At 45.8% G+C, this 253,066-nt stretch overlaps 1 protein-coding gene across 1 annotated transcript; it reads left to right on the forward strand.

Moving 5' to 3' along the window:
• Positions 1–76,788: 76,788 nt before the first annotated feature.
• Positions 76,789–216,785, forward strand: CALN1 (calneuron 1). The gene is made up of 6 exons (XM_067309604.1): positions 76,789–76,822; positions 91,897–92,021; positions 134,781–134,924; positions 151,058–151,170; positions 208,336–208,489; positions 216,112–216,785. The coding sequence occupies exons 2-6, from the start codon at positions 91,904–91,906 to the stop codon at positions 216,237–216,239; spliced, it is 657 nt and encodes a 218-aa protein (XP_067165705.1). The 5' UTR covers positions 76,789–76,822; positions 91,897–91,903; the 3' UTR covers positions 216,240–216,785.
• The last annotated feature ends 36,281 nt before the right edge of the window (positions 216,786–253,066 follow it).

Consider the following 253,066-nt stretch of genomic DNA (forward strand, 5'->3'; position numbering starts at 1 on the left):
CTGTCTTCAAGCAAGGTTTCTGAAATGACATTTTCTTCCCTTTCCCAATGATATTTTCAAAAAATATCTTCTAAATCCTCATGGGAGGGCTGTCTCAGGGGTTTGGCTGTCCTTAACAAACTGGCTGCAGAAAGGATGCTCTCCTCAAAAGCGGTCTGAGTAAAGTATATTGGGTGGGACGCAGTTACCTAAACACAGATTTGTAGTAGGTGCGGAGACTTCTCCAGCCAGCCTCCAGCTCTGCTCTGCAAGACTCCTGTAAGACTTGGTTCATATCTGCCAGCCCAGGCAATTGTGCACTACTAGATGCACGTTTAGGTAATGATCTCCCCTATTTTCCAGTCAACTATAGGGTTTTAGTTCTTGCTCCTCCAGGTGACCTCTCATAAAGGCAGAGCATGGTGGGACCTTCCTACAGCCAGTTCCTGGGGAAGGGAAGTTGTTTATGTAATCAGAAGTAAAGGACAAGAAGAATTCTGCTGCCTCTTACTTAGCAAATAGTGAATCATCATGAAGAAATTTTCTGCATACCACCCTCACTTGTCACTTTGTAGACCCTTTTCAGCCCAATCCCAAGGCCTTTTCAATCCCACGACTTTGCAGGCAGCATGAGCTGCCTTTTAAACAACCCGCTGCTCTTACCAACAACCCTTGTGAGGAGGGACAGCTCAAGGGACATGTCTCTAAACCACCAACCTCCACTGGTCCCTGTGGGCTTTGTGCTGGCCTCCATGTCCATGCAGAAGAGAAGGGGGGAATGAAGCTGTCTTGAATTAGGGCAGGTTTATGCATTGTTCATAAGCACAGTGCTGAAAAAACATTTCTCATTTCCTTATAAAGCCCAACCGAGGTTGTTAACAAGACTCATGTCCTACCTAAATTTCTGTGGAACTCATGTTAACCCCAGAGCATCAGTTGTGTGCAAGTGCAGCAAGTGGTGTTTTAGACCGGGATGTTTGGCATGCCCCATGATTCACCGTACTCCCCTCGACGGATGCTGGCTGTTTTGTGGCTATTCCTCCTTCCTGAACCAGATACCTCTCTCCTTCACACATGTCCCTGAATTCAGAGAGATTAAAAAGTCATAAATCACCACAGCATTCACTGCAACCAGTTGCTCATTGGCAGTGAGCCCAGTCAGCACTAGGCAATGCTCTGGGAGAATTTCCTCCCAGCTCCTGCATTGGAGGCATCCTTGGGGTTGGGCTGTATTTCAATGCGGACGGCATGCTGCCCTCGAAGGCTGCCATGGTAATTAGGCACTTAATGTAAAAGCTCCCTAAAATTCTAGTGCTGGACCATGTTTTCCCGTGGAAATCCTAGGGGAGCCCTAAAGAAAACTCCACATGCTCTTTCTCTGTAACTTTAGGGACATCAACAATATTACTTCTTCCAAGCCTCCTGAGACACAGAAATACTGCTGTCCCCATTTTATACATTGCTTCTCCATGGGCTGTTTGTCTAAGTTGAAATAATGACTTGTTGCCACTGTAAGAGGAGGTCTCTCCCTTGCCCTCCCTGCATCCTTGTGCTCCCTCCATCCCCATGATTCCTCCCCTTTCCTGGCCAGCTCTAGCCCTTGGCTCAGTGCATAGGAGCTGATTTGGCCCTGCTGTTGAAGCACTTCTCCCTGCTGCAGCCCACGCATGGAGCAGCTCAGTGCTGGCCCCACTGCTGCATCCACAGTTCTGCATCTCCCACTGAGGCCAGTGGAGCTGCCTCTGTAAAGAGGACGGGGAGCTGAAATGTCTCAGCAAAGACAACATTTCCTCTGCTCAAATGCTAGAGAGAAAACACAACCCAAAACACCAGGCAATTTGGTAACATAGGGTCTGCTTCTGCTGGCTTGTCCCTTTTGGTGTCTGACTTCTAGAAGCAGTTCAGAAAGCAATTTGGGCAGGATTTGGTCCCACAATTATACTTGAATTGCCCTGTGCTTAAAGCAAATCTTTCAATGTACATATCCCAAAGAAATCCTCTTACACAAGTAGCTTTCAATTGTACAACTTAATACAAATCGCCATCTACAGCTATTTCTAGGACATGCTAAATTTAAGACCCAGCTAGCTTGAATGGATTGTTACTGTAGATTCATCCATCTGCAGTCGTTTGGCTAGATAGTGCTCTCGGTTACATCGTATTTGTTGGTACCGAGGAGTTTCTCTTTTGCTGGAAGTTTTCTATCTGTGAAGATGTGGCTTGCCATAATAAGCAGCAGCATTTCATGCCTTCAGTGAAATTGCTTTAGATTTAAAATAGATTGCCTCTCAACTGTATGCTCACTTGGGCTGTGGTTTACACTTTTTCACAGGGAAGCTGTATTATTACGGTATACACTCAATGCACTTAAAAATAAAGGGGGAAAAGGGGTGATCTTTAGTTAAACACAATCCTTTCTTTTTTGCCAGATATTTGTAAAAGATCCTGATCTGGAAAGACCTCTCTGAAGTCAGGGTTTGAGGATCAGCCCATGCTCTTCTGCAGTTTTGATGTTCTGTTGCTGTAAATGTTTCTTAATTAGCCTGGGAAACCTATTTTTCATAGGTTTTGATCTGAACCAGAGCCATTCTCAGTGAGCTTGGGTTCATGCTCTCATCAAAGCACAGAGGTGATGTGATAGACTCTTCTTCCTCCTCACTGCAACCAGAATTGCCCAGGAAGCTTTCAAAGGACTGATGTTAGCTCAGGTTTTCAGGATTTTACCTAAAGACCAGAACTGATGTGATTCCTAGAAGCTACTTCCAGAAAAAAGGGGCCCTTTGTTTCAAATAGCCAACCTGGAGTCTTTGGAAGTTCAATCCTAAAGATAAAATGGGCAAATCCAATTTTAAGCACTTAAAAGCAAGATCTCTGAGACTCTTCTGGGAGCGTTTAAGAAGTGTTCATACCCAGGAGCAGAGGGTTGTTAGTGCCAGAACTTGCTGCCATTTCGCCCTGACTCATGAGGTGAGTCATTCAATGGGTTGCATTTCATTTTTGAAGAGGATAAATATATTTGTTTCCAAAGATTTCCAAAAGGAAAACATCCCCCAAACAAAGAGCTGTCATCCATCAGCTTTGTCTTTTTCTGGCTCTGCTCCTAAATCATTTACAATGTTAGAGTCACTGTTGTGCTGTGAGGGAAGAGGAAAAAGACATTGGAATTAATTGAAGGAAGGACATCTTTTTCATTGCATCAGTTGCAGACTGATTCGGGATTTGGCAAAGGCTCAGGGCCCCGCAGCCGGGGCCCGTGACCAGCAGAAGCAAGAACACGTGCTATGCTAACAACTCACTGTGATGAAGGGAGGGAAATTAATCCCTGGAAAATATTTCAAAGGAAACCTTTGTGTTTCTAAAGCTGATCTTTCCCAGAGATGGGAGCTCACTGGTTCCTTCCCCTCCTCCCTCCCGCTAGGTCTCGTGTTCCTCCTGTCCTGCTTGGTGTGTGCTTGCCCGAAGCGACGGCCAAGCGAGAGGAACCAGCGATGCTTGCTGGAACAGGGATGACAATCTCAGGAGCTCCTAAGTGTTATCTCCAACAGTGATGGGGCATTTAGGAGGAGATGTCTCCTTGGAAGCCGGGGGAGTCACGTTCCCGTGCGACCTGGCTCCTTTGGCCAGTCCTAATCCTCATGGGTGCACGGCCTCCTCCCTGGCTCCCTGTCTGCCGGCCCTGTCCCCTCTCCCATCCTCCCCCTCCGCTCAAAGCAGGGCCACGGAGCGGCCGTCGTGGGCCAAAGCTGCGCGAGGAGGGTCTCCTCCATGGGGCCGAGCTGGGGCAGACGTGTCCCGCTGGCTGCAGCGTGGCTGGGGAGCTGCCCAGGACGGGGGCCTGCTCCCAGCCGTGTGGGAGGCAGGGGAGCTCCAGCGCCTCAGACCCCCATCCCGTGGGAGCTGCCTCCCCTGTGGGGGCCGACATAGCAGTGCCCCTCGGCTTCACGGAGCCGGGCCCCCATGGTGGTGGCGGCGGCCCTGGGCGCTTGGTTGAATCCTGGTCTCTCATCTCAACCCAGGACGGTGGTTTTTCATCACTGTTTGGCAAGACTGAGGACGAAAAGGCCTCTCTGCCGCGTGTACGCCCCGGTGAAGCCGCCTCCTGCCAGTGCGCGGCGTTGGCCCTCCCTAAGGGGAAGGAGGCGCTGGGAGAGGTGGCAGGAAGATGGCGACCGTGGCCAAAACATGGCTTCTGTACGGGGAGGAAGAAAGGGGCCAGGGGGCTGGTGGCGTGGGGGAGCGGTGGGGAGGGAGCGGTGGTTCCTCACAGCTGGTCGATGGCAGCCGCAAGAGGCTTTTCCACACGGAGCCATCGGCCACAGGCCGGCGCGGGCTAGGGTGACGCTCCCGTTTCGGGCAGCGACGGCGCGGTGGGGACAGGGGCGCTGGGCGGATTGGGGCGTTCCAACGCCTTTCCGAAGGAGCTGGGCCCAGGGAGAGCCCGTGTCCGAGGAGAGCGGCAGAGACTCCAGCAAACCAACCTTTAAAAGCGCCTGGACGCAGACACTGGTGTTTTAAAGGGCGGCAAGACTGTTATTTATTATGAACCTGCCCGCGCTGAGCTTGCCAGCTCTACGCACGCTATTTCTTGCTTTACGAATAGGTATTGATCTGCCTCACGCCTGAGCCCAGGAAGGCGGGGAGGGGAGGGAAGTGTTTTTCCTCCTATATTAGACGCTCATGGGGTTATTTTTAGTGAGCAAATGTCTTGGCCTCCTTTCTGAAAAGCACCGGGCTCCCCGCAGAGCAGGGTCTTGGCCGCTTCCCTGAGCGATAACGGCCTCCCGGGGCAAACGGCCGCCGTAAATCCATCAGCAGCATTTTCTCTGAGCAAGGGGAAGCACCGCTTCCTCTCTGGAGCCCAGACAGAAGGGGGGCTGTGGCGGGGACATCCCATCCGTCTCGTCCGTTCCGTCCGCCCTGTCCGCTCCGTCCGTCCCGTCCATCACCCCGTCGCCTGCCTGCTGCAGGAGGCCGGGTGCAGGGCTGTGCAGTGCTGGCCAGGCCTGGGTCCCACCGGAGCATGGCCACAGCGTGGGGACAAGGTCTGGGGGGTGTCTGGGGCCTTGGAGAGGCTGGGATGGGGCCAGGAAGGACGCTGTGAAGGGGAAGGATCTGTTTTATTTCAGCAGTCTTGAAGCCTTTAATTTTGAGGGAGGTTGGAGACGCAGCAGGGCCCTGTAGATGCAAAGAGGCAGGTGCAGAGAAGAGTTATATTTAGTCCAGTGGTTTGAAGTATTTCCCTCAGAAGCTGGTGTTCGTGTTGTCCTGGAAATAAGTTACTGTGACAGCAAGTTGGACATTGGGATCACCAGATCTAAGGCATGAGCTCCTGCTCCACAAGAGGGGGAGGCTCCGGCAGGACGGGCTGCTGCACAGGTCCTTCAGCCTGAGCACGGCACCCGTGTTGAAGTGTCAAGAGATCGGCCTGAAAGCCCCTGGCCTTAACAAAGCAGAGGCTGTAGTTACTGAACCGGTCTGGACATGCCTGCTGGGGCTTTCTTTCAGACTGGAAAGGTGTGATGATAAATCAGCAGTGGGCAGCCCTGACCGGTTAATCACAGCGTAGCCTTACTCCTGCCCCTTCCTTTGGGACCGATGCAATAAAATCTGCCTCTGGCACTTGTGCTGCCTTCCAGAGTGCAGGGGGACCCGGCTCCTGCACCCTGACGGGGTATTGCTGTGCCTGGCCTGGCCGTTTTCTCTCACCCCTGGAATAACACAGTGCAATAGCATGGAAATGCCACTAAAACAACGCAAGGGCGTCCTCTTCTTTGCAGGGAGACGAGGTGCTGCTCCAACACCATCCTGCACCAGGCTTAGCACCGAGCCCTGTGGTCCAGCTGCACGGTGGGGACGCCCCACATGGACACTGACCCCTGCCACCTCGCAGCCCTTGCACCAACAGCAGCGGCATTCCCTCCCTCTTCTGCCTCCCAGCCTTGCTGCCTCGTTTCTTGGGCCCATAGGCTTTTCAGAGCCAAGTCTTCAATTCGGTATGTGTATTGAAAGTCTGCAGCGTGATTATTCTCAACTACAGATCTCACAGGACTCCCCTAGATCCTCCTAAAGATGCTGGGGGGGTAGCAAAGAAGCAGCCCTGTGTCAGGGCTGGCTTCCCTGAACAGGGGCCCACACTGCCACCAGGAAATGCAGTGCAGTAAATGTCCACCAGGTTTAGAGCGGAACTCCTGAAAGATTTAATCAGGTTTTTTTGTTGTTTTATTTTGTCATTTTCTCTACCTCCATATATTTTAACCTTTTTTTTAAGGCATAAATTAGCTCAAGTTTATCTTAATAGACCATTCTTTTGAATGAGGAAGGAAACTTTTCAAGGATTTCACTACTTAGAAAGAAATATTTGAATGGGAAGATGAGCTGAAAATGATCTTTCCTTGTGGATGGTTTCTGCTTTGACAAACTCTTGTTTTCACATTCTTCCAGATCTTGTTTTCAGTGCTGGCATAAAGCTCGTCAGGAAATCGCCAGGACGGTGAGGTGCTCCCTGCCCAGGGACACCCCGGCTGGCTGGCACAGCCCCTCCACTGGCATCTGCGAGAAGCCAGACAGCCGAACAGCCCCGCTTCCCCTGCTGTACTATAACTGGGTGGCATCTTCCCGCATGAAACTTTCTAAACCAAAACAATACTTTTTAGGGTGGATTAAAATTAATGAGACAGCTCGCAAGAAATTATTCCAATTGAAAAGCCCATTGAAAAAGATTCAAAACATCAGCGCTTTTTAAAAAAATTGTGGTTAAGTGCTGATGGAAGAAATCTCCGAGGATGCAGTGCCCCTTTTTGCTACGGCAGAGCCAAATATGCTGCGGGTTATCCTGAAAGATGTTGCCATTGCTTGCTTGATGGTGAGTCGGTTCAGCTCCCTAAACCAGCCAAAGACTAGTTGCTTTTTGCAGGGTTGGTTTGAGGTCCGTGGCCATGCCGGCTCGCTGCAGGCAGGAGGGCAGTGGCCGAAGGCTCCTGCCAGCAACAAAGATCCCACAGCCCTGCGCGTGTGGGCTGTCCTGTAAAAACAGCCACATGGGAAAGCTGGAGAGGAGAGAAGATACTGCCTTCCTCCTCGGATGGCCTTGCCATGCACGTTCCTTATAGCCAGGATTTTTTTAGGGATGCTGATAATAATATAATCCTCACCTCTGGGGCAGCCATCTGGGAATTTAAACTGCCGCTGCCTTGCTAAATTTCATCCTCTTTGCCAGGGGCTCAGATTAGATCAGCTGTTTAAATCATTTTAGCGCTAAATACATGTTATTTAGAAAACAGAGAAAAAGCATGAAAGATATGAATAATTAGCTGTTAAATGCTGCATTCGCATTCAGCAGATTGCCCCAGGAAATGTGAAGCTACTTCTCAAATTATCTACTGCCCAGCAGCCCCCTGAGCTATTGATCTACTGTCGGCAGCTCGTAATTTCTCTAATTTTTCCGCCGGATGGAGCCCTGAGCGGGGAAAGCAGGTGAAACCATGCTGTCTACCCTGTGAATTTGGTTTCCCATTTGGGACCAGCTGCTGACGTGGCTGTTCCGGTGCAGAGACCCTGTCACAGGCAGGCAGAGGCTGTCGTGAATCCCAGCCTCTGTGCACGGCCCTGCTGCCGTGACAGGGAGGCGGGAACGAGTGGCGGAGATGTGCAGAGATGCACTGTCCGCCGATGCTCACGAAGAGCTGCTGTATCTCTGCCTCATCAAGAAGCCAGGAGCTGGCGTGGAGGTGTTTTCCAGAGGGATGAGCCTGTTGCACCCTGCAGTTTCACTCCGTCCTGGCAATAAAGCTCATGACGCTGAGATTCCTCCATGCAGAACGTTTTTGTAGAGGGAAATGATGCTTTTAGGCAGCCTGTGTATCATATCTGTATTATCTTACACTCAGCTCGTGTAGCCTGCAGAGACAGTGCTGGCTCTCTCCCTTATCAGGGTTAGCACGGGTGTTTTCAGTTGTTATTCCATGATATCCCATGGCTAACTGACAGGCCGCCCGCATGGGGGGTGACGGAGAAGGCTGTGGCAGAGCTGGGCAGGGAGGTTTGCTCTACGCCTCGAAGCACTACCGGCCTCAGGCATCACATGCAGCCTTGGTCCCCCACACACTTCGGATCAGTCACCGATTCCTGCCTTCCCGGTTTAAATGTGGGCTATAAAACACATCCACTTGCTTCTAAATGTGGCTTTTTCTGTTGATTCAGTCGTTACGGGGGCCTCTGGCTGCTACTATCGTGCGTATAATAGCGCACAGATTTGCAAGCAGGACTTGGCTGCGTGTGAGAGGCGTTTGAAATCAGTCCAGCATCCAGACCATGGAGCAGCCTTAACTGTTAGCGAGCACTTTGCCGTGCCATGAAACATGCTACCTGAAAGTGGTGCGCAGCCTTTGCTGTGCCAGGGTCACCCAGATCCTTTCTCGGGCCAACGCCTGCAGTTTGACACTGTTTAGCGGTGCAGCCAAGTGAGCCTTGTTCCCAGAGCACGGTACCCCCACATCTCCACAAATCCTGTATTACAAAGCTCTGTTGCTTGGGCTATTAACCACCGCTCAGGCACGAGTCCTGAGAAGAGGTACAGAGTTAAATATTGGCCGGGGGGAAGGATTTCTGCAGCTCTGGTGTTAAACTTGCCTGCCTCATGGGAGAGTTTGCAAAGCGGCCTGGCCAAATCACAGTTCTTGTTCTTTTCCCCGTTCCTTGTGGCTCCCTGTGGCTAGTATGAAAATGGGAAGAATACTCCTGGGAGCTGATCTGCTGCTATTTAAATGTTTCCCCCTGAAGCTGGGAAAATGCATCTGTTTAAATCCAAGGCTACCTTATATTTAGGTTTTCTAGCCCTGAGGTCCAAGTTGCAAAATCAGCCCAGTGTTAGCGAGTGTTTCTCCCTCTGCATTATTTTTTAATTTTTCTTATTTGCTTTCTTTGAAGTTTATTTTTACAGGTAGGTGACATGATTGTACATAATCCTGTTGATGCTGCTTGCAGTACCTCGGTTTTACCTTTTCACTCCCCCATAGCCGTTAGTTCCCTCTCTAGCTGTATCTGGGTCTGGCGTTTTTGGCAGCCCGTGCATGAAGGGACAGGGTTGCCCTGACCTCCAGGAGGCTGCAGGACTTGCCAGTGCAGCTATTTCAGCCTTTTTTAGAATCAGGTCCTGTGATCCTGCTCAAAACTTTCCTGGTGCAATTGCATGGCAAGAAGATGATGATAAAATACTGCTCATCTTCCCACCCCACCACACTGCAGCCTCTGCAGCCCACAGACCCATCATTTTCAGTTTTAGGATAATTAGGAATGTGTGCATTTGGGGTTTGTTTTCAATAAAACGAAGATCTGCAGGAATCCGTTCCATAAATACAGAAAAAAAAACAGGCACTTTTTCATTTCATTTAGATACATGTGCTTAGCATGGGTGAAGATGCCACCGATAATTTCATGTTTATTCCCTCCCTCAAATCATGTTTATGAGCAACATGATTCAAATGAAGAAACTGATTTAATGGCAATATTTACAAATTGACTGATTGCTTTTAAGTAAGCCACATCAGAATACGCACTTCATCATTAGCTCGTGGATTCTGCTCTGTTGACAGCTGCTTTCTCAAGTTACACTACGCCCTTACACGGGTGACGTTTCCTTTAAACATATTGTGTGCCTGCTTTGTATGCAGGTTGCTGTTTAAAAGTAAGAAATAAATATTGTGCTACAGAAATGCCAGAGGGACTTTGTGCTGCTCCTCTCACACTTTAGTCCCTGAAAATGGGCTTTTTCTGTTCACCTGTGCGGGAAAGGAAGCTGCGGGAAGGGGGTGCCAACTTTAGCCCACCCTGTGCTGAGATGCTGAGTGGAAATCTCCTTTTCCAGAAACTGTTAGCATGTGGTAGAGCTCAGATGTGTTTGTTCCCCCCCGTTACGCTGTTGTCTGAGCACCTGCTGGGAAAGTGAAATCGAGTCACTCTGAACCAGAGTCTGCGATGTGTAAGGGTATAATTTACATGCTGTATTAAGGCTGTAGAAAACAGGAGGTAAAATAACTCTCCTCAAAATTTTTAAAAATAAAAAATACAGGTTACGTATCATTTAAGGAGGCCCTGTGCATCTTATTAATGTGCCTACACCTGTGGCCGCTGCCTAAAGGACGCTGTCGGGCTGGAGAAAGGCTCAGCGCGGCGATGCCGACGGAGGAGGAGCCACGGTCCAGCACGTGTCGCTCCGTGCGCGTGATGAAGGGGCAGCAGCGCTGCCGCATCCGCTGGGTTTCTCGGCGAGCGGGCGAAAGAGTATGTAAATCCTTAACCCAGCTTTTCTATTTATGATTAGCATTCACCTTTCCGCCTGTGAACTGCTGCGTGTTGAAGGCTGAATTCCCCACTGGGCCATGGTCAAAGCTTATCAGGGACTGGCAGTGCTTCGAAAAACACACATTGTGTTTGCGACTGTAAGGGTGATTTACGTTGTGACAGAGCTGTCGTTTCCACCGCCGTGTAGTGACAAGACATTTTGTTGCATGGAGGCTGCGTTTCCCATGCATGGTACTTACAAGGGAGCTAATAAATTAAAATCTATGTCAGTACCATCATGAAGGATTGATACTGCTTGGTGTATTTCAGCACAACGTGACGTGCCTGGAGGGATTTCTAATGTGATTCAGTCTCATCCAGTAGACCACACCACGTATGATATGATGCATCATCCACGTATTACAGAAATCTGCTCTCTAGTTTAATTCAGACAAAAAAATAGTGGTGAACTTTCTAGGCAGAAGCTGAGACTACGAAACTAGTGCTGCACTGGATCATGGCATTAGCACATTAATAATAAAATATTGTTCTTTGGTGGCAGGCTTATAGCATTACACAAAAAGTTGCTCAGAGCTCTACTCAGCTTATGTAGAGCTGAAATACCTGCTGTCTTGCTCACCTCTTATTTCAAGTTCCAAAGTCTGCTGAGAACAAAAAAATTCATTTTCTTTAAATAAATAAGTACAAAACCCATTAAATGCCCTAAAGAAACACTAGTATGAAAATAGGGCCACGTAAAATGAAGTTAATACCCAGCTGTTTCAACTCAAAAATAACTCACAAGGAACAGGGGTGGGATGGAGTCAGCCTCGCTCCCATTGCTTTCCGTTCCCAGCAAACTTTCCTTTCCTCCGTAAGACGCTGCCATCCTGAAAAGCAGCCCCGCGCTGTGCATTAGCGCGTGAGCCTCTGGTAAGACGATTACTCCCCGTCGCCTGGGACGTAATGGTAATTTCATGGCAGGGGGCTGCTATCAGCCTATATACATGGTAATCGAGCGACTGCGGCAGGCGCCCCTTACGGGAAGGAGCTTGCTCTTTTTCCCCAAGGTTCCCCCCCCCCCCCCCCCGCAAGGTTTGGGTCATGGTGGAAATCAGCCGTGCAGAAGTGGAGCCAGCTTGGAGCCCTGGCAAGGATTGCATCAGAAATAAATAAGCTTATGCTTCAGCTTGGTGGATCAGATCCCACTTTACAGGTCCCCTGGGGAAGCAGCCGGCCTGTTTGCGGCTCTCTGGGCTGCAATGTCCTTTGCAAGCAGATGGAGCTGGAGGCTCTCCGATGAGGTCCCTGAGCCTGGATGCACTTGTGAAGGCTTGCATGGTCCCAGCCTGCCGGGATGGCTCTTGTGGCTTCACCGCACAGGCACAGATGTGGCCCTGCTCATCTGCCAAGCGGAGCACTCCAGGAAATGGGAGCCCAAAAGCAGCTCTCCCCTGGGAGCTGCCTCTGCAACTTGCATGTGTCGGGATTTGGCAGCTGAGGGGCAGGTAGAAAGCCAGGCTGCAGCCGGCTTGCTCGCGGCCATGGCGAGCGGCGGCGTCTGCCAGTGCCTTGGGGGGTCTGCAGACAGTTTCTAGAAGGTCTGCAAAAGCCGACTCGAAAAAGTAGAAAACATGAATGGATGTGCAAAACAGATGGAAAACCACTGATTTTACAGCAAACTCTTACATCTGAGAAAACCTTTTCCAGTGGGATAAGAAGTCCCCGGCCTGAGACACTGTAGGTTGTCCCCCGTTTTCCCTGCAAACCCCTGTGGGAGTTCAGCAAATTGCCTGACCTTGAGCTGTGTAGGATTCTGCCTGCACACATCTCTGTGAACACAGGGCTGGAAAGGGCTGGCTCACTCAGTCCCCTCCTGCCTGTGGCCCAGGGCACAAATCGGGATTTTTGTCAGGTCACCTGTCTTGTCTGTGATGAGGACACTCAGCTACAAGGTTTGGAGCCAACATGAAGCATGAAGGGACAAAGTCTGGAGTGAGAGCCCAGAGCTGTGTCTCTCCTGATGCCAGGTCCTCCGTGCTGTTTTGGTAAGGCTGCAGTGGGATGGTGCCAACAAGCAGAGGTGAAATCTCTCCTCCATCAGGCAGGAGACTTTGTCCAGCCAGGGAACCGGTGGCTGAGTTGCTGCTGATACAACGCACAGAGGGAAGGTTGTAGAGCCCTACTGAAGCAGCACGTGAACATAAGTTGCTCTTGCTCTCATGCCTGCCTTGTGAAGTCAGGTGTGAATTCCCCTCCCCTCCAAGGTTGCTTGTGGAAGGCAGGGAAACATTTTTGCTAACAAAAGCAAATGGATTCGCATCAAAGCTGCTCAGAATTAAGCACCAAACTGAGCCTCCTTGTTCGTGATGTTAGTGATGATAAATGTCTTTTGGCCGCAAAGAATATTGTTGGAGCAGAAAGCACCCAACGAACAGCTGTAACCTCTGCCTTTGGTTGTGTAATGTATGGTGTGAAGACACAAAGCTAAAATCAATATTGTTATTTACTTTGCTGTAGGCACTGTTTATCACTTGGAGTGTGCCAAGGTAATTGCCATGTTTCCTCTCACTCATTTTTTGAATACTTTTAAAACATCAGGTGCAAAGCTCTTTGCCAAAATCCCCTGCGACAAAAACAACTTGTCCGTGTGATGGAGATGGCCCCATTGGGCAAGGTGGTCTCCAGCACAGAGAGATGAGCCCGCCTGGGCTGAACGTGGTCAAGGTGGTCTCCCACTGCTGGAAAGGGGACTGAGACAGGAGTCAGGGACAGCCGGCCCTGCATTTACCAACCTAGCCTCACCAAAAGCCATCGGACTGAACACTTAGGGCCTGAAATCACTTTTCAGACTTAGACTTGCCCCTTCAACAGCGCCTATGGGGAACAGTTTGGGGCAGAGGCAAGCAATTACTGTTCCTCCCAAAGTGGGATCTTGCCAGTGTGCTCTCAGAACAGCGTCCTGCTCTCCACCACCCTCTCAGGGCTGGGAAAAGTCTCCCGTGGAAAGCTCAGTAACATCCCCTGCTTCTCCAGCTTCTATGGGAACCAGAGACAGGTCTGGCCTCTTTCCCTCATAACAGCCCTGTAAACTCATTTCCATCATGGGGACTCAATTACAAGCCTAAACACAGAAATGATTAGACAGCTCCATGTCAACCCCAAGAGACATTACTTAGATCTTCTTAATGACAGCCAGGATCCCACAGGTCACCCGTGAGTGCACAACAGGAGCTGGCAGTTCAAAGCACCGAGGGTCAGCCACTGGCTTTACAAGCTGTCCCACAGTGCAGTGACACCTCAACAGTAAGTGCCAGCTCTGCCAGCTGGCATGTGATTCCACTGGGCTCCAAATCAGGTCCATCACCGTCCTCGGCACGCTGGCCTGGGTGTGCCATTGGAGGGCCATGCTAACAACAAGCTCCTAGCCTTGGTGGCACCAAAAGTTTTCCTTTAATGCTCCTTGGGGATGGAGGATCACCTTCTTCCCTGGGCTGTTCCTGGCCCTGAAGCCAGAAAAAGGATTATAGCCAGAGGGTGGTTGCGGACACTGAGTGTTTCCCCTTTGCTTTTTTGGGGTGTCTGCCTCCGCCCTTGGGAAGACAACGGGAAAGGTCCCACTGGCTCCAGTGGGGACAGTGGGATTTGGCTCCCACTTCTCAACCCTTCATGTACAGACACCGGCAGTTTGTGCCTCGTGTCCAGACATTTCATCATCGCAGTTATCGCTTCCTTGGGGCCGCCACAGCCAGGACAGGCTGCCTGCCTCAAATCTTCTCGAAAGATTTGCACCAGCAGTCAGATTTACTGCTTCTCACAGGGACTTGCAGAGGGTTTCTTTGTGATTTTTCTTTTTGCAGTTTACCTGCTCATCCCACTACCATTCAGGTCTGTCTGCATTTTCATGACAACACACTGGAGTCAAGTTTTAGGGCTTGCCATTGCTTTTCTCTGGGAAGTTTCAGCTACTGGGAATGGACAGAGTGGGAGCGGAGGGGTGTTTTAACGCGCCTTTAAATACAAGCAGTGAACACAATTTGATTTTTCAAGTGCCAGCAGGGAAGTAAAAAGTTTCACTTATTAAAAGGAGGGTTAATGTCTGGCTGGGGTCTCAACAAGGCCTAAGCACCGTTCTCTCCCTGGCTTTCCTGGGGGCCATCTATACCCACTATCAGGTTACTAACCCATAGTAATACCGGCTGTACCGGTCCTGGTTAATTTAAAGAGAGCAGGATCAAGCCAGTTCTGTCTACTTTTTTAAAAGGGAAAAATGTGAAAACAGCAAATGGAGCCTGGGCACTGTAATCCTGGCTGCTGCGATTGCTGGCTATGATCCACGCTACTTGCAGGCAAAGGACCTCCCCAGGAAAGTCGGGCTTGCAGGAGCTGTACTGCTTGCTGTGCTGGGATTTAAGAATAAGCTGTTTTTCCTACTTTGTATTTTCCTAAGAATTTCAGAAACACTCACTGTAGGAGTACCTGAAAGGGTGGTGTGCTTGGTTGGGAAGCACTGCATATCTAGTGCTCCCACGGGGCTAGCTGGGTGTGGTAGATGCTTAATTCAGACTCTAGGGATATGTTTTCCCATAATGGTCAGTAATATCAAATCTACGGAAAACAGATGTGTCTATACGTGGTTTCAGTGTGTTTACTGCTTCCCCAGCAGCCTGCAACAGCTCCTCAAGGGCCGCTCTGGAGAGCAGCAGGCAACACTGGGCATCGCTCCCCGTATCACCCTCATGTACGGCAGTAAAGGTGCACATTCCAGGCAGCAAAGCCCATTTTGCTGCTGCAGAAGCCGTTGTTATTTTCATACAGCCTCCGCTTTTTGTAATTTGTGCTCTCCCAAGTAGACGTTATAGGCTATTTCCCATGTTCATGAAGGCTGTTCCGTGGTATGGAAACAGCAATTGCAGGCAAAGGGATCTGGAGGAAGGAAAACAGCAGCAGGCAATTTCTGTACAGGTGGACCCAATTTGCAGAAAGCAGGAAGGGGCTTAGGGAGGGAGGGACTCCAGCTGGGTGCTTAGGAAGGCTATAAAAGCCACCAGGGCTGCACAAATGGAAATAGAGGAATGCTACATATGGGATTTTGAGGAGTTTATTTATTTGTTTGTTCCTTTAAATTTCAAGGGCAGGCCCTTGATCATCAGGTGTTTGATGTCAGTGCCCACAGAAGGTGCCCCAGGTGCACTGCTCAGCCCAGGTGGGACAGGTGCTGGGGACGGTGCCAGCAATACCATGTTGTCCAAACCACGCTGGTGGGTTTAGTGGGGAATTAGGCAGGGCAGCCCCTTGATCACATTTCCACGGAACGAGGAGAAACCCACTGGGCTCATTTCTCCCACTGGGCTGGGCTCTACCCTGGCCATCCCAGAGGGTCTCAGCTGAAGCCAGGCAAGGAGGGTGCAGCCAAAGGCTGGCAGCAGGGTCTGCGGAGGCAATCAATCCTGGCAGGCAGCAGGATGGGAGATCAGCCAGCAAGCAGTCATGACCCTGGGCAGTGATTGCTCCAGTGCTGTGCAATGTTATCAAAATTAATAGTGTATTTTGAAGCCCCCAAAAGGGATTCCTGGGATCCCTTTTAGACCTGCTCTGGCTTCTATCAGAGGCCGAAAAACCCTCTTTAGTGACTTCTGCCTCTGGCTCCCACCTGCTGGCTAGATAAAGCCCCTGCTTTAGGAAAATGCCAGGGTTTGATTCAGAGAGTGCTGGTGGCTGTGGGCAAATCTCTTCCTTGCTGGCAGCGGTACCTGAGCTGTGCCCCATCGGGGCAGAGGTCCGACGGCTCCCCAGCCCTGTCGAGGGAGCAGGCCTGGACTGCTGGCTTGTTAGCGGCAACTAATGATATATCAACATGTGGTGGGAAGCTGGCAGCTCTCTGGTCTCCCCTGCTAGGAGGAATGCTGCATGAGGTGTGCAGCTGGGTTAAAGGTGGGATTTAAACCTGGTTAAAACTCAAGCCAGCCCAAATCTACCAGGAGCTCTCCCATCTGAAGAAAATCTCATGTGCTCCAGGCTGCTCTCTGACTCAGAAATATCTTCAGGTATTTGACTTAAAGCAGTGCCTGAGGCTGACAGGGGATCCTGGAGAGAGGCAGGTCATCTCCCACCCCACCGGGAGCCACCTCTCCCTATGGCTCCGACCACTTCCCTCAGAGGGATGCGGTGCTGCGTGCTGCCAGCCAAAAGCCCCGCTGGGATGCTGAGGAACAGCATGTTATTAATTTGTCATCTCCTTTTACCTTAATTCTTTGTTTGCCTCCATTAAAACTTGGCACAAGCTGCGCTCCGTTGCTGGAGGCTGGATGGCTTTTTCGCTTCAAGGGGCAGGTTCGGTAGGAGCTGTTGGATGCACACTTTTCCTTCCCAGGAAAGGCAAAATATATATGTATGTATTACTATATTTTAAGCCCTCATTCTCTCGCACCCTCCCACCTCTGGCACTGCTTTGTCTTGTCCTGCTGGTCATCTCTCTTCCTGATCCAGGTGATCGTGCTCTGAAACGCGTGCTCTTCCTCCATGCTGTACAAAAGCTATTGCAAGGATCGGCCTTGGTGGGTGTTTCCTGGTGGCGAACGATGACCCCGAAGGTACCAGTGGGAGAGCAAGGTGGTAAGGAGAGGCTGATGGCAGGGACAGCCATGAGGAGGGAGGTTTCCAAATATCCCCTGAGATATTTGGAACAGCCTCCCAGGACGAGGAGTTCGGACAAGGAGCTGGAGCTGGAGCTAAGAGGGCACTCAAGGCATTTTTGGAGGGGTTTATAACCCCGTGGGCCTGGAGCAGCCCCATTTGGGGGGATGGAGAGGGCTCCAAGTGGTGCTTTGACCTTGCCCGTGGCAGCGGGGCTTCTCACCACCTTTACCCCTGCAGCAGCTTTGCTTGGGAACTGGGGTGGCAGAGGGCTCTTGGGCCAAGGTTTCCAACCTGAACTTGCACATTCAACCAGATGCACCCTCAGCAGATGCGGGTTTAAGAACTGCTCAGATCTCAGATTAGACACAGGAAAGCTGAGGCGAGCCAAACTGCCTGTTTTTGAAAACCTGGCCTGAATTTTGGGTCTGGCAACACATCAGTGCTGGCAATTCATTCAGTGAAAAATAAGACAAAATTGCCAATATTTATATTAAAAGCTTGAATTTTAGACAATAATTTGTAAATGAGTGTTTCTTTTCTAACTTCATTCTGGCCAGCCTCTCTCAGGTATTTATTTCCTTGCTATTACTGTAATAACCAAGTGTATCAAAATGATAATTGCTCATAATTGTAATCCTGTGAAGCTTCAGTAAAAAACAAATGAGCTCTGTACAGCCAGCTGTATTTTTATGAAGTGGTCTCGGATGGGTTTTCTAAAACTGTTTTTTAAGTTAGTTTTATAGTCAGTCTATTTAGCGCGAGGAAGAGTCAATAGAATTTATGTCTGCATTCGCAGCAGTTTCCAGGCGTCCAGTCCAATTTCTTCATGTGTTGAGCCAGTTTTAAAGGTGACTTCACTGGCACATATCAAAAGCAAAATGAAAAAAGCGGAGACTGAAGAGTGATGGGGCAGAGATTTCACCATTTGCAACTGGGAGTTAATTTAGGCATCAGTTTTGTTGCAAGGCGACTGAAGTGGTTTGTTAACAGGCCGCTGACATACCAAGTCCAGTGCTTTACCTGAGCTGCTAGCACTTGCTAGAGCAATAGCTATTGCTCCATTCTGTATTTTTCCTCTTTGCCGTTTTCTCTCTCCTCCCCCCCAAGATTAAACTGAGAACACAGAGAACATCCAGACCCTTTTGAACAATACTTGTAAAGCTCTGATCTCTTCAAAGGCCTTGTTTGATGTCTGCTTTAAAAGATGCCATGCAGATTTTTTTGTTACATGTCTCATCAAGGCCGTGGGGTGGGATGTCGTTAGTGCAGAGCTGCAGCAATTTCCACCGCTGAAAGGGAAGTCAGTATTCTTGGGTTCTGCTTTGTTGAGCTGAACCGTCACTCGGTGCCTTGGTTACTAACCCCAGTGAAGCAATGGGAGCCTGCACCTGGCACCAAATCTTGGTTCGCCCAAGCAGACAAGCTCCCTAAATGACTCGAGTCCTGGAAATCCTGCCTCTGCGAGAGCTGTCCACCCAGCTAAGGGCTCTGTGTGCCCTCTGCGCCTGCCAGGCCCCAGGAGTCCTGGGAGCCGGTGCTCCGGGGGCCACCTCTTTGGAGGACAGCAAGGAAAAGGTGTCCCGGCACTTGTCACCATTCCTACCCCATCTGTTCACGTCCTGCTCTCTCTGTTGCCCATCACGGCCTTCCCATGGTGCCCTCTCTGCTAGTTATTGGCTATTGGTCTGACATGGTGGCTTTGCCACGAGAGGAGGGAAGTGATTTTGCAGAAGACGATGGTGTGAGGGCTGTTGGCACCACAGGCAGCTTTAGAGGAGACAACTCGGAGAGGCTCAGTGGCTTTGGGGAAATCTTCTGTGAATTTCTTCCAGCTGGTTTTCTCCACGGAGCAGTTGCAAATTGGTCCCAATGCTTTGCTGTCCCTGTCACAGGTTAAGCACTAGTGTGTCACTGCAATGAGAGCTTGTGAGCGAAATGTGCCTGTGTGCTCATTTCTTCGTTTTGATGTGCAATGGCCCACGAAGTCAATGTTTTCATTATCATTAAAAAAACACCACAGTAACTTGCATGCAAATATCACTATTTATATCACTGTTTATGGTCTTCTAGCTCTATAAAAGGCTGCTACCAGCAGTGTAAGCGTTTTTCTTGCTCTATAAAGATTTTGTAGACTGAAATTCTAAATTTTAACTGATGGATAAAGTTCTCCTTCTGTAGGAGAACAGGCAGCAATGAACTGGTTGACATACTAAACATATTCCAATTTAATATTCAATATAAGCTGCTCCCTTTGTACTTGTATGGTTGCACTGAAATCACATTAAATATAAGTAGCGCTGTGTAAACTTGGAAAGATACATAGAAAATCTGCAGATTCTGAGACAGAAAATGATGAGACTTATATTGTCTAGATATTTTATAATATTTTATAGTAATAGTAATTAATGTTTTCTAGAATGCTTCCAGATCTGTGACAATGTTGCTTTGGTAATGTAAGGGCTGGGTTTTTTGTTTTTTCTTTTTTTAACTTATTACATATCTTCCTTCTAAAGTCTTCAAAGCACTCTGTTGCCACCAGTGAAATCTGCTTCCCAGGACTGCTGCACTGGGTGGGCTTTGCTATTCTTGTTCTTCAGATTTCTTTGTGCCTAGAGGCCCCGGTGATCAAAGCCTCCTCATGCGTCACACTTCACAGCCGCACGCGAACCAGAGATGCTCCTTCCCCCCGCTGCCCGCACTGGTGTTAGCAGACGTGGGAGATGGCGGCATTGCAGCCACCAGTGTTTGGTGGGAATAAGGCTGAGGTGAAGCTATGGGTCCAGATGCCTGCGCTGTCTCCATCCTTGGAGGTTTTTAAGACCCTACTGGATGAAGCCCTGAGCGATCTGGTCTGACCTTGGCCATGCTTTGAGCAGGAGGTTGGACTAGAGCCCTCCTGAGGCCCCTGCCAACCCAAAATATCCTGTGACCATTTTGTTGCAGCTGTGCCGCGCACGGGAGATGCTGAGAGAAGCTGTGGCTTTGCTAGGGGGACTGTTGTGCTGGGAGGGGAAGCTGGAGGGTGGTAAGAGCTGGGCTTTGCCACGGGTTTGTCCGGAGTGACCACCTTCCTGGTACCAAGCCCTCCGGGAAGCCAAGGCTGTTTTAGCTCCTTGCCAGACCCAACCGTAACAGGAAGCATCATGAGGCCATCCCGTGTCCTCCCCTTGCAGTGAAGGCAAAACATGCTCTGCTTCTTGCACTCTGTAGCCACCCAAAAGAGACCCATTTTTCTTAGTCTCGCAGTTGCTTTTTCAGGCAACATAGTTGCACATTTTGGTTTGTTTTGGCAGGGCGGGGAGAGGGTGTCTTGGATTTTTCTTAAAGGCCTTTAAATTGTTATCAAACATCAAACTTTTCCCAAGGTTTTCTATATTTAATCAGCAAATATCATCCAATTATACAAGGATAAAGTAATTATGTCTCCCTCAGCAAACCTATTTCTCTTTCTTTCCCCAAGGGGAGGAGAGGTCTTCCCTCAGGATTATGTGATTAAATAAAGATTTAAAGGAGAAATCTTGCTTTGTTACTTAAAGAGCTTAATCCGAAATCCTCTCAGAAGTGAACCACATTTTGAAAATGTTGAGTAAGAGAAGAGCAAGCTGATCACCCGCACAGTGTCTGGCTTGGTTGTACAACCCCTTGCCTAGATGCATAAGAGTGCTGCAGCCTGGGTCAGCCTGCGGCCAGTGTTTCTGAGCATCTTTTGTTTGTCTGACATCTTTTGTTACAGCTGATCTCCCTGTTTTTCTCCTGAGGCATACTTTGAAGCAGCCCAATGGGTCCATGTTCCTTCAGAGCCCAGAGAGGAGAGCCAGTTCTGTCCTTCAAGGAACTGGGGGGCTTTGACACTCAGTTCCCCAGATGGAGCCCCACCATGATGCCTCCAGCGATGTGCCCAGAGTGCTTCCAGCCAAGGCTGTGGGAATCACAATTAGCCATGGCCAAAACTGTCTCTGGAAGAGATGCGTCTGCATTGATCCCTGCTACAGAGAAGGTTCAAAGCTTCTGGGAGGTCCCTGGTGTCTCTTTGATGTTGGCAGGCTGCCTCATGTTCAACTCCAACCTTGCTGACATGTCTTGTGTGGTTTTATTGGTATTTTTATTCCTGGCCGGTGTTGTCCTGCCCTAATCTGCTGTGCCAGGTGAGTCTTGCACCATTTTGTCACTAGGTGGGATGAAGAGGATGTGGCTTCACATGTCATGTGCAGCCCTGGTGCCCTTGGCCCTGGCGTGACTCCAGGCAAGGATTTATGAATGAGCATAAAACCTCAGTTAGAGCAAAGGGCTATCAATCTTTGAGAGAGGAAAGGAGTGAATGACCAGATGAGAGTACAAAAACCTCATGGCTGCACAAGAGTGGACAGACCTTCTCCTGAGAGACCCTCAGCTCCTGTCCACCAGTGGAGTGAGAGGCTGTATCCTCTGTTGCTGTTGTATTTGGTGTCAGTCTCCAAGTTTTAGAGGGCTGGAAACTGTAGAAATGAACTTTCCTCTGATACTCATCCTAGAGGAGCAGGGATAATAACAGAGGGGACCCAGACACCCCTGTGGAGCCAGCGATGCCAGCTTTCAAGAGACTACTCCATGCCCTGGGAAGGAGAGGCAGCAGCAAGTGTTTTTATGGAGGGCTGATGTAGTGATATAGCATGCGATGGGGGCTGGAGGAGGTAGGGCCCTCCACTATCAGAAGCTCTCACGTACGCGGCGAGCCTGGCGCGTGGGCAGTGTCTGCAAACACAGCTACCTGCGGTGTAAGCAGCAGGGAGACAGTCCAGCCACCTGACGGAGATGGGGAAACGGTCCAGCCGGAGCGGGTGGCTCCATATGGCTCTGCAAACTGAAACGGGGCTTGCAGGCACTGAGATGAGTAGAACATACATTAGTAACCAGGCAATACTGCTTGCCTCAAAACCCCTAACATTTTGAGTTTACTTAGCTGAAGCAATACTGTCACATCAGAACGTGCCTCCAGGCTGGGAAATGACAAGGAGCTCTGGAAAAACACTGACCTCGCCAGACCTATTGTCACAGCCAAGCTGCTGCCTTTGGTGGGGGGAAAGCTCAAATGCCTCTACTCTGCCTGTCTTTTGGGATGGCTGGTGCCATTCTCCTTCATCATATGGGTGTATATCCATGAGCATATCGCCTGTGGACTGGTGCATGTGGAGCGCTGTGCCAAGGTGCTTGAGCTGGGGGATTGGTGGTGTTGGAGCAGCTCACGGGTGTCTTGGTGCAGTCCAGCTGACAGGAGCCTTCAGATAGATCATGTCCCATGGGCTCGGTGCTATCTGCACAAGGCAGCTATCGGCCCAGCTGCACCCCTTGTGGGGAGGAAAAGGTGTTGGCATCACTCAGCCAAGTGTCATGGCGCATAGACTCCCTCCACGTGCCGACCTCAGCAGCAGTGCTGAGATGTGACCAGGTGCCTGCAAAAATAGTTAATAATACTGTCAGCTTATGAAGAAGCACTAAAATGCATCTCTAGATCTCTTGGGGAGAGTCTTTGGACCTTGCAGCCACCTGCAAAGCCACGCAATACTCACCCCTGCTTCTGCTCTGTGGCACCTATGGATCCAATGCTAGGAATTTTTTTTCCTGCTGACTATGCTTTGGCAGGTTGAGAGTGGCTGTAAACACGTTACACTAAAGAATGGTTCAAAACCACATCTCACACACACACACATACCCACACACACACACACACACATATATGTATGTATGTATACTTGCCTACATAGTATATATCAGTTCTAAAAGACACAAGAGCTACAAACTTACTCCAAGAAGATCTCTGAGGTAGTTCAAAGAAGACAAGATGCTGATGGCAGAAGGGACCAGGCTGATTATTTCTTTCAATACAGGTGAGACAAGCAAGTCTCTGAAAAGCTGTTATACTTTCTTCTCAACAAGTAGTTTGCAGTACTCTGCATATAAAATTTTATGTGCATTTATGGCCTGATAGTCAAAATTGCAGAACATCTGCTACTCCCATGTGCTTAGCAGGTGCTAGCACTTTGGAGAATAATGCCTGGAATGGGCACAAGGGCAAGTACCTGATTAAAAGGAGGTGGAAACTTCTCTTTAATTGTCTTGTTCTTTCTTCAGCAAGAGACCACATCCTCCACTATGAGCTCTCCTAACAGCCGTGAATAAGGTGGTAGTATCTCTGATGCTTTTTCCCTTTTTTATTAGTGTCAGAAACAAGAGATTGGATGCGTACCAGCTTCGGCAGCTGATAAAGAAGGGATCTGCAGGGTTTCACAATGGAAAGACTTTAAAGCCCTTCTCAAGCTTTTTACTTCTGTGGTTGAGTCTGTCTTTTGGTGCACGTTATCTGAGACTTTCATTTTTTGTTCAGAAGAAAGCATGCTTGGGGAGTTTGAGGAGAGTTTCCTGGTGTGTCAGCCATAACGCAGCAGGTGGGGCCAATACCAGCAAAGAAGGATTCAGGTTTTCCAGCAAATCTTCACCACAGTTTTGCACCTTGACACAGGAAAAGCAGGGGAAAGGGAGGGACTGAGCTATTCCAGACCTGTGCATGTTAGGCTGGCTGATCCCCTGCTGAGGAGAGCTGGCAAGCAAAAAGAAGAATCCAGTTTTAATATCCAGGGCAGAAACCTCAGGTGCCTGCTGCGATGGCTGTTGCTGCAGTGGCCGTACCATGGACACCGCAGGGCCCAGAGAAATGTGTCTCTCAGCTCTCCTGGGAATCAAGCCTTGCATTTATGCTGTGGTTATCACCACATCACCAAGACTGTTACGTAGTCCTGCATCCTTTGATTTGCTCATGTCTGCTCTCGCTGGCATTAATGCCAGCAGAAATTGCAAAGCAGGGGTTTATTCCTCTGGACGTCCCTGAGGCGAGGCTTTGGTCATTAAAACTGCACAGATATTTTCCAGGGTTCAGTGTGTTGAGGTTGCTCTCCTTCCCTCTGTTCTTCTGCGGAGGTAAAGCTCACCGTGAGACTGCAGGCAGCTGCGGAGATATGAAAGTGTGCGTGAGCACAAATCTAGGCAAGGCAGAGGGAGAAAAAGGAATCGAACAAGATACGCATCTCCCAGAAGCCTGGGTTAAAAGAAGACAGTAAGCTGGGAAGAATGATGCGTAAGATAAAAAGCCCAGGGACAGAGGGGAAAGGAAAGAAAGAGATGCATAAATTGGGAAAATATGTGAGACAAAGGGATGAGCCATAACAGCAGGGATGTTATTTAACCCGGCATGTTTCATGTTGCCAGATGAAAACCCACAAAACTAAACTAAAAACCTTGTGGTGAAAATTAAAGAGAGCCTAAGGAGACATCGAGGCAGGGGAAGGGTCCTCCCTGTAATTTGCAGTTGTTTTGCATACACAAGAGTGCATGACAGCTCTGATCACAGAATAGGGCCTTGGCCGCCTGGCAGGAGCCCGCCTGGGGCTCTCTCCTGCACCCAGGAGGTGCCTGCCCTGCCCTGGCCGTACCAGCAACACACAACCCGAATTTAAGTGGTATTTGGGCTGTGAAGGTGGAAAGGGAGAGAGAAAGAGAAGTGAGCCATGAGCCCTGAGGCTCCCAAGAGAATTGCTACGATGAAGATGTGTTTGATCTCACCAGTAAGGATATAAATACATATACGTGTGTGTGCATATGGTACAGAATACAATGCAGAAGAAGGAGTTCGGGGAGGGTTCCTGAGGTCATCTCTCTTCAAAGACCATGCACGAGCAAACAGACCCCTCTCGGTGTGGATGCCAGCAAAAGCAGGATTGCTGGGCAGAGCAAAGAGCCAGTTCCTGGGGAAGCGAGAGGGGCATAGCTGTGAATGAGATAAAAGAGGGGAGCAGGGACAGGGGTGACAGCGCGCTGATCCTGTGCTGCAGCTGACAGCGCGGCACAGCAGCCACTGCCTCTGCACATGGCCGATTTTGCTTCAGAGCTATGGGTGGTGGATATCTAAGAAAAAGCTGAGCTGGAGAGATGGTGAGAACTTGGGCCATGGACGTGTTAATGAGATCTTGGTGCCGGGGAAGAAGACGGAGACTGAGGAGGGAGGAGGCAGCAATTCTGCCAGAGGACCCGGAAATGGTCCCTTTAGAGGGATTTTTGTGCCTGGAGATCTGGCTGTAAAGCTGATGTACATTACAAGTAAAAATAAGGATAACATATTATTGTGGATAGACTCTTTAGTATGGTGCAGTAGCTACTCTGTCATCATAAACCTCTGTATTCCTGAATCTCCAGGTCACTAGACAAGAAGCACTTTGCTTATTTATATTTGCAGTCTCCAAAGGGTTAAAGCTGTTCCTGCAGCATTGTCTGCAAATACTTTGCATTTATAGGGTGGTTATTTCATCTAGCTGCTTTTCCCTGACACCCCCTGCCTCTGATTCCTGTTGTGTGTGAGACAGTGGAGAGTGTATGGCTAGTTCACACCACCTTGGTTTGAATGGGAATGCATGCCCCAGTGGGTTGAAGCTATGGGAACGGTTTCAAACAAATATTTCTGTGAAGTTTTAAAAACCTTAGACTGGATTAATCCAGCTGACCTTAGCTAATCTAATGGCCATTGATTTATTCTGCTTATATGAAACCTTTAATATTAAACCATGCTTTGGGAGAACGGTCTTTGCTTCCAAGGACAAAGTGTAAACAGAGCATTGAGAAAACAGCTGCAATAACCTTGTGCATACATGTGCTTTCTTCCTCTTTCCTGATCACCCTGTTAAGCTTTTCTGAACTTCTTTATACTGAATCCCTTGCTAGAGGCTGTTTAATTCCTTGCATTAGGTATATAGTACACAGTCACTACTGTCAAAACTAGAGTGGACCCTAAATTGGGAGACATGCTCTGGAGCATGGCCTCCTGGATGCATGGGTCCTGCTCCCTCCAGGAGCTTTACATCTGGTCCAGGGTTTTGACAGTGAGAATGTGGGAATGCATTTGGATTTGCCAATACCCTTTCCTAACGAGATCTCCACAAGCCTTGGTTCAATGGGCAAGGAGGTATAACCTGCTCCACCTCTCTGCAGTTCTCTTCTGCCAGGCAAACAGCTTTTTTTCTTTTCTCTCTGGATTCTTGGTCCGGTTTCTAGATGTGAAGTGTGGCCAGTAAGGAAAGGTTTGGGGTATTTCCCTGGACGGAGCTGTGCGAGGGTTTTATACCACTGCTCCTCAAAAAGAGCAGTGGCACTGGAAAGAGCATATGCTATCAGGAAAAAATGCCAAAAAACAGAGCCACATCCCCAGCTGGGACAAAGGATCAGGGTTCAGTGGAAGGCAAGAAAATAGCATGCATTTACATCAGACGAGATGCGGCCTGCAGGATTAGTATGACTGGCTCTTGTGCTCTCCTACCGCCAGGCACAGGGAGCGGGGTCTGGGATCAGGCCAGTGTCAGAGCCAGGCTGACGGCAGGCTGTGTTTTCTGGGTGCTCATATCTTTTTTTCTGTAGCCACCATCCCACCATGGTGCAGGGGAACTAAAGCAAGCATGCTCGACCCGTTTTGTCTGGGCTCTTTGTGGCACTGCTCCACAACCTGTCTTTTCTCGGTTGTAAATATTAATGATATGAATAAAGTGGAGTTAAGAGACTGTATTAATTATTAAGTAGTTCCTCAGCAGTCTTTTTCTCTAGGAAGTGACTGTGGTATAATACATCTTTACCCTTATTTTGGAGATGCCGACTGAATGCACTGAGCAGCTCAACAGAATCCACAGGGAATGGTTCCCTCTTGCAGTCTTTGCAGAACAAGTGAGCTCTGGTGGTTTTGCTGAACATGAGTTTGAGATACCAGCTCAGCAGCACCAGAGAAGTAGATACAGCATTTTCTGCAAAAATTAATGAAGAGAAAATTAATCTCACTTTCAAGACCCAGGTCCAAAAGGCAGACAGGATGCACTCATGACTTGGCCAGAGCCTCACCTGCAGTATGAGCTATGCTCCTTGATTAAAAGTACAAAGCCCCTAGTGGTAATGTTCATTATTCTTTTGACACTGCTTTTGCAACATTCTCAAAGCTCAACTTTGCAGAAAGTTTTCGAAGCTATGTATTAGCTGGTTAAGTAGCACTTTAGTTAATGTCATAGGAAAGTACCAGTGGAAAAAATACAGCTACAGTAAAAGGACGGTGAGAAAACAAGAGTGATTCGTTTATAATTTGTAATTCTGAAGGAAGGAGTCACACTTAATCCCTGCACTTGACTCTTACCCCTACAATTTGGCAAATGCCAGCAGTTTTGGAAAGTTCACATTTTTCTATATCTCTGTTGTTCAGAACAAAACCATTTTCTGATTGGTCTCCCTTAGTCCTCTACTTCACTTCTTTGCGAAAAACATATTAAAACCAGAAAGGTCAGATTTTCAAAAGCACACAGTGCACATATTGCATATCGAATGTGAGTCGGTGCACATCTGGCTGTGAACTTCACATCAGAGGCTGATGGATGTTATTTGAAACACTGAGGCTTGCTTTAGGCCCTAGCTAGGAGCCAAGTTCTCCAGGAAACTCACTCGTGCGTGAGTGCTGCCATCTTGGTCATACAGCCCAATAGGCAAAATGTCTATAGGCCTTCACAGCATAGGCATCAGTCCTTGTGTGCAAAGACTGCCTGCAACTTCTGATAAATCCAGCTGTTTTAGAAATGACCTGCCCTTCTGGGAAACCAATGTAGCTAAGTCCATAATCCACCAAAGTCTGCATTTTGATGCATAGTCAGGTAGCAGTAGTGATGGAGCCAATGCCCAAAGATCTACCTAGAGGTCCGAAGGTCCAGAAACTAACTTTGTAGAGTCCTCTGCCTTGCCATTAGACCAGCCAACATGGAAGAGCTGAACTGATAACCTCAGATTGACCTATCCCTCAACATCATACCAATAAGCTTAGAAAAACTTAACTGATAACCTCACACTGATGAGTTCCCTGAAATCCAACAAAACTAAGTGAGAGAGGGAAAACTCTGATACAGTCTGAGATTTCAAAAATAAAGTTTTGCTAGCAATGGTGAAGGGAGGAATCCTTTTGCCAGCAAAGAAGCTGTTGTAAACATCCTATACTGAACAGCTAGGCCTCCGTGTCACCATGTGAGGATGCATTTCCAATTGCAGACAAGGATTTTGGAACTGCTTGAAATGAACTCTATCTCCTGTCAAGCACAGCCCTTCTGTGTGCATCAAAATGAACATTTATGCAAAAGCAAGAGAAAACCTGAGTCTTTCCTGCTTTGAAAGAGGTACCTTCTCCTTAGTATTCATGTTTGATTTCTGCTTGCAGGAAAACTCATTTTGCTGTGAACTCAGCGATCTTAAAAGTCTGCACTGCAAGGCTGTGATTAAAATACTGCTTACCTGTTCCAGGTATAACCAAGTGGGATTGTTGGGCCTACACTTCATGAGGTCAAGAGAAGCCACCTGAACCACAGGAAAAAGCAAGACCACCTTCTTCCCCCGTCCCACAGCAGCCCACTGGCCCTTATAGGTAAGCGAGGTGGAGTGTTGTTGTGAGAAATACAGGTTGGCAAAGGAAAAAGAGTTGCCAAAAAAGGCTTAAAACAGAACTGAATCCTTCCAGCCCCATGTAGAGGAGTGTAAAGGAAGTGAGAAAAACAAAAATGAACAATAAATAGACTCCCACCCCATTTACTTCTCACAGGTGCTCTTTGCAGGGTAGCTCGTTATCCTTTGCCAACGCCACTGGTGATATGGTGGCGGAGTTAGAGAAGATGACAGGTAAGTCATTAGTGCCCTCAGGAAATGATGTCCTACACCTGCACACATTTCTGATTTCTTATGGCAGTTGTAAAATATGCTAGTATAACCCTGAAATACAGACCACAGTGATTGCTGCTGCTTGGAAACAGAAGGAGGAGAACAAATTCCTCAGGAGAGCAAGAAATTGCTCTGCATGATCCTTAAAATACCATGAGGCCCTCTTCCATTACTTGAAGTGCCTCACTATTACTAGTAAAGAGATTAGTGGGAATGGCAGTAATTCTTAGGAGAGACATTCACTAAGAAGAACAAATTCTGCCTTTCTCCACCCTGGGACATGCACAGCTCTTGACCAGTACTTCACTTAACGTTCCTTTTTAGCATCTTTGTTTAGAGACTCATTGTACCTATAACTTCTGCAAATTCCTTTTTCCATAGGCATGACAAGTCCCAGCCCTTCAGTCCTTCATTGCTGCTGCAAGTGTTTCTCCTTTCCTGAGACATCAGGACCTTATTTTGAGTTTGCCGCAGCCTGGGATCTGTCCAGAACATTTGTTCTATGCAGAATGAAAAGCAGAAGCAAGGTAAGGCTATGGCTGTGGGTGCCACCACTGCTTGGGTTGTCATTACGAAGCCTGCAGGAGGTCTGTGGCATGTGCTCAGGCCACAGGGATGGGTTTTGATGGCACAGGCTGAGCTGCTGTTTCAGGAGGGTCAAGGGGAGTGCTTCCCTCGAGCCCCCAATTTAATGAGCAAAATCTGGAGGCAAGGTGGGGAAAATCACTGTGGTCCCTAGGCACCGACGGGAACCCAGCTTGCTTAGAGAGTGTTAAAATGCAGAAAACAGACAAAAGGCACTTGTAGGTGTTTTCATAATGCTTCTCTAAGTAAAGTATACCCAGGCAGGTCCCCTTACTGTAACTGGGACATCCTGAATTTGGGCAAGCTCAGAGGGGTAGGCTTGTGTCAGCTCCTGCCTCAACCCTTAAGGAAGGGTGGCCTGAGGGGGTTGGACCAATGCTGGCTCCATCTCCAGCAGTGGCCCAAATTGGATATCTTCTGTGAAAGTGTGTAAGTATAGGGCATGGATCTACAGCAATCCTTCTTGGATCTCTCCCAACTTTCAGACATTTTTAGCTCTGAAACTTTCAAACCAGGCAAGTCTTCCAGGCAGACATGCGATGCAGTGAGACGCATTTCTCTTCCACAAATTTGGGATTGGCAGCACTGATGAGCATCATCGCTGAATTTCCTCTGCTGTTCTGTTGCATGACATCTTGTACCTTGTTTATTCCCATTGCTGCCCAGGGGCCTTTTGCACCAAACACTCTGCCACATCAAATATCTGGACCTTGGCCTGGCACGCACATGAGCAGCTCAGTCTCGACATCTGTCTTCATGTAGAGTCAGTGCACTTGAGGGGGTTGGAGAGAGGCACTTCTGGAGGAGCTGTCTTTTCAAGGGGCCTGCAAAGGGGAAAATGTTTCAGCTTTGGGTGTGAAAGGCACCGGTCCTGCTGTTAGGACACCAGTGAAAGCACAGATTAACCCCTGGTGACCATATCTGCTGGTGAGTAAGATAACATCTCTAGTGCTTGTGTGATTAAGGTCTGAACCTGAGAAAACCTGAGCATCCTTAGGATGTGTAGCACTTGATATCACTGATGCAGCCAACTAAAGCCCAGCTACACCAGGGACAAAGCGGCAGACCTCTGCCTGACTGGAGCACTCCTAACTCGTGCTTTCCCACTGTTCGTTTCCATCACGTGCATGGAGGCACTGGGGCTGCCGTTTCCTTGCCTGGGACCCCACTGTCTCGGCCTTTCTACTCCAGTTCTTCCCAGACTTTGGCTGTGCAGACGAAATTGTTTTCTGCTGTGTGCTTCAAATCTCATGAAAACTCCAGTGTTATGGAGGGTCTCCTAAATGGATACACTTCATTTTTCTTTATATGGAAACCTTCCAGTTTTACAGCACTGAAAGTCATTGTTGGATTATAGTGTTTTCTTGTGCATTATGCGTTTTCACTTATTACTTCAATTATTTTGCCTTCCTCTGCAATTTACTTTCATATTTTATTCTATAATGGTCTTGCTGCGCCTAAGGATCTTTTCAGCTCTAATAATAATTGTAGTAGCAATAATATAAATCTTCTTGGTGCTACCTGCATGCATCTGGTTACTTTCTTTGCATTCCTAATAACAGCTACATAGGATCAAATAGGGTGTTTTGACATCTTTTTCTTTCACCTCTCAAAGGAGAATTGCCAGGTATATCTCTGTCTTTCCCAAACACATGGCAACTGAGGTAATTCAGTATACCACCAATGGCTATCAAGTATTATCAGCCTGTTTACAAGTTGTAAAGGTTGACTTTTGTATAGTGATATATCACATCCTAAAGATTTGGTGTAAAAGATGACTGTTCAAAGAACTCAGAATGTCACATTCATTCATTTAAGGCACTGTTATAGATGTTGTGTCAGTATTCAGATTTTAGTTACCTTAACCATAATAGAAGTCTTTATTTGCACTAAGGAAAAGCCTAGAGGCTGTATGATTGTCTGAATCATCTCTGACCATGGCCATTTACAATTTTAATAAGGAAAAATAGCAAAGAATTGGAGAAAATCAATCATTAATCGTTCTGCTTTTGTAGATGGCAAACTGAGACATAAGGATTTTTAAAGACTTGTCCAGGTTCACACCTGAAATTGTGGTCGAGTCATGAATGCCATTCCCAGAGTAGCAGTTTTGTGCTGTGACCACATCACCCCTGCCTGTAATGAGAATTACATACTCGAGCTATTATCTCCTCACCTGAAGGCAAGAAAATATTATTAAATTTTGTAGAGGAGAGGGAAGGGAGGGAGGCTGGGTTGTCTGAAGAGCTCAGTGCCTGAGAGACAGCAGACATCACTCCTTCCAGCTTCTTTCCAGAAGTCTTTGGCTGTGTGACCATGGGCTGGAAGTTACTCAGACACAGACCATCATTTTTCCTGTGTGTATGGAGACCCTGGCACATCAAGACCTCACACTGGGACTTTTCCAATGGAATAACACCTGTGAAAATGTGAAGATAAAACCTTCAAGTCCCAAGATGGCTTGGCTGGAGAAAATGCCAGGAGAGGGCACATTTTCCCCACAAGATCTCACCCCTCAGTCTCCCAAAGTGAGAAAAGAGGAGGCAACGTGGCCTCTAGGCTGCAAGAAAGAGCAGAGATATCCGCAGAGCATCCGGAGCTGCCCTGCTGGAGAGTGGGGAGACCAGAGCAAGTCAGGTTGCCTCTCTGGGCTTTTGTTTCCTTCCTGGAAATCAGCAGTGGCATTGCCTTTTTCCGAAGTTGTTTTGAGATCAAGGGTTCTGAACAAGGATGGAACAAACCATCCTTTAATTCCTTCTTCCAAACAGAAATGTCTCAGCCCCTGCAGCCAGACAAGCATTTACAAAGCAGCACATTGGTCGAACGTGCAAGTGTCTCAGTCATCTAGAGTATCTCTATACAGGTTCATTTTGTATTTTTGGTATGAGAAAATGAAGCTTTGGCAGGGAACAGAACAAGATGGAGAAATGAGCTGAGTTTGTTTCAGGTAAGAACTAGCTAAAATCCCAAAGACCTTGAGCTGAGTCATATCTGACACTTCTTTTCTGCTTATTTTTCCCCTCTGGTTCCCTCCTTATGTTATGCTTCTCCTGCTTCAAGATGGATGGAGACTTCTGAGGAAATCTGTGATCAAGGGCTTTGATGGGCTTTGAAATGCAGTGCTCCTGGGTAGAAGATGAAAGGTAGTTTTGCTCCGTGCTGAAGCACAGCCAGCTGTGAGCTGCAGCATGCTCGCTGTCTAAAGGCTGGATCTAGCGCTCACCAAAGGCAATATTGGAGTTTCTCCATTGACTTCAATAGATTTTGGAAGGGGACCTAATAACACACAAGGGCATTGCATTGGAGGAGCGATGTTTGGAAATGGCTATTGCAGCCAGGAGCATCCCGTTAAGATCTAAGTGCAAAGCTCCTGGGGACACAAGCACCAGACTGACCTGACCGCACATGGCTTTGGAAGAGATGAGCAATTCGAGACTTTCACCGCCTGACATTGCTGGACAAAACACCACCCCCCCTGTGTGTCCTGTGCATATACCAGCTGACAGGGCTAGCGGATCATTTGGAGGAAAAGCTGTCTGGATGAATGGAAATGCAAAATCAAACGACGTAGAGCTTGCACTTCAGAACTGCCTATGTCCTGGGCTGGGTGACTAGAAAAAGAGATCAAATGGATCAGAATAAGCTTCCTTGACAGCAGGAATAATAATGAAAAAAAACACTGGAGGGGTTTATCTCTACCTACGTGCTGGGAATTAGGCAGCATTATCAGATGCAGCCCCTCCCAAGAGACTAATTTACTGATGGAAAAGTAACAGCCAAGTCTCTGAAATGGGGAGCTGCATTTAGATCACTTGCTGGGCGCCCATTTTGCGAATCAGCGTAACGAAGTGGCCGTCTCCAGCCATCCTTTCCTCTCAGTCTCACTAGACCTCTCTTTTCCGTTTGGTGTTATTCCTGTTGGCTGTGATCTTGCGTGGCGCCATAGCGCACACATCAGTGGTCCTGATAAACACAGTCCTGGCATGGCCCCTGGGCAGGACCCATTTCCTCCCAGCCATTGTTTTATCCTTCCTTTTCATGTTATACGAGCCCGTTTCTGCAAACTCCTACCTTTTAGTCTCTTTTGTATCTCAACTAGTTGTTCCTAGCCGCTATTTACAAAATGTAAGTGCAGTCACTGTCCAGATTGCTCAGGGCTTTTATTAGTGGCTTGGAGCCATTTGGAGTAGTTTTCAAATTGATGCCTCAGAGCCAAAAATCTCAGTAAGTTTCACTTGTAGAAATGGGATTTTGGGCAAAGTTTTCAGGCTTTCCCAAATCACATTTTTGAAATGGCTGAGGCCTTTGGGACATAGGTGGAATTGATCTGTGTGAGTCTGGCCAGAGGCTTTTAGAGATGCTGGCCACATCATGCGACTTCTCCATTGTGAATAACTCACAACCCCTGAGCTCCAGACTGTATTTCAGGTGCTTATATATCCTTTCAGTCAGGTCCCCAGAAGCTCAAACCTCAGTGACAGCCCATGGAAATTAAAGTCCTGCATAAAATGGGATTTAGGCTTCCTAAATCACTGAGGCTTTTTTGAAAATGTCACTTGGCGTCTCTACTTGCATCTTAATTTTTGTTTTACCTGGGTCTTCTGTGGTCTGTTTCCCTTTCTCTCTCTCCTGAGATCTTCAAATTTTGTTTCCTTTTCATTTTAGGTGCTAATTATTTTCCTCACAGCATTAAGTGATTCAGTGGGCTGAGCAGCTTGGTCACACACTCTTCCTTTGTACTTCCCTCCCATCAAACAGGCACGCTCATTTTTCCTTGATTGCATTTTATATCCTGGACTCTAGCTGACACTACTCTGCAAAGCTGGAGTGTCCCTGGAGCTTTTCACAACTAACTCCAGAAATCAGAAAATATTTCTAGAGTCAGGCAAGACACGCTCACAGGTCGCTGTGGTTTCCAGCCGTTTCTCACCTGTCTTGAGGAATCTTTGCTGAGATGCACCCGGAGGAGCAATCCTGCCTGGCGAGGTTAGCTTTCCCTTTCAGTCTGGGAGGTGCTTGGGGTAATTCCCCAGGTTGATTGTGGACCAGATAAATCTTGGATCGGCAGAGCAGAAGGAGGAAGGCCACAGTGGATGGGTTACGGGTGGAGGTGGTGGGCTCGTGGGATGCTCTCGTAGGGGGATGCTCTGAGAAACCCTGGTAGGAACGCCTGGCTCTCTGCTGCCCTGACCGCCCACCCGCATCCCCCAGGCACTCGCCTCTCCTCTCTCTGTGGGTCCCTTCCTCCAGCTGGTGCTGGTCCCTCCCCAGCTCTGCTGAGACTTTCTCCGGGAGGTTTTTCAGCCTGAAGTGGGTGTCAAGACAATCTCCGGAGCAGAACCTAGGGGCGATGGGGCTCATCTCCTGTCTCCCCTGCCTTCCCCAGGCTTCTGCTCACAGACGGGTGCAAGCCCCTGAATGACAGCCCCAGCTCAGTCACTGGTATGTCATTTTGATCTGGATTTTGATGCTATCTCTTTCTCCAGTCCTAATGAGAAGGGAAATTGTTCGTATTTTAAAAATCAAATCATTTTGATGGAAGTTGAGGGCAATTTTGTTGAAGCCGGGTTTGTTACCCTGTCTCATATTGATGAACGAGTGAGCGGGGCTGTTAATTTTAAACTTGACATTGCCCCTTTAAATAATAGAAACGTGTGATGTCATGTCTAATGCTCTATCTGTGCCTATAATATCATCAGTCATATGAGAAATATTATGACATAGATATTTTTTTAATGCTGAATAGCTTCTATCATTTTGGAAAAGATCCCATCTTAAATGGATTGAGCTCCCACAAAAATACTGTGGATTAGCTATTTTTCAGTTAAAGTGAAGTGAATGTTGAATTGGCTTTGAACGACATTTAAAGTATGAGACCCTGCTGAAAACCCAAAAACCTTTCTCACTTGAGCGTGCACCAGAGGGCACTGTGGGAAATACATAGAAACTTAATCATACCTCAGCGAGGATTTGTTTTCTTCACGTGTGGGAAGTGTTCACACTAACACCTGGAACTGCCTCCTGGGACAGCTTTTTTAGCAGAGTTGTTACAGGGCTTCGTCCCCACGGGGTGGGTGCCACCACTGTCAGCACCATTAGCACCGAGCCATTGGCTCCAGTAGGTCCTCTGGCTCCATCTCGCTGTGTGCGCCCAAAGCGCCTGCTCCCAACCACAGCACGGCCCATCAAGCAACTCGTGACAGGAATGATGGCACATTGTCACCAGGCTCCTCACAGGCAGGGAGGTTTGTAACCAGGCCAGATCTTTCACCAGCTGAAGTGTGCAGCTGCATCACAGCTTGTTTAAGTAGGATTGGGATGCACACTGTCCTGGCCCAGTTTAGATAAATCTCCCTCCCCTCAGGGCTTGCTGAGGTCTCTTCTGACCCCGTGCCTTTGTGGCTTCATATCTGGCCGTACAGCCCGAATGGAGAGGTGTCTAAATGGGATGTTGGCCAGAAGTTCCAGCTTGGAAAATTGCAGTGCTGAGGCCATGCCTCTGAATAGAGCTTCCCCCCACCTGCTGTAGTCCCCACAGCCCAGCCCAATTGCTGCGTGCTCCACCAAAAGCTTTTCTGGAGGGGTATTTCTGCTCTAAAAATGAGCTCTGTCACCATGCCTGCTACAGATCTGATAGCAGGGATATCATGGAGGGACAGGCATTTGGAGATATTTCCCCGCGAGGGCACCTTTTGATGCTTGGCTTTATCTGCACAAAAAGCATGAAAGAAGAATGCAAGGGGAGTGCTAGACGGTATTCCAAGATTAGCCAAAAGGCAGAAAGCAGTGACAGGCGGAAGCTAAACAGGTTTGGTTTGGTGAGGAAAAAATCCACAGGCTGGCTCAAAACTGTGCCCTCTCAGAGTTTAGTATAAAAGCACGGTGAGAAGATAAAGATCAAAAGTCGTCCCCAGCTAAGTGGCTGCTGCAAGGCCGCTCTTGGGGTTCAGAGAGTCACTGTTCCTCCCCGCAAGGGCACCAGACACCTCTGTAATATGCTTTGGGCAGAGATTTTGTTCCTGTGCATGAGGGTGCTTTGCTTGTTTGGAGTGAGAAGTTGGAGCTGAGTGGTGAGCTGGTGGGATGGGATGAGCTTCAGTTCCTGGCAGTGATGCAGACTTTCCCCATGAATTTAGGAACTTGTTTAATAAGCCTCATGCCTCAGTTTCCCTCTATGACAAAGGGGAAGAAGAGCCAGCCATCACAGGGCTCCGGTTCTTCGAGGTGCACCGGTCCCTCGTCAGTACGCAGCGAGACTGAATATCTGGGTCCTGGACTAGGACCTCTCCTGCCCAGGGCTGGAAAACCACGCCTGCTTGAGGCTGAGTCAAACCATGGAGCCTGTATTCAATGCAGTGTCTGAGGGGGATGTATGCAGGAGTGAAAACCCATTTGATGCTGCTCTGAGCCGGTGAGACGTTCTCCAAGCATCTGATCAGCTCGGGCTCTCTTCTGCTATTTTGGACTGTCCTCTGTGTCAGCTGCACTCAGCTGTGGTTCGTTTCGATGCCTGGTCATTGCTTAGGGTGTCCATTGCTGCAACCCTTGGGTTTGGGATCCGTTTCTCCTCTCTTTCTTCCGAAGTTTTTTTTTTCCCCCTATTTTTGAGCTCACGTCTGACATGCAAACACTATAATCCTTTCTTCTCAAATAGGAGAAACTGGTGCCCTCCAACATTAATAGTTTTCATGTGTGTGAAACCCAGATGGAAAGGTAGATTTTTCTTTCCAAAAAAGATGTTATTGTGGGCCATAGCAAGATGGGCTTGCTGAAGACAGGGCTGGGGGGGGTTTCTCTGGCTGGTGCTAGCAAGAAGTCAAGGCTGGACAGTCAGACCAGCCTTTTTTAGCCCTTAATTCCAGTCTGTCTGTTATTTAGGTAACACAGTACCACGCTGCTGTTCAGTATGCACCACAAATACAGTGGTCACTGTGTTATGGTGATATCAGTAACAGGTTAATATAGAGTGAGAATATAAAAATAATAATGCAATCACGACTAAGAGTAAGTACATATGGGAAACTGGAACAGGACTACTGCCCAGAAATTTCCACTGTCAATTCAATCTGGTAAATGTGTTCCCTGTAGATCAAGTGACTAGTGTAAAAGTTAGCATTTTTGCAGTGCAAGATTATGCTAATGTAATTGCCTCCTCTCAGGTAACCTGGCAGAGGTGCTTGCTTCTTCTTTTCCTTTGAACTCAAGAATTCCTGCAATCTGAATAAAACCTATAGTGCATATAGAGTATTTGCATTTTTAGTACACCACAGTCCTGCACTGTGCAAAGCCAGGCTGCTTCTGAAACTGCCGGGAGCTATAAAGGAGTAATGGAGCTGGCAAACCTCTCCTATTTCTGCACCTGTTTTATATTATTCGTGGGCAAAATCCTGAGGCCTTTAGTCACTCTCAGAGCAACCAAAGGAGGAAAAATGCTTTTGGGGGAGGAGGTGTTTGCGAGGGTTGTCTTGCAGACATCTCTTCAGATAATCCTCCGGGGGGGGGGGGGTGTAGCTGGACCTCCCCTTTCTGTGCATGGAAAAGGCCAGGGGATTATTCCTAAGTGGAATCCTAGCTTTGGGATTTCCTGCATGGAAAGATGTGCTCATGCACTGAGGATGGTCATGCATGTGCCTGTAAATCCATCTGGAAAAAAGCCCAGGTCTTCCCACAGGTTTTCCACAGATGGCCCTGTGGCTGCAGTTAAGGTGAGCCTGACTTGAGCATTTTGGCACAGCCTGCGCTGCACAGCGCAGACAAACTGGAAAGCAACAGCTAGAGTCTGAACACATACTCATGAACCAGGCAGCTGTGTTGGTCTCTGTATTAGACATGCCCTCCCACCCTCTGTCACCTCCATGCTCAAAGTCCTGGGGCTCCTGGCCCTCAGGATCCCAAGGCCTCTCTCTGTCAGATCATTCTCTTGACTGAGTCCAGCTCTCGGCCAACGCATGGTCTGTCCTGCAGCCTGGGAACCGGCTGGAGGAGCTGAGAGATGAAAGTCCCTCCTCTGAGCTCCTCTGCTCAGCTAACCCACTTGGCTTTGCAGAGAGGGTTGTCTTTGCTTGGTTAGGCTCTTCTGATTAGCACCAGAGTCTCCATCCAAAGCATGAGTCAATGTATTTCTAAAGCACATTCCTTTGCAGAATAGGTCCCATTATATCATCTGGCCCCAAGGAGCTCCACGGTGTTGCAGGGTGGAGTAAAAAGGTCAATGTCAGAGCATAGGGTGGCACTGGCACATGGTGTCACCTGCCCGTTTCCTCTCCAGGCCATTTAGTTTCTTCTCATCCTGTCTGCTCAGGCTCACGACTAACTAGAGACCTTAGGAGGGAACATCCCTTCTTCTGCCCTGAAAGGAGGGCTGCAAGGGTCTGTGGCACACAGGGGCTGCGAGGTAAGTGGGACCTTGTCCTGGATGCAGATTCTGGGTCAGACTTTATTCCCTGTTACGCCAGCCTCATCTCCTCCCATGTAATTCACTCCTCTAGTCGATGGAGACAGATGATGGTAGCTACTGGGAAAGGCAATTCTTCTTTCTAATTGTCACCCATGGAGATGCTGTTCACTGTGTGCAATATCCATAAGCTTGTGCTTCTCCTTGTGCTTCTCCTTCAGGACATGCAGCTAGCGCACGGGGAGAAGGGGAGGGCAAGTGGGGGAAGGGAGGAAGGCAGCAGTGAGGTTTCTGAAGGAGCCTGATTAAGAGATAAGGGCCACATGAATGGTTAATCTTTGCTCTTCAGGACTGAATTGAATTGATGTAATCCCACATATGCTAATGGGAAACTCTGCACGAAGATATTAGCTGTTGCCGTGTCCTAGTCCTTCAATTATTTGATTCATTCTCATTTAGTATAAATACAGGATTAACCCTAACCAAAGGCTTAGGAGGGAAGTCTCTTACTTTTTAGTTTTAGGTTCAAAAAATTGCTCTGGTCATTGAGGTACGGTGATTTAGAAAAGGATACCAGCATGGAGCAGCAGCAGCCCAAGGGGTGGACCCTGGCCTGGGACAGCCGCGACAGTCACTGACTATTACTTCAAATAAAACCATCACATTTGTCTTCCTTCTCCTTTCCCCTCCAAGACCCCCAAATACGCTTTTCCTCTGAATCTCCTGCTGGCGCAGCTCCTGCTCCAGTAGCCCCACTCCGCAGCCAGCTCAGGGGACGCGGCATTACCTGCTGCAGCACAGCCCTCCTCCAGCCCACCCCGCCGTCAAGAGCGACCTGGCATTTGTCCTGTGAGCAGACCACTGAGGATCACCTTGATCTTTTCTTCTTTCTTTTTTCTGAACAGACACTCAGACCTCTCTCCTACTTCCCTTTCTGGGGACCGCATTAGCATATGAATTGAGTCAGATTAACAAGGATGCCACATCTGTCTGCACAACCGGCACAGAATGAGGGAGAATTATCATGTCTCTGTTACCAGGCACCTTCTCAGCCTTGCCAGGAAGCATTTCTGCACCTATTAGTAGGTGCCAGAGCAAGACAGACTCATGCCTGCCCTGTGCCCGGGGAAATCCTGAAGAAGTGCTGCAGGGAAGGAACGGCGCTGGTGGCACAGATGCCGAGAGGCCGTCCCTTGCCTATCCGCATGGTACTGTCCCATCAAAGAGCCCCAGGCTTTCCTTGGCTTGGACTCCAGCTGCGAAGTTAGCCAGCCCTCTGGCATCTTGATTTCTGGCTTGAGGGCTTCTTTACGCATAGGAGAGAAAAAATGAGGGCCGCATGCAACTAGTATTTTTGATAAGCACGGATATCCACAGAGCTTGAAGAACCGGAAAGCTGTCTGAAATATCAGCCTGGAGACTGCTGCCAGAGAGCACCTGAAACTCCTCTTGCGGGGAATGATATGGCAAGGTGGTGAAACCACTTCTTATCTTGGATAACCCACAGACCAGTCACGCTGCTGAGTGCTTTGGACTAAAGGAAGGTGACCGTGGAGGTAACTTGGCAGCCCCTCTGCTGGGTACCACAGACCTGGTCTGAGCAGCCTGGGATGTCCTTTGCCCTTATGTTCATGTGCCCGTCACAGAGAGGCTGCTGGGCACCACATGTCTAATATGACCGGCTGTTCCCAGGGGCCAGCACCCTCCTCATGGTGCACAGCAGCATGTGACCGTCTAAGTGCAGCTGGCAGGCTCAGAAGAACTCAGCTGCACTTGGTTCCATCCTGGGATCCCAAAACGAGGCCAGATTTTACATAGGTTGAGGTTGCTGTGCTAAAAGGATGACGCAGGCCCATCACCATGGAGACAGAAAGCCAAGGTAGGATCCACGCTGCTCTTGGCAACATCCTGAGAGCGGTGGACTTCACTCAGAGTTCTGCAGCATCTGCTAAAGGAGACCAGGAAGAAAAGCTTTCCCACATCTGTAAACATGCAATTTGGTGTTGCTGTCAGGATCATTTGCTAGTACTTTTATTTTAGGCAAATGCCTCGGATCCATATGGGATGTAAATAAAGCAGAGGTTGAAGCCTTCCCTTCTCTCTCTCCTGCGCTCTCTCACGTGCCAGATGCATGTATAAGAACAAACCTGGTTTGCATAGTATGCGGCTGGATGCAAGTTACACAATTTGGTAGCATTAAATCATGCTTAGCGTTTTAGGTAATAATAGATACACTTCAAAGAATTGCTTAATGACTCTTTTGCTGAGTCCTCCAAGTCGCTCACACAAGAGCGGTGCAGGAGCTCATAAAAACCCAATTAGTGATTGCAAATGCACGGTGGCTCTTGAAATGGAGAGTGGGATTTTGCTGGACAGGTGGCAGCCCGCAGTCACAGCTCCGACAGCATCCTGCTGACGGCGTTTACGTGCATGCTGTGGTGCCGAAAGCACAGGGACAAGACTCGTGCTCTGTCCAACAGCACAGAGGAGAGCAAGCACTGGCAGGCCTGAGTCTGGAGGGCTGGAAAGCCCTAGAAAGACCACCCTATTGTCAGAAAACATCTTTCTTCTCTTAAGGAGACAAACCAGAGGAGCCAAACTTCTTGATCCTCTCAGAATAGATTTCTATATAGCCAGGGAAGGACCCTGGGGCCAGGGTGGGACTTTGGCGCCTAGGGCACAGGGCTGACTGGGTCTCCCGTTTCTGCAGCACACACAATGAATGGGCCCTGCTGTCTCATGCAGTCATCCAAGCTTCAGGGCACCACTCAGGCACAGCGCCTCACCAAGAGCGCAACCAGCCCCTTTACTCATCTTCTCAGTGGTCAGGCACTTGGAACAGCAGAGAGCTCCCACAGAAATAGGAGACAGCTATTTCCCCTGCGCCCTTTGCATGGGACATGGGATTTGTCTTGGGCAGGGATGGCATCCATCAGGCAGGCAGCTGGGATCCCGGGGGCTGCGTCTGATGTGGATAACACTGACAGTTCACGCTGTCCACAGCCAGGGATCGGGGCTATCTGTCAACCCCAAGGCTAGCCCAGATGCTGGTGGCCATGGACAGGGAGCTGTGCTCAAACCGCTCAAGAGCTGGGTTTGGCCACCCTAGAGGAAGAGCTGGTGAAATAGTGAGCATGGTAAAACCACACTGACTCAAGGTGGCTGTCGTCATCTTGTTATAGCGAAAACAACTTCTTGGCTTGCTGTGTCACATGCAGGGGGCAGGCTGCTCCTCTCCCTCCTGAAATAGGGTAAAGGAGAACAAAGTAACCAAAATGATATAAAAAGCACTTTGGGCATAAGAAAGGAATTGTGGGCTCTTTGTGAAGGCTTTCTTTGTTTTTTCTGCTCCTATATGTGATGTCTGCCTTTGAGCGATAAAGCGATGGTGATCACATTGTAACCATAGCAGAAGTTGGCAAACGGGAATTGCCGTGATGGATGAGCCATGCAATCCATCCAGTCCTCCAAGTGTTTTGCAGAAAGGTCCTGCCCAGGAGCAGAACAGATTGCGTGGACAAGAGAATTGTGGCTTTTATTTGAACATTTTCCTGATTCAAGAAAACTTGAAATTTTCCAGCTGTAGCACTAAAGCAATGTAAGGAAAAGAAAAGCAAAAAAACAATTCTGTGAACAGCAGAATTAACAGGGCCTGACTTTGTATGGATTTGTGTCCCTATACACTTTACCTGATACTCCCACCTCCTTCTTTTATCACCCACCAGTTTGGCAGGGCAGGTGACAGCATGAACTGCAGCTAGTTTGGAGCTACAAGTTTGCTGACTGGCAGGGCAGTAAACAAGGGCTGGTGCCTTGCACAACAGGTACATGGCAGAATTAAAATCCCTTCTTCCTCTTACGGACATCATTTGGGGGCTTTCTCTTTGATCCAGCCAGTTGTCATGAAATGTGGACAGCAGATCCCTGAGGTCAGATCTTTTTGAGGTCACTGTTCCAGTATGACATTGAGTTGGAGTTGGCCAACATATTCAAAAGATTTTTAGTGAAGGGATGGATGGATAAAAGGATAAATGGATGGATGAGCTGACTCCATGATCTTGGTGTTTCCTTAGACTAAAGCCAGAAATAGCTATAAAACGAGAAGCAGTTATTAAAACTGTCAGCAAACACTTTTCTAATTTTTCTTTAAAGTTTTGAAAACTTAAACCAGCCCATCTATAAGGTTTATTCCAAGTGCACTGATCATTAGAGGCTGATTTATGTCCTGAAGCAGGACAATTCATGTCTCCTTCACATTTTTTTTTTAAATTCTGCCAAAAGAAGCAGAGATTCCCATCATTTGTCTATGTGCAATGCTTTCCTGCTAAGCCCTTGCTGTCAGTGTGTCTTGCACAAAATACCACATGCTAACTGTGGAAACAAAACAAAAAATTCCTCTTTTAACTTCCAGTTCTGAATTGCTATTAGTAGGAGAACAAATACTATTATTTTTTTGCATATCCCCTTGCATTAGAAATAATAAAGCCTGGTTTCCTATTGATTTCTGTCTTGTGATTTGGGATCTTCAGGTAAAGCTTTTCCAAAGATTGGCACCTTTACAAGGACCCTCTCCTCAGTAGACTGTCTGGCATTGACCAAGATTGATGCTTTCCTCAGCTGGGCATGCCTCTGCCGAATTCAGCTGCACTGGTTCCAGGGATCCAGAAGTCATAGGGAGGAAGCGGTGGGACAGAAGGACACATGCGCAGACAGACAGCATGTGCGGATGCACATCCCTGTGGCATGAACTTAGTTTCATTTGCAAACCCAGCTAAAAATAATAATTTGCTATGAAATTAATTAAATACCCATTTATACTGAGAGATGACCAGAACTTTCTCCAGGGATAGAATGTGGGCATTTGTGACTTGCTGACAAACAGATGGTTTTGCAAAGTCAGCAAAATGAGGCATGGGGGGCAGATATATAAAAGTGGATTAAGAATCAGCTCCTCCATATTTAACTAGGGGTTTTCATTTGTTTTTTTTGTTTCCCAATTCCTTTTGAAGCTTTAAATAATCCCCTGTGATACTTGGATAAAACAAACAAGTTTTTCAAAGCTGTGTGTTTGAAATCAGGAGAGCCAAACTCCGCCCATAAATTTCCGGCATGTTTTATTCTCTTTGCTTTTTCTCTTCACTAAAAGGCTGTAATTTGTCTGATTGATTGGAAATGTATATGGCTACTTTGCTGGCCTAACACAATATTGCACTTCGAGAGTCCATTGCCTACCCAGAGCAGGTTCACTGCCTCCTGCTTCCATGTCATCAGAAGAAGAATTGTCATAGAGTTTCCCCTTGGATTATGAATTAATTAAGTCAGATTTAGGGTTTCCAGCAAGCATTGTTGTCCTGTAACGACATGCTAAATCAGTGAAGCTCTCTAGCCTGTCTTGTAGGAAACTTCGAATGGGAGTAGTGGGGTTTTCTAGCTGTGAAACCTCTGCAAGTAAGACAGATGGTAGTTTGTCTCCCAGAAAATATGATGTAAAGAGATAAGATGCAACCAGATACATGAAAAATGTGCAGTAGTGGCAAAAGTTAACATTGCTTAGCTTGTGAGAGGAAGAGTCACCTTTCCTCTCTGTTCGGCCATGCCTGGATTTCCGGACAGCCCAACCATTTGGATTGGAGGAGGATTTTAGCAGCAGTGTGAGGTGGTCTTTGGACAAGATCCAGCACAGCTCTACATCTGGCTGATGGGTCTTCTACCATCCCGTTGCTTGGGTTGCTGTGGCCTCCCTGCCTTTGTTCCCTCCTCACCCAGTAGCCACAGTCAGACCCAAAGTGTGTAAATAAGAGAGAGGCCCCATGCAAGGGAAGGCAGTCTAACTGCTTGGGGCAGAGTATGAGTGCTCATGCCTTGGTGCTATACAAACTCTTTTCACCTGAAATGCCTTTGTTCTGATGCTTTTTACATGCTAATGTAATATCCAGCTCTGTCTCATCTCCTTTTTTCATCTTGTCCTCAGAAACCTGCTGGTTTCCCCAGTGTCACAGGAAACGATCCTGTAAGATCCTTGCAGTTAATACAATCAAAGTGATGGTGCTTCCATTAAGAAAGCAGCAACCCACCAGAAGTAAAACGAGCTGCCAACTGCTATGATGCTGCCTGAGTAACGCTATAACCTTGCTCTGCATTTTCCTCTTCTTCCCCCCGCCACCATCCTCCATGTGACAGTCCGTGAAAGCTCCAGGCTCCTTGGCAGAAAACAAGGCCTGCCAAGTCAACTGGAAAATTTGATGGAGCAAGAATCTTATCCAATGTCTCTACTTTTTTTGTGGAAATATGGTGCACATCTGTCCTGCTAAGGCAGAGAGATTTCAGTAATGGCACTTCTTCGCCTTGGCTCTTGAAGCGAAGCAGAGGACGTATGTTGACGGGTACAGGGTTCAGCTGTTGAAGACATGCCAAAGGGCCACTCTCGCTCTCTGTTAACATAGTGGTGTGAGGCCTTTTAAAAGCTGTGACACCATTTGTAGAAGGGTGGAAAATATGAGGCTAAGTGTGTGTATGAGATACAACAACTTTGGGTTTAGTCAGCACTGAGCTCAGCTAGGTCTAGTGTTCCCGGCACCTTGGTAACACAAGTACCTTCGCACGCTGATTTCTGTCTGAGATTAAGTGTCTCCCTAGCTGCAATCTTTCCAAGAGGCTTGTTTCCCTAAAGAGACAGGACCAAAAGAAGTCAAGTGCAAGATTTAGCTGCTTGGAGAAAACAGGAAATTACAAAACCTGCGCAAACAAAAGTGTTACCCAATACTTAAATCACAGCAAACAAGACCCCTCCTAAAAGTGACTGTTATTAATAGTAGGCTCTAAAGAAATTTTCCAAATCTGAGGTTTGAGCTAATTGTAGAAGGAAAGCACAGTGTTGCCTGCTATGGCTCAGCCCACTATAAAGATACAGGAAAGAATGAAAAATTCAGATCTGAATGTCAAAAATTCTCAGAACCCAGGGTCACGTCATGCAGAACCATAATCAATGTGTTTTGATTTATAGGCCATCCAAAATGGATAAACAAAATGAAAGGTTTGTTTTAGAAACAGAGGCTTGTGGCTGAAAATGAAAACAACGCTGAGGAGCTTTCCAAAGCGCCATTCAATAAACACCTAGGTGCTATCGCTCAAGCCTGGCTAACCCATCAAGACCTCTGCGGTGGCTGGGCAAGCCCTGTGCCCATCATCAAGAGGGGTCTAATCTGGAAATCAAATAGCACACACAATCCCACTTAAAAATATCACTCTGATATTTCTCATCTGACATATACTTCAGGATGGGTTACAGCTTTCCAGTTTCTTGAGGAAGAGATCTTTTAATTGAAAACCTTAATGTTTCTCGTAACATTTAAAATTAGAGCGGAACAGCAATAAAACTGGTCATGGAATTGAGACAAGTTTTAAGGGAGAAAAGGAAATTTATTTTTCATTTTTACACTGGAGCATCCTTTAGAAGCCTGTACACACTTGACTACATCAACACAAAGATTAATAATGAAAGGAACAACAACCAAATGTCTCTGAGATACACACAAGAAAGCAAAAGCTTCAACTGGAGGCTGGAGCCCCTGGGGACAGGCTGTTTTTGCTGGCATTTTACCTCTGCCTGGTGTTCCTCTTTATTTAGAAAAGTGCTTTCCTACCAGCCTCTCCCAAGGATCGTATTTACTTAGCAATTTTCAGCTAATGGTTAACCTCAGCATTAGTCTGGGAAATTTTATCTATGTGTGTTATGAGATTGATTTTGAAGGAAGACTCAGAGGTGTTCACACAGATTATAAGTGATTTTGATAGATGTGAAGTTTTGGAGCGAAACTCTCCTGACGCCAGCAGAAACCTTTGCAGAGCGTGGTGGTGTTTTAGCTAACCAGATTGCCCGCGGCCAGTGTGACTTGGAGCTGTGGTTGCCCCAGACTTTGAAAAAGCAGGCTCCAAAATTGCTTTCTCTCAGCCCTCCAGAGCCAGATGGATGTCAACAGGCTACTGCGATAAGATGGAGCCGTTTCATTCCAGAGTGTGGCCCGAGGCCAAGCAGACGCCTCAGTGAGCCGGTCTGCAGAGCTGTCCTAACGCGCAATCCAACACGCGTCCATGCTGCGGTCTCTGCTGAAGGCAGGGAAGGAGCAGAGCGTTGGACACTGAAGGGAATTCAAAATGTTGGCTTAGAAAAGGACTGGGTGGCTCTGGTCCGTCTCTGACTTGAATGCGGTTTCTCTGACCAGGCCTGAGCTCAGCTTCCCCTCCCCACCAATCTCTTACTTCCTCCATGTTGGTTGTTTTCTCATTCATTAGAAAACTGCTAATTATCTCAGCAGCTTGGAACTGGGTCACAGCAACGAATTAAAATCAGCTTTTTATATTGGCTTTCTCTATCTTGTGTAATTAATAAGAAAAGATAAAGCCAAAACATGCAGGTCAGCCTTGCAAGTGAGGAGGAGACTGATCTGACATGGTTAGCATGGAGCTCAAAGCCGTGATGCTTGGAGGCCAGGATTGGCAAAGATGGCTTGCATTTTTGGGTCAAACCAGGAAAAAGAGGGAGGAGGTAAGGTTCTTTCTTTCCTGGTTACTTCCCTCTTTTTTTTTTAATTTTAACTCAAAATCAGGACCAAGCGGTGCTGACTGAAAAACCTGGTGCTTTATATTATAGCTTCAGCATCTCTTTGCTGAGCAAGAAATAGGAAAGCAATCTAACAAAGCTCAACAACATGTTTTCATCGTACCTGCAATGCTAAGAAAACTGGGATGCTGTAACAGCATGGACTGTTGCAAATGGGTATTTTGCTGGAGATCTTGAAAACGACTAAAGCAACCTAGTGAAGTCGTCTGTGAAATCAAAGGAGGAATAATCACAGCTTGCTCTCCCATAAACATCAGGTCCTCTCCCCACTGCTTTGGCAAGAGCAAGCAGTCACCAAATCCAGATGGAAACGTTTCCTGCTTACTGTACTCAGGCAGCAACACCAAGGGTCCGCAACTTGCAGACCCACGTCCAGGCACCACAGCCCTTTCCCCCTCACCCCCCTGCCCCGTCTCTGCCCAGGACAACTGCAGCAGCCACGCGGCTCGGCTCGGCCTCCAGCTGGCCACGGGGCAGCCCTCTGCCTTTGAGCACGAAGTCTGGCCTGCAGATGCGTGAAGAGACGTGGCAGCGCCAGGACGGAAGGGACGTGACCCTCCTCCCAACTTGGCGGAGCTACGGAGCATTTGTAGAGCACCAACTTTCTTCCCTTTTGCTCCGGGAGTGCTTGGGCTCACCTCGCCGACCACGCTGCCAACAGCATCTCTGCTTACGCTGCGCAGGGTTGCTAACGCCCGTGCCTGCTCTCCGGAGCACTGATTTACAATTTGTTGCTGCTGCCACCAAGTAACTACACTTGCTGCTTACTACATAGTTACTGGATTGCCAGAATGCTCCTGACGGGCTGAGAATTGCTGCTGAAGCTGGCAGGCCGGAGCGAGAGAGGATCGCTCCTAAGGGAGCAACAACGCCAAATTGGGATTCTAGCCCTTTAAATCCTATCAGTTACTGAAAAAGGGAGAGAGAGAGAGAGAGAGAGAGAAGGAGAGAGCCTTCAGACTCTTTTAATTAAAGCTTGTACTATATTCTGTCTTTCCAAGTAGCTGCAGTTACTCTAGCTTCTTCAGAACAATTTAAGGGTTCACCAGCACCACGGCATGGATCGGGGAAGCCGCTCACCTGAGACCACCAGTAGTAGGTACGCTGCTTTCCAACGGCCGTGGGAGCGCTACGCTAAGGGACCGGGCTGCTTGCATGGCTTCTCCCTCTCCTCATTGTCAGCTGAAAGTGTCCCCATTTTTCATGTCTTTTCATTTTCTGGATAGAAATTCTAATTCATTGCTTTTGGCTCCCTGCCTTGCTCAGGTAGGGTGGTGGGAGGATTGAGCGGTGTCCTCCTCTGAGCACACCTTGGGGCAAGGGGCTCTTTCCATCCTGCTGGGGACGGTTCGCTTTTTCCTTTTTCTTTCTTGCTCTCTTTCTTCCTCTCACTCTATTTTAAATAACTAAGTGCATGACCTAGAGTTTTTTCTTGCTCCTTAAATCAAAGATCTGCCATTCGGTGGAAGACAAGTTGGGCTACCTATTTCATAAATTACTGGAGAAGTTGTTCCCTGTCACTTTCTCTCCATAAATTGCCCCAGCTGGCTATAGTTGCTGTTCTTCTCCCCTCAGCCTTCCCTTTTAGGTGTACTATGTTAAGAGAGTTTTGCCATATTCTTTCATGCGCATTGCACTCATAATGCAGATCATTTCCTAAGAGCTCACAAGCGAATCCCAGGGTTATCAGGAAAGATGGTGTTGTATTCATATTGGAGTTTCATCTGTTCAGCAGTATGACCAATAGTAGCTTTATCTGGTCTTATAAATTGCCCTTCAGTGCGAACACTGTGCACGGAGAACATTTAACTGCTAACTATCACATTCACCAATTGATTTTTCTCTCCCCCTTTGCTCCTGAGTGATATCTTCAGATATCTTCATTTATATTTCTACACAACAGAGCTATTTCTTTAAATTACATATTGCTGTTCCTTCGTTGCCGTCTCTGTAAGCAGGTTGTGTGCATATTTAGGATTTCTTAACCTTAGTGAGAGAGGGTTTTTATCTGTGCAGTCAGGTCCCAGGTGAAATTGGGTCCTGAGGAGCCCTCTCTCCTGGGTCGCTTCCAGCAGGGGAAAAGAGGCTCTGCGAGGGAAACATTTGTCTTGATGCCTATCTGAGGTTAATAATAGTTTTGACAAATAACAGACCGCCTTGAGACTTGAAATAGGGCAGAAAAAGCAGCCACTAATCTCCTCCCAAAGTACTAGATTGTAGCCACCATTCTCAGTAAATCAGGAAACAAGCTGTTTATGTATGGCATGTTGAGACATTAGCACAGCAAAAATCCTTCCATTAATCCACCGGCAAAGAGTCTGGCTCGCTGTCGTTTCGGAGGGCAGCGGGCGTGTTAGAAAATACTGTGAGCTCAGCATATCTCAAGGCACACAGGAACTTCAGGGCAGCCCGGCAGGGTCGCAGCAGTGGGCTGCGTGTTGCCAATGGCATTCGTCATGAGAGTCTTCATAGAGAGATGGGACAAGAAACTTCCAAGCGAACAAGGAAAGGTAGAGCCTTGCATCTATCTATGAGCAGCTAAGCAGGTGCACCTAGAGGGATCAGGTGTCTTGTGGGCAGCAAGATGTTTTGACATGAACAGTTGAAGGGATAAGCTTAGAGAGGAGACACATTGCCTGCAAGCAAAAGCCAAACATGCCAGAGCAGAGTGAAATCTGCAGCGCAGGCTCCATGTTTAACTAATAAGGGTGCAGAGCTGCTGAAGAAAACAAATGTTGTGCACCCTGGGATTATGCATTTATCGGTTTTCCTGGTCCGAGTTCCTTTCATCAGTGGCTCCATGTCTTTGCTGAAATGTTTTAACCGTTTGTGACTTTTGGTGACATTATGAAGGAGCTTGGACTTTGTGACTGAGGCATAGGATAATAGCTCCGTTGTTTTCAGCTTGCAGAGGAAAAATAAATGACCTGGCAAGGAAACTTGAAAGTGCCTTTAGTTGTGTGTGTAAAAAAATATGTGTCTGTGATCCGAACAGAGCTGCAGGCTCTGCAGACACACTCTTCTTGGGTGAAGCCAGAGAAACCTGCCTTGTTCTGCTCTGTGGAGCTAAAAAACACCCAGACTATCCCTGTAGATCCCGTTGACTGCTGTCCTGCAGACAGGCAATACAGATTTAATACTAAACCCCCCCAGCATGGATCAGAGCTCCCCTGACAAGCTGGTGCTGCAACAGGATAGCGGCCAGCGATGGGGTGCACGCTATCCTCCGTCCGGCAGTGCAAACGCCCGGAAGGGAGGATGAACTGCTCCCAGGCTGTGTAACTCCCTGGCCACCCACACGGAAGAGATGCTGGCCTTCGGCTTTGCCCACACAGCTTTGGTGCGAGCCCCTGTGGGCCCTGCTGTGATGGGGAGCAGCTGAAGGGCTCTGCTGGAGGCAGGAGATAGCCGTCCAGCACAGTGCTGGAGAGACGGTGCCCGGCCGCAGCTTTGCACTGTTTTGCCAGAAAGATTGGGGACAAAGTGGAATTTGAAAACCACCAGTAAATACGGCTGGGGAGAGGAAAGATTTATAGCGCAAAATACATATCTTGGTTCAGCAAAGTGACTCAAGCCTTACAAGCATATGGAGGGTGGGGAGTAATTATTTATAGTGCCATCAGCAGAAATAATAGAATGAAATGAAGGGCTGAAAAGTTATGCTGACTATCAGGGAACACTTCCTGGCACTGAATGATATTTTCTAGGCTGAGTCCATTGCATCCCCAGCTCCACTGAGTTTGCAGCCTCTGGACCCAATGTTGGTGGTGCCCAGCATCAGCAAATCCTCAGCCTGGGTGGAACCCCACTGAAAATGGATGGACAATGTTTAGGAGTTGAGCTGAACCCGTAAGGAGAATAGAATTTAAATGTCAGATATGACTTCCACCCCTTGAGTCACCTCTGACATTTTTATCCATGTGGATATTTACAACTTGACAGTAAAAAAGGGACTGTAAGGAGCAGTGCTCTGCTGGCAGAAGAGAGCTGGGTGGCCAAATTTGGGGGTTCCATTCTAATTCTAGGAACACTGTGGTTGAAAAAGAAAAAAGAAAAGCCATTTTCAAGATCAGCAGTTAGTGTAATTCAGTGCATTGTCCTCCATAATTAAACTCTGCGTTCTGCGTTTCAATAACGCTCTTGAACCATAATGACAAAAGGAATTAGAGGGATTGGCAGACAGACATATACAGAGAATCGCTCACCTGGCATCACTCAAATTAAAGGTGACTTGCCTAAGATTTTCTTTTCTAAATTGAGAAAATTGAGTTTGGACTCTTCATAGCCGCTTTGTGGTGACAAAAAAGCCTCTTTCTTTCCTTTCTTTCTTTACTTGTGAATGATGAAGAGTACCAAGCTTGTCTCTCCCTGTTTGGGCAGACACAGTGGAGGGCTGTGACGGTCACTGTGGTTATTGCATGAGGAAAGGGCAAATTCGAGGGCCCGCCAGGCAGCCATTCCTTAGCATCTTCAGCAGACAGACGCTGCATGTTGGTTCCCCAATAGCAAAAATTATCTGGGCCAGAAGTTTTCCGTCATCGCAACGTCCCTTCCTCCCTTCACCGTTCATCTTTTCCCCTAGGCTGCTTTATAATGCCACAATAGACCAGTTTCTGAGTGGGCACAAAGATCATAAGAAACACTTCATAAAAGTCATGAAAGGCAATTCGCTCCATCCTGCCCTGCCTGCCAATCTCCAATCATCCAAGATTTTCCTCGTACAAACAAGACCTGAATTTTGAAGAACAAGTAGAAAAATAATTCTTTTTTTATTGTAGGTAATAACCTTTCCGGCTTCCTTCATTCCATACACTGAAAGAGCACAAACACAAAAGGCATAGCTCTCATTCTTGCTTTTCCTTTGCCAGCCACCTTTAAACAAAAGAAAAATAGCAGGGTATCTAGAGCAGGAAGGGACCAAAATGGATCTGACTGAGATAAAACCTAAATTTACTCTTTCTAGCTGCTAGAGTCTAATATATTCTCCTATTCGGAGCAAGGGACATATGTCAACCCCATTCTACAAGTCTGGCAGGATATTACAGTTTGAATTAGTATGATAAATTAAAAATAGTCGTAAAATTCTACAGAGGTCTTAAATCGTTAAAATGTGTCATATGAATGAAATTACACAGTTATTAAGTGAAATGGTTGAGATATAAACATCAGTGTGGCATTGCAGTCTAGAAGGATGAGAGCAGTCACGTCCTGAGGACTCTAAGTGATGCAGATGTGGAGTAATCTTTGCTGATAATCTGGATGGTTTAGCTGGATTCAGGTAGCCTTTCAGTGTAGGTTAATCCACCATCTCCTGCGGTATTTTCTTTTCTGATTTTTTATCTTTTTTTTTGCATTCAAGATTCTGAAACCTTTTCCCCTTTGCACATAAGCTACTTTCAGTGTATTATTTAAAATGTACATTTCAATAGGAGGTAAGAGATTGCACAGACAATGTAAACCTTGTTTTCCATGACCACCCAGAGACTGCCCAAAATCAATCGTACTAGAGGCTGATCTTTAAGTAAAGTTAAGCCAAATTGTATCAGAAGCCTTGGGGATCCTTGAAAGCAGACTTTTAAGACAGTCACGTATAAATGTTGCTCAGTTTGATATAGGTTTCACTGTTTAAATCCTTTTGTGTTGGGACCTGGTCTGCTCAGGAACTGATTTACCTCTGGCTTTAACCAAAGAATTGACTCCAGATTCAGAGCTGCCCAAGTGCTTTGGGAGCCTGAGTCACTGTTCCAAAGTGGATTAATAAGCTCTTAGGACCTGAACACGCTTTACTGAACGTTGGCAAGGTGCTCCTAGGTGATTTTGTGAAAGTTTCTCTTGGAGGCTCTGTTGCAAGAGTAAAGATAGGAATACAACTGAACTGTAAATAAAATTGGAATCTATTTAAAATGTGTTTTTCTTTTTGCTCACTTGTGGATAGGCTGTGGTGAAGCGGTCTGTGAAGTTGGGGAAGGGTTGACTTCAGAAGAGTAAAGGGTCTTCCAGGGTTTCAGAATGAGAAGGCTGCTCTAACCTGAGAGATGTTCTCATGCAGGATATATTGAGCATGACTGGCCCATGGATGTTATCTGTTTATAACAATGTGAAACACTGCTGACACCATGGAACAACTCCAGATTTACAGCCATGCCCAGGAGAAGAAACTGGGAGTGTGTCAACACAAGGAGGGATTGGCTGCTGGCTAGCTTGCTCCTGCAACAGCAGAAGTTATGCTGTGGCCAGAGGGCTGGTGACAGAGATGATGATGTTAGTTAAAGTGAGTTGTGATGGAGCCAAGAAGTCTTTATTGGGATTACATTGTCCCTCAGTATCACGCACAGTCCATACAAAATTGTGCTAATTTATAAATTTTCCAAATGAACTTGCATGCAGAAACCCATAAATAAAACAAAATCTCCAGATCCGAGATCTGGTATAATGTTGACATCAGTTGGATTAATCCTAGTCTATACTGGCGTGAGAGGAACATCCAGGCTAGTAGATACTACCTCCTTCTCTATGTTCAGGGCTGTATCACAGCCGCATAGACAGACCTGCCGAGCCCACATGTCTGTGCCTCCTGTTTGCAGAGCCCTGCTGCGACTCCTCTCCCTGCCCTAGCATGGGGGTCACAGCGCATCCACCCGCATGGGTGGGCATGGCCCCACAAAGCCAGCTCACAGAGACTTCACGGGAGGACACACACTCCACCCTCAGCCCAGTGCCCTGGGCTGCAGCAGGGCAGACTGGGCATGTGAAACAGCCAGCAGGCCTAGTGTTCCTGCCTGACAGAGCCCAGCCCCAGGGCTGTTTGCTTTCTGGGTTTCTGATGACTGGATGAAATGGGAAAGAAGATTCAGGCATTTTAAATAAGCCTCATACATGAAAAATAAGCCAAAAGTGGAGCAGATGATTGATTCTTTTTTTCCATCAGATTGGACCATGGGCTGAAGATGCTATTTTGTCCTGTGACCTGGTCATTGAAGAAACAGAATCATATAGTGCTGTCATCAGGAGGTTTGATAAATATTTTATTCCCTCCTAAAATGTAATTTATGAGAGAGACAGGTTTTCTCCCGGTACAAGAAGAAGATGGATCTGTGGGAAATACTGTCAGTGCTCTTTACGACCTAGTTGAACTTTGTGACTTCAACAACAGCTTTCACAATCAAGTGATATGGTCTTATATCATTTGTGGCATTAAAGACTGTCACAGAGGTTCCACCTTGGGACAGATTTGATGCTTGAGAAAACAATTACAGCTCTAGACAGGCTGAGAGCAGCCAGGGGTATCAAAAGACTTGAAAGGCCCTACTAGTCCTCTTGGTAACACTGACCATACTTTTGCCCCATGCCAGCAATCAAAAATCCAGCAGACACTGTTCTGAGCCTGACATGGGCCTCCAGAACTGCTTGAAGCAATCCCATTGCTGAAGGTGAGCTGCAAATTGTCAAACTCATGGGTGACAAGTGCCCTGCTAAGAATGTCCTAGGTTCCTACCAAGAACCAGGATGTCATGAGGGAAGCTGCTGTGTGCACATGCCACTTCCAAAGCGTGTCTCATATCCATGAACAAGATGGTGTATGAGTTCCTAGGACACATCGTGGTACAGGGAGCAGAATGAAGGAGCCATGGGGCTGCAGGTCTTGATCTTCACATGCTTCAGTCTGCTGTCCAGTGGACATAGGCCCATAATCATCTCTGAGAACTTGTATGCCTTTAGCTTGACCTGACTGACATGATGAACACTTGGATTTCCAAAGCCACATTTGATTTCTTTAGAACAATGATTTGGCTTTTTAGGAGAGGGAAACAGATAGTAATGCGATTTATGAACACTTTTGTCATAGGCTACAGGAATAGAAGTTTAGGGGAGAGCTGGGGAGGTTTCTCTGGGCTTTTCCATAAATACTTTGTTTTGAAACAAAATCAAACCACATTTCAGAGAACATAAATGTGCAGTGGACATCCTGTAAAGAACGGAAACCTTACATATGGCCCTATCTTTGTCATACAGAGAAGACTGCTAGAGAAGAAACTTGAAGAAAATAAGGTTTGCTAATAAAAATAATTGCAGGGACATGTGAGAGGAAACAGTGAAGGAAGCATAAAGCCAGAAGATCATGGTAGTATTTCCCTGATCCTGATAAATGTCCCCACGGCAGTGGAGGAAAACAGAGTGCTTTGATGTAAACTCCAGCAAGCCCCTTTTGCATCAGTGTTTGTACAGTGTCAGCACAGTGGGCTCTTGGTCTATGACTAGGACTCCAGGACTTCTTCTGGAGCCTGGAGCAACCAAAGTCTTCCAGCACACGTCGTTTCCGTGGTGGCTACCCCTTTCCCTTCCTACCACCTCCTCCAGCCTCTATCAGCATGAGAAGCCAAGGTGTGCAATAGCTGCAGCTACAGTCAGTGACAGCACATTTTGGAGCCTTCAGGGCTTGGTGAGGCAGGCTGACAGGACAAGGGCATTCTCTGGGTCCTCCAGGCCCTTTACTATGTCTGGGGCCTGCCAGGCCCAGATGATTGTATTGGGAATAATGAATCAATAATAAGGCTGTCAAAGTATATGACAACAAGACAGAGTACCCGCCCTTGCTGTGCAATTTCTTGAAGATAAGCCCATGAGAGTCCCTGGAAAAAGATACCTATTTTTCTGTATTAACATGCTTAAGTCAGATTCACCATAGAAGATACTAAAGAACAGATTATCTGAGTTTAATAGTATGAATTATGAAAAGAACCTGCTCTGTGCAAAGCATAGGGTTACATCCGATGATTCACTAGGCTTTTGTTTGACCATTAGCTGAACAGTTTGTGTCAAAAATATGATCCACATAAAATTGCTGCAGTCTGATGGAGAATGTCTTCCAGCTCTCAGTGTCCAGGAACTACAGGAGAAAACATTTTCTCTTGTGCCAGCAGAAAAAAAGCCACATAGACTCAGGGCAATGGTATAGCAGCTCCATGCCCTGACATAACCACTAGACGTAGTAAGAACAAATTTCCTTCTCACCTAATATTCTGGAAGAGGGCAAGTACAGCGTGTGCCTTCTGTTATAACTTCCCAGCTTCTGTCAATCACTCATGGAAGCTTCCTGAGCTGGAGGCTGTTTCTGTCTCAGTTTCAATGAATTATTTAATTCCTCCTTGAACCTGTTTCTACTTTTGAGTGCCATGATGTCTTCTGGCAAAAATTCTACAATATAATTGTGCACTATTTACAAAAATACTTCCTTTGGCTTGTTTTAAATCTGCTGCCTAATAATTTCATTGAACACCTCCTAGGTCTGGTGCTCTGAGACTCAGTGCATATTTGTTCTCTATTCACCTTCCCCATGATGTTGAGGATATGATAAAATTCTGATTTAATAGATGTCTCCTACTTTCCTTTCAACCATCTCTTTTCCAGACTGAAGGGTCCTAACGCGTTAGTCTATTTTTGTATTTTTGCTCTCTATCTTTATTCAACCTTGCTTCCTTTCTCTCCACTTTTTCTCATTTGACTATTTCCTTTCTTGCATACAGTGAGCAGAACTTTATTCATCATGTAGGTGCACAATGGATTCAGACAACAGCATAGTTTCAATTTTGTTCTCTATTCCTTTCCCAGCAATTCCTCACATTACGTTTACCCATGGCTATGCTGAACTTTGAGCTGATGTTTTCACAGCACAATCCATATTCCTCCCAATAACTCTTTCCTGAGGTAATGACTAGTTTAGAGCTTACCATTTTATAGGGAGAGAAAGGCTATTTTTCTCTATGAGCATTACTTTGCACTGATTGGCACTGAAATTCAGTTGTTATTTTATTCTTCAGACATTGTGTTTTGTGAGATTTTTTTACAACTGCTGCAACCAGTTCTGGTTTTGATTATCCTGATTAATTTTGCATCATTGATAAATTTTGTCATCTCACTGTTCACCCTCTTCCCTAGAACATTTATTAATAAATGAGTAGTTCTATTGGACAGGCCTCTCTGGGATTACAGTAGGAACCTGCTTTCATTATGAAAACAGATTATTATTACAGGATCTTTGATTCCTGTCTTTTTCCCATCTCCTCCATAATGAAAAACAATGCAAACAATTCATTTAACCTTTCTGCTATGACCTGTCTCTCCTGAGTATGCTTTTTATACAGTGATCATCTATCAGCCATACCAGCTCTCTGGCAAACTTCCTCCACCTAATGTTTCTGAAGAGGTTTTATTGTTACCTTTTTATGTCTCCAGCAAGTTGTTGCTCAAACCCCTTTTTGTCCTGCCATATCATTCTTCTCCATGCAATTTGTCCCATTCAAGAATCTACTTCCTTTAAACATGACTTGTGCTTTTTGAGAAATGCCTTTTAAGCTTCCTGTAGCCTCCTCTACTCTGTTGCATAGCTGCATGGACTTTTTTTTTTTTTTTTTTAGCTGCTTTGTTTGGCAGTATGTGTTTATTCCAGTCTTTTAATAAGGGGGGTTTAAGTGATTATTTTATTCTTTAACTGTTCCTTTTAATTTCTTTTCAAGCAATTTCTTCGTTTTTGATGTACTTCCATTTTTAAGGCTACATGTGCAATGTGCCTGGGCATCTCTCAGAACCAGACTGAGAGGTGCTTTTCTGCTTCTAGAGTCAATGATTTCAGCTCCCATGGACAGTTATTTATGATGTTCAAAAATTATTTTAGAGATTATGCCTTAAGTGCGATACACACAAACTACAGAAGAGGTTTCTGCTTCTCAGAATCACCTGGCAGCAATTATAGCTCCCAATTGGAGCTTGTTTATAAAGCCCCTTAAGCCATCAGGTAGTAGAAGACTGGACTATGAGGCAGGACTTTGAGTTCATCTCTTTGCTCCACCAGTCCATTCCTTTGCTCCACCGTTCTGACCCAAGGCAAGCCCTAATATTTCCCTGCATGTCAGAGCCACATCTGCAGAAAACAATAAAGTTGTTGAGAGGTAGAACCCACTGTATTAGAATGAAGTCATATTATTAACACCAACACTTCTGTGGACAATTAAAAAAAAAAAACCTTTCATTTTGAAGACTGCTGCACTGCTATGGTAATAGTCACATTAGAGGCAGCAGGACTATGCAAGTAATAACTGAAAGAAAATGAGTATGGTTGTCAGGGTCAACCTTAAATATGCCTCACTAGCATCTTGCAGAAAAGTTAATAAAAATTACAGTGCTCTGTGAGAGATGATGGGGTTCTATTTCAAAATAAATAAATAGAACAAAAGAGAGGGAGAACATACAAGAGCACAGTTGATAAGATGTATAAGCAAATGAAAAATTCTACACAGTAATATTGCATGAGGTAAAACTACAAAATTTAAAAACAGAACATGTTGAGACCAGCAAAAAAGCAAGAATGTTTGAAAGAACATTTGCCTATAATATACATGCCATGCTTCATGGAGTATTTAGTTAACATATGTTTGCTGGGGAAACAGAGCACCTTTTGATAAGTAACATCTCAAAGTGCTGCTGAAAAACAGTATGAAGAGATGAAGTTGTTTTACAGAACTTAGGAATTGCCAGCAAAGAAAAACCCATGACTTCAAATGAAGTAACTTAAATCAGTAGCATATAAGCACATGTTGAAATTAAGCAAGCGCATTGGTGTTTTTATAAATCCTCACGTTTACTTTCTTGAACCGGGGCAAATTTTTCTGCATGTATCTGTAAGATCAAGGCAGCTCTCCCTGCTTATGCAACTGATTTCAACAAGAACACCAGTTGCTCTGTGCTGTAACGTGTACCTGCTTACCCTTACTATGGCACACAGTAACTTTCAGAGGAGCATTACTTAATGTGCCGTTTGGCAGTGAGATGAGCTCATGGCCTTTCCGTCATTTTGGTCAACAGTTTGCAAGAAGAAGCAATAAAGTTTCTGGTATTCAACATCTGAGCCCTAATGCCACTATATTTCTGAATGCTGGGATCAAGCCTTAATCCTGTCAGAGCCCTGAGGGCATTAATTGCCCTGAGCAGCCTCACATGGGATGTCCACCCACACCTTCTGTCCATGGGCCAGGACCCCATTGAAACTCAGACCTGGGCTTTCAGTCTCTTCCTGAGCTATATGGTTGGTAGCTGGTTTCCAGCCCTGTCTTCTGGATGGGCCTGGGCCTATGTTGTAGTCCCGTCTCTTGCTGCTCCTGGCTGGGCTCCTTGGATGGACTCTGGAACTGATTCCTCACCTTATCTGGGACTGCTCCTGGACCCTGTTGCCAGCATCCAGCTCTGCCCATCATGTTCAGACCCTGTGGGATCCCTGTCGGTGAAGGCACTGCCTGCACTGGGGTCACCCTCGGCTCCTGGCTTGCTCCCACCTTGTGGAGAGGTCCCACTTCTGCTGCTTCCTGACAAATCCATTTTTGAACAGGCATTTCATCTTTGAATCTCTCATGTTGAGTAAGTTACAGTATAGGTGGTAGTAATTTGGGTTGGAGTCTTTGGCTTTACGGTCTGTGTAACTGGGGCTACAAAAGAGACAGTGGGCAAAAGGATGAATTCCTGTGCACCCAAAAATATTTGTGTACCAACCACATTACGGAGGTCAGGAGTTGGATGTGAAAATGTGATTGGAGAAGCCTCCTTAGCTGGATGGATGAGTGTATCTGTGTGCTAAAATAACTGCTGAGCACTATCCAATTAAGCCTGTGCATCTCTTATTTGCCAAGGTCTTGATTTGTTCAATCCTTGGTTGATAGTGATTGCAGCTCTGAATTCAAAATAACTGTTTGCTGTTCTACATTTATTTCATTGGCCTTCCAGCCTAGGCATCCTTATAAATAACTACTGAAATTTAGCTTAGATACAGCCCTGGCAGATTTTTACCTAAACCTTATTTTGTTTTGGCTCCCCTGACGCTGTCCATGTTCTTGCTTGGTTCTTTGCAGACTGGAGCTGTTCACCCTGTGCAAGGCAATGAACTGGCAGTTCTGTGATAGCAGCAGAAGCATCTCTGGCGAATTAGTTTCAGCACTCAGCAATTACATTACAGAAGTTGGGTGAAAGGGAGCAGTAATAATTTGCAAGTCTTAGTTCTGCCAACAAAATCTCTTTCATTCTTGTTGTTGTTTTTTTCCTTTTTTTCCCTCCCCATACCTTGGCAAGATTCTTTCCTGTTTTTCTTTCATTACATGGCAAATGCACAATAAAAACAGGAGGTCATTTACTCCAAATCCTCGCTTTATAATTTTTTATAATGTTGCCAGTTGCTTTTTCTAAAGACTGTGAATAATGTAAGAAGTCCTTGTTGGGTAACAGTTATAATTAGATGCTTTCTAAATTTCCAAGTGCTCTGAGTACTCAGCACACTCCTTCCCTAATATCTTGTGGTTCCATATTTATGGTAATAAACTGAGTTGCATGCAGTTGACCCTAGAACTGCTGCCCTGCAGGTTTGGAGAATATTGTAAGGAGGAAGGAAAAGAAAGAATAGTTGGAATGGAAGATCCTGTGCAAGAATCCCACGCTGTCCAGATTTATAAGGGAATAATATTATTGACATGTCTTGCCAGGCTGATCTCAGAGTAAGATTTTGCACCTGATGTACTTCAAGACGAACTCTTCCAAGAGGCATTGGTGTGAAATCATTGTCAGACTGCAACTAGCCATGATGTCAAGCAAACCATAGGAAGAACAGCCCTCTCCTGTCCCTGCACACACACTTTTGCTGCAGTGTAACTGTGTTGCGGGTATTGCAGTTTCTAGGCAGTGAGTGAATGACTCCTTACTGCCCTGAAACTCCATAGGAGTTTTCCTTGTGCAAAGTTCTCCCAGGAAAGTTTGAATGTTCAGCTCAAGGCCTGGTACGGGGGAAAGAATAAGAAATAATTGTTGCAGATCAGTGTGGTGAGATGAAAATGGCCTGGTGGACAGGAAGAACATGATGGGCTGCCTGTGAAAGTGAGAGAACTTTCAGCTACGTAGAGATGAAAGAGGCAGCTATAGGGAGAGGAAAAAAAAAATCTCAACTGTAATAAGATGGAGCTCTTTTCCTCTGCCAGAATGGTACCTTTTGGTTTTGGTCTGAAAACAGTTTTGAATCAGCTGAAGCAGTTCTTGAGTTTGAACAGTTCCAGCCACTGTTATTTCAGAATTAGAGAAATGTTTCACTCAAACACTTCTTGCAGCAGATCACTTTAGTTTGCATGGGAGGTTCACAGGAGGGTGGAGTGGGGGCTGAGTAACCCAGATCTCTGGTCTGGGAGGGAGCAAGCCAACAGGGTCTGCTGGAGCTGTCTGGAATCAGCTGCAAACCCAGGGGAGGCCCAGCTCCAGCCTGTGGTGTGGCTCCTGTCTATGACTCCCTTCCCCAGCTATCCAGGGGCATGACAAATGTCTTGTCGCTCTTGACCACATAAAGATTGTGATTTATTGTCTTTGGGGGTCAGGGACATGGGCCAGTCTTTGCTGATCCAATTGTGAGTCAGATGGTGGGAAACGTTGGCTGAAGTCGTCTCTCCACTCAATTTGCAAGAAAGTCTTGAGCCAAGGACTTTTGCTTCCTACTGGAGTTGCCCAACCTCCAAGCTGAAATGTGTTGCTGGGTGGATTTCTTCTAGGTTCTCCTGCTGCTATATAAATATTTGGATATCCATTGACATGAAGGAATAACAATCTACTGTCTGACTTTTCCTTGTAGAAGAAGATGTATGAGCTTTACTTTCTGTATTAGTGCGTATTTAAGCATTTCTTACAATTGGACCCAGGAAAAGATCAGCTCCTGGTTTCTGGTAGCCTGATGTTTAGGCCATGTGCTTTGCTGTTCTGAATCCAGCCACAGAGCTTTTAGGCATGTGTCACTTGTCTCTCATGAGTGTCTTAAAACAGTGGGCCTTGGAACTTAACACATGGGACATATCATAGCCACCTTCTCCCTTTAGCAAATGGTAGTGTCTGTTGAACTTAGCCTTTCTTGTCAAATTTTCTTGGCCTTTACTAAGTGCCAGAAAATGAAGTGTTTTGTGTTAGTTGCAACCTTTTGTCAGGCTTGCATTTTCTGCATTTGCTTAAAATTATGCAAGTCTGGGCTTCGATCAAGCTGAACTTTAACTTTAGGTTCTGCCACTTAACAAATAGATGGTTCATTTGTATGACCCTATATTGTCATGGATGTTTAGATGGGCTGGAGATGGCAAGGGCTAGGGGTCTTTGCCTTTACCATTGCATGATATGGGTTATAAGCTCTGGGTTATATGTTCCAGGAACTGCCATGTGTTCAGCCCAGCCGCAGTCTCGCCATTACTGAAGCTACCACCCAGCCAGAATCCTGCCTGGAAATATTGTCAGAGAGGATTTCAAGCATTTATTACTTTTATTTAAAATCTTTGGGATTTCCAGGGGTGTCAGACAGGCTGGGGCTGCTGCACTGCTACTGGAGGTGTTCCAGCAGAAATGGGGCAAAGCAAGCGCTGGCCAGACCCAGAGTGCCTGCACACTGGGCCCCTCACTATGGGAAGTGTGAGATGGACTTACAGCACACACAAGTCCCTGGTACACCAGGCACACAGTGTGATGCCTCCTGGGAGCCCTGCACATTGCCCCATCTGTACTATACAGGTGATTCCCACATGCACAGTAAGTCCAGCAGGCCTCCAAACCCTTTCTGTAGATGCCAGACTAATAATTATTGTGTGTTCAGGTAGGTCCAAAGCTTCCGAGGAGCATGGGGTTACCTGCATAAGTACTTTACATTATATGCTGGTGTACTTCCATCCCTACCAGAAACAGTGCAGTCCAAGCTATGACCAACCTTTTTAGTGCTCCAGGAACCAAGTGCATTTCTTCAGCCTTTTTTCCAATGTAAAGAAAAGGAAACATACACATTAAGAAAAAAATCCTTATATCTAAGTCCCTATAAGCCATGTTAGTCATCTGGGACACAGCTGAGGACCTTAGACACAGAAGTACTTTATACAGAGAGTGGGGACTGATCTGGCCCCACAGCACATATGCCATGGCATCATGACCTAGAGCACATGTGCTAGACCAGGGACGATGTAACGCCATCTCCCTCCTTTCCCATCTGCACCCTTCCAGCTCACTCTCATACTTGTAATCCTTTCCCCTCTTCTCTGCCTCCTCCTGTGAAATGCACCTTCATTGGAGAGAAAAATGAGAAGTGAAGGAAAAAATATTGAAGGAAATTTGGAAATCCAGATGTCTCTGCACCACAGAGACACAGTCCAAACTGTGTCCTTTATAGCTCAGAATGAAGAGCTTTGGAGTGAATGAAAGTCCTGACCCTCAGCCAGCCATTTTACCTGCTCTCACCTACTTCTTATAGAGGTGAAGTCTGGAGCAGCTGCTGATTTTCATTTTTAAGTCCTGGATTTTGAGCTATTAATAAGCCTGGAAAATAACCACATGTTCTCTGAATTATGTAACAGATGTTAAATTCACCGAGATGAAGAGGTGTCAGTCTCATGGAAGAAGTGATGTGAGGACCTTTCTTTTTCCTTTGAGTGGGATTTCTTCTCTTATATAGGTTATCTGCCAGTGGAGGTAAAAAGAAAGTTAGTGGCCACCCGCATTTACACAACCCCACTGGTCCCCGCTTTTCACGTTGCACCAGTGTTTATGCATTTCTTGCCTTTCTCCAGCATCATATTTTTAAGACAGTGCCATCCAAAATGAAGTCCCATTGAAAGAATGTGTTGTGATGAAGAGCTGTTGAATGAGTCACTGTGCTCATGTTGGCAAAGCGGGCTGCGAAGCAGGCCAGATTCTTACGTTTGGCATGAGAGAGCGAAAAGCAAAAGAGGAAAGTAAACTTTGGGCCAGCAGCTCTGCAGTACTTGGCCAGCCAATGGGGCTGGTTACACTTTCCCTCTTAACCTTTTCAGTGATGAAGCTGCCACAAAACTGATGTTTTTGCACTGGGTTCCTAGCTTCATTTGGGTAGTGGGAGATGGGTTGAAGGTGAATGTAGAGGATGTGTCCTATATTATTCCCTACTCTGCCTCTTTTTTTTTTTTTTTTTTTGATGACTATTTTTTTCAAGGTTCTCTCTTCCTGGTTGTTTTTAATCCTACAAACCCCAAAACTTTTGAACAAAATGAGGCCAGGAGGGAACCTTGGAGCCTCTAGTCCAACCCCTGCCCAGAACAAGGCTAATGCTGAAGTCAGATCAGGTTGCTTAGGGCCTTCTCCAGCACAAGGATGGAGATCCCTCCACCTTTCTGAGCCCTGTCCCAGAGCTGCACCATTCTCAGGGAATTTCTTTCTTATGGCTGGTTGGGATTTCCCTTGCTGCTTGTTCTGTTGCTCCTTGTTCTTTCCCTTTGCACCTCTGGGAAGGGTCTGGTTCAGTCTCCGCTACAATTCCCCTTTAGGCTGATGAAGAACACAACTGGATTTCTCTTCCCCTCTCCAGGTTGGACAAACGCAGCTTCCTCAGCTTCTCTTCATAAATGATGTACTCAGGTTGCATCTTAGTGACCCACCATTGGGCTTGCTCCAATATGCTGACTTTTCTCTAGTTCTGGAGGCCCAAAACTGGCCCTGGTACTCCAGATATGGCCTCAGCTGTGCTGAGTTGAGGGGAACCATCACTTCGCTCTGCTCATGGACTATGCTCTTGTTAATGCAGCCCAGCATTGCCGGAGATTGTTGGGAAGGACTAAGGGAAACTTTCATAGACCTGGAGTAGTGTCCCCATCTCTGAGTATGTACTCACAGCCCCTTTCATGAGTATGTGCATGTCTTCCTCCTGTGGATTGTTAGGTATTTGATTAATGTTGACAAGAATTAAACCCAACAACTTTAAAGCTTCTTACAATACAGTTTTCTTCTTCCTCTTAGGTGGAATCTTTCTGTTCCTTGCCACACTATATGATAAGTGTTCATTGCTCATTTCTAATCTAAAGCAAACAGGAAAGGGTAAAATTGGAGTTTTCTTGTGGTATCCTTTATGCACATAGCGGGAAGGGGAGCTGGTCACTGTTACCAGAAGCAGAACTCGTGTCCCTGCTGGGTCCCATGTTGTTTCCATCCCAGATTGAGCACTCAGCTCTGCATGGGGAAAAGGCCTCAGCAGCTCAGAATGGCATTTAACCAGGACTTGAATGACTCTTTTCCTAGGAGCCCTGTTTATACCTATAAAAGATGGAGGGAAACTGTCATCAGCTCTGTGTAACACAGCTGAGCAGTCCCTAGAGAGACATTTATGAATGTGGCTACAAGACACTGTGCCCCAAGGGTACCACATTTCCTGTGGGTGTACATACACAGCAAGACTAATAATTCAGCCTCTGCACTAATAGAGATGCTTGCACTCTTGACTGTGACCCCACTGGTTGCTCTCTCTGAGGGGTGACTTTGCTCAAACATTTCTGTCTGAAATCTGCTTTAGCATTTTCTGTTATACACCCACTGCCATGACAACTAGAAGCATTTGTTGCAACACAATGTGCCCTTTCCTCCTGGGAATGCTTCTGGAGAAACTTAGCTCAAATCAGAACAGGCTCACAAGGGAAAATCCTGCTGTAGGTGTGAGTTATGTTCTCCTACCACCAAATTTAACATGATCAGAAGTGTTTGTAGATAGTGGCCCTTTTGGATTCCTCCCTCATTTTTCATGTTCTGTACCAGGGAATTGAAGAAATTGCTGAAAGTAGGTTCCTGCAACGTGTGAAATTCGGCAGGACTGTGAATGTAATGGAAATCTCTCGAGTACCAGGGTCTAATCTGGACAGCTGATGAAATGGCACAAGTCCAGATCCCTCATGTGAAGAATCCTGCCAGAAATGATTGTTGGCCACTTTAACAAAGTAAAAAGGAAGATGCAGAGACCAGAGGACCAGGTTCTGAATGGTTTTGCCGTTTGCCTAGAGCTCCCATTAGCTTGTCCTTCAGGAAGAGTTGACAGTCTTGCACTCTATATTATTCACTGCCACTACTGATTAATGGGTTCCTAATGTCATTACTTATTTCATTAGTTAATCAGTCTTGAAGATCAACCATTATTTAGAAGAAGACAATTTCTTGCTAGGATTAAATGGTTGGCTAGTAGGGTAAAGTGTGAAGCTAATTTTTAAGAATGAGACCCAGATATTGTTAGTAAGAAAATTTGCATTAAAAGCTGTCTGTAAATTTGCATTAACAGTCAAAGAAAGGGTGGAGTCCAGCTATTTGAGGTGTTGCAAAACACAGCAAGGTAATCTGAAAACGTAAGGACCAAATCCAGAGCCCAAGTGAAATCTCAAGGAGTCAGTAATAGTAATTTTATGGAATAATACGCCTTGGAGGCTGGTCCTGTATCAGGCCTCAAGAGAGCTAGGTGCTGTACAATTGCATATAAAATGGTAAATAAGTTCTTGTGTCAAAGCACTTAAAAATCAACTATAAGGAGAGTGAGGCCAGACGGATAGTGACAGATGGACAGGGGAGAAGAAAGAGGTAATTTTGGCTGGCGTGAGGAGGGTAAGTCTCAGCACACCAGCAGACTAACGGCTGCTATGTACTTGGTTTGAGGAAGGATACCAAGGTACATATGTAGATAGTTTTGGGGCAGTTCCCCAAGCACAAGAGGCAGCATGGGAGAAGGAATAAAGTGCTTGTTTAAAAGCGATCCAGAACTGTGACAGTGGCTGATGTCACAGGGTGGTTGAAGGCATGGGCTGACATCCCAACAGAGAATTAGAGCTGGTGGGTCAACTGGGGATAAACCATTAAGGGCAGTAGAGACACTGGCCTGTGTTGGATACCAAAGAGAAGGGGAAGTCAGGGAGAGGTGTGCTCATGGTGGTGGGGGATAAGCTTTTCAGAGGTCTTTGGAATGGCAGCAAAAAGGAGAAGCTGTGTTTGTCAGGGCTAGAGATGTTGCAACACTTCGCGTGTGATGATGGATAGGAGAGTCTGAAGCTTAGTGACATGATGCAGAAGGCACTGGTCAGACTTAGAGGATTTGTGTGACATGACTAGAAAAGAGATGCATGTTGAAGGTGATGTCCTGCTTGTGGGCTCGGAGATTGAGTGTACATAGCACAGGTCAGTGCTCCTCAAAGATACCCATGCTGGTCTCAGCAAGCTGATGAAGGTTTGGAGGGGTCTCTTCTTGTGCAAGGGCACTCACACCCTCAGTCCCTGAAACATGGGAGCACTCGACTGGATCCAGCTTGCTCCTAGGAGCAGCTGTAACTTCCCCATGCGAGGGTGGCAGGCACACTCCTCAGTATGCTGGGGACGCCACGCTAACATGTTCTCTGCTTCTGAACCCAGACTGACTGTGTGAATGCACGCAGAGCACGGCTCGCTGTCCAGCAGAGCTAGCCGGGATTCACAGCAGTGTGTGCTCAAAATGAGAGGCATTGTGCCTGCATCTTCACAGCGCTGCTGAGGATACATCTGCAGATGCTGCAGGTCTGATCTCTCACTACTACAGGGCTGCAGCTGAATCCAGCCCTGGATTTTTTCATTTGATCTGTGCTAACTCGGCATTGCAAAACATATGAGCAAATCACTGCCCCCTGGAAGGAGCAGGGCTGTGTCCCAATGCACACTATTCCCATGGCATTTAACATTCTCTGTAAAACCAGCTTTTGTTTAGAACTGAACATCTGTTCCAGATGTGGTTATTCACTGCCTGTGTCACTGTGCTCCTGCCATTGTTGTCCTGCTACACAGTGAAAGGCTGGCATGAATTATTGAAAGATTGACTTTAAATAAATGATAAACTGGTACAGTGTGTGCAGTAAGTTTCTGTCAACTCCTTACAGAGTCACATTGCTGGCTTTGATGTCCCCATGATGTACTCACACATCTCCCAGAACCTGCCGTCTCATCTGCCTGATGGGGCTGATAGAAGAACATGGAGAGGGGCAGCCGGAGCATGAAGGTGGCCAAAGGGACGAGACTCCCAGGGAGAAAGAAGAACCACGACAGAGAAGCAAGCAACCAGAGTTTTCCTCCTGGCAAGTGTCTTTCTAATCTCAAATTATTCCCTGCAATGGATAAGCTGTCTTGGGGGGATTGCTTGCAGAGGGCAATCAGTGTGCCAGGAGGATGGGATGGGAGGGAATGGCTGTCAGGTCCCAAGGGTGAAACTTCCCACAGCAGGCCCAGGGTTGCTAGTGCTGGGGTGGGGGGGTGGCACAGTATTTCTGGTGAATAAATGGTATGTGATGGCGATGGCCTAGCCTGGGGACAGGGTGTTTCAGGGACTCGCTAGGGAGGTGACCAAAATCTCTGTAGTCACTGGGATTTGGGGGGAGGGAAGGTGGTGATGCTGGAGGCGGTACTGGGGACTGGCAGGGAGTGTGTGTTGGGAATCCAATAGTGTACATGGTCATTACCTAAAATCTCAGCAAAACCTCATCCCAGGGAAAATGTCTTGTTGGACAGAGCTGAAAGCAAATGTACTCACACCACCTATGTTCACATTAAGTGAGGACAACGGACACTCTGGGTTTGAGATTTGTAGTACAGCCAAACCTTCCTTTATTGTTGGCTATCAGCTGGGAAGTCCAAAAGGATCTTTGGCAGCCTGGCAATCCTGGAAATTGATTTTTCACCATTTTGAAAAATGGCTTGACTCACAGTTGCATGAGGCTGTGGGGATTCACAGCAGACCATCTGTTTCAGCTGTTAGCAGTCATTAATTTTTTCATATTTTTTGATAATTTTGAGATACTTGGAGAAAAAATATATTTTTGATGGCATTGATGGACTTCAGTCAGTTACATTTTCTTTTTTTCACAGAAGAACAATATACAGTGGATGCAGTTGTTATAAAAGAATTACATTTTTACTGGGTTTTCTAAATGAGGATTTTGTCTCCTGCAGACAAGCAGAAGGACATGGTGTTCTGCTTATCTCCTTTCCACCAAGAATTTGCCTAATACCTGCTTTGCTATATATGTACTAAGAAGTTTTTCTAGGCTAACTCTAATATAGAAAGGATTTCATTTGAAAAATATATCAAGATTTTTTTTTTTTTTTTAAGCCACAACATTTCTGGAGTTAAGTACTTACTTGCTGATTAAATCAGCCTATTGTCTCCAGTTATTCTACCCAGAAACTGGAAAATTACTTAACTCCTTGCCAGGTGTTCACGGCTGATGGCTCAGATTCGTGGTTTGAGTGACTGGGCATATGGCAGGATAAATAATAGAACAAACTAATCTTATTGACACTGTCCACCTTCCAGCCTGCAAACATTTATTCTTGCGCGTTGCTTTCCACGTGTGAGAGCCCCATTCCCTGAGCCAGCTCCTGTCAGAAGTCCTTCTTTCATGCTGTGGACCGATGAATTGAACTCATCAGTGTTTGAGCAAAGTGATGTGGTGGTGCTCTGAGAGGACCTCAGCTCAGTCCGATGGGCAAGCGTCCTCCGGCTATTTGTTCCCCACCTCCTTCATTAGTTCGTTCATTCAGTGCCCGTGACAGCACTTCATGCTGGGGTTTGCCCAGGAGCTTGCTGATGATTTCCCTGCTGTCTGGGGTTTTAGACAGTAACAAAACGTCTTTCTTGAGTTTAACAATGACTGGTTTTCGCCGTTTTACAATGGCGAAGCTTGACAGCATGAGGGATGGAGCAGGACCTTACATGGAAACGTGTGGTGGAGAGATGGTAGTGCTTCTTCCACAGGATGATAAGTCCCAGTTTCATGCGGGTGTGAAGCTGGGGACTGATAACAAACAGAGCAGAGCACAGAGCTTTATCCTGGGGTCATGGTTATTCTAGATAGACTCTATCACTATATATCTCTCTATATCTCTCTATGTAGATATATTACTATATCTCTGTCTAGTTTGGGTTGTATATGAAAAGAAGAGCTGTATAGATGCTGTGATACTACAGAGAGCGCAGCCACATTAAAATCTCGATCAGAAAACACAGCAGTGGAGAGGATGTACTTCAATAAATGTGAGCCACAAAACACCTCCTTACCTACTCTTAAGTCTTATGATGGTTGGAAAATGCAGAACGAAGATTGGGTATTTTAGACCCGTCTGTGACATCTGGGTGAAATAACAGCCAGAGAGCTGTGGAATATTTCCAGTCATCCATTAGGATTGCAGCTTTCAGCAAAATTACAAATGTGTCCTGGAAAATGCTCCTTCAAGCTGGCCAAATAAACGTTATCATTTCAGGGCTTGGGAGCTGGTTCTGCGCTTGGCAGCTTGTGCGGAGAAGTGCTATGACTGAGCCTGGGGTGCCAGTTGCGAAGTGAGCTAGCTCCTGGGGAAGCCACAGGGAAGGTGGCTTGTCCTCTCTCTGCCGTCCACGGCTTTAGGGTAGCCTGTGATGGCAAAATCCAAACTATCTCTATGGGTCAAAGCAGGGAGTGCATAGGACATGCCTGGAGATCTCAGTGTCAGGTCCCTGTGCACCAGCCCACATTCTTGGGTAAGGCTCCATCTCCTGTCCCTTGTGTGTGGAGGAGCGGGACATGTCCTTTCCTCCCTTTCCTGCACTGGGACGTCATGGCGGAGGGCAGCACGGTGCCTTGCTCTCATTTCCGAGCATGGTGTTTGCCCTGAGTAATCCCTGGGCAGTGACTGCACTGTGGTGTCTGGCTGAAAACTCACTCATGGAAGGTGGAAGAATGCACATCTGGAGGCTCAGAAACATTTGGTGAATATGTGGTTTCCATTTGGAGGCCTTTTCTTTGTTGATTGACTTAATGAAAATTTTAAAAAATGAGAAGCAGACAGGATTTGGCACTTTTTTTAATGAAATGCCTCACTTTGAGGGCTACAGAGCCAATTTGCACTTTGAAATTTCCTTTATTTTTATTTTTAAATTCCCCCCCCTCAAAAAAAAAAATTCCAAGCTGCAAACTGAAAGGAGATGTTAGATTTTGCAAACCAAACCCAAATAAAACAAAGCAAACCCCAAATCTATTAACTGACTCAAACAGCATTTTCTTTTTTGAAAGGTCAATTTTCTGGAAAAAATCAAATATTTGATTTTTTTCCAAATAAAAACTATTTTTTTAAATTCTTTGAACTCACCAAGGAACCCAAAATGCCCCTCATGGTTCTTTGCCCCAGCATGGAGAAGCAGGGGGTGGCACTGGGCTGAAGAATACTCTCCTTTTCACCCTACCTGCAGAAAGCCCACCATGTGCTCTGCAGTGTAGAGGCTTTCTTGGGCATGGCCCAAGATTTGCTGATGTGCTGAAGAGAGAGAAGGATGGTTAGCGAGCCCAGAGCTCCCATTTGCTCTTCATGGCCAAGTGTGTGCCCCCTTTGGCACCTGCTTGCTGCCTTCCTCCTCTTCATCCTCCCTCAAGTCAGATCTCGGTCCATCCCCAAGAGCCCCCATTGGCAGCAAACAGGTCACAGCCATTCTCAGCTCACCTGAAAATCCCTGCTCACATCATGAGTGAGATATAAAAGAAAGAAAAAATCTTGCCATCAGGAAATCTGCCCGTTAACACCCCAAATACAAAAGTCTCAATGGAGCTTTTCCCCTCTGAACCAGCTAATATGTCTTTCCCTGATGGGAAGTCTAAAAATAAGCAAGTTCTCCACAAACAGTTTAAAGATGTTGAAAATGAAAAGCAACAAAGGATGTAGAACGTATGAGTCATTAAATTACAGGGCTATCTTTCTAAGAGCAAAACAAAACAAAAAACCTCCCCACTGAAATTCATTGTGAGTTTTCTGGGTTTGGTTTGGGGTTGTTTGCACAGCGCCTGCACAGACCATCATCTTATTTTTGTGGGCTAGCAAAGGACTGAAACCTTATCCATTTTTATTACGTAGAGTGCCAGAGCTCTCTGTATAAATAAGAGTAAAGCCAGTCTGCTCAAAGGCATGAACAGGAGGTGCTTTTCTCTCACACATCGGCATTTCTGCTGATTTTGGAGATAAAACTCCTTGCAGGAGCTTACTGGATGTCAAGCTTTCTTGTAGGAAAGAAAGTAAATGTACATTCATCTCTACAGTATGTTCTTCTGGCCTCAGCTAAGCCACAAGTGTTTGGACTCTCAATTGGGAGTGAGCAGATTTTTGTGGGTGTAATCGCATTTGTCTATAGCTTTAGTTTGTTGAGGTAATGTAATTAAAAGGAGTTCTCAGTTTGTTTTTTCTCCCCGAAGGTCTCATTTTGTGATGAGCTCCACTAGGGGTGGACTCTGTTGCAAAACTGAAGTGTTTTTAGCATTTGCAGATGAGCTTGAATCAAAATCTTGGCTTTTGATACAGCAGGAAAGGGATGGATTTGTGCCAAACCCATGCCTACATCTGATGTTTGCAGCCAGCCCCAATCTCTCTAATAGGCTGAAATGAAACCTTGGATCCAGACAGATGGTAGGGCTGGAGACGTGAATCTGCCAGGATTACCGTGGCCTAGGCTTGCTGTTAGTATAGGCTCTACCTTCCACAAAGATTTTAAGTAGCTTTAGGCCTGCACCTTTCTGCTGTCATGACCAGCACCCTGCTCCATCCTCTTCCTCTCTGTGGCGAGGGCAGCAGAACCGGGCCAGGTCCATGGCATGGTCCGTCCCACCGAGGAGCTAGCAGCCCTTTCCCTTAGCTCGCTATGGGATTCGGCTGGCCCATTCTGGGCCCTATCTCAAATAACGGATCAATCAATAGATTGGCAGATACAGTAACGACTGAGCACAATGATCATAAATCCTCAAGTGGAGCTTTCTGGAAATGATTTAATGCAGAAATTTAGTTTTAAAATGTGCTAATTAAGCTTCAGAATAAACCATCCAGTATAAAAGTGAGACGAATAAAAAGTCGAAAAAATAGAAGATTTTTCCTGTGGAATAATTAACCATCATTAAAAGAATATGAAAATCCAGGCTAGGGAGCAATTGTATGCCTTTCACAAAGTGTTTAATTAGAAATAATGGCATGAAATTAAGCAATACGAAAAATTAGGCTGAAAGTCAAAAAAACTTATCCTACTTGTGAGACCTATTAGGCTGCGAAGTGCTACTGAACTCCCTCAGGGGAACGGTGGAATGCACGCTTCTGGGGACATTTCAAACCGGATTGGGCAGAAAGCTAAAAATCCCCAAATACCATTGGGAATAATTAGAGACTTCATCACTTGAATGGACCTGATGGATCTTTTGAGTTTTAATGTCAAGGGGCCATCCCGAATTGAGGAAAACTATTTAATGTCAGTGGAGGTATTTCTTATCTGGAGACCTCTAAGTTTGTCCCTACAAGCCTTATATCTAGCTAATATATGGGCTATTTTTTAAGACACCAGCTTCTTCTAGAATCATACCTGGGTTTGCCCTGCCTGCCCGTGGAGGCCGTGTCTCTTGATGCCATGTTCGGCGTGCTCATCGCAGCTTTCCTTGGCCGGGGCACCTCGAAAAAGGCACACAAACTGAAATTCAGACCTTTGCAGTGCTGCTGTGGCTGCGGGTTTGCTGAACGTCTCTCTACGAGCTGGGTGGTACCCAAATTTAATCAGTCTGACTGGTGCACAACAGCTTGATGGCAAATTGCATCAAGTGATAATCCACTTGTTATTAGAGTGACAGCTCAGTGTGACAGCGACAACTATCACCGGTCCCCAACAGGCAGCCAGGCAGGTCTCTGACAACAACTTCGCCTGCCTTGAATAATTTTTCTGTGTGCTACTTTGTCACATTAGTATTATATTGTCTCTCGCCATATCATTTTCAGGAACATAATGCAAATGTCACACTGCTGATTTCCGAGGTAGCCGTCTCCTTCCGGAGAGCACGCCTTCCCTTCTCCTCCTCCTCTGCTTCAGGTAGCTGTCTGTCCCTGTGAACCAGACCGGTACAGAGAATATTTTCTTAAAAAGCAGAGGGTTTGACAGGATCAGCGCTATATTCTAACAGACAGACACTAAAAGAGAAAAGGGCCAGTGTCTGATCTTATTTTCGTGCACACAGATTTGGAGTCATGACAGAGATCCTGGATAAAGTCGGGGTAAATGAAAATTTGGTTCTTTAACATTTAAGAATAAATATACAATCCTAATTGGTTTTCCAGCTACTGTTTTCACTCATGAAAGCTGGAGCCTTTGCTACTGGTGAGCCAATTTTTTTGGTTAATGTCTTCAAGAGTTGAAGGAAAGGAAATTTAGCTAAAGGCAGGGAACAGTGTTCTGCAGACGAGGGCCTTTGCCCTCACTTTACTCAGCTGAAGAGGAGGGAGTCGCATGTAGAAGTTTCTTTACGCCCAAGAACAAAAGAAATGAAAAACGAAAGGATGCAAAGAGATTGATCCAAGGCTCACCCTGATGAAGCGGTAATGCAGACAGCCTCTGCTCCCTCCACTGATGGTGCTGACAGCTGTGTTGCTGGAGCAGGAATTATCTTCTCGCTGAACACAGATATGCAAATAACATAATAAAGATAGTAAAATAGCAGGATGTAGTCTGGCCTGCACATCCCCGATGATTTAAAAAGGACTTGGACTGCTCCTAATTTCCTGCATCTTCACCCAGGCCTGGGGTCCAGTAAGCAGGCAGCATGCTGGCAGGCTCTCAGCCTTCCCTGTGCCAGGGGCAGTGGGATACAGAAATCCAATGTTTGGGCAGTGCAGCTGAGCTGGCTGAAGCAGTAATAGTTTGATATTGATGGAGATTGGATTTCTGGTTTGGGAAAGAGGGTGGGGAGCACAGAAAGTAAAAATCCCTCTTCCTGCGGTTCCTGAGCTGGTGGATCGTGTTCCTTCTGCTGGTAAAACCCCAACATGGGAAATGTCATGACCCACCAGGCTGAAAGAAAGGAAGGAGATGGGAAGGATTTTACATCAGAAAAGTACAGCGCAGGCAAGATGTGAATTAAACGCCTTGGAAACATAAAACTGACACTTCACTCTGAAGGCCCTAGTCTTTGTTTAATGCTTATGTGATTGCAAGAGTGTTGCTGGAGCTGCTGGAGGGCTCTCCATGCCATTTCCCGGATCCGACTGAGGCAGTTCTAATTGACTCAAGTGTTGGTTTCCCGTTGGAGACTCTTCTGCAGTCAACTGATTTCACCATCAGAACATTTCTCCACCTATTTAGCCCAAATTGTCTTTAGCTGAATTTCACCTCGCTGGAAGTCCTCTGGCCTGGCTTTCTTCAGATACTGTTTTTTTCAGTGGATTTGACAAAACTGGGCACAGATCCAAAGAGCACGTGCCTCTGACACATCCAGAAAGGGAAAAGGAAAGACAGACAAGCTCTGCTGAGCTCCAGCAGCTGAGATGACCACTGTGAGGAAGGGTTTCTCCCCTAACACGGCTGACCTGCAGTGTTCGTTTTAGTTCAGCTGAGAAGCCTAAGGCAATGTTTAGCAAGCCAGGAGAGGTGTGCTCCTTTGAGCACTTGTTCTACCACTCTGGAGATGTCAGGACCCCCTAGGGCTGCTGGGATCAGTGATTTGTAGTTATCTGCTCCACTCTTCTGCCCTCATCAGCATCTAACAGAGGGTCAGGCAGCACAGGTGAACCTGCACTCTGGGGTCATGGAAGCGCACACCCTGTGAGCATAGGAGCACTGGGGACACGTTGAGTCACAATTTCTTCTTTTCTATTGCTTTTTCATAAGACAAGAACAGGCAGGTCACCCTCCCTCCCCCTCCCAACCCGATCTCTGACACCAAAACCAGACCTCTAGAGCTTTTGAGGACTGAACTTTACAGGGGGTTCAGCCCCAAATTAGCAATTCCTTTGTGGTCACTAAGCATGAAGCCAGCGCAGACCATTTGGCTTCTGTGTTCTTCCCTAGCAGTGTGTGGAGATGGCTTCAGGAGAGAGGAAAGATGGGTGACGGGAGCTAGCCGAGGACTGAGAAGCAGGAGGTTGGCGTCTCCGTTCCCCGACCGATGTCCTGCGCCTCCCTGGGAGCCGTGCGGCCCCGCAGCGCAGCCTCGGGGGGCTGCGGACACGGAGGCGTGGGACCCCTCTCGCCGCCAGCTCGGGCGCCCACCCGCGAAACGGGGAAGAGAGCTCCTCGGTGGGGAGAGTCCCTGTGTCACCTGCCTCCGCTCGCAGCATCCCATCCTCCTCCCCTCTCCCGGGACGCCCGGGCGCTCGCCTCCTCTCCCATTCCCCGGCCGCCTTCCCCCCCCACCCCCCCTTCTCGCCGCCCGCCTCCCGCTCCGCGCGGCCCGTCTCCCCCCGCCGGGAGCCCCGCGCGGCGCCGGCGAGGAAGGGGTTAGCGGGGGCCTGCCGCAAGGTGGGCCGCGGCGGAGGGTGTTCCCCGGGCGGGCGGGCGGGCGCTGCGCCGCCGCCCTCGCCGGGGGCTGCCGGGGCTCGGCGCGGCGCGGCGCGGCGCGGCGGGGCTCGGCGCTGCCGCTCGGGGCTCCGCGGGGCCATGGGGCGCTAAGGGCGCAGCGCACTGCCGGCGCCGCGGGGCACCGCGCCGCGCCGCCCCGCCCGCTCCGCGCTGCGCCTCGCTCCTTTTATCACTAGTAGTATCAGTATTTATTTATTTTTTATTTTTTGCCTCCTTTCCCCCGGTCGGAGATCTCCGCCATCCTCGCCGCCCAGATCCCTCTCTCCCTGCCTCCCCCCCACCCCCCCGCCTCACCCCCCCCCCCCTTCCGCCGCCTTTGAATAACTCGGCCAGGAGCGATCTGGAGGGGGGAGAGGAGCCGAGCAAACCTGTGGCGGCGGAGCCGGCTGGTGGAGAGGTGAGTCGAGGAGGGAGCCGGCGCCGCCGCGTCCCCCTCCCCGCCGCGGGGGGAGCCCGGCCACCCCCGGGGAGGGCTGCAGGGAGGCGGCTCCGCGGGGAGCCGACCTGTTGGCCGCAGCGGGAGGAGGGCAGCGAAGCCGGCGGCGGCTCGCCCGGCCCCGCCGGGGTGGCTTAGACGGGGCGGCGGCGCGGCTGCGGCTGCGGGGCGCCCGGCGGGGCCGGGGCTCGGGCTCGGGCTCGGGAGCGGCGCCCTGCCCGCGGCTGCGGGGCCGCGCCGGCCCCTCGCTCCGGCCGCCCCGCGGCGACGCCTCCGAGGCGGCAGCGGGGGCAGCGGCGCCGCCGGGGCCGGGGCCGGGGCCGGGGGAGGCGTGCGGGGCTGTGTGTGGCGGCGGGGAGCCGGCGCTCGCTGCAGCTGCCTGCGCAGCCGAGGTGCGGGGGGCACTCGCCTGTGCTCGCCCGTCGGTCCGTCCGTCCATCCACCCCCCGCCCGGCTCCCTCCTTCTCTCCCTCCACTCACTTGCAGGAGTACTTGGTACCACGCACCCTGCATGTGCTTTGGATGTTGTGCTTCTGCTTTTTTCTTTTTTTCTTTTTTCTTTTTTTTGCCGTGTGCACACATGCATGCATGAGGAGCGGGGCATGCAAGTTGCCATGGAGCGGCATAACGCCACTTTTGCTGTCCAGAGAGTCCTTTTTTTTAATTTATTTCTGGGCCCTCTCCTCGTTAATAATGTGGGTGATGTAATAAATGCTCGGTATCTATGCAGTGTCCTGCTCTTGTGGAGTTAGATAAGAAAGAAGATCCCATGGCAGAGGGCGCATCTGCCATCTGTTTGAATAGGCAGGTCCTAGTAAATCTGTCAAAATCAACAAATGTACCTGATGGAAGAATTTGGCCCCAAACTCCTACTGATGTCATTGTCAGCAACAAGAAGATTCCCAAAGAGAGTCCTGCCTGTCACACAGATGCATAGTAATAGGTTTAATGTATTCAGCCTTGCTTCATTTTATTTCAGATATAATTTCAATCACCAGATTTAATATATGATTTGCAGTGATTGCCTCCTGATTTACCCACTTGAAGAGCAAAAGGAGTGCATTAAGGAAGGCCAAGCTCCCTTGGTTTCCTGGTGTCCTGAGTGTGATGTTTCTCCTGTTACTCACAAGCAGCTCAGACCTTTTCCACCCACCAAGTTTTACTGTTTTCCATATAGCAGCTGCATCCTCCTTAGTACACACCGCACTGTGTCGCACTAATTCGCTGGGCACCTTGCAAGCTTGTCTCTGCTCTCAGTGGCTTTTGAGTGTGCTGAAACTCATCATGATGTAGACGGGCTCAATGAGGAAATGATAGTGGAATAAGATCGGTGGTGGGAAGGGCTCGCTGAGGTCTGGTTGGTCTGTGTTTATCTGTAACTCTGCTAAAGAAAAGGTGTATGATCCCATTTCACTCACTGTGTGTGCTGGGCTGCAGTAGGATCTCTGAATTTCATGGGAAATAATAGAATTTCCCTGTTGTTCAGCAGTAAAATAGATGCACGAGGCTGTGATTGGCAGCGGACTGGCTCACCCAGGTTGCTTACATCACGTAGGCAGCTGCCATCAAAATGACACACTTGATTGAAGGCCAAAAGAACCATATACGTAACTGCTTGTGATTAAGCTCCATATGATGCTTTAGAGCAAGTAGAAACCCCTCCTTCATCTCGTCTTTTTGTAATGAGACTATCATTGCAGGGATATCATATGGGTCATGTTGTTTTTTCGGTTTGGGTTTTTTTTTTGTTTGTTTGTTTTTTTGCTTATGTCTGTAAACTTCCATGACCTGAAACAATCTGCTGTTCCAGCCTTGCACAATGCCCAATGAAAGCCTGGTATTGTAGATGTTCTGGTAGCCTGGAATATAAATTTTAGCAGGTAAGAATTCCCAATGCCATTTTTTCCAAAGAATATTCGAGCTGACTGCTTTTGGGGAGAGGGAGAGGGAAAGGGGGGTTGTGAGTGTCTTTTCCCCATCTGGCATGTGTGTGACGGTGTGACTGTTTATTTCGGGGAACGATTTTCCCTTGTGTTTGATAGGAGGGGCTTTATCTTTTCAATTTTCTGAGTCTTAATAGATCCTTAACTGTTTCCTCAGTGTGTTCACTGTACCTATAGATAAATAATCTCTCCTTGCTCCAGTGAGACAGTTTGCATATCTGCAGGCAGGATCCCAAATGCATTGTGCATGAATAAGGAGGATGGTGGATCCGGGCCAAACCCTGCACTGTGTGAAACTTTCGGGTAGTGTAAGGACTGCGGGGATAAGCCTTCCAGAGGGCTCTGGCTTGCAGGAGCTGGCTTTATTGCCGTGTACTCTTTGGTAGCAGGTACACCTTGTCTGGTTCTCACAACACGTTCTCTTAACTTTTCAATGATGCAGGATCAGGCCGGGGCATGATCCTTCAAACTGATGGATTTCATCAGTGAACAAAAGCACTCTCGAAACAGTTCCGTGTTATCGGATCCCTGGACAAAACTTGTCTTGCAAAAAGAAGAAGACCCGCCTAAAGAGAAAGAGTTTGTACAAAACCTAATTTAAACAGACGTTGATTCCTCTCCTGTCATACCTTAGCTATACTGGCAGCAGGGTTGCACCTCCTCTCTCTATACTCACATACTCTCTCTGACTTCATTATCATGCAGTTTTTGTCCAATCATAATGTGCTTCAGGATTATGCTGATGCAGCTTATTCCTACCATATCATGGCATATAGGTATATATAGCTGTAGATGGATATATAAACAACATTTCTGTGGCCACTTGTCCGGGCTTTCCTTCGACAGAACAAATTCCAGCCCAGTCTCGATGCATTTAAATGGCTGGTCCCATGCATCTAATACAGCCTCCAGAAAACAGTCCTCTGTAAGTTACAGCGCAATGCAAGTCCTCTCCTTTTCTTTTTCCTTAAATGAGCTAATTTCTAAGCAAAATCATTGCTTGACCAGTAGTGATATAATAGTACTATGCATGCTCTATCTTCCAGAGTTATTGTAAACTGAACAAAATGCCCATTGAAAAGCTATTTGTATTAGAAATACCAGTAAACATCATTTGAGTCGATTTCTGCACATATAACTTTATTGATTCAGCATGAAATATGGCAGGCAATGTATTAGGAGATGTAAAATGAAACAGGCAGAGTCTTTTCAGAATACGCTGCGAATGTAGAATGTGTTTGAGAACATTCATTTTAGTCAGGTGGGTTGTTAAGGTAAACGAAAATGATTTTTTTATGGGTCCTGTAAACAATACCAAGTCAGTTTTACTCAGGTTTATACAGTACACAGTTAAGAGATATTAGTTAGCTCTGCTGTTAACTGAAGGAACTGATATCTATAGAGAAGCTTTGCAAAACTAGGTAGTTCTTACTTGTATTTTTAACCTGTGAATGTGGTTAGTGTTAAAAGTGTAAGCAAGAAACTAAAGTAAATACTGGGTATTATGCAATAGTTCTTGGGCTATCATGAAAAGAGGGCAATAGAAACAAACTGTTTTACAGTGCTGCTTTTAATTAAATGCAGTCTACTTTGATAAAAGCACTAAAATGTGAAAATATTTCTCAGAATAAAGACATTAAACAATGGTAATTAAAATCACAGTGTGGATTTAGTCTGTTGAACCTGAAGTCCATGGGTATGACATGTAAAATGTACAGCAATTCTGTGGGTGGTTCTAAAACTGCCCTTTCATTCCTTGAACTTAATATCTGCTTATGTAGGCTTAGTGGGCATAATTGTATATACGTTTTTACAGCATGATAAAAGAAAACCTTAAACGTCTGCACTGCATGCTGTCATTAAGTCTGCTCATGGCTGAACCTTTCAAGCAGCATACCTCCCTTTTTCATACAAAATTATTGAGCTGTTTAAGCTGCATGGAGGTTTCAGACTCATGCCATTCGCTGCCTGTGGCCATACCGCTGTGTTTTGCGATCCCGACGGCTTTGGTGCGTCCTCTCCCGGGAGTGCGAATGTCACGCAGGGTGACTCCGGGGAGCGGTGGCTGCCGGTGCTGCTCTCTGAGCCATCAGCAGTTAACCGGTGCCCAGCGGCACTGCAGAGAGCGTGGTGTAGGTGCTGCTCTGGGGCTCTGTGAGCCATCCCTTTACCTTTCCCTCCTGTATTTTCATCATGGTGCATATTTTTCACTTGTGGTTCTTTCCGTGGTATCTGTGGGCAATCGTTCTGCAGAGTAGTTTTAGTTATTTGCAGATGCAGTAGCAGTCAAAATCTGGCTCTTTTGCCTTTTAAATCGAGCATAAACAAATACTGGGCTTGCTTGCAGTCACTCACCTGTGGAAATCAGAAGAGGCCACTCCCGTGGGATGAAGCAGGTGACAGCGTGGTGGGCACGTGTGTGCAGAGAGAGCATGGGTGTGCAAACACCTTTCACGGGATCTTCTTTTCTGATGCTGGCGGATTAAACAAGAAAGTGAGCGAGCCCAAGTTTGTTCGAGGTGGACGTCCATCAGAACCCCTGGCTGAGCGAAAGGATGCCACCGATGTCCTGTCCAAACTCCAGTTTGGCTTATTTCCTTCCTAACCTAAATTCTCTTTGCGTTTGTAGTCGCTTCCCGCCGAGGGCCTGATTCTGCAAGGAGGTCAGTAGGGCAGAGCCTCGCTGAAGTTAATGAGCTGCAGTGAGCCGCACCTGCACTTAGCCTGATCCTCTTTAATGAGGTTTTGTTCGTTCTGCTCTGTTTGCATAGGTGTTTGCATAGATACGCTGATCGTTTTGAAGGGTTACCCAGTCCTGCAAAGCCTTAGGCAAACAGCTAAGTAAATCACCCGTTGACTTGAATGAGCACTGCTGATGCTTGCAACCTCTCCCAGTGAAGTTAACTGGAGTTTTGCCATTGCCTTCAATAATGGCTGCAGCCCATGGGGGACCTCTGCCCCTGGGGGCATCCATTTGAAGACCTGGACGCTATATTTGGACAACTAATTGGCAAGCTTTTCAAAGAGTTTGAGGACCTGTCTAGATAAAAGATGCTACAAAAAAATGTCACGGTGGTATGTGTTCTTTGATATATATATATATATATATATTCATCTTTGATCTTAGATATTCTGTTTTGACCCCTTAAAAACTGCAGTTTAAGAAGAATGCCCTCTCTATGCTGTTTTTCTGCATACTGGTGGCCTCCTCCAGGGCAGTGATTCCCCATGGGGAGCTGGTGGCCCATCTATTATGTAAATGAGATTCCAAATAGTTGATTGTCCCTGCCAGGTATTAAGATTGTGAGCAGACAGCACAAGAGCAAAACTCAGGAAAAAACAAGAAAATGAAGTCTATGTAACTGTTTTCAATTATTCAGTCTCGGTGGTTCTCCTTATGTTTCAAGGAGAAACATGCAAATCTCTCTGGATCTAGCTTGTTTACAGAGTGCTCATGGGTTTAAAATACCACCAGCATCAGATTTCTGTTGTACATTTCCTTCAAATAAATACAGAAATAAAAATAAGAACGCTGTAATTTGTGCCACCCCGAGAGCTAAATACTGTGCTCCAGCAGGAAATGATCATTTTGATTTCTTGGAACAGCTTTGCTATAATCTTCCAAAGACCAGTAGCCCAAAAAGAAAGAAGCGCAGACTTTCTTAAGACTGTGCAGCTCTCTCCGATAGGATCTGGTTACTTGTGAATTAACCTCTTGGACAACAAGGCACTCCAGCACATGCTGTATCTTGCTGACTTCAGGGAGTGATTAAGCGCTTTACGGCACTAGAGCTTCAGGGCTTTCTCTTTGGGGAGGTCCATTCCTGCCAGTTGCGAAGCATGTGTAGAGATCATTGTAATGCCAGGATCAACCCATATGCTCTTCCCAGAAGCAGCTAAATACCATAGTGGTTGGTGTTATGTAGGTGCTTTGAATGGACAATGCTCTGTTAAGCAGATGCCATGGTAGCCTTCTTCCGTAGTGCTAGAAGTCCTATACTTCCAAATACAACTGAAGTTTCCAGTTTTCTGCGTAACGTGGTGCCACCAGTGCAACAGTGTCTGAACCATTTGTCATCAAATCCTACTGCTGGCCCCAAAATAATAATAATAATAACCAGTCTGGTGATTCTGGAGACTTCTTTTGAGGGTGGGTATTCATTTGGGTTAGCTGATCTTATCCCAGCAGCCAAACTGGGATTATGAGGCATTTCAGTCTGGTTCCTGTTTTAAAATCAGGCCATAGTATCTGTACGGAAGATGCTTTACCAAGGAAGCTAACAGCCCTGAATGTTTGGAGTAGGGAAATGCTTTGTGCCTGTCTTGGTTTGAATCTTATACTATGATCCATCTCAAGTTATACTAAAATTATTCCAATGTTAGGGTTATCCTCACCGCTTCAGTTGCCTTCTGTCTCATTTATATGTTGATGGCTCCAGTCCTCACAGCTCCTAGGGAACTTTCTGTAGGAATTAGCAGCTATTGATTTTAAAAATGAACCCTCACCAGATGTCCAAAAGCTTCCTTTAAAGAAGAGGTCTGGCACAAGTCACATTTATTGGGAGTAATTAATTGTCCTATTATAAAACCTAAATGTTTTGGCATTTCATTAATAATGCATAACCAACCAACAGGCTATTTGTAGTGTGTTACTTTGTTAAATCTGCTGTAAAAATTGTCATTATTGATATATTTCATGTTTATAATTACTCATCTGTGACGCATTCAGTCTGTTATGAATAATCCATTGTATATTGTTTTCTTAAATAGGATGCTTGCTCAGTGTGCTGGGGGTGCCAGCAATTGCTTCTAATAATGTCTTCATGTCTGATTTATGTATTTGAAATGAAGACAACTGGACATGAGTAAATGACCAGAAACATGCTCAGAAAGCTGTCCTCAAGACACTCTTGATAAGCAAACACTCAGCAGCTGTTAGCGGAAGAAAAAACATTGAACAGACCAGAGGAACATGTAGAAGTGCGTTACAGAGGATGTAAGATGCACAAGTGACATTTCCTTACTGTTTTCATATTCTCTTCATCTAAAAGCTCTGCAATATATTCTTCTTACTGCCAGCAAGAATCTTATTATCCTATGTCATCAATTAGTTCTGTATTATCTTGTTGTGTCAGTGTTCTCCCACTCTGGAAAAAATGAGCTAAGTATTCCAGAAAGAGAGAAATCTGATATTTTTGTATTTAAGCAGGAAGGATTGTTATTGTGTTTGCTGTAATGGTTTGAACAAATGAGGTGATAGTACAAACGTTCTGTTGCGCCATTGACCTGCGATGTGCCCCGATTTGCTCAGTCGAATGTGCTTAGTGTTGACTTTGCTCGTATCTCCGTATCCCAAGTGCTGGAGCAGCGATGGGGAAGCTGATTGCCTGGAGGAGGGGCTGTAAAGATGACCGCTGCATGCCAGCAGGAGAAAGCTCAGTAATTGCTCGGTGTAAAGACAGGGTGATCTTTGCTACTATTGACAGTATTAGCTGGATAATTTTAGGAGGGAAAAACTAAACAGAGCTAAGGTGGAAGGAGCCTGGGCTAGCGCGGAGGGAGCTTGCAGGTAAATGGAGAATACAGCCCGTCAGCTCTGTTCAGCTACATATGTTCTCATCTAGGCATTTATGCTACTCAGTCCCATGGGATGTCTTCACAGACTCCTGATTTTTAAGGCCCAAGAGGAGTGTCAGATCATCTAATCTGGAAAACAATATATCACAAGCCATTAGATTTCATCCAGTTAACTCCAATTCCGAGCTCAATAACTTGTGCTTGGCTAAAGCATATCTTCCAGCAAGGCATCTGGTCTTGCCTCACAGACAGCAATATATCACTCGTTCTGGTAGTTTGTTCCAACGGTTAATCACCTTCGCCATTAAAAACTCTTGCTTAATTTCCAATTTGCATTTTTATAGCCTCAGCTTCCCACCATGGAAGCCCTTCGCCTTTAGATTCCAGGGCTTTTTAGTAGCCTGCATTTTTTTCTCTCATAAACTCATATCATGTCCTCGAACGGTCTTTTTTTTGGCAGTCCCTGGCTGGTGCACACTCTAGGTCTTGTAATCTTGTAAAGGAGCTGAAACTGTAGAAGGGAACGGGCAGTTGGTGCATGCAAACTACAGCCCCCATGAGAGATAAAAGTTCCGTTTCCAAGCTGACTTCTTTTCCAGTTTTCAGATGAATTTTTAGAGGAGGGAAGAGAGCAAGGTTCAGAGGTTGCTGTTGTGTTGCTGGGTTTTGTTTTGCCTTTTAATATCAGCTCTGCATTTTCAGACAGCTGTGGTTCATATGACGATGGAAATTTTTGACTAACCTGGCTCAGTTCTACCTCTGCAACCAGAGGCTGGGGGCAGCAGAAGTAACAGAAAGTGGTTCAGTGGAAGAAAGCAGGAGAAGGAAGCAAAAAAACAAGTCTTGCTGGCTGCAAAAGAGTCTGGGGACTAACAGGAGCTTGTGCGAAAGGATGAAATGCTGGAGAGTTGATTATCGTGGTTCTTTAATTATGTAGATTTAAGTCAGGTGCATGTCTGGTTGGGAAAGGGAAGGTGTCTACATATCCTTGCCTAGTGATGTGCTTGCCCTGGAGATGTGGAGCTATCAAGTCATTGCAGCCCTCTTCTCCCAGCAGTTTAAGCTGAGGATTGGTGTAGGCCGTACTTAAAAAATAACAGATAACAACTATGACTTAAAACTGTCCTACTGTGTTCTCACGTTCAGTATTCAGAAAGGAATGAGAATATTTTATACTTGACCTGGCATCCTCATATCTTCCTTTCTGCCGTGCAGAATTCAAAGTGGGCCTTGAAGTTTCAGTTGTTTAGTAAGGTGATTTCTTTTAAAGTGACCTTCCTCTTGTTTTTAGTTGTCAAGTTTTCTAGAGAGGGTGTGGGGGAGGAAAAACAGCACAAAACCGTTTGAAGCCTCCTATCACTTTGTAGTAGTCCTCGAGCCGAGAAGTTCCTAGCTTGTGAAGTGCCTCTGTGGCGCTATGCCTGTTAGGCTTGTCACTCAGATCTTGTTTTCTACATTTCAGAGAAGTAGGTTCTTTCCCAGTTACATCTGTAAATGCTGAAAATGGTCCAGTGTTTGTAAAGTCCTTTCACCCACTGCTCATCCCCTGGGAACTATATTGCTAATATCCCAGCCCAATATCTATATGCAAAGGGACGGTTTCCATTTTCTTGGTCGTTATCTCAAATAGGGGAATACTTCCTTAGGTTTATGCCAGTAAATAATCATGTACGGAATGAATGCCATGTACTGCGTGAGTAAACATGGGGGCACACATGTGGGTATGGAGGGTGAAGGCCTAAACTGGTCAGTGAGGGACCAGTTTTAGTGTTCACCTGTACCACCAGATGCAGAATGAATCTTGTGTGTGTGCACTGTGGACAAAGGTCTCTTGTCTTTATAAAAGGTATGAAATGATCTGGAGTGGATTCAGTGTTTGGAAGTATCGCTTAGCAAGGTGCGTTCATGCTGGGTCTAGCTTCTGATAAGCAGCCCTGCTCCCAGAAGTGGGAGTACTCCTGTTTTCCGTAAGTAAAAGAAAAGCCCTTTCAGAGGCAGCATCGGGGCTCATTTGCACTCACAGCCCAATGACTTTGCGTTACAGTTTGAGGAAATTTGGCTTCCAAAAATGATCAGGTGTGTTTATTGTTCTGTGTAGGCTACAGTGGAGGACCGGGAGCAGGTGAAGTTCTTGTCTTACTCCTCCTGCGATAGATCTGTTTATATATAGCCCAAATGTGCCTCTCCATGTCTTTCGGGGTATTTGGCTTTATTGGTATCAATAACCAGAAAACACAAACTTCCTCATAGATTTTTCTCTCTGGGAGGATCTATTTTAGGGCTTTCCTTTTAAGGCTTCCTGTGTACCAGACCTTATTTTTCTTGATCCCAAGGCGCCCTTCCAAGGCCCACTTATATTGATTTTGTAGCTACAGAAAAAGCCATCTGCCTGAGTGCACTGCCCTTCCTGTGTCTCTTTATGCACCTGAGTTGAGACTGATTAAAGGAGACTTCTGCATTTTCTTGCAGGAGCTTAGATCCTCACACCTCATTACAGAGCTCTCAGTGTACTTCTCTCCCCAATGCCAAAATGAGACTCTTTGGGCTCTTCAAATTTCCCTTTGGTAGCTTGGTCTCATATTGAATTTGAGGTGCCAAGTCTTTGCACAAAATGAAAAAAAATCTCTAAACCTCTTGTTAGCAAAGCAGGTGATAAGGGACAAAGTCACTTAGTGCTCTTCCTAGCAGAAGGATTTTGCCAAAACCACGTGCCTGCAGCAAAACGCTCAACTTTCCTTCCCTTAAATATATTGGCTACGCATAGAGACACGTGGATTTAGTCTAGCTCAATTGCTCCTCTGCCAGAGAGCATGGGCTCACAGCGACCCTGAATTGTTACTGTCTCCTTGGAAGAGAGGGAAGTGACTCTTTCATGGGCAGCAATGAAAAGAAAATGTACCAGAATAGAAATGAAGACTCTGGAAGGATGGTTGTCTCCCCTGACTGATGTGTCTTGCCCAGCAGAGCACAGAGGATCAAATAGTTAAGAATTTCCCAGTTGATACAGAAGAGTCTGTCTGCTCTGCTCTTCCCTTTGGATCCAGTTAGAAAGTGCAAGTTATTGCACAGCCTGCCCAAGAAAATAATGGCAATCTTTCAGCTCTGGGGAAAGCAAGGAAATTTTTCCTATGTCTCTTCTCTTATTTGCCTTAGATATCCTCATGTCGCTCAGTCCAGGTAGAAGACATCTTAAACACCATTACTTCATTTGATGATTTTTTAAAGGGTTTTAAATCAGTGCTAGGGGACTTTAAAGCTACAGTTCTGCTTTTCCTAACATTTGGTCACTTCATGGATTTTCTATATTGTTTCCTGTATTTTTTTTTTAGCCCAGTTTCCTGAGAAATGGAAGCTTGCGCTCTTGTACTGCATGTGCGTGCTTTTCTGTCTTTGTGCGTGTGTGTTTTTCCATGCTCTCAGCCTGAACCCTGTGCTCAACTTCAGCCAGTTTTGTGGGAGATCTCAGTTCTACCACGTTCCCATCTCTCTCTGCTAGCGTCCTTTCCACCTGGTCCATGTGAGGACCGAGGGACCGTGGCTGACCGGACGGTTGGTGTGCAGTGTAGGGCCCTGTTAGGGTAGGCATAGTGCAACCGCTGAGCAGCAGCTGGGATCCACCTGGAGATTACAGCTAACAGAGAAGGCAGATGCATGATAAAGGCCAGGCCTAACACACAGGCAGCGCAAGTGATCTTACGTGCCTGAGGCTATGAAACGGGGAACGGCTCTTGGGCACCGTTTTGTGCCTCATGTAAAGAGGTTAGCAAGAAATATTTTCCAAATTGGTAGCTACTGAGGGAGTTCCAGGATCAATACAAATTGATCCTGATTCCATCTCATTCATTGATACTTAAACCAAACCTTCCAGTTTGATAGTCATGTGGATTTTCAATCACATCTGGAAACCTTTCTAAAAAAAACACATCACAAGCCCTCAAGAAGGCGGCAAACTATAGAGACCCTAGGCATGTGAGCATCAGATAACTGCCCTTTTTTTGATGGCAAATCACTTACAAACATCTTATAATTTCATAAATGTAGTTGTGCTCAAATTAAAAAGAGAGGCTGGTGGTGCTGTCGCCGGGCGTTATGGGGGCTGTAACCTGCTGGTGAGCTTGGCTCAGTGACTGAAACCTTGGCAAGGTACCATGGTAACATTTCCATAGGCACATTTACGGGTTGTTTGAGGTTTTCTGGTTAAATGTCAATGTTTTCATATTATTCAAGGAGATTTTGTTACTTCAAAATCCCACTGTTCCTTTGAAAACCTCCTTCAGTCTGCAACTTGCTCAGTGAAAAATATGTCTGTTTTGACTGCTCGGAGATGGAGAGCAAACCATGCTGATTAGCTCCGGGGCTTATTGTACGACTCTTTTTAACGGGGCAAAAGCCAGGGCGTCATCTCTGTTCCTGCCCAGAGAGAGGTGGGTGCACCTTGCCACGAACTCAGTGCCTTGAAGTGGGGTGAAGCCATTGCCCCCGACTCTCCTGGGAGCCTCCGGTGCGGGAGTGCTGCCCATTGCGGGCAGGTCCCCGTCAGCACCTGCCCCTGGCCCTCAGGCCATGCAGAAGAAGTAAAAATCAGTCTGCAGTCTATAAGCAGCAGCCTGACTTCAACCCCAGTCAGCTTGGGGACCTACCTAGGTCTTCTAAGACGGGACCTGGTCTTCTCAGGGAGTGGGGAAAGAGGATCATCCCAGAGCAATCAGTTTCCCCATTGTCTGAGTTTACTGAGGGTCTAAGTTGGCATTGGAAGGAACAGCCATAGCCGAGCTGAAGGTTGCTGTATTTCTAATGTGGACATTTTGGTTAAGTCCTCGGGGTATGGCAAAACGAGTGTGGACCGAACTGGGTGCGCTAGGACATACTTCTGGTTCCCAGACAGACGACAGGCACCGACACATTTCCATTAAGCTCTTTGTGTTTCAAAATCTGGTGCTTTTCTTTATTAGCTTTCCCACAAGCAATGCCACTTTTTGCCATTTTCTCCCACGAGTGCCGGCTCCATTTTGATAGCACAGACTCCTTCTGCAGGAGGCTTGAGCTGTTGAGACGCTGAATGCTTCTGAAGAGCGGCTGTGCATCCTGGTGTGGACGTCTGGCTTGGGAGCTGATGCTGGTTTGGTTCCCAACATCTCTTGTTAAAGCTGTAAACAGGCTGAGAGATCCTAAATTTCCAAAGCTCTACAGGGTTTTCATTGAAAAATACTGGAATATTTTTAAAACAACATATCCAGGCAGTGGAATTAAATCCAGGATTTCTTGCTCCAATATAGATGGGGATTTTTCCCCCTCCCCTGTATTAAAACGCATTATTGGATCCCAGGTGGGAGCTGATTTTAAGCACTTGAAGCCTCAGGGGATGTGCATTGTCATGGGTTTTGAGTGGTCATAGAAGCAAAGGCTCAGAGAGAGGATTTCAGGAAGACTTTAATGTACCTTTGCATGCAGAAATGCATGACTTGCTGTTACTACAACTGCGCGCAGAAGCTGGATGAAATCAGCTACTGACTGCAAGGGGCTGCGTGCCCTTAGCCCCGGGGGGCTGGCGCAGGCAGGTACTGGCACTGCTGCTGCGTCCTGCTCTGTCCCCCAGCCCGTGTGCTCCTCAGCACACTGAGTCTGCAGGGCAAGTTCACATGAGAGTTTGTAGGAGTGTGTTTTAAACCTCTTCCTAATTTGATAGGATTTTGAAGATCAGTGTAATGGCTTTTGCATTGCACATGTGATTATGGAAAAAAAGCATGGCTCAATTTCTGTCTAAATACTTTATTGTGGGATGGGAAGCTAATGGGGATCATTCAAACTGCTGGAAGTGTCTCTTCTTTCCAGCTTGTCAGGATCCAGAGTAGCACCAAAGTTGGCATCTGCTATGTGCCTTTCTATGGGTAGGTAAAATTCCTGTCTTGGTAGTGCAGAGCAGTATATCAGAATGAAATACATTAATTGGTAAGTGCTGGGAAATTACAGATATGCTTAATGAAAAAGAAAACCTTGTTTACGGTTTCTAATGTGCTGCTGAAGAAACTGGCTCCCAAATAAAAATACTTAAAATTAAGATTAGGATTTATTTACATAATTACTGCAAAAGAAATTCTGGGTACGTGCTGAGTAATGCAAAAGAAACCTCATGGCTTTTCTTCTGCTCTTCCCTGTGTCTCGAGGTTACTTTGCTCTTTGTGCAAGTCTATTAAAGTTTTTCTAACTCAATGAGGTGAAAAATCATTTGTTACAGAATTAATACATGTATATACACTTCTTTTATTGTCTGTGGTAAGAACATATGGCCGTGTAAAAGCCTGATCATCCTTGTCATTGTTGCCGAGTGTTGACTGGAGGATGACTCAGTAGGTGGCACTTATCTCTTTATGGCAAAGCAAGCTGATATCCCGGCATGGCTGTATTGAGAATGTCCTTGGAGTTTGTTTCTAAAGGCGCTTTATCTCCCATTGGTATAAATTAGATCTGCCAAATTTGCCAGATAAATTTATATTAATGATCGATTCCAAACTGTATTGCCCAGTGTGTCCTGGACGCTTTCCAGTTTCTGTGGAAACTCTGAGCCAGATCCTCAGCTGATGTCGGTGTAGCTCTGTTGACTCTGCTGATCTATATCTGCTGAGAATTTACAGTATAAAATGCAATAGGCCTATGATGGGGCTGCACTGATTGAAACCAGCCAAGGGTATGACAAATCTTCCTCTTAATATTTCAATTGACTTTGGCAAACTTGCTTCTTTCTTGTGTATCCTAAATCAATGTGTAAGTGAGGCTGACAGTAATTTCCACTTTTGTCTGTGCAGATGGCTGCCCTTCACTAGACTGCGGTGTTTATACCTGCTAGGTTTGCAAACACTTTTCTGTTACAGTCTCCCATTGAGCAGTATTTTTCCTTAGCTGTCATAGTTATGAGATGAAAATGTTCTTTGTTGGGCCATGCTTGGATGTGAATTTTCTTCTTTCAGCAAGGGCCACTAGAGTCCGAACCTGAAGCACTGGTGTGATGTGCATCTCCTTGAACACTGATGCTCCGGGCAGGGGCGTTTGAACTATCTAAGGGGTTTAGATGCTCGGGATTGGGGTCTGAGAGCCGAGTGTCCAGACCCTTGCACAGCTTTGACAATCATGCTTCTGGCGCCTGTGACTTTTTAATTGCATGTAAATGTAGACTCCCGTGAACTATGTAATTATTATCCAATAGCAAATCTCTAAGCTGAAAGTTGTAATATGAATGCTAGAGAATATTCTCCTAGGACACCTTTTTTCTGTCTCTGCTAAGTCTTGTCCTGCGTAAAGAAGAAGCCACTGCTTTTTTTTGTTTAGCTCCTGTTTCAGACACTAAGTAAAAACTGTGATCTACCAGTCATGCACTTGACTTCAGCACGTGTTCCCTGTTCTAGGATGCAGAAGGCTGTTGTCCAGCCACTCTTTCAAGGCAAGCTGTTGCGCTATGGAAAGAAAGCAAAGACAAATAATTAAAATAAGCCTTTCTTTTCCCTTTTCCCTTGTGCCCAGGGAGAAGATGCCATTCCACCATGTAACAGCTGGCTTGTTGTACAAAGGCAACTACCTGAACCGATCGCTCTCCGCTGGCAGTGACAGCGAACAGCTAGCGAATATCTCTGTGGAGGAACTGGATGGTGAGCAATGTCGTCATAGTTTTCCAGAGGGGGGCTGGGAACAGGGAAAGGCTCATATTCGTCTTATCGGTAGCGTTGTCATGCGGTGACCTGAAAGGTAGTTGCCCTGTGAAGCAAGGAGTAAAAGGTGCGTCAGAAGTGAGATGTCTCAGCAGATCGGGAACAAAGGGAAGGCCCCAGACCAAAGTTATGTTCAGACCTGGAGGCTGATTTTAGCCTCAGATTTTGTCCTTCTGCCTGGAAATAAGGCAACTTTTGAAAGAAGAAGGCTGCTTTTTACAGGCAAAAGTTTCAAGAGAAGAAGTTGTATGTTCAATAAAGATGTCTTCTGCTTCTCTCTGTAACCTGCAGAGCTGAATCTGTTTTCCTAGGCAAGTCTGCTCATTGGCTTTGTGGCCTTTAAAAAGTGAAGTTTCTCTCTGTAATGAGATATGTGGAGGTGGCTTGTGGCTTAGGCTGGGAAGAGCTTCCGGATTCTCTTTTCCAGGTCGGTGATTTGGAGTGCAGGCTGGCCTCAAACTGGTAAAGGCTAGGTTATGCACATCTCCTCCCTGTAGGATCTCCTGTGATTTCCTCTCCAGAAGCTGGTTGCCACTAGTTCCTTCTGTCCTGGAGACGGGCTATTAGGCCAGGTGGACTCCCAGCCTGGTTTACTGTGGGGAGGTCTCTGTTCTAGGCAATTTGTAGCTCACCAGGGTCATTTCTAAGCAAAAGTTAATATTGTCGACAATATTGGTCTTTGAACACTGTGGAACAAGTTGAAGCTCTTGATTTGCTTCCCCAGTGGACATTTTGTAAACCATGATCATTATCAGCAGTCTTGACAGCGAACTTATTGAGTAAATGAATGAGAAAATGGCACTAGGTAGAAACAGTCCTTCCAGGACTGGCTGGAAGCATTTTGGCAAAACAGAAGAGAAAAAGGCTGACATTTCTGCCCTCCCCCCCCCCCCCATTTTACCTGCTGTTTGGTAAAGGAGACCTCAGTTTTCAAGCCTTTTCAACTCTGAACCTTGGGATTTGCTTTTGCAAGCTTTATATTAACTTATAATAAGTAGGAGCAGGATTTTTCCTGAGCATTTGTTATTGCTTCTCTTCTTTCCAATGAGAATGGGCTGTACATGCTACAGGTGAGATATGCAACATGCAAAAGTGCTTTTAGCTAAGATCCCAGGAATACAAGGATTTCGGAGCCATATTCTGGGTAGTTTTCGTGGGTTACCAGAGTTTTGCTCAAAAGTTTGAGCTGGTGAGCATACGTGAACTGGCTCAGCTTCTGTGCATCCTTAAGATGAAAAATTACATTGCAAGGTTAAGTTTAGATACTCTCCCTATTCAGGGTGGCAGAGTTTGGCTGAGCCCAGGTAGGAGGATGTAGGATGAGGTCTTGCACTTTATTTCAAATGCAGACAGGAAGACTTTCTCTGCTATGCCTACCGTAATTAGAGCCCGTCTGCTGCAACTGCCTTTGAGGCTTGCAGAAAACTCTCAAGAGCTGATAGACCTGGGCCAGGGTGTCAGCAGGGCTGTGACCCCACTGTCAAGGTGATCCCACTGTGAAACTCTTGCTTGGTTTGTTCCCCTGATACTTGCATGGAGAAGGGCTGGTGGCCGGACGTGGGAAGGAAGGCTGGGATGCATGCCTGACCACAAGCTATTTTAATGCAATGCCGACCCTCCCACAAACCCAGCAGGGAGGGATGGGGGCCATGGGCCACCCCAGCGCCACCGCCAGCTCTGCGAGCTGGATCCTTCTCAGCATCGCCCTCCCGCCCGCCGGGAGCTGGCGGCTTCATCCGTGGGAGTAGCGGGTGCTGGTGGCAGCGAGGCACAGCCCCATGCACAAACCTGCCTTCCCTAAAGAGGAGACCAGAACCTCAGCGGCTGTGGATCGCCTCCGTTAATTAACGGCAAATGAGATGAATAGGTATATAGGAGCAGCCTTTTAAGAAGGCAGCAGCCGAGTCGCTGCTAATGTAAATGCTGCATCCATTTAATATGGTCTGTGCCCTATTATGACTGTGCTATTGAACTGGAGAGCAACAGATTTCATTCATCTCTGTTCACAAAGAATATCCCCCTCATTCTTCAACAGAATAGTTAGAGCTCTTTAACTAATCATCCATTTATTTTCTGGCTGTTAGACACAGGCTTCTGGTTGGAATTTAGTTATACATTTTGACAGCCTTTTGCTTTACAAACACGTATTTTCAAGAGCTTTATATCTTTGCCATGAAGACATACCCCAGTTCTTAGCCTAGCAGAGAAGATCTCAACCTCAGGCCATTTCTTCCCACCTGTAAATACAGAAATGGTACTGGATTAATTCATTTCCTCTTGAGCTGGAGCAGCATAAGAAACTGAAGATGAATTTCTATGTGCTCGCTACCAAAGCACAGTCTAGCCATTGGAAATCATATGTAATATTAAGTCAGCAGTCACTACCTTACTGTGCTTTGTTAATAGTATTGAAGAAGTGCCCGAGTGTGTGGGTGACAGGTTAAGGTACCAGTGTTCACTGTCCAAACCCAATTCAGAAATACCCTTCCTGCCTCAAACGTGAATTAGCTCGGGGTGTGTAACAAACTGTTCTTCCCTGAGATGTTAATGTCAGTATATGGGAACTTCATGGATATATTAAGCTGTGATAGCTCTATGCCAATAACATATTTGCATTTAATCATATAGACAGGGAAAGAGATGCCAAATTCCGCTTGGTATCTTTTTCAGTGAGATTTTGATCCCAAGAGAGTTCCAGCATATTGACGAATCCCAGTCTCATTTGATAGTGATATTAAATCACTAAGGGATTGAAGCTCTTTCTGTGGAAGTCAGTGGGAATTTTCTGTGACGCTCTGGTACACTCAAGGCTCCAGCAAATGCCTGATCTGTCAGTTTTTTCCAGCAGGTTTTTCACGTCTAGCATTGTGTGTCTCAACGCCATTCGCTCTGTAAAGGCTTTCTACAAGTGTAGGCTCTCAGATCCCGCGGCGTGAATGCGAAGTGCAGCCTGGGTGGAACAAAACGTGACTCTTGTTGCAAGCCGTTGCAATGAATACTGACTAAAAATGTTTGTTTGGAGCCCGCCGGCGATGTACGCAGGGGAATATGGAGATCAGGAAATGAAAAAGATTTACGGCTTCAAGTAACGTAAGGGGAAAAGATGCCTGGGTTTTTGGATGAATGTGCACAGTCCAGAGCGGCACCTCTAGGGTGCTGCTATGCCTCTTTTGCGACTAGTTATTTTTCTCCTATGAAAACTTTTCAGACTTGCACCAGCCATCTGTCGACTTTAACTCCGCTCTGTTTTTTTCCATTCTGCTTTAAATACTACGTTGGCAGTGAGGAAAAGAGGCTGGAGAGATAGCAGGTCACTCTGTTGATCGCTTGTCTATTCCTAGTAGTGTTGTTTGCTATTTGTGGTTCTGTAGTAGCGTGAGGGTTTTTAGAAGCTGTCACCGTCACAAAGGGAATTAACTCGCAGAAAGCTATATTAGGCGATATTTAACTTTGTAATACAAAGTAAATGACGGAGTTGAAAGTGGCAGGCCATCCATAACCTGTCTCTCAGGTCCCGCGAAGTACGATGGGGCCGCAGATGAATATTATTGCCATATGCTCCGCAATTTCTAGGCATGAAAGTATAAATTGAGTCTGGGACGAACTGCTTTACGTATAGATTTTCTGGCTATCGTTAGTTGATACAGAATCATGGCACTGTTTGTACACACTCTTATCGTTTTCATGTTCCTTTTAAAGCCAGCTTCTGTCTTCACATTGCAGACTGCTAGGAATATTTTTAATAAAAAATGGTGGATGGAAATCATCATGTCAAGCTTGAGTCATCCACCTCCATAGGCTCTATCTAAAGGGTATTGTCAGGAGGTAAAAACATTTCCATAGTAGGAATCTGACAAATATCACCTGAAGGGAGGCACATGCATTATAAGTAGGCTTTGCAGAAAGCATCTGTGAAATGCATGATAGTCAGAGTGCCTTGCAGAGAAAACCCAAATGTGAACCACAGCGTCAGTTATTTGTCCAGAAAGACGTCATGATAAATCCTTACATGACCCAGATTCCTTTGAAATCAGCAGTGTCCTGCCCATGCAGGAGCAAACGTTGCTGTGCGGCAGCAGAATAATTGTTGGCATCTGGTGACTGAGACCACGTAGCCCCCAGCCCATGCAGGGCCTGTGGTACCTAGAGGGCTTTGACTAGACTAGAAGATTTTTTTCCTAGTTGTAACCATCAGCCTGGCCGATCTGATGGTGTCCTTAAAGGTGACAAACTGAGAGAAACTCCCAGTGCATGCTTTTGGCTGCCTGAACTGGAGATGTCAGCAGGGCGACTGCGTGAAATGGGGGCACAGCTTCTGGCTGCAGGAGCTTTGGGTGCAGTCATCTTCAAAGCAAGTGTCTGGGGACTTCCTTCGCTAGGAGACTTTCCTGTCATTGTAGTTTATATGCTGCACTATGGGACGTGCTTCGCCCAGTTTCTACTTCTTTCCAGCAACCTCCTTCTGTTACCTGCAGAAGGTGTCTTCCCTGGGTCACTGTTTTCCTCGGCTCCTGCATGAAAGTCAACGGTGAGCGGCTTTAGACTATACTGGAAAACAGCTCTCAAAATGATTAAAGGGCACAGTTAAATGATGCCCATATGGATTTTGAATTAACAGCAGCTGACTCCCTCATGCCAATAATCCAGACCATGAAAAGTGGCTGAGGATGTGTTGGGGCTGCGGCCGCTTCCAGAGAGTCAGAGTCCCAGGGATACGGCAGGGCGCTTGGTCCGGGGAGCTGAGAGCACCCGTGGTCTGTACAGGGTGGGAGGAACAGGCAAAAGAGTCACACATCTCAGAGGCACACAGAAGCATTCCTGTTCTAGCCCTGACTGAAAAAAAGGCCAAAATTGGGAGTATTTACCCTCTTGTGGAGTATGTGATGTCAAATGTGATGTTTCTTGGATGCTTTAAGTCCCAGAAGGCAAGGGGCCCTGATGCTGCAGAGCCCTGTGACCTTGAAATCTCGTTTGGGGGTTGTTATTTAGCAGAAGTCCCCATGAAGCATGAGGATCGTGGCTGATTTGGATCCCAAGTCACTCTCCTGTTGTCAGAAGGACTCGATAAACGGCCTTTTGCTTGCTGGGGAGTAGGGGCTGCTGCGGGACACCCCGTGTCTCTCGCCAGGTGTCGATTCTGCCTGAAGATGCCTGTTTGCTAGAGGAGATGTTAATCTGGCTGATGGGCGCGGAGGGTGAAGGGGAGTCGGGTTCCCTCCAGCCCCAGCAGCAAACTAGCTGCGCGGCATCGGTGAATGAGACTGATGATCTTTGGTGTCCCAGGCGAGATCAAACGACGTTTTGGAGAAGCAGCGTGCTCAAGGAGGGAAACCCAAAGGGGAGATGTGTTAGTCACTTGACTGACTCATGTAGCAGCAATAAGGCTGCCTTTGGCTGAGTCTGCCTCGCTAGGCTCTTTGTCCATGGGGGGGAAAAAAAAAAGAAAAACATTTGGGAAAGTGGAGAGAGAGAAATAAAAGGGAAGGAGAGCATCCTGCTGGCGAGGCTGGAGTTGCAAGGTCTTCCCCTGGAATAGCGAGACATAGCAAGAGAGGGTCTGCACGGGCATACGACCCAGCCGGGATGTGCTGAAGGGTGCTCGTGGCCAGGGCGCTGCCACGGCAATTTCTCCAAAGACATGTTTCAGCGCAAGCTCTGGGAGCAGCCCGTTAATTAAGTGGATGAAATTGTAAAAAGCTCATTTCCTCTTTTGCGGAGTTCTTGTAAAAGAGAGGTTTATCCATAGTGTCACCATTGTGAGTGATCAGGGCTGGAAATGGAATAATTTATGCTTTATATTGGACTTTAATAGTGTTTCGTGTCTCTGAATATAAAATTGCAGCATCACTACACAGGTTCTTCTGTGGACAGAACTGGAGGTATCTCTGACTTCTGCTGAGCTCCTCTAGGTAGTTTTCCAATTATATATTTTGATTACAATGTGGGTTTCCTTAGGACTTACTAGTTTCAGGTATGAAACAGCTTCCATTTAAAAATCATAAAAACTGGTGCAGTATTAACATTCTGCATAGTATTATTTTACTGGAAGATGCATATTTGCTCCAGATGGTGAGTGTGCAGTGGAGGAGCAGAGCTGCTGATGGAGAAATTGTGGCTACCTGTCCAAGCCAACATGCCAACTTACCACTGATGAAGTTCAAGGAGCATGCATTCAAATCGCACAAAGGGAATGATTTATACCCATAAATCCCTGTGATCTGCCCTATTCTCGAGGAGCTAGTAAGCAGTCTGTAGATTTCAGCGTTGTGGCTGGAGCGGCCAGCAGACATGAGGCCCCCTTCCCTGCCACACCGCGTTTGAAAGTGTTGAACTCTCCTGGGCTCCTTTCGGAAAGTTTCCCCCCACTTTGCACCAGAGTGGCAGCAGAGTCCTGCGTGCCATAGATGGACAGATGTCCATCCGTCCAGCCCATGCCTGCAGTTCAGTCCCAGCATCACAGACCTCTCACACTTGGCCTCCAGGAAAGCTTCTGTACCAAAAATTAGCAGCAGTTCCCACCACAAAAAGGCAACAGCGATACTCAGTCACCCAAAGTGGTTGTGCACAGGGAGCTCTGGCTCCTCTGGGTTTGACTGGAGATGAGGGCTCCTGTTGCGCAGGGTTTAGCTGCTGCATTGCCTTGGGGCACACTAGGCCTGAAGGGCAGCTCTGGGTTTCCTCGGGTCCTGGAGATCCTCAGCAGGAAGGTAGTAGAAAGCTGCGGATTGAGGTACTCCAGAAAAGCAAGTATTTTTAGCCTCCGATGCTTTACAGCCTGGGCCCTACACGAGAAGCCAGTTCTTAGCCAGTTTAGCCGGTTGCTTACACAGTGGGACAAACCTCTTCTGGGTGCACCCTTGGGAAGGGGTTGCAGAGGCTCTGTGGTCGCGGTGGACCTCTCTCTCCTTGTCCCACACCCTCTCTGCCCGTGCCGCCAGGAGCCTTGCTGCCAAGGGGGGATGCTTCACCCAGACTCACTGCCCCCAAAGTGCAGGAACAGGCATCAGCATCATTTCTGAGGGAAGAATCCTTAGAAAAAGAGAGTATAAATAAAATGAGCTTGGCTGCCAACAAATTAGAATTACAGGGACACCATCTGGACAACAATTAAAGAGATTGTTTGAACTCCAGCTACGCTGACATAGTTATAGGAACTGGCTGGTGAGCAAGCGAGTTATTAGTGTTGGGTATTCAGATTTCCTTGGACGGAGACTGGGGGGATCCTGGCTTGTTGTGGGCAGTGGAGAAGGAGCCTCCTCAAGCTCGATCTTGGGACACGTTACCACTCCATATTATGGCAGTTTTGGGAAGAGAGCCGCAGCTTGTGGCTTCATCTGCTTGCTTCACCTCTCGCCGCAGCCCCAAGCAGCGCTGCTGATGGGGGCCTCGGCGTGCACAAGCTTTGCCGAGACGAGCGCTCCCCAGCCCACCATGAATCATTCTGGGCAGACGCTTTTTGCAAGTGCTTCAGATGATCCCAGTTCATTTTCAGGCCAGACTCTCTTTGGAGCGCTGTGATAACATGCCGTCTGCATCGCCCCAGGCCACGGGTACGGAGCAAATTCAGATGAAGGACTAAACCTGCTTTAAAAGGCATTTAAATCTTGCTATGACACATTTATACAAATTTTAACATGGATTTTTAATTTTTTATGCAAGCTTTTAGGCCAGCTCATTAATTTTCCAGGATCCTTGATCCCTTGTCTTAAACCTCTGGCTTTGGGATGCAGCTCTTATTCTAAGTGTTGCTCTGTGAACTCAGGGGGTCTCATTCTTAGCTGTCACTTTATTGCTCTGGAAAAATACTCTCTCGGCAACGGCTTTTAGCTGCTGTATGGAGGACAGTGGTGAGGGCAGGGTCACCGCCAGAAGGACTTGGCACACGCCTTGAGACTGGGAGGCAAAGGGGGCTTGATGCTACTGTCTCCCCTATTTCCTCGCTGAAGGCACATGGGAACCGAGGATACGGCAGGACCTTTGCTGTGCATACGCGATCTACACGGCGGGGTAGGTGGCCACATTGCAGTGCACCCTTTCTGGCACCCTTTAGCTGTTTGAGCGCCGAGAGAGCTCATTTGTGGTGCAGTCAGCCTGGCCAGGGCATCTTTCCCTGGCAAAGGGAGAAATGGATTTCTGATCCAGCTCTGTGGCTTCTGGGGCTCAACAGGATTGGCAGTGCTACGGGAACAGCAATTTCTGTCTGAAGCCATCTGGGAATGGCTTCCCACCCCAGAAATGGAAGGGATGTTCCTTCTTTTTTCAGTTGGGCAGGATGTATCTCAGCGGTCTGGCTCCGCACCGGTGTCCCTGCATCCTGGGGTGCAGCGGGTGCAAGGACGCACGCAGTGACGAGTCCGGGTGCCCTCCGAGCTGCAGGCTGGTGGCATGCTGGCAACCTCACCTCTGCAGAAGCAACAGAAGGTCCAGAGGGTCAAAGTGGCTGGACTCCAACTGAAAATTACTCTTATATGCCATCTCTTCCCGTTTAACAGTACAGGCAGAAGCACAAACCCAGCCCCTGGCCCGGGTTTAACCTGCCTTAGCCATCCTATCTGTGGTGCTCAGTGCAGAGCAAATGACTTGCTATTTATTTCATTTCCTGTGGCCTTCTTATCAGTGCTGGAGCTCGGGGGCCCTGAAGTGCAGATTTGAGAGGGTCCGGACGAGATGCCATTAGAGCAAATCAGGAGATGAATGGCTCAGCATGCCAGCAAGCCCGAGCGGCGCAGACCTGAGCAAAAGGACCTGCATGCTGGGGTTTGTGCTCGCAAAGTGCAGGAGCAGGATGAAGCTGCGTAAAACGTGAGATCTGAGGCTCTCACAAGCTCAGATCTGGTCCAGAGCACCGCTAGGTACCCTGTCTTAGCAGCCATCACACACCGTGTCTCAGATGTAGTTGCCATCAAGCTTTGGGTGTTCCTCCTTCAGTTAATGTGATTTCAAACACTTAAAGATGGGAAGGTTGATGTGATGCTCTGCACATGACCTTTTTCTGATCACTAGCTTGTGGACTGTCAGGTGCCCCTTTGAGTTGCAGAGATCAATATTTTAGCCTGGCTGTGCTAGTTCACTGTCTTTCAGCACGTCAGATTTAATCAAGTTGTAGCAAACCACAAGCAGTCGTGAATCAACTTCCCTACCTCCATCAGGGCAGCTGCCTCACCAAACCGAAAACGTTTACAACAAAAACCTCTGTTCTCCGCTGCATTTAAGTGCTTTCTATAAAGGAACATTCAAGAATGGATTTGTCTCCTAAATAACAAGGTTTAGCAGTTATAGGTTCTTACTCAGAAGCTGGATTCCAGGAATCTATTTCTAGTTCTTCACAGGGATGTTTTGGCAGTCACTGATCTTCTTGTGTCTCAGGTTACCTGGCAGTAACGCTCTTCATGAATGGCAGATAGCAATAGGTCCACCATTGCTTGGGGTGCTGTAAGACCTCTGGATTAAACATCATCCTTGGCATTTAGCTCCACGTGAGGGACGGCTTTGCTTTGACCCCCAGCGCCGTGGTGCTGTGCCTGTCTCTCAACTGAGTGTGCTAGAGCCCGCTGGGGACACAGGAGATGAATGATGCAGGCGAATACTCCGTCTGGACGCAACACTATGCAAAAAGGGCAGAGAGAAATACTCAGTGATCCAGAGAGTATTTCACCCGGTTCTGTTGCACGTGATGACTTGAACAGATACTGATTTATTTACTCTTTTTTTTTTTAATACAGATAAAAGCAATACAATGTCAAGGTTAGTGTTCACAGCCTCGGTTTGGCTGTCGGGGCATCTGCTCTGTGGTATCAGAAAGCATCTCGAACCTGCTGAGTTGCTGGGCAGAAGCCAGCACTGGCAGCTGCTTTTCATGAGGCTGCGCGACCGCATCGTGGTGATGGTGTTTGTGGTCTCCGTGCTGTTGCCCCCACTTGCAAAAAAGTGCATTTATCCTGCTGAGGGGGAGGGCGGTGACTCACTGCCCAGGCTTGGTGGAGTGAGAAGTCACTTGGGGAGGCGGGAGTCCAGATGAGAGAGGTGGACTACAGCAGTGCCGGGTTTTAAACAAAAAGATGGCCATGGCCATCACAGTGCTGCTGGCCATCTCCCTCCAACTGCCAGGCCGTTGAAACAGAGAGGCCAACTGCTGGAAATCTTCATTTCCCAGTTTCCCTCACCAGATCATGGGTCCTGAGAGCCGTTAGTGACTAAGGACACCAGACAAGGTAGCCCATCTTGGCCATATCTGAGATAAGAAATAGGTGCAAAATGCCGGGGAAAAGAAGCTGGGGCTGCCTGTCCGCTCCTTGAACAGGCTGTGCAAAACTGCTGCCTGCCAGCGTTTGCACCAGACAGTTTCCCAAAAATCCAGAGCTGGGGGAGGCAGGAGGAGACGAGGAGGGGTAGCAGGGCAGATGAAAGCGGGGCTGGTAGCACAGTAGCTGAGAGAGGCCGGGGGCAGGGGACAGGCTGGGTCGCAATCGGGAGCTGGGAGCAGTGGTGGCCTGAAGGATGGGGAAGGAGCATCCTGGAAAGGAGGGGCACTGAGTGCAGGGCAGAGATTTGAGCCTGAGAAGGGGCGAGAGGCTGCAGCGGGGGAGAGGCGAGAGGCCAGGCGGCTTATGAATGGCTGCATGAAGTGTTGGGTCAGCTACTCCCCGAGCGAAACGCGCTGGCAGCCAGGGCTACGTGCAGCAGTTGTCAGCTTTTGTAGGACCCTGCAGCTCCCAGCCACCAGCCAGATGGGCACAGGGGGAAGGAGAAGGAGCCCAGCTGGGAAGCACTGTTTTTTCTAGCTTGGCTGGCTTTTGCAACATCAAAGAGGATCAGTACAGACCCTTTGAAGTCAGCCTTAGCCTCTGCATGCCTATGAAAACAAAGGGGTGCAAATCTCCTGGGGTGACGGCAATCCTCTGAGGAGCTGGGTGCCTTCTAGGATCGCAGAGAGCTTTGCTAGCGAGGGTCATCCGGATACAGTGATGTGCCTGGCCCAGTGCACCCAGGAGCACCTCGTGCCAGGGCAGGGAGCAGAGCGAGTTGCCCGTAGTTGCAGAGGTTGGACTCCAGCACAAAACTCGTGATTACTGACAGGAGCTGTCACAGCTGCATTTTTGCTAAAGCAGCCTTTGTTCTCAGTGCAAGTCCATGGATGGACCGAGCTGCTGCTCTCTGGGAAAACTCATTCAGAGATTCAACTTGGAGGGGGGCCGTAGCAAGATGGTTTGGTGCCTGGAAACCTTCCTCTTCCCTCCTGTCCTCCTCACACATGCAAGTTGCTCCCATATCCTGTTCACTGGCCTTTTCCAAGTAGTCACATCCTGGGCAGGCATCCCTCTCACACCACCTTGGCTTCTCTGCTCTGACACTTGCTATCAGAGATGTTTCTGGGAGCGCAGGATGTACAGTAAAGCTCACTGGAGCTAGTCAGACAGTAGTGGTTCCTAAAGTGCTTTGTGAGCCTTCAGCACCAGAGCAGCTACTGCAGTGGTGGGGGCATGGGCTGAAATCACTGCAGCTCCTAAGACTGATGCCAGGGGTGAATCTGGCTTAGACTATTCCCTCTCTGAATGAAATGAATTAAAACGGTGCTGCTTTTTTGCAGTCTAAGGTCAGCTCAAGGTCCTGCATGTCCTGCATCACTGGGTGGTGCTGCTATGCATGGTCCTGTGCTCTCAGTGCCATAGCAAGGACTTGGCTGGGGCTCTGGGGTGGCACCGTGGTCTTTGCGCTGGGCTGATTTTTAGAGGACAGGCTGGGTGAATAGCCAGGAGCTTGCCCTCTGCTTTGGGCTCCAATTCATATCGACTGTTGAGTGACTGTTGTGCCCTGGGTCCAGCTGAGAGGACCTTAAGAGAGGGATTGCAGTGATGCTGTTGGGACCAGCAGCAGGACCTATGCAAGGGTGAAACAAAGTGAGCTACCCCCAAAATGTCTCCTGACTGGAGACCACAGGCTGCTGTTTCTGTGGGGTTCTGGTATGCAGAGTCCTGACACCATTAAAGAGAGGGAAAAGTAGATAGGACCAAACATCTGTCTGGGCTTTGAAAGAGTGTTGACACATAGTCGTTTACTCAGCCCCACATCATATCCTGCCTGGAGCAGAGGCACTGCAGGCAGCACTGCAACACTTTGCAGGAACAACTGTAGGACAAGCAAGAGCAATAAAAATAAGTTTCAGAAACCTTACTGTTTGGTATTTTCAATTTTCAGTATTGCAGAGCAATGCAAAGTCATATTGTTAAAATGTTTGCTTTATTTTGATAAAACTTCTGTTTAAAAACAAACAAACAAACAAAGACAACCAAAGCCTTGGTGGTGAAAAGATATTTGTCTCTCTCATGTTCTTGAATACATACCATTATAATATCATTTAAGAAAAGTCCCTCTTTCTCAATAAGCCATTCGAACACAAGCCCATTAGCAACCTGCGCGATGAGGCAGTATTTTGTAGTTTGAGATTATTCTTTTGGGCAATTTCTATTTAATTTGCTAAGAAACACAAATATCATTACATTTCTTTCAACTGAATCCTGTCCAAGGCCATGGGGTTTTGTGAATAGGTTTGGATGGGGAGGGGAAAGAAACATGGCTGTTTAATTGATTGTAATTGCTCTTACTTCCCTAAGGTAGAAAAGATTCGAAGCATTTTTTTTTCCTCAGCAATTCTTCATGTTTGCACATAAGGAGTAAATTGTGCTTTGCAGTAACACAGTAATTTTTGCCTTTGAAATGTGAAACTGTGTTTGCCAATGTGTCTGATGGATGAAATGCCCATCACAGGTACTTAAACGTTACTCGTTGCTGCTTTGTAAATATTATTTCAGTGTTGCAGGAGGAAAAATGGGAAAAAACAGAGAGAGAGTTGGAGGACATGGCTGAAACAACGTTCTCTCCTGCTTTGCCTCTTGGGGTGGGAGCTTTCAGCCAGCCTGGCCCCCTCCCTGGCTTTGGGAGGGCATGTGAATGTCTCCTGTTTCTCTTTATAAAGACAGTAGAGGTAACATTGTCTCTGGCTGCATAGTCTGGAGGAATCAAATCTACACCTCTGGGTCTGAAAACGAGTGTTCGTTCTGCCTAGGTTAGCAGCCCTAGGACTGGTGCTGCCTCCCAAATACAGCTGTGAAAATATGGGAATTTTCAGTTTTCCAGCAGTTAAAAAAAAAAAAAAAAGTGGGGGATCCATCTCAGTTTGAGCCAAATCAGCATATTTTTATTTTTATTTTTTTCCATGTGTTGGAAGCTGGGAAAAATCTCATCTGTTCCAAAATGAAGTGTTTCATATAGGTTTTGAGCCTTTAAATCATTTCAGTTTTGAAGGCGTGGCAAACTTGTAAATTCTGGATCGCCAAGTCATGTGCTGCCATTAAGGAGTTGTCTTTGGAACAAGTAGTTCGTGCAACTGCTGTGACTTGATGAAGTGTTGCAGAGAGGCTGAGTCCATATTTTTGCTGAAAAATGCTCCGGGAGGCAAGTGTTACTGCGCTGTCACGTTTCAACATTCCCCTGCACAGGCACGGGCAAGGTGCCGTGGTGTGGCAAGGAAGGAGATTTGGGCAAGGACCTTGCTTTCCCCCCCCGTGATCTCCGTGGAGAGCACCAGTTACAATATGCTGGGTGCATGCGTGGGGTCGGTGCGGTCTCAATGAGCAACACCTATGAAAGCTCTCTGAAAACTCCCAGTAAAAAAAAAAAAAAAGTGGCGTTTCTTGAGCAATATGCAACGTAGAGGCACCGGCTCGTGGCCAAGCTAGAGCAGACCCTGCAGCGGGGCTTTCAGATGGGCTCAGGCGGGTGTCCCCGGGGTGCTTTAGCATTTTCTCAGGCACCTTTGCTCCCCACAGCCGCTCCACAAAGTCATCAGCGTCGCGGAGGGCTGCGCGTCAGGGCCACGGTGGCTCTGGGTGTACCAGGGAGAGGGATGCGCTTCCGTGACTGCTATTGCAGCACCTGTGACACCCGGCTCCCCCACCAGGATCCTCTGCCCCGTGTCCGGTTTGGGCCTCCCGTTCCCCTGCTGAAGGCTAAAGAGGGATTAGGACGGCTCTGGGAAGATGGGACACAGAGATGTGGTGGCCCTGTGCCACCAGAGATGGTGGCCCTGTGCCCTGTGGGGGTGATTGAGAAAGGGATCGCAGCCACTTGGATCGGACCAGGGAGGACTTTCCCCCGCAGGGACTACTCCCGTACCCCTGAAGCCAAGGAGGGTCGCAAGAGCTGGTGGCATCGTGACTCTGCCCGTATCACCCTCCAGGAGCCCACGGGGCTCCCCCCCAGCACCTGCAATGCATGTGAGTTTGCTCCAGTCTCTTCGCACTCCAACAGCCCACAAACATCACCCACAGAGCTGGGACCATGTTGGAGAGGTCCTCCACTGCAGGCGTTCAACCAGTGGCCTCTCAAGTCCTTAACTGCTTCATTGGGAAGCTGCTGTCAGCCAGCCGGGGTCTGCTGGCGAGCCTGCGAGCAATGGGCATTTCACAGAGAGCGTTTCAGCTCGCTGGTGGTTCTGAGCAGTAAAAATATACAAGGTTTATTTTGGATTCAGTTGCAAAAGGAAAGCACGCTTCTCCCCCCCGGCCCCTATTTTGGGGCTATTTAAAAGGTTAGGTAGCTGGTGACTCCTTCAGCATTCATTCCAGTTGCCTTCCAGGCTCGTTTCTCAGTATTTAATATATACCCCATTTCCTTTTTTCCTAGCTCTGCTTTTTCACAATAGGGAGTGGAATATACGGACCAAGGAAAGAGAAGCAAAATAAATAAAGAGCCCAGTTAAATACAGGGCTTTGGAGAGAGGTTCTAGCTGGCCTTAGGCTTGCTTGCCATCCTGCACTGAGATCTTACAGCTTCTGCCTGCCCTCTTTTTGTTGTGATAATAGCGAGCAGGAGATGTTGCTTTGATTTCTGTAACTCTCATTGATAAGGCTAAGGGGTTATTTGTCCCTTTAAGGGGAGAAGGTCAGATCAGTAAAAATGCAGATGCAGATTGGATTAGACAAGCAACCTCTCGCTTAAGAAGTTATTTTATCATTTGATCTTCTTCTATTTTTTTTTTAAGAGGGTTTCTTTTTGAGCAAGTGATTGGAGAAATTTTTCTGCTGGTTAAGATTATTGTCATCTTCTGTGTAACAGTGCGGACGGTCAAGGCCTTCGGCTGGAGTTTGTGGACGCCTTGTGTGCGTGTTGCTATGTCAGGGAAGGGGCTTTGCTGGGTGAAAGTGCTGATTCAGTGTCACACAGGGTTCCCCCCTCCCGATGTTTCTGGTGGTGTTTATTTGCAGTAACAGAAACCTGAAGCTTCTGCTTTCAGGTAATTTGTGCATTTCTTGTACATTCAAACTCTTTCCAGTGCATTTTGTAGCACCCAAGGAATTCAGGTTTGGAATCACAGAATTAAGTCTCAGCAACTAAAAAGCAGTTCTGATCACTTTGTAACCTTGGTGCTGTGTGTTTTTCCGTCAGAACAATGTTTAAACCCAAATAGTACACATCCCTGAATTTTTTTATTTGCTTGGATACATGGGAGAAACCTTCCATGAGGTGTTTCTCAAGAGGCGGGAGGGTAGATGTCCCGCTCGCCTAGCCAACGGAAGAACTGGTTTCACCTTGTAAAGAGACTTGTCTTCAAAGTGGAACGTGCTTATTTTGCAAATGTGGAATTCTGATCCCATTGATGTAAGCAGCAAAATTCCCATTGACAGAGCTAGGCTTTCACTCTCTGTAGTTTAAGAAATCGGATAACTGGCTGATCTCTTTAGTGCCTATTTCTTTTTCTAAAGAAAAGCTTATTAGTAATGTGACTCCTAGAGAAAGTTTCATCCTCAAAGGCTGAGTTTTGGTGTCTTTAAACTGTATGGAAAAGTCTAGACATCACATCTCGTAATGGGATACTCTCTGGGGTGTAGCTGTGTGTACATGTTTGTACATGAGTGTAGTCAGTTGATAGAGATTTTAATATGTCAGTTGACAGCACAAAGCCAGTCTCATCTCTGTTATGAACCTAAGCAAGCCTGCTAGAGAAGGGTGAACTGGCAGGCCCGAAGCTGGCATAGGTATTTAGAATGAGAACTGATGATGGAGGAAAAAATAGGCTCTTCTGAACCTTAGTCCTTCTGAGAATTACCAATATGGAAATCTGTGTTTCACTAGTCATCAACCATCTTCCTCTAGTCCCACTTACCTCTTCCAGCTCTTGTTTGTGAGACCTCTGAGCCTTTGATGGGATAGGAGCAAAAAGAGCTGAAAGAAAAGACTAAAAAATTCTGAAGAGCAAGGTCTGTGAATGTATTCATTTTTGTTCCAAAGGCAAAGCTGATTTGGCACCAGCTTTGACATTCTCTCTTCACTCACTTTCTATGTCTCCGTCTTCAGTCTCAGCTCTACTTCAGCTGATGGTAACTGCAAGGCCCTCCTTGACTTCAGTGGGAGCACTACTGGGCTCTGTCCTTCCAGAGGTCTAAAACAATTTATCCAAGCAAAGCTTCCAGAGGGGAGAAATCCCAGTTTCATTCACAACTGGGAGCACAGACCCACATCCATCCCCAGTTACCTGGAGAACTAAATGAGTAGTCTATGACATCTGATCTCCTTCTTTTGTCTGTGGGGAGAGAAAACATTTCCAGAGGATGAACTCTGGTATCTACTAGGGAGCCTATATAGTTCTTTACTGTGGCTATCAAGGGACCTTTGACTTCAAACCAAGTTTGAAGCTATTCAGGAAAATTCTGGACAGCTGTGACAAGCGTATATGGATGACGGTTCAAGAGTGTGTGTAGCAATCTGTAAGGCATAAATACTTGGTGAGTGCTGTAGTGACTTTTTAATTTTAGTGGGAAAACCAGAATGTGGCAGCCAGAAGAAATGGTATGAAAATAGTAGTAACCCTTTTGGGAACAGGAAATGTTATTCCTCTAAGAGCAACAGCCCCAATTAAATGGAACCTTTAGAGAAGTGAATAGCTAATTACCTAGATAAGGATGAGGCAGACTCTTGCACATGGAAAACAGATTTACTGGGGAACTTTTATCTATGTACATATGTCCAAGATGATTTGTTTTCTTGCCACAAACCCCAAATTGTCTGTGCTTTGTAAATATTGTGGTTGATGGCTGTAAAGATTTCCAATGAGATCAAGTTGGAAAGAGTGATATGGTCAACCGCAGTTACCAGGATTGGTGTGGGAAATGGCTCATGGCTTTACTGCTGTCATTGTTCTTCAGATGCAGCCGTGGCATCTTTGTCTTTGCTTGCATTGCGTGGGGCAGTGCCGTGGGTACACAAGTGTGTCCTGTGCTGGCACGGAGGGCCCCGGACACATGGACTCAGCATCTAAGCTAGCTCCTGGACCCAAGAGGATGCCATCTCTGCTGTGACCTCTTCTAATAAGAATTTTTATCACTTCTGTGCATCTCCAAATCATTTAGGTTATGATATTAATAAAAAGTGAAGAGTTTGGAGGTAGTAGTTTTGGCATCTATAATATTTAATTTGCACAAACCTTCATGTGGAGTTTAATTTAGACTGATGAGAGAGGGAGTTTTATGAGTATAAAAATCCATTAATTACAGATCCTGTCTTAATTATAAATGGCTTTATTTTAAAGTGAGTTTTACAACCAAAATTAAGACTTGGAGCAATTCAATCAATACAAACATCAATTAGACCCGACTTTGTACTCTAATTAATTTATAAAGCTTCCCAATGAAGTGTAAAAAGTGCACCACTTTGTACTCATCTTCCTGCCATACCCAGGAACCAGGAGGTCTTTGTGATTTCATTAGCAGCCTCCTAACAATAAGCGTGGCCGGAATATCAAACCTTACAATGGTCTGCTTTTTTTTCCCCAGATAAACCAACACAGTTAACTACTAAAATTGCCAAACAAAGCAGAAGTGTAGAGGAAAACAGATACTCTTGATGGTAGTCAAATTATGGTGGTTTTTTTTCATTTTACTGTAGTTCCCAGAATTCTGTGGTCCCTCTGTGATAAGTGCCGTACCACCAGATAGTCTCTGCCCCAAGGAGTTCTGGGAGCCTCCAGACTAGACCACGCTCACTTGTAACCCACATCCATGTCAAACCCACATCCATTGTCACCACCTGATTTCTCTAACTCATAAGAATTTATCTCACAGGATTATTTTTGTTCTAATTTCTGTGGCATGCTCCAGCACTTTACAAATGCAAAAGCGCTGTCTGGGTTCAGTATTGTCATCCTGTTTTTAAGAGGCAGGTAAAGGTCGGGCACACAGGATGCATGTGCAGGTCTGTTCTCAGCCGTGGCTGTCTTATCCTGCGCCTTCTTTTCAGCAGCTTTACCCACCTGGAGTATTTGGTGTTGTATCTGCTGACGCAGGGGACACGTGTCGTTTATAATTCTTGTCGGGAGCCGACAAGCCAGCCCAGCTGAAGAGTGAGGATCCGTTCTTGGTCATGTAGCATCTTTTACTTGAATCTCTGCTGGTATCTTCAGCCCCAGCTGCCAATGGTGGTGAGCTTACCTAGAATGAGAGTGCATAAAACAAGCTGTTTTTCAATACCAGAGGGTGAAGCAAAAGGACCTGAGGACTCCCATGAGGAAGTGGGAACATTGACAGATGAAGAAAAACATCTTTTTGCTTCTAAACTGAGTGCAGATGATCTTCAAGCTGCTAGGAAACCACAAGCCTCGATTCCTGCGATGTCATCCGGGCATTCGCCTTTCTTCAGCAGAAGGATGCTGTTTACCCTGCTGCAGATGCCACGTGCAAGGTGTAGTGGCAGCAACTACACCTTAACTTAGGTATCGTTAAATCTTTAATGTAGGACTTAGGAAACTATGGAGCTCTTTGTAAGCTTTCTTTAGTACAAGACTTGTCCTAAGTGTCTTCCCCTCTCACAACTCTTTGGGGCAGAGATTCTGTCTTCCCATCTGGTGGTACAGCACTTATCACGTGGAACCCTGGTCTTGGGCCTGCAGCAAAATGAACAAGAAACCATTATTTGACCATGTGTGAGCTCATGTAGAAAGCAAGGAAGGGATGGAGCCAGGTGCTAGTGTAGTTTGTATTTCACTTCTGTTCAAAACCGGGTGTTTTAGTAAAGCCAAGCTCTGGGCCGTGCAACTGTTTGAAGTTAGGAACCAAAAAACGAGCGACAGGCAGGCAAACAAAGCAAAAACCTGCTCTGAATTATCATAAGCTCTTTTGTTGTTTTAAACCCTTTCAAGCAGAGCCATTTGTACTGAAGCAAATTCTCCCAAGATATTTTTAGATGATATGAGCAGAAAAATATTACTCCATAGCAAGCTGTTTACAAATCTGCTAACCTTGTTTAGTGCTAGTAAAACTCTCGGCTTGGTGTGCTGTGGAGCACGCTAATTACTTGACAGAAATTACGCAACGGTGTCTTTCTGAAGTGATATACATTGGCTCAGCTCTGCAGCTGGGCCCATGTACAGCATTTTATATAATTAACTGTGAATGTTTCTGCAGCTTTTCCATTAAAACAGGGCGAGCGAGGCAAAAAGAGGCAGACCCTGCCAATTACCAGCTACTCTCCGTCTTTTGCTTCACACACTCATTTCTGTAATGTGGCTGTTTGGCAAATGGCAGTCCAGCTGTTATCGGCTGATTTGAGCAAGCATTGAAGGCACCACAGGCCAAACTGCTGCTTCCGCCTCCGTGGAAGGTGAGAGGAAAAAGGCCTGGTGGGTTCCAGCTGGGGATGGCCAAGGTGGACAGCCTACTGGTAACCAGGAGATGTAAGATCCCAAGTAGATGCCCTCACCCATCATGCATGTAGAGTTAGGAGTCCAAGTGTTGCTCTCTGTCACCTACTCTCTGGGCTTTGACTGGCCATGAAGTGGGGATAGCAGCTGTTCCCTATCACATCTAGGCAGGATAAATGCATTTAACAGGGCAGCATTCAGGTGCTATGGTAATAGGACTATGTGAATATACTGATGGGTAGATATGGACTTCCTTAAGGGAAAGAAGAGAGGGAGTTCTCAGTCCCTCCCAGTGGACCTCACTGGCCTGTCCCTCCCACAGGAGTTGGGCGCAGGGGGTGCGACTGACCTCGTAGCACTGGTGACCCACATGCAATGATCTCAGAGAAGCTCCTATTCCCATGGGAATCGCTTCCAGTACTGCTGGTGACTGCAGTAAGGATGCATGGGATTTCCACCCTGAATCTTTAGGGGGTTGCTTTGTGGTTTGGGAGGTTGCTTTGGTTGCTTCTAAAGGTTTAGTAAAAGGGGCTCAGCAGCAAACCAATACTTTATGCCAGAGTGATCTGAAGGATTTGGTGATTAGAGTTTAGCAATGGTTAAGTGGGCCAAATTGGAAGGATGTTTCAGGGAGAGTCCTGCAGGGAACTATTCCCAGGTTCATTTTCTTAAGTGTATTTGTTAGTGATGTGGATAATGGACTAGAGAATAGGCTAAGCTGAGAGAAGTTGCAAGTACTCTGGAGGGCAGGATCAGAATCAATAATGGCCTGGATAAATTGGGCAAATGGTTTGAAATGAGCTAGCTGGAATTCAATACTTCAAGCTGTTGGGAAGCCAGGTCTTGTGGTGGCCTGCTTGCGAGTCCTGAGAGAGCATATAACTCTAGCTAGATGGTACTAGTGAGTGCTCAGCTGGAGCCCACTGGCCAGCTCTGGGGGCCCACTTTAAGAAAGACATGGAAAGAATGTGTTGAATCCAGAAGAAAGCAACACAAATGAAGAGATATATAGAAAACAGAACCACAAAGAAAGTCTGAAGGAGTAGGACTGGGGGAGGAAGTCAGGGTTTCCAGAAAATAGAGAGGACTGGAAGAGACACGTAATAGTCCTCAGGTGTGGAAAAGACTCCTTTTTATAGCAGTCATCAGTTATTCTCAGTGTTGCACAGGGAAGCAGCAACAGAGGGTTAGCTTAGGTAGCAGAAAAATCTTTCTCATTTTGAACATTGTAAGGCAATGGAACGGGATGCCTGGGCATGCTCTTCATCAGACGGTTTCTGTGATGGTGAGGACTTTTCAGCCTGGACACAGTTGAAGATCTGTAAAAAGGTCTATAAAATGCATGAGTGGCATGGAGAATGTGAACAGGATACTGTTGTTCACTGTCCCTTCCATAGCAAGAGCTGGAGAACATCAAACGAAAGCTGGAAGTGGCTATTTCAAAACAGGAGAAAGTGGATTGTCACTGCATAGTTAAACTGTGGCACTCCTTGCCACAGGATGTCCAAAAATAAATGTAATCATAAAAGGAACTGGAAAAATTTGTGGAAGAGAAGTCCCTGAACTGTATGAAGCAGGGCTCTTGGCCAAGTGTCAAACCACCTCTGTCCTGGTATCGCCTTTTGTAGGGATGGGTAGGCCTGTGTGTCTCAAAGGCTTCACAAGCACAGCCAACTTTTGGTGTTCCTCTGTGTCTGTGACCCCACCTGACTCACTATGTCCACTCTCACCCACCCCCGTCCCTGAGGATCTAAACTGCTGATGGTAGTTGGAGATACCTAGTTGTCTTATGGCTGGTAGGAGCATTTCAGGCCCCTCCGTACCCGCTGCCCTTCCTTGGCAAGATGTGAACCCAGTTTGACAAATGCTGCCCTGCGTGAGCTTCACCTGGGCTTTAAGCAAGTGTAAGGGATGTGTGACCTCTTGAGAGCCCTTCCAAACCTGCCTTGCAGGGATTTCTGTAATACTACATACATGATGAGAGGAAAGAGAAGAACAAAAGCAGCTGATGTGCTACAGTAATAAACTAGCTGGCCTACTCGGCATTTTCCTTCTGTCTTTTTTGCTATTCTGCACTGTTACTTAAGTGTGTTAGAAAGACACACTTGGATGGGGATAAAGAACTAGTACCTAGCCTTTATTCTTCCCCCATGTCCCAGGCCACGTTATGTGGAGGCAAAGCTGCTCAGTGGCTGATCAGCAGAGGTCCTCCGTGTCCCAGGATCCTCATGTGAGCTGGTGCTGTGGGCACAGTCCCCTTCTGCAGACAGCTGGCACGGGGCATATGGCCCATGGAAAGAGAACAGCTGGGCTTTTGGTGTCTTTGTTATCCTTGGCCACTTTGAAATCCCCTGGAACTACTGGCAACCTGGATAACTTGCAGCAGCCTTCCTAGTAACTCTGGAGATATTGTTTTAGTGTAATAACATCTCCAAGATAACAGGAAGATTTTGTCCAGCACAGCAGGCTCAGCTGGAGTGGGAAGCAATGAGTCTCTGCAAGAAGAAATGTCATTGTAGCTTGGGACACAAACCAGCAGTGTTTTTTACGTTTTGAGAGAAAAGCAGCTTTTACCAGAGAGGGGTGGGAATATAGCAGAAATTCACCTTTCAGGGGAACCTGGCTTTGTGCTTCTAATTCTGTTGGCTCAGAAACCCTTGGACGTAAGTGTGGTTATGCCTTGAGGAAGGTGCTTGTCTCAGCTAGGTTCCCCCTCTCTGTGCAGGATGGGATGGGCTGGAGTTCGGCTCTCACTTGTGTGTGATCAGGAGTGTATTTGCATCCGTGCTGGGTAGCAGAATTGCATTAAGCACCTTGGCTTCCCACCTGGTACAAGCGGAGTTGTCCAAAAATGGCATGGCGACTTGATGGGAAAGGAGGGGTAGCAGAGTGGCAGGGTGCATTTGGTTCAGCTTTTTGCTGTGTGCGCTCACAGCTGTGCGGAGTGGGCACAGCATGGCCCTGGGGGTGGGAAGGAGCATGCAGGGCAATGGCAAGTCGCTTTGCAATTTTTTGTTCTCCTTTATGTAGCTGAGCTCACTGAGCAAAACACAGTTTTTCAGGAGGGTTTTTTTTTTAATGTTTAAAAACTTCATCTTTTCTGAGCTTGCCTAGAAACATTGCTCCCTTACTTTTTTCACTGCTCTCTTACAAGATGCCTCTCTGGCCCTCCTTCTCCTACGGTGATTTCACAGCGAACTTCTGAATTTACTTCTGTAGGTGTTGCAACAGGGTTCTTAAACTGTTGCCTTTAACAAAGGTCTTTCTATAATTGGGAGGAGGAAAAAAAAGTCCTAAGTGCAGTTTGCAATACAGTGGTCCTCAGTCATCTTCTGAGAATAAAACCCAGCTCTAGTTGCAAAACTCTTGTCTTCATATGTTTAAAGCAGAGTGTGATCCAAACCACCCCGGCAACAGGCAGCAACGGGATGAAGAGGTAGAGCCCTGATTCAACAAGACGCGTAAGCGTATGCCTCCTTGCAGGAGCGGTCCCACAGACTACGGGGAAAAGCGTAATGGTGGGAGAGCTGGCAAGAGATATTCCTCTCCCGTGGGAGAGGAATTTCACTTTTCTGAAATAGCCCAGAGCTGGTAACCAGCAGGGCATGTTTCATAGCCTGCCTACTTGCTTGGTTTAGAAGTTGTTTGGCAGTTGTGTTAGAGAAAGGGTTAGTGGGAGACTCTTCTTTTTTTTAATGCAGTTGTTTACTTTGTGCTGGAGTAGGGACTAGCTTGCTCTTGAATTTAGTTATGTCTTTAATATTGGCAAAGTTGCCAGGAACTGTCTTTTTTTTTTCCTTTATTACCTTTCTTATGAATCTATATAAATTAATATTTGCAAGAAATACAGTAATTTTATCAAACTTCTTTATTATCACGGCAATTTCAGTGCTCTTTTTTTCTGGGACCTATTTCACTTTGCAGTCCAATGAGGTTGGCAATGGTGGACAAACCACGCTCGCTCCCCACGCGGGTGCAGCCTCCCTCCTGCTCAGCGTCAAACCCTGAGCCTCCCACCCTAGAGCAGGATCGGTGCCGCCGCGGCTGTTCCCTTCCCAGGCCTTGGAGGGCATCCGCGAGTCAAAGCGGGCTTGGTTATCGCTTTTTGCGAGGATGAGCTACTGTGTGAGCTGCAGATATGTCAGTGCCTGTTTAATTAAAACTTTAGCTGTGCTGTTTATTTCAGCAATGAGTTGTCTCCCCTCCTCAGCAACTTCAGGCAGCAAATGAAGTATGCAAGTAGCGGACCTGCGTGGCAGTTCTTGTAGCCCGCTGTCAGATTGATTACTTAAAGTGCATTTGAAATCGAGTGCTGTACAGTCAGCTCTAGATCATTTCAGAATCATTTTTCATGTGCCAGTAAGTAAAACCGTGGTGAATAATATAGCTGGTTGAAAACGGGGAAGCTACTCAGTCTTGTAAATCTAAGCCAACCTGACCATCTCTTCTTTTTGCCCTTGAGTGCAATGTAATCATCACAGCATAAATAACAACAGTAATATAATAGAATTATACGAGTGCTGCTATTGAGAGTGCTATAAAAATAAGGCCAGCGATACTTGGAGGAGCTGAGATCAGAGCTAAAGTAGAGTAGAATTTGAATTGATTTCTTTTTATCTATCAGGAGAGAAGGAAAAGAAAACAAGCCCCGCAATGTTTATAAAACCTTCCAGGAGTTTTCTGTGCCCATTTGTGTGCTTGTGGAGTGGTGTGGCAGGCATCCAAGTGGGTGCTGCTTCTGCAGCTTTCGCTTCCATCCCCTGCTAAGTAGCTATTGCACTTGGAAGAAAGAGGCTGCTTGGTCTGGAGGTCTCCATGGCCTGCGACAATTACTGTGAAGCACCGGGGGGATGCGCTCGGCCTCTCTGCGCACGGGCCGCAGCTACAGCGCGCGGCTCTGCCGGGAAAGCGCACGGAGAGGGGTTCGGCTTCGCTCCCGCGGCTTCGCTCCCGTTCATTCTCAGGTATCGTTTGCATCCTGATAGCACCGAGGGGCACCGGCAGCCTCGCGCCGACGGTGTCGATTGCTGCAAGCTCGCGGTGGAGGAGACAGTCTCTGCTTTAAAAAGGTGCAGTCAAAATGGTCCCAGGAGGAGGAAGTGTGCTACCGTCCCTAATAAGCTGGGATGCTGCTGGCGATTAAGATGCAAGTCCTGCACGATGACAGAGGCTGAAGGAGCAGCTCGCAGGACTTTGCAGCCAGGATCTTCACCTAGAGAGTCTGTGGCAGGAGAAATTATCCTGTGCCTAAACTCCCCAACTATTCCTGTCTCCTGGCCTTCATAAATGCACACACCATGACTGTCATCTCACTCAAACTGCTGTCAGTGAGGACTGATTTCAATGAAGTAAAGCCAACTTGAGACTAAGCGCCAGGAGGGTAAAACAAGGAGAAGGTGCATTTTGGCTTTCAGGTGACGGGTGGAATCGGAGCCTCCTAGGGATGCAAGGAGATAAGAAACCAGCCTTAGACTATCTAAATTGAACTATTATGTCAGAATACATGGGTTTCCATTTTGTTTCCTGAAGTTTTCTGTATGTTTGTGAAGTAAAATGCACTGAATTGCTGGGTAGGTGGCATACGAGCTCTGCAAAGTGATGGGACCCAGAGAAAGATGTGACTTTGTGTGACCCTCTCTCCATTTAAAACAATTGCACGTACTCCTGGAACACTGCACCTTCATGCAGAAGACCTTGAAGTGTTATTTAACCAAAGAAAGCTTACCAGGAGCGTGAGCTTCTGTGCAGGGCTGGAAGAAACAGATGTGAATGTGGGAGTCAAAAGCCCTTTCCAGAACTCTTGTAGGCTTGGAGAAAGGGAGGTATCAAACGGCTCTTCCATAGCTGTGTTAAAAACATAGTAGACAAGAAAAGGGAGGCTTTCCTTTATCTCACCCCTGCCTACTGCCCAAAGGCCACCACTTGTTTCAGAGCCCAATGGAAGAAAAAGTTCTTTCCATGTTTTTCTTTTTTTTTATTATATTGGCTCTTGCTGCAGTTTTTGTTACATTCAGCTTCTGATTTCTTATCTAGTTCATTGCATGAATAAGATATGCCACATATTTCCCTGGCATGTCTACCTACTATAAATACTATTCTATCCTTCTACAGAGAGAAAGTGTAGAATATATATATATATATGTCTGTATGCATCTAGAATTCTAAATGCCAGTTTTCCAAGAGTGTGTCTTTAATGGGAATTTACTGATTAGGTGCATAAAAGGCTACAGAAGATGACAGTTTCACTGTGCTCAGTTTTAATACAAAGAGTACTACGGTTGCTAAGAGACTGATACTTCAAGTTTGGAAATCTTCATCCACACTAGATGTATTATCTTGGCAAATTGGACTTTCTGAGTTGGCAGCAAATGGAAAAGAGTAACTTTTAAAAATAGAGATAATTTAGATGACGTCAAAGACATCTGGTGTCCTTTTCTAGAAATGTGAGACTGATCTATTTTGCTTATGTGTATAAATCACTCTGCACCGAGTGTAAGGTTTTACTTATGCCTACATTTGAGTCTGATTTATTAATACCTTCCCTTTATGCTTGAGATATTTAGCCAGATATATATTTTAATTAAATTGGTTTTATGTTTACAAGAGAGTACCTGTTAGCCCTTTGTATCTCGGAGCCCCTCAGTTTTCTGCCTCATTGCAAAGCAGGATCTCTAGCAGCGTAGTGCCCAGAAACACCCACCAGGCTCAGCAGTGACTCAGAGAGAGGACAGTCACTTATTTACCTTCCTGGTGTTCCTTTTTGCTCTCCCATCCAAGTATGGACCCTGTCATTGCACAGTCAGAGTAGTGTAGCTGCAGACCATATTATTACCCTGCTAATGGTCTGCATATCTTGTCCTAATTCCCACCCTGAACCGGTGGATGCACAGAAAAGGGGAAGGTGTGGCTGGTTTTAATCTGGTTTTATCTTCCCTAATGCATTTTGGTCTCAAGAAGTACCAGTGCTCATGAATGGCAAGGAGGCTTTGAATGACAGATAAAAATCAGCTAGGGACTCTCTTTCATGTCACGCATAAGAGGAAGTACAGAAGAACAGAGGGAAACAGAGAAGGAGCTGACATGGGCAGCACAAGGCTGGCATGAGAGAAGGGGAATAAATGAGAAATGACTCAAAGATGGAGGGTGGGAGGACATGATGCCAGGTCACAGGGGGAGAAGGATTGCACTTGTGTGAGGAATGTGAAGGGATGTAAAGGAGGGGAGGGATGAAGCCTGGCAAAAGAAGAGCGTTCCAGGAAGGCAATCTGGATGCATGTGAGGAGAATGTTCTAAGGAGGACGAGCAAGAAGAGGCTCAAACATCTGGCTGAGGATTTTGTGGCCATAACTTGTATTCTGCTAGCTTTCTTCCTAGGGATTCATCAGAGTACCAGCACCTTAAATCACATAGATAAGGCATAGCTGCCTTTGTCTTCTTTGCACTCTGATTTGCAATGCTGGAGAAGGCTATTCCCCTACTTCAGGTGTTGTTCTGCATCCTAGACAGAGATGGATGGCCAGGTGTAAATCATTTCCTCCCAAGCAGAGTGTAAGCTGGACTTCTCCATAGTTGGAAGGAACACATTTGAATTTTAATATCATCTCTGAAATGTGATTGTAGCCTATCCACTTGATTATGTGTCCAGGTTATGAGATTTTATTATTTTTAGAAATGTTCATTAGTTTCAAGAAACAGAAGATGAAGAAATGGTCACTGGAATGTGAACATGTGATGTATTTTTAACATATCAAGTGAACTTAGAGTGAAATGATGATAAAGGCAGGTTACATGGTTTTTCAAGCTCAGACAAGGCACTATAACTGTATGTCAGAAGTCATTCAGGTTTGATACGTGTGATACACCAGCTAATTAAACCATCCTCTCTGAAGAGACTTACTGTACTTTCAGCTTTTGCTGTTTAGTTCTCAAGAACAAAAAACTCTGAAGGCAGCTCTCGTGTTCAGCTCTCATGTTGGCATTAATTTGAATGGGAACCAACACATGGGAAATGGGCACTATGATCAAATCCTCTTGTTCAACTGCTGTAAACCAGGCGTGTTCCCACCAAAGGTAGTGGAAGAAAGAGGAATGCCGTATGCTGTGCCGTATGCTGTGTGCTGCTGCTACCCCTCCTCTCTGGTGGCTTCTCTCCTTTCAGTTTTCACTGATCCATGAAACCTAAATCCAGCTGTAATTTTTGTTTCTCCTGAATAGTATCTGTGGGCGTTTTATTGGTATGTTCCTTCCACGTACGTCTCAGGGCACAATTCATAGTTTGGTGAAGGAGGACTGTGCTGGACAGGAGCCAGCACAGGCTGCTATTTAGTCACAAAAAGCCATGTTGTCTCTTCAAGGAGCTGTATCTTGGACCATGAGCTTGCTCTAGCAGTTAAGAGAGGCTCTTGCGAAAAAGGGGAGGAAGATCTCCTCTCTCTCTTACCAGTGCATTCACCTCTCAATTCTCCTTCTGATAATATTCTTCTTGTACCATGTTAAATGCCTGAAATGTTTAATTCATGGCAAAGCAACAGATTAGTAACAACCAGGAATGAGGAGCCATGCTGCCCACACTGAAAAGTTTGTGGTCTAGTGGATTGCTGGGGGTGACCTGTAGTCCACTAGATGAAGAGCCCTGCCACCGAGGAGATGAAGATACTTCCAAACCTACAAGAGTTTTCTTTCTCAGGTGTGCAGCTTTAGTGTTCAATGCACAGACTGATTGCCCTAAAGAAGAGTGGGGTGTGCCAGAAATGCTGTTCTCAGCAATCAGCCTGCTTTCCCAGAAGTGAAATGCAGCATTGAGTTTATTCTTAGAGTTGAGAAATAAAGGCTGTTTCCCAACTGACTCGGCTTTTTCTGAAAATACTGGTGTCCTCGCCCAAATGTAGGATGCTCCTGTGGTGTGCAGTGCAGGCAGGTCAGCCTAACAGCTGTAGGAACAGTTGGATTTTTTGGAACAGGGTACCAAAGTGCCAGCTTCCCAAGAGCAGAAGACTGACCATAATACAAATGTGCTTTCCAATGAGGACTGGCTGGAAAAAGCATGCTAAATTTTCATGAAAGCAGGAAAGGAGAAGGTATTCACTCAGAGTCCTTGTAGCCTTCTCTGTAGCTGGGAGAGACTGCCCAAGCTGAATGATTGAAATAGCTGGAGAAGTTAGGATGCCTTGCAGGCATCCCTTCTGCACCAAGCACACTCTGCAGTGTAAAATGGATGTCTTATCCCTAAAAAATAGTTTTCTATTGCATTCCACTGCATCAGCCCCAAAGAGATGAACAATTAATGGGACTTTATGCTCTGTTGGCATTGGCTTCTTCAAAGCTTAAATACTTCAGGGCTTAAACTAGGCTCTAAGAATTGGTGCTCTGCAGAGGGAGCAAACTCCCTGAGATACACCAACTGCCAACTCTATGATCATACGAATACCACTGAGAGATGGGGTGGGGAAATGGGTAGACCTGGGTGTGACCTGGGAGCATCACTCTTGGTGTCCCTCACCTGGCCAACAGCAATTTCATAGAAAGCTGCTGCCATTTCTTATCCCTCTTGGGTTTGACGTGTGAACTTTAGTGTTCTTTCCCCAAGGCTCATTCCTGCAGGGAGAGAAGTGGCTAAGGTGAATCAGAGGCAGAAACCTTCAGTTTTCCCTTGTCTTAACATTTTGTGTCCTGCAGAGAGGCTACAGTGGCTGCTGTCAGGATTTGGTTAGTAAAGAAACATGGCCTGGGGAGGATTTTGCTCATCTACCCCAGCGTAAATGGCTTCAGTGAGTATTAAATCATCAAGAACCAGACCAAGGTTATTCTGCTGACTGGTGTCCTCACTCAAATGGATCTGATCATCCACAAGGAGTAAGATGATAAACTTGTCTTTTTTTGTATCCTAATCCATGCTGCCCTGCTAGTGTGAGCCCAGCAAGCAGTTGTTACTAATAAAGAGCCCGAATATCATTTCTCTTCCATCATGTCCACAGTGTTCCTATTCATTTCATCAGAGAAAGATTTGCCAAACTCGTTCCTGTTTTCAGGACAAATAAAAAATGTTACTGAAAGCTAGAATGTAAAAATAAAGGAATGCTCGAACATTATTTAGACTGTCTTGAAGCTCATGGTTAAAGAAATCCTTTTACAGCTTTTTGGCTGGATTGTCCATGCCCCCCTCCAACACATATTTTACAATTGAATTCTCAAGGGATGCTTTCAGGTACACAGAATATAAAAGTACAAAAATTTATACTTAGGAATGCTTTATATTTATGTGCCTTTGATATGTAGAAGCTGAAGTTTCATTCAAATAACCAAAGAAGAATGAAATGTAAATATTTCAGTCTCTCTCTTGGAATGTTTGGAAGATGCAAGTTTTTTAATATGGTATTTTTCCTGTTTTCTGCAAAAAATGAACACAATAAAAAGAAAACCAGACGGGTTTCTCCTACATCTACTATTAAGCACTTGGTAAGAAAAAGCTCTCTCTGGGTATGTAGGTAAAATCTTTCACACCTTGAGGGTCCTGAGCTGGCCTCTCTGTATCTCAGTGATCTAACATGCTTCACGTAATCTCCTTCAGAAGTGTGAGTCCCCAGATCACTAGAATAAATTAGCTGATATCAGTGAGCAGCTTTCAGTTATCCATTTATGTTTCCAGCTGTCAATGTTTTAAACTGGCTTCATAGCATCTCCATCTGCTTCCACATGCATTTGGCTAGGAATCTGGCTGGACACAATTGGGTTCAGGAAAACCCTGAGGCTGGCTGGTGACCTTTTCTTTAGACAACACTTCCAGTGGTAGGCTGGTGTGTCTGCAAACCAGCCAGACTTTTTGAAGTTAACTTAGCAATAAATAGTCATTACTCTGAAAATCCCTTTCATTTTCCTCCCAGCTGCAGCCTATCAGGCCATAACCCACACCATTTTCTGTACCACAGCAGGATGTGAAGGCACATCTCTGAGATTCAGGACAGGATTTCCTGAGGGGGATTTGTTGGGGTCCCACCTTGACTGCTACAGCAGCTCCACCAGCAGGTGCTGGATTCCCAAGGGGCTGCAGATCTGCTCCGGAGGAAATTTTTAGCTGTTTGAGCAGTACTTTGGGGCAACCTGAGTAGACAGAGCATCCGTTATGGTTTGTGTATCACCGCCTGGGAACCCTGATATAGTACAACATCGCTATCAGTGAACCAACAGGTTGAGGCTAGCAAATGTAATATAATAGCACATCCCATATGCCAGGACATGTGGCTGGATGCTGCCCAGAGATAAAGACCACAGCAATTTCCATTCCCCTCCAATAGATCTTAATACAGTATAGGAATGACTTCTGTTATTGCAGATTTATCTGCAGCTAAAGAGAATGAAAATCTCAGATAATGGCGCTCTGGGCAAAATTCAGATTTTGTAGTGATTTGCAATGAGTTTGCTGCTGTCTGGAAAAGGGCATGTGAAGGAATTGTTAAAATATGCTGAAGCTATATCAGTTTAACAGACAGGCTGAAAGTGTTGCTCTAGAGCGTTATGATGCTTCCTGTCTCTAAACGAGTATGTTGCAGTGATGTTTTACAGTAGGGGTGGGAGATGCTCTCTCAATCTGCCTTATCCTTTATAAAGCAATAAACTTGGACCAAAGAGTATGGAGGGAGCAGGGGAGCTAGAGCTGATTGTAATTCTTCCGGTGGAAACGTTTTTCCATCAGAAAAATGCAGATTTGATTACATTCCCTGTTGACAATGGCCTTTTCAACTGAAAATAATAGAAATGTTTCATTTCAGTAATGCCACAGTAGTTCGTTTTGAATTTACAATTTCACTTTTAAAAAAAATGTTAAATAACACGGCAATGAAATAGTAGGTCTTCATTGCAATGAAGCATTTTCTGGAAACAGTTCCTGAAAGGGAATGATTGGTGAGGTTTAGCTGTGGTACTCTGCAAAGATACCCAAAGAAAAGCAAACCAAAGGGCAGATCCTTTCAATATTTCCCTCACCGTTCCTTCAGCTGAAAGAATGGAAATTAGCCCGTTTTTATCCATTATGGCCCAAGAGGGGTTGCCGTAAGGCTGAGGAAGAGACAGTGCGCAGCTGAGCTGCCCAAAACTCACCCAAGCACGGGATTGTAATTTATCACATGGCAGAGTTTACACTTCAGGCAGTGCTGCTGCTTGTCCCTCCCTCCCTCATTCGGGGCCGCTCGCTTGCTGTTTTCTCTTGCCGTTCTCTGGCGGTGAATTCTCGCATCTGTCTGCACTACCTGGAGTTTGCACCACGGAAAAAACCTTTGGTTTTTTTTCCAGTTTTCCAAACAGCCTTCTTTGTCTGGAGATGACTGGCGATTCCAAATCTGTTTGGGTAACCAAGGGAATTTCCAGTGTAATTAATACGTGTTGGAGAAGGTGATGGAGTATTGGTACTGCAGGGTTCAGCTAATGAGGAGTGAGGTGTACAGCCCAGCTCTTCTGTCAGGTTATTACTAGTTTCTCAGGGATTTGTGTACACATGAAGATCACCTTGGTACAAAAGTGCTCAGTGGAGGTAGGAGACTGTAGTATTTACCAGCCAGAAAATATAAAGACATACTCATTTTTACTGGGCAATTTAAGGTGAAAATATGGAGGGGAGGGGAAAAAAAAAAGTTGGCCAAAGCAGGGAAAAAAGTTAGCAATTAAATTCTGTGCCTTAAAATTTGAATTTCTGTGCATAAATAGCAGCAATTATAATTTGTCTCTGGCACTCAGACAAAGACTACATTGTTGGCATTATTCGCTACTGCACAGAAAATTTCGTTTCAAAATTTTGCTTGCTCTGCATTTCTCCTCCTTTTGAGCTGGTATTGTTTGTTTGTCGAAAGCAGCTCATTTTCCCAAGCTTCGGCACAGGAAAGAAGCAGATCTGGAGAGGGTATGTTAAAGTTAGATTTGCTTTGCCAATTGTGGCTCCAAGCTCCTTTTCACAAGGTATGCTGTCAGTGAAGCAATTTATGTGTTATAATCGCTTCGACTTTTAAGGGGGGGGGAGGGGAAGAACTGTCTTCTTATGGGAAGGAATAGATTCTGGGACTCGGGGAACAGAAAATGCATGGGAATGAGCAGCTCAAAACGGAAAAGCATTAAATCAAAGGTGTAGTGTGGTCCTTCCAAGGGAGGTGTCCCTTCCAGGGAACGTGAGGTGGCAATACTGCAGAACACCCAAGGACCTGGGGGGACCTGCTGACTAAAAAGGAGACGGGCAATTGCTGAACCTGTTGCTCCACACACCAGTCCTACCTGGAGGAACTAATGGAAGAGCAATGAGCGCTACCTCGCCATGGCCTTATCGGTGTATGGACCAACCTCTGAAGGCCTGAACTGCTGCTGACAAGGACTGAGACACTGTGGCTAATATAGCCATAGTAAGGCAACTGTTGGGTTTAATAGCGCCACTGGTTAGTCATGTGGAAGTTAATTGAAGGCAGAGTGACTGGAAAGCAACGTAACGCCAATAAAACTTGCCCCAGCTTCGGCCTGTCTTGACTCGGGGGTCATTCTGCAGAAGAAAGAAGGTTTCCAACTTTTGTTGTTTGTCAGAGCCAACTCTCTGGGTATTGGAGCTGCTCATAACAAATGAATCTCTAAGTAGCTGTTTCGAGGACATTATTCTAAATGGCAGGTACCTCCGTTTGAATATTGGGCAGTAAATTTCCAACAGAGAGTTCTCAAACTCTAATTAAGCCACCTTTGCAAAGCATAGGGAAATAGCTGCAAATGATTGGAGAGGTTTTATTTCCTAAACAGTTATTGCCAGGAAAGACTGCAGACTGAAATTCTTATTTGGTAAGAAATGTATGAAGACCGTTCTAGCAGTAAATCAGTAGAGGATGCAAATTAAAAAAAAAAAAAAAAGAAAAGCAGACATTATCTCTCAACATTAATGTGAGTCGTCCCTAAGCAAACTTGAATCAAATCGCTGTCATTCTCCAAGATGCTACAGAGTAGGGTCTTAAGCTTGTTACCTATTTATGTCCAGCAAATGTTTCACTTCTGATGATGAATTGAGCATTGATGTCAATACACCAGATCAGCATTTCTCAGATTTTATAGTTTTACATCTAGCTAGTGTAGAAAATTGTTGTGAAGTTGAACAATGCTCTACAAGGCTCATACACTCCCAGGAGAATATGTACGTGCCTGAGGTTCTCTGAAGTGGGGTAATGTCACAAGAGGGAAAATGCTTTGTGCATGCTGTATATAAAGGATGGGGGAAGGATAAAGATTGTTTCTGAACAAAAGGATTAGTGAAAGAAGAGATTGAGGTTTATTTGGAAAACAGTGGAAATCTGTTCTGTCTTTATTCACCTTTCTTAATAGCAGATTTTTAAGTTGTAAACAAAAGTTGTAGGATGCATCTTAAACTTACCTGCTTTCATACTGGCGATTTTCTGTCATTGTTAGGAGTTGCTTTTTTTTAATTATTTTTTTAACCAAGAATGAATAGTGAATTTTTACCCTACTTTGAAAATCCTGTGTTACTATTCTTCCAGAAAGTCTCAGAAGCCCTTAGCCTTACTGCCCACCTTATTGGCAGTCTCATCATGAGAGCAGAGCCGAAAAGGACCATAAACCCTACCAAGCAGGATCAAAACAAGAGTAGAAGTGGTTTACACAAATGGTGTACAGTGGCTGTGCTGCATCTGACTGTAGATAAGCAGACATGGACTTCTGGGGTTGTTTGCATGGCATTTTCCAGCAGCTCAATAATCCATGAAAGGAAGAACAAAAGGAGACTTTTGTCTCCTTTGCAGGTCTTGTAGAACTCTCTGGATTTACATATTTTGCTCCAATGTGTGTGTTTGTAAGTGTACAGTCCTATCTTTCATTTCAGCTGAAGATTTTTGTGTGTGTAACCAGTCAAAAGCAAGGTGTTTCCTGACTGTTGCACTGAATACCCCATCCAGCATGCCTGTGGGTGCACAGGATCCCATGGGTTGTGTCAGGACACCAGAACACCCCTCTGGAAATGGCATTAGGTGCAGCATGACTGTCTCCGATTCTGCAAAATGACAATGACATACAGTAGTCTTGCATAAAATGCTGAGACTTTTAAAAAGTCTCCATCCAATGAATAGAAATGAGACATTTGTTTATGCAGCCAACGTCCATCCTAATGCTGCTATTTATAATGACTTGTTTGATTGTGGATGCTCAAAAGAAGACCCACATTAGAGCCATTTGTTTGAGAGAGTGGAATTACAGAGCCAAGGATGCAGCAATACATCAGGAGGACCAGAGATCTGGGCTAAGTTTTCAAATAGTGATTAACAGATGATACATGTCAGTACATGATCCCTCTTGGAAGAATTAACATGGAACTGCATTGTTTATATGCTGATCCCTACAGTGAGCACTGAAATACTCATAGCAAACATGCATTTATGGTCTTAAATATTTGTCTTAGCGTAGAATAGGGACATGGGCTGGAAGAGGTCTTCCTGGGTTCTACTGCTAAAGGCAACTGTGTCACAGAAAGTGAAGTTGCCCAGAACCAATGAAGCCTAATTTTGAAATGCTACAGTCATTGCTGCCATACAAGTCTGTTTCCCATGCCTCTGAAATCTTGTTCTAATTGCCAGGCTAAATTTGTTCATATTCATTTGCTCTTGGATCAACATTGTTCTTCACCTGAAATAGCTTTCCTCTGTCCCTGGGACATCTCCTCCATTTCCCTGCCCTCTTCAACGCATCACAGATGGAAATTAAGCATCTCTTCCGCAAGCTGAGCCCTGCTCTTCTCGTCTCACCCGACAGCCTGGTCTCCCTGCTCCATCCTCGTCAACCTCCTCTGCAGTTCCTTCGCTCTGAAATCATCCCTCCTTGCTCAGGACCAATTTGTACGTTTAGCCTCCTGGGGTGGAAACCCAGAGGGCTGGGGTAGACTTGCCGGCCTTTCCCTCCCACCTTATTTAATTGATTGAGCAATCAATAACGCTGCAACCTGTGTTCAGTGATGCACAGAGCCATTGCAGCTACAAATCTGCATGCTGCTCCAGGGGAACCAAATGTATCCTATGGTAGTTCATCACTGCCTTCCTTTTATATTTTAAACCTTTTCTCAGACGACGGAAACTGAACTTTTTTTCTAATAAGCTCCAAATAAAGGGGGGAAAAAACGCTTTCATTTCCACACTTACTGAATCATTCTGCATTATTTACTGGGGGCCAGAGCACGGTCTCTCTGAGCACCATACATCCTTCTATTGACTTCAGGAGAAGCTGAACAATTCTGGCCACAGTAGGGAAATTTATAGGAAAGAGGGAAAGTTGTTATTTTGCCAAATTCTTCTGACAGCTGGCTTTCAGCGCCACGCTTTCCCACTGACTCCATGCGATACTGCAGGACTTCTGCAATTATAAACTGCTCTGCATGTGCCATCCACATAAGGAATACAGCCACACTTGCAGAGCAGCTTTGTGCAAAGAAGTTTGACTGCTGCTGTCCATGCTGGCCTGTCGTCTGAGTGAATATCCTTAAGTATTCTCAGTCCAGCTCCTACTGCTTGCACTAAGAATTTCCATTTGAAACGAGCAACTAATAGCAGCAGATACCCTTATGTTGTGCATTTATACAGTAATGGTGTGTTTCTGCAGGTTACTTGGCAATTCTTGAATATGTTTGGGAATATAACCACAAGAAACATAGTTTCCACAAATCATTTTTTTCCCGTGGAAAGAATAAATTCTGCCAAATTATATATGAAAAAGTTCAGTCCCATTAAGGAAAAACAAGATGGGTCACTTAGTTTCGAGGCAGACCTTTCTGAGCTGAGATACTTCATTGCGTTGAGTAGAACCAATTTGCTTTGCCAGTTTGACATGACTGTGTCTAGCTGAGCTGCCCTAGCGCTGAGGGCACTATTAAGGCAAGGGTTTTGTGTCCCATTCCTTACTGCAGCCTGGGTCCCTGCATATTTTGGTGACACTGAGCAGATCCGACCCAGGCAATCCCAAAGGACAGCACTTGGCACCTGAATCTCTGTGAGATGCTGCTGCAGTTCAGGTAGATGCATTTCCAGGTTGAAGTGAAGCAGTTTGATCTGGGGGTGCTGAAATGTTTTGCTTAGATTGAAAATAACAAATGAAATATGTTGACACTTTCAATTGGAGTGTTTTTTGGTCGAGGGGGGGGACGGGATGTTTCCATTAGATGAAAAATGTTGTTATTTTGACACTTTTTGTTGCAAGCTCAAGAATGGCAGATGGAGCAACGGAAGTTTCCGTTTTTTCAGATGGGCATAGTAGTTATGAGACTTACTCAACAGTTCACTCAAGGACGTGCTATCTGTGGCTTTCGATCATTCAGTGTGTAGTTTGGTGTAGTTTGGTGCCCAAACCTGCAATTAAATCAATGGGATGACTTGCAAGATTTAGGGTGGTGGTATTTCTTCTCTTATCGTACTGATGAAAATAACCATAGAAGACTCTATAATTACCATGCACTTAGGGTGTGGTAGTTACAGTGTAATTACAGAATTTATTATGGTGGTATGTATACACAGGGAAATAAACTGAAACCATCTGCAGTGCCTGGGGGTAGCTAGTGGACAGCGGTAGCTCTGGCTGAATTTATTTCCTGCAGAATTGTGATTCATTCTCGTTCAGGAAGCAAAACAAGAAATAATGATGGTTGCCTCTAGTTACCAGTCACAGAGAAATCATCTGTAAATAAACCTGCTACTGAACTTTGCAGAAAGGAGAGCTTAGGAGATTGGAAAGGAAGCACAAGGTCAGTATCCGATGGCCAAAGCAACTGCATCTGTGGAAGGCTGAAGGAAAAGGTGTTGACAGGAATGGGTGCAGAGTGACCAGTGTAGGTGAGGAAGTTGTCTTTGGATCTTCTTGGGTTCAGATGAAGAGAATTAACGACTTGCTAGACTGGATGTCAAGTCCGACTGTGACAGCTGTCTTCTTTCGTGCCCTTCAGAAAGGTAATAAAAAAAGTCCTTATTTCACCTGATTCTTTCCTTCTTTCATCCCAGAGGAATGTGGGGGTAATTGAATTGCCATGTGCTTTAATAGGAAAGCTGGAAGGTGCAGCTGTTAAATGTGAGGAAAGAGTGGGAATTAATTAAAAACAACCCCCCACACACCTTTTGCGTGCTCAAATAACTTGGAGAAATGAGTACTGTGCTCTTAGCTCTTGTGAAACATAAAGCCTCACCTGGGGAAGAACACCAGTCTAACTTTCCTGAGAAACATGCCTTTAAAACCAACTAAATGAGAAATGAATCAGGCACCCTGAGTCCTCCAAAAGGTACAAAAGGTTAAAAAGTTGTAACTTTCTTCACAGGTTGTTCTTTCAGTCGAATTTGCTAATTTTCCTCAGAGCAGCAGGCAGATGGAAATGTTTCCCGGTTAAACCTGTAAAGAACCTTGAAAGGAATCTTGGAAAAAAAGCGAACTCCATCGGTAAATAACCGGCGTGTGTCCCGCCGGCTTCGGCGTTGCTGTTCCACAGTTCCCTCCCTCCACCCCCAGCCTCGGCTTGGGCTTTTGCATCTCTTGGCTGCGCTTGTCCAGCTGAGCCTCGCTTGGGCTGCCTTTCTGCTCCTAAATCTTGCCTCTTTTGCACAGTACGACTTCTTTCTCCTTGCTGGACTTTTCATGTTGGCGACACTTTACAGCCTTGCATAATTAACGTTGTGTCTGCTGCCTCTTTGAGGTCATTGAGGAAGATGTTAAATAGGATGGGACCAAAGGCTGATCCCTGTTAGGTGCTTCTCTCCCCTCCTTCACTTGATTGCTGTTGAGCATTAGGCATCACTTATGGCCCATCTGACAAAGCATGCAACAGCATTCCTTGCTGATCCCATTTGAATTAATTCTGGAAGTAAGATGGTTTAGTGCTACCACTAATAGGTAGCTGTTGTATGAACACTTTTATACCCAAATCACCTTGCACAGAAGAACCTTGTCCCTGTTCCCAGTGAGGCTGGAGAAACAGAGGCATGGAGAAGAGCAGTAAGAGGGCTAGTTTACTGAGAAGAAATGAAGTTTCCAGAGGCTTGGTCCAGTGCCATCCCCAGCAAAATGGGCTACTTCTCATGTTTTAAATCTTTCTATATTTTCTCTTCTTGTCCACTAATTTTTTGGTTCTTTTTCAACCTCTTGTTTTCAGGAGTAAAAGATGATGCTACCTAATGGAGTGGGGAATAGGTATTTACTAATGCTCCCAGGGGAAGTGTAATCTGAGTGTACATGCTTGGTTCGGTGTGAAGGCTGCTGCCATTCAGGCCAGGAAGAGCAAAGACAGCTTCTGGGGCATCATTCCTGTGCTCCCTGCTCTTTCTTATATAGCTTTTACTCTTCCTTATAAAGACAAAACAAGGTTTTACTTTCTGTGATACTGTGCAGGGTAAAGTATCCCCATGCAGAGCTGCTTCCAGCCCAAATGGAAGAGGTCCCAAACTTTCTTCTAAGCCCAGGCAACATCTTTGCTGAGAGATTTACTCCATGGACCACGTCTGCTCCCACTTCTGAGCCAGGAGCATCAGTTGCCATGGTGACTTATTTGAAAAAGTCATATGGGGAAAATACTGATGTATTTTTAGCTTTGGGTAATGAAATTTAACAGCTGGAAATAAAGGTAAGGGCCAGGCAGGGTGCCACTGGTTCACGGACCGCTGTTGGGATCAGCTCTTCTGGAGCACTTTGGGGAGAGCTGGCGGGGCTGTGCTCCGAGAGGACGCTCAGCCTGGTGGCTGTCACCTTAGCTGTTGCACAGGACAGCAGCCGTGAGTATGCCGGAGGAGCAGGAATCACTATAAAAAAAGCTGATAAGAAGGTGGTGTTACATATAAAGATAAAAAGGAGGCACTGGCTGAGGTCGTAGCTGCTTCTCGTACAGTGTGTTCAACCTATAAATAGCTCTTCAAATGTACCTCTGCACAAAGTGGTATTTATAGAGTGATGAGTGAAAAAAGCTCCATTTGGGGTCAGAAGTTGGCATGCAAAGGATGTTTCAGGCTTGGTCAAAAGTTCAGATTTCTGAAAGGTATGAAACAGAGCTGGAACCCAAATTTGTGATTTTTTTTTCTCTGATCAAGGCTCAAATGTTGCAGTGCTGTTAAATGCACCTTTTGAAATCGGTGTATCTGGAGAGCATACTCGCTAGACGGTCAGATTCAGAAATGCTACAGTGAAGCCGTTGTGCAAATGTGATTTATTCATGTGATTTGGATGAGTCTAACTTGCACAAACTTTTCTGAAGGTAGATTTTATTTTCTAAAATACTTTCTCAGTTCTTGGCAATATTTTTAGTTCTTTCTTTTTCAGCTGTCAAAAGTTTATTTTAAAATTAATTGATTTCGATGTAATATTTACTGCACTTTAGCTTTCAGCACAGCATATGAAAATAGATTTCACTACAGCTGGCGGTGTCTAATGGGATTCGTTCCTATTCCGAAGGCTCTTTGCATTATGTACTGATACTTCCAACTGAGCTTGCTTTGAACAGCCTCATTGGCTTTTCATATCACTGAGATTACACTGCTTGGGCTGGCAGGGAGACAAGGTGGATCCAGGGTTGCATTTAAGTTTAAAGAAGCCACGGCTGATTCATGCATGAGCCAAAAGTATAGATACCACAGATCTGGTCCAATATTCATCGAAATTAATAAGATCTTCCTGTTTGACATCAGTGGGCTCTTTAGCTGGATTAAAAATTGATCGTATCTCATCATGATCAACCACAGTTGTGGTGAACGTTAAACAGTAGGTTGTGGAAGTGCCCCGGCCCTGGCACATCACCAGGGTGTTACACACAGCGGAAAGCAGCACATTTAAATTGAAGGAGACTTTGCTAAAGCACTGGGGTTGTCAAGGGAGGTGTGTGAACTTTGATGTGAGGTGATTTAGAAGCTGCCTTTGAATTTGAAAGCTTTAAATAGCATGTTAGCAAAGACGTCACTGAGACCGTTTCCTGGCGCGTTATGATACCCTCAGCTTTTTCCCAGGTGGACCATCAACGCGTTACCTTTTAAGTAGCCCCACCGCAGGGTGCTATTACTTCTCTTATACAGGGGGAGCAGAGGAGAGAGGGAGGAGTGACGTGCTTGGAGTCTGTGGCCGAACTGAGAACGCTTTCCTGTCTCTGAGGCTAGTGCCTGAATTCTCCAGGCCTGGGCAAACTTTTTCCATCCAGTCTGCTTCCTGATAGAGAATATGGTGTTGTTTTTTTCTTTTTTTCCAAAAGCTGCTGCTTTCTGATGAAAGTTTTTCCTTTGCCCCTTCCCCGCCCCCAATGAAATGCTTTCATGTGACAGTTGGACTACTCTGATTCAGGAACTTTGCTTTGGGACCCACCAGGTGATTCTTTATATAGCCTCACTCTCCTTTGGCTCCTGACTGCGCTTCATCTCTCATAGTGTATTACATAGCAATGGGTTTTCCGCAGCCTCTGTCGTCCCAAGAGAAGAGATTGTGGTGGGACATGGACACTATGTCCCTATCAGGAAGCAGAGTCGGTGGAAGAGTGTGTGGACATCAGGGTCTCTTGGTCAACGTTTGCCCCAAAGTCCACAAGACTTGACTTGCATTTCCCTGGGCGCTGTGTAGGTTTTGGTGCTGAAAGATAGTTATGAGATCGTAGCTGGTCTGCATTAATTAGCTGCTCTTTTTGCAGCCAGCACCCAAGAAAGATAAACTAACAATACTCTAAATAAGTAATATATATATCGCAGCAAAGGTCGAAAAGGGATGGCTGATGCGATTACTGAACCAATTAACTGTTGATCATCTTCCCAAAAGATATATAAGAAAACATCCTGTGTTTTTCTCTCTACAGCATGACTATTTAACCAAAACTGAAAGATCAGCTCCCTCTCTTTCTCCCCACCTCCAACCAAATCCCTTTGAGTAAACAGGCTCCCAGATGTCTGAAATGTTAAAATTGCTCTGGCATTTTCACCACTCAGAGCCACTTAATCTGGGGAGCTTGGTGGTGGGTCTTCAAGTTAAGAAAGCCCTGAAATCTGTGAGATGTGGGAAACGCAGCGTTGTTGAGGCCCTGGCAGGCCACGGCCGCGCGGGGGTTGTTCAGTGTGCTGCATGAGTTCAAAGTGGCTATTAAAGGCCGGAGGGGGATATGCCAGAGTTAAGAAACAAAACAAAGTCAGATGTCAGAATCTGAGCCAGGCTTGGGAAGAATGATGGAAGTGATTCTTTGAGGCTGTCAGTATTTTTATTGATCTGAGGCTGTTTATAGCTGTAAAACAGTTATAAATTGGAGAGAAGCTGTGACGGGCAGTGAGCGATGGAAATTGCCCAGGTACAGTTTAACAGATGTACATCAGCATTTATTGGACAAGGGAGAAAATGCATATCTAGGCTGTGACTACAGACCTCTGGACCCTGTAGGGGAGGCAGTTCGTGCCCAACTTTTCCATTCACTATCCCGCTGGCTGTCGGCCAGACCCTTTGCCTTGTTGCCCTTGCTGGCGATGATGCTGATCTCACCGAGGAACCAGAGCTTGGTATGCCGGTGTGGCGCAAAGTCAGTCTACCTTGCAGGTGTGCTGAGGGGTTTAGAGAAGGGCTGTCTGAGAAGCCCCTGGGCCCAGGTTTGTTGGGCACCCATACACCGGGTAGGCATTACTTTAGGATGGCTCACTTATGCCCACAGCAGTCCAGGGCAGATGCTGCAGAAGGAAAAGGAGCTCGCTGTGTACTGAACGATTATTTTGCAATGATATTTGATCACAGAAAATATGAAGTGAGCAGGCAGATAATGTTCTGTATTTAGGGGTGTGGATGCGGTTGTATATATATGTCCATCTGCATACACACGTTTGCATGAGTGAGCTCATACACACACCTGTATGTATGCATGTATGAACACATCCTGAGTACACTGCCTGGATATTATCAAGTATATCTCACTAACATTAGAAAAGGCAATTTATGCTGTATCTTTGTCCTTTGTGTACAGATGTGTTGACCAGGGAGTCCTCCACCATGATAACACCTCTCTTCTTTCTTCTCAATTGCAGAAATCCGTGAAGCTTTCCGGGTACTGGACAGGGATGGGAATGGCTTTATATCCAAGCAAGAGCTGGGCATGGCAATGCGTTCCTTGGGATACATGCCCAGTGAGGTGGAGTTGGCAATTATTATGCAACGCCTTGACATGGATGGTAAGTCCTCGCAGTTGGTTTTTCAGTGTTACCAGTACAGTGTTACCTGGTTTTCCCAGGTCATTGCAACCCATGTCAACATAGGCATGGCAGAAAAAAGACAGTGGGGAAAACTGAAGTACAGAGAGGTGGAACAGCTCAACTTTTCATTGCAACCAGCCTGCAGCAGAGCAAGGAGTAGAGCCCATTAGCCTATGCCCCTATCTCTGCTCCTCAGCCATGACAGGCTGGGAGGAAGAATCATCATATTGATACCTTTGTGGGGTACCCAAAAGTCTTGTGGCAGCCCTGCAGAGAGCAACTTTGGAAGCTGAAGCCCTGTATTTACTCACAGACCATGTCACACTGTGTAAGTGTCCCCACACTGTCTCTTCTACATGCCTCTTCTTGGCTTTCCTGGGAACAAAGTAGCTCAATGTCCATGTGAGCCTGTGGGTCCTCCTTGTATCCCTGGAGGCAGTTATTCCCTAGAATCCCTGATGCCTGTCCACCACAAAGATAGGCTGAGGTGACTAGGGGTGTGAAAGGCTGTTGCAACATTTCTCTGCTCATTTCTGGGCCATGTCTGGCCCAGTGATGCTGAAGTGAAGGGCTTAGCAGAACATGACCAGTATGCCTAACCAAGCGATGCAGACACTGCAGCCTGACTCTGTGGCCTTATCTGCGCCTTGCCAGTAAAAGATGCTGTGGATAAGAGCTGTGCTGTGTTGTAATGAAGCGTTGATGTTTTGGAAGGAGAAGTTTTGAAGGGTGGAATAATTTTGAACGAAGTCCTGCTGTGAGAGCTCCTCAAACGATTACTAAGAGGTAATAAAAGAAACAGAACCCACCATTAACGGGAACAGAAATGCAGCATCAGGATGCTGGAGCCAGGGGGGACTTTTTAACTGCTGCAAAGCTACAATCATAGCTGAGCTGAAAGAGAGGACTGTCTTTAAAATGTCCTTGCTCAGAGATGTAAGGGAGACTTTTCAGATGAGTAAAATGTGCAAGGAAGATGCAGTGCTGATCAAACCTTCTCCCTTCATTGTACAGGAGTCCATGACAGTGTGGAAACACTGTGTAGAGTTAGATGAGATAATGCAAAGTCAGGGAGTCCTGGATGTAGCCACAATCTGAAAAGGGATGCTTTGCAACCTGATGCACTCTCCAGCATCCTTTGATGGGGAGATTGCTGGGAGTGGAGCTCATGGGAGAGGGTGGCAGTGGGAGTGAAGCTTCCTTACCTCCCTTGGGATATCCAAGTCAAATACCTCTGTGAGCTACACAATGCAACTAGGTTAACCAGGCCAGCCAGCATGCACAGGGTAGGAGCTTTTAACCACCAAAGACATTTAAGAGAAGAAGAAAGCAACATCATAAATCTGAAAATTTAAATTCAGATTGTGTTCCATGTGTTCCTCAGTAGCTCTTGGGGAGGGTTCTTAAAATGCATTGCTTTTAAATGAAACCTGCTCACTGCTCGAGTGTGCTAATGACAGCAAACTCCTAGGCTTAGCTCATAGGCTTTTTTTGGTTGATAAATTAGGCTGTGATTCTGATGGGAACAAACTTTCTTGCGTGGTTTCTGCTGCTTCCATGTGAGAGGGTGTGCTGTGAGCACAGGTTTGCTCATCATGCTGTGAGGAAGGCAGTCCTCCCCCCAGGTGAAGCAGGGAAGAGGATAACAGCCTTTCTCTAGGATGTTCAGATTCTCCCCTAGAGCAGAGAAGGAAAGAAACATCAAAACCGGTGGATGGAGAAGATAAGCGGTTGAAATGTTCTCATACCTAAAAGAAAAAAAAAATCCATTAGTTTTAAAAACATTTTCTCCCAAATCTGTTGTTTGCACCTTGCTATGTTCTGCTGCCTTTCCTGACAAACTAGGTGATTTCTCTTCAGATTTTGCAAAGGCCAGACTCAGCATGGTGCCAATTCATGGGCTGTTTTACTGAAACTCTGTGCTTTTTTGGAAAAAGAGTGCAGTGGCTTTTGGTTCCAGTTCTGGTTCATCTCCAGCTATTCCCTGACTCTCAGTCTCACAAACTTGAGACTTTGGCACTCTTTCATATACACTCCCAGTGTGCAGGGACCTGTTAAGTGGAATGGTGGAGTTAGAATGTAAAGTAATGAGCTACAGATGGAAGGAGTTAAACTCATGTTTGAGATCTTTCAAAAAGATCAGTATGTTTTCTGCAAAGATGGGAGGCGATTCTTCATCTCTTCCAGGTCAACAATTCCTGCAAAGAACTCCAAAAATACCGTCCAGTTGTGTTGTTTTCCATTTGTTGTTCTGATGTCTAAGCTGCCCATTGTCACAGTGTTTTGAGTAAATGGTTTTGAGACTAGACACAAGTCAGTGTTATGTGAATGTCGAACGGACCATCCATTAAAACAAGACAGCGTGACGGGGAATTTCTTAAGCATTGACAGAACAGAGGAATATTATGTGAAAGATCTACCTAGCCTGCGAGCTGAATTAATGCGATATGGGTTATGGCTATTTTTTTCTCCAGTGGATTGTCTTTATTTTTTCCACAGTTTAACTTGAAATATGTAGTGAGAACCAGCAATAGCTTCCTCCTTCCTCTCCCATTGCGAGTGAGCAACATTTGGCAGCATGGCCCAAATCCAGCGACCTCCCTGGGATGTGAATCAGGCCCTGGGGTACCAGATACAGCCTTGCTCTCACACACCTATATTCCTCCTGAGGGTTGCCGGCTTTTCCAAGAGAGCGGGCACGGCTTTGGCACAGTGTCTGGTGGGTGGGAGGTAGGCAGGATGAAATGCCACGTGCAGGCAGGAGTCCCCTGCAGTAAGGGAAAGCTGCGGAAGAGGCAGTAATCCTTCTGTGCATCCCAAGGCACGTGACCTATAAGTTATGATGTGACCGCAGGTACCGTAGCCAGACATATATTTCTCCACACAAGGCTGCTGCCAGTGTCTGCTAATAACGAGGTAATACAATTGGCAGTGTTTTGTGTTTAATCTGAACCAGCCTGAACAGACCTAGTGCAAACATAAGGTTTTCATCAAAAATTACCTTGGGAGTACATTTGCATTGCAGGATGGCAGAGGGCTGTATCTGCCTTGGCTTATTTAACTGACAAGCTTCTAATAATGAGCAACCAGAGCTGGTCTGAATTTTCTTTTCATCATAAACCCTGTTTGCTGTAGGGACAGGGAGGGAGGCACAGCCCTGTCTGGGTCAAGTCAAGGAATGGCTAGGTGTTCCAGGTGTAGCAGGAAGATTGCCTCACTAGGCTGGACAAAACTTGTTTCAAGAAGAGCATATGCATTGTATGCTGGACTGGTTTTATGTATGTGGATAAACTAACACGACAAAAGCATTTCACACCTGTATGTCACCCTCTGTCACAAAGCATCTCATAAAGCTCAATGAATAATTCAGGGATGAACTTCATAGCCACCCAAGGACAGTTGTTTCTGGGGCTGCAGCATGCAGCTGTCTAATAATACACAGTAAACACTCAAATTAGAGCAGAAGTGAAGGTGCATTTCATAATTCAGTGCATTTGAAGGCAGAATTTAGTTAGTTAGAAAATGCTGCTCAAACGTAAGTGAAAACAGCAATTACTTTGCTTGGGTTTTGCCCAGGAACTCTTCACAGATGTCGTATTACTTTTAATGCCCCCATGGCTTTTGAGTGCTACCATCAACTTTCCTTTACAGATAACATGCCAGCAGCCAACTGTCCCTACTGCTGAACAAGGGCACCATTTTATTACTGATTTGATGGGAAGAGCATCACCTGAAGATCTCTCCTTCAGTCAGTTCGGTCTCCATAGAGTTTTCTTGTTTTCTCTTTGGACCAAGCCTGATCTGTCTTTCCTCATCTGAGCTAATCCTACTCTCGGTGCAGAGGTATTTGTAGCAAAGCACACATCAGCGTGTATTCTCTCAAAAGCGTCCTGACAGCAGCTTTAACCAAAAGGGAGGTTTCTCAGTTATCTGATTATCTTCCTTTAAGTTGTCTGTGGGTCATGAATCATTCAGTTTGTTCACCAGTTAAAGATTTTTTTTTATTGCATTTTGTTTTGTTAGGATTGATTACGTCCTTGGTACACTCACCAGTTTCTCCAGAGGGATTTTTGGTATATAACATTTTTCCTTTTCTGTCTCTTCCTTCTTTTCCTCCCTAGTTTTCATTGAACAGGGGACAAGTGGAATTACCTCTATTTCCCCAGGAAAATTTTAAGAGGCCCATCAAAATTCCAAAGGATAATTTCGTTTAAGCATTACAGGTTGAATTAAACATGGGTGCTGTAGTCTAGGGGGTAGAGACATGCTGTGGCTACATTCCCAGCACTGCCAGTGACAGGGGTAGAGATGACTGTGCCTTGTCAGAGCAGTTTGCCCAGTGACGGCCACCAGGGATGTCAGAGGGGTGATGCTAAAGATGGTAACTGAGGAAGTACAAAAATTGAACTGGTTCACGAACTTCCAAGTTCTCAGCAACTGAGCTGTGCTCAAATATTGGTGCCTTTGGCCAGACATAGGGTGATGAAGAATGAGTTCTGCTCAGGACAGGGAAGAGGATGGAAACCAGGGTATGTGTGCACTGTCACCCCACCACATGGGCTCGGAGCTGCTAGGTTTGCCAGAAGTGTCCAAGAGCTCAGAGTGGCTGGATGTGGCTCCCCTGCCTGTTGGGATTTCAAGGATGCAGATTGCACCGGTGTGCAGTGCCATGAGACCCATGATGTGCCAAGTGGCTCCGGTTATTTGTCCGCTGAGCTTTGATGAAGTGGCACAGCAAGGCTGCCTGAGAGGGGTTCAGCTGAGACACCAGAGGGTTAGACACCGTGGTGGGGGGTCTGGCGCTGTCAGCCAGAACAAGATACATTTTTCTGTGTATAGGGAAGTGCGAACTTACAATGAATCCTATAGTAAGAAACATCAGAGCAGCTTCCTATTGCCAAAAACTATTGTCAAGTATTCCTAAGCGGCTGTGGGCACAGTTGCCCATTGGCTTGGTTTCTTTGTCTTCGTACCTGGGGACAGTGTGGGGACTCGGGTGCAAGAGATGCTCTGGGGAGGCAGGAGATGCTCCGAGGGGCAGAAGATACTCTATTCTTGCTCTGTGTGAGTGGGTGAGTGGTGGAGCAAGTGGAAGCACATAGAGAAGCCCTCTGCCTCCTTCACGCCTCCCTCTGGAGGCCAAGCGCCAGCCTTTACCAAGGAGCAGCCTCACAGTTACACTTGCCTTCTTAGCGCGTCTTCACTGAATGGAGATAGTTCCTTTGGGTAGCTAATTCTCTACAGATCTCACAGAAGGCAGGCATTAGAGGTCAGAGTATCTACTGCATTTCCTAAAAATGCCTTCTCCACTTTTTTTTTTCCCCAGCGCTCCTTGCTATTTTGGAAGGCAAACTTCACCCAGGTGAAGAGAAACACAGCTGCTGCAGGGAGAACTATTTTAGTTGGCATAAAAAACTAAATTAGGGAGAAAAAAAATTAGAATATACCTGGAATATTTCAAGGTCTCTAAGGAGAGCTTATAAATCATCAGAAACATATCCTTTTATGAAGTACTGGAAGATGGCACATTATTGCTGTGCTGGGGTAAATAAAAGCAAGACAAGGAGTTCTTGTGTGCAGAAATGCCTCTCCTTGGGAAGGAAGGTGAGAAATGATACTATGATCACTCAGGGCATGAGATTCACATTAGGTCAAATTTTTGCTTGCATCTTTACTTGCGGAGAGATGTGGTGCACAGACCATACGCCAGCAGAAGATTGTTCAATGTAGGTGGGTATATATCAAGGGTGCAATGCCATATAGGAATATGTTGGTTGCTATTGGTCTGGAAATAGAAGCCAAATTTTACCCTAGTTTATAGCTTTGTATCCACTTGATCCTCAGACATAATGAAGATTAAAATTAGGTATTGCCTGATTGTAAACATTGCAGAATAAGGGAGATGCATGCATTTTCATCTGCAATCTGGAGAATGACCTGAAATGTTCTGTCGGTACGTGGAGAGTAAAATATTTTATATATTTATGTGCTGGAAAAGAAATTATTTGTAAATTCTTCCAATTGGCAGTAATTCTAATAAAAATGCAGTGAAATGGCACATTAAATATGTTGCCTTATCTAGAAAGCCTGCTCTTTAAGCAGACTTTAGCAGTAAAATAGATGAATGTGTGACTTAAGTGTCAAACTGTTTCATTGCAACACAAGACACTTTTATCTGAGGAATAAAATAAGCACTCAGTGTACTAATTAGAGGAGCAGCTGGTTTTCAGTACCCTAGAAAAATAACTTCAGGCTAGCGCAGGAGGAAAGAAAAAACCAGTGTGTCAAATTATTATAGTACAAATAGGAAATACTTGGATTAAGCAAAAGATGAGCGGGCTTCCATCAGTATATACAAGTGAGCTACCTGTTACCTTTTATCACATTATGTGACGTGTCAGCAGTAAGAATGAACATGTAGCATGTCCTGTGACATCTTGCTGAGTAATAAAAAACAGGGAAAAGAAACCCCAAATTAAAATTCTAAATATTCCCAAACTTCTTTTTAATAGACAGTTTGTTGAGAGAATTTAATGGGAAATGACGATGTATTTAAGGGAAAGAACCAGCAAACTGTTCCTGGTGGTCCAGACAAAAAACAATTTGAAGATACCCAGTTCTCCCAGAAGAGGGCAATTCTGATTTTAAACCAGTTCTGCTTTGGATAGCCTCTGTTGCTGGTATGATAGGCTGCATTTCTATTGCCCTCTTATGCCTTGCTCACAAAAGTTGTGCTGCTCGGGTGCTACCTGTACTGCATCTTAATGCAGCAAGACACTCTCTCGCATACACACTCTTACACCAGTTCTGCTTTGATGTCCTTTGGGAAGGGAATAAACTGCACTGGCGTAACTGCATGTCATCAAGGGATGGAGTCAGTTTCTCTAAAAGTAAATTCTTCTAGCTGTTGTATTGCTGTTGGATCAGCTTTTGTATGTAGACATTGCTTTGGTTTGATGGCACTCAGTTTCCTTCACACAGGGGAAGCGAAAACAAGACTGGGTATTGCATAAACTCTACTGTCTGGAGCATATGTACCGTGTTGCAGGGATGGGAACTGCAGAAGGACCTGCTGTATTGGGATATCTAGAGAGAAAATAAATAGCTCCTCTAAAAATTCAATGCTGAACTTCCCCTATGACCTGCAGAAGGGGAACTGTTTTGCTCTTAAACACTTGCATAACCAAATGTTTGGTTCTTTCTAGAAGATCAGCTTGCAAAGTCCTATGTGGAACTACTGTGGCATTCACAAGCTGCAAAAGCTAAAAACATTTTTATCTCTTTCTCTCGTCTTCTTTTTTTTTTCATTCTAATTGCCATGGATAATTCATTTTGTTTTAACATTTCAACATGTAAGTGTGGAAAATAGCCCAGACTGGTGGTGGTATACCAGAAACAATTCCTCTTTTAAAATGCAGAGTTAATAAGAAAAGACTGGACAGGTTGTTGCAAATTTGAAGCTTTTCCTCTGTGATTCAAGGACCTCTGATTTTTAGACATGAGAAATAGCAACATTTCAGTGTGATGGTCCTTTAAAGTGTGTTGCTGAGCTGGGAAACTTGGTCAGTGAGAAATGCCAAGCTAGGAAATGGATTTGATGAGACTTGTCTTGATTTATAAAGGCCACTTTCTTCGTGTCTTTTCTGATTTGTAAAATAGAGATAATCATATTATGTGTTCTCACTGGAAAGAATGAAGAAAATTTTTTGTTGCTGATGAAGCAAGTTGGATTTGCAGATCAGTACCAGAAAGAAGTTCATAAGTAATATCAAATTCCGTGTTTGATGCAGTGCCTAGATAGCGTGACTGTGGCCATATGTTGAATAGACAGCATAATAGGAAACATGGAGTTGCCTTTCCTTCCCTAAAGCCTGTATGTCTGTGCTCTTAATGGGGCAGAGCCCTCTGCAAAACACAGCGTGTGGTCAGTGGTCTGCCTTGCCCTATAATTTGATTGCCTTGTTGTTTATTTGTTCTTTAAAATGCTGTATTCCTGCTATTATGATTTTGATTTCATAGGGTGTATATGCTACAGAGAATATACATTTTTCCTCCGTTTTACTGAGCTTCTAACTTGCCAGTTGCCTCAAAGTTGTGCAGAGCTGTCTGATAGCTGCCATGATGCCCGCAGAGCTTTCCTGCTATTTCTGGGGCCTGGTGAGCAAAAATAATTAGAATCCTCTGTAGTTTGGATGTGATTTTGCTTCTGCCAATCGTTTGGCAAATGGGTCAACTGGTTACAACTTGCATGAACATCTGCAGTTTTGTAAAGATCGGCAAAGTGAGCCCTCTCGTTTTTGCTTGTCTGATGCTTTTGCACTGGGGAGAGTGTCCCTGAGGGCCGTGGGCACAAGGCAGAGGAGACGTCGATGTCTTGCAGCGGATCAGCCCAGCTGCCTAACGCAGTCAGACGCGCTGGAGGCAAGCCGTGCACAGCAGGCCCTGCAGCACATTTACCTGCAGGACGGCCAGTCTCAGGGATGTTAATTCTGGCGTCCTGTGGCTTCCAGGGGGTTGCGTGAAGCTGACATGCTTCTTGGCAGATGTTCAATGGCTTTTACTGCTTTCTAAGTTACTGTTTTTGTTGCACTTCTCTCTTCTAGCCAAGCACTAAAAGCATTCTGCTTGTTTTAATCCTTGTGGTGGAGCTCAGTCACCCCAGCCAACATGCTGGTGCACCTTTGATCCTATGGCTGGTACAAGTGCTAAGTGGACTTTTATTGACAAAACTCTGTTTATTGTCTCAGAGATAATACTCCACTCACTCACAACAGGGCACCTCAGACCTGGCATTGCAAATCCAGAGCCCTTAGTCCTCCTCTTCAATCACTGTCTTGCAGGTCACCTCCTAGACAGGCTCCCCTTGGGCAAACATGAGTAGTTAACAGATTTTTTTAATGGGAAAACAAACAAGCCCTTTGCAGCAGTTTCCCTTGTCTTGCAAGACAAGTGAACAGGCTGGTCAAACTGAATAACTCTCAAGGTCCTTTTCTTGATTCTGTGACAGATGCACTCCCTGGCTCCTGCTCTTTGGGCTCTGTTTGATCCTATCAGACCCTGTGGAAATTTCCTCCTCCAGGAACCTGCATCTGTACAATTTGCTAATCTTTCATGTGGAGCTCTCGTTGAACCAAAGCAGCCAGGTCTGCAAAGCCTCTCTTAAAACCATGGGACTTGGAGTTGACCTTCAGGGATAGAGTGGGCTCCAATGGAGATATTTCACCCCACCCTTCAGCTCCAGCTAATTGTTCCTAAAAAAATTTTATACGTTAAAACTTTATACATTAAAGCTATGGGGATGTGTGGCAGCATGGGTGGACAGTAAAAGAGTGGCTGATTGGTGTCTCCTCACTATCCCTGAGGAACAAGAGAAACAAGAAATGGTGTTTTTTACATGTCTTTCCTATTATAAAATGTCAAAGACCCTCTGCAGACAGCTCCAGTGGGGAAACTTCTCAAGGAAATGTGAACAGGACTCTTGGGAAATAGGAAATGCTCTTTGCCATACTTCTCCATCCTGGAGACTGACTGCACCTCCTGTGCCTGTGGGTAGTGGTGCAGAACCATGAGGGAGGTCTAGCTCCTGTCTCTGCCAGCAACCTCCTTTTCCGTAACATTTGGGCAGGTGACACTGTGCCTCAGTTTCCCCATGGCAAAATGCCTGTGTGATTACTGATTCACTCTCATGCCTGTAATGGAGCTTTATCTCTTCATTTCAGCCACGTTCACAGATGTCTTTTAATAAAAGTGTTTTCAAAGTCAAAAGTTTTATAAAAGACTTTCCCTAGCTCTGGCTGAAGGTATGGACTGAGGCTATAATTATGGAGAGAGCCTTTGGGTCCCGTTGGGGGAAAGGTCAGAGCAGTGATCAGACCTTAAAATCTCTGAAACCAAAATACTTGTCTGGGAAACATCCTGGAGCTGGAGCTAGTCTGTGCACATCCTCTGCATCATTTCAAGACATAGCAGCAACAGCCTTCGCAGAACTGTATTTTTATTGCACAGGTTACTTTATGGGCGCAAACAATGACACAGACCGGGACAGAGAGTCACTGCAGCTAGCTATTAAGAGAATAAAAATAAACAGGAGTGTTGTGTGCCCCTGGGACCCAAGCTGCAAACGACTATCTCATTAACTTTAAATATATCACCTAGCTGCACTCTGGAGGTCAAACTCAAGAAAAAAAAAAAAGAAAAATGAATACTTATCAGTCTACACACAGCAGATTCTCATCTCCATTTAAATGTGTGCCTCATCTTAGTGCCTTGAAAAGAAACTTTTGAGGAGGAGGGAGAACGCGATTTTCCTTAGACCGGCCAGGGAGAAGACTTATTTAGGAAGCAGTCAAGCCAGATTATGCAGGGTCCTAGTTTAATGCACAAGACTCTGAAAAGCAAGTGTAAGTCTCTATCCTGCCCTTGGGTCTAGGTTTGCCATGCAGTGCAATCCATGTGCGTTTTTTTCTCTCTCTCTTTCTTTCCCTCCTCCTGCCATCTTTCTTTAGCCCAATGAATATTTAAATATGTCCTCCAAGGGAGCAGCTCCAGCAGGAGTCTTTTGGAAAGACGGCGGGTGACTGAGGGCTGGGGGTCGGGGCTCTCCCTCAGGATGGGGGTGAGACAGGTTCAAGCTACAGCTCCAGTGAGCAGTTAATTACTTCTTCAAAGCAGAACAGCTCTGACAGGAGGGTTTGCCAGAGCCCCCGCACAGGCCGTTCCTACCTGGGCCTCGCTGGGACGTGGGAGATTGGCAGCCTAGTGCCAGCTTGCCCCATTCCCCCTTTCCTCTTCCACGTCCCGTGGGGTGACCTCCTGCAGGCTACTGCTCTGCTAGTCAGGGTCTCTCCCTGCCCAGCAATTCCAGCCTGGACAAACTATTTCTGACCATAGGTCCATTAAGACTGTGATAAATATACCAGGAAAAATGGCTCAGGCCAAATGGATGTGGCGTGGCTTGGTGCAAGATGAAGCTGAAAATGCAGTCAGGACATCAGCTTAGAGAGATGGCTGTGATTTTCTGTACTCAGCTCTACAGTACCAATGAAGACTAGCTCTTTCGATAAGAGAAAATAACACCTTGAAATCTCTCTGGCCTGAGAACCTAAAAGCACCTTGCCAATGTGAATGAATTTGGATTGAGGGTAAATAGTTTAGGAGAATAAATCCCCTTTCAAAAATGATGGCAGCTCCTAGGAGTCTTCAGCTCCCTCAGATATATTCATCTAACCCTGAGTTTGCTCCCTGTGAGCTCAGTGGTAGGAGGGTCCTCTAAGTGTTGAGGCATTAGTGCTTTCTCCTTTTTTACATCACATTGGCTTATAACGAATAGCTAAGGCTTTTCAGAGATGCAGAACCCTTCCTAGTGCAGTGAGGTCCAAAGTAACTCTCCTTAGGCTGCAATGTCTAGGAAAGCTGGAAAAGATCTTGGTTTCCTGATTCTGTGCTGCTTTTAGCTACCGCTCCATCGTCTTCTGCAAGCTTGGCGAAAGGTGAACATTGGACATGTAACAGGCCACATAATTCCCTGCTGTAACTCTGCTGAGCAATGTGGTGACTGCCAAACTGAACGCGAAGCACAGCAGAGCATTAACGTCAGGGCTCTTCAAGCTGAAATTATCTGCAAGGTCTTCGGCACCTAGAAAACGGATAGTGCGAATTGCGGCAACCAGCTTTGTAGTGAAGAGACCCGCTGAGGGCTTTGGCCCAAATGCTGAACAGGCGGCAGAGCTCACGCCTGTCCTCGGGAACCCAAGGTCGCCATGGAGGGAAAGGGATCCCAGGAGACCCAGTGATGTTCCTGCTTCCTGTTCTGCGATAGAGAAATTAGCCAGGCTCACGCGATTGATCCCAAGGCTGCTGACAGTGAACTGAGTTGCTATTCCTTTTTATCATCACACTTGCCTGCTCTTTGTCTGAGTCGAGACAGTGCCTTGCAGGGAATAAACCTTTGTGAATATCTGGAAACACTTAGCATACAGCAGATGCTAACGGACTAGTAATGATAAGCAGATCTAATTTGTCTCTGATGTATCTCTGTGGCCAGCGATGTTCTGAGTCATACTTTGAGTTATGCAATGTTTTAGCCGCAAGATTGCCAACCCCCTTCTTACATTTTGACATAATGCAAGGATTAAGAAGTATTATTGGGAAGAAAAATCTTAGCGCATCTCTGTAAGTAAATAAATAATTTGGGTAGATTAACAATGGCGTTTAAGCTGAGCTCATTTTTTTTGCAGTGACAATGGGCTACGATCCCTCACACAAGTGATTGCCGCTGACGGGTGGGAACTCGGTGATTACGCATGGGTGGTCAGCGGAGCGCCGTTGGGGATTGCAGCTGGCTCTGAAGGCCTCCGCTCCTCACCCGCTGGGTCCAGCTGTCCCTTACCTGATACCTTGTGACCCGACGTGCCGCTGTGGGGGACAGGGCGATGTGCTGGCCTGACCGCCTTGCCCATGCCGCAGTCCGCCCCGGGGAGCTCTGCACGGCCACGGAGGTCTCCTAGCCCTCTCCTGTTTGTAAATAAGTTATGCTAATGCGTGACTGCCTTAATCAATCAGGGCCTTGCGCCCAGCGTGGCTCAGGTTTCTAGACCTATTCTGCATTTCTAACTGGTGTGAGCAGTGAGAGGAGAATACCTGCTGAACGCCGCTCGCTCCCAGCCGTAGCTTTTGTCTTCTTGCGCCCCATCCTTACTGTTTAATTTGTGTTAGATCAGTTCTCAGCTCCTGTCACCCATAGCAGGCAGGTTGTTTTCCTTGACTATGATGAGATCTTTCTAAAGTTATTAATGTTCAAATTGTGGGAAGGGGAGGGTGGTGGTGGATGTGGACAGGACACACATTATAAATTGACCTGGGGTGCCTCTGAGGAATTTGGGCTGCTTGGTTGCTGCTGGAGGAAGTTCTGTTCAGGATTTGCTGAAGTGATTCACGGAAGGTGAGAGCTGTGTAGACAGCACACATGCCACAGATTGGGATCTTCTTCCCCTTCTTTGCATCCCTTAAAACTGTCTAAAAGTTAATTTCTGAATAAGCTGCACATTGCTTACTCTGAATACAAACTACTCTCTCCTGAGAAGAACATCTGTAGGCATGGCAAAACTGAACATGCAGACGTGCACGGTCTTTGATTTGCCTCCACTGCAGACCCTGGAACAGATGCTAGATGCATACATCACAAATTAGCTTGTGGCACTGCATGTGGCTATGACTGTGAAGAGGAGGAGGAAGAAATCTTTTGACTGCGTCCCGTCACAAATTTCAAGCTGAGCCTTCAAGCTGTGTGCACCGATGAGCCGATGGCTGGCCTGAATTCCTATATATCATCCTGGGAGCTGTGGGTACTGGGCATTTTGGGGTATGCCAGAGACTGTGGAGAGCAACCAGTGTTGCAGTGGGTGCAATCCTGGCGTCTATGTGCTGGTTTTTTGCAATATTTCTCTCCTGGCTGTTGGATATTGTACAAGGAATTTTCAGCCAAAGTTGTGAGTTCTTTCTCTCTCTCTCTCTTAATATTCTGATGCTGCAGTCTCCTGAGATCCCGATGGCAGGAAGGTTTGTTTTCTGCAGCTTAAAATGAATGTTAAAGGGATATTTTTACCAACAAAATGTTTGTGGGTCTAGTTTCTTTGCTAGTTAACAGTTTTAATTGAAAAAGCACTCAATAAGAGGATAATGCATTTGTAATGGCATCTTTCTTCTGAGGTTATGGAAAATGCTATAATTAAGCTGATAATTAAGCCCTGTGAAGTTAGTTATGATCGCTGGCAAAGGCACAGGGAAGTCATGAGAAAGGGGTTGCCCAAAGTCTTGTTCTGAGTCAGAAGCAGAACCCAAGAGTCCTGGCACCTGTTTCCTCCTGAGTCGTGTAGGATTCTTCCTGCTTCTCTCCTTTGTGCATGAAATGACATTGTAGAAAATTCAAATTGAATAACTCAATTTTGGGGGGTCAGACATGGATAGGCCAAATATATGCACAGGCAGGTACTAGAATCTCTTTAAAATGCAAATTGTTTTCTTGCTAATCTGGCTAATTTCTTTAACTCAATCTGCATCATAGCATATGTTTTTGTTACTGCTTTTCCCTTGGTGTAGTGTACTGCAATGTAAATCGCCCTGAATTCACTGTCACCTTGCATTACCTTCCACAACGTGATCCAACACGCTGTGACTGATACAATCCGACTTGATGTCATCAACTGATGTCTCCCATGGGGCAGCAGAAAGAGCACATTTTCCTGTGACCTATAAACGTTTATAGAATGGCTTTCGAAGTGATGGGGTCCCCACTCCTTTCCTTTTCTGTTTAAGAAGCTGTCCCTGACATAAGCTTCATCCTGCCCTGTGCTGAGCCTCTCCAGCCCTGCAAGGCCCTTCAAAACCTGCTGAGCCCTGAATGGGTGAGCAATGCCGGTGTGTTGGATGGGGTCTTCTTGCACGCTGGTTGCTGTGCTGCACTGGAGCCACTTACAGGATCAAAGCTCTTATGAATCCCTGCTGGGATTTCTTTTCAGAATCCCAGTTGTCAGCTCATCCCCAGGATATTCACTCTTGTCTTCATGAAATTATGGGCTGAGCCCTTCAGCGTGTAGAGATCACTGTTCTGGAAAAGGAGTCGCTTTAAGTCTGCTTATTTACATTGTGTTTCTGCTCAGATAAGAACACAGAGAGATTTCAATCAGTGGTGCGTATGCTCAGATCAAGAGTATGAAATATAATGAACAAATGCCAGCAGCATGCAGTTCATGTGGTAAAGCCATCACACAGGGCTGCTGCAGGTACTGCAGTCAACAGTGACATTTTAATAGTGACCATTGCACTGATCTGCTTTAGCCTGATGGTTTTAGACCCTCCTTACACCCGATAATTTAGCAACAGCAACTACACGGAGAAGTGGATGCAGTGAGTTCCGGCTGAATTTAAAGCAAAAACCCCCAAAATCTTACGGTTGTTGATTCTGTTTCCAGACTTGAAGGTGGGCTAATATATCCACTTGTATCAACTGATTTAGTAACGGACTTTTTTTCTTCCCATGAAACCTGGTCTCTCTTAGACAAACGGGAACAGGATGGGGCAGAGGAGTCAGCTCGGCCAGTGATGGGAGGCTCCGCTGGGGAAAGGGAGAAAGGGCTCCGTTCAGTGGGTTTGTGTCTCTGCGCTTTTTCCCTCTGGAAGAGGCAAACCCTGCTCTGGAGTGATACGGGAAGGAGCCTGGCAAGGGGGTTTTCCCTTGCTGCAGTGGAGGGATGGGATGGGAAGGCAAAGTGTAAGGGAATATGTGTATAAACAGATAGAAAAAAGAGAGGCGTGTAAGCATTGAACTATGCTGTTGAGAGAGGCAGGTATTTTTAAGATCCTTCAACAGACATGAATTTTCCTTTTTTGCCATTTTTGTTAAGCATCCCGGAAGTTCTCCAAGGGAAGAGTTATATTTGATATAATGCTTGGATACACTTCAAACAGCCATATGCCTCATTTACAAAACATACAATATACTGCAGGGGCTTCGGACTGTGTAGGCTCAGTTCATTAGTGGCAGGAACAGTCTCCTCTTCCTGCTAATGGCACTGAAACTGTGTCTACACTGCCTGCTCGGCATGCTGAGCACACAGGCCTTTTAAGACACAGATGCTGATGAAAAGCTAAAATGAAATGCCTTGTAGATTCGCAATAGTCTGGCTGTTCCTCCTCCGTGTACTCTCTCCTCTGGAGGATGAGGTTGGCCCTGTAAAAGTTTTGCAGAGACCTGACTGTTCAGTGGCTGTTTCAGCAAGGAAGAGCCCTGGCAGCGCTCCTGGCTGCTGTCCTCTTGCCGAAATTGGTTGTTTTCTTGAATAGTGACTGCCTGTAAACTCTCCAGGGTTGGGGAATGGTCTGTTCATCTCTATTTGTGCATCAGCTGGTCCTAACTTGGGTCCTGGGGATGTCACAACTTTGGCCATTCATTGGGATAATAATGAATTTGAGTGTGTACGTACCATGAAGTTGATGCAGGAGGTACCATATTGAGTGCATGGATTCACGATACGTAGCAGGTCCGGACTAGCATGGTAGACACTGGCACTAAGTGATACTTCGATGAAAACTCCGATCATTTTCTTTCATTCCAGGGGATGGCCAGGTTGATTTTGATGAATTTATGACCATTCTGGGACCTAAGCTGGTATCGTCGGAAGGCAGAGATGGCTTTCTGGGAAATACAATAGACAGCATATTCTGGCAGGTAAGTGTGTTAAATGCAACGTTAGTCGACGAGTATCAATGGCTTCCAAAATAACAGTGATTTGTTGGGAAGCATGAGATGTCTTGCTAAACAGGAATACCTGGGTAAAGGCTTTTCAGCTGCCTTATGATGTGCACTGCGTAACATCGTACCGCGGTGCTGGAGTGACCTCCTCTCAGTGAGACGCCTGATCCGAACCCCACTGAGGAGGAAGAGAAAGCACGTACGCGTTAGTGGCTGCGAATGAACTGTGGTTGAACGCAGCAAAGCACTGAGTTATTTTTGCAGCACATCTGGGGGCATTTTGGAATTCGTTTTCGGAAGAGAAAAACATTTCTTTTTTTTTGAGAACACTAGATTAATTAGTCTTTTGAGTTAGAAACCTTGAACCTGTCCGGCTGCTCACAGAAATGTACCGCTGTTCATCATCTGCTTGGCTGTGGCTAATGGATGCACTCAGCAGACTGAGTGTGTGCTACGCAGGTCATGGTTTCTCAGTATTTCTGTGGTTAATTCAGGTCCAGGACTGAGGATAACTGTGTGCAGTGCCCGTACAGACTTTACCCGTGTTGCTGTCCTGCGCTGCTGTGTCGGTTTGGTCCTACCTGTTTCAGGCATCAGATGGAAGGCAGGTTTTGCAGCGTGGAGCTGCCTTACATCTATCCTGCACTGTGATTTCACACAGGATTAGACCTTCCTGGGAAAACAAGGACAATCCAGGCTGTTATGGCAGGGATTAAAAATCTCCCAAATCACAGTGCTGCATGTTGCTTGCCAATGGATTAAATGCGTGTTTTCCTGGGAGATTACTGTTCGTTTCATTGATCACCCAACAGTCTTCGCTTGCTAATAAACTTGAGCTGTTACTGAACTCATGTGAATCAAAAGAGTCAAACCTGGAAGCGTTTCTGTCTTCTGTTACTATCCTCTGGCACTATTCAGGCTGAATTGCGTGGAGTTTTGTAATAGTCTTCTAAAGTCCTTTAAAACTTGTTCTTGGCCTCCTGGCGAATGATATAAACAGCCCTAGAAATCCTGGTCTGGATTCCAGCATTCGGTTGTCAAAGCAAGTGTTTGGCGTTCGTGAAGCGCAGTAGTTTATAGTGTATCTGGAGGGGATGCAGTGGTTGAACTCACGCTGCGAGTGGTAGGACTGTAGCAATCATTAATGTTTTTATTGCCTCCATTTTGTCCTGCGAGCCTCCTTGCAGTGCATGACTAACAGAGAGGGGAAGAAGCACGAGCTCTTCTCATGAAACAATTTGTGTCTTCAAGAGCCCTGTGGCAAGACTCGCTTCACAGGACCCGTTCAAGAAGCACAAATGCCCTTTGGAAAAAAGATATTCATGATCTGAGCTCTTTGATGGGGAAGCAGAGAGGACTGGAGCCCTCTCTAAAATTCAGCTTCACAGATTAACTTGCTGCATATAGAGATCCTTCAGCCCGTTTAAATGGCTGCAGTGAGTTGCTCAGAGGTTTGAAAGGAAGGGAAAATGTGTGTGATCTGGTTTTAGAGCAGTGGGACTCCTGCGTTCAATTTTTTGCTTTGCTTTTTCCACACAGAAACCTCTGGTACCCCCTGTGTGGGTTCATACCCATGTCCTCCCGGGTGTCTGGTGGGGTGAGTGAAGAGAGTGTGGAGACCTCAGAAAACCAGCCCAGTGGCAGGGGGGGAGACCGCCCTGGGGATTTGGCCGAATTGCATGAATGCTGCAGTGCCTTGGAAAAGATGTCCGTGTTTTTCACCTGTAAAGGTAAAAACACTGCCTCCTTACATAGCACATTCCTGGATTTCAAAGCACTCTGCAGGAGAGTCCAAATCCAAGTTGCTATTTTAGACATGGGGAGGCTGAGGCCTGGAGAGGAAATGAGTTAAGACTCAAGATTGCGCTGCAAATCTTGGTGAGCTGGGGTGAACCTGGGAATGGAAAATATGTCTTCTGCGTCTCAGGCAGGGTCCCAAGGTGACCCACATGGCACAGGTGGCGGTGTCGCAGTGAGCAGCAGGTTAACGCACGGGCTGGGTGTTCCCGGCTGGGCAATAAGGTAGGTTTGCTTTACCAATGTTCATCCTCTCCTACAGCCTATGGTCCTGGAGCAGATAAGTCTTCATCTCACATTCCTCTTCTCCTGGATTAGGGAGAGCTCATGGAGAATACAGCAATTTTGCTGCTTATTTTCCAAAAGAAAAAACATCTAGGGAAATGCCATTCAGGCTGTGGAGCAACAGATTCGCTTTGCCTGTTTCTACCTGGCCAGAGAAAGCTTTTGACTTTACCAAAGCCTTCCCCATGAGTCAGGTCATCCATAAGCAACGCATTTGCACATCTGTGTTATCTTCAGTGGGATTACATCTGAATTTGAAACAAAGCTTTTTCCTGAGTTGGGGCCTGGCTGTGTTTCCCATATCCCATTGACATGCCCTTTTCACATTTGCTGGAGCAGGATTGGCTTGGAGAGGGGTGGCGAGTTTGGCTTGCTGAAAGAGCACTTTTCTTCCACGGAAAATAATCTCCCTGAGCGACTTTCAGGATGTAATTGTGCCCAAGGCCTGGGGCTATGAATGGGTCCAAGTGGACAGAGGCAGCAAGGGCGCAACAAGAAGAGGCATCTCTGTCTTTGGGGACAGTTGGCTCAACAGTGCTCCTGGGGAACCTCACCCCAAAGCTCTGTGCAGCGAAAGGCGTCTTGAAGAGGTTCTTGTATTGGGCACAGGGGGAGAAAATACATGTTGGCATCCAGAAACTGCCTTCTCCTCTTCCATCCAAACAGCTTTCCCCCAACTGTCACGATTTTGGCGTTCGGGCTATTTTTGCTGAGGGTCCAGCTTCATATGCTGTGGCACTTTAGTGCAGACTCTGTTCCAAATGCACTTTAATAGTTCTTTAAATAATGCAATGACAGAGTTAAATAATAAACAGCAGCAGAAGGAGAGAGGAATTCAAAGGAACAGGCGAGGGCCTGGAGATGCATTTGCAGATGAAACTGGGGGTGAGTTGGTGGGATACAGGAAGGCGGTTCCAGATGGCAGAAGCTGCAGAGGGGAAGGATCTTACAACAACAGTAGTGGGGCTGCAGGAGACAAAGAGGGGGTAGAAACACTGGGAGAATAGGGAGCAGAGAAAGGGATGGAGGAGACAGACTTGAAATAATAGGGAAATGATGTGTCGTTCCTATTGTATGCGTTGCGTGAAGAATGATGGTCAGTCAGCGAAAAGTTAGCTTCTGCTGAGACCTGTGTATTGGCAGATATTAGAGACACAGAGGGTCTCTCAGATATATTTTGCCTCCTTGATTTCCCATGTGGGCTTTAAATTGAGTCATATCAGTTTGTGGTAGAGGCAGCTGACTCTTGCTTTCCCAGGAAGCAGCCATCAGTTCTGCTCCAGTTAGAATGGCTCTCCGAGGTCTCTCAGGATGGTTGGAGAGGTTTGTGGGGGGAGGGAAAAATCATCCCTGCAAATACTATTTCAGGCCAAGTCAATATAGACCAACGACATCAGGAGAGCTGAGGAAACATGAAGTTTTCTTTGCCTCGGAAAGTCTGCCTCGGAAATTGCTAGTGAGCTGCAGTGTGCGTGAAGCAGTTTTGCAGAGGACATCCCCGGACTACTTTCCCAATGGTTTTCTTTTCCTTATGCCAACTGTTTGCAAATGGAAGTAAAATGTACCCTTGCATGCACATCTTTAACTTATTTACAGAGAGAAAGCAAAGAAAAAAAAATCCAGGGAAATGCCATTCAGGCTGCAGAGCAGCCCATTTCTACCTGGCCAAAGAAAACTTCTGGTTTTACCAAAGCCTTTCGCAAGACCATGAGTCATCTCAGGCAGTAATTTGTTGAAAGCTTTTGTTCTTAAATATACAGCTGTCCTGTAACCAGCAGCTCCTTCCTGGCGTGTAGGATTACTGTCAGGTGGAGTCTGAAGGCTGAGAGCACCGACTGAAGTCCTGTTCTCCGTGGTTTGAGGCAGACTCACTGTGGTGAGCTAGCGGCAATGATGCAAACAACACCTTTGACTGTTTCCACAGTGTCTGCTGTTATTCAGAACAAACGCAAGGAAAAAATGAGCGTAGATGACATTTTCAGAGTACCTCATGAGCGAGGATCATCTCAGTGGAGATCAGTACGAGACCCTGGCCCGACACAGGGACGTTCACTCTCGCAAGATCTGTGTCTGTCGTCTGTCCCCTTTCCTCTCCATCTTTCTCCTTCTGTATTTTTTCAAGAGTGGTCACCCTCAGCGTACCTTCCTCTGTCTACCATCTCTCAGATGTTCCTGATGCAGTTCACACTTAGTGTCTTGAAGCTGGTTTTCTTTAATGTGTCAGGCGATAATTTGCAGTGATTTGGTAGCTGTTACATGATCAGAGAGATGGTATATGATTAATTTTCAGGCATGAGAATTTGTATTTCAAGAGTTCATGGAACAAATCTGGTTCCAGTTTTGCACACAGAAAATGGTATTTTGTACAAGTGGGTTTGGGGGCCTTTCTAGTGTGTGGCCATTCATATCAGTAAAGCGCTTTAGATGAAGAGCATTACAGAAAAGACAAACATCACCACTGGTAAATATTAGCTCTATTTTTTTGTCAAACAAAACCCAAATCTGCCCACTGTGTTGCGCCATTCTGAAACAGAAGGATAAAAAGAGAGGGGAGGAGTTAGGCTTTTATGTTCATTTATGATTTTTGTCCAGACTGCTTTCAAGTGCAGAGACCTCTGGGAACAAATGTTAAAGAGTTTTCACGCAGCCAGTGTAATGGAACTTCAGTCCCTGGGGTAAGGGACAGAAAGTAACAGGAAGAGAAGTAACAGTAATATTGGCTTTTATTTAAAATAGACCTCTTTGTCCTGTTTAAAATGCTTTTTGAAGTCAGAACCAGTTTCCCTTAGGTTTGAATGGTTAAACAACAGGGCTGCGTCTGCCTTGGATGCAGAATACGTTCTGTACCCAGCAGAGCTGATGAGATTATTTTGAGAAGTCAATACTTTGTATGGTGATCATTTGAGAGGAATGGGCTGCCTGCTCTTTTTTTCCTTCCTCTTTACTGTGTGCAGGTGGAAGCTGCAAGGAATATCCTTTCAGACAGCGCTAATATATTACCTGAGCAAGGATATCCGGAAGCTTTGTCTTGCATGAGGGAATGGCACTGTATCATCTGCTCAGACGTGGTGCCCATTTGTCGCATTAGATATCGCACAGTATAATTTACTGGCTTTCAGGAAGAGGCTATTTGTTTTTGAACAAATAAGGCCGCTTTGCAGGAACTTGATGACTGGATTACCAACACAGTGCTTTGGACCAGGGAGGTGCTGCTCAGAGATCCTCTCGTTTCCCACTGTCGCGATCACTCTGTCCTTTTGTGGGGACAGCGGAGCATCGGGGAGGCAGGTCCTGCTAACAGAGCTGCTCTGCAACTGATTGTGCTGTAGGGGCTTGGGAAAACCTCTTATTTTTTTCATGCCTCCACATGGACCTTTGCTCTGGGGCAGGAATATCGTGTTTATTACTATCTTTGGTGGGTGGGTGGGTACAGCTAAAGCTAGATCCTGCAGCCACTCTGTCCTGGGGAAGAAGGAATAGACAGGGATGGGGCAGAGCACTTGCTCCCCTGTGCTCCTGAGGCCAGCAAGCTTAGCAGTCCGCTTGGATGTGCTGCACGCCAGGGAACGGCACAGCCAAGAGAGCTGCTTCGTTAGCACAGAGCAGCGCGGACTGTTCCCGGCTGCGGGGGAGCCGCGTGTGCCGAAGGGCTGCCAGGCGGGAGCCTAATGCAGCACTAATAGAGCCAGGACCACATCCAGCTGTGCAGTGATTACATCCGGCAGCCGCTGTGGGGGCCAGGAGAAGCTCTGGGGAGTGTCACGTAGCCCGGCGGTGCAGAGGGGTCGGCAGAGATCCGGCGGCTGACGGGGAGCGCAGAGCTGGCTCTGCACACGGGCAGGCAGAGGGACATGGTCAGATCGGGACACAGCAGTGTTGTGCGCATTGCGTGGCTGCTGCTGCTGACACTTTAGTGATTCAGTGGGCGAAACTGCCCATCCATAATCTGTTTTCAGTTGTCACTGCAAATGGAATGACGTCCCAGGGGAGAGATCTGGGCTATCGTGAACTGGTCAATCAATTAGTGCTTTAATAGAGTGAAATGAAGGAGAAAATGTGTGGGAAGCTCCGTGGCACAGGGCAGGGTACAGAAAAGCCTGGGAGGCAGCGGTGTGGGAGGGAAGGCAGAGGATGAGGAGGCTCTGTCTGAGTGAGGGCTGTGCTTTTAAAGCTGGCCCATGAGAGAGGAGTGTGCCTGGATGAAGTCCAGTAGGTGTATCTGATATAATCTCTCCCTCAGAAGACACATGAAGGTTTTCCTCCTTTTCTCCCGAGGAGTCAGTTTAGAGTTGGAAAATTTCTTAGCTTGCTTGCTTAACCTTGGGGGAGTTAAAATGATAGAGCTAGTTTGAAAGGTCAAGGAACAAGGTGATGCTTGGGGTTGCTGGTGGCTCCTGGCAGTGCAGGTTTCACAGCTGGGACTGAGCTACATGTGACAGGGTAAGAAACTGCTGCTGCTACTTGGAAAGTATGCTGAGATTCGAGGAGAAAAGATTAGCCTAAGAGTATTTGCAGACCTCATACATGTGCAGGTGGCCTCTATCTTGGTGATGACGTCAGGGTTTGAATCAGGAAACTCCACGGCTGAAAGCTTGGGTACTACAACTTGATCAGTGGGATCAAGGATGGATAACTGGGACTGTACCACCTTCGCATATTGCTACACTCCCACTCATGTGCATCCTCTCAGCCAAAAAGAGCAACCTAACAGAGTCCTCTCCCACCAAACAAAGACCTCCACCTCACTGCAATATTTGCAAAGTTCTCAGCCATTTGGGTGTCTGGGTTTTGTTTGTTCAACATGAAACGTCTTAAAGGAGACTTGATTTCCCCTGAAAAGATGTCCTGTACTTCTTAAAGATCTACGTTTTCTAGGGTTTCCCAAGCTGAATACCACCAAACTCACAGTTGGTTTGAGACCCTTAGCATTTTCTCTTCCACAGAAACCACTGCAATCTGAACTGTGAGCCAAGCATCCCAGAGCATTAAGCAACCATATTTCCAGTGGCAACTAATGCTGATTCCAGGTCAGCTGGAGCCATTAAGTTCTCCTGGTTCACTGTTAACTCCATCATCCTGATCATGCTCCAGTTTGGGAAGTTAAATGTGTCCTGTAATATTTTTTCCTACATTTTAAACCTGACCTATATTTTTCTTATATTCAGTCTTAAAATGTTGTGAAATTTCATTTCACAAGGAAACAGTGCTGCAGCAATGAGCAGGGTGACTCTGTCTACATAGTTAGTATTGATAGTGTGCAGTTCATCTCAACTAACCTGGGACATTGAGTTGTTTGGACTCCCTTCATAGTTAATAGAGAGAAATAGCCACTTCCAGGATGCAATTCAAGGGATTTGTTTTAGACATCAACCTCAGGAAGAGATGAATCATGCTGCAGAAGTGCCAATTTTTCTCCGGTTGCTATAAAGGAAGTCTAGAAAAGTGGCTCAGATGGAGATGTGTGCACTGGGGACAGCTAAGTGCTGCCTGATGAGTCCCACCAAGGGTGTCAGAATGCCTTTTTGATTTACCTACTGGAAGCCAGCTCTGTCAGTGCTGAGAGTGTTACCAGGAGAAGGACAGTTCTGGTTTCCTTATTGAATCTGTTTTGTTGACAAAGAGATTCCCACTAAGCATGTGGCACTCAGTAGTTGTTGTAACATTTTGAAACTGAATGCTTGCAGGTGATGAATACATCATCAAGAGACTTCTCTTTTTTCTGTAGTCTAGGTATCAAATGTAGAAGTGCTGTGACAATCCACCAGCATAGATGTGAACGTGCAAAAGGTTCATTACCTGGGCCATACTGGCAGTGCTGCCGTTGGACTGGAAAGGTGTCACACCCCTGAAAGCCCCTTCTGCAGCATGTGAAATTGCCAGCGGCCAGGGTGGTCAGGAGTGAGTGATAATGTTTGGCGTCCCCATGTTTATTTATTTCTGTGAAGGGATCTCATTTTTATTAGTACACATTTGCCCTGTAAAAAAACGGGTTCTTTGTAGTCAAATTTAGTGCTCAGAACTGGAGACATTGAAAATTGCAAAGTTTTGAAAACACTTGTGAACCAAAGCAGGACTGGTACCAAGAGCAGGAGAAAGGCAAGACTTTGATGTCCCACTGTGTTTTTCTAGCTTGAACAGGTTTATTTATACCTTTAGCCTTCTGAAAAGACAACACAGCTTTTGTTCAAAATATATTTAAAGCAGGCAGTTTATATAAAGAGGCATCCTGCCTGCTGGTTGACAGCGTACGATTGTTCTGGCAGGTGGTGATTTTGGTATGTGCGCACGCCAAAGCACTCACGTACACATGCACCAACCATCTCTTAAGGTACAGAGGGTTTTTTTCTTCCCTGCCAGGTTATATATAAACCCAGTTTGTGTCTCAGTTTGTTACTGGGATCTTTTTGCCTCTGCCTGATGAGTGAAATAGGAACTGCACTGTCATTTTCTCAGTGATCTGCTTAGAAATGTAGATGATCATCGGCTGATGTGTATTTGAACCATGGCTGGTATCTGAACTGAGCTGGTGAGAGTGTTTCTTGCTTTTTTGGATTCTGTGCCATGAGGGTCAGACTCCCCAGCATCTCTGAATACACATTGCTTGGTCCCTTGAAAGTATGTTACTGGTTTTGTTGAGGGTGGGATGTCTTTTTTCTTTGAATGTGCTTTTTGATGGTGATGCCTTTGAAAGGGACCATTGGGTGATGGAGTGAAGGAGGCTCTCTGGGGCAACAGTTTTGGCTTCAGATAACTCCCCTCCCCTCCCAGTGTCACAAAGGGGGTTTCTTCCAGAGGGAGACTCAACTGTCCTTAAATCCTAAGCCAGCAGCAGATCTTACAATCTGTCCTTCCTTGCTGCACAGAGAAAAGGACAGGCAAGGTTCTGCAATTCAAATGCCATGAAAGGAGAAACCTCCTCACACTACCTGTGGCTTGTCCGGTTATTGCATGTTCTTGTAACAAAACCATCTCTTTCACTGCACTGCTGTTGTTTTCTGGAGGAAAATTTTCATTGACTATAGGAAAAGTAAAGCCTGCTTTTCATGGAGATCAGAATTTTGGAATTGCTTAAAATGGACTTGATGGTGGTGGTGTTCTTCAAAAGAATACCCACTTTGGGATGGAAATCTGTATGGCTCCTCCAAGCCCTGGGTTTCAGTAGATGAAAAATACTGTGAATATTTCACTTAGGTTTTGAAGAGAAGAATGAGAAGAAAAACAGGAAAAAAGACACTCCATCACTCACAAAAAAACTCAAAAGCAAAAGTGTTGTCAACTGTTTGCAGCAAAAAAATTTTCTCAGAAAGAGGAATGACCTGTTATGCAAAAGGGAAAAAACCCTCTTTAAACAAAGAAACACCCACCCACGCCCCCGCCATAAATAAAAAGAGATCTCTGAAAAAATGCAAGTGGAAAACTGTAAATGACCACTGTGCGGGTGCCCGGTTTTCCCCTTGGCTGTGACAGAGTGAACATCGAGTGATGCAGCTGAACACAACTGAATTTGTGTAGTATTACAGCAAGCAAGGGAGAACATTTTTTACCCCAGCAGATGGCTGAGGACACGGGTTGGGCTGGGTTCGTTAGTGTGAGCCAGATAAGCGTTAGACGTTATGGCATTGAAGAAGGACCTACAGGTCCTGGCTGCCAGACAATTCCTACATCACAGTGCGTAACTCAGATTTTCCCAGTATGTATCCAAGATTTTCAGTGCAGTTTGCTAGAACCTGACAGCTGAAGCCAAAAGAGAGCTACCTGGTACCATCAAGCCCTAAGCGTTGCACTGGTTGTGTGTTATACTTCTCAGTTGTATCAGCAAAATAAAACCCTTGGGTGTTAAACCCCCGAAATGGCTGACAGCTGGGGCCAGCATCAGCTGCTGGAGCGAATCGGTGCCTCTTCCGTGTTGCAGCAGCAAGGTGCCAAGCACCGCAGGTTTTCTGCTACAGCAGAGGCATAGATAGCGTCTTGTGCGGTGATGAAATACGCTGCTGTGAGCCAACCCTCTCAGTGCTACATCCTCCCCAAAGCAGGACTGATCCTCTCTTGGGCTGCACTCCTGGGAGCTGTACCTGGCGCTATGAATTCATCCCGTGGAGGATGGGCGCATTGACCCAGTTTGCAGCTGTGGTCATCCCTGCCTAGTCTTTACGTCGATGGCATCCCCTCCCCTGCACCGGGCACAACCTTGCTGTCCCAGATTGCTGTTGTTTCTGAGGAACTCGAGATTTCCCTTCATGGTAGTGGGTAAACCCAGTGGAATTTGGGATTTGCTTTCTCCCACACTTTTGAAAGTATCTCAGCCATGTTCTTAAGGAGACAGTCATGACTTTCTGAGCATGGCCTTGCCTGGGCCTCCTGCAAGGAGGCAGACACTAGAAGAACGAGGGTTTTGTGGCCCCGACACATGGTTCCTCAGGCACTGTCTGTCTCGAGCTGCCCAGACCATCAGGATGGAGGTGTTTCCTTGGCCACAGCCCTGGCCCTGCTGTGGTCACAGCCAGCTCCATCCTGCACCTGCCTTCTGCTGTCCCCCAGCGCTGAGGGAGGGGGAAGATGGGGACCGTGGCTGCCTCTACGGCCACTCACAGCTGTGAGTCTCTGGTTTCCCTCAGTGCTGCTTTGCTGACCACAAGCCGCATGGCAGGAGGTGGGACAAGGTTTGGGCCACACACCTCCCACCCCTTCCCTCTGCCCAAGCTCCTTGTTTGCTTTTATCAAGAACTTGTGACATGAGTCCTGCAAACAGACCTGGTGCAAATCTGTTTTTTATTGTTTGGTAAGAATTGCATGGATTGTGAGGTGGTGTGCCTGGGATGAGGGCATGTTCCTGGTGCTGTGAACATCTCCTCTCGCTGCAAACTCAGTGCCACCATCGTGACTGAGCCAAACAGGCTCTGGTAGTTCATTCCCCTTTACAACCCAAAGTCTTGCTGCTGGCTTTCTTACTGCAATTTTCCAGCAGAGGCATAATCTAGTTTTGCCAAGTGGGTGGAAAGATGCTGACCTCAAAGAGAAATTTCTTGAAGTCTCTTTTAAAACAAATTTGCCACTTCTCAGAGAAATTGTTTCTTTGTCTGTGTGCTTTTCTTCACCTTCATTTTACTATTTACGGAGGCTTGAATATATTTCTGTGCCAGCAAGGGAAGAAATGTTACACACTGAAACGCACAGCGGTCTCTAGAGCTGATAGTCTTGTTGTAGTCTCTAGTGTCACAGGGCAATTTTATGCTACTATTACTGGAGTAACACACAATGCTATAAAATGGTAATTAAAATAAATAATTAAGTAACCCAGTACAGTTGCTCACAGTTAAGAAGATGTATCAGGGTGCAGCTGCTGGCCATGTTTATGGCAGAAGTCCAGAGCAATCCAAGAAAACCAGTGGAAGAATTAAATGTATGTGTAAACTTGGTGTGAAGCATTCAAAACTGGTTTTGATCTCTTTTTTCATGGAAGTAAGCAGATCCAGCGTATAAGGAAAGGAATAAGATCTCTGTTCAGAATGTGCCAGGATGATTTTAGAGTTCCCTCCAGAGGTGTATTTAATTGTCCAGCTTCCCTATAGTGAGCAGGGAGACAAGCCTCGGGAAATGTCCTAGCAAACTACACAGGTGAAGTTCAGAAAGCGGGAACAAAGCTATTCATGGAAACGCCTCCAGTTTTGGACCGGAGTATAGAATATAGACACCTTAGCCTGGATGAGAGATGAAAAAAAGTAATCGTATAACAATGATTTGCATGTTTTTATGCTCTTCCTGTCCTTGCTGAGTGTGTTAGTTTAGATGTTTTTCCCCTGGAGGCTTGTTTGCTCAGGGGATTGTTAATATGAGACACTTGCTGTCAATGCGTCAGTCCCCCAGTGCTCACCAAGCTCAAATTCCTTCCAACTTTTGGAAGTGACAGAGCAATGAAAAGACAAATGAAATAAATTGATGCTTTTTAGGGGAGCAGATTCTGAAAAGAACTGTCACAAAGGCAGACAGGCTGTACGTAGGTGACAGATTTCAATGCTTTCAGGGACGGTGATCCTCCATGAAGATAAACCTGTGAACCTCAGCTTCCAACACATAGGAGTGCTTTTACCCTTTGTATTGAGAGACAACTGATTCAGAATTACTGTTAATATTCACTTGATGGCTAGTTGGGATGCAGCCACATGTCGTCACAAAATTAGCCAGTCTGTTATGTTAAAATGCATCTTTTCTCCAATACTAGATTCTTCTTGCTACATATCAGCCCTACCCTTCCTTGCATTTTTCTAATGCCACATCTTTATTACATGCTGCCATGTAAAAGTCTGCTGAACTCCTGGCTCAGAAATGCTCTTGTAGTTATTCAAATAGCCTTCGCCAGACTGTGTCTCTTTTTTTCTACTGACATTCAAAAGTGCTTGAATCCCAAGGGCAGTTTCAGAGCAAAAGTGGAATATATTATAATTGTAGAATCAAGCAATGATGGAATCCTCCAGGAATCGCAGATTTTGCTCAGGAAACGCATGTACTGGAGTTCTTCAGAAAAAGAACATCTTTTCCCTAGGATTTTTGTTGTTTTGTTAACTTTGTCAAATGTTTAAGAGAACAATGAGAAACCTCTGTGACAAGGGTACATGTAGGCAGGTGGCGTGGGAACTCAGCTTGAGTCCCGATGTGTCTGGAGTCTGCTGAGGGCCTGCAGGCAAGAGCTTGTGCCTTTATGTGCCTCATCTGGAGGTTTGCTCAGCTTTTTATTTCCTTATATATAGAATAAGGCTCACTTTAATCCCACTTAAGCACTTGATTCAGGGAGAAAGCGCCCATTCAGCGATGCGCGTACCTCATCGTAAAGGCTTTAAAATAGGTGAATGGGGAACAGGCAAACTTGTATGGGACAGGGCTGGAGAATGGATTGGTCCGAAATATCAGCTCAGACCAGCCTTATGGGCTGGAGGTAGATGTGAGCAGGTTATCCGGAGCCAAACCCTTGGTGCTCTGCTCTCAGCTTGCTGGGATGATTTAAGGGCGTGCTTAGGTCTGCTCTTCTTGATTCATGTTGGACGTAAAGGTGCATGCAGAGAAAAGCCTGCATAAATCTTTCAAGATTGGGAACTTAAGACCTAAGCCAAGAGCTGGGTCTTCTTGCTTATTTGTACAAAGCTCCTTCCCCCACCATTGAAATAGTGTTTTTATTAAGACAGTGGGATAATACCTTAGAGAATAAGTAACACTGATGATTAGAGATAATCAAAATGTTTTCATGAAGCCAATTTTATTGAAAAATTACCCTTTGTTTTTTTCCCAAGTGAAACTTTCATCAAAGACTCTTTGAAATTGCCATTATTCTCAGAATTTCTGCATTGTTTCTACTGAATAATATAAGACTATTTTTTATCGAAGTGTTTTTAAATGTTTATTGGAGATTTGTGTACTCACAAGTAATGCTCCTTTCTTATTTATCTGAAGAGTGTTTTTCAGCAAACAAATCAAATGGATTTTATATTATATCATACGCAATGGAAAATGGTTCCATTTAGAATCTGGCAAAATGAAAATTACTTAAAAATATGAGATATGTATTTTTTCCATTTTTTAAAACTGAAATAATAATTTGTTGAGTGTAACTAGGGAGTGTAGCTTTTCCTGCTGCTATAGATAGCCAAGCTGGTACAAATGCACCTGATTTTGACCACGTATCTCTACTACTGGTGACAGACACCTGCAAACCTTACAGCACTTCTTTCTGAGTGCACTTTTTCCACTATAGTGGTGAACTATTTTCTCTACAAAATTCCTACAGATCTGCCTGGATTCCCCTGGGTGAAGATGATCATAATCTATATATTGAAGAATAATCACTCCTCTGGCAGCCTGCATCTTGCTTTACTTACAGCCCCCTGCTCTGTTGTTATTGCCGCCAATGTTATTTCTGGCTGTGACCAAGGAAGAGCAGAGCTCCGCCATTGAAAGATCCGGGCGGTGAGCGGTGCCAGCCCGGGAGCTGGGGCTGTCAGGCCAAGCAGAGGTAGGGTCAGGAGAGCATTGAACCCTGCTGAACCCTCGTCAGCTCCCAGAACAGGCTGTTCTGATTACCGTGGAGACAGCTGACTGTTGATTACTGTACAGGAATTTAATTAGGTGAGTGAAAAAGCCATATCAATCACCGTCATGCATACTTGCATATGAAACGTAGATTCAAAAGGTTTATGGTAATCAATGTGGAGTGGCTGATTAAAGTCCATTAAAATTCACTAGAAAAATTCTAGTCCTCTCTCCACTTCCACACCTTCTCTATTCTGTCTGTTTGATAATCACTGCTGACTTCATCTATCATCTTTGACAAAGTGCTTCAGAATTGGACACATTACTGATGGCATCACAAAAGCTGGAATATGCTGTTGTACGCACAAGCTTATTACTGAAGTACATGCAACCATAGAAGCAGATGGGAAGAGAAGGTAGGAAAATTTTGATTTATAGCATGCAAACCGTTGAAACTGTTGGAAGAAACACTCTGAATGTGGTCTTATCACGCTGGTGTGTCCTGGAACATAAAAGAAATACCAATGAAGTTAAAATTTTAATTGCAACAGTAACTGGTGATATCAGAAATCCTGTGACCTGTGCTTTCTTCCATCCCTGAAATTTCTAATGAATGTAACATCTTGCTTATATAAGCTTATTTTCTGAATATGAGCTAAGTATAGTCTCCTCTTAGTCAGGCCTCTTCTTAACTTTTCTTTTCTGAATGTTTCCATAACATGTGGAAACACCCCAGCTGCTGTTTGTACATTGCCATAATGGACCTTATTACAAGACGATGCCTGCAAGGAAACCTTCATAGAAATGTTTGCATGATTATCGCCTGGCTCAGGCTGTTTTCAAAACCTCCAGGCCTGTGTTGCAAGTGCCATTTGATAGACATCTAAATTGCTCCTAGAATTAATTCTAGATCCAGTTAATTTTGCACCTGCAAAATTAAAAGCTGGGCTTCCAGCCTTTTGAGGAAATGAGGTCAGAGCAGTGAGATAGACACTCGGGGGCTGATATCGCAAGGACGCTGCGACGTCGGGTGGCCCCAGTCTGCCAAATGCAGGGAGCAAAGCTTCTGCCTTCCCTGCTACAGCGTTGCAGGGAGCAGATGCCTTTCCAGCGCTCAGCTGCTTTTAATGCGCTCGCTGCCTCCAGAGCGCTTGTCAGCGAGTGAATGGGTAATGGAGTCCCAATTAAGCTATTGTGCTATTATGTGGCCTTTTGTCATCTCCGTGTTTTTCCTTTCTTGTCCCGTCAGCAGTTTGCCATTTGTGGCTTTGACGTTGCCGTAGAAAGGGACGGAGCGCGGCTGATTTACCTTCCGCGGCTGCTGGCGTAATTGTGCACGCCGTATCCCTGCCGGTGCGATCTCGCTAATCATATCTTTCCTGGGAAGGCGCTTGTAACTCCAATTATGTAATCGTGTTGCGCTGCTTCCTGGCCTTGCTGATCGTTTCGGTTCGTCACGGCGTGCAGCATAGGCCTTGCCTAATACGCCCTTTATGTTTATCTGATCGGGGTGGTGGTTTTCAGCTTCTCCTGCCGGTAGCGCTTAGTTGGAGCACAGCTACGCTGCTGATGCCTTTGGTCCGGGGACTGATACAGTTTTCATCAGGTCATGTCTTAGCCTCTCAGTTATCTTAATTCCTTCAAGAAAAAAGGGGAGACAGAAGGAGGTATGCAAATACACCCCACAGAGCTTGCCAGAGATAGGTGTATGAAAGTATATGTACCCGTAGAGAAACTCTATGTTAAAAGGCTGTATTAATGTTGCAACGCTGATGCCTGAAAGAGAGGAGAAAAGGGAATTAGTACAGTTCAGCCCCACAAAGAGACTGCATTAATTTAGCGTCTTGTGTGCTAATAGTATGATGTAGTCTTAAAACAGGTGATAGCTGACTGCTTTTCCACAGAATCTACCTGATGACTCCAGGGGTCCCTGATCAGCCCCTAAGTGCATGACTGCTTTTATTTTCCCCCCATTACTGTCTGTAGATGATCAATACAGAGGTTGGTGTCCATGGGTTGGTTCTACAAAACATGGCTAATCCTGCCAGCTTCAGCAAGATTGCTGCCCTTGTAAGGGCTGTTTCTGCTCCTTGCTTTCTAGGATGATTGCTGGAAATTATTGAGTTGTTCATCTCCAGCCTTAGAAATATCCTGGGCAGCCTGCTGTAGTTGACCCTGCTCTGAACAGGGGGGTTGGACTAGACTCTCTCCAGAGGCACCTTCCAACTTCAACTATTCTGTGATTCTGTGAAAGCTGCCTGGATAATTTTACCCCTAAATAGGCAGGGCTATTACCAAAACAGCAACGAGGGATCGGGCTAGTATTGGGGTGTGCAAGGCACCAAGTTATAGGTCAGACCTACACAAGGCATGGCCTTGAGCTGGCATGGGGTCCAGGAGACAAGTTCTTTAGCTGCCGTGCCAGCAAAGAATGGCAGAATGGCAGAGCTCAGAGAGTTGTGATCAGTGGCAGAGTCTAGTTGGAGGCCTGTAGCTAGCGGTGTCCCCCAGGGGTCAGTACTGGGTCCAGTCTTGTTCAACTTCTTCATCAATGACCTGGATGAAGGGACAGAGTGCACCCTCAGCAAGTTTGCTGACGATACCAAACTGGGAGGAGTGGCTGATACCCCAGAGGGCTGTGCTGCCATTCAGAGAGACCTGGACAGGCTGGAGAGGTGGGCAGAGAGGAACCTCATGAAGTTCAACAAAGGGAAGTACAGGGTCCTGCACCTGGGGAGGAATAACCCCAGTCACCAGTACAGGTTGGGGGTTGACCTGCTGGAAAGCAGCTCTGCGGAGAAGGACCTGGGAGTGCTGGTGGACACCAAGTTAACCATGAGGCAGCAATGTGCCCTTGTGGCCAAGAAGGCCAATGGTATCCTGGGGTGCATCAGGAAGAGTGTTGCCAGCAGGTCGAGGGAGGTGATCCTCCCCCTCTACTCAGCCCTGGTGAGGCCCCATCTGGAGTACTGTGTCCAGTTCTGGGCTCCCCAGTACAAGAGGGATGTGGCATTACTGGAGACCAGTCCAGCGAAGGGCTACAAAGATGATGAGGGGACTGGAGCATCTCTCTTATGAGGAAAGGCTGAGAGAGCTGGGCCTGTTTAGCTTGGAGAAGAGAAGGCTGAGAGGAGATCTTATCAACGTGTACAAGTATCTGAAGGGAGGGTGTCGAGAGGATGGGACCAGACTCTTTTCAGTGGTGCCGAGCGACAGGATGCGAGGAAATGGGCACAAACTGAAACACAGACACTTCCATCTGAACATGAGGAAAAACTTTTTCACTGTGAGGGTGACAGAGCACTGGAACAGGTTGCCCAGAGAGGTGGTGGAGTCTCCTTCTCTGGAGATATTCAAAACGTGCCTGGATGCAATCCTGTGCAATGTGCTCTAGGTGACCCTGCTTGAGCAGGTGGGTTGGACTAGATGATCTCCAGAGGTCCCTTCCAACCTCAGCGATTCTGTGATTCTGTGATTATTCCGACTTGTATTGCATGTGGCCAGCTGGTTCTCAGCCCCATGAGGAGATTTAAACTGCCCAAGCAGGCTCCATGTGCCGATGGGGCAGCCCTGGTCCATGCTCCTCTCCTGTCCCAATTGACACCAGCATTGGGGGTTCTTCTGCAGGGAAACAGAAGATGCCATCGGGAAGAGCAGGAAGTGCAATGGTAGGAGTTCTGCAGGAAAGCAAAGGGTGGGAGGTAATTTCCAAGGCCAGGCTTGGACACAGACTTCCGTTGGACTTTATGGGCTCCCATGTTTCTGCAAACCTTTCTAGCACTGTACAGGCAGTTGTGCAATCTGGAGTAACTTCTGTATGCAGCAATATCATCTCCCCGTGCTGGACGTTACCTGCCTGGGAAATTCCCATGACGCCTGGCATACCTGGAGCCGCAAAGGCTGCCATGGCTGTCTTCATCCTCAACTTAGCCCAGGCTTGTTCAGCAGTAAATTAGAGCTTTTCTGCCTCTTTGTGGTCACATCAAATGTAAAATGGTAATTTGTGGCAAATCTGGTCAGGAGATGCAGTCTGGCTGCAACAGCGCTGTAAATACAGCTGGATTGCACAGAGCAGTCCGTCAGTTCTCCTCGTCTGGAATACAGTGATTGATTAACATCTTTTTCACTGATTCTACAATAGTCCGGTTGGCAGAAAGCTATGGGTAATGCTAGCAGAAGAGGAGGTAAACACCTCCAGCCCACGTGAAGGAACGTTTGTTAAAGGTGCTGACCTAACAGCCTGAGCGTTTATATTCTCTGCTTAGGACTAAAATGTGAACTCCTGACAATAAACTGCAAAGTGCTGGGGGAAATTTTGATGTGATAGATACTGTGTACAAACATTTCCTCAAGTTTTGCAGGGCACATGGATGCACAAGAACCTCTTTGATGTGTATCCTAGCTCCATCTTGGGCTGGCCCTTTGGCCATGTTCACTATGGGTTATTCACATGCAGGAGACGCATCCTTTAACTCCAAGGGCTGCATTTTGGAGCAACGAGATTTATAACCACCGAAGCACTGGAAGTGTTAAATCCTGCTCTTTGAAAACACATCCAGATGAAGCAAAACACAACCAAATAGAGTTCATTTTTGTTAGCAGGTCCTGTTGTTATTGCAGTAGATGCGGAGAGAGCTCATTTAAAATAACTGAATGTGCTTCTTGATAGAAAACCCAAGCAAGTGTAGTGATCACATCCAAAATAACAAACGCCAAAGGAATTGTAAATATAAGAGTCAGTTTACAAGTCTTGCCTATTGCTGGGGGTAAATAAAATATTTGATTATGAGAATTTTATTTTTTTATGTTTGTAGAGAGGTGGTCATCTGAAAACCTGGAGCTAGAGGTCAAAGCCTCCATTTGCTACCAGACTAAAAGTATTTATTGTTAATAATGCAGAAGTTAACAGCCGAAAAAAATATAGCTAATAGAAAATAGGACCAAACACAAACAGATCCATAAATTTGAAGCAAATTATTGCTAAAATGGAAGTCGGAAATGGAAGGCCTTAATATTGGAGATGGACTCATGCCATAATGCCTGGAATTGGATTTCAGGAACTCTCGAATTGCTGGATCATAATGATGTGAAAGACACTAATTTAGAAGTTGATCGAAAATACTCTGCATATGCAAAGAACAAGGGCATTTGCTGTCCAGGTGTTTTAAGCCAATCGCATTATATTTACTATATTGGAGGAACTTTGGGCCATAATGATAATTCAATTGAATTTGAAGAGGCAGTAATATTATATCTCAATCTGCAGGTCATAGTGGGTGGCTGAGTGATGAAGTCTCATTTGCTTTCAGTATGAACAAGGCATTTACAGACTTTCAGATCTGACTTAAAATATCACTGACAATGAAAAGGTCACATTCTTTGCAATATGATAAACTCAGTGATTCATAAGTCTCTCTTCTCTTTGGAATGGGGTAAGGTACTTTTCTTAAACTGTATATCCTGTATTCGGATGTAAAAAAACGTTTTTTAAATATGTAGCAATGGATAATGACCTTTGCTGAAGAGGAGACACAATTTAAGAGGTAATGGGGCCACATTTGGGAAGCCAAAGCATCCTGGTTGTCCCCCAGATGCTGACAAGAGGCTGTCAGGCTGTGCACCCCTCAATCAGAAATCAGTGCTGCAAGGGACCTGTCATATAACATAATCCCATGAGCAGATGCTGTCTAAGTAATTAGCTGTGCTGGTAGATGAAAGGCCCATGCTGAATCGTGCTAAGATTGCCTACTTCTTCGCTATAATTGCTAAAATATAACAGCGCAAAAACAGAAGCTTGGGCAATTGCTTTGGAAAGTTTTTTCCATGTGGCTCAGGGGAAAAGTAAACCGGTTAATAGTTTTTAATTAGCAATCTTTGCATGTCTTCCTGTTGTCGTCCACGGGGAGCTCTGCAAAGAGCATGGTGTTCTTCCCACCATGCAGACAAAGGTGCTGTCATGCTGCACTTGACCACACCAGGTGACACGGCCAGCTGGTGACAGTGGCTTTCAAACTTCCTGCCTCTAGGTTTGAGGCACCATAGGATGGACTGAGGTCCTCCCTTTCTTCTGGCCAAAATGGGCTTGGGGATCCTTGCTAAAACAAAATCCCTGCACAGAGCGCTTTCATGCAATGGCCTTTAATACATGTCTCCCCACATCTTCTGTTCCCAAGAGCTGGGCTGCTCAGCGCATGTCCCCAGTACATGAGGGTAGTAAGCACAAATATCAGAAATGTGCTTACCATTCCAGTGAACTCATTTTTAACCACCCTGTCCTGTCCTGGTCTGTAGGGCCTCTGTGACAGAACCTGTATCTGGACACCTTTCTTGTAGCTCCACTACTTCCCTAATTCCCTACACTCCCTTTCTCCCTCTTTGCTTGAGAAATCAGTCTGAGTGCCACACATTTTATTTCTTTAAGTATATGCAGCAAGCAGAAATTTAACACCTCCTGGAGCAATGTCTCAGTATGTAATAAGGTATCAAGGGAGTATGACTTCTGAAATCCCAGTAACTAATCTTATCGCCCAGGCAGAACTTGCAGTTGTTTTTAGGATATGATCAGATCTGTGAGATAAATTTTTAATTAAATTAAGATGATTCCTGTTTTTAATATACACTTCAGATTTCACAGTTCCTGAAAATGAACTGAGCAGACTTGAGGTGCTGAGGAACGCAGTAGCTCCCCCACCTCTCAGAGTAACCAGGAAGGTGCAGGAGGGGCAGGCTGCAGCCTCAGCAGGTGATGGAAATGGAAGTGGTGGACTTGTGATGGAAATCACTAATGAATGCCACCGTCTGCTTAGTGATGGAGTGGCACTCACTCAGAAACTCCTGTAGAAATCTCTTTGAAATGTCACCTGCTAAACATGCGAAAAGCCCGTGTTCAGCAGCCTAAGAAGCACTTAAACAACTGAGTGGTTTGGGGACAAGGGACATATTAGAGGAAAGATTTTTATGGGCAACAAATTACACTAGTTCATAACCTCTAAAGCTTGCGGAGGTGAGGCAGGTTTCTCCCAGAGGGAGATCTCCGTTATGTATCCAGCATGTCTCTGGCATCTAACCCAAGCTGTCACTGATTTGGCAGCATCACAGGCAAACTCCTTCCTGCAGAGAGGGCCATTTCCCAAAGCGCTGGACCAGTGCGTTGGGTCAAGCATGGGAAATGCTGCTTCCTTACAGACCCTGACCGCAGCCTGCCGTTGCTAGCCAGTCAACATTCGTTCCCGCTGAGACACCACATCAAGAGCTTTTACCGCAGACAGTGTGGTTTTAATGCTGGCCATGTGCATCTTCCTTTCCCATCTGTTTTTTTTTTTAATTGCACACAACATACTTCAGAGCAAAATCTCTGTGTAACACAATCAGAGATGATATTCCCAAGTAACGCAGAGGAAGCAGGCACCCAGCTCCGAGGGTGTCTGGTGCATCTCCCTCACTCCTGCTCACCGTGTGTTATTCCAAGTTGCCATGGAGTGCAAAATTGGAAATTATTGCAAGCATGCATGTGTATGTACACTTTTTTTATTCATAACCTCTTCTAGCAGAGTGGCATAGCTTACTTACCCTGTGATTAATTTTTGGTAGTTGAAAAGCAGATTGTCTTCTATCTAAACCCTTTGTCTGTCCTTTTTAACAACAAGGTTGTTAAAAGCCGTCGTTTTGAACTCATCAGAAGCGATAACATAAAAAGGAACAACTGTGAACAGCACTGCCCTTGTAAGCGCCAAAACAACTAGCTTCTGCTCCGTCCAAGCTCCTGTAATTTCTGGGCCGATCCTTTGCCTTAAACAGAAATCGAAGTGCAATGCCAGCGTTCGCCCATTTTCTAGGAGACAGAGGAGGCTTTTACCACCTTGCCCAATGAAATATCCAGGGAGCAAAATGTATTCCTTTTTCCAATCTGTCATCTTACCAGGAAACATTGGTTGCTGGGGGAAAAAAAAAGTTTCACGTTTGCAAATTTGATTGGGTTCCCCTCTCTTGCTGCTCTTGAGGGTAAGCGCTGCCTCTTTGATTTTCCTTAAAGCCAGCCCTGCTGAGATTAATACATTTTTTTAAATGCATGTAAAGCAATTTCAGATAAACAAAACAATGCAGGGACATGGTTTTATTTTGACTGTAGCGCCTGTCTTAGCCTGGGCCACAGCCTCCTGCAGCGGACGTGGGGAGGCCTGCTGCCTCCCCCTCCAGTGCTCGCTGCAAAGCAGTTAGCTGCTTTGCTTTGCTGTTTGGGTGCTTTTTCTTACTGCTTCGGCTGAGATTTCCTCTATCTTTGGTTTATTTCTGTGTGTATGTGGAATTGCATCTGAAGTAAGTGGTCCTCAGAAAGACTGCCAAGCAGGAGAATAATCTTGGATAATCATAAAAGTTGTAAAAACTACCCCCCCCCTCAAACCTTAGCCATTATTTTCTTGCAGACGTACTGAAAATGCAAAATCAACTTATTAGCTAAGTATTCAGTCCTGATTTCATGATTTTATGTTTGGCTTTTATATATGTAATATCTATTTTCCACTTTCACAATGCTAACAAAAAAATCATTTCACAATTCACTCCTATTTTGTTTTTGCCTATTTCCAGTGCAGTCAAACTCAGCAGCAAAACAGCTGTCAGTTCAAATAGAAGTGTGATCACAGCCTAATGTGGTACATTTAGGGAATTTCAGACCTACCACACTAAATTTCAGGTAGTAACTAAAGCTTGTGGTGAGATGTTACCCCTGGCTGACCAAAGATGTACCTGGTGAAAATGAAACTTGACAAACAAGTCTGTTTTCTGCATTTCATTTCCAGTGAAAATTTTCATATGTAGTTAAAAGTATTAATGGCAGACTTTAAAAATGGAACTGCTTTGGAATCCCATAAACTTTGAGACTTTTTGACCAAAGTGATCACTCAGATTGGATTCTCGTACAGAATAATGCAATGTGACGTGCTGAAGATTTCATGTCAATAATCTGTATTATCCATTCATAGAAGAGGCAAGTGATCCAAATTTCTATGGATAATTAGAAAAAAAGGGGCAGGTGGTATGGGTTTTTCCTGTTAGTTGTCAACAAGAAAAATAATTTTCAGCAACCATTAAGATGCTTTTCATTCCTCTCAGCATAAAAGGGGCACAGCTTTCCAAAAGGTATAGTTGGCTCAACAATTTCTGGATTCAAATACAATTTAAAATGTAGCTTACTATGCTGAAAAGGTCTCAATGAAATCCAGATGCGCTTTGAAAATCAAGGCTGAGTTTCTTGGCCTGTCAAACCATCACCTTTCTTAAACAGCACGTTAACATGAACATATATCATGAAAGGCTACTCTCAGTTGGCGCCACTTGTGATCAAAACCTTCACGGGAAAACTGCTGACTAAAATAATGCAAGGTTTTCCATGACTGATGTTACAGTGGATTGGTTGCTTTTTCTGCAGCAGCCTGCCCCATGCATGCCTCTCCGACCCCAGATCCTTCTCTGTGGACCCGCTTCCCTGTAGTGTCTCCCAGCAGGCATCTGGAGCAGTGATGCTGCATGTCTATGTGAAATAAATATGAAGGGGGTTTTAACCTAAGTGTCCACTCTTGCATGGAAGGAGGCCAGGACTCGGCACGTGGTTCTCATGCAGGTTCCCTCCGTGCCAGGACCTTAGACCAGCTTGCTCAGGAGCAGACTTACCTTCTGCATGACCAGCTCACGGCTTCCTTGAGGTTTCTTTCCAAAGTCCCAACAGGCCAGTTGATATCCAATTGCAGAGGTTATAGCGCTTCACAAAATCAGGTGCAGAGGGTATTAAAATAGCAAGCTGTGTGATCAGTCAATCTTGCAAGATGTTGCAGTTAGAGACAATCCTGGTCCTCTTGAAGCCAGCAGCGATCTCAGAGCAGGTCTCACTCTGTAAGAGGTGACTCTGCAGTGAGTTCAGGCACCCATCCATTGCGCTGATGCACCAGAGAACATGGGAATCCTGAGTCCTAATTCATTATGTATGTTCGATCACATTTAAAATCCCTTCCTTGTGCTGTGCCTATTTCCATCCGGCTGCTGTACAGATTCTTTAGATACGTTTAGTACATCAGCTTTTCCTTAAGTGATGAATCACACTGATGCTATGTTGGGTATTAATAAACACTCGCCTGTGTTAGGCAAAAGTGGGTAGAGGACACCAATGTTTTTACTGCTTAAAAAATCCCAGAGAATTAGAATTCAAGTCATAAGAGCAAGTGTTGGAGGAATGGAAATACCTGCATGTCTAGACAGTGCATAGACACAGGGAGCAGGGCACTGGCGGCTGGGAGTGCGTTTTTGGTGGGGGGGAGTCTCCTAGTCTTGCCACAGTAGCATTTATGCGGCTGCTGAGCATAGACTGGACCTGTATACGGGTTACAGTCCTTTTCATGCCAGCTCAGAGTGTTCCTCAAGGTTTGCTTTCTGATGGAAAGCTGCCCCTTCTGCACAGTGCCCCAGCAGAAGGTGAGCACACAGTCTCTAGATGGACAGGGCTTGTTCCCATGCTGATTTCACAGTCTTTAGATACTTGTGGTGACCGGGCTGGTTTCTAGCATGAGGGACTGTGTTTTCCTCAGTTTTGCAGGAATGCTACTTGTCGTTATAGCATGCAGGAGCATAGTTTAGGAGTAAGACAGCAGACTGCTGTATGTTGTTCATGTCTGTATCCTGATGTCTGGTTTCAGACTGCTGTTAAGACTTGTCCTTGATCTGCAGAGCAGTGAAAAGTTTATCTGTTCTTCTGTGGTTTGCAGGTACCTGTTTTGTCATTCTGAAAGCATCAAAAATGAACCAGGGAGACTCCTCAGAGAGTATCTCACCATCTGAGGCCAGCAGAGAGATCCTGTTTTTACTCACTTATTTCCCTTTTCAGCAGTAAGCCTTGGTAGAGATTCCCTCTTCAGGGCTGCTTGAACGACCTGAACACCCCAAATCCAACACAAGGGTTTTGATGCAACCACTCTGTCGGGAGCTTGCCATCAACTTGGAGAGGTTCCAGGAGCTAGCCAGGTACCATTAGCTGCCACCACATTTTTACCTCCCAGATGGTTGACAGATAACCCCAGGTGACACTAGGCTCCTGGAGAGGGACACAGACCAGTTTTCCTCCACTGACAGGTACACGGGCCCTTAGCAGCTGTTGAAACTCTAGGGCCTTGATTCTGCTTTATTTCCCAAACTGTTTCCATACTGCTTCAAATCAGAAACTGCCTTTAGCCCTGCGTATTGAACAAACACGCTTCATAATGTTCGGCATTACCCACAATTTGACAAGGATGGTTCTCAACCCTTAATCTTTCTTTCAGCGTACCCTGAGTGGGCCTTCACGGTAAAGTCAACTAGAAGTCAGGCTGTTGGCAGTGGCGGCTGCTCAAGGCAGCAGATGATGAGTTGTCTGGTTTTGTTTGAGCAGAACTTGAATAGCCTTATCGCCGTCATCAAGCCAGTCATGTTGTTGCTTAGATACAAACCTGACGGTTTGCTGACAAGGGCAAAGCAGAGACACCAAAGGCAGGCGCTGGGCCCGGCTCTGTCTTTCGGAGGTGTTTCTGCGGCAGGCAGAACAGCAGGCAGTCCCGTTTCATGTGTGACGCCTTGTTTCCATGGTTAGCTGTCTGACTGCTTCACTGCCTTTTCCGCTCTGTCACCGGTGACTGCTGAGGTCAGTGTTACGCAAAGCACGAAGCGGTGGGCTGAACAGTCAACACCATGCAAGGTCTATGGCCACCACAGCCGCAGCCTGAACTATCGCAAGTCATGTGCATAAGATGGGTATGTAGTGTCGGTCAGGACATGGAAAACAGCATAGGATGCTACAAAACCAAAAGAAGAAAGATTCTGTTCTTGTTGCTGATAATGTAGTACCCACCCTCTATAACAAAAATAAGCAAACTGAGTGGCACCCAACCTTTTCCATATCAGGCGTCTCTGGAGCTCTGAGCTGGCTGTTACCACTCAGGAACAAGATCTTCAAGTTATAAATAACAGATAGATCCGTGAGAATGTCAGCTCAATGCTCAGTACAGTCAAAACAGCAAGTGGAAAGCTAGAAAATCTTAAGAAAGGAACAGTGAAAGAAACAGAGATCGTCATTATGCCACTGTAATTCAGTGGTGCACTTGCATCTTGGGTGTAGTTTCGTTCTGCTCTCCCACATGTCAAAAGAGAGATGGTGAAGTTGGAGACATTTCAGAGAAGGACAAGAAGAAAGGTCAAGTGTGTGGCATGAATTCCAGATAATAAGTAACTCAGCTGGGACTCTTCAGGTGGGAAAAGAGAGAACTGCAGGGGGAGATGATAGAAATCTGGAAAATGATGGCTGGATCTGAGAAGGTAATATGGAATGATTGTTCACTCTTCCATTACAAGGGCAGAAATGAAATAATAGGAGGCAGTTTCAGAACAAGCAAAAGGAGAGGATTCTTCTTGCAACGTGATGTTAAGCTGTGAAAATTGTTGGTAGCAAAAATTGTATGCGCTAGAAGTTTACAGAAGTTCAGAAAATAACTTGGCGAGTTTCTGGAGGATAAAACCATCAAGGGGTAATATGCAGGCAAACCATCTCTAAATCAGGAAATTCCTGAGCCACAAATTGTGAGCAGCCAGGAATATTCAGGGGAAGTATTTCTGTATGTGCCCTGTCTTTAGAGTTCCCTTCACATCCAATTTTGGCCACTGTTGGAGCTGGGCTAGTGGGCTAGACAGACCCGTGGTCTGACCTGGTACAGCCGCTCTTATCCAGTGCCCAAATTATTCAGTCAGGGTCTCTTTTCATTCTAGCAATATAAAAAAGGTAGCATCTGACATCTGCTTCTGACCTGTCCATACACAGACACATCTATCCATAGATTATTGCATCCATGTGGATGAGAGCTTTCTCCCAAAGCAAAAGATGGAAGTTTAGGGAACAGTAAAAGCAAGCAATATGCTCTTGGGGCAATCCCATCTTTACATCTGGCATTGGAGGGCAGCTCTGGATAGCAGTTTTTAACCAGTAAACCAAAAATCAAGGCTACTGGACTGAAGTAGCAAACAAGGCTGAATTTCTTCTGCAGATTGCAGATCATATTACAAAGTCAACAGCCATTCTTACTGCTGAACAGATTGGTGATGGCTACTACTACATACAACAAAGATAACATGAAATGCTTGTGCCACGAGTTGTTTGTAGAACAGGAGCTATAGTTCAGTGCGTATGTCCATAGGTCATTCCAAAGTACTCAAAACCAAAGTCTTGTTTGTCTCTTTAAAAGGCTGTATTGAGGTCCATATTTGCTTTAATTGATGCTACCAAGCTCTGAGAAGACCAAGTAAACAGACACCAGCCTCATTTGGAGATGACCACAAAAACCTCATATCTTCTTGCTCTTCGTAGGGTCCACTTGGAAATAAAGATTAGGAAAGCTTCCTTGGAAAGCTCTGTCCCTTCCAAGTAAGCAAGCTTTCAGTTTAGTCTAGCTAGCTCCTAATTCTTGTCTCTGCATTTTATTGATTAGAGCAAAAGTTTAGCAGGTACAGTAGGAACCATCAACTGAAAAGTTTCAGGACACAGTAACTTGACTCCCCAAAGAAGAGGGAGGCTACGCTGCACTGCTCAACCAGTTGACAAGCGGTTGTAACTTGGCAGAAGCTCCTGTAATATTGGCTGCTCCATCACTGCAGGTGGAGCCATCTGAAGAGGCTGAAACACTTCTAATTAAAATCAGCAAGTTTGCCTTTTGTATTGTCAAGACGCCTCCCTCCCTCCCTTTCTCTCTTTCCCTCCCTCTTTCTTTGAATTGGCAACTCATAAAGGGGAATGAGGAGGCAATGTATTACGGACCAGTTGTGTGCCAGTGGGAAGATTCACCTCCTTCCAGTGACAACCCACAGCAACTCTTCAGGAGTAAAGTTGTAAGACATGTAATGCTACTTAAGCATGTACATGTGTAAAGTGAAACAAGAAGGACCGAAACAACAGCTTAGCTATGTTCTGAGTCACAAGCAGTTTAGCAGCATGAATATGATTTGGAAGACATAAAAGCAGGAGTTGCTTGAAGTTCTAGTGCAAACATTTGCCAGATGTCACCCATTTGACTCACGTCAAGTCAAGGGAGAAAGCAGTTCATGCTCAAAGCAGCTGCACTAAATGCGAGGGAAGTGAGGGTGTGGTGAGGGGAGGACTCACATTGGCGTCATACTGCTCTCACGCGTGTGCGTGCACACTGCTGGGCCACCGATAGCAGGGCTGAGGTCGGCCTTGCAGCGGGCACCAGAAGAGGATGGCTGCTGCTTTATCCAGGGCTTAGGTTTCTGCAGAGCTGCCTGATCAGCTCCTGGGGGGTCTGGAATTCATTGCATCTAACGGAAAGAGAAGGAAGGAAATTTCCAGGCTGTGCGATGCTGGCACGACCCAGACAGAGTGATGGGCTGCATGGAGGATTTGAAAGAAAACTTCCATTCAGCTGGATGTGTTACTTGCAAGTACCTGTTCTGCTGAGCATGGGAAAGGCGTGCTGCCTTGTTTAACAGCCTGAACCTGGACCATTGTGTTTTTGGAAAGTGGCTTTACCTATGTAAATGCTTCTCCAGTCAAGGTCACATTTTGCAATTCTTCTTGTTCTCCATCTCTTTAGATGGAGACTCCAGTCTAGGATCATGGCCAATGCCACCAGTTCCTGTAATGAGCCACCATGATGTAGTTTGAGAGCAATCTGCAAGAATTAACAAGCAAAAGAAATCAGCCAACAACATAAAGAGCTGGATGTGTGGAGATTACTTTTGAATAAGAACATCGCCACTGTCAGAAAGGCCAAAGCTTACTGGATAACTGACACAGAACAAATTATTTCTTTATGTCTAATGACAGTGTAATGGTCTGCCACCCTGATCTTGCTTGTACTGGGATTTTAGATCACCAGAAGATTCAGAAAGCCACACTCTGCTAAAAATCCCTTGATTTCTGAAAAGCATTCATTACCTGTAGGATTATTTCAAATACATTTTTGCAAAGCACGGTGACTTATAATGATCTAGAACTTCCACAACAAATTATTAGAAAGCAATTAACTAGAGAAATTTATCTAAGCTTATTGCAGGGCCAATGTAAGAAGTCATAAAATTTTCTTGGAGTCTTGTCAAATTTACTTAGCCTGACAGGGGACATTCCCTGCATTTTCCTTACTCTTCAGGACTCCCATGCCTCAGTTAATTTTGGGAAGTCTTTGTCAGCACTGTTAAAGACCGGCTAACAGTAACGCCTCTTCCTGAGCACAGAGCTGCTATTTCCTACCTTCTTTCAGGGCATCGTCTTCTGGCTGTTGCTAGACTGTGAGGGAAGCAGATTCCTCTTTGGTGTCCCAGATCCTGAGCATCTTAATTATATCCATTCTTTTATTAGTTGACCTTATGTATAAATGAGAAATTGGATTTTATTTCTGCTTGCTCCATGTTATGTTGGCTTGTCAACTCTAATAGCTTTTCTCTTCCCAACATAATTTCAGAATTATGCATCAATACTACCAATTACTTGAAATTATATTTTATAATGCCTTCCTTTTAATTATATTCACTAATGTATGCATATATACATCTATATGCACTCAGAGAGCAATAGGACACCCAGTTGCTGTTGGAGTCAGCACGTCTCTGAATGCAGTGACTCCACACCAGTGAGCTCACAGGGAGGAGGCTTCAGCAGAATTCATCTCCCTTCAGCTCTTGTCAGCTTTTCCTCTGGAGAATTAACAAGAACATCAAACTTCTCCAAACAGAGTGTGCAGGGGCAAAGAAAATGTTTATTATGGAAGGTGGTGGAGTTTGTTGTGAATTTTTGCTACATATGTGTAGATTTTACTCAATCATCCACAATAAAAAAAGAACCACAGAAAAAAAAGAGGACAGATGGCATTGACAAATGGTCAGCCCAAAATGTAACCTTACTGTTGAATGTGTCTCCGTTAACTGAATCTCCTGTGTGGCCTTTGGAGGGAGCTGCATGGTCAGGAAGACAAAGTGCAATTATTTTGTTTCAGATAAAACTAACTCTGTTTTCCCTGGCTGGGGAAGTGCTGGTACCTGCAGTCTGTCTCAGTGGAGCGAAGGGAGTCCCAGCCTCTCTGATGCTGCTCCGCTTTGCATGAAAGCGTTACAAAAAGGGTAGCTGTACCAGTAAGTGTATATGTACTAAAATCACAGTCCTTGGTCCAGGAAGGATGACGTCTGTTCCCAGGCCTAGGGTGCTTGTCCTCCCTCCAGTGCAGGGTTTGGGGCCATGCAGATGTCCCCTTAGTGCCTCGGTGCTCTGGATGTAATACATTTTATAACACTTTACCACTTCTTGGGAGAAATGCATTAGCGACTGTACAGTATGTGCATGCCACAGCATGCAAGGTAGCCTGAACCTCCAGTAAGTCCTAAAGGACATATAATCCCCCCACCCTGTGTGTTACTGGTGATCCAAGACTCCTGAGTCCCATGAGTACCCACAATAGCAGCAAGGAGCCCAAATCCACTCCCAGTTTTTGTTGATTTGGGGGATTTGTTGCTGAAAATCGAAATACTCATTTTAATTTTGTCCCTCAGCTCTATAAAAGACTTGCCATTAAGCTATCGGGAGTTTTGTGCCCAGCATCAAATTTTGCCGCATGCTTTATAACAGGACTGCATGTTACTCGCAATGTATCATCCTGTTAATGTTGATCTTATCACTTGGAAGTTAAAAAAGCTGCTAATGCGTAAGGACCTGCCTTTAGCTAGATTTTTAATAGAACCACAGAGCAAAAATGAACAGATTATTTCATGTGACATCTTGTATCATTGGAACCAGCTCACGTAGTGACATAACGCACCTACAGTCAAGGATCTAACCGGTAGCAGCAGTAATCAGCTGGAAGAGGTTAGTCACGGGGCAGACTTGGGGCAACCTTGCTAACATTAAGAAGTAGCTTTGATGGGCAGGATCAAGCTGGAGTCTCTGCTATTTTAGGCCAAAGGTATGATCAGGGTGGGAGTCAGCAGCGAATTTACTTTAGGTGGTACTTCTCCAGCTCTTTGCCAGCGCAGGCTGCGATCCCACACCATGTCATGTGGCTGTGGGCATCTGCTGATCAGGTTGGGGCTGTGGTTGCTGCTGGTGGTAGATGGGTCCTACCTGCCTCACAGCTCCTTGGGGCTTCCTGGGCCGTATCTGTGGAATGGCATCACTGCAATTTTCTTGCCTTTAGGAAGGTCCTCAATCACTGGTATAAAAAAAGATACTTTTGTCCATTTTAGCCTTAGCCTAATGCATGAGGAGCTCATTCATAAGAACTGGAAGAAATACAGAATGGCATTGGCTGAAATGCAAAAGTACCCACCATTCTGATTATTAATTTAGCTCTGGAAGTTTGAACATGTGTTCCCAAAGCAAAGTTTCATTTAAGGAGTCACATTCCTTTTACAAGAAAAATACATCAGTGAAAACTGAACAACTTTGATGCCTGAGCTACAGATGCATAGGACAGATTCTTCTCAGTTCACCATCCCTATCTGAATATTCAGGTGCAGTTGACGTATCTGGATAGAGAGCAAATATTTCAGCCTGACTACGCCAGTGATGGAGAGATTAATTGGCAGAAAACAGACTCACTGTTAGTGCTCTGCACAGCTATAATGAACCAAGTTTCCAAAAGGGAGCAGTGCTTGGTACATTTTCAGCTGTTCATTTCCTTTTGTTTTTCGTTATACACATTTCATGAAATCAGATGTTGCAAAATGAATGTCTCAGGACAGCAAAGAACAGGGCAGTCCAAGAAATTACTGCAGGAACACAAAGCAAGTGGTGTGGGCAGACCCCAAGGGCAGCAAGCCACAGCTTTGCATGCCCCTCACTGAAGCTCTACCTGCTAAACAGGAAAGAATGAAGTTGGAAAACGAGCAAATCAAAATCTGGCCCGATATGGATTTCTCTCTCCTGAGGTATTTCAAAGCAATATCACACAGATGAAGCGCTCCAGAAAAAACCATCCAAGATGCCAGGCTGATTGGCTGCCGTGAGTCAATCAACTGGAACAGCTGGCCAGGGACCGCAATGTTCCTGTAGGAAAATCCAGCTTTTTGAAGTGCGCTTTTCATGAGAAGAAGGGAAAACAAAAAAAGTTGAAATGTGACACAAAAAGGATGGTCTGCAAACTCTACCCAGAGGAAGTGGGCCTGGGCAGCCCGGCACCAGCACCACCTGCACGTTGTGTCCTGCACACATCTGCCACAGAGCGGTCTGCAGGTGAGGTTGGCTGTACCCAGCAAAATGCCTGCTGATGAATGCCTCTCCACGGATATTCATGCAGCCCTGTCATACTGGCTTGTTCCCTCCAGTAGTTACTTGGATGCAGAACCTCACACATCCTTTTCCCACCAGGAAAACATGAGGAATTTGGAGGGAGGGAGTTTTTCTGGTTTCACAAGGAATTTTGTAATGTACTTAGGTGTTGTGAGCAGGGTCTGACTTCCCCAAAGGAGCCGCCAGAGCATGGAAAAGCTGTTCTATCTCCAAGCTCTCTAAATGATCTACATTAAAGGGGAGCTTTGACTCTACCAGCAGTCCTGGATGGTGCCCAGTGTTTATACCTGACATTGCTTGTTGATGGGGGATATTGCATTATATGCATTATGTGCATTGCTGTCGTGGCCTGCTCAGGTCATTATTGTCCTTGTCCCTGCCACGAATTGCATCTTGTCCTTAACTGACAGCAAGTAGGGACTGTTTGCCTACCGATAGTTTGATAGGGTCTGTGAAGAGCTGTGCCGGGGGAGCCATCTCTTGTGCACTGCTGCTCCTGATCGCTGTCTCTGGGGGCTACTGCAATGCAAATAAACAGTAGCAATGACAGGGACATGCCTGGCATTGCTGTGGAATGAGATTAACTCCCGGGAGCTGGCAAGCAATCAGGTCATAATACGCTTGCAATGTAAATACGCCTTCATACGCTTAAAACGCTGGGCTCGTGCTGAAGCGGGGGAGCCGGGGCTGCAGCTAGCGGGGTCCGAGGTGAGCGAGAGCTTACGTACGTGCTCGGCTTGGAGCAGCCAAGCTCTACTGGCCCAGCGTGCGCATCTCAGGGGGGGACTGTTTGACATGGTGGGGCTGAGGGCGATTCTAATGGCTATGAAAGGCTTTCGCTGGCCCCACCTGCCATTTCCCCCCACACAGGTGGTTTATGCTGCAGCTGGATTATCTTGGTTCACATTCCTTTCTTCCTTTCCCTGCAGAAACCAGTGGGGTTGCCTGAACAATCACTCTGAGTTACTCTTGTAAAACAGGGAGAGATCATAGGGGAAAATCGGGTGGGGGTCAGGGATCAGTGAGGAAGAAGACCAAAAAGAACAACCTCAGTGAGTCTGAAAGCTAAAAAAAAAAATTCTGGGGGCCTCCTGGGTGAGGGATGGTGTGAACATGAGCAAAACCCTCCTTACAGAGCAGTCTTGGGGAAGGAAAATAAATCCTTTAAGAACGTAGCTCTTGCAATTGGGTTTCATTAACCCCTAACCTGTCATTCAGTCATCCTTGTGAAATGAGTAGCCCCGTGCCTACTCAGCCGGGCACTTAAGGACATATAGAAACAAAGCCTGGAAATGCTCTTCTTTAACTCAGGTCTTCCAGGTCCGCACATCTGGTACCAAAGGATTAACGTCACAGTCCTGGTTCCCCAGGTGTATGCAGCCATCTGGACCATCAGTCAGTATCGTCAGCCGGTGACAATTCAACAAAGTACTTAAAACACAGATGTGCTTATGGTCCGTTGACGGTAGTGAGATAATGTTTGTTCCAAAAGTGCAATCAGTGATGCAGTGCTTTGCTGAACTCCCACGACATAGAATAAATGTATTTGGAATTGGCGCTACCTGTGGAAGACTAAGCGCGTGCTTGGCATGAATCAGGACCAGACGAAACCTGCACTTAAAGACTACGTGAATCTCCACGGCTAACTTTGTAGCCTTAATGTGCTACAAGAACAGTTGCCTGAGGGACTGCCAACAAACATTTTTGGTATTGATTTAACTATAGCTGTTTAGAGCCTGATGTGGTCAAACTGATGCAAGCCATAGAGCAGCTCAGTTACAGTGGTATAAAAGCCTTGACTTTCATACAGCTAATTTTGCCAGTGAGGAAATGCTAGGCTTTCAGAGCAAGGCAGCTGCCTTTGTAAGAAGGAGTGTCTTTAAATTCAATTATTTGACCTTTAAAGGGATGCAGTTAACTGACTGCAAACGTGTGTGTAACCCAAGCTAGAGAGGAAGATCCTGATAAACAGGCAGCTTTTAACCTAGAACTGTGTATATCTAAAAATAAGAACAAAAATCCCTAACTCAACAAGTATTTGTGGGGAAGTACCTGAGTAGCTGCATCTTATACATCGCAGTGAGGCATGATACATTAATAAGTGAGAACTTTCTCTCCTCTTTTCATCTCTCCTTCCACTGGGAGGGGGGTCAGATAGAAGTGGAACTCAGTTAAATCCACTCATACGTTTTGATGCTAAGCCCAGGGGCACAATTAAACCTGTGCGTGCTGCTAGAATGCACATGCCTGGTCCCAAAATTGATTAAAAGTCTGAGCTGACTGCAGTTACAGCAGCTCTGGGTAAAATAAAAAATGTTTCGTGTGATGTGACAGACAGACCTCTCCAGTCTCCCAGGTGCGGCCAGCATTAGCGCACTGAACCCTCGGTCACAAAATCTGCATTTCAGCCCCTCCTTGCAGTGAGCAATCCCTCATGGGCACCAGGCGTGCTGCTCAGATTTTAGCAGCACATCCCGTATAACCCCTCGAGCAAATGGCAGTTCCTTCCTCAGCCCAAAAATCTCTTTCTATAGCCAAGGGTCTCCACCAGACCTCATAAATCTCGTGGCAGCCAGGTAGCTCCTGCTCATGGGGTGTCCCCAGAGAAGGTGAACTGCTTCAGCAGGGTGAGCAGGGAGTGCGGGAGAGGGGGCCCCAGGGCCAGCCCGCTGCAGGAGGGGAAAGGACTTTCTGGAGCTAGTGCTGAAGTGCAACCCCAAGCAAGGAAGGGAACGGCCCTGTTTGGCCTTTTCAAAAAAAAAATTTAAAAAAAATCACTTTTGCAGACAGCCGGAGAGGGTGTCTCATCCCCCAAAGCTGTTTGGTTTTCATTAGGTCTGACCAAATAACCCCAAAAGGTTATTGTGCGGGGGCACATAATGCTACAAGATTTGCATTCATCAAGACAAACAGGCAAAGTTCAAGGTAAATCCTAGAACAAGTTCAACCATTTCTCCCATGCAAATAGACACACATTTGAACCATGCATATGTTAAGATCACGAATTCTCCCGGGAGACATCAGCATTCCCATTTGACCAGTGGACTTGAACAGCCATTTTGTCCAATGCAAATTAAGATGTAAAGACACTTAAGAAGAAAAGAGAAAAAGTGTCTGGTCCCTCCTGCAACCAAGAGTTATAGTATTGATTTTAGTCTCTCTCTAAAGTGTAGTATCCTTTTCTTTTGCATAAGAAGGCAGTTTTTAGCAGACGGGATGGGATGATAATGCTGCAATTGACCCAAGTCTCTTGGGCGAATAATAAATGTTAAGTAACATTTGCAATGAAACTGGATTCAAGGACTAATGAAAGGTCAAAGGGGATCATTCCCTTCTAGACAGAAGGCCAGCCCAAAACTTGTGGTATTGCTACCCTTTCACGTCTCGCAACAGACCCTTTCTTCCAGGGAGAAAATAGGTCAGAAAGGTAGATGCAATTTTTCATATTCCCTTCTCAGGATGTGCAATCGGCTTATGAGTCAGACTGCCAGGCCTAAGTTGGAAGAAAAGACCAGCTGCATTTTTCCCTCTCACTCTTAGGCCTCCAATTAATGAACTTTTAATGAAATCAGGATTTAAAATGAGACAGAGTTTTCATGGATCAGTAACATTTGCTATTAGACCAGTTGCCAGGGAAAAGAAACAGATCAGGCTGTTGAAGATGCATGCCCTTCTTCAGATCCGAAATGGAAGCTGATGACTCCAAGTGAAATACAGGTTGGAAACAGCTTAATTTTATCAATCAATTTCATAATTGGGAGAAAAAATGGGGTTTGGCATCTGTAGAGCAGAGGAGGCTTTTTGCTAGGGATGAGGTTGCTGGTCCTGTGGGATGGAGAGAGAGACAGGTAGCTATTGCAAGGGGGAACAGTGCAGTGTTAGTAAAAAGCAGCAAGTGGGGAAAATTCTAATGTGTCACAAAACTAATGCTTCTACTGGGTCCCTGATTTCCCATATCCGGGAGAGTTATGAATTTTAATTCCTCGGCTCTTCTTTTGAGAGTGTTTTGTAGCTCTCCCCTGTGGATGGGGATGGGATGAGAATCTGCAAGAGGTCAGAGATGATGCGGTAGTTTCATGTGAAATGTTCTCCCCCTAGAGTCACTGGCTTTTATTGTCCTTCTCCTGAGGCATCAGTTGTTTAGCATCATCAGCATTATTTCCACAAGAGTATTTTTCTCAGAAAGAAGGTATAATTAGGGATGGGGGTGCGCAGGGAGGCTGTGCTTGAAAGCTAGACAGCAGAAAGCCCAGGGAACATTTCTTTCAAGACAGGATCTTCTTCCAGGGCTGGTTATACCTATTTAATGATTTTCCCTGTGCTTTCTGGTATAAGATGATGAGTGGCAATCAGGGATATACAGGCAATGGGCTTTGGGGTTGTTTTTTTTTTTTAATACACAGCAAGTTTGCAGATGTTCTCAGGTGGCTTGGTCAAAGGCACAAACTCTTTTCCCAAGAGGAAAGTCCTTACGATGTGAAGATGATCTGTACATGGGTGAGATGTTTTCTTTACAGCAAGTGTCTCAGGGCAGGACTGTGCATCACAGCCCTTTTTTATGTTGCAGATGATTGTTGCTTCTCTGGCAGTAGCTGCTTGCCATGGGTCTGCTATGTGGATTGCCATTTTTTAGGTAGTTTATGGTATCTAAAAAAAATTGATGTCACTTTTGGTATCATTTACAGCCAAAAATGTTGCTACATACAAAACATCCCCCTTTTTAGTGAATAGCCTGATCCTGTCAAAGATAGCTTTGAACCAAAGCAAATTTTCCAAATATCTCTGCGTAACCGTCACCACAGTAGAACAGAGTTGTGTTTTCCTTGCGTTGTATCATCAAAATTATCAGCTGCTTTTTGATTGCAGTGTATTTTTCACTGCTGATAAGAGGCAGCTTCACATCGTGGTTTGAAGGAGAGCATGAGCACTTAGGAAAACCACCTTTTTTTTCTGTGTGTGGAGCCAAAAGGTGAGTGTAAGTGCTCAGACATAGAGCTGCATGTCATCAGGAGCACGCAGTCTCATTTGAAACCACAGACTGCCACACAAGGGCTGCATCCAGTTGTATGCCATATTCCTGGGTTATCCTTTAAGATGAAGTTAAACCCAGCAACAAAGCTTCACTTTCTTCTTAATCAGACCTGTTGCTTCCCTGTGAGCCAGGGAAGCGCCAGCAGCGGTACCATCAGGGCTCATACTTGAAATGAAGTGGAGCTGCCCTAGTCCGGACTGAGACCTGCCACGGTGAGTTGGCAGGGCAGTTCTGGCTCCATAATTACAAGAAGACACCTAGCCCTGCTGGCAGCAACTTCTAGGGACGGGCCATTGTGTCTTGGATTCAGCTGACTGACAAACTCATCAATGTTGGCCTTCAGTTTGAAGGCCATGGTTTGCACCCCAATCCCTGCCACATGTAGGCTTGCCTTCTCTCTCTCTGGTTCAGAGCGTTGTTTTGCCTCCTCGTGAATCACAGATATGTCGATCAATGGTCAATCCATTGCTAACATCTCGGGATGCGAAACAAAGATAGGAAAAACACTGGCCATGCTGAGTCACGGGCTGGATCGAGCACAGCAGCAGCTGCCACATCAGCAAAGCGCCATTTGGTGGATCAGGGAGTGGAGTTACCATGTGACAGTTTATTTTAGCGTTAGAAGAGTCCTCAAGCATCGCTGAGCTAAATATTTCTCTAATTCATGCATAACTTAAGTACAATTAGCAGCCCAATCTTACAGACCGAGGTCAGACTTGTCTCCCTTGAAGGGACTGGGCTGGGACTGCCTCTTGCAAGATTGGGAGCTCAAGCCTGTTATTTGCCCAAACCTACTGGATCATTAAGGACAGTACTCAAATCCTCATCAGCACTCACTGCTGGGGAGACATCAATGAGAACCATTGTCACTTTTCATTGCAATACGCCACAGTGCAGGCACAAAACAACTACCCCAACAGGTCATGGAGGCTAGAGCGAGCCAGGTTTTGCTTTCATCAAACCATGTGCAGAAAGCCCGTGTTAACCCTCCATCCCATTCATTCAAGCCCCTTTGCTTCCCTGTCTGCTGAAAGACTCATGCTCACAGCTGCAGTAAAAGATGCCCTGCAGCATCCAAAGGTATTTCTGTATCATGATATTGCACAGACAAATCTGGCTATTAAGTGGTTCAGTCAAGTTAATTAAGGACTATATGCCGAGCTGGTTACATCCCTCATGTGTTGTACCTCAAGGAATGTGTCCTTCTGTACCAGCCGTGTAAAGCCTCAGTCCTGTCTCTGGGCCCTGGGTGTAGAGCTCGAGAGATGAAAAGGTCACTTCTTGGGAGGGTTTCTCTGCTGTTGCATTTCCAATGGACTCCAAACATGCAGGGCATCCTATGCGGAGCTCGTAAAGCTATCACCAAAATGTACAAGCCTTTCTCATCCCAAACCTAAGTTTACCACCAGACCTACAACTTCTACTCGACTTCACTTACGCACTTGTATGCATCCTCTTATGCCAGACTCTGTTTTGTAGGCCTTAGCAGTCAAACCTGAGACGTATGCATACTGCTGTTCCCAGTGGCCTCCCAAGCTTTACTGCAGCCTGATAGCAGGTAACCGTGAAGACACTCGTTTTTCCCAGTTCTGAGGTGCAAATGCTCCATGCCTCCCTCTTTGTCACAGACCCACTGCTCTGACTCATGCATTGAAATTACTTTCCTGAATTTTATTTTTTTTGCAGTGACAGCTGATTTGTATTTTCTTCCTCTTCTGCTCTGGCATATTGGTAGCTGGCAAGAGCTAGCAAATGCTAAGTAAATTGCTGGAGGGGACTTCAGAATTGATCACCTTGTTTTTACCATGGCAAGGAAAAAATCATGTACTCATGGCAACAGAGTAACTGAACAGTTACTCCAGGCTTTAATTGAACTTTCTACCTCGTGGTTTTCAGATGAGTTAATCTTGTTTTCAAACAATGGACATTATGTGGAGAGCAAAGTGTTATATAAAAATAATTTTAAAATGTGAATAAAATAAAAGATAGATACACATTCTAGCATAATATGACAGAGAGATGCAAATCAGAAAAAAATAAAAATCACTTGCAGCCTTTCTTCACATCTTCTGACCCTTGGTGCATAAACACTGATTTTTCATACTGCTCTACTCTTGAATTGCTGAAATGAAATGCAAAAGTAGGGGGCATTTTTGTTATTTTTCTCTCTCCTGCTGAATTAAATATTCATCTATTTTCCTCAAGGCTTGAGACTTGCCTGGGAAAAAAAAAAAAAATCCATGCCAGCAATGAGCTTACCATGTCATGATATAGCTGGTCTTCTGCTAAGCCAAGCAGAGAGCTTCATGGTCACCGATGCTCTTAGCTAATGCCTGATAATTTCAGCCATGGATTTTGGGTGGCAGATTTGATAGACTTCAGATGAACTGCAGTTCCTAAAAATTATGGGGGGGCAGGAGGAGGCTGTGAAATAGTGAAATACAGATCCTTCAACTGCTGCAACTGGACAGCTGACTGGTGGCCCCCAAATCAGTGGGCAAACCCCACATGGCAGGCTGAAGGGACTCTGGTATTTGGCTGTGGGCCAGCCTGCCTGTCAGCTCCTGAAGTCTATTAGTATGTGAATGGTATTTTACATTTTTTTTATTTTTACGTCTCTTTAGAAAATGCCAGGTTGACAAATCAAAACTCTTATCTGCAAAGATGAATTTCTCATGCCTTATGTGCACGTCTCACTGTGAAAAAAATTGCTTTTTTAATATATAAATGTCTTCTAAATGAGAAAGTTCCTGTCCTGAGGTCACGACAACTTTCCTTTTCTAAATACAGGCTAACTGGTAGCAACAAACCCAGTGTGAACTAATAGAGGTCAAAATGAAACCCCAAAGACTATTTCATAATTACCAAAATGAAACGTTTTCACTGACTACATTTGGCTTTTTTTTTTTTTTTTTCCTCCTTTACATTCTCAGATCATGTAGACTTTGCAAACATTGTCGTTTTGGCCCAAACCAGAAAGGGAAGCACATTACAGGATGGGAAAATCCTCCCTTCTCTGCTCTTCTAGTTTGGTTAAGGACAAAGGGAAATACAATCCCAAGAAGCATCATTATGTTTCCAAACAGATCCCTTATTTTGCTATATATACTCTACAGTAACTCTGCTTGATCTAAATCCAGAATGAAAATCCAGAATAAAGGTGACATAATCACAAAGGAGGAAGCTATCAAATTATTACTGAAGCAATTAAAATGAACAAAGCAATTAGTTGTGCTATATCCATACGCGCCACTGAGTGTCATTTTAGTTTTTGGCAGTGAAGTGGAAGTCGGTGCCTGCTGAAGTACCTGCAATTAGTGCTGAGATGCAGCAGTCCTTTGGCACTTTGAATACTGCTGGACAGAGCCCTTCGTACATGCATCAGTGAACGTCCCTGAGCAGTGCACAAGAGCAGCACCTACACCTGGTGCCTTGGCCTGATTCCACACTCATAATTACATCGTGTGCATTTTTTCTGCGATCTGTCTAGGATAAAGTCTCCCTTTTCTGACATGTTTTGTTGTGTGCTGACACAGCTGCTGGTCTTTGTCCTAGAATTGACTGTATTCCAGTGTTGGACCAAGAAAGATGTTTTTATCTCTCCTTATATATTGTGCAGACTATTTATATATCTTTAGGGGGACTCATTTTGCAAGTTGTTATGGCTTTAAGAGGGCAGTGATTATAGTCAACTTGGCATAAAGAAAAATAATATCATTTTGACCCCAGAAGGCAACTATATCACTTCTGTTAGTGTAGTAAGTAGTTCTTCCCAGGTTAGTCAGTAAAATCAGACACTTAAATCCACAGTTTGGCTCCTAAATTCAAATCACCACGTTTTTTTGAACCCTGCCAAGCACCCAAACAGTCTCTGGCCGTTGAATCCTAGTTGGTGACCGACTGTCACAACCCAGCCCCAGGACGTTTTGCTACTGGGAACCCTGTCAAAAGCTGTAGACCTTTTTAGGGCTCATCTGCCTGGAAAAGAGATATCTAAAGCGGAGTTAGAGAGGTCTTTGAACAGGGGTTAGTTGAGCACAGTCTAACATGGGAGCTAGGAGGCATCAGCTGAGCCCATCAGCAGGGACGTCCCACACTAACAGCCCTGCCTCCCATTCACCTCGCACCCTCTTGAGTGGCCCTCACACTCCCTGGCTTGAGCCCTGAACAAAAAACTATCAAAGAGAAAGCATAGTCCTGATCCCAAGGCCAGGATACTGTGGCCAGCATGCTCTTCCCTAGCCTGGCTTCCCCAGCTGGATCCAAAGTGCACTGCTCTCTGCTCAGCATCTTTCTTTGGTGCCTACTCCTCTCCAGAGCTGTGAAAGCAGCAAACATTTTTGTCCCAAGAGTTGAGGGACCTCTCAAAGCAAGCAGCCTGTATCTCCTCAGCAGGCACCTAGGGGTTTAGGTGACAGGAGAAAAGCAAAGTTTGCAGGCACATCTATGTTGACATCTATGCACAGTGGTCCGGACTCCATCTCCCTCCCTGCCCTGGGTGGTCATGCTCCTCTTGATGATGGCCTGATGCCTCAGCTCTGCATTGCCAACGCTGGTCATGCAGCTTTCACACATCTGCCTCCCTTGGCCTGGAGACCTTCAGAGACTCTCCGTCTGGCTGTCAGACTTCCCTGTGCCGCTGAGGAAACTCTGTTTGTGTGTTGACAGTTCCTGAGCATTAATTCACACCAAGTGCTATGCCCATTGCTGAGATAATCCTCTGTCCTAGGGAAGACTTTAACCTCTTCAGTACCTGCAGGAAGTGATACAAATGCAAGCGGAAAAACCAAGCTGTGCATACATTCCCATGAAAGTACTGCAGGAATCTCCCACATCCTCCACACCAGTGTCTGCCACAGCACAGTCCTTGTCTGCTGCACAACACCTATGGCATTTTATAATTTACTATGAAATTTAAGATGAAATCTACCAATATCAATGCAAAGTAATTCGTTTCTCGGAAAACATCACCATATGAACTTTATTTCTAAAACCTGAAGTGGCTTACTCAGCCCTGCAAAACTGTGGGTCATCGGCAGTACGGTCCTGCAGAAAGGGTATGGACCACAGTGAATTTCATCTCCTAAGGAGCCCCGTGTTTGCTGAACACAGTTCAGAATCACAGAATCACAGAATGGTTGAGGTTAGAGGGGAGCTCTGAAGACCATTTGGTCCAACCTCCCTGCTCAAGCAGAGTCACCTAGAGCACATTGCCCAGGACCCTGTCCAGACAGCTTTTGAATATCTCCGAGGAAGGAGACTCCACTACCTCTCTGGGCAGCCTGTTCCAGTGCTCTGTTACTCTCACAGTAAAGAAGTTTTTCATCATGTTCAGACAAAACTTCCTGTGTTTCAGTTTGTGCCCGTTTCCTCTCGTCCTGTCACTGGACACCACTGAAAAGAGTCTGGCTCCATCCTCTTGACACCCTCCCTTCAGATATTTATACACATTGATAAGCTCCCTCTCAGTCTTCTCTTCTCCATGCTGAACAGGCCCAGCTCTCTCAGCCTTTCCTCATATGAGAGATGCTCCAGTCCCCTAATCATCTTAGCAGCCCTTTGCTGCACTTGCTCCAGGAGCTCCATGTCTCTCTTGTCCTGGGGAGCCCAGAACTGGACACAGTACTCCAGATGTGGCCTCACCAGGGCTGAGTAGAGGGGGAGGATCACCTCCCTCAACCTGCTGGCAATGCTCTTCCTGATGCACTCCAGGATACCTTTGGCCTTCTTGGCCGCAAGGGTGCATTGCTGACTCATGACCCTAACCCAATCCTCTTCCACCAAGGGAAAGTCTTCCTTTCTCCAGATTTTCTGCCTGGTCTCCAGCATCTGGGATTGCTGAGGGCCAGGCCTACCAGTAAAAAAGTTGCTTCCCTTGTGCTGGCCATGCAAGAAATAGTCCTTCTAGTGACTGACAGTCCAGTAAAATTGGAGCCTTCTGCTGAGCTCGGGGCTGTCACCATGCCAGGTGCTGCACAGATGTATCAGGGCCGGCACTGACGTTCCCGAGCAGCCTTCAATAGGAGCACGGCAGGTGAAAAGCTGCAGCTTTTTTGCTGTAGGGCCCAGTCACCTTGTGAAGGGGACACCCCCACCCCCCGACAAAAGAGGAGAGTGAACACAGAGGCATCTTATCATCATAACGACAAAGAAGGGAAAGGAAGGAATGGAGGCACAGACTTGCAAGTAGATGGGGCAAGAACATGGCAGAGCAGGGGAAGAAACACAGACCCCCCCCAGCTGTCCCCCCCCCCCCCCCCCAGTTTATGCTGACAAGTGAAATGGAGATGCTTGCTAAGGATACATTTCTGCAGCTGAGCTCCTAAAGGTTGGTTCTTGGGCTATGTTAGCTGTGCAGGGCTAAAACGTGACTATGTCACAAATGATGTAGAGCTCAAATGGCTTTCAGAGATTTGGGATCATCAGCACTGTGCTGCATTTTTGCAGCCGGATCCCCCTGCTCCCTTCATCCAGGCATCTCCCCACCTAGGTCTCTCCTCCAGCCCCAACCTCTTCCTCCTTTTCCTTCCCACCGCACACCCACAGCTCCTCCACCCACCCGCTGAGAGCAGCCCTGGCCACGCACAGCCCCTCTGCTGCTCTCCTACTTCACATCCCCATTTCCCCCACACACCCTTGCCCTGCTCCTGGCTTCCCTTTTACCCATCCTCACACCTGAGGAGCATCCCCACCTGCACGACAGGTTCCCTTAGGCAGCCCCATGGCAAAACTTCCTGGACTTCCTAATCTCTGGGCCAGTTATAGCATAATCCTCAAGAACCATATACAAAGAAATCAACTCCCCTGGAAAGGTAAGAATTTAAAGCTGCTCACCCAGGACCAGCCGAATCCATCAGTCTGTGTCCTGTGACCCTAGGGGACCCTGGCCACGAAATGCAGAAAGCAACTGTAACGTGAGCTAGGAAGGTGCCTTATTTCTGTTAAAGTGCTGAAGATTGATCCTCTGCTCAGACGCTTTGATGGATCAGGCTGAATTGTGTCCTGGCTATTTAATACGTTGCTGGCTTTTTTAAAGAAAGGGAATGGAGCCAGGGCATGAGTTAAACTGGCCAGTGGCTGGCTGCTATCCAGGCAAGGCAGATTTCTAATGGTGCAGGTGAGAGAGATGAGGAGGGTTGGGAATCTTCATTGGCACTGAGAAGCTGGGTCAGACCCTCCATGCTCCCCTGACACATCCAGCCAGACGCATACATTTCTTTTTGCAAAGGTCAGATTTTGACTAAAACAATCTTGAAAAAATAGGTGTAAGCTGTGAAGCGTGCACCCTGTTACAGGACGAGATGTGCACACACACAGTGCCCGGCTGCTTCTTTTCTGCATTGCTGTTCAAATATGTGATAGGTTTTCTCAGTCATCAGAGGAGGGAGGGTTGAAGGATCAAATAATGGTCATATTTCCTTGCTTTCTGTGTCAGGCTAGCTGTGCTTTTGCTTTTCTCAGAGAAACCATTTTGGCTTCGTTGCACAATTCCCTCCAGACAAAGGAACGGCTTTGGGGGCCAGCCAAACCAAATGCTAAAGCACATCTTGTGAAAGACCCTTGACCCCCACTCTCCTCCAAGCATCTTTGGGAAACCTTTCCGGCATCCCCTCACCAGAGCCCTAATGATAGGAACACATTGGGGAATTCAGCAATGATGGGGTTTGTGCTAGCTGAACTAATACTGGAAGGAGCCTAAACACACCCTGCTTCTTAAGTCATGTTTGGTTCAAGATCATGTAACCCCCACTAACCTGAGTGAAAAAACATCTCTCCTCTCTCCCCCCTTGGCTGCCTGCTAGTAAAACATCTTGTAATCAGGTCTCAGGGCATGCGGGCAGCACACACTTCCAGAGCTGCTGTTGTATTTCATAGCCATCTTTTTCAGTCGGCTCCTCTTTGGTTTTGGTGACCTTCACCTCGGCAGCAAACCTGACTTTTATTGGATCATTTATTCTCCAACCTGCCATAGCACTGAGGGTGTCTCCCATGTCACCTTAAAGACTAGTTTCTAAACCCAGATGTAAGGCTTGCACAGAATAGCCAGTCTAACAGCTACTTTTATTCTATTCTTTCCCCAGCGCAGTGCAGCTTCAGAGATATTATCAAGCATTTGCACATGCATAGTTTTGTTTGAACAATCTCTGGAAATTCAGCAGTTTAAAACATTGTTTTTATAGGCCTGGACTTGTGTTTGGGACCAGACAGACCAGAGGACTACAGTGAGCTAAGGGACAAGGGGACAAACCTAGAAAATAAATATATTTTGGTTAAATAGAGCAGCCTGAGAAGCTGCCTTCAGTCTATCTCAGCTTTGCTTGGTGTTAGACGGCAGTATTAGAAGGCCTGTTTGCTGCCTTGCTCTGATTTTTTTTTTTACCCAGCATCTACAGGGTCAAGGATGCCTCAGGTTTCCCGTAGTAATTCTCAGTCTCACTGGTAAAGCTTTTATTAATTATTAGTGTTCTTCCTGCATTTCGGCAAAATGTCTCACCTTCTAATCCACTTCTCCCAGCATCCTCAAAACATTTGTAACTGCTAAGTAAAAAATTGGTTTCCTTTGGCTAAAGGCTTTCAGAAGACATTTGGAGCAGGGCTCCACAGCCGGCTCATTTACTTCACTCAGGTTTCTGCTGTCTTCTCTAATTCGGAAGAAGCTTAAAGATTGCCCCTCCAGGCAGTGATGCTGCCAGCGGTTGTCTGTGAAAAGTGGGGAGAGTAGCAGTGGGTCAAATTCAATCTATTTTCTGAAGTAGAAAGGACAGGCTTTTTGCTGTACATTGCCTCTTCCTCAGTCCATAATCCTACTGTGCTTGCTGGGTGTCAGTTTTATTGTTGCTGTCAAAAAAATAGTAGCCCATGTTCCACACCTGTGAAGCTGCTTGACTGGCACCTCTAATGTCACAAGCTTTAGCTTTTGAGCAGCTAATGTAGATCAAGGTCACCTCACATCCTTGCTCTGTTAGTACCTGGGTCAAGATGTAAATGTGATGTGCCCTACTTGACCAGAAGGCACATGCGCCAGCGCAGGAACTGCTCTCACCTGAGGGTCCCTCACCAGGTCTCTCCAGGAGTATGAACCTCTCTGCCCTTCCCCTGAAGGAGGTGCACCTCGTAGGGGAAAGAATGAAGAGGGGTTTGTTTTGTTTTGTTTTGTTTTTTGCAAAAATGTGTCTTTGGCACAGCCTCCATATTGACCTGCCATGAAACCACCTTGTCATGCTCTCATGTTATTGATTGATTGAATAGAGGGAAAAGCAGGATTGCCTTGAAATCCATTGCCTACCACCTGACGTGCAGACTTTACAAGTCCCGAACAAGTCCCATGTAAGACTGGCTACGCCAGGTGATAGATTTACACTGGAGAGATGAATCCATTGGAAACAATGTCTTCAGGGTAGTCTGCAGAATCTGAAGATGCTCACTCCCAAATGGGAATTCCCAGCTTTAGCTCTAATTAAAACTTGCTAGTTCACTCCTCTGAGAAGCTCCCACAAGACTCACATCTAAGGTCAAGATGTTGTAGATCTATTTATATATTCACTCTGACTGGGATCAGACCTGGAGCCTGTTTTCAAGACCTGGGAGCTTTAAAACTAGGAAAAAGAAATCATTAAAACCTGTTAATGTGTACTTCATCCTGAGAGCATTTGCTAATTAAAAAAAAAGGAAAACCAAAACACTTCTTCTCCTTGTTTCAGATAAACTATTTAAAGTTAATTGAATGGGACCAGGATTAATATTCCTACTGTGTTTTCTGTGGAGGTGTTTCTGAGATTTAACCTACCAGGAGGCCTATTTCTCTTAGCCCAGTTTAATAACAATTATGTCCCAGCTGTGAAGCACAGAGTTCAGTGAGGAGGCAAAGTTGCTGACCCAGCCTCCTGCTTAAAATACCATCTCAGAGATTTAAAGTGTGTTTCTAGTGGAGGCCAGCATCAGCCTAATGAGATGATTAGATCTAACAGAGGGATCTATGTTTCTAGGCTCTTTCTCATGCAGCAAGGACTATACAAGCATATTTCTTTGCAGACTGGTTGTCTGCAGCATCTTCCAACCCAAGACCCAAACTACCGGGTCTTCACTGAGTCATTTTAGAAGCATTCTGGGTGCACCAACTCTGAACTGGGTAGCGGTGCAGCAATCCCATGCTTTGTAGACGGAAAGTTTAAGAGATGCTCTAAACCCACATGGGATGCAGGTGGGGACATGGCAACCAAAGCTAATGCTTTTCTGCAAGGGAGGAAATGTGGTCAGCGCTGAGCACACAGGACTTACTGGTGATACCTTGGCCCTCCCTCAGCCCTTGGTCTGTAGACATGCTTTAGCAGGCACTTGCATGTGAGCAAGGGCAACCATAACTTTTGGGCACAGAGTCCTATTACCTTGTCAAATAGGCCAATTTGCTAGGTAGCTCTAAAACCCCAGGTGCCCCCAGTACATGACAGGGAGTGCACGTCCTAGCCATCGGTAACAGTTATAACCAGATAAGGGGATGTGCAGGGAGCAGGACAGCACACGGGGATAGCCATCTTTGCCGAGAAAACAAGTGTAAAAGAGCTTTGCTTAACTCTCTCTGAATAAACAACATCTATCAATAAGGGCGAGGAGGTACTAAGGAAATCAGGATTCTCTGTGTAGCAGCACTAGTATTTAGAAAATAGTATATGAAGCATCCTGACCACCAGCCTTGCTGGTTGCCTTTCCCAAGAGAGGAGCTGGTTACCTGAGTCCACAACCTCTATTTTTAATACCAGGGAGGCCAGCAGGTCTCCTGCATTCGCTGGAGCCAGTCCCATGCACCAAAGCTCGCAGTCCCCAAGGCCATCAAACTCAGCACTAGACACCTTTGGGCACTAATGTGGTGCCCAAAGTATCGAGACAACTACCCAAGAGATCTCTCAGTTCCAGAAAGGGCATGTTCCTGGCTCATCTGAACAGAGGATGTTGGTTTTAACCTCCTTTTTCCTCTTTATTCAACACGTAATGGTAAAGAAGTATGTGTCTGACCCATGCATAGGAAATTCTGACCAGTTTGTTAGCAGATATATAGAAGTCAGTGCCTCTCACAGAACTGCGGATATCAAGGCCGTGTTACTCAATAGCCATCTGCCCCATGTGGACTATGTGGGTGGCTGGAGGGACACACAGGGAGGCAGTATCCATGGGCCAGTCTAGGTTTTGAATACCACGCTATTTTATAATGCGAAGTTAGGCCAGGTGCTGAGGGTTAAGAAGGGTTTTGTGAATATACACTTAAATCTGATTTTAATTTATCAATGTATGTACAGTTTCCTGCCGACAAAGCTGTTGGAAAGAATGGAGCAATCTCCCGTGAGCAGCAGCCAGCGCAGTAACAAGCCTGTTACTATGGAAATGAGGTTGTTACCCTTTCACAGCTCCCCAGCAACTGGGGTGCTCTGGCTCAGCATCCGACAAACTCTCTGTTCGCGAAGGATGTATAAGCAAGTGATAACCGAGGTGACAGCAACCCCAAACCCAAGGTAGGGCTGGAGAACTTGTTACGAACAGCCTGTGTAGGGATGGTTGCAGGGCAGCATGGCCCGGGACACATCCTGCCGCTGCTGAGCCAACTTGAGCGGGCGGGCAGGCACTCGCAGTGTCACGTTGGCTGCCCTGTTCGCAGTTTGGGGCTTAGTCAAATAGGCAGCCTAGCAAGGGCTTGCTCTGTTTTCCCTGCCCAGCAGGATCCTGGCCCAGCTTGCAGCTCTTGGTGGAGCTTGGACCTTGTTCCTCCTCTTAGGGCAACCAAACCTGCACTGAGCTGCTGAGGAGTGCAGGACTCTCCTTCGGTGTTGTGTGCAGTGTCCTTACAGCTCTGCTACACACATTTCCTCTAGTCTTTACCCTTTTTGCACAGACAGCGTCAGTGAATAAGCCTGCACATTTACCTCTATAGGGCAGGTAGGAGTCCCATGTGAGCAGACAGGGCCAAGCAGCCTCATGCTCCTCATGAGAGTGATAGAAGAGCTGGATGGAAAAAACACTCTCTGGATGCATTCGCTGCTGGCACCCGGAGTGAGCAGTGAGGATAAAGCAGTGAAAGGGGACTGCAGCCAGCATGTGCCAGACCTTTTCCTTTGGATTTTGGATGCTGATGGAGGAGACTGTACCTGCATGTTGCTCAAGATTTACATATTCAACTTCCAAAGATAGTCAAAAACTACACAAATCCACTACAAACAGAGCAGGCGCTGCGTAGCTTGGGAGCAAGATGCAAATCTAGGAGCAAGTGCATTCGTCATAGCTGGGGGCAAAACCTGGACAGTGGTGGTAATATCAGAACTGCTGAGGTTAAAGCCCTCTTTATTCCTCCCTTCCCCACCTCCAGGTGGAGATGTTGGCCCAGCACTAGCATGGTGGCTCAACTCCTATCAGAAGCATGAAGTATTATAATCTTCAGCAGGCAAAGACCAGAGACACCTCTGGTAGGAGTCTTTTCCCAGCAGCAGAGGCACATAGGTAAATTGGGAGGTGGAGGGGGGTGAATTACTGAACAGAAGCACACGCTCTCCCTTGCGGTACACAAGGGCCAGGTCTCCACCTTCTCTCTCCTGCCCCCCTCCCCTCTTCCCCCATGAAAGGGCAGCAAGCTGGCATAAAGCTGCTCTCAGTAGAGCAATGTGAGACCTTTACACATGGCCGGGCACAGTCCGCAGAAGGAGAAAGTGGTTGTGCACACCTGGGAACAGCTCCAGGCCCTGCCACAGCTCACAAAGCAATCCTGAAGGACCTTTGCGCTGCTTAGCCTCGGGCTGTAAACGTTCAGAGCACACTGTGGCATGGAGCAAATGGTCAAAAGAGGAAAGGAAGTATTGAAGGGGAAAAGAAAAAAGAACCTTCCATCTTCAGCTTACAGCAGCACATAGTCAGCCACCTTCAACAAGTACATGTGTATGAAGCCGAACAAAATACATCTTCTGCATTTTCATTCCTGAAGCTGTAGGACTCCCACCCCTCCTTCAGTGGATATGTGAGCCAGCAAGGGGGTGGATAGAGGAGGTTAGTTCTACTTTAAAGGTAGTAATGATTCAGGGATGGGGAAAACTTAGGAAAATGGCCTTGCTGCTTTAAAATTGTTTGCACGTTGCAGGCTCCCAAATGGCTTTGTTGCTTTGTCTTTGCCTTCTCCCAGGTCAGCACACAAGCAAGGCGCTCTAGGCCTCAGATTGGCAAACGTTCACCCTTTAGCAGCAAATAGTAGAGACTCTGATAGAAAACTGTGTAAGAGAAAACCTCCGGATTTGGAGGGGGTGTATGTCTGGATGTTTAGAAAATTTTTAGCATGCCTATAATTCTGTTTGCACAGACTATATCAATCACACACACACACACACACACACACACACACACACACACGTGTAAATATATATATATATATATTTATTTGTTTTTGCATATGTTGTCTTTTCATCCAGAATCTTTTACAGCATGGGCCAGCCAGCCACAGTACATTATGGATAGTGCCGTGGATCGAAATGGTGCTAGCTGTCTCTTAGTCATCACTAGTGAGTCCTTCAGCCTTTACAGTACAAATCCCATCTGCAAACGCAGCTTCACTTGCGGGAGCTCGCTCCCTTTTGTGCATGGTCTCACTGCTGCTCCAGACACTGCTGGCTTTTCCAGCATACACAGTTTCCCTCTCATTATAAAATATCCGCGGCCGAGCTTATCTAGCAAGTACAGTCAGTACAAAATGGCCATTCATCTGGCCCCCAGACAGAGCTGGGAATACATTAGATTCTGCACTGAGAAGACTGGGGCTCTGCGCGTTCATCTGTGGCCAACATTAAACATTGGCCCTATAGAACAGTCCCAGATCGGTAGTTTATGAGCTCAAAGCCCAGCTGACAAAAGGAACGGCTATGCGATCTGCTGCGAGTGCTCGCAGAAGCTGTGTGTGCCTTCAGAGCTACCCAGAAACAACGCAACTGTGATTAACACAGCACAAAGCCCAGCCAGCTGCTGTGCAGAGGCAGAGTATTTTGGGGGCCACGTCCTGGGACTTTTCAGTCGGCTGGGAGGGTGGGCAGAGCCAGTTTGCATTTGCCTGCGATGGACTGTGGACCCATGGCTGAGGAAAGCTGAGACAGGAGTGGAGCAAGGTGTGATTGTGAATTTACATCTCTGTGCACAGAATCACCCTATCACTTTTTATCTAACTGTGAACACAGGCTGTGGAAACCCAGTACAAAACTGTGTGTGGTTAAAGCAGCTCACATTTGCAAGTCCAGCGTGCTAGAAAACAACAGTAACTGGCCAGCTTAGTTGTAGCAAGCTATAAAACCTTGCAGTGTTCAAGAGACCCATGGCTTGAAATGCAATAGGTCTGATAGCCAAGACAAAGGTATTATACTCATTGTTCAGAATTAGCAAGGCCTGCCCCAAACAAGGAATCTACAAAACATGAAGCTTTTGGCACTGCAGACCTGATTCTCAAAAGCACCAGTCAAGAGCCTGCTCTCCTGCTGCTGTCTCAAAGTCTCCCATCCCAACATGTGATTATCAAGTCAGTAGTTGCAAGGATCATTTGGAGCCTTCATGGACAGTGGTAAGGCAGAAAAGGACCTTTTTAGATGGCTTACATGGGAAAACTGTGCCCAATAGCCTCAGGAAAAATTAACATCTGAGCATTCTCCTAGCTGAAACCATGACTGCTAGAGGAGCCAGTCCTGCCCCTTGTTGAAAAGAGCACTTTTATTGATGCAGCTTTGATAGATTTTTCAAGGGAGCTGTGAAAGTTGAATCTACACCCAAAGAGGAGTGCCCACACTTTTCTGACAGTGCAGGGAAGTCGGGCACGCTGCGGGCTCTGAAGCCCTGGTGCGGCAGGCTCCGGCATATATGGGCATTGCGAGAACGGTCCCTGTCACTGCACTGCATGGGGTGCCCACCTGGTGTTCCTCAGTCTGTAAGGTAGCGAGGCCAATTGAGGATTCAACGAAAGAACTCTTGCCACTGTATTTTAAAGGCTGATCTGACATTAAAGGAAATTATCATACGTAATATTTCAGTATCTAACACTGCAAAGAAGCAAGCTCGTCTCATAGGATTGTTTCCCTGCATAGATCAGCGGCAGCAGTAGGACAGCTAAGTATCTGCACAAGGTGCCAGTAATCAAAACAGTGCTCTGCAGCCATAGTAGCTATCAACCAACAGCAAACTTTGGAAATCAGGGATATAGAGACTGGAGGAACTAGTAGGGACTGTGCTTTCATTCCCGGCAGGAAATTTAAAGTGAGGAGGAATCAGGAAACTATTGACTGGATTGGATCAGGTCCACGTTCCCTTCTGGATATCTCCTGGGGCAACATCCTCTGACTCCAAGAGAGGTCTTTGCTGGTGACGGTTACTGAAGTCCACCAAAACCTGCAGGGGATGATTCCCAGTGCTCTCCATAGGAAGCTAAACACCTGTACAAGCAGCAGGTTTTCATTCAGGATACTCACTGTATTACTTGGGGCATTTGAGCATCAGTGTTAGACACAGTTTGTTTCTATATCATTGATTACTGTGTATTCCAAGAGCAGCAGTTCAGAAGTGGCATCATTGATTTCTTCTAATTATAAATCCTATAGAAAGTCTTCAGCTTGCAGCAGTCAGTTTTCCTCTCAGTGGAACCAATAAAAGTTAAGAGTTGCTCCCTGGTTACCATCATTACAACAATAAAAAGCCAGAGTAATTGAAAAGTGAATCAGGAAAACTACCAGATTTGCGAGCAATGATGACAGAAAAAATTACATGGGAGTCCAAATCCAATGCAAAGTTGTGTCTCTGACTGCATCAAGCTGGAGCCCAGTCTGGACAAAGTTCTGTGCTATGATTTTGGTTCCAGAAGACATACTTACCTAATGGAAGAAATGTCTCCAGCATGCAAGTACCGGGAACTTAGGGCAAGCCAGAAATGAAGTAGAACCAAGGAATATATGCTTGCCGACAGGCCGAATGCTCAGGACACAAGCCAGTAAGAGTGTCTTTGAACCCCATCTGAGATGGCTCCTCTTCCTAAAAGACAAAATCATAAAGGAAAAATAATAAAAAAGAATAAATTCTCCCTATATTAGCATAAGGCCTAAAAGCAAGAGCTGGAGACTCAGCAACAGATGCATTTTAGCAAGACAACAATTGTTTCCCACTACACAGATTAACTGGTACAGAAAGACCCAGAAAGCCACAAGTCATTACAGTTTCCACATTATTAAGCAGATTAGAAGATACCAATGATTGTTTTTGTAATTCAAGTAGCTTGAAGCAAGACAACAGGTAGCATCACAGTAGCCTCTACAAAAGTTTGCTAATAGCGATGCTGCTATAAAGGGAGATCTGCAAAGGAAAGGAACAATGTATGCCAACATAGGGGATGGTGTGCCTCAAGGTTAGTTTTCACACACGTAATTCTGAGTTCTTTCAAAGTAAAATCCCCACATCTAAGAAATTCCTGGGCTAGTCTTCATTCTCTATTTTATCCTTAAAGAGGTTAAATGAAATGTGCCAAGTCTTTATGTGCCAGGGAGATACTCTGCCAGGGAAATGACCTGTAAGCTAGTTGATGGACATGCTCTGACAACAGTAACAGCAACTGGATGGCATCCTAACACTAAGCTGAGATTACTTGCAGCACTGGGAGCCAACCAGTCACTTGCAGTCCAGCATCCTGGTCCACAGGCAATCACTGGCAGGGTGCTGACTAGCTAGGGATGGGGAATGGTTTGCTGCCTGCCTTTGTCTCAAGCTGTCTGGTTAACGAGGGAGCTGGCATTCTCCACACCACTTCTCTAGCCCAGGGAGAGTTGCTGCTGGGGGCAAGAGAAGCAGAAATAGTGATGACAAGGAAAGCAAAGAGTCAATAGACTGCTGCTGCTGTGCCTCCACGTCCCTTGGCTACCTATCAGGAGAAGATAGCAGGAATGTGGAACCTGCCAATGTCTGTCTTTGCCTCCCAGGTTGTGTCATTGTTCTGATGAAGCTGACCCATGCTGGAAGCAGACATGAAAGAGCAGGGGTCTGATCCAGAGATGTTACTCTTCCACTACAGTAGCCTTGGGACATAGCGAGGCAGATCCTGAAGCACTTAATCCTCCTTTACTTCTTGCTCTCCACAAGGCCAGCACGCACACACCATTCAGGAAGTCCCTCTTCTGTAAGTACCTTGCCTGCGTCAAGTCTGTGAGCACTTCCAGCATGTCCAAAGGAGGCTCGCATGTCCCTGCAGACATCCTGAGAAAAGGACATATGAGGAAGCCTAAAACTAAAGTACGCAGTAAAGAGCAGATCGCAGTGACACTTCTGTGGACATAGAAGCACTCACAGGGGTGAGCATTCATCCAGTAGTGGGTAAACATAGGTCTTAGATAACTTATAGAAAGACAATTCCCTGAAAGGGAGAGAAAAAAAACCCAAAACTACAGCAAAAAAGTTTGTATTGATCTCAGAAAACTTTCTTAGAACCAAGAACAGGGAAAAATGCTCTAACATCGATTGCACCTCCCATCCTGATGGGATGGAGTGAACCACACAAAGACAGGCTGCTCAGATTGATATGAAGTGACCACTAGGATGAAATTATGGGTTTTGGCATATGGATGCATTCAGGAAGATGCCAGGGCTCCAGTATGGGTGTGAGTTCCCCATGGACAAAGACCACAAGGGAAAGCAGGAGCTGGGCGGCTGGTGAGAAAGCTCTGCTTTTACCCCAGAACAGATCCCCTACCCAGAGGGTTCAGCTCACTCCCTAGACATTTACACCTCAAGCACCTCTTCTGCTGAAGGCAGGTCAGGTTCTCCTCCATGGTGCTGGTGCATGTTCAGCACAGCTAGACAAGCAGACTTGACTGAGATTACTTGTAGTTCTGAGGGTCAACTGCCTTCCAGGGGTGGGAGGGAGGCAGCCTCAAGGTGTTCTGCAAACCTCCACCAATGATGCCTCCTGACACCGCTGTAAGACAACTGTACATGATAGCCCCTGTTTCCACACCTCTAGTTGCCAGGAGAAACGCTTTTCATAATCATGCCGGTTGTGAAGTACAGAGTTACTCAATTTTACTTGTTCTTTTAAAGCAGAATATGGGAGGACAGATTTCTTCATGCACAACAAAGCAGGCTGGAAATTTGTGAGTAAATACCAGGGGGATTTGCAATGCCAACTTTGAACTGTGAGACAAGGGACCACTGGTGACAATTATGTGCTTGCTATTTTTAGCTGGGCAGCATGAACACTGTTTTCCTTGAGGAACAAGGACAGGAGCACAACTACCAAACCCAACAGATGGGCTTTTCAGAGAATTCATCTGGGACAAAGATGGGAACTTTAGCTCTTGCCGGTGCTGTCTGCTACAATTTTCCACAAATTTTCTATACCAGGCTTTTAATCGTTGCACATAAAAAAAAGAAAAAGAATTGTAGAGATCAGTGCTTCTAAGTGTAGGTGAACAAATATGTATGAATGTGTGCAAATCTGTCTGTCAATACACACACACAAACACACACACACATACAGACATACATATTTCAGGGGTCTGGGTTTAATCAAAGTGCACTTGTTTTCCTCCGTTAATCACTTTGAGGATTAACGATTTTTCGTCTGTGCAATGAGGTGTGGAACAGTGGTCAGGGAAAATGACCTTAGATAACACACTGAGCAGCGAGGAACCAATAAGATTGCTCCTGCCCTTATCAGGCTGGGGGGAAAGAGGGGGGTTTCATGCTATTCCATTTCCGAAATGCTGGATCTGCAGTCTGATCGCATGCTATCACCACACTCTAACTGTAGCAGCAAGCGCAAGTTCGCATCTCTTTTCCTCCGCCACAGTTTTAAGTCAGAGATGTTGTTTGGCCTTTCTGAAGTTTCTTGCATGTTTGGCTAGAGATGGTTGTAAAAGTCCTGGTGCTCACTGCCTAGGGCAAACCAGTGTTTTGGGCCGTAAGGGCTGTTATTTAAGGTGATATATATGATGACCCCCTGCCTCTAGTCAGCAGCTGGGGAGAGACTGCAGACTGACTCAGAGCACTTCTGCCCTTCTTTGTTGACTGCACTGGTGGCTCAAAGAGACTGGCCTCCTCCCTTGGCTGTGTGAGTCAGCTGGTGTGAATGCCCTCTCTTGTGTACCATTAGCAGACATTAATACCATGAAGCTTATACATATGCATCATTCTTCTGCTGCAAAGTGTTCACTTCCACATATTCTGTAGGAATCCGCTGTTTTTAAAGTAGGTGTCTGGTATGTCTGGGATCTACAGCAGAATCAGCTAAGAGGGAAATGTTCTCTGCTTGTGCTCTCCACACAGATGCAACTGGGGTCAGAAGGAAAAAGGGGCAGGGAGAAGGTTGTGGCTCATGGCTAGGAGTGGGAGGTGACAGGGGAACGTCTTGGGGAGTTATCTGTGCTGGGATGGCAGGCACTGATGGTGGATTGCTGCATCTCCAGCCTGGAAAGCCACCTCTGTACAAGACTATGCTTCTCTCTACTGCTCCGCTGTCAATAAATAACATGGCAAGAGCTCTGGCAATGTTCATTTGTAATGTTCTTTACTGTTGCTGCTAAATGAACCTAGAAGAGCAAACTTTGCGAGGTTATGTTGAGGTGTTGAAAGCAAACATGAGTAGGGAGCTGTGATGTGCCGGCATGCCTCTCTTCCTTTGAGTACCACGCTTGTAACCACTAGCCAAGTCTAACTCGGTCTCTTCCTGCAGTTCGACATGCAGAGGATAACACTGGAGGAGCTGAAACACATCCTCTACCATGCGTTCCGGGACCACTTAACGATGAAGGACATTGAAAACATCATTATCAATGAGGAGGAGAGTTTAAATGAAAACTCTGGCAACTGCCAAACAGAGTTTGAAGGTGAGCAAGTTCCTGTGTTTCTATTCAATGATTCTCTTTCTGCTTCGTTTGTGGAAGTCTGAGTCTGGTCAGCAACACATCCAACCAGCAAGGGTGCAAGGGAGCTAGGCTATTTAGAGTAAGCAGCAATTACACACTTAAAGAGCTCAGGAGCTGGCCTTTAACCTTCTTCCATGTGGTTGAAATAAAGTCGATCCTGTCCTCAGGCAGAGGTATGGACTAGTGGGTCCTTTGAAGTGCTCATGGCCTTTCTCTCCTTGGCAGGATTCATGCAGAGGGCCATGCAGCCCACGCTAAGGTAAGTGTCTAAGATAGATTGACTTTCCCTACAGAAATATGCATCTCTGCTCGCTTACCTAGAGAGACTTTATAGGCACCAGGCTCCTAAGCTAGCAAGCTGCGTTAGGCTTGTACTGTTCAATGGTGTAGTCATTGCCATGTTCAAAATCTTGTTTATGGGCAAAAAGGAAGTGTATATATAAGTAAAGCCAAGAATTTATTGTTAGTATAATTGAAATCCTAAGATCTAATCATTATTAGTCCAGATCTAATTGTTACAGAAAAAGAAAGACTAATAATGCAGTTAGAGTACACATATAGAGAAAAAAACACAGCAATAGTTTAAAATTATAACACACACACACACACACTTCTTAGTTTCTACCCCTTTCCTTGGTGTTACACTCACACTTCCACTGCTCTTCTGGGTCCTAAGGTCAGTGGTTTCATTCTGGTCTTGGCAGGGGAGGGTGTTATGGCAACTCATCAGCCTCTAGAGTCCTTTGCTGGGAGGAATATGCTCCACTTGGGGTCCTATTTTTATGTTTGATAACATACTTTCACACCTTTCTCTTTTTTCATTGGTCTACAGCTCTGGGTTACATCCACATTTACTATATATAGTGACATTTATGTATGTTAGATACCATTTCTTTGTTTATCCAGCTCCAAGTCTGCATTTTTTTAACTGACCAGTAGTGGGTTGTTTATAGCCATGGGGTCTTCAGTGGCAGCCTGTGCCCCATTTCTCATCATCCCACACCTGTACTCCTCTACACCACGTCCTGTGTCTCCACTTCTCAAGGCCTCTGCTATTACACCACGACTGTCTTTCTCTACACTATGACACTGTGTTAGAGTCATAAATATCTCATTCTACATAGAATACCTGCTTATTACTTCTATCTATATAAAACCATGGTTGCACCACACAAAGATTAATAAAACAAATTAGCCACACAGTCATGAGGTGGTACCTGGGCAGATTTTCACTTTGGAACCGCTATGAAAATAAAATTTATGGGTCAGTTCAGTGTCTCTTAGGAAATGAAAAGGAAAATTTGTGTCAAACATTCAACCTTGTCCTTTTTGCTCTCAGTGTAACATCATAGCAGGGCACACACAATTTTATCTACGCTGCCCATATCCTGTGTTTATTGACATTACAGAAATCCTTGAACTCCCGGCAAATAAATTAGCTCCTAGGCCATCAGCAGTACACCCATATCAGCTCAGGGCTGGGCCAAGCCAGAGAGACAAGACTGGTATTAGCACAGCTCCACGTTATACCAACAGCAATGAGCAGAGCTAATGCATCTGCACTGTACCTCCCCATGCACTTACACCACTTGCTTGGCACTGTCCCTGAAAGGGCACCAAGCAGGAGACCACAATGCAGAGATGCTGGTGCACCTCTGAAACAAAGCAAAGGATAGACATACTAGTGCAATTCTTAGCCTGGCTAGTTAACAGGATTCAGAAGATGTATCCAGCACGCTCATCCTCTGCTAAACACTGCAGAAAAGACGTGGAAGAGCATAGCTGAATTTTAAAAAGCCTGCAGGAGGGAGGCAAGCAGTGACACTTTTCAAACCAAGCCAAGCAACATTTTCTTTCTTCCTGGAGAGAGGCAGGAAGGGATGCTTACTTACATGAATGGAGTTGTTGGTCCCCAGTGACCTGCTGATTCAGCAGAGACCTGCGCCAGCCTGCAGCTGTCACTGCTGCAAGATGCATGCAGACAGGACTTATTTTGGCTTAGTGAACTATCCCGGTCACAGAAGATGTGTCCAATAAACTAAATGCTCAGCATCTCATTCTGGAAGTCTTAGCTTCCAAAAGTACAGCAAGAACAGCTTTTCTCGTGGGATGTTGGCATTGCTGGTGCTAGGCAGAACCTAGAAGCAAAACAGACCCTTTTTTAGATGTTGTTAGAAATACACACACACACACGCACAAATCCCCCAGAGAATGAAGATCAACTGAACACTGTCAACCAAGATGCAAAGTTTTGCTTCATGTCCCAGAAGAAGGGGATGGCTCCGGTCCGTGGCCTTTCTGACATGAGCATTTCTCCCAGGAAAGGCAGGCTGAGAGCTGGTAATGTCACCTCAGCTCTCTAGGCTGGACATAGCCATTAGCTGAATGACCTACTTGTGCCAGAGGAGATGCAGCTGCCCTTGGCATTCCCATTTGCCATATGCTAAACTCCCTACAGGGCTCCGATGCAGCAACTGTGGGGCGTGAAGTGGATCGATGGCAGTAAGGAGAGCTGTCATGAAGTTTAGACAGCAGCTCAGCTTTAGATAGCTGTACAAAAGCATCTCCATGTAATCTAGTCACTCTTTATTCACATCTTAGTTCCTAGAGTGAAGGAGATGCTTTTTGGGTACAATTCCTCTAATTTATTTTAAGCACTACATTGGGATGAGATGAACTGCACCTATCTTTCAATTGTAAGCATAGCCTAAAAGGACTAGCTTAGCAGTTTGCATCCACACGTAATGTACATTTGATCCACCCCATTCCAAGTGCCTTTATTTGTGGGTAGGAGTGAAGCCAGGATCAGCCCCAGTGGTTTTCACTGAGATTTGTGAATGGCTCCTAAGGGAAGAGAGACTGCAGGTACATTCACTGCTGTGATATAAAGGAAGATCTACACTCACTGTCACCACTGGATATTTTCTTCCCTCCAAAATGAAGCTCCCAGACCCCTGCCTTCCCTGTCCCATGCACAGGTGGTGTTATCTGGCTCAGCCCAGCTCTGCCGCATTCGTAAACAGAGAAATGTTCAGCATCAAAAAGTCTGGAGATACCTGAAAAGTCAGGTCTGCAGAGACCCTGGGGACTGGTATCTGGATAAATGCACTCCCCTCTGTACCACTCCAGGAAAGGTGCTGCTATACTGACAGCAGATGGTGTTTGTCTCCTATTAAAAGGCACTTGTATCAATCTACTTTGCTCCTGCAAAGATCAAGGAAAGATTTTTCTCTCTGATAAGCCAATTTTATAAGCCAGATTTATGCCAGTATAACTATCCACAAGAACTGAAGTACCAGTCCTGCAGCACTGGTGAAAAACAGCCAGACACTAACCAGCATTGTACAGATAATACCACCACTGGTACAAATACATACAATTATAATTTGTGTCATTCTCATAATTCTGACATCTTGGCTTCTTGTCACGATAAGGCCTTCAGATCTGAGCTTTTTAATATTCTTCCTTTGTCAACATGATATATTAACTCTCTCTCTCACACACACACAGACACGTTTTAAATCAAATACAAAATTCGTATTATAGCCAGGGACAAGTCTAGGATTTTGTTCAGCTCACTCTGAACATAATAGTCATCCACAAGAATCAGATCTACACTTATGTTACAGCTTTTCCTCCTACACCATTTTTTGGGGGGGGGGGTTAGTTTGCCTTCTACTTGGGGAAGAGCAAAGGAAAGAAGATGCCCAGTTCCTCAGTACGAGCAGCCCACACCAGCCCAGCCGATAAAGGATACAACCGGAAGGAATGCATGGTTTTATCTTCAGCCTATTTCACTATATTTTATTAATGCTTAGGGCAGGAGAATGAAGCTGGGAGCCAAGAGAAACGTATGTATTTGTGGGAAGAGACACAAGAAAAGGACAACAGTTTGCATTGATGTTGTACAAACAAAAATCTGTAGCACAAGTCTCATTTGTCTGGCAGTTCCTTTATCAAAATGCTCACAATGTTAAACTCATGGCAAACAAGGATGCTGTATGGCTGCGGTGACTCGTGCTGCCTACCATGGGTGCTTCATCCTCAGCCCTGACATTCATATTAACTGGATATTCAAGAGCTGCCACAGCTTCCCCGCACCCCCACTCCAAACAAGCGTTAGGAGCATCTTCTCCTCAGCTAAGGGCAGTGGGAATGAAAAATTGACCTCTTAAGACAAAAATAAATCTCTAGCCAGCCAGAGAAAGCAAATATCATTCACCTTTGGCAGGGTTATGACAAAAGTCACTGTAAATACACTGTAGCAGTTCATTTTAGCAGACATTTTTCTGCAGAAGGTTCTCAGCTCTCACCCTGGGGATCTCAAACATGCCACCTGCATCATAACCAGCCTTGCAGCCACAGCGGGTGGATTCATGCACCCTGAAATGGGCTGGGCCCATCTGCCCCATGTCCCAGTGGAGAAGTTACAGCCACAGCCTCCTCCAGCAGATATTCCACCATGAAGATTTGGCAAAGCGGTTAGCCAGATGCAGGCCCCAAAATATTGCTCATGTTGCTAGGTGCTTGCAGCTGCTGGGCCGCTCAGCAGTGGGACCCTGTCTCTGTCACCAAATGACACCATGGCTGAGTCCTCCCTTCCATCCAGCACGTCCCCTGCATCGACATGTCTTTGCTTCCTGAGATTTCCTTTATGTTGGTCAATCTGGGAGTTGCTCTCCCCTGCTAACAGCAGGCTGGGACATCTCCAGAGGAACTTCTGATTTTGATGATGTTTGAGCAACCAGCTCATGTCCAAACCACCAGCACGTCCCACATGTAGTAGCAACTTCTGCTGTCAATGAAATATAAAAGAGAACAAGTGTCCAGCCCCCAAGGCAATGCCCGCTGTGGAAACCAACAGGAGAAAGCACAGATGCCATGCTCAAAGGCTCTAGGCAGTTAGAGAAATGAGAGAATCAAGGGCAAAGACCCATCAGTTCATAGTGAGGACAAATGCATCTGACAAAGCTTGCTTTCCTCATTTTAGGCAGCAGCTCCACACACTTTATAGCAGAGCTCAGGCTGCTTTCTACCTTGGCCCATTTTTAAATCCAATTATCTAACCCAGTCCCTGTCCCCCAGGCATCCATCCACAGGCAGCTCCATCCTAAGAGCTGTCCCCTCTCAGGGCAGCAGCAATCTTTCACCCTGGAAAAGGAAGAATCAGAGGGAAGTTTTGAAAGTTTATTCTTGAATGGCACAAGCCTGCAGGAGTCCATATCAGCAGAGGGAATGGCTTCGAGGCCTCCTTTTTCCAGATTTAGATGACATGGATGTGAGCCTCTGTGGCCCCGACAGACTTTTTTCACATGTAAGAGGGCAATTCACAGACTGCCCCAAGGGTAGCACATAGCCCAGTGTTACAGTGAAGAGAAACAGCAATTTTAGCTTCTTTGCTCCCTTTGGATAGCAAGGTGTAAGGGAATCATGTCAGCATCCTTGTCTTCGCTGCTGTAATTCCTGCAGAGCCCAGCCAACAGCAAGAGGGGCTCTCTGGGTCTGCAAAACCTTCTCATTTTAGCACAGACCTTTCCCCTTTTCTCCAGAGTTATTTGGTCGGTAGTTTGGTTATTTGGTATACCTTTGGTATACCTTCTAGTAGATAAAGGACAATAATGATGACTTACCCTGGATCGTGCAACCTTAAAGCTCTATTTTTACTTGACGATGTAACAGAAGTCTAAAGAAATTGTTAGATTCAGGAACACTGCTATTTTTACAAGAAGCACTGAAGGTGCTTTACCCCTCTTCCTTTAAAGAGGAGAGAGTTGCCATCGCAAAAAGCTAAATCGTGGCCAATCTTTGCTCCCAGCCACAGCGATTTGCATCAGCCCCACACTGAACAGCAACGCAGAACCATTTGGCTACTGGCTGGGAAGGTTTTCAAAGTAAAGAAATAGCAGTAAGCAAAGCCATGTATTTAACAAGCTTTCTTGAATTGCTGGGGCATCATGTGCAAAACCAAGGAACCACAATATTGATTCTGCGTTCATTATAAAAGCAAATGAAGGAATCAGGGAGTGGAGCGGCGCAAGCAGAAAGCAAGTAATTTAGGAGAGCTGCCATAAGGGGGATTTCATTATCTGCGCGGCACATAGTGTGTCCCCTCGGAGTATTGGTTGCGCAGCATTTCCTTGCCCTAGGCGGCTTCAGTCAAAGTGCTGCCTGACGAGGGGTTATTATGCCTCTGGCGCTGAGCTAATGCTCGGGGAACGCGTGGGAGCTGGGATTAGGACACAGACACTGCTAAATCCTGACCAAAGGACGTGAGGAGGGATGAAACAGAAGTGTTCAAAAATGCAGCATCAAGTGCTACCCCCTCTTTGGGCGATAAGGTTCAAGCCTGAATCAGAACAAGAGTTTCTTCTATATACTCTCAAAACATCCTCCTAGACTTTTCCAGGCTTGGGCAGTCAGGAAGCCTTTTCCTAGTTGACTTTTAGGTTTATTCTCATTCTGAGCCTGTTCTCAACCATCTGAAAGTTTCCCATCATCACCAGTATGATGAGAAAGGAGACACACTGCTCTTAGTATTCTCTGTGAGAAAAGCAGATAGGCACGTCCCTTCTTCTGCCAAAACAGGACCATGCATTACTGCCGTATGAGCAGGGTAGAGCTATCCATCCTGTGGGTGAGGATCTTCTGAATGTATGTGCGTTTCTCTCAGAGGACCTTCTGAGCCTTTGCAAATGGATTAATCTTCATAGTACCCTCCCAATAACACCTATTAGTCTGATATTCATAGCGAGGGAGACTGAGACAGAGACAAGAACTGGCTTGAGCAGGCCACAGCATGCTGAACTTATAAATATATAGATAAATAAAATACCCTCAAACCCTAAAAGTTTCAATTTGCCCATACTTTAAGTGCTCAAAATCCCTCTCACATCTTTTGACAGTGACTTGCCAGTTATTCTGCAAGCATTCATTTGAAAAAGGTTCTTAATGAATCTGATTTTGCCTAGGCGCAGGAAAGCTAAAGACAGTTCAGAAAAATGATCAGCACACTGTGCATACTCATGGGAACTATCACAGTGTTTTTTAAAGTGTTGTCACAGAGCATGTCTTCAGTCTCCACTCATTCCCAGTTGACCCGTAACTGCTTAGACGAGTCTAAGGGGATTCACAGAAGACCAATATGTCTGATTAAATAACTGCAGAGAAAACTTCATAAAGAACTCAAAAGAACTAAAATAATGAACTGAAACTCTTATGTATCTACAAGCATTTGAATGGTTTAAAAGTCAAGGTGAGAGAGAAAAGACTTCCTACAGTATGAAGGGGGTGGGGGGGTCTATTAAGATTGGTTTGGCAGTAATAAAAAGTAAGGCAGATTATTTGGAAATGTCCCCGCAGTACTCACCTGATAACAGTCTCCAAGGAAAGGTAAGACTTGGTCAGCATGGGGGCATCTTTGAGGGATGCATAGAAGGTTAAGCAGAAGGTTTTATTCCAGATATATGGAATATGAGGCAAAGGAAGGACATCCGAGCTCATAAAGGAAACTGGTGGAAAGCAAAAATGTTTCTTGGGCCAAGTAGCTCATCTTTCCCTTTTTCTCCTCCTTCTCCCTGTTGCAGTGCACGCACAGAAGCAGAACAGACAGACCTGCGTACGGAAGAGCCTTATCTGCGCATTTGCCATGGCCTTTATTATAAGCGTGATGTTGATTGCGGCCAACCAGATCCTCCGGAGCGGCATGGAATAGCCTCTCACCGTGACACTGTGAACCAAACTGACCATGCATGCGCATGCCACCGGGTGAGCTTTTCCTGATCCGACTCTCTCAAGGGAAAGAGACAGAGGCAGGCACATAAAGCAACATTCGACAGGAGCCTGAGGCCAGCAGCGTAATGTGTCTTGTGAATCAACTACATCCTTTTGGCAGGGACATAAAAGGGCTGTCTTAATGCTTTAAAGGTTTTGTTTCCTAATGCAATAAAAAATATACAGGAGTCCCGAATTACTGCTTCAAAACAGCAATGGTAACGTGGAAGACACTTTCATCCAGCGGTCTGTTTTGCAGTTTTAAGGAGGCACAGCCTCATGACTTATTTCAGCGTGGCTGTCTTTTAACCTAGGGGCCGACTGACTATTTCACGTAGCTCTCCGCTGGGCCCACCTTCCCAGGAAGTTGATCGTAGCATTGCCGCAAGCAAGTCCTGTTTGTTTTATTTCATGTACTTCAGCTTCACTTTGTTTTTCCCTTATGACCATGCCTTTGAGTTTATGGCATTAGAGGGGAGCTAGAGCATCCTTGTACAGTATTTTCAAATTAAAAAAAAAAAAAAGAGAGAACTTGCCAGCATCATACAAATATTCTATTTTTGGTCTATAAATGCCGCCTTTGACACACAAGACTGTGGGGTAGCACGAGTTTGTTTGCCATTTTTTTCACCTTGAATCAGGGCTTAAAAACACCACCCGCTTTCACACATGGACATTTCTGAGATTTGTGCACAGTCTTCCAACCGACTCTGCAACCACCAGCGTCAGTTAAAACTCCCTGTATTTGGTCCCATCTGCATATTCAACAACATTTGCTTTCCAAAAGTTTTGCCCCTCCTCTATATTGGTCCTCCTCCTCTTCCTTGTCCACTCAATTTTTATTTCTTTAATTTTACATGCCCTGGTTTTAACCTGTAGTGAAGCCTCCATGTCAGGCACCTTCTCGTAGGAGAAGTTATGCTTTCGCCTTTGCGGTGGTGTGTGGTTTTGACCGCTCAGCTGCTCTATTCCCTCCCAGGAGCTGTTCCACCATCACCGCCTCTTCACCCGTCCCATGGATAGGCTCGAAAGAGGGTAAGCTGAAAAGCAGCCTGCAGCAAGAGAAGAAGGAATCAAACTGGAGCATACCACCATATGTTATGTAGTGTGTCAAACTTTCAAATCCTGCAAGTGTTAGTTATTTTTCCTGGAAGAGATTTTAATGAGCAGCAAGAAAAAGATGGAGTGATGCAGACAAGAGACACAACACATCCCATGGAAAGCCCAAGGACTGCGCACGCCTGAAGCCAGGATTATGTTTGAAATTGTTTTCCTTTTAAACTTGACACAACCCTTGCATTTACCTATGAATGAACTGTGCCATCTGTGTGTCACTCACTGGAGAGATCCATCTTCATTGCTCTCTTGGGAGAGGTTTTCCACCAGTCGCTCTGCAGAGACGGCGTGGGGAGCGTTCCCTTGAAGGTCCGCAGAGGCACCCAGACCCAAGAGCTGTGGTAGCTTCGTGTTGCCAGCTGGGTTAGCTCCAGAAGTTTCAAGGAACAGTGAGATCTTGCTCCTGTAAGTGTAGATGACTGATTTCTGTGTCACGAGAGGGCGCAGGATGGCTCCCAAAGGATCATAAACCATGAGCTTCCCTCGTCCTACGCGGCACCCATCTTCTTAAGCCTGGATCTGTCCCAAAGAGTCATTCCAGGTCTTTCTTTGGTTACAACCTTGATCTATAACATTTAATCTATGCTTTTTAGTAGCCTGATTTGAAAATCTGCTTCTCACTGTTCTGTCTCCCATCACCCCTTTAAATTCATGTTACCACTTTTTTTGCCTTTACGTGTGTGTTTGTTTTTGTCACCTACCTCCACTACATTATCATTTTCCTGGTGCCCCCTCTCCATCGTTGAAGACAACAGCTTTCTTTTCCAAAGCAGATGAGTTATTTTTTTGCCTGGTTTGAAGTTCTCCCTGCGTCTCACACACAAACACATACTTCTTTATTTCTGTTCTACTGTGACTAATAGAGTTCAACTGCAAAATATTCTGCAAAAATTGTTACATCTCCCAGAAGATGGAGAGTTTTCTATTTTCTATAGTGCAACAGCAGACTTAACCAACAACAGAAAATCTTAAGCAAGCTTCGAGTGCATGATTCACTTCGCTGGGGAACCAAGGTATATTCACAGTGCTTGCTGCACTGGACATTGCAGACAACGAGCTTTGAGATCTTTATAAGGGAACTGTCAGACACATTTTCAGGCTTCAGGGCATGTGAAAAGGTGGCATCAGCAGAAAAAAGCCTACATGTTACTTGCCACTGAGTGATGCTTATTAAGATTTTTGCAGTTATCTCCAGGGTGTTTCCATGGTTTTGGTATCCTGTTCCACTTCATGGACAGGAACGAGCCTTTGGGTATAGATGCGAACACTGAATTGGGCCATAGGGGCCGTTTTGGGACCTGTCCCACTCCCTGGTGGTTTCACACAGGGCTGGAGCAGACCCATGGGGCTAACCAGGGAAGTCCTCAGCCATCCCTTGGAGCTGTGCTGGAGTGCACTGAGACCAGCACCAGCTAGCATGCGTGCCCGGCACCAAAGGGCAGAGCAGCATGGGCATGGAGCGACGGAGAGGAAGGCACTGTCCTGCCATCCCGGTCAGTAGTCGCAGCCCCACAGGGCAGAGTGGTGGCTTTCTGCTTCCTCCAGAAACACAAGCTAATACACATAGATCAGGCTCATCTGTCAGCTAAAACCAGCCAGACTCCAGTTATTACAGAGTTACTTACGGACAAGATAATCTTTTTCATTCCTTTAAGCTTTCTGTAAGCCTCCGTAATTTCTACATGCACGCTGCATAAAAAGCTTTGTAAATACAGTCATTTTTCAGGATAATTCTTCATCTTCCAACTCCACTTGTCAAACCAAACCTATAATTCATATATTGGTAAAAGCCATAGCCTAGGGTCAGTAGAGTTTATTGGAAAACTCCCCACTGTTTTTACTGGATACAGGATTGGGGGTTTTATTAGGTTGCTTTTTTTTTTTTCCTGGAGGGAACCCAAAGTATTTATTTTGAATCAGTGTCATGTCTTGCCAGAGGACACCCTTTTGTTCCTAGAGCTGCCTTCCTTTACTTAAATGCGTCTGGAAGATATTCCTTTTTGTGATCAGTCAAGCTCTTCCAGTGGCTAGTGGCAATGCAAGATGAGATCAGGCCAAGCCATTCCAAACCTTCCTCTCCCAGTAACCTTTCTACCAACACTTTTCCATCCTTCCTAGCCAACAGCTTTCAGTATTGGACCCATGTCTCCCACCTACCTCCCTGGCTCCATTAATGTAACATCCTTTTTTTTTTTTGCTTCTACACAAGAGGAAGAAAAGGGGCTTTTTGTTGCTTTTAGAGACAGTAGGTAAAAATAGAACAGTAAAATTTTGATTGGAACCTGATGGCAAAAGCTTAGGGGGAAGAAAGTAGAAGAATCAAAGAAATAAAAATAAAAAACCCCACATCCCATACTTAAAAAAAAAAAAAAAAAACCTATTGGACTGCTAATTAACATACTTTACTTTAAAAAATACCCAGACTGCAGCAGTGCTAGGTAGAGCTGTCAGAAAAAGCACTAAACTTATGCTCTTGCCGGTTACATGAGAATTTAAGTGTCTTTTCAGCACTGTAATTCTGTACGAAAGGATATTGCTATGGCAACCCTCACTGTTCGTGACATGTGTGCCACAGTGTCGTAGAGACACGCAGCAATTTAAAACATGCTCACCAGTCAAACCAAGGCTGGACAACCGGTTCTTAAACAGCTTCGGACAGTGTTTCAGCTCACGGATTATTAGCAAATTCTGAGCACTCCAAAGACGCCTGTATTGGCTTAGGCAAAAAAAAAAAAGTAGGAAATTAAAGAAGTTGAGACGCAGGGAAAGCTTTAGGGTGGACATGGTTGTTTTAGCCTGAGAGAGGCTTTGGGTTTTCTTTAGTTTGGGAACAAGTTAAATCAATGCAGGGTAAGCCACTGCGTGACACAGGTGAGTGCCTCTCCCAGGCTTGTGGAGGCCTTTTGGTTTGAACCAGTGCAAGTGGGTTTTTAATGGAAGGATCGATTGATCCTTGATGGGAAAGATTTGGATTATTGCTCACACAAGGCACAGGTCTGCATCGCTGATGGGAGGCACAGCTCAGAATAATCATTTATGGCTTTCACTTTGAAGGCAAATCCCAATTTTCAGGCAGTGCAGGCATCTGCTCCTAGAGAAGCCAGTGAGGAAACTGCAAGCACGTGGTAGTCCAAAATATATCGGAGGCCACAGAGAAGCTCATTACAGCCAGGCACAGCAAAAGTTGCTGAAGGAGTGTTGCTTACCTGCCCCATCCAAAACCATATGGTAAGGTCAGCAGCGAAAAAAGCCACGGCTGAGGAGTTCCCTGGTGGGATGAGAGCAACCTGGCGCCAAGAGCGGCCCTGGGTGAGCAGGCTCCTGTGCACGATGGACTGCACAACCTAAGGACTTCATCAGGGCCTCAGGCCTGACCCTCTTGCTGAGTTTAACTCAGCCACTGAGAGAGGCATTGCGGATCAGATGCAGTATCAGCAGAAATTTAATGGCGTATTGAAAATCACAAGGAGGCTGCGCAGCTGGGAATGCTGTCTTTTGTTAGGGACATTTTGGTCCTTACACTTGTGGAGGTCAAATAGGATTAAAAAATACAGTTGATGAGGAAAAAATAATTCTCTTTCATATTTGGTGGGTACCTAAATGAGCTAGTAACTGTTAGAGGACACCCCATCCTGGTGAAGGTGCTCGTGGACCCCACAGAGTGAAGGTCACCTGTGAGCAGAACGAGCGGCAGGAGACCCAGCTACCTGCCCCCTGCTCCCAGACAAGCTAGAACTGAGTATTTGGTTATCATCTGATGATTCACAGATATTGCATACAGACTATTTGGTGTTTATTGGGAGCTTGTATGTTGGATAACAGGGATGGTGAATTGGTTGGGCTGGGTGTTAGTTGCCTTAAATGGCAGATTTCCAGCATCTTTGTATAAGAAAAGATATACTTATATATATGCACTTCTCATATAAGCTGAGGCCAAGTAAATAGAATTTTTTGGTCCTCTCCCATATAACATTAGATAGCAAGGAGTCAAATCAAAAAGAAGGTAGAAAGCAATCCCAAGGATGCTACTATGGATGGATGAAGTTTGTGTGACAGAGTTCGATGAGCAAAGTACCTACTGACGTATACTTTATTCTGTGTAAAGCATAAGAATAGTCTTCTGCAAAAAACTGCGTGTTTCTGCCTGCCACAGAAGACCAGAACATCTCCTGGGACACACCAGAGAATTATGATGGCCGCCCATGTCCAGTGCTGGCTCTGCTCGAGATGATGCATTCCTTTGCAGGGTGCCCAGTATAAAGAGACTCGCAGCTTTTTCCACGAAAACTCTCTAGCTTCACGTGTAATGTGCGCATGAACGGAGCAAATAGTGCTGCGAAGGGCTGTCATCGCACAAAAGTGAAAGGTTCACAGTCCCGAGTCAGACTTAGATCTGTGAGAAGAGAAGCAGTAGGAGGAATACATTAAGATCACTAAGAATGAAGTTCCCTATTTTATCCACCCGTGTAATAAATTATTTAGCTTCTGCTTTATAGATGACTATTTGAAAGAAGAAAAACTAATTCTCCTAATATAAGATTATGATAAAGTGTCTTTTTTCTTGGCTCTGAATCATGCTCACATTCCACAGATGAAGATGTACAGAACTTGCTGGTTTTCCATCTATTATTTTACTGTAGTGTGTTCTGACAGTGCAATTACATTTCCCTGGCATCACTTAAAACCTATTACTTTCCCAGGAAATAAGGAATTTAATGCATAAGAAAAGGCTCAATCTCATCTCTCTTTGCTGTCTGTTATTATCAGGAACAAATCTTGTTTTTCCATAGTTCAAGTAGGATGTTTTAGGCAGCTGTAAGAACCTTAGATGCTTCACTGAGAACAAGATGGACAGAAAATTTGACAACATTTTAATTGGAAGAGTACTCTATTCCTACCTCTCCAGTGGCAAAAGGCTGAAAAATTGCCTGAATTTGACATTCTTCACCAGGAAAAAATTTCAGCTCCAGAAAGAAGAGGGAGAAAGGAGAAAAAGGAAATCCTCTGAATCTAAAAATTGGTAGTTGATAGTTTGATTATGAAAAAAAATTTTTTTTAATTATTTTCCTTCAAGACAGACCAAAATACTTCATAGCCTGGAAGAGCATTACTAAATGAAATTGCCATTTTCCAATCAATTGTTTTTACAGCTGTTCATGGTCATGAATAAGCAGATTCAAACACCACTAGTTTTACTATGCTTTAGGTGAGCTCCATACATCAATTTTCCCATATCAGCTGGTCTTCTGTCTTAATCAGTCAAGAAGTCAACATTTGACCATCCCATTTGAAGCTGGTGAGCATGCTCTAGTGACTATCCCCTCCAGTCTTGCCAGCACTTAGGCATGTCTTGTCAATCCTGTGAGCAGTCCCATCAAACCCAAAGGTACTGCTGACATGTTTGCAGCATCAGGCCCCTAGCGTAGCCATTTAACAGTAATCTCTAAACAAATGCATCTATTTTCATATTGCACCAACTCAAGAATGGTATTACATTTCTTACCATCTCTGTCAGAGGAGCCAAAGTTATCTCAGCTTCTTTCAGCAGCTCTTGTTCTCTCAAATTTTAGTTGGGGTGGGGGAGAGGACAAGAGCTAAAGCTGCTCTCATTTTCCAGAGTAAATGAGAAGTAACTCATGAGAGTTAATTGGTTTAAACTGGAAGGAGCCCAGAATCCAGCCTGTTGCCATTTAATCCATAGTAGGATCTAAAGTAATCAATGCCTCCTGATTCATCTCTAGGAAGTTCATCACTAATATAGGGATCTCCTTTTTGTCTTCGTTTCATCTCTCACCATTTTCAAGCCATTTGTCATTCATTGTTAAAAATTGACTATTTTTTGCTTGTTAATGTAAATCATGGCATTTTAATTGAAGACAACAACTCACAAAGTCAGCAGCATAATGGTAAAAAAAAAACCCACTTTGTACAAAACACTGTAAATATTAATATAAATTAACTTGGCATGCAACTTAAATCTTATGTTATTGCAAGTTACCCAAGTGTATAAAGACGTGTATAAAGGAAAACCGAATGCCATATGTATCGGCCATTTCCTCTAACCAAACACCACTGTAAATATATAATCTGTATAAAAAGATTTTAATTTTACCATTATTTATGCAATAGAAATAAAGGTTTTTTTTCTTTTGATGAGGGATGAAGTTTCTTTTTTCCTCATTTTAAAGCAGTCATTGATATTTATTCATGCCCAAGTACAAGAGCAAAAGCTAGATTTGCATAAAATATTAGGACAGAGACCCGTTCTTCCTTCTGACGGATACATGAACATTTGGGGGTATTTTTTGCTTTGAAAATAGATTTACATATTTTAAAGCCTGTTATTACAAAAAGAGCTCCTGGCTGAATAGATGCATTGCCTGCTCACTGCTAGGATCATCGCTTGGAGAAGAACACGGGACTCATTTGCATGCCAGAGAGAGGAATTTCACTTCTCCTCTGGAAGCGGTGGAAGTCAAAACCTCAGCCTGCACGGCTGGCGGGCACCACACGCAGATCTCAAAGAGGAGGATTAGACTATGCCATGTGCCATATTATGTCCCTTGCTTAAAGACTTGAAAACCTTTTCTTACAGCTTCCAGAACATCACGGGCCTGTTCCGCTGAGCTCAGAGGGGCCCTGTCCAGCTCTTTGCTGCTAGCAAAATACATTGACCATCGGGTTTATTCCCATCCCTGCCACTGCCAAGGCTTCATATCTTGAAAGCTGCTCTGTGTGGCTAAACCATGCTCAGATGTCTGGACACCCTAGTTCCACTGAAGAGCAGCTGCTGTGTTAGCAAATCCAGCTCTCTTCATTTCAGTGTAGACCAACCTCCACAACTACTGCTCCTCTACGTGAAGTCATTTCTCTGGAGGAGATAAGAATGAGGTTAATGATTCTCCCCCAAATTGTTTGTAGCAATGCCCAAATTAAACCTTAAAAGGAAAAACCTGATGTAGGCAAGTCTTCATCCAGGTGGAGCCACACTGGGCAGGACTACTGGGAGAAACACTGCAACACCCAAAGCTCTTGCCATGCCTGTAGGGATCACCATCTTCCACTTTTCTATCATCTCTACCCTGTGCTTGGAACAGAGCCGTAACACTTTCCCTAACCCTGACCATTTTTACAAAAATAGCATTTCTGTTTCCTTCATTTAAACTCTGAAAATATGAATGGTTTTCCCCAGACAACAAAATGGATTACACTCAGGTTCATGGACTCACGTTATTTATTAATCGCAAGCAATTTGGACAAGAGCCTGGTAGCTCAGACACTGTTCCTTGTTCCTGGAACCATCTCAAATTTTCGTATGAGCAATTATCTATGCATGGATTACCACTGAAAAGCAAGTGATGCAGGAAACATGTTTACAAAACTTGTAATCCGATAAAAAAATGATAGTGTATATTCAGGTTGACCTCTTACAATATGTAAATGTATTGAGGAATATTGTAAGTGTACATATAAGGCATGAGCTTGAATTCATTATAGGAATGAATCAAATTTATTGTAGGAATTCCTATACGTTTATTATAGGAATGAATGAGTAATTGAAGAATGAATGAGTAACTGAAGAACAAATGAGTAATTGAAGAAATTTACTACTGGAAGGAGACACCAGCTCTACACCACTCAGCTCTCCATTGCAACCAGTGTTCACATGCACACCATTGCAGTCAATGTCCTCAGTGAAACCACACCTGCACATTACATTTCAGTAACCAGAAAATTCAGGAGCTGAAATTCTCTAGCATCCTTGCTACTACACATCATCTCTTCCCATCATCCTTCAGTGAGGAAAAGCACTGTGCCTAACAGTTTAGTATGATACCATCAGGAAATCTTCACTGACAGAGGGAGAAAACACACTTTAAAAGAGAAAAAAATATGACATTTGAACTGAGACCAAACTGCTTTATCCCGCCATGAAAAGAGCCCACAAATATAACCACTGTTTCAAGTCTTCCAAAGCCTATTTAGCTCGCATGTTGTTTTAATGCTACACATTCAGCAGAGAAAAAAAAAGGGGGGGAAGATACCACTCAAAAGCTTGATCCTTCAGCTGTGCCCCACTGGGAGGTTTTGGGAGCCTGCTGTCACTGGAACAGGCACTGGCAATGGGCAGGAATGACTGCATGGGTCCAATCCAGCTCCCAGGGAGCTGGTGGAAACATTCCCAGACTTAGTGGGACTTGGATTAGGTCATCATATAGTGCATTATTTCACACCCTGGCTCTTTTGCTTTGTTTAAAGAGAGTCTGGCCAAGACCTCAAATTTAATTATTGAAATACAGATGCTAAAGAAGTAAGACTTTCCTGTTTTAAGATTTTTAGTCTAAATAAAGTCCAGGCATTGTCTGGTCTAAAATCTCTTGTCATTAATGGGCTCCCAAAGCTCAAAACTCCCAGCAGACAGTGCCTTCAGTTAGGCAGAACACTTCCCTACCATTACACACATTCTGCCTGTGACCCGCAGGCTGGTTTTGCAGCTAGGATGTCATCCCCTCAAAATATGCTTCTTCCTGATTAATATCTACAGAAATTATATGCTAATGTAAATCCAGAAGCAGCAATTTATTTGGTAAAAGCTAGTTAATACTGGCAAGGTTTTCCTATGTAAGTATAGACTAATATCATCTTGTTTTAATTGCTTCTTTAAGAGTTTCTTAAAAATCAAAAACATTTTAATTAAAAAATTCACCAAGAGTATCTTCCATATCTTTTCCCATTTATTATTCTTCCCACTAAAATTATCAGCACATTTGTAAAGTTCTAAAGAAAGTAATTACAGCAGATGTTGATTGCTGCTGCTAGCACCGAGGTTGCTGAATGCTACACGCCAGTGTCCCCACTTCCACTTTTTTTGCAACTTTCTGAAGCAGACACAGTTTGCATTAGCAATTTCCATTCTTAGTCTTTGCTCAGAAAGGAGACTGTCTATTTGGGAGCTGGAATGCTTTTGTGCCCAATGTTAAGGCTAGGAAAGATTTGGGGGAGAAATGGGAGAGGAAAGAGACAAAACTAAGGAACTTCTAGAGCTGTAGGTATTTGAGCAAGGAAGAGCAGGAACGGCTGAAAGATGGTGTTTCCAAAGCCATCTATGCCTCTTGTGTCTGGCTAAAAGGGAATGACCATTTCATTGTGTCTATAATTACATTTGTAATGAATAAAAGTCCTGCCCCCCCACCACCTCCCTTTAAAGGCAAGGTGATAAATCCACTAAAACTGCCACCCAGCACATGCCACGTTATAACAGTATGTAAGTATCACAAACTGAAGACGCCAAGTGCACACTTGCCAAACACTGTAATAAATGTCTTTTAACCCCAATTTCCATTTAGATTTTTACTTGCCCATAATGCGCTGGCTTTCAGACTAAGCTGTCAAAAATAGTTCTCTATATGATGGGAGAAAGCTGAGATAATCACAGGATGACCAAAAATGTAACTAGAGACAATTCAATGCATCAGCATAAACTTGGGGTCAGCAACCTGTGGCATGATGCTGATGGCACAGGCAAGAAAATTTTCAGTGTCCTGTTGCTGTGCAGAGACAGACCTGGGAACTTCTTTGTGAAGCTGGATCTCCCACCTCTGGCGGAGGCTACCACCACTTTGGGCAAGAAAAATATCACTGCTTCCCTGAATGCTTGCTGATGGTAGAGTACTTTTAGGTCTAAACTTGATTGCAAACACAGACAAATAACAAAAGCTCTGGGATGGAAAAGCACTATTTTAAGATGTATAAAGCTCCAGCTCTTCTTTCTCTGCATCTCAAGCAAGTTGCACAAAAAAAATCAGGTCTCTGCCTCAGTTCATTGATTTTTCAGCCTCTATCCTTCTGAAGTCATCAAGTCTGATCTGCTAGTAACGTCCTGCTCCACTGGAGATGCCAGAATAATCCTCTGCAGGCATAAAAATAGGCACTACACGGCTGGTTTTGACGTGTCAGCTAATGGCCAAAGTTCATCACTTCTTGGTAAGCAGAAGCTATTTTTTACAAGATTGGAGGGTTGAATTGTCAAACACACAAATCCTAGGGCAAAGCCATGAGTACTGCAAATAGCTGGCATTAAGGGTCCCTTGTACAGGCAGGTTCTCCTCCCTTTTGCTGATGGTGAGGCAGCTCAGCTGGTGTCTCAATTCCCGTTACAGCTGGCCGGGATAAAGCAGCGTTCCCAGAGAAGTCTCGACTTGCTCAGTCCCAACATATCTTTCCCTGCACTGACTGCAAAGGGATCCCAGCGTAATCAGCTCAGACTCCATGTGTCTCCCCTCAGTTGCTATAGTTAAGGGAGACGCATCCCACCTGAAACTCTACCTTTGTCTACACAACTGTTACAGAAAAGGGCCTCCAAAGTTTTAATTTGCTGGTGTGAGATTAAATTCTAGGAGTGAAAAGCCCAACAGTTTCTTGACAGAAGGTCTGGATCTGGACAACAGAGCGCTCAGCATAGACAGTGAAGCCCACAGAGACCACGACTATAGTCTGGTTGCTACAAAGTCATTTCCTGATTTGTCTATAGCTCATCCTCCTCCTGCCTAGTATGACAAGTTGCAGCCTGAAAAGCATTAAAGCTTTAAAACATCCTGAAGTGAAGGATTTCAAATGGAGGGGCTGAGAGACCCCCAGCTTTGGCAGTACGAATAGTACTGTTATAATAAGGGTAATCACTGCATGTTATATGGAAACCCTCTCAAGTGATTGCTGTTTGCAGCGGCTGATTAAATATAAATTAAACTCATCTGCATGTTCAGCAAGATATGTGAATTGAATTGCAAAAGCATCCTTCCCATTGGCTCCACTGAACGCTGCTGGGCATTTGGGGAGCTCATCCCATGACCTGGCATGTCCACACACAGACCAACACCAGAAACCCTGGCAACTGCATATTATCAAAATTCAGAGAGTCATGTTCACTCACACAGAGATGATTTCAGATAGAGTATGAACAAGCTATTTATTAGCCTCACGTTGTTCAGGGGGGAAGAATGCAGCTTTTGTATTTCCACTGCCGCATTACCAGTTACTGCTGTTTGTCTTCATTTCATTCAACCTCCTTAAACTCCTCTCCATCTTGCATGCCCAGGTCAGGCTGCTAGCAATGCATTTAGCGCTCTATGTCCTGTCATTAAGTAACCAGACAGACCATTAGTGATGGGGGCCAGATTCTGCATCCCCAAGCATCCTGGCTATAATTAAGAGGAGAAACACTCTCCCCATTGTACTAGGGGAGAGTTATATCTAAATCTGAAATAACATCCAAGCAGAGACCTAGGAACTGGCATAAGCTCTAGCTTACAGAGCTGCAGCGGAAGCCAGCATGTACCTCCATGGTACTGAAGGGGCGAGACTAACTCTGGGCAACCTGCAGTTGAGGTGTGTTTGGAAGACCCACAGATTCAGTCTCCTGCCTCCATAGAGAAGGGTCTGGTGACCCTGGGCTGAAGATATCACTTGCTATGTGAAACCAACCCTATCTTTAAGGGAGACTTTCCTGTATAAGTAGGAGACTAGAGACTTTGTGAATAGCCAGACCAGGAAAGACGCGTGAAGAAGCTAATGACCAAAGCTACAAGATCAGAGGGAGGGCAAGTTGCTTCTTACTGTATTGTGCCAACTCCTATTGTATTGGTGCCAATTTTAGTGTCTTCCCTCTTTTCAAACTAGAAAGAATCTAAAAGCCTGCAAAATACTGAAGAAGTTGGGAATTGTTTCTCACAGTGAAAGATGGCTCCGAGTGCTGGAAACAGGCTTCTGGACTAGGCTCTGCCAACCCAGTCCTGCCGAAATTAGATGTACTGGGGAGTGTATAACCCACACTTTAATCCTAAAGACCTTCAACCATCTTCTCTGAATATTTGTTATTATGAAAACTCTGAATTTGAGAGAGCATTTTTAGATCAGTTAGCTACTGTCCTATTCATCTGGAGACTTTTAATGCCCCTTTGACAAATTAAATTACGAATTATTTTAAAATGTTTGTTCCTTATAAAGAGCAAAACCAAGCATCAGTTGGAGGACAGAAGGGAAGAAACTCAAGAAGGGCGACACTGTGCCAAAACTGTAGAAATGTTGAGCATATGGATTTGCTTATGCTGGTCTCCATAAAAGGCCCATAGAAAGATGTAGGTAGTGTATTAGGGGAACTACGAATCATTTTTATTTCTTGGGAAAGCAATACTGCTGTGATAAATTGCTTCTGAGAATTCAGGATACGTACAGCTGACATTTGTCAGACGGGAAGTTGGAGTTCAGATCACAATAGTAATTATTTCAGTATCTTTATCCAAATCAAGGAGTGAACTTGCACAAACAAAAAGGCTCCTTTATGTAGAAGATGGCAAAGTTAAAAATCATGGCTGGCTTTCCAGAAACCCAGACCAACCTCTAACACCCTAGGTAAATATAGTGTTTCTTTAACAGGCTAGCTGAACCACTAACCCGATCTATCAGAAAATCCTGCTCTAGCACAAAGGTTGTGTTATTGCTGCAGTCGTGCCAACTCCACACTCCCAAAGTGGGATTAACATTTAATTCTTTCTAAATTTGGTTTATGAAATATTGACATGCTGGTGCCTTCAAAATAAACGATAAAGACATCTTCTACAACACATGCAGCATGAGCTCAGTGATGTTTAGTTACTTATCCCTTTCACTAGGTTCGGCTCTGAACGCTCGCATGGAAATTGTTACAGAATGCCCCAGGCTGAGCTAAGCAGATACCAGCAGGTAGAGTTAACAGCCAATGTTAATAAAAATTAATGAAGCATTCTTACAAGGCAAACTGTTATCCCTTTATGGCTCACAGTCTCCTTGGTCTGACAGATTATGATCAACAGATGTAAAAGTATCATCTGGGGGACAGCTCCCAAAACCTATTGCTTAAACACATCCTTTTACAGTCCAAACCATCTGATTTATTTATTCATAGACATTTCTTAATACATGTGGGACACCTTATCTCACTGGCTAAACAAATTCATTTGTGTCTGCATCACTTCTATGCATGAAACAATGAATTACTAAAGTTATTGTGACCCCAGTGATATCTGAATCCTTCCAGTCACAGTGACCTCATTAATGAAAATCCCTTATATCTGAACAGTCCAGCTTTGTAAAAGACTTACTACCTGACAAAGAAGTCTTGGTATAACAACATCCTTGTGGCCTTCCAAACACACTCTAGGCCAAGACATGACCTCACCACAAGGCTTTATTGCCTCTTACTGAAACAATGGCTTCTTCTGTATCGAAAGGAAATTGTTCGCTTTTCTGGTGTGCTAAGGTAGGGTTTCCCCTCAGCCTCACCTCTCAGCACAGCTTGCTACTCACACTTCTGCTCTAATCCAAACCAGGAGCAATAGCTTGCATTTATTAAGCAATTGCAAAAAAATGCCTAGAAGCAGTAGCCTGGCTTCTTGCTGTCTCTCTGAAAAATAAGACTAGGAATTACTTTTTCGTTAGCATTTGCAGCAGGAAATTAGGCTGCACATCCCCATGTCCACCCAGGGGTGATGTGTACTCTGCTCAGCACAGAAACACCAGAAGCCTCCTGCCAAGAGCACCACAGATGCTGCGACAAGCATCTTGTTGTCCCTGGTCCCACGAAGCCACGCAGCCAGGCAGGTGGATTCGTCAAAACACGTAGGTCTGTAGGCCTGGAAGACAACATCCCTGATTTACCTCAGCCACAGTATAAAACATCTTTATCTGGGCGGTGTTCATCTTAACCACTGTCGGCCGTTTTACACTGTCCACTGCTTATTAAGGGAGGTTATAGTGACACTGGTTCATCCCGATTGTGCCTTAGACTCTGTGGAGTCACAGCTGCTCATAAAGGAAGACTAGCTCAGGTGGAGGCATCTAAATTTTAGCCATCTACATTTAACCAGACGAAGCCTGTTGCTATTTCTTTAGACATTGGTGGAAAAAACAATAGGTAAACTCTGTTGGTTCTGCCCAGCCTGTGTGAATCTGTGAGTGTCCGAAGCACTAAGATGAACCAGGACCACCCTGCCTGGTCCCTTCAGTTAGTGATAATATCACTGGTGAACAACACCAGATGAGACAGAGACTCCAAGCTTAGATATTTCTCTGTTTATTGATCCCCATTTATCTTCCAATACATCCAAACCCTTTATTTGTCAGAATCTGACCAATAACCTGATGAGACACTGTTGACCCAAGTTTTTGTTTTCACAGATCTTTCAATGAAATCAAAGGAAGAGCTGACCTAAGCAGAGAATAAAGAATTCATGGTCAGCCTAAGCAGTAAAAATTCATGATGTCTTTTTCCTTTGAAAGACTAAATGAGTGTTTACCCAGCACAGTCTACATCTCTTCTGGAGAGTGGGAAAATCATATTCTTTTGTTTGGTTTGGTTTTCCTATTCTCTGCATACAGAAGAGCTACCTTAATTAATGCAAGCTTATAATGAAATTAGAGCACCAATATAATTAAAGCATTGATTAAAAAGTGAATAAAACAACCAGCTAAACCTCTTTTGAATGGGGATCAATATGAATACTACTTGATTAATATTACAATTCAGTCAATATTTAACCATTCAATTGTATTGACTTAATTTCTACATCGAGCTGGGAATAAGCATCTCTTGGGACCTAATTATGTTAGTTTTGTTTTCTTTGTGGTACTCTAGAGTTTGTTTGTTTGTTTGTTTTGCTGTTTCTTAAAGTTCAGACAGAGCAGATCCTCCATCCCAGGGAACAATTCTCCATGAGGATAATTTGTGGATAATGAAGAGCTCTGCTAATTGCATTTCTCTTTGAAAATTAACTTTAAGAAATCTATCACATCTCTAAAAGGTAATATCTCCTTCAAATAGCTCCTGTTATAAGTTTGTTAATGAACTTGGCAGCTATGTCAAATCAATAGCCTTGGCCCGTATTTATCGAAGGTCACTCTGGTGTTTAGTGAAGAAATTTGCCCTCCCTCTTGTCCCATCAATCTAGAGAAACGTAGCCACAACATCCAAAGCGATCTTCAACTCCTCATGACACATGGGGAGGCCACATCTTTAGATTCACCTCTAGCATTGAGTGAATCACAATTCAAAGCACAACAAGCTCCCAAGAAGGAGTAAGAAGATTTCCTCTCTAGTGAGTACTGACCTGGAAAAGGTCTAGCCCAAGGCAGAAGGCATGAAAAAAATGGCAAATGCAACCCATACTCCCATATTCAGCATTAAGTAACACAAGTTAAACCCCTTTCCACTGTACACAAAGAACCAGGAAGTCCTTTCTGAAGGGAGGAAAGAGGAGAAGGTGTGTTGAAAGAAAGGAGACAGAAGGAAGCTCGGTCCAATCAGGTTGGCCATCCCCACCTCCTCTCTCTCGGAGACCAGAAAAAAATCCTGTCCTCAGAGCAAACTCAGGGTTTGTACTTCTCAGCCTCACTTGTCCTTGCTCACCTGCTTCTCCTCCCCTCTTCTCCCGGCTGCTCTCCATCTTGCTCTTCACCCTTGCTGCTTCCTGATCAGGCCAAGCTTTTCCCAGGCCCAGAGGCAGCTGCTCTCGTTGCCTTCTTGCTTCTCCTTCACCTATCATCCTCCCCCTCGCACTATTCCCCCTGTATGCCCCTTTTTAGTATTCACATTGGCCTCCTAATCAGTTCTACAAAGTTTCAGTCTGTTAAAGTCCCCAGCTGAGCTGTCTGAGAAAATGTGCCCAGCACAAGCACACCTATCAGCCGCCTACCTGGCAGCTGGCAGCTTTCTCAAAGAGGAGGACTTGCCAAGTGAACACAGCCCGAGCAACTGGGCTCAGCCCAGGAAGACGCGGCAACCAGCTGTCACACAGCAGGAGCTCCCAGGCATCCTTATAAGCCCCTCGGTTGCTCTGAGCAGACATCGGCGCTGGAGGTCCCACGGCTGCTCCCTTGCAAAGTCTTTTCCAGCATAACTTTGCTGACACTGTCCCACAAGTAGGAAGCAAGAGAAAGCTCAAAAAACCGCGTCACTGGATGGAGTCCCTCTGGCGTGCTGCTGAAGACATCTCCATGTATTTCCCTTCATGCTGAGGACTGTGGCAATGCTCCTTTCCTGGAAGAGCTGGCTGAAGTAGTGTCACCGTGATCCTGGCGCTTTCTGCGCTCTCCCCAGCACAAACCATTAACACCTCAAGTGACATTTGTGAACGTCAAAAAGCCTGAAGGAGGCTACACTCCCAGCCTCTCCCTGAAGCTGTGTAGGGTGAAGAAAACAAGCCCATTCTTGAGGTTGTCACGACATTTCTAAATGCTTTCCAGCACTAGCTGAGAAGCTGGTTGCAAAATACATGGATGTTTCTGGAAGAAACAAGGTTGGTTTCAGATTCTTGCAGACTGTTTGCTATGAAGAAGTAGCACAGCCTCATTTGCCTTTTCTTTTTCCCCTGTGATATATCTGAGTTCTTTTTACCTAGGGAAACAAAACAGCTATGAAGTAAGCACCACAGAAGCACAGATGAAAGGAGAGAGGAGAAGCAGGTTTTCTAGCACTGCTTTTGCAGAGCATTTACATTGGATCCTTAATTGGATCTGCAGGAACATCTGATTTCTCCCAAATATGCAACTTACTCTCTGCTTACTCACAGGGTACACTAACACTCTCTGAAGCAAAGCTTACCTTGCACATAAATATATATATTTTCATCAGTAAGGTGTCTTAAGTTTTCTTGGGGGAATCAAGGAGCAATCAAGGATCTAATACTGTACAAGTGTAGTTTGTGTGTCTATTCTCCATGCTTGAAATGGCTGCAGAGTACAGAATAGAGATATTACCATGCTTATCTTCTAAAAATGGTAATACAAAGTTTGAAAAGTTGCTATTTTATCAGACTAGTAAATGCAAGCTCCAGAAAGGTTGGTTCACACATTGAGACACTTCCCAATTCACCTGTCTGGTGGCATTACCACTGGGCAAAGAACATTAATCAGCCTCCAAAAAGAGAGTTTTTCCTTTTTTTTTTAACCTCACAGCCTCTCTGCAGTGGGGATACACAACTGGCTCTGAGCTGGAGCTGAACTAAGAAAAGCTAAGACTCTATCACCATTTTTTGCTGAGATAAAAACTGCAAGCAAACAACAGTATGTTAATGTTATCACTGCTTTCAGGAAGGACACTGAAGCAGTTTGGTCAAGGTAAAAATACAAATCAAAGTTCAAATGAGCTTTGAGATTCCATCAGATATGTCATTTTTAGCATGACAGAAATAATGTTCTGGCATTCTTGTGAGATGCTTAAAAAAAAAAAAAAAGTCTATTGCATGTAATAAGCTGGTCTTAGGCAGAGTTAAAAAAAAACAAACTCCCCCAAACCAAAAAGCTTTTTCAGAGATTATCAGCATAACTGTCTCTGTCAAACGATGTCTCATACACTGAAAGCAGCTTCTAAAAGTGGGAAAAAAAACAGTTTTCTGACATCTAGTGGTGAAAGAAGATGTGCACACACGCCCTACAACTGCATGAAGTCCTGTGAAGCTACACACTTGAATTCCAGTGATGACAGCCAGACTATTTTCTGCAACCAGCTCACTGAACTTACATCTGCTGTTCTTGACAACAATCTGTGTGCACACTGTAACTCTTTCTTTGCAGGCCTGTCAAAAGTCAACATGCTACATGCAACGGAGGAGGGCTTTCAGTTCCACCACCAATGATCCTGTACACCAGAAAACAGACCTTTGCATAGGCAGATATAATACTGACAATAGAAGGCTAGCTTCAGCTTGAAACTGGATCTATGAGGTCTTATTATAAATCTTGTAGCTGGTTTCTCATAGATGATGAGTGGCTGCATCCTTCACTCATTTGTTCCAAAAATCTCCATATGAGAATGAGAGGAAAAACTGCACTGAAACTGTATCCCAGATCTCCTGAAATGAGCAGGTCAGTCACTGCTCAGGTGCCTGGGAGCACAGCATAGAGGTAATACAATATCCCAAAGCAGGAACAGTTTCTGATGTAGCTGTGCTTTTCTCTTGTTGCGCTGGTAAGAGATGGCACCCTTGTGCAAAAACATCTCCTTAATGGCCTTTAGAAGGGCGATGCTGTGCTCTTTATGTCTGTGGCTTTGTCCAAATGGCCATTACTGGCATTCTTTCTAGCTACCTTCATAAAACATACTGTGAATGTAACAGATGATTGCTGCTTTAGGATGAAGAAAAAGCTCAGCACCTCTAGGTCACTCAGTGCACCCCTCCACTATTGAAGAGCTGCCCCATTGCCACAGAAGATCATGGCTGGAAGAAACCCTGCAGACCTTGATGGCCTATCTGTGTAGGGATGCCTCTGCAGGGGCATCACTTCATCCCTCTGACATCCTCATTGAAAAGATAAGCCAGTGACAGGGTTCCCCTGAGGGAATGTGGCATGAGAGGGTGAAGTTATGGATACCATCCTTCCCTGGCACAAGTGGTCTTCACATGCGAGATTCCTCCTGCTGGAATTAACTCAGAAGTGCAACAGGGCTGTCACTGTACTTTCCTCTAGCAACATAATGCCAGTCTGAACCTCTGCTTAACAACCATCGCCGAAGCTTAGGCACTCAGCTCTTCCTCCTCCTCTCCTCCATTTCAGCCTGGCTGGAATTAATAGAAGCACAGCAAGAAATGCAATCTTTACTGTACCCAGGAGTCCTGCTGACTGCACACAAGCTGACAGCTGCTAATGCCGACAGGGTTCAGCTCTGCTTTGACCCCCCAGGAACCATCAGGGAAGAGCAGAGGTCTGTAGGGTCTAAGAATGAAAACACCTTAGTCAAAGTGCCACCTACACCTCAGTGCAGAGTTTTCCTCCTAACCGATGCCATCCATTTAAACGAAACCACTGTGCTCAGAGGTGTCCAGCATCTCCTCCAGCTAGTGAGAGGTGATGCCCGGATGTCATTCTGGATGTAGAGAGCAGCTGCTGTTCCTCCCTATGTGCTTGTCCTAGGACAGAGGGGACCTTGCTCTTAGGCTGGCTGCAATATTCCCCCGATCCCCTTCCAGTGCCCACCCCGTCTCACATCTACCCACCTCTGGCACCACCGGAGCTAGTGAACAGTCTCCCCCATCCATTACCTGGACAGTTCATTATGCTCAGAACATGCTTCATTACACACACGCAATTGCTCATTACGCAGCATTAGTGCAGGGAAGTGCCATCGGCAGTGCTGTGGCCATTCTGAGCAGCCCTACTGCAGGCAGCCCACGGAGAGTTTCTCTGTGCACTGCCAAACCCAGATGCCGGGGCAAATAATCACAGGCCAGCCACTCAGCCTGGGCCACAGTTGAACCAGGGGGGCCTGAAAAAGCTGCCTTTGGAGACATTGCAGCCAAATTCCCAATGAAGGAGGAAGGTGCATTAGAAGAGGCAAGTTACTTGGGGCAACAGACCACCCACCTAACTGTGGCCCTTCAACAGGACCTAGTTTGAGCACAATGTTTAGGTTTCCTTTATGGTCATGGGACAGAAATGGAGACACATCCATCTATCCTGGACATCTAGTCCAGGAGCAGACTGCCCCTTGCCATGGATAGGAGAAGCCCAGAGGACTAGGCTAGACCAGCCCATTTTAAATGGGGATATCCACGTCTTTAGTGAATTAGCTAAGCCAAACTGACAACCCCTGTGGGAAGATGGGATCCTAGCAATACGATGACAGCAGAATTTCCAGCTTGAACACATGTTCAGTTTGCTGCTGTTATGACAGTGGGACAGACGGTGTAGACTGAAGATCAGCGAGTGGAAAGCATGAGGATCAGTGAGTAGCGTCCAGAGGCACTGAGATCTGAATCAAGGTCCCTTGAACCCAAGAAAAGCCTCTGAAAAAGTGAAGTGGGGGGGGGGGGAAGAGTGGAAATGCCTTTTGAAGAAGGGAAAGTAAATACTGCAGCATATGTCTAGCTCCTGCACAACTTGATGGTGCTGCTAAAATGCACACTGCTCTACTTAATAACTCAGCACAAGTAAAATAACATTGAATTAAGATTTGTCCACAGTGAATTAACCAGGATCAATTTAGAAGAATATTAATGTTTACATAGGAGAAGCCATGTCCCCATCTGCCTTCTAAAGTGATTCTTTAGACTATAAAAAGTACCCATTAAAAAGGCCTGAAATACCTGCCTTTTTATTGCTAGAAACCCTTTGTCTAAAGAGTTGCCTTACTCAAAGATTGGCAAAGAACTACAGTTACTGCTTTAGGCCCAACATTTTTTTAAGTCCATGAGACAGTCTAGATGCTGGGGAAAGGACAAGGGGACTGATCCAGAGCACTTGGCATAGAGGGATTTAATAAAATGACATGGTAATGGATACTTTGCTAACACTGCTCCTTAGGCCCTCAGTGTTACGTAAAGTGCTTGCAGGGGACCAAGCTGAATAAAACAAGCCAAACCAGAAAAAAAGCAGAGATTCTCCTGTGCTCCAGCCATTTCTGCAAGCTGCAGAAGACCAAGCCCTCCCAATGAAGGACAAGCGATAGAGAAGACAAAAATACTTTGTTAGTGCGGTTTGTTTGTCACAAAGCACAGTCACAGAAAGCTTGTTGGAGTTGGACAAGGAGGACATCACCCAAAGAGCTCCCCTGCCAATATTCTATGCTGAAACGTTGCTTGGCTCTGCATGGAGTGGGACAGAAGTCACAAATGGCCAGGGAATCACTGCAAGTCAAGCTAAAGCTGATCCCATCACTCTGGATGCAGCAGGGACACCTCCATGCCTCCACTCAGCTCTGGCTGGCAGATCTGCTGTTTGTGAAGTCCCCTGACAGGGCTGAGCTTTGTTCAGTCCTGGGTTAGAGACATATTTCCAAAGAGAAAAAAAACAGGCAAAGGGTGCAGCTAAGGACCCCAGGGAGAGTTCTCCATGTGCCAGCCTCACTCTGCCTCCTGCGCAGCCCTAGGAAGGGCTCTTTGGGCTCACATTAAGAGGTTGTTTTTTTTTTTTTTAAAGGGGGGGAAACATCTAAGCTGTGGTTCTGGACTTCCTCTGTCCTTCCTCGCTGACACCAAAAAATTAACCAAAATCCCACAGCAACATGAAGAACAGAAGCATCATAGGAGAGGGGTGGTTCATGAGTGCCATTCAGCAGCCCCACCTCACTCTTCCTCATGTGCCTTGCACTTGGATCAAACCTGGCGCTGTGGTCTGGAGGGTCCCAAGCTGAATATGAGTCACTAGCATCACGCTGTTGTGCAATAGCATTTGGGGAGGGACAAGCTGGCACATAGCTGGCAAAACACACGTTTGTCTTTCCCCACTAACAAGCGGGATGCTCAGTGGAGGGCATTGCACTCAAAGAACAGCAAGGACCATCCATAAAGACGTGGAAGTCTAGAAAATATCACCTGCAGGGAAAGATTGGAGGAACTGGGGCTAGTTAACCTGGAGAAGAGAAGACCTGCTAAAAGCCTTTTTTTTTTTTTTTTTTTTTTTTAAGGTGCTGCAAAGAAATGTGTGTGTTGGGAGAGGAGATTTTTCTCTCCTTATGCATGCCAGAAAGGACAAGAGCAATGGGCTGGACCTGGAGTAAAGGAGATCTTGGAATAAAATCACTTGAAAAGAGAGAAAGCTCTGAGAGCAGAGGTGGTGATATGCTGAAAGGGCTTGGTGACTCTCTGTTTCTAGAGATCTACAAGAGCAGGCCGGAGCTGCATCCATAAAGAATAACAGGCAGAGTTGCCCACAGAACTCATATAAATTTCCATTTAAGGAATACAGCTAAAGAAAAGTAAATATAAGATTTTAACTGCCAAGAGAAAATCATTTTCTAACCATTTAGAAGGACACCTCTCCCCAGTAAAATTAATCTTCATTAGCCTTTTGCCCTGTATTAATGTGCAAACTGCTACTTGCTCCAGTGTTTTCTGGAGAGGTCTCCTTCAAAGAGGATTTTTGCATAATTTACTGTAGGTCTCTGAAGAAGTGTCACCAGACAGTACCTTCAACAGATCCTGTACTGAGACACCCTGCTAAGCATCTATAGTTAGAAGAGATGACGCAAGCATTAGTATCTCTAGCTTCCCCCTTTCCCACTAGCCATGCTGGAATCATGCTTGCTTTCAGCTTGACATTAATGCCCACACGCTTCCTGCTAGGAATCCTCTAGATACCAACGTTAGTCAGATGGCTTGTCAACATGAGCTTTGGGCCAAAAGTTATTTGAAATCCCTCTGTTCAGAGATTAAAAAGAATGTTATTTGTGACCATAATTCAACATCAAAAGCAACCTCAGAAGGACTTGTAAGATTGTGCATTATGCTGACAACCCCCTTCTGGAGGAAGCATGTTACATTGTCCAGGGTGTGGGGTGGGAAGAAGAGGGGAAGAATGTTTTTCTAGGGGAACGTGCAAGCCACTGCTTGTCACACAAACAACGGGATGCACTGGAAGCTTGTCCATCCTCCCCAGAGTCAACATGGAGAACAGGGTCTGCTTAGCTCACAAGAAATCAGGAAGCAACAGTGAAAGGCTTTCTTCTGCCTTCCCCAATTCAAAGGCCACATCTAAGAAAAGAATCAAAATCGCAAATGACAGAGGGAAGAAGCCCCACAGGCTTTTTTTATTTTTCCATATGAAGTGGAAAGAGAGCTACTCATCTGATAACAAAGCTGAAACACTTCTTGAACATTTGGTGCCTCACTAAAATGAGAGGGCAAAGATCATGGAGAGGTGGTAGCTCAGGAAGGAAGAAAGAAGTATTTTTGGTAATGTGTTGAGTTGCTGCACAGCTGATGTTTGGAAGCCTTTGGCATCACATTTCACAGCCAAGTCACAGCAAGCGCTTAACTGTTTTCTTTTCCCTAGGTAACTCTTATTGAGCTAAACTTTCTTCCCTCATTTAAACTACTTTTTTCTTGCAGGCAAGCTCTAACTTTAAGTTTATTGATTTAGTCAAGAGAAATTTCACTTCAAATGCTTGAGAAATGCCACCTCTGAAAGAATGATAGAGTTCACAGTTTCCCTTCTGAAACTTTGTTTGCACTTCTGCCTCCCTGCAGTTGTTTGTGTACGGGAACTATTCCTTCTGCAGCCAAAGCCATGAAAACGCTGATGCTTATAACAATAACCTAACCCCACCAAATTAAATTGTGCAAACAGCTTTAGAATGAGCAGGATGGACCAGAAAAACATTCTTTTATATTGTCCTGGTTCCTTTCCACACCCATTGCAGTGTATATTCTCCTTCCCAAAATGGGGCCACTTTAAAAAAAAAAGAAACAACAACAAAAAAAACAAAAAAGCAAGACTAGTCTCTGCAAAGCAACCAGCACCAGAGCTGCACCGCCCACAGCCACAGCTGCGTCCCCAGTGAAACCAAGGGAGCTGGGAGGAAGAAAAGCCCAGCCTTCATCGCCCGAAAGGTCATTGCAGGGTGTCAGACCTGAGCAAGCACTGCGTAACAGAGCCCTACAGAGCATGGGCAATCCTGCATGGTCACTTGCGTGAGCTCCGTTCCCTCCCACCATCCCCAGGGCCAACAGCTTGCCCTCGATCCTGCTCGCCACAGTCACCAGCGCTGGCACCTCTTGGCTTCTTGCCTGCGATGAGTGCTGCAGGCTCCTTCCCTTGCTGACCCTTGCCAGATGTCATTTCCCCTTCCGAGAAGCAAGCACAAAGACTATCTCACAGGCAGTGAGGACTGTACAAGTTCATGGAAATACAGCTACCAGCAGAGAAGATGGAGGTGCAACACTGGAGGAGGACTGACTCTCCTGCCTACACCCCTGCCTGCAGCAGCCATGCACCAGAGGAGCTGCGAGCTGGTCATTCACCAGGAAATACTTACACCCTGTTTCCCTAATTACCATCGCAGCGTTTCAGGGGGGAGATCAAATGAGCAGCCTCCACAACAACCCCAGCGCCCTGCTTTGCCCTCTTCTGCTGCTGCTCATTTAACACCAGTCTGAAGACAGGCTTCTGATTATGGCACTGTGCCTTCCTGTGGTCTCCAGCCTCATGCAGTTCGCAACATTAGCTAGCATGAGCCATTTATCTGCCTTCAAACCAAACCTCCAAAGTGCACTGGAAACTAATTGGCTCCATCATTGCTGCCCCCTTCCCCTCTTTACGCAGGGAAAATGAGAATACGCTGCCAGGGCATTGGGACTCTCTTGACAGACTGCATTGCATGATGTACACTGCTGGTGTGCCAGTTTTGGCCCTAAATTTATTCCAGTAACACTTTCCATTCCAGTCTTACGGGTCCTACAGTTCACCTCCGGTAATTTCAGCATTGGAACATATTTAAACAGAGCTTTGTTTCTTGTGAGACGTAGATAGAGGAGGGCAAATAAGCATGTATTGCATTATTTATTATATTATACAGTGGACCTGACAGCCACAAATCACCCATGCTGTTCAGGAGGACCAGGCTAGGGAGAAGAGAGATAACATTTCATAGTTTTTGGCAAGGAGCCAATGACTTTGTCACAGTTGCCAGCCCTTCTTTTGTTTTTTTCTTGGTGCTTCACGTTGCTGGAGACTTACTCCTTTCTCCCAGTTTGGCTCCTCTTGGAGTAGAAGCTCCCAGGCCATGCTGGGAGTGCTGCAGCTCTCCAAAAACCTCCATCCTTGCAAAGGAAGTTTGAAATCTTCCCCCGATAATGCAAAGCCAAACAGCAAAATATGTTGGAAGTCTCACATCCAGGAGAAGGAGTAACTTTTCCTCCCCACCACCAATTTAGCAATACTGGTTGTATTTTCCCTTTAAAAACAAAACATTCCTGTTCTTCAAACCCTTTCTCCTAGACATATTTTTTTGCCTTAGGATCCTGGGGACCTCTTGTGGTAGAAAATAAAATGCTTTTGAGAAGAGTAAGAAAGAACTGATAGATACAGCGTGGCAGACTCCCTAGCTTCTCTGAAGACACGTGGAGAAAGGAGATGAGATGAGATGAGATGTTCCCAGGAGATGAGATGAGATGTTCCCAAACACGAGGAATTAACCCTCTCCTTCAAAACCCTCCACACCAACAGCTGTGCTAGGGAAGGTCTCTGCAGCCCTGCAGTAGAGTGAATGACTCCTGGCTTTACAGCACAGACTACTCACCCAGAAACAAGGGGGCTGCAATGACACTGGGGCATTTGTTCCTTCCTGCGAGAAACCCTTAAGAAGTCATTGGGAATCGGACTCCACTGCTTCACTCAGTGCTCACTTGCTTGCAGGAACCTGGAGGAGCGATGCCAACCTGGGGTTATGCACAAAGTGCTGAAGGCTTTACTGTGCTCTGCGCTGGTGTTTCTCTGTTTGCTGGATGAGACCAGCACTGAGACCTCAAATAAGACAGACTGCTGTGTCCACCACAGGCCACAGGTACGCAGGAGGGAAGTGTGACATTTGCTGTACAGTACTAATCTGTGCATCTCATCACTGAATTATTTGTTGTAAGATTATACTGGCCTAGGGTCCTGGAGGGGAAGCAAAGAAGGAAAAGCCAAAACAGCTGAAGCTATACCATTTCTCCACAAAACACTTGAGGGTTGCTAAGGAACAAGGGGTGATCCAGTCTCTCTGAAGATTTTGATGCCCTCTCCAGTCAGCTGGCAAGATCTGTTCTGCCTAGAAAGACACCGTACAAGATGCGGATGCTCAAGTTGGGTCCCCCCTTCTCAGCCTTCCTCTCTACAAGACATGCTGTTGAAGGAAACCACAAAGCACAAGACCCAAATCTGGTAGGAACCGGGAAGCCTCTGGAGACAATAGTCCGCTTGGCTTGCTTATCTGTGAGGGTTTTGATCTTACTATAAAAAATCCAGTGCAACTTTCAAAAGCTTTTTTTCTCGGTGGAGTTCCTCACTGTGACCTGGGCTCATCACTTGAGACACACCTGGAAAAGTGAAGTCACCCAAGCTCTGCTTCACACCTAACATGCTGTCAGTTTAGCAAGCTGGGCTGAGCAGACTCATCCATCCCCCACGTGTGGGCAAGTCCTCTTGGGGATCACCACAGCTGGGGCTGGTGATGCCAGCCAGCCCCTTCCTTCCTTGAGGCAGGACCACTGCGCCGACAGACGTCCCTAGCTCTCCCTATTAACAGAGACCTTATGCTTTCCTGCTGGCTTGTCAGCGGAGGAAACATATTTCTTTTGACATGATTTGCTAGACATCCCCTCGGTGCTTCTGAGTGTTTTATAAATAGTTTGATTATTTAATCCAGCTTTTTCCCCAGATGCTACCATTCACATAGCAGATGTATGATTCTTAACTCTTCACTTTGTTTCTCCTTCCATGGTTTTTCTGCACCTATTTTTCAGGACAGGGACTACAGTGCATTTTTCTAGTCTCTCAACCCATCCTGTCCTATTTGTTATTCGGTGAAGCGATAAATTAAAAAAAAAATCCTGGTATAACTGCTCTAGTCTACTCCTTCTCTCTAGTAGTCTAAGCCTTAATCCATGGGAGCTGTTGTTAATTACTTCCATCTTCATTTAAAAATAGCAAAAAAAAAACAGGAGCAAAAGAAAAAAAAACCCACACATAAATTATTTCAGTCTTTGTAGCATCAGTTCTTCCCTTCCGAGAAATGCACAAACACATGCCTCTCTTGTCTTTGGCAACTTCAGAAATGCTTCTTGTTATCCTTTGAACCCCTTTTTATTGCTCTGATTTTGTTTGTACTCCTTTCACGCTCATGGAATAGTAAATTGCTGTAAATCTGACCTAATTTCAACTTCTTATCCACTTCCTTTTCGTGTTCATTGCCAGTGACGAGCTCAGGACAACCACTTCACTTTACTGTCTGGCTTTTCTCTGTATTGGGACGTTTTAACACCATTAATGTCATTTCTTTATGGAACAGAGAGCTGCCCTTAATGCCCTTCTCCCATGGGGAAGACCTTGCACGAAATAGTACTACCAGTTCTCCAAGTAATTTATATGTGCTTTCTTCAAGTCCTGCGCTGCATAAGGTAGTATTACATAGTTAGTGGAGCCTAGTAGTTGGCAATACCTTACAGTATGCTGTAGAGAGAGAAAGAGGGGGGATGTGGAAGTCAGCAGAAGTAACTGGACACCTAAGATACAAACTCACCTGGGAAGCAAAGAAAAATGGCATTTTCTTCAGGATCACTGCTGCCCCACGCTGCCAGCTGGAGCTGTGTTTTCCTTAGCATCGTCTTGTGTGACACCTCTCATACCTTTCTGCCTCTCTTTCACATGTGGGACCCGAGCGTCTGATTGTATGGTGTACATTGGCTGTGAGCAGGAGTTGAACTTTTCATTTCTCTGTGGAAAAGACCGTTATTATTATTGTGATAATTATAATAATAAAAAATTACTATCATTATTATGTTTTTAAACTATCTATCATTACTACAGAGAAGGTAAATTCCTGGAGAGCTCTGTGGTTCCCAGGTTTCCTTCTAGAGACCATGCTGGTAGAACCAGGCAGAGAAGGAAAATACAGTGCAACAGCAATAGCCGATGGGATGCCACGTGAGAAGGCTCTCTTTTTGGCCTGTCTCTTCAGGCACTTTTATTTAGTGGTTGACATTTGTCAATCTCCACCTCACACACCTTGCAGCACGGATGTGGGTAGAAGAAACACATGGGAGGACACAGAGAAGGTCATGGTCCTACAACCGGGTTCTTCCATATGACAGATCCCCTCTGCCCCATTTATAGACACACATCCAAGGCATTCTTGGAGGCTGTTGCCATAAATACCAGAGATTTTTAGATCGTTACTAAATACCTTTATTCAGCAACTAGATGGAGCCTCCTTGTCCTTTCCACTTGACTTCAAAGGGCCTTCACTGCGGACAGTCTACTACAGCTAACAGACACACTTGGCGCAAGGGGAGACAGCTTTTTTGCTTGCTTCTCACACTGCTGCAAGCACAGAGTGGGGGATCTGAGCCATGCTTTGAAGATGTAGAAGCACCACCTCTTAATAATAGAGTAGAAATTGTGGTGCTCAAAAGCCGTGTTACACATGGTGAGTGTTTGTTGGAACGAAAAATGAGCCACAGACTTAAGATTGGCAGAGTGCTACAGACAACAGCAGCCAGCTGTGCTGCCCAGTTCATATGCTCTTGGTCAAGCCACAGCCAAATGCCATCCAAAAAGCAGATAGGAAAAATAATTGTAAGTGAGGGCTTAGAGTTAGCTTTGCATTTGAAGCCTGACAAAGCGTTTGAGTCAGTAATTGCACAGTCAATGTTTAGGATTGAGGCTTTTGGCAGGAAGAAGTTTCTGAGGCGTTCAATTCATTCTTCTTTTGTGAGACGCAGTCATGCTCCCCGTAAGCTCTGACAATTTCTCTGCTGCTCTGTGGCGTCTGCTAGGAACTCGAAATTGCACCCAGATGCAAAAGCAACCATCAGGCCTAAGTGACAGTTTCTTCTCAACCTTTTAAGTTGGCAGCCCACTATTTCTAGGAAAAACGTTCATGAATCCCTTGTGCTACTTACTCTTTCCTAGAAAGTACAACAACAGCAAGAAATGACATCATTTCTGTGTGGTTTGAGATGCTGTGTTTTAATGGGGAAAGGCTGCAAGAGATGTAGAGGAAAGGGATTTTAGTTACTGTAGGTTTGGGGGATTGATTTTAATTTCTTTAAGTGGATGCCTCATGATTCCCACGCCTTTGTTTCTGTGGGAAGACAGAGACCAAATGCACCACCAGAGCTTTCAAAGCCCATCTTGAGGACAGCACAGCACTTAGGTTGGGGCTGAGCCTCGTCAGATGGAGAAGTTTTATGGCCATGCTGCAAAAAGGGGGAAAGAAGAAAAAGTCCATCTACCACACACCTCAAACCCTCCATCACTGGTATGGTGGGTTTGGTAACAAAAACATGGAAGCTTTCTAAGACACACGATGCTTGTTCCTTCTGAAATACCCAGTCCCACCTTCACTCTATCACCTCTTGCCAAGGAAGGGGTCATGGCTGTCTCACACTGATGGGGAAACCATGTGGACACAGACACCAGATGATTTGCTCATCCTGGATACTTTGCAGAGCTTGAAAATTCGTATTTGCCAGCCTTCCTCTGCAGGCGAGACACCAGACCGCAAATATGAGTCTTCCGTGACTCTTGCTCCAGAGCCGGCAGCACAGAAACTTCGTAAGCAGGATGCCAGGTGCCAGCATCATGCTTTTAAAACTCTGCTCATAACTTTGTCCCTGGGTACTTGGTGGTTACATCTTACCCCACGCTTGTATCTGGTGTTTCATCACTAGGAAGAAGAGTGCTTCTGGAGTTTCTGAACCACAATTGTTGCTTGTTGGAAAGGGTCCATTTGCCAAAACCTTTCACTAAAATATCAAGGAAGCTTTCCAGGTCAAGGAGAGAACTGGGCAGAGTAGGATTTGAACCTGCATCTCCATATTTTCACCGGGTGCTATCAATATTGGGGCTCAGCTATCCCCAGGCAAAACTCTATTTTTCTTTTCCCTCTCCTCCTATGACAGGGCCTTTCAAGAGATAAGCTTTTCTCCTTATCCAAAGCTGTATTTGCCCAGCTTGACAGATCAATGGCCAGGAGACTTGTGGATTATTCTAGGAGAGCACCTCAATAAGAGGCCACCATAGCAGGGAAGCCAAGTTTCAGTGGCTAAAGAGAGCTCTCTCAAGCATTACTATCAATGGATGATGGCTGGCCTTTAAAGTTACCCCTTTAGGAACAGACGTACAGGTATACTAGATCCAAGGAGCTTAAAAGTGATGGTGGTAATTTTTGCCGTATTTACTGCGTACCTTCCAGTGCTGCTATCTCCAGCCCAGGAGTCACGTCCTGAGGGTGCATGTTGGGCTTCATTTTCCAGAGTGCTTGGACCTGTCTTCAGAGGAAGGTGTGCAAGTCCTTCAAGCTTTGCTCTGTTTTGGAACACATCTTTTGGCAAGACAAGCCCCAAATTTCCTGGCAAAAGTTTCCTACAAGTCACATCGTCACAAGGGCACTTGCTCAACAGTGAGAAGTTATCCACTGCATTTTTCCAAAGCAGCCCATTTTTTCGCCCGCATTTGGGATTTGCTAGCCCCCTGGGGACGTGTCGGCCCTCCCTGACTAACAACTAGCAGTCTTGCTATCACCGTATGCTTTTTAATCCTGCAAAATAGCCAGGCTGTTTGACTTTCAGTCACAAGGTGGCACTGAGGCAGCAGCTTTCGTTTCCTCTCCTCTTTGCACAGAAGCGCAGAGCCCCACGAAAGGACTTTTCCCTCCGCAGCCCCGCTGCAGCTCATTAGCTGCCCCGCTGCCCAACGTGGGAGTGCTGGGGTTAAAACGATGCAGAAAACACTGCATTCAAAGTGCTAACCCACAGCCTCATCCCCCAGGCAATTAGCATTTCCCTGCACCATGAAGCCGTCGCTTGCATTCAGTCTTGCTATGACCGTGTCTCCTACCCAGTAAGGCCACCCAGGACCATCCTGTTTACATCCCCAAGGCTTGGGAGATTTTTTTTTTTTGTGTGGTCCCTCCCAATAACATCTCCAACAGAGCTGTGTGTCCATCTGGAGTGAATTCGGGCCTCCTGCGGAAAGGATGTGTTTCACAGTTAAACTTTATGACCCAGCAAAAGGAAGGGATTAAAAGGGGATCACTGCCCAGCCACATGTGGTCCGGGCTTTGGGCTGGAGCAAATTAGGAGGGGAGGCCGAGGAAGGAAAGCAGCCATTGCTTTGGCCGCCGTTGGAAAGTTACTGCTCACAGGGAGATGAGCAGCGGCACTCCTGCCATTGGCTGAATCACAGCGTTAGGCTCTTCGAGGACATAGATGCAAGTACAAGGGAGGGTGGACATGATCTGCTGTGAGCACCTGGGTACCAGCCCGGGGGACAGGGAGCTGCTGGCCAAGGCTGAGCCACCAGGACCTTTCTGGGGATCGTCTACAAGAGAGGAGCTGTTCTGCAGTATCTCCCGGTGCCGCTGGAGCGCACGAGATGATAGAGCTGAAGTGCCACCACGAGGCTGCCACCGCAGACAGTGCCCCAGGGAGAGGGTGCGACTCAGGGAACCCTCGGCCTCAAGGAGACGTCAAGAAAGAAAGCCAAAGCTGGCAAATAAACACGCTGCCTAGATCGTGACGGGCATCCTGCACCCCGGGGGGCAGGAATTGCCCAGCCCATTGCCCAGCCCATTGCACAGAGCATCTCTTGGCCTTCAGAACAGAAGTGGCTCTGCCCTGACCTTTTGCAGGAGCTTGGCCAAATATTCTTCCTTGCCTCCATCCTGCATCTCTGCAGGGGCTGTCTCCTCGGCCGTGTTTTGCGCAGTTCCCAGCATGGGGGGGCACCGACACCGTGTGGGGTATACAGGGCTTCTCCTAATAAATGGTTGGAGAATGTTACATATGGCGAAGCTGAAAAATAACAGTCATGAAACGTTAAACACTGCAGCGAGGAGCAAATACCTCCTAGGTAGTTTTCCAGGCCAATGGTTACAACACTCTCTCTATATGTTTACACACAAATAATAATAATTACAGAAAAAAACAACAGAACTCCACGCACTCCTACCCAGATTAAAAAAACAGCAACACTCCTTGGAAAATAATTACATCTTTTCTGCCCTGTTTAGCTATTTGGAGTCTCAAAGGAGCCCAGTGTTTTAACAAGACATATTATAAGGTGCTATTACATAGGTTAAAATCCCAAGTATTTGCACAAAGCTCTGTTTTTTTGCTACGTAGGGTGACAGCAGGAACAGTTTCATTCTCAAAGGCCCTCTGCACAGCCAACTTCTTGAGAAGAATAATATTAGCATTATTGACTAGATTGTCTGTCTTATTGCAGTTTAATAGCAAAATTGCAGAGATATGGATGAGCTTATTACTTTTAGTAATTTCATGCACAAATTTTCAGTGTAGGAGAAATTGTTCATTAAAACATGAAGAGGAGCTTGCTTGATTTTAAGGATTTAAGGACTCTGATGTAAAGGCCGATTCCTAGGCAGGAATCAAATATGCCAGGGCCTTGATTTTGCATACAATTAAATATTAAGTAACATTTTAACCGTCGTTTTTTGTTCCTCACCTTGCCACTCCAACCGTTAAATAATTCACGCGAGGTTAACGACAAAACCCCATCTCTTCTGATTGGAATGGGCAGGAGCTCTAATTCACATCCCCTCACCTGCAGTAAAAGAAAATTGGTGCTAACCGGGATCAGCAAGGGTTGGGAGCAAGCCAGTGCGTCTCCAGCTCCGAGGCTGGAACCAGCCCGGAAGGGTTAATAACCAGCTCTGGGATTCAGCCCCAAACCGTCCTCCTTTCAAAGCGTTATTCTCTTAAAGCGTGCATCTCAGAACAACCATGTTTTCCCTCGACTGCTATTGTCAGTGATCACTTGCCTCCCAGCAGTCAAGAGATAGTAGCTGATTAATATCAAATCTCTGGGAGCTGTTAGATATCCATCAAAGGCCTGAAGAGTGTGTCTTTTGCCTATTGAAACAGTTTAACCACTGATGGGATTATAATTATCTTGCTATCAACTGCAACAAAGCAGCTCAGCAGGAGCGGTTACGCTTAAACAGAGGAGGTCACCTAAATTATTCTAGTGGGAAACTCAAAGCGAGCCCGCGACCTTGCTCTATATATTACCTATAATTAATTGGCTTTTTGATTTATACTGGGGCAATGGCAGCCCCAGGCCAGCAGGTGCCCAGCAGGAACCCAGCTCTACAGACACAGCTTGGGCCACCACGGGAAAGCGCGACCTGGGGATTTTGGCGAGGGGTGACAGAGGGGGTGAAGGGATCTCGCCGTATGGTTGGGACAGACCATCCTCACCACTGCACTGCTCTTCAGGAGGGTCCCATCCCCAGCAGCTGATGCTCATCGCCCAGGGCCAACGTGCTCCAGCTCCAACTCTCTTCCACGTTCCTCTTGCTCAGCAAAGCCCCTTGTCACCTGCTCACCGGTTGGACAGTCCCTTACTGTCACGTCTGGTTCAGGGCTTTGGATGCACCAAGCCTGCGGCAGACTGGGAATGATTACGGGCTGCCTCTTTTGAGCTGGAAAGCATGAAAGAGCAGTAGATCTTTCTTTTCTGGAAGAGCAAGGACCAAAAGAAACATGCCAGCGGGCCGCAGACGTTTAGGAGGCTGATTGGAGAGGAAGTAGCAGATCCATCCTCCAATCCATGCGGCAAAGACAGAAAGGATCAGTCTTACTGTTCAGGCAGGGAAATTCAGGTTAGACACATGAAAACCATTTCTGACAGTGGGGATGGTGATGCCTGAGGAAGCGCTGATTAACTGTCAGCTGAAGTTTTCAAGAACAGATGGGACAAACATCTGCCGGGAAGGGGTCCAGTACAGTGGCCCGACCAGGGGCTGACAGGGGGCTCGACAGACCCTGAGGCCCTTGTCCTCCTTGCAGGAGACCTCTGGGCACGGGCTGTGCACAGGATGGCCGATTTGGCCGGGGATGCACCAAGGGACAGCCACGCTGGGTTGGACACCTTCCCCATGGCTGATGGGAGCTCCGTCCCAGAGCAAAGGGTCTGGCTATCTCACCGTTTCCCATCTCTCCGAATCTGGCCCTAATCTCTTCAATCTCCTTTTCCTGACTTTTTTTTTTTCTCACGCCTGGCCCCTGGCTTTTCCCCTTAGCATGCCACATGCTTGCGTCCTACCAAGGTCTATTATAGCATGGGGCATCTGGACAGGAGGCTCTGAGCATTTCTTCTGCAGTCAGTCAGCATCAGCTCCCTTGGAGCAGCATAAGGGCAGTGGGAGGGCGTTTGTGTGTGTCTGTCTGTGTGTTTTTGTTTTTAAAGGAGAATGTCAGTCTAAAGCAAACCCTTCCTGCCTGAGCTCCACATCCCCCCACCTCTCTTTAATCCCTTTCCATGAGTGATCCGGATGCTTTCAAAGAAACATCACAGGCTCACCCTACTGCCTTGGAGAGACTTGTCCCCAAACACTGCTGCTTTCTGCTGCTTGCAAGCAGGATCTACCCGTTGCCTGCGCCGTTTCATGCCTGGGAGGCCTCGGAGGTTGCAGGCAGCACTGCTCTGGTCACACATTCATCACCACCCGGTCTGTGTAAAAGCACTGCAGAGCTGACAGAGGCAGGATGGATACCAGCTGCTGTAGCTGTAGCTGTGTGGATGCCTATTTATTATGATTTAAAAAAATGCATTTGGGTTATAAGTATTATGATTAAAACTTAAATGAAGAAAAAAGTAAGCAGGCTGGATTCAAACACAAAATGCAGATTCAGATAGGAATGCTGGAGATGGGGAATCTAAACAGCAAAATGATGATGGATAAAGAACAAAACAACTAGAACAGAGAACAAGAATACAGGGAAAACAAAGCAAGCAGAAAAAAGAAGAGAGCTGAGACAGGGAAGAATAAGAAAGAGTGAAAAAAGCTAAAGTGGAAATAAGCAATCAAAAGAAATAGCAATTGAAAGAGAGAGCAAACAAAAGAAAATGCACGGAGAATAAAGGAACCGAAGAGGGCAGAGATGGAGCAAATTCATGCTGAGAACAAAGAGAGGAACGTAAGGCAGGCCCAGCCACAAAAACTAAGCAAGACAGCACAAAAGACAAAGGAAAAGTGGAACAAGAATAGCACCAAAGTAGAAAGCATGAAGGGAATGAAGGTACTGGTGAGATGACACCGGAGTCGAGGCAAAAAGCAGAACTCAAAGAACTGAGCCCACAGCCAGCCAGCTCTTGGTGGAGGCAGAGCAGGGCTGCCCACGGTGGCCGAGCCTCCCCGGACCTGCCTCTGTGGGATCCATCTCTGCCTCTGCCTGCTTAAGAGGGAGGGCAAAGCCAGGGCAGATGCTTGCTGCTTTAATTGCCTCTCTTCTCTCCAGCGAATTCTTGTGGATGAGGAAGGGGGCACCTAAGAGGGATGGGCAATGGAAGCAGACCACGGGGAAAGCAATGCGGACAGAGGGACAACCCAAGGCAGCACTTGAGCTAGAGGAATAGGTCCCACGCCATGGAGGAGAGGATCCCTGGACACAGCCAGCTTGGAGGACAAAACCATTGCTCAGGGAGCCTGGTCCCTGTGACCAGGCCCTGGGCTAGTAGTCCACAGTAATACATCATGGGTTGAGTCCTCTGGGAAGAGGTCCCAGCCCACCAGGAAACTCAGACTGGGACAGGCGGGATTGTCAGGGAGAGACCCTCACCCAGAGGCCACCTCACATAACCACCTCTTCCCCAACCCCACCCTAGCCCCTTTCACTCTCCAACACCAATAAATCCCTTGTTTCCTCCCCACCAATCCTTCCCATCCCAAGGCGAATGTTGCCCATTTTGCTGGGAGGCCTGGGATCAGCTCTGCACAAAGAAACTCCTCCAAAGGTATAACGGCTCTTTGGATGCTCTAAGTCCCTGCAGAACCACTAACAGCAATAGGGCAATGCTCTTTTCCACCAAAAATCATTCATGTTCATGGAAATAGGGCTTTTCTTATCTTTATAGCCCCAGCTCTGCTTTAAGTGACTGAAAGTAAACTTTTTCCCTACCTTCTTTGCAGGTGACAGCTCATCGCTGCCCTAAATTTAGAAGCACTTTGCCTCAGCTCATGCCATCGTGCTTGCAGCAAGCTCATCCCTCACGCTTGCCATTTTCCGTGTCTTTTGCCTCTTTCATTCAAAAAAACCAAACAAACAACAACAACAAAAAAACAGGCAACAGAACCATAAAGTAATGGGAGGAAGCAAGTGTCTCCTACTATCAGCTCTA

Source organism: Apteryx mantelli, chromosome 22 (assembly GCF_036417845.1).
Source record: "Apteryx mantelli isolate bAptMan1 chromosome 22, bAptMan1.hap1, whole genome shotgun sequence".
Classification (NCBI taxonomy): domain Eukaryota; kingdom Metazoa; phylum Chordata; class Aves; order Apterygiformes; family Apterygidae; genus Apteryx; species Apteryx mantelli.

What these genes read in the sequence shown, in the direction of transcription:
- CALN1 (XM_067309604.1), top strand. Translation starts at nt 91,904, where the DNA reads ATGCCATTCCACCATGTAACAGCTGGCTTGTTGTACAAAGGCAACTAC. An exon ending in CTCTGTGGAGGAACTGGATG is followed by an intron (nt 92,022 to 134,780) that starts GTGAGCAATGTC and finishes TCTCAATTGCAG; the next exon opens with AAATCCGTGAAGCTTTCCGG. An exon ending in TAGACAGCATATTCTGGCAG is followed by an intron (nt 151,171 to 208,335) that starts GTAAGTGTGTTA and finishes CTCTTCCTGCAG; the next exon opens with TTCGACATGCAGAGGATAAC.